Raw genomic sequence first — 243,027 nt, 5'->3', positions numbered from 1 at the left:
TGAGACAGAGTGGAGGTCTATGGGGCAGTGAGACACAGCCATGGGAAACCAGCCTTCAGATTAATGCAACGCGCTGCCATGGGAACACTGTGCTGTTTATTTGTCGAGGGGTTTTGTTGTTTCATATGCATTTTCTTGGCCCCCTTACCTCCCCCCTTCGCGGTGTTTTGATAAACAGAACATGAAAGCTTCCTTATAAAATATGTGCAGGCTGTGTGAGAGGGACAGAGAAGGAGAGCTTTTGCTGTTTTACAACATAGCGAGTCTGCAGTAAGTCTGCATATCTCTTTAAACCAGTACAAATGTGACAAATTTCATAGTGATTATACTGGTCTCTTTGAACCCTCCCGAGAGAATGAGAGGCATAGTTTTCACTCCCCAGTCAACGGATGTTTTTAAGAGAAACATCTGTTGCTGCACAAATGAGATTACTGTGTCTCTAGCCAGGGGCCATGTAGGTTATGAATGGCACTGTTACTGAAGAAGGAGCTGTGAAGGATCTTTGTAATAAGCTGCAGCGGGTATTTAAGGGCTTTAAATAATCAAATTGCCTTTTATTCCGAGTATTCATCAAGGCTCACTTTATAGTTGTTCAAAAGTATCTCGACCACTTGTATCTCATATTGATACATCCGATATTTCACCTTGTTGCCAAGCAACGACTCACCTCATCCTCTGTAAACTTGTCAGCCCGTGACATGAGGTGTTATTTCGTGCTGCAGGGGAGCAACGAGGAACAAGAATCACTGTTTCAATCTCTCTGACTTTACATTCGGCTGAGCTTTGCATCATCATGAAACGCCTCCTTTATTGGTCTAATTCGTTGTTATCTGTGTGATGAATTCCTGTGAAGGGTCACCGAGTCTCTGCTGTAAAAACTGTGAATAATATCTCACAGTCGCTCTTTTCCGCCCATCCTGAGGAACTACTGCTCCTTCTGGGTCAAAGACCTCGAAGGCACTGAGAATCGTCTGCTCGGGGTCAGTTTCTGACAAAACACAGGTAACGCTGCGAGCAGGGACTGTTCATTTCAAAGACGTCCATGCACACTGCACTGACTCACCTTGAGATGATACTTTTTGTGTCACCCTGCTAAAACGTAATGTTTTGATGCTAACAAATCTGGACTTTGCAGCACACACCAGAATCCTTTCTGTGAGTGCATTCAGGTAACTATTTTTTTAACCCATAAAAAACATTAAGGATACTTTTAAAATCAACCTAGTCTGTGATCTTTAAATATGAATGACTATGACTTAAAATATTAATATCTGACTAGCTTTAAGTTATTATTATATGTGGAAGAAATAAATTCTTTGGTTTGTATTGACTTTGTGGGCATATGGTTCACAAATATAGAACATCTACCGGTAAATGCAAATATAAACACATTTTGAAAACACAAATAGATTTTTAAAAAGAGGTGATAAAATTTGATGTTTTTATTTTAATTCAAGCTGATCAACAGTTAATAACAGACTTTTTTTTTTTTTTACTTAAACTCACATTTTCATCTATCGTCTGCATTTCAAGAAATTGTTTAAAAATAGAGCCAAAGAAGAAGCTCTTTGGCATCTCTTATGTATGATATTGACTAAGCTCTGGTCCATATTTGTGAAAGCCTGCTAGCAGAGGATGCAAACTGCCAGAAGAGGCAGTTCAGCTTCACAGAGCAAAAGGGAGTGAGCCCTATTAGCGTGCACACACACACGCACAAACAAACAAACACACACACACTGGCATCTGTACTCTAACCTCATTGAACTCCTGGATCTGTTTCTACTCAGAACTCAAGTCTCCTTCTTTTTAAGCCTCTTGTTGGTGCCTGTAACACATGCCCACTGAGATACCAGATCTGCTGTGGTTCGGTTAAGTGAAAACAGCTTGGGTGGCAACCTGTGTCAGTCAGCATAAACATCACAGAGATTGGAGATCGTTTATAAACGATCATGCAGTTGATTGTATTTCTGCATATATTTTTTTCTTAATTTGTAAGATTTAATGCTTAACAAGAAGCATCGTGACAGTCATATTGATTACTGTGTAAACACAATCACAAATTTTAATTAAACGAGCATGAGACACATAAATAAAAGTTGCTAAGCATCACAGTGTTTGCAGGGAAATATGTATAATAAGCATGTCAGATATCCTGTTCAGGGTGTTACCGCTGTGTAGCTCCTTTTGTAGTCTTCTCAGTGATCAGATGCGCTTTTTAATGCACATTAAGAGAAGTCTGCTTTCTGTGTGTCCATATGTCAGCTGTCTAGCACCTGTTCTGTCCACAGTGGAGAGGTATAGATTAATGGATCTATATTTGAAAGCAAAGATGGTAACCAGTACTAACAGTAACCAGATATGCTCGCATGAATGGGATTAAGACAGGGATAAGGGCTCTGGCTGTTCTGGCCATCTGAAACCATTATTGCTGATAGACGTGAGTGGTTTCACCAGCTGTTGAGGCATCAGCTCATTATGGGGAACAACATTATTTGCCGCCTGTAGGAAATGTCTCATTTGACAGTGGGAAGTGTTAATTCTGTGCCACGGCCCCAATGCAGAGGTGTAAATTTAAATGATCTGCATCACATCATCAGCAGTCCTATCAAGTGACTGCTGATGCACATGTGTTCACCTCCTCCCTTGTTTTTTTTCTCGTTTTCTGCATTACTGCCACAGCCGAAGCCACAACAATATATAACAGATAGTAAAAATATCAGCAAAACGAGCGTGCGCGTGTGCTTATTATGCAATCTTAAATGAAAAATGCAAAACCCCAGCGCCTCAGGTTTGAACAGTATTAGGTTTGGGGTCTAATGACACCTTTAAAAATGACTCAGAGCAGGAACAGCGCTGCAATAAAGTGATTAGTGATGTGCAGACACAAAGAGCAGGCTGTGGTGGGGACATGTGGCATTCTTTCTGAGTCACCTTGAGGAAGTTGCAGGTAAACATGTGTGCCCTTTCTCGGAAAGCTTATTTCCTGCACTAGCATATTTGTTTGTTCTTCCTCATGTTTTCTTTTCCCATCTCACTATCAGGTAAAAGCTGCTTCACAGAGGTGTGAAACCTGAACAAAATTAGCAGGCACTCAGATATTTTTAATATATAGTCACAGTCACACATGAACATTTGGTCACTTTAAAAAAATAAAAATAAAATAATATTATCTGAAGACTGTGGTCTTTCTTCTTTGTCACACACTTTAATTTTGCCAAGCAGCCAAGTCAAATTAATTTTACACTGTGGGCCACATACAACCCGATTTAATCTTAAGTGAGCCAGAACAGTGAAACTACATTACATAAAAAGTTCTGGTTGTTTATTGCACTGACTCTCCTGTAATTACAAAATATAACATTTTTATGAATTCACATTTTTTTAAAAAAGCACCTTATCAATTGGAAAAGCTGTAAAACTTATGAAAATACAATTATAAGTTCAAATACTATGCACTCCTTCAGATTTTCTAAAGGTGTCCAGATGAGCGTATTGGAGTCTTTGCAGGCCGATTCTGGCCCCCAGGCCCTATGTTTGACACCGCTGGTCTAAATTACAGATGTTGTGTTGTTAAGCCCTGGTGCAGAAGGTTAACTCTACTCCAACTGTTTTATCAGAAGGACTCTTACTGGCTAGATGGGAGTCAGTTAAAATAAATTAATTAATTAAGATAAAAAATAACTTCTAGAAGAATTCACTCAGATAAGATCAATGATCATAAATGTATTTAAGTTATTACACTATTTAATAAATCACCTTAATTAAATATACTCTTTCACTGATGATAAAAAGATTTGATTTGTAAACTCTGGAAGCAGCATGTGGTTAGTAAATCTTTCCCCTCTCACGGTCTTATCTCTCGGCTTTGCCGTCATTTCAAACAGGTGCTGAGGTCTGATGCATGTTTTCACGAGTGGAACCAACGTGTCAGGTCTGTGACTACATTAGTCCTGCCTCTGGTCTTCCTGACCGCCCTGCAGGCCGTGCAGAAGTGCTCGTTGAAGAAGGTCGGCTGGCGTACGCCGTAGCCCCTCCTCCAGTCCAGGTGCCGTCTCATCTGAGCTGGGCTCCGCCTCAGCATCAGCAGGTATTGGGCCAGCTCTTCCACTGAGGGGAAGTCGTCCACGTGGATGAAGGCCTCGGGGGGCAGGAAACGCTCATAGTTCTGCCTGGACGGACCCAGCACCACGGGGACTGCACCGGCCAGCACGGCGTTCCACAGCTTCTCCGTGATGTAGTCGGTGTGCTGGGAGTTCTCCAGCGCCAGGTAGAACAGGTACCGCTTGGCGAGCGGCACCACGCTGCCTGTCGGTAACGGCGAGCCCGCGCGCCCGAACACATCGATCTGGATGTATTGGCGCAGCTGGTAGTAGAAGGTCACGCGCGCCTGGGACTCCGACCAGTTGCTGATGACCCAGGCCACGAAGCGTGACCGCAGGAGTTTGGAGCTGTAAGATCCGCGAAGCGGCAGCGCAAAGCTCTTCTGGAGAGCCCTCTCTGTGCGCGCGAGGGGGACCAGATACCCATAGGGGAGGAAAATGTCCGAGTCTGTCCGGTAGCTCATCGTGAGGTTAAAAACACCCCCTAAACGCCAGAGTCCACGCGTGTGCGTGGGAGACTCGAAGTTCATCCATATCCACTTTTGCGCAGGTGGCCGCGGTTCTGGTGGGAGATCGGCGTAGCCAGTGGCAATCTCCCGGTGGTGAATTATCACGGCGTCAGCCTGTGGGTACCTGAGCTCGTCGTCCGTGAGCGTGCAGCCGTCTATCTGAAACAGCTCGAGGCAGTCCGGAAGTTCTCGATACTGACCGAATGGATGCGTCCAAATCAGCAGCGTCACCGGGCTGAGAGAAACCAGCGGGTCAGGCGCTAATGCATCCGGCAGGTAGAGCAGGCAGACTCCCACGAGTAACAGGAAAACCACGGTGGCCACGCACACAGAGGAGCAGACCCCTGTGAGAACACACACGCAGCGGTTTTTCCGCCGGAATAACCCTGAGCGCCTGTCTGCTCCGTGAGCTGCAATTGAGGGGCGGCCCTCTGGTCTCCAGAGATCCCCAATTCCCATCGACGCCCTTCACCCTGCGGATTCCTCCAAAACTGCTGTAATATCAGTTTGCGTCTTTGAGACATCCGCACAGCCATTTGAGGCTTTTCGGGGAAAGTAGGTTAAACACCGGAGTCCATTACAGTCGTGCAGTCACACCCAGTGTGCTCTACTTTTAAAGTCATTGTAGTTTCAGGTGCGATAAAGAGAGCAAGGTACAGTTAAGCCAATAAAGCTAATGGCGTCCCACAGCTCCAAAATACTCCTTCTATTGTTGCCTCATTGTTGTCTCACCTGTCCGACTGGTCGAGTAACTTCAAACTACCGTCATGGCTCATGTAAAGTAAAAGCAAAAGTTTGTCCCTGTGCTGTAGGATATACTTGACGTGGCAGCGTAGGTTCCAGTTACAGCTGAATGGGGCCTTTGTGAGGCCTGTTGACTGTCGGAGGACTTTTCGGGCACTTTTAGCGTAAACATCTTGACCCAGGGCGCGGCGATCCGCTCATAAAACAAGCAAATGTTTTTTAATTAGAAGGCCCTTTAGAAATCGGCTCGTGAGTCAGTTTGCGAGTATAATCCAAACAAGGTAAGACTGAGGTTTAAATCGAGCGTGCAGAAAGTGTAACACTGAACACTATTGCATGGCTCTAACCCCTGAACTACTGTTTATGATTATTAAGTCGTGTAAACAATCCCTCGCATTTTAAAGGATGACAGACGGGAGCTCTTGTCAGCAGCAGTTCTTTGGCCCCTGAAAACTTGACACGGCCTCTTGTGAGACGCTACACTTGTCACTGACCACTTGGTGTCTCCCTACACAAGCGCAAAGCTTGCCCGTGCGCCGTCCTGTGCCGTTTGCTGTGTGTGTAGTGACATTAAGGATCTTCCTCAAAACGTGCATGTCTAATTTCGCCAATGAATAAACATCCCAGCTGCAAATTAGTCATGCAGCAGCGGTGCTTTGAAAAGGTTTGTCTTGAATGTTTTATTTATTAGATATAACCCAACATTGCAACACCCTCTAACTACGACGTGACTCACTGTTTTCATTTGGTGATTTCAAATTTTTAAAAAAAAGTTGTTAACACAATGGCGTATTACTCTCCCTGTAAAGGGATCAACTGTCCAGGCTGTTGTCATCATATGAATCCATTCTGATCAAAACTCATAAAAAATGATGAGGCAGCAGGGATGGAAACCGTGCACTGTGTGTTGTGTCTGAGCTCTGGTGGGCAGGAAAAACACGCCGTGACTGGGACGATGTTATTCCTCCCCACAGACACAGAGTATGTCATGAAGTCTGAATGTGAGCGGAAAAAAATGGCAGACGAGGAGTGGGAGGAGATGAAGCAAGAAGCATGTGTGTCTCCGCTGGGTCCTCCTCCTTCCTGTTACATCCATTCACTTTTCTTCACCATGGAAGAAATGTGTGCATGTGCATGCACGACTAGTTATCCCCATAAGAGGTTTTGTATTCTCTGTGCATTATTTATTCTCCCTTTCATCTGAACAGTTCTATTTTCAGCCAATCATTTAATGTCCTGCCTGGGGTTATCTTGTGTTGGGAAGAAATCTACCCAGACATAAGTTATGTAGACAAGTAGTGAGGTTTAACATTATAAACATGTGTGCTTCTTCTCCAAAATAGCAGAGGCTCTTGAGTGCAGGAAATGACACATAGGGATGAGTTTGCTTTTTCCTTTTATTGGTTCAGTTTTATTTATTTTAAGCCTTTTATGCAGCACAAAGCCATGCAAATGTGTCTGTAAATGTACTATAATTAAAGTCGAGCTGATTGGTGATATGGTGACATTTTGCACAGCTCAGATTACAGCCACGACGATACACACAAAGCCTGGCATTTATGTTTGTGTCGTCTCGCCTGCTGGAAGAGAACTTATGTGACATCGTGCTCTTTCACTTGTTGTTGCAGACCTTGAATCTCTCTGGAGAGATCGATATTGCGTCTTTCTTGGTTCAAACATCTCTCCAACAACAGACTTGTGGGCACATGTATGCAATCTAGATAAAAGGACAGAAAAACACACACACACAAAACAGACAGAAGAGCTCTTCATGTCACTCTGTTTTGACCTGGGAAGCCATCAAACTGGATGTTTTGCAGACCCATCCAGTTGTTTGCTACGATTTCCAGACTGCTGTTTACTGCTGCCTTCCTGTCTCTCAAAAGCAATACCGCTGTGTATCTGTATGTGTTTTTGTGGATGTGTGAATCATGCCAGCACACAGAGAAGCATTCAGTTTTTGATGGGACCTCCAGGTCTTCACTCATCTTCCCTATTGATTTTCTCTTGCTCTCCTTTTCACACTCCCAGGGGATTGGATGTCTCAATTGGTCCCGCCGGGGCGAACAGAGAGCGTGAGCGATAAAGAAACAGATAGAAGATGAGGGGAAGAGAAAAGTGAGAGGAGAAAAATGAAGGAGAGAACACAAACAAGGAGAAGAAGAGCCAGGCGGGGCCTGCGGACGCCACGATCGCTGAGGCCCTCGCTGACCCCTGACCTTGATCATGACCTCAGAGGTTGCACCGGAGGTCAGAGGTTGTGTGAAAGTGCCACTGCGGCGATTCACTCCACTGCTGGGTGATGATGATCTTATGCAGCCTCCCCAGCCTGTCTGACATGATCAGTGTTGCACTCTGCCTGCGGCTCCCAAGGGCCACACATCCATCTCTAACCCGGCCACACAAGGCCCGCTAAAAGCACCTTACAGGCAGAGTCAATGAGCAGGAGGAAAAGGGACATAAACAGAGAAAAGTGGGAAAGCTAAAGGACAGAAAGGCTGCTTTTAGCCCGTGGCTCTGGCTCTAGTTGTATAATGGCAGCGACACAGAATCTGTGCCTATTTCTATACATTTAAACTTTAACCAGAAGTACTGATGAGGCTTTTTAGACGTTAAATTTCCAAATCACAACATGTTCCTCCTGTTGTTCGTGTCATGAGCAATTTGAGCTGTTTTTCCTCCCCTCTAATTTTAACCACAGAGTAATAAAAAGGCAAGTTAGAAAAGGAGAAAAAACCCCCACCGAACTCGTGTCATTCATGGCAAACATGCATGAACCTCTGTAGCAGGAACACGATCATTTGTAGGCAGTTTGATAACTCTGACTGTTACTTGTTCCGACTTACACTGTGCACCCCCTGCTGCTTCAAAGTAATCCAGAGCCAAGTGAAGCTTCAGTCAAATCCTCATGGAGATGCTGTGTGTTGAAATGCGGAGTTTGAGAAGAGCGCAGCACAAAATCAACTGACTGGTAATGTTCACGGCTTGTAGACTTGTGCGAAAGATCTTTTTTTTAGAAAGATCTTTTTTTTTCTTTTAAAGCTAAATTACATTAGCACATTACACCTTGACAACAATTTGGCATCAACACTTGGAACAATTAATGTAAATAAAAAGCGTAAGACCTCTGTTCTGTTTGGATAAGTGACCATTAGCCACAGCAACATTTAATGGTCTCGCTGATAAGAAAACGCTTTTTATGTGCGTAGATAAGAGTCTAGTCATGGGTTATTGTTAATTATTTTATGGTCTATCCTATTTATACAACTGTCCCTTATTTGTAATGACTGATTTTGAAAGGAAGATTTTAAAAATATTTCACTGTTCCAGAGTTTTGAGTGATTTATTTTTTTGCCTCATGTCTGCCACAGTGTTTCTTTTTTCTTGTACTGAACATGGACTGCATCACGGATAAACAAAGGCACTCCAATCACAATATCTGACTAATTTAGTCATCCCGTGCAAAGCAAAACATCTGCAATAATAAATGAGGCTATCTAAAAGAAAAACCCTGAATAAATGAGTGGAGAGACACAGCCAGTGCAGATGTTTCCACACAGGTGCACTGCATGGTACAATTAAGCAATTAACATCCACTCATGCTCCGTGGCATGTAGATAAATGCTGAGCAGGCCCAGTGGATTCTCATTTTCTACCACAATGGAAGGAGGAAAAGATCCCTTTGAAAGAAGGGGCAGAAGCTTCAGTCACAACGCTCAACTGTTATTTGCTTCATTGACTTAAAGGACATCTGCATTTAGATCCACTGGAAATCATGGTGGATGGTACACAACTGATGACCGTGACGCTCCTTCAAACATTACAGAAGAGCAATCTTAAAGACAGATGTTGTATGAAGGGGAGAAGTTTGCTTTCTGCCACTCAAGGCTTTAGAAGTCAGGTGAGAAACTATAAAGTGTAAAGCAGTCCACAAAGGGGGGAGGTCAAGCTAGGTGTTTGGGTCAAAACAGAAGACTTTCACTCAGGAGTGTCCAACTAGGATCCTTTTTTAGATTTGACTTATTATTGTTATTATATTTATCTATATTTTACAGGTTGGTTAGAGTAAAACATGAATCTGGGTTAAACTCCTCACAACATTAACCAAGTATAAATTGACTCATGTACACCAGCAGTGGCTCTTTTGTACTTTTGGGGGAATTTTTCTGGCACAATTTGGATCGTTTTTCGCTGTTAGACGAAAGGTCAGTGCGAATCAATAAAAACTCACTCTGGTTGTTTGTCACAAAACCGGTTGATGATTGTGAAAATGATGTGAATAATTCAATGTGTGACCTTCGCAGTCACCAGATCTCAACCCGGTGGAACACCTGCAGGAGCTTTTGCACTGGTGTGTTAAACGGCTCTCCCCACCACCACTATCATCAAAACACCAAATGAGGGAATCCGTTTTGGATGAATGGTGTTCATCCCTCCAGTTGATTCCCAGAGACTCGGAAACATTGTGACCCAGCACCTTACTAAGTTTGGTTATTATTGCTTTAATTTGTCCCTTGCATGTACATGTCCCATGTTTTTTATCGATCAGCACACGTAACTTTTCCTTTCTGTTTTACTCCTCATACTAATGCCAGCCGCGTGAAAGCCACGCATCATATTCCTTTCAGTGTTTTCTTTGTGAGATGGGAAGAGATAACTATACAAATACAGCATAATGGACACATTGCAAAGCAACTAAGCTGGTACAGATTATCTCAGACCTGTATTTCTGGTTTGGCTTAATGATAGGTAGCATCATAAGTCAGGGAGGCCAGAACAAGGAGACACTGATTAACAAAGGGAAAGGAATGAGAGGATTAAACACAGGATTTATCCGTTCATATGCAGTTTTATCTTAAAAATAAGCACATCTAAACAGCATTCATTGTTTCCTTTTGTAGATCAATTGCTAATAGTATTTAAAAATGACTAGTGAGCAATTTAATGTGAATCACACTTCTATTATGTCCCAGTGATTAAATTAAAGCAGATGTATCCATTTCTTCGTGTGACTGATTCCTAACTGCAATTCGGTCCATTTTTTATTAAAAGCATGTGACTGGGTGTGATTAGCAAACTGAAGCCAGCCTTTAATTCACTGTATTATGTCTATAAATGAAGTATAAAATAAGGCAAAGCTATTAAGGCTACATATCAGCTGAGCACTGAGCACCATTCATACTCTTGGGAGGAGGGAGACACAAACAGCTTCAAATCAAATCAACTAATGGCCTGAAAGTTGAGCGAATTCAAAGCACAAAAATGCCCACCTTTGTATTCACAAAAATGCAGTGAAAGAGGCGTTATTATCTATGGCAAATTCTCATGTTATTTTTAGTCAAAGCAATTAGAGTGCAATGGCTGTAAAGAAATGAAAATGATTGAGGGTGGGGGTGGTGGGGGGGTAAAGCTATGAAATATTTTTGTTAAATGCTCCAAGCGTTCAAGGAAAAAAACAAAAAACAACAAAACCCTCCAAAGTGTGAATGCAGGCGTGGATTTTCCACACTGCCAGGCCTCAAAACACACTCAACAAGTCAAATTTGGGAAGCCACAAAGTGCTAAAAATGAAAACAATGTGCAGAGCAGATGTGTCACCCTGATAAACCTGAGCAGCTCGGCTCTGGTTTGGTGTACCCGAAGCCGAGGCGTGATGCGTTTTAAGGTGAACGAGGCGGTGCAGTTTGACACAGGAATTTAGGGCACCCCATACATACAGGGTAATTAGAAATTCTTTGCATATCCCTCTGAGACACGTCCACACACCGAGAGGGTCAGAGGACATGGTCAGCAGGAGTGACGCCTCAGGAGCAGCCTGGGTTCAGTGCATTGCTCAAGGTCGCATCAACAAACGATATACATGCACAGTGACACTGTGACCACTGGGCTGAATGCTGCAGCGCTGACTTCACTGGATTAACAGCACAACAAGCTTATTTGATTAACTAATCTGATTAATATCTGTGCCGCTGAAGAATTCCTTAAACTTAAGGCTCATGTCCTTAATCAAATTATTGCAAACTGAGAAAACTAAACTAAAAGAAATAACCTGCTCAAAAGCTGGAGGTCACTTCATCTTTTTACCAGTTCTTTACTATTTGTACACTAGATCCAATCTTTTCATAACAAAAACAAAACATTTGCAACAGATCATTTAACTGAGATAATTGTGGCCATATATTTAGAGTTACCCCCCCCCCCCACCCACTCTATTCTATGTTTAGTAGCCCTAATGAATTAAATTATGCTTAAATTCACGGTGAGCCATATTTTTGCAGCTGGCTTTGGCACATGTTAACTTTTCTAGTACTGCGAAACACAAGTTGTGTGCTACTTGAATAATGAAAGTTTTATTTTTTTGATGTAAAAAAAAAATGCATAAACTACTACTGAAAGGAAGTTGATTTTTTTCTAATGCTGGCTGAATTTGCTGGCACACTGACTGTAGGTGTAAAAAAAGAAAATAAAAATGATTTAATTGAAATGATCTTCCAGCACAGTAAAGTCAGTAGGAACAACACTGGTCCTGGCTGCTTCCCCCGGTGGGATATATTTATTTATTTATTTATCTTAGATATGGCTTCCAAGTAGCCTCCTGGCATTATTTTTGTATGATCTTTGCTCTCCGTAACACTCACACACACACGCACACTGATTAAAAACAAGCTACAGCACGAACCACGGGCTCATCTGGCGCTGAACAACTTCGTCTATTTCAGCGCGATAAAATTGGGAGTAATTTAATGCCGATTCGCTTGTTTACCTGTAATATCTGAATGTTGATAAAATGCTATTTAAGCAATTATAATGGCGTTATTAAGGTGACACTCCTGGAAGGTGACTCCGCTCCGTGAGCCAGCTGCTGCAGGGGCGGGTAGCGGATGTGATCCGTTCCGGGTGTTCCGGCCGCCCGGTCCTCTCCACTGAACTCCAACCCCCGCGCTCTCTATCAGCATCTCATTCCTGTCTCAATATGTCTCAAGATGGCGGCCAATGCAGGATCGATGTTTCAATATTGGAAGCGCTTTGACTTACAACAACTACAGGTCAGTTCAGCCTCTGTTTAAATCGCCTCCGCTTCTTTTCGTTTCGGCCCCCTCGCCTCTTTCGGCGGCCGGGTTTCTGGTCTTTTTCCGCGACCGCCTCGGAGGTGTTTCGGAAGAGAATTCAAGACCTCTTCCTCACATTGATGAAAGTGGCTCTCTTGCTGATCAGAAATTGATCCTCTTTGTTCAATTCAACATCGATCGGACACTGCAACTGGGCAAGCCGGGGCGACGCCGCGGGGATGCGCCGAAATAAAAGCCAAACGGCGGCGCTTTAGCGGAAAGCTCACGGCTGGCTATCTTTATTGCGTGTTCTTCAACTTTTACCGGAGCCAGTAGCCGTAGTTAGCCCGACGCTTTAGCCGTTGTAAGGTTGGATAATTTCGGAGGGGGAAAAAATAAGTGCGACTTATTATACGGTGGCGCTGTGGTGACACCAACCGTTGAGACGGGCAGCACAGACACACAACAGTGTTTTTAGTTGTGTTTTCCTCCCTCTGCTTTTAACTGTCACATCTGTAAGTTTAGTTGAAAGCGGACGGGAACATTAGCAACCTTATCGGCTAACGGCTGTGAAACAGTTTATATTAAAGTCGTGTCAGAGATTATGCTTGATGAACTCGGCCGTCTTTTTTTTTCTCGGTTTCCCCTGCACACACAGTGAGGTTTTCACAGACGTTGCCACGTCTGTGGGAAGTGGACAGGACGGGACAGTGTTTGTTGACGCGACGCAATTAAAAACACGAACGTTGGAAATGTGATAGATCATGACCTTGTGATTATGATCAACTCCCAGAAATGTCCCAGCCTCGCACGCTCGAGCTCGCTCGCGCGCGCACGTTCGCTAATCTCGGCGTGCACGGAGGAGATAGATCCGTGGCACAGGGAGGGAAAGAAAGAAGGGGGGGGGGGGGGGTACGAGGAAAATATTGGGCCTTATTCATTGCGTGAATATAGCCTGTGTATATTAGAGCGTGTTTGACCTATCACAAGACGTGTAGACAATGGCACTGTTGTGTTTTCCCGTGGCATTTTACATGCATTGCTGCATTTTAAATCACAGTTTTATGAATATTAGTAGCCCCAGTTGCTGTCGTCATTAACATAAAGATTGCATTATGTAGGCTTGGCCCAATTGTTCATACATTTATTTTGCAAACCGCATGGGCTTTGGGGTTTAAACTTTTATTTAGGTCATGATGCCCCTATGACTGGGTAGACAAAAGGACAGTGAACAAGTCTTCCCAGCGGGGCTTTGTGTTGCACTTACGCCACATCATCAAGGCTTCACTTCTCCTATTTATTTGATCCTGTTCAGTCCTCCTACTCATGCCCCCTTGTTCATGCATTATGTAAAAAAAAAAAAAAAATTGAGACTGCTTTCTCTTGTCTTTCCTCACTATCTATCTCCCACCCCCTTCCTGCTCCCTTCCAATCTTTCGCTCCTTCTCCTCCCTCCCCCTCCCTTCCTTTTATATTTTTTTCCCTCTCTCCTCTCTCTCTCTTTCTCCTCTGGCCCTTCACCCTGCTTTCACCTATTCTGCCCACTCTGAACTGGTGTGTGTACGCGTGTGTGTGTGTGTGAATTTGTCTGAGATCAGTCTTTTTTTCGTAGATTGACTGCCAGCACGGACAGTGAAGGCACTGCCAGCAGCCAGGACATGAAAAATGCATCGCATAAGTTTGTGATAAGGCCCTGGGTAATTATGGCAAAGGCCCCTATCACAAGCGATTAGTCAGGACAGTGAATCTGAGCGTGTGCAAAAAGGCTGGCGGTTGGCAGGCCTGTCTGCAGGATAGGAATCAGTCGGAGCTGGTGTGTGTGTGTGTGTGAGAGAGAGAGAGAGAGAGAGAGAGAGCAGAACATTCACTGTCTATTATTGATGACATCTTATTTACTCTCCCTCCCACTGAGAGGCTCCTAGAGGAAAGCCTTCAGATAAGGACCTTTTTCTTATCCATTTTATTTCTTCTTTTTGGGAGGATAATGTGGGGGTTAGCATGATATGATCGTGGTCTACACACGGCTCTGTCAGCCACTTGCTTTCGAATTTGCTTCCCTCTCCTTGTAATCGACGGGCAGTTCGCGCCGTACTTAGACTCGCAGCCTGATTCGTCTGTGCGAGAAGCACCAGCAAAGGAATGTTTTCTTTTCTTGTTTCTTTTGATGATGAAAATCCAACTCAAGCTAGATGTCAGTAGCTTTAAGCCATCATAGCGTGTATTCCTCAGGCTCCGACTGCTGATGTTCATTAAAATCCTATTTGATCAGTGTGTCCCATTCCCTGTGTGAGAAACTAGCTAGGTGGTTGTTACAGGACAGAGAGTGCTTTGAAACAGCACAGCGAGCTGTTAACTTGTCTTCTCTGCATGCCTTTTTCTCTCTCTCTCTCTCTCTCTCTCTCTCTCTCTCTCTCTCTCTCTCTCTCTCTCTCTCTCTCTCTCTCCCCCCCCCCCACCAGCACCAAATGGGTGCAACAGTGATGCTTTTAGCAAGGTCTTGCACACTTGCAAAGTGGATCAGTGATTCAGAGATGATGGCAGGGTGACAGTGAATTACAGATGGAGAAGGCTTTAACGTCTGTAATCCCTGTCCGTCCATTACAGAGTTGAGTTTCTTTAGAGGGGATCATCACTCTTCTCTCCTGTTGTTTTTTCCTTTTCCTTTTTTTTTTCTTCCTTTTTTTTGACCCAGTCAAGCAGTTTGCTGGAACATTGCGTTTCTGCTTGAGAGCGGTGAGAGATTGCGCTTCATTACAGGCGAGCCTTAATAAGATATGAGTGAATAGCTGGGCCTTTATAGCTATGGTTTGCGTATTTTCTGTGAAAGCGAGGAAAATTAGGAACAGACCATTCTGTTATACACAATTCCCAATTTAGGCCTAATAGCCTACATCTCACCTCATAACATTTCCTGGAACAACGCACCCCCAGAGCCATTTTGAAAAATAGTTCGCTATGTTAGTGGACAGCTAAATAGTGACTTGGATGAAAGCTGATATAGACCCCAGTTCTTATTCACCACCTCCTAATGGGTAAATTTTGGAAAAGGGTTTTGTAAGTTGATCCCAGAGCCATGGTCAGTGGCAACCTGAGTGGTTTAAATCTCTCAGTGACTGGCTCGCTGTTGTCTGCAGGAGTTTTAGTGTTAATTTATGAGCTGGTTGTCTGAACTCACTGGTGGGATATTTTTACCCCTCTGTTGCTGCACAGGCTGGGGGAGCATAGAGGAAGGGGGGCATCACGTCATGCTTTTACTGTAGCCAACCGCTTCTCTGCCCAGTGACAAAACCTGGCATTGGGACTGAGGTTTCACTGTGTGTCGGTGGGTGGTGAGCGACTAAGCATGAGTCAGACAGAAGGACGAGTGCATGTCAGGTCTTTGGGCTGTCCTCCGTCTACTCTGGTGGGAAGCTTTGTCATCTTACTTTCTGAGAGGTTATAGTGTAAACGTGTGGAGACAACAAGGTGCAGCTCTCAGAAAAGTCAGGGGGGAGGAAATAAAACTCAAACTTCTCATGGACCTTATCACTGGTTAATTCTCAGCAGAGGCCCATACTCCCCAACTCCTCAGCGATTACGCGTACGTCACTCTCGGGCTCGGTTTTCTTCACCCTCCCTCTGAATCGAAGAGACGAGTGTCTAGTTTAGATTCACTTCATCCGATTTATTATAAATATTAAATGTATTCCTGCATGAGAGGCATAATCTGACTTTTTTTTCTTTTTGTTTGTTTGTTATTTTAACTTTGGCAGGGTAAATGAAATTTGGACCAGTGTCATCTGATGTTTGAACAAAAGATACAAAGCACTTAACAGGAGTCTAAAAATAGGGGCAGCCAAACAGATGGAGTCAGCAGCTCTCAATTCAGGCTTTATGCAAAAGTGCGCACCAAACAGATTTTTTACCTTTTTGAAAAAGTCTCTGCTATATAAAAATATAACCTCATGTTTTTGTGTTCATCTTTGTCATTTTTTCCCCTCTTTCGATCAGAAAACCAAAAACCAAATGAAATAATTGTCTCCTTTATAGTAATTCCATTGTGGTACTACGGTTTAATTACATTAAAGTTCAGTTTTGTTTAACCCAAGACAACATTTATTATGTTGAAAACGTGAGGTAAAACGGAAAATCTGCTATGATTTGAACGCAGGGCGTGGATACGACATGAAGATGTTCACATTTCCTCACATTTTTTCTTGTTTTTCTTACAACAGTTATGCCTTTGGGGCTTAATATACTCCCTGGTTTTTATAGTGTTAGTTTATGAGTGTGTGAGGTATAATTTCTGAACATTAGGGAATGCATTTTTACCAATCTCCGTTTTTATCAGTGTGTATTCAGCTCAAACACTAAACTACTTAAACCACGCGAATAAATCACAAAAATAAGGGTGTCAATATATTTAAAAAGTGTTTTCAAACATCAGCAGTAAATAAAATCTCTGTTATAACTCTTTGTAGGCAATATGTTTACCAGCTCAGATCAGTAGCTTGCACCCTTAACAGTATCACTGTAAAGTTTGGAAGCTGTGATAATATTTAGAGAAACTTTATCCAGGATCAAAATGTGGGCCCATGTAAAAATCGTCCGCCTTCCTGCTTTTTCTTTTTTTTCCACTGCATAATACAAAAACTTACACCCAACAACCAGCAGCAAGAGCATAAGGGGGCAGTTTGCAGAGACCTATTTTCAAGTGGCAGGCATTATTTACAGACCCACTTGGAGTCTCTCTCACCTACAGCATCATAGAGTTTCACCGTATCTCATGACAGAAGCATCCATTATCACGCTGCTCTGTATTCCAGCAGAGAGAGCAAGGGGCTACTGTGAGCGGACACTTCTCTTTAGGCTCGCTGTGGAATATACTGGCTCTTTCCACTTGTTCCAGGATGATGCCCACTTTATTTAAAAATCAAGCGCGCACTTGAAACGGCGCCTCAGAGGCTGATGTATTCCTGCAGAGTCTGGTGTTCATCTTGTAATATTAAGCCTAAGGTTTTCAGTAAACAGAAATCCTGCATTCCCGAGAGGGAAATGCGTCTTGTCTTGAGTTTGCTGCGAAAGTCAAAATGCAGAGAGAGAGGTGAACGCCGACTGGAGGCTTAGATCCACTTTTATAACAAAGCAGTCCACTCATACCCCTTTTTTATATGTACTTACATATGTTTTACATGCCTCCCATGTTTTTACATGTATGTGACCTACAGATTGAACCTCATATTTTTAATGTGTACCTGTCAAACAACATTTAGGGGCGCTACTGTAAAATTATTTAAATCTCCTCCATTCCCTGATCTTCTATCATTCAAGTAATTAATTGTGTTTTTTAGTCTTTGCCTTACTTTACAATCTCCAGAGTCATTTTCCACTCCACATGCAATAAATGAAGATTACAATTAAGCGTGGTAACCTCAGAAATGTGTGGTGAGAACCCACCCCCCGTGAATAATGCTTTTGTGAAAAAACTGACTTAAAGCAGCTGAGGAAATCTGAGCTTTTAGAAGCTGTTTGATTGGCTGTTAAGTAGCAGATTTCTGATGACCCGGCAAGAAGCGTCTGGGTGAGATTTGAGGCATTTCGAAGAGTTTAAACAAGATGTTAACATGGAAACATAAACAGAGGCAGCAGACCAGAAAACGAAATGGAGTCTCATTTCCACAAGGTACCACAATGTGATAATTTAGCCCAACTGCAGATGGTCACACACTGGGGGCCATGTTTTTTAACGGTTTGACTAATGTAGTTCTACACGAGTGTGTCAAAATCAGTTTCTGCAGCAGAGACTCCAGGGTTTTTCCTGCCTCAAAGTGGGCCTTTTGGGGGGGGGGGGGTGACTCCACACAGAAGCACGGCTGGTGTACATATATTTAATGCAAAGAGTCTATGTTGCCTTAATCTAGAACAGACTGCATTTTCCTCTTATTTTTTTTGGTGTTTTAATAAATAAAAACCTACTTTCATCTTGAGTAAATAAATCCCCACTTAAAAACCTAAAAACCTGTCACGGCCCTGGTGATTTTCTTTTTCTTCTTTCTTTTGGATTAAGGCCAAAACCCTGTTACTCTGTGGCCTTCGCTTGACTGCTGTATCCAAGCTATTGGTGAACCACTTGTCCTACCTAATTTTAGTGCTGTTTATCTCACTGTTATCAAGGCGTCTCGGCTAAATAGGTTCTGAGGAGCCTTATGCAGACCTTATCCCATGTCAACCCATGACACCAGTATCAGTGTCCTGTTAGATCATTGACCATAGGTATTGAATTCTAATAGGCCTATTGGTGTGTCCTAATGGTCCAAGTATTGAATTATGATATTGGCAAGGGCTGATGGCCTCTAGATTGAATTATGATATTGGTATGCTGCGGGCTAATGGTTCTCAGTATTGAATTATGATATTGGTGCACTTTGATGGTGAAGGGATTGAATTATGATATGGGCAGCTATCTGCTAATAGCTCACTCTGTGTAATTTTCAATGTCAATCATGGCTTCAGTTGCTAGATCCATAGCCGGCCCTAAGGCTCAATACATCAGTGGAGTCAGGTGGGAAAAGCCTTCACCCTTTAGACTCGGCTCTCACTCCAATTTACTTTCCGTTACAGTCTCCTTTTTCACTTTCTTATTCAGTCCATCAGGGGTTTTGTTGCTGGACTCATTGCATCAATCTAAGAATAGGTGTAGAAATTTATTGTTTTTCTTTTCTGTACACTTTCTAGCCTTTATTCTCCCAGAATATGAGGGCTAGAAATGGCATGTTTTAATAAGGAGCCGGTTATAGATGTTAGATTAGGTAAAGAGTTTTATTGATTGCCTGTCCCTCAGTAGCTGTGTGTGGATTTAGGCTCTCTTGTTTTTTCCATGCACAGTTTTATGTTATAAGGCTCCTAATGTTTAAGTAATGGCTCTGAATATGAGCTAACTTAATTTCAGTAAGTGTCCACACCTTTGCCGTGTTTGTGTTGAGCTCATTCCCATTTTGGTAGTTTAAAAGCAACCAGAGCTGCGATAGTCCTGCTGCCAGCTCACGGAGTAAATGGACGGCCTGCTTCTGTGTCAGCCCTCTAAAAATAACACAGACTGCTGGCTGGGCTCAGCAGAAAACTACCACCGATTATGATGATTCAACTACCCTGTATTCACAGGTGCGTGTGTATATATGTGTGTGTGTGTGTGTGTGTGTTACATGGGGGTGGGTTGTGCTTAACAAATGGTTTTCTGCATTTGGTACAGTGTTCACTGGTTTACTTTTAGTTCTTTCTTAGGTTGGCAAAACTTTTGTTCAAGTCAGGAGAATTTGTGTGCTGTTGAGGTGAACCACAAAAGAAATCTTTCTAATTTGAGTCATGTTAATGAAGTGAAAACTTTATTTATAGTGGACATCAGTGGATGCAGTGGGTCCTTGCTACTTTAACCCTAGTTAAAGGCCGGTCCATGGCTTTGGGAAATTGTATACGAAGAACGTCCTGTATCTGCTAAATTCATTGAGCGTCCTCAGACGGTACGTTAACCTCTTTCTGACCTTTGACCCGAGCAGCTGTCTGACTGGAGTCAGGGTTTGGATGAACTCTGACCCTGAAGACCCCAGTATGACCTGGGCTGTCTGACTGGCCTAACCTTTAGAGCTAACAGATGATGACTTCACCATCTGTCTAGCCTCCTTGAACTTGAACTTGTGTGAAAATGGGGGTGAAAAAGAGAAGAGGAGAGAAAACGGTGTCACAGTTTATGCAGGCGGTTTTCCTGCCGCGTATCTGTTTTAGTTTTAAAGCTAAATTACCGAGGTGAGAGGTTTGAAACGTTAGGTGTTGTTTAGCTCTTTGCGTATAATTTGTGAGCTCCTGCTCGAGTTGGAGGAGTCTGTGTGCCCCAGTTAAAAAGCATAAAATTGGCTGTACATTGCTGAGCTTTTAAAAACGGGGGTGGGAAAAAATAAAAGTGAGAGTTGCCTCTTGAGGAAGGGGGAAGGGACTGTGTTTAGTAGACACAGGCTCATCCGCTGACTGCTGTCTGACCCTGAGTTCAGTGGTATGGTTATTAATAGGCCCAGAGACCTCAACTTCCAGGAGGCCCTCTGATCAGCTCCAGATGTGGAATGAGTGAGGACAAATCTACGCTAGCCTATCCATGTTTCACATGAAGCAGAAAGTAGGAGAGATAGGCATTTGGTGCGACTGATAAAGAGTGAGGGAGGGAGGAAGGGAGGGACAGGAGACCTTTCCACAGCAGGAGTGTGTTTTGTGAGTCTTTGTTTTCGCGTGTGTGTGTGTTTTTTCGTTTATTACACTCTCTGCCCTCAGACCAAAAGACCATAAAAACGTATGGCATCACCATGGCGACCATAATAACTACCTATAAAACAGCGTGTAAACTGTGAAATAAGACAAACAGACCAGAACAGCCCTGGCTGGCTGACTGAATGGCTGCCTTCCGCCATAAAACTATTTGAGAGCCAGACTGAAGGAATGCCTCGGAGGCTGCTGTGGCTGTCACGACACATGAAAGGATTAGGCTCTGTGTTTTATCTCCTCTTTATCTGATGGTAATGGATAAGCTGAGTGTAGCCTATCATCTGACGCTTGGGCCGGGGGTTTGATGTTTTAGTAGGGTGACGGTTTGTTGAGTTGACCGCTTTGGTCTATTGATTGCTGTTTGATGGTTTTGATATGTAGGCTGTGTGGAACAGGTCAAGTCTTTTATGCAGTGAAGGCTCCAAATAGCTTTTAGCTGTCCTTCACTCCCCCCATTACTCTAGTGGTTCGTTTGATGTTTGGATCAATCAATAGAAAGAGCCTGCGCTCTTACACATGCTCCATCCTACTTCCCACTGAGCTCAATTCCTCTTCCTTCATTGTGCAGGCTTTATATCACATTCTCTCAACACAGAATAAATGATATAATTACAACCCATTACTTAGCCTAACGCAAGCTAATTATTCTGTCATTACTGTAAGGATTAGCTATGCTCATTCTCTCTTTCGCACTGTGTTCCTCTGCCTTTTCCTCTCAAAAGTCATGCAAGCAGAACAGAGCAAACGCTTACTCATAAAGGCTGAGTAAGACTAAGCCCTGGGACATGTTCTGTTGATGTTGATTGTATAGACCATGGGTGTCAAACTCAGTCAGGACGCAAGGCCACACTAGAAAGTAGTGACAGCACAGACTGGACACATTAAAGAGTCTCGACATACAGATATGTCTAAACTAATGAGGCATTTTGATGTATGCTTTTAATTTATGCGAAGAAATCAACATGCTGCGTTTATAGGCTGTGGCACAGCTCACACTGATGTGTCATCAGGCGTCTAGAAAATTACTGGATACAACAGATAGACGAGGCTAAATTAAAATGTGGAAAAAGGGCATCACGCAGAGCAGGGATTTAATGTACCAGAGGCACATGAGAGTGATGCACACCTTTTTTTTTCTTTCTCTCTTTTTTCTTTTTTTTTCTTCACTGTCTTGTAACTGTGCCAACAGTGCGAAGCTGCTCCTCGTCCTTATATGGAAGTCAAAGTGAATTACAACAAATCAAATAGGCTAACGAATTGAGAACAGATCAAATCTTAACTGAATTAGAGGAACTTTAAACACTGCTCCATTGTCAGAGCTCACAGACTTTGAAAGCTAAAAAGGTGTGGACGTTTGCACCGTTACACTGCTATCTTGCACCTGTGATTTTCTTTTTTTTTTTTTTTTTCTTTTTTTTTGGTCATTATCAGGGTTTTTTTTTTTTTTTAACCTTGCATATAAAACATTCTGGCTTCCACTGAAGAGGTTTGGGCCTTCCACCAAAAGAAATTCACTGGGACTGTGATAAAAATATTTTAAGTGGGGGTTTAATCTTTCCAAGCTTAAAATAAATTTTTATTTATCAAATTGCCAAAAATATCAGGGAAATGAACAGACTTGTTTTTAATTCAAGTAGCACAGGCTGTTTGCCTTAACTTTATGAAACAATTTAGGCGCAACCTGTGCCACCGGCCGTGCTTGGGTGTGTACTCACCCCTCCCAAATGGCCAGGTCCGAGCCAGGAAAAAACGCGATTATCCGCCAATTGTTGCTCGTACCTGCATTTGAAGTCATTTAAAGTAATGGCGGCACTCTAAAATTGTCGGGCCCCGGGCTCGTGTGTGTGTGTGTGCTACCGGGCCTGAAGAGCCACACTCTTCTTCCAGACTTGATTAATCCCTATCGCCCCTTTCCATGATCGCAGTTTCCATTTTTTAGTCCGTATCTGTGCACTCATCCCCTCCCCAATCTCCTCTCACTGGCACAGAATGGCTTCCTGGCAGAGTGGAGGCATTAATTCAGGGATGAGAGGTGCGATACTCTCACCCTCTCTCTATGTCTCTCTGGTTCTCTCGCTCTCTCTCTATCAGCGCTGTGTTTGTAATGCGTGGCCTTTATCGTAGCTGAAACAGCTCACTACCCTCTGATCCTATCTCAGATCTCAATATCCTAGCCGTTCCACCCTGTAAACGCAGGGATGAAAAATCTTGCCCTTTCACCAATGCATTACACCCTAGCATATCGCCATACCCCTCTCCTCCCATTGCACACTCCACACCACTCACCCTTTGTGACACAGGCCTCCAGCTAAATTCAAACTCTGCAAAATGAGACCAAGTGAGCTGCACTTCTTCCATGCCAGAAACCATCTTAGTCTCATTATATTTGTATTTAGGCTCAGGCCGGGCTTCTGAATCCCCTTGTCAGATGATAGGTCAGGCAAAATAATGACTAGCTCTCAGTAAGCTTCAGGAGAGTTAAGGCTTGGATGTTGGGGAGATAAAACAACAACCAGTCTCTCAGCAGAGAAACATGGATCAATACAAACGAAGCTGCGGTGTAAAAAGGCTGTTTTTGATCCAGGCTTGCGTCAGCATCGCTGAGGTGAGTCTTGACAGCTCCTGTGCTGTTGGTAGATATGGATCTGTGTTCAAAAAAAGGAGCAAAACGCTCAGGGACCACAAGCGTCTTGTTAGACTATGGAGAGTGTTAGGCTGACCCCCGCCCCCAGCCGCTCTGCACGTAAACACAAGAGACGTGCACACCATTTCACAAAAGCACACACCAAAAAAAAAAAAAAAAAAGTGCTCCTCAGTTGTCAGTAAAACTCTTGTAGCGAGGAAAACTTTGTGGCTTTCACTCCAATGGGTGAGAGGAAAAGCACCCCCCCCCCCAAAAAAAAAAAAAAAAAAAAATCAACAAAAAAAAACAGAGATTCAGGTAGATACAACTTGCGTCTTCAAACTCTGTGTGGTTTTGTGAACACAGTATCTGCTGGCACATTTAAAGTTGTGCACCCCGCTATGTCAAAGGTAGAAAGGCAGACAGGCAGCCAGGATTGTAAGTCTCTTATCTGTGCTGCTGTTGTGCTGTGTTTTGAGGGGGCGTGCCTGTGATCTGTGATCATGTACCGTGTCGTTGTAGCGAGCGTGGCTGTCGCTCCTGACTGAGCTGCCACCCCGCGACTCCACCCCCACACACAGTGGGTTTGGCATACAAAACAGTCAGCCGCATAGGGGGTGGAAAGCTGTGCTGGGAGTTTGAAAGGTAGGCCTCGTAGATTTCAGATAAGACATCTTTCCAGACGCCTTTACTGTTTACTATCATAACCACATAACAGCCTCAGACATGTCGGAGATAAAAGGAAAGATTAGCGACTGCACTGGCAAGACAGAAAACTTCATCTCTTAAACATCTGTGTCATGTTGCCAAGCACAGAGGCAGGAAAAGGCTTCTCACGTTGTAATGAACACAAGAAAGCTAATATGTTTTTGTTTTTTAACAGTACCCTCCTCTGTAGTCTGACTAATATGGTGTTAATATTACTGAGAAGAAGCGGATGTATTTTTGTCTGTCCCTTTCTACGCCTGGCTCGAATTCAAGGGTGGTACTCCGTTAGATTAATGTGTAAAACATGCACCGAATGTGGCGCAGTTAACCTACATGGTGTTTGGACTAAAGGAGTAGTGGCAGTCTACTTGGCATGTGTGACTGCAGACGGGGTGTAAACAAAGTGTTTCTAGCAGTTACAGTCCCAATTATTCTACAGAGAAGGAGCTGAAGCAAATCCTTGTGCGCTGTTCTCTCCTCGGCGTGCACTCCTGGTCACCGTACGCTCCTGGCAGCACAGACGGCAGCTGCAGATCGACTTCACACTGTGTACATAACAATAACTTTGTTGTCATTCCACCAGCCTATCTGTCTCGTCATCGTCGGAGCGTGAGGGCAAAAGAAATTCCACAAAGTTTTGATACCTCAATTAAAGTGCGTCTGTCTCCTGTTATCTCATTTAGGCTGTAGTCAATATGATTGGCATAATAAGACATGCCTGATTGGGGCCTCCCATTTAATTAATCAGTCTCACTGTATCATCACCTGTGGCTCATTAGAGTAATTAGAGTGAATTAGTCAGATAGAAGGCCTCTCTCTGCCTGCAGACGAGTGGAAGGAATTTCATTAGGAGTGATGAACACACATACATACACCTTGGGTCTGATGGCCATTGGTAATGGGATTTGTTTACCCGTGACTCTTATCAGCGATTACTAATATTACCGCAGCGGTAGGATGGAGAGACGCTCATTTCATGTCGAGCGCAGCCTCTTCCTCCTCGCTGCGAACGTGGCTACCCGTGCCAAATTCCGCCGGGCGAACATGTTAGCAGACTTCCTCTTTTGAAACGGGAGTTCAAAAGAATGTGGAAAGACTGGGCTCCCCAAGTTACTGCAGCGGCCTGTCTGTGCATTCATGTGAGAGCACACGCGTGTGGAGCAGTGTGCAAGAGGCTTCTTGGCCAAGTCGGTGTTGAAGTCTCTCTAGGGAGTGTTGGCAATCTGTTCCAATCGTCTTTACAGCTGACCAGACGACCAAATGAACCAGGACAGGGACTGCTGCTGTGGGCCAGTCCAGCCAAGCCAAGCAGGGCTGTTATAGCAATCACACAGACATTACAGCCCACTTAATGCTCCCCTGCACAGACCACGTTCCTTCCTCGACTAAAAACTAGACAGTGCAGATTCAAAAATAGCGCTGGTGTTGTAATGAGCAGTTATAGAATATATTAAGTAGTTTTTTTCCCTCTTAAATGAAAAGTAAAATCTTTCAAAGTCGAGCCAAGGAGAGCCAGAGAGTGTTGACCTCAGAGGCTGAGCCTGAAGGCCCCAAACCCAGCAGTTTTTCATGCTTGATGGTTGTCTGCAGGCTGTTCACTGAAGTATTTACATTATCTAAAGGAAATGCATTTTCTTCTTGAGTCTTGTAATGCAAAATGTGGATTGTGTTCATTTACCCGGTTTTCTATCTTCACTTTTAGGGTTTTGTCTCCTTGTCAGACTAATTTGTAAGGTTTGTGTGTGCGTCTTATGTCTGTTACTGATGTCAAACAAGATAGAAGGAAAATCCCAGTTGAATGCCAGATGGCTTAAACCCCTGTAGAGAAGCCTTTTTTTAAATTTGAAAAAACATTTTTTTTTTAAACAGTAATCAACCTCCAAAGTTTTGAGCCTAATAAACTTTATCAAAGTCATTAAAATAACATGTAGCGAAGCATTTTTTAAAACCCTGTGATAATAAATAGAAAACAGGAAATTTAGTTAAAAAATATGCAGCATAAGTAACTGCAAGGATAAGACTTTTTAGATTTCTTTTATTTAGGATTTTTTTTTTCTGCCATGTTTGTCCTTTCTGACTTCTTTGTTCAGCTCTGAAACTTGCCAAGGCACTGCCCACTCCTTTCTGCCAGTCTGCACACGCTGTTGCTGTTTGTGATCGCTGTGGTGACTCGGATAGATAGTGACACATGTCACCATGCTTTTCATTATGAAAATGAAGGGTCTTCGTGGTTCTATTTAGCCATCTATTAATCTAGCTATCTGCTATCTTTAGTCAGGACGGTAACATAAACTCCAGAGTACATGCTAGCAAGTATCACGTAGCTGGACTGGTTAAGCACTGACAGTCCTAACTGCAAATAATTCAGGCAGCTCGGATGGTTAGAGTTTATACATTAACATTCATATTGTGGAAAAAGTGTCCGCCTCTTTTAACCCTTGGTCAACAAGCTAACTTCCCAGGAAACCTGGAGATATGGCGAAGAGAGCGGCAGCATTTTACAGCTATGAATATATTTGCCCTATGGAAATGTGGCATGACAGTTTGACTCCTGTAGTCCACACCATCCAATGCGAGAAACTTAACAAGTTTGAATTTGATTTAGAAACAAAAATGAAAGAAAGAAGTGGGCATTGGAAGCATTTTTTTATATATATTTTAAGGAGGATGAGGGAATCAAAGACCTCACCAGTGTTCAGTATAATTTTTTTTAATTTTCCACTTCATACAAAAACAGCATCCAGCCGAGAAAACACAGAACTGTTTGTTCAGTGTTTCACTAACGTGCTTAAACATGACAACTTCATGTGCAGTAAAATTGAGCTTAATATAGAAATGTTAATGGTTTTACTAATGGTCACGTGTGTGTGTGTGTGTGTGTGTGTGTGTGTGTGTGTGTGTGTGTAACGAGCAGGCAGCGGGGATTGTGCACTTTCCGATGTTACGCTCTATCAGCAAGATGAGTGTAAAGTCTGCCTGTGTCTGCTGATGTGGGCAGAGGGGTTTGCTGCATAGTCAAAACCTGACTGAGTGTGAGGGTCCTTTTTTATGTCCCCCCCCCCCCCCCCTCCTCTCTCCCCCCAAACTAAGACCATGCCCATAATTACTTGCCCACTTGGCACTGAATCAATCCTCTTTCATGTGTGATGTGTTTATTTAGCTTAGCAGTGAGAATTTTTCTTTTTTTGGAGCGAGGATTTGGTAACACATTGGGATATATGCAGGGTATTGGAAAGGGATTGGACAGAATCAAGGGCGTTGGAGATTGGCACATGACCTCTTAAAGCAGAGCCCTAGTGGAGGATTGTGGATATTTCACTTTTATGAGCACAAAAACGGATCTTATTGATCAGCTTAAATGAATTGATTTACCTGCTTTGTTGAATTCCTTCAACACCGTTTTGCATAAAATTCGTGGACTAATGTGCATATCGGAATGCATCCTGAGAGCTCCTGTCAATAAAAAGACAATGTTGTTGCAGGATTTTTCTTCATCTGAGTAAGCAATACTATAAGCCCTGCGTTTACAGTGACTGTGAAAGGCTACAAATGAACAGCAGTGTATAACAAAGGAGCCATGCAGTGTGAAAGTTATGATCTCTGTAAACCCACAGTTGAAATAAGAGTGGAGAAATGAAAGCAGTTGTAATGGGCTTATTCAGACGTTACCTATGCTCTATCGGCCATCCATACTATTTCACATTTGCAGAATTCGCATCACATCATTGCAGAGGGAGTATTTCTGTTTTCCAAATGTATTCCATGTGCCTAATCACACAGCTGGGATGATTAACAGCAACCACACTTCGGGGATACACTGAAATTTACCCTCGTTGCTGCCAATTCCAGCTGAATTCACATCAGGCTTTAAAATAAAATTTCAGCGAGTGATTATAGTCCACGCTGATCAGAAAAACAAGGCTTCATGCATCATATCGTCGTCATATCAATTTGATCCTTGTATCTTGAACATACTGGGCCCTGTATTCTTGTTCCTGTAGCTAATCTTTACCAATGCAATAATTACACCACTGTTCATGAACTAGAACATTCAGTTTTTGACAATTAATTTAACATGATTAAAATTTATCAGGTTCCTCCTTTCATCAAGCGATGCACAAGCCTCTGCGCACGCTCGAGTTCACTAACAGATAGTGCAGCTGCTCCATGGCCATGGGCAGACAGGCTGCTACATCAACTGCTCCATGGGCAGTGAGAACAAGATGGCATGTAAGCAAGTGAGCAGTTTTTTGTTTTTTTTTTCTCTCTCCCCAAACATCCTGTTTCTCCTGCATAAAATCCATTGCAGGGGACAGTCGACTGAATCCATTTGTTATACTTTTTCATGGTTTGTGGTTAAAACGAGATCACGGCTGGTCAGGGAATTAAACGTAATGCTGATGGAGGGGGAAAAAAATCTCCTAATTAGTTCTTGATCACACTGTTTCTTCAGAGGGTTGAAATTTCTTGTGTGTTTTTGGGGGTGGGGTGTATAGGCAAAGTGGGGAGGTGGGCATGTGTGCGTGAGTGTGTTTTGGGACCTTGTCAGCAGACTGAGCCACAAGGGCCCCTGTGGTAATGTGTGTATTAAATGATTAGTGCGTTAGTTAGCATAACGGCCCTTCAGCAGCGTTTAATCACTCTCAAGGGTGGGCGGCCTCACAGGAGGTGAATGGGGGGGGGGGAGAGAGAAGGGGAGGCGGGGCAAAGGCAGAAGAGAGATTTAAACTGAAGAGAAGGAACTGCTGGTTGAATGAGTGAGTAGATGATCTGTAGAGAGTATGGAAAAATGAGGGAGCGAGCATGACGGAGAGCAAGAATCCAGCCGAAACATAATCCAGCAGCACTCTCACACACTCAGCGGAGAGCGGAGATACAATCTTTACAAGGCCTGAACGGCTTGTTAATGTCAGCACACGGCCCATCAGCTGGAACAAGTCCCATAAATAGCTATTAATAACAGTGCAAAATGGATGTGGACGAAGGTGGGACCTCCGTTCAGCCTTGACAACTGCTGCTGTTGATAATTGTGTTTTTGTTGTTATGTGGTGAGGAGTCACCTGGTAGTCAATAATTGGTTTGAAATGCCTGGGCATTTACTAGTAGTGGTTAGAGCGGTAACTGATTGACTGCCAGGGTGAAAGGCCGTCAGGTTTTTCCTTGGTGGGCCGTTGGTGTTGTGGTTCTGCTTTCTGAACAGGTTAATGCTCCAGCAAAACCAGTGGAACTTTATGATTTGATAGGCCTGTGCCAGAGTGGTCACAGACATATTATAGGTCAAAAATAATAATTTAAAATACAAAGCAACCAATCATATGTGTGTGTTTGTTTGTTTGTTCTTTACTTTATGCCTCAAATTTTTAAAACTGGCTGTAATATGTTTTGTGTAGACCCCAATGAAGGCCACAAGCTGAAGCACATCAAAGGTTTAGTTTTTAGAAACCTCTACTCTGTGGCCGTGTTTTCGGCCTACTGCAGCATTCTGAATAATATCAGCAAAGCAAATAGGTCCAACAGTTTGCAGTCTAGTCATAAAACAGCTCCCATCTTTTAATCGTAATTGATAACAATGATTACGATTATAATGACCATTACAGTAGTGATAAGTGTAATAAAATGTTGAATGCAACTAACAAAAACAACAACCTGTCTGTTTGTCTTGCAGAAAGAACTAGACGTCACCGCCACGCAGCTTGCCAACAGACAGGACGAGAGCGAACAGTCCAGGAAGAAACTCATCGACCTGAGCCGCGAGTTCAAGAAGAACACTCCAGAGGTGAGAAAATCGGATATTCACAGGCGAGCACCAACACACAGCCACGCGTACAGTGCGCCCCGCAATTCTTTTGACAATCACGCTTGGCCTCGGCGTTTCTCGGTGTCTGCTCTCCTCTTCATAAATGTAGCCGTGATTATTTACTGAGAGGAGTAGACGGAACAGAGATGCGGGCTTGGCTCCCAAAAATAGTCTCTCCATTAGTTTCCCTGAAATCCTAAAGAGACAAAACAGAAAACCCCTCAGGAGTTTGTATTATCTGACCTAGTTTGGTCGGTGAGTGTGTGTGCGCGCGAGAGAGGGAGGCAAGGAGAGAGTGACAGAGCAGAGCAGGAGAGAGAGAGAGAGAGAGAGAGAGAGAGAGAGAGAGAGAGAGAGAGAGAGAGACAACACTACTAAGTGGGATCAGGAGGGAATTCTGTCCTGTTCCTGTGTTCCCATCACTCCTCCAGGGAATATTTGTTTCATCTCTGTAACCAAGGCAACATATTTCAAACCTCACAGCAAAAACAAAGTATTGTTGTGTTATTATTGGTAATGTCACCATGGTGAATTATTGATGGCAGCATGAATTATGTATGAACGGAGTAGACAGTGGATAGAAAATTGTCAACTCTCCGCGGAGTTGACAGTAGGCCTATTATAGTTACCACAGGATGGGGATTGTGACTATTGACTTCAGCATGTAGCCCACCCGCTGTAGAGGAGTATACACGGGAGGAAACTGTACCTGCATACAAAGGATGCTAATTTCACTTCACCCTACACATTCATCTCTAATCTCATTTCCAAGTATAACTGCACAGCTAACAACACACACAGGGAGGCAAGACAGACACAAAGGGAGAGAAACACACATGCAGAGGCAGCGGGAGCCATGCACAAAGAGAACATGCAGAGAAGGCAGAGGCACAAACACACAGAGGCAGATAGCCTAGATCACAGAACAGGACACACACATTCATCAGTGTAACAAGGCTGTGATTTAGGAAGGCTCCTCTGGCGTCTGTGTGGCCCCTGGCATCTCCCTGGTATGTGGAGGAGGAATCTGAGCCAGGCCAGACGAGCGACAGGATTCATTACAGGGCTGTAACAGCCTCAATAGGAATCAGCACTAAAACTCCGGGCGTTTGGAAATACAGAAGCATCAAGGCTGCCTACCAAACAGGCTGGTTCATAACGTGTGATGGCCTGCGCTTGATTAAAAATGCCCCGATCGTCTTGTGTGCATTTGAGGAGCCGCGTTTTTTTTTTTTTTTTTTTTTTTTTTCCATCGCTTGCGTGGCTGCATGTGTATGTGTGTGGTTGACCAGCTTATAAAGCGGGCTGTCAGCTCTCTGTGGTCCGCACCAGTCAACGGAGATCACAGTCACATCAGATCAGACTGCATTAGGCTGAGCGGGAGTCCGTCTCTGATCCATTATTCAACAACCAGGAGACCGGCCCACGTTGACTGTGTCTAGTCTGCTGAGCTGTACTCGGTGTGAACTGCACTCATGGTCTGCATAATAACGCACACATGCACGCACGCACACACACACACACACTCACGCAGGCTTTTGTAGCATTTTGAAAGTAGTGCAAAGAAATGCAGCGTGAAAACAAAGTTTTTATAATTCATTAGGACTGACACGCTGTTGAATTTTTTTTTTTTTTTTTAGAGACTACATCTTGCTGCGCTTCCTAAGTCACCTAAATTATTCATCCACTTCTTAATTTCCTTTTAGTTAGTCAAGACTTCCCTACTACACTGTTATAAAGGCAAGGGTGGGAATGGTTGTAAAATGTCCCAAAGATTGCTAGCCAGAGGCAGTGGTAGTAAAACAACTGTGTGTGTGTGTGTGTGTGTGTGTGGTGTGCGCGTGCACACACACACACACACATGTTAGTGTTTAGCTGCAGGCTAGACAGACAGCGAATGGGAGTTCCATACTCCCTGGAGGATTCCTCGGGCTGGCCTGTCTGCTGTCTGCCGGCAGCTTACACACCAGCCATCCATCTCTTGCTGCCTGGGCCCCTCCACTCCCCTCACTACACACACACACACACACACACACACACACACACACACACACACACTGACCATGGTGTCTGTGTGCATTGTTGTTATATGGTCATAAATCTTTGGAAGTGGAGGGGGCAGGGGGTGGAGCACCGCAGAGTGGACCAGAGGGGTTTAAAACTCCGGTGTTCAGCAGAAGGAGTCGCTTGGTGCCGTGTGGTATTTGCGTGTGTTTGTTTTTGTTTGAGTCTACACTAGGTTATTATAATTAACTAAAAGCTAAAAGTAGGTGTAAATGAAGCATTTTAGTTAAGCTCAATACAAACAAAAGCTAAACTTAAATCGAACTAAAATAGAGTAAAGAAAATACTGAAATCTTCAGTTTTAGGTTTTGTCACTTTGGTCTGATTTGCTTTTATTACCTGCCATGTGTTTATCGAGACTTGAGATGTCTACATGTGTGAATGAACATCCTTTAGAAAATCTTGTTTATGTTCGTATTTCTATTCTGAACCTCTGAAAAATGTGACTAAAGCACTCCAGACTAAAGTAATTAAAGACTAAAAGTAACACTGAAAAGAACGAAACGTTTTTCTCTCCCCCAAACAATCAATCCGCATCTGGAAACTGTCTGAAAATAAACCAAATCGAAAACAAAAACACAAAAACGAAAGAAGAAAAATGCAAAAGTATAATAATTGTAAGTAATCATTGAGGTTGCTGCAGCATTTATGAAAGCTTACAGCTACTAAAACCTAAAAACTCAAAGTTAATGAGATTGTTAGAGCGACTTCATATGATTTGGTTTTCTTAAAAAAAAATTTATGGTTGCCTCGAGTTGACTCATCGCGCAGACTCCTTCAAAAAAAGCTGAAGATTATAATTTCAACAAAGGCGGCAATTATTGCTGGACTACTTTTTTTGGTTACTGTATTTTCATAAGAGGTTCTGTGAATCAGCGCTGAGTTGATGATAACACAAAGTGTGAGATACTGAAGTGAAAAGTGCCTTAAATGTTGCATTTTCATTGCCTTGCAGCAAAACGGGGGCATAGATGTTCCAAACAAGTGAACTTTTGTTTATATTTTGTATTTTCATGAATCCAAATATGCTGTAGTGCAAGTCATCGAAAAACTAAAAGGAAACTGAAATGTAAAATTAGAATATTATCAGAATGCAAACGATGAAGCTGACACTTATCTGGTGTTTTGTGTGGGTGGGTCTTTTTTTTTTTTTTCCCTCCATGCTCTTCATCTCCTCTGTGTTAGAGGGAGAAAAAAGAGGGAAGGAGGGTTTTTTTGAGGGGGGGGCAGGGTGCAGGTCATTACCCCTCAGCGGGGGGATATTGAATTGGCCCAGACAAACAGCCGCAACGACCCCTGATGAGGTAACAATGAAGCGGGGTCACCAAGGTCACGACCTGTCCTCAGCCCCAGACAAGCGGCCTGTCTGGACCAACCTGGGATTAGGCCTGGCCCCAGACACTGGTCCCAGGTCAGTTTGGGATGCACGTTCCCCTGCACCCTCAGCTAGGCTTTTAAAGGCAGAGGGTTTCTAAAAGGCGCCGAGTCTCCCGAGCACACATCTGTCGTTGCCCTACTTCACATCTTCATTAGGCAGTTTTGAGAGTGCGCGTGCATTCACAAACTGTGAGAATCAAGTGTTCCTGTACAGAATGTCCTATTCTGCCGCGCTTTTTACCATACGCTCCAGTTCAGTTTGTCAGGATGTGGGCTCAGCTAACAGCACGGTGATTTGCATGTTCCCCTGATACGTACTCGACCGGGTATCTAATCTGAAACTGCTGACTTGTACTGGAAAGTCATGCAATGGGACTTGGGAGGATAAGGAGCGTTTCCGTTATAGTAAAAAAATAAAATAAAATTTGGTGCGCGGACATGATTTGCATTAACGGTAGGCCTTCTCCTCGGCTCATTCACTCTCACGTGCGCTAGCGCTGCCCCTGGGTGGCCCAGGTGGTGCTGCACCTGTTCTTGTGAGAAACGCTGTCCGCCGGAACACCTCCGGGTACAAACCTGGCATCCTCCCTAACATCATGTTCATCACTCACGCACCGCAGTGTTTTTTTTTTTTGTTTGTTTTTTTTCTTTTGTTTTTCATTGAGGTTGACAGCAGCAGGAACGGTCACTGCTTGAGCAGCTTATTCGATTGCTACATAGTCATTATACAACTTGTGCATCTCTGCCACTTGTCCCTGTGTTATTTAGTGCTATTTAAGGATTAAAATATTCAGTTGATTCTTCTGTTTTTGATACTCACTAATCTCCTCTTTATTTTTTTTTAGGATTTACGGAAACAGGTTGCACCTTTGCTTAAGAGCTTCCAAGGAGAGGTGAGTGGATTATTTTTGGAAATTATTATTGACACAGCGATATCCATAACATGCTCCAAGCAAAGTAATCAAATAATGCATTTTATGAAGCCTGTTTGACATTCATTAACTGCTAACTTGCTTCCTCTCGCAGTGCCTTTTTTTTCTTTTTCTTTTTTTAACTTTTGTCTTCAATCATCATCTCTTCTCTCTCACTTTTCTCTTTCCCCTCTTCACTTCGCCATCTCCTGTTCTCTTTCTTGCCACTATCTCATTTCCCCTTCTTTCCTCTCCCTCTTTTCTTTGCTCTGCTCTGCTCTTGATTTTCTGTCCTATTCATGAAGTCCTGTTGCCCGAGGGTGTGTTTAAATTGCATCCTGCAAAAAAAAAAAAAAAAGGCACCACAAAACCCTAGCTCTAGCCAGTCACAACTCACCGAGTGCTATTTCCTCAGACTTTGTCTGCATGATTCTGTGGGGGGATATTTGTTGTTGTTTTTTCTTTTTTTTTCCTTCAGTTGATTTGGTGAATCATGAGCCATTTTTGCTCATTGTGGCACATGCATGTTTACTTTAAGTTTGCCCAAGGTTTTTGTGTACCTTGACCAATCAAAGGTGACTTTTGTGTGTGCTATATCATACCCCTGCTGTCCCCCCCCCCCCCCCCCCCCCCCTCTATCCTCCTCCTCCGTCATTTTGGCCCATTTCCGTCGTGGCTCCTCCTCACTGGCAGCCATGCATTTCCAGTTCGCTCCCATATGTGAAAGTCAGTGGGTAGGAGTGGAAGCGGCTGGTTTAGACTGGGGCGTTATTTGGGGTTGGAGTGGGTGGACATTCAGCAGAATCTTTTCTCTAACACACACACATACACACACACTCTCACACACAGAGAAAGAAAATCATCTCAATAGATAGTGACAGGGCTGCTTTGCTACTGGCCATAGAGTGCTACAGTTTAACACTGGGTTAGTTTCCATATTCTTGTGTTAGAGCAACAACCACAGCCAGTGGTTATGTAAAAATGCTGTAATTTATAGTGGTTCTTCCATGTTCTGCTGATGATCCACAGTCTATTTAGAGAATAGAAACAGCAGCGGTATAATTGGGGCTTTGTCAGCTGTTTCCACAATCCTCATGTTGACACACCTCGACGGCGTGCACACCAGAACACGCTGAGACGCGTAGTGGGTGGTCGCGGAACTGAGAAGGACATTATCTTATGATTATTGAGATAATACTGTACACCCGCGCCAGTCTTAGAGCAGCCCATCAATCAGTCGCCTATTCTGCACGCTTGCATGCCACGACATGAGTTGCTCTGAGAATGTGTAATTTTAGCCCGTCTTTGTTTGCTTACCCCTCAATGCTTTGATCAAGGACAAGACAGCACCAGAAGCCAGAAGGTCTTGTCGAAATCCCACAGTAACTCATCCTTAAGCATTTTACCCAGGAGGGTGAATCTTTACTAAGTGAATGTAGAACTCAGACAGAACAATAAAAAGTTTTAGCCCAGGAACTTGGAGGTCTTGATACTCTGTTTAATCTTTGTCATTGAAAGGTGGATGCCCTCGGGTCATAATTATTACCAATAACAGTAGTGTTTCCACAAGGCCTCAGTTTGGTAAACGGGTTATGTGTGTGTGTGTGTGTGTGTGTGTGTGTGTGTGTGTGTGTGTGTGTGTGTATGTTGCATACTCAGTGTTCCTTGTTGGTCCATCGATCAGATAAGCTTTTCCATTATCCAAGGCTTCAGTCTCTGCTTCCCATAGCCTCCCCTTCCTTATCAGACTCCACTGGGGCCACACACACACACACACACACACACACACACACACAGATATATATGTATACACACACAGGTCAGCCCGATGCCCTTCACACACTACGGGTTAGATAGGGGAGCAAGGTGGTGCTGAGTGATGGTGGCACAAGGTGCTGACGTATGTACGTATGTGTTTGTGTGCGTGGACTTGTCAGGGATACCTTTTTGCAATTGCAAGCACTTCTCATCAGTAACCTACTGATACTGGTGAGGTATCATTTGTGTCACTTCATTTGTTTTGCTTGGTGTGTGTGTGTGTGGGATGGGGGCAGGGGAGCATGTAATAGCAGATGTCATTGGGATTGGTTGAAAGAGCTGCAGTTTGGAACAGCAGGGTTGTATTTGCAAATCCTGGGTGGTCTTCTAATGGCTCTGGTCCTGCAGTTAACCTGCCTCTAACTGTAGGGTGTGTCCTACATTAAATGTCTATTTCCTGCCTCCCATGTTGGGCTATATAAAGCTAGTGTACCACTGACCTTGGCCCAGTCATTGTACAGTCACGCAGCTGGCTTCCTTCGGTGCCATTGGCAGATAATTTTTTTTTTTCTGTGTGTGTGTGATGGTTTTTGTATGTTTCTTTTTTATGATGAGATTGTGTGGCATGACTTTAAGTCTCTGATCACATTCCCTTATATATACAAACACACACACAGACGTGTGCACGGACATTTCGACAGGTTTGATGTTGGTGTGTGTGAGAAAGGTATTAGTGCTCTGTATCTGTAATCTCCCATTAGCGGCCATGCATTTGAGGATTCTGATCGCTCAGTGTCACACAGCACACGAAGAAGGGTAAAGTACACGATGCAGCATGATGTGAGAACGAGAGATATTAGTATTGGAGAGAGAGGGAGGAGGGAGATTGCAGGAGCATGCAAGAGAGACTCAAGTGTGACAGAGAAACATGTGAGAAAGGCTAACAGTGGAAAAAACAAATTGAGGAAAAGAAAAGACTGAGTCAGAGAACATGGAAGTGACAAGAGAGAGAATTTGTGAGAGAGACGGGGAGAAAGACACAGAGAAATGAAAAAAAGAGGGAGGGGTGGGGTGCTGGCACCAGCCTACTCAGGGCCAGATGTTTTGCGGCTAAAAAACTAGAGATGAATCAAAGCCATGTGAAGAGATTTATTAGGTTCCCATAGGAGCCCAGGCAGTATTACATGTAGCCCGCTCTGTTTACAGTGGCAAGAACCCCTAAACCACCCATCAACTACACTACTGGCTTGGCTGGGAATGTGAAGACTTTATATTTGGACTTATATAGGCTTTTGTCTTTATTCCTTTTCTCTCAGTGAATGTGCTGGAGGAGTTGGAAGAGAAACACAGGCTGTTTAGTCTGAGTGCGTGAGCCAGAGTAGTCAGCTGTAGCTCTGCCCAGTACAGTAGCACCATCTGAATGTCTTTATTTGGCATCTGTTTCCCTCGATTTAGACTTGATTTCAGATGCATTTCGCCTACTCTGTCTGCTTCTCATATTGAAGTGTGACACAGAGACTATGGCAGAGCTCGTTGCCTCATGTTTCAGCATTGACAACAGCGTAAAAGTTCCCCTCTCCAGTATGATTTTAGAATTAATCTCTTATAGATCCAATCTAATGCTGTCCGTTTCAATAATATCGGTGATGGAATGCATGCCGTGCCCTCTTGTGTTAATGGCTGCATCAGTAATGGATCCACACTGTATTGCTGCTAAGAGCTGACTGAATAATCTGCCCCTGCTGTGGCTGGAAAGACTGAGCCAGCTGTTTAATGATGTCAGTGTGCTGGAGGGGAAACAAACACACACATTTGCACACAGGCTCGCCATCTCACACACACACACACACACACACACACACACACACACACACACACACACACACACAACAGACTGAAGGACTTAGGCACACTCACTCGAGGACAGACGGATAGACGAACACACGTACACAGCAAACGAAACGCATCCGTCATCGGCTGAACAGCTGAACTGACTTCACGGGAAGGAAACACCAACGTGGCCGCTGTCATGACGGCCCCGATCTCATGCAACATACCAAGGCATAGTGAGGATAGACAGATATGTAGACGGCTCTCACCGTTAAATTAATGTGCCTGCTTTTGGAGTGTATGGTAACTGACGTTTAACAATTACGTTTTATTTTTCCTCCTTGCAGATCGATGCCTTGAGTAAGAGGAGTAAAGAAGCAGAGGCCGCCTTCTTGAACGTGTACAAAAAAATAATCGATGTCCCAGGTAAGACTGCTCTTAGTGATGATACAAGTGTGTTTGTGTAGACTCCTCCCTAGTCCGGAATTGCAATCAGGGAGACCTTCCCTCATCCGTGCAGACAGCAGCAACAGGGAAAAACGCAGAAAACGTGTGACACCGTCCCTCTGGTGCTGCTTCACTGTTCATCCAGGCGTGTGCGACGTCTTAATATGTCCCCAGGAGACCTCATCCCCATTGGTATAGCCGTTATAGGGTCTTAACAGAAGGTGCGTCCTGATACGGATGACAAGCGTGCCCACAATTGGCCGCGGCAAAGTGTGCACATACACGAGCGGTCGCATCCAGCAGCACTGAGGCTGAGGGAGGGCCGCGCGGCACCGAGAGCTGCAGAACACACAGCCACAGTGCTGCTGGTAGGAGACTTTCAGCTGCTCGGGAGCCCTGAAGGGGCCGCGTATGCAGGAATGAAAGAGTTGAGTTCATCTATAGCGTAAGGAGGTCATCATATTCCCACATGGATAGACCTACAGTAATATCTTTGGATTGTACTGCTCCCAATAAGTCAGCGCCAGCTCTGACGGGGCTATTCTTAACTTGCAGCGAGACAATGATGTAATGCCTGATGCATACACGCACACAGACACAGACCGGCCTGACTAATGCAGCAGTCTTGAAAGAGGAAACAGTGTGTTTTGTTCTGTCTTCTATCAGCTGAAGGCCTGGTTAGTCAGCCCAGTGTGCTCTGGTTTAGATTAAAGGTGTCTGGCGAGAGCGTTCAGCACCAGTGGCCCACCAGTCAAACTGCTTTTAACAGGCTGTACAGTTGATTTGAAGCGGGGGGGTCCAAGTGAAGGACACAGGTTTGATAAGAGGGAGAGAAAGTTGATTTTTCAAGGGCACAGAGGCAGATAGGAGTCCAAATTCAGGGCGTACAGTTATGTTAGTGAGTGTTTGTACTTGTGTGTATTTTTTTTTTGTGAGACTTTGGAAGCAAACGCATGTGTTTATGTGAAGAGGTGTGTGCGTGCGTGTGTGTGTCAGAGCCAAGCCCTGCATGGTGTGTCACCTTGACAGCACAAAATCAGCATGAAATTCCCCAATCGTTCTCTGCTGATCTCTCATTAGCATAGTTAAGATATCTAACTGCGTCAGACATGAGTCACACACACAAACGCGCGCGCACACACACAGCCCTTACCCCCAGCTGTAAGCTGTCAGTTCCTCTTATCTGTACAACACACACACACACTCATAAACACGCACACACAAACACACACACATAAACTGCTCTTTTAGCTGGCATGCTGATGAGCGTCGCCTGCGTCTCTTGGCTGCCTGTCACCAGTCTGCCACCCATGAGCACCAATCAGATGTGATTGGCCTGACTGACAGGCCTCTCTTCATCACACTGACAGTTAACCCTGCTGTGTGTTCAGAGATGTTGGTAAAATGCCTCCAGAAAGTTGCCTTTCTTCCTTCTGTCTCTGTTTCTTTAATCTCGTATTTACCTTTTCTCATTGCCTGTTTTTACAGCTCCGCTTTGTCCATCTGTCTGCTCCCATGTTTTTCTTCTTTCTCGCTTTCAAGCGGCATCATAGCGAAACATTTTAACTGATCATAGCCCAGTAATCTCTCCTGTTAATTTGTCTCTTCTATGTTACTGTGTGCCTCTACTTATCCGGTTCTCCCGCTGCGCCAACAGTTGACGCATTATGTTTTTTTCCCGCATACAGAAACCAAAGTTAATCTCCTAACTCAACAATGGTCGCTTGATACAAAGACTGATAGTCTATCGTTCAATAGACTTTATGGATAAAGTTTTGTTAGGAAAGAATGGGTAAACCAACAGTGACTTATAAGTACGAAGTTTGATCTGTTCTTTTCTAATCACCGAAGTGCTCTGATGTTATAAGAGCCTGATGACTTTCTTTTTAGGTCATTATCAGTAAGTGAGAATAATGTATTTAAGTGTGGCCGTGAGAAGCCAGTGATGAAGACGCATCAAGGTTAAGCTGCTTTACTCTATAGCAGGAGCATTAAACATAAGGCCCGGGGGCTTGAATCGGCCCGACGAACACTTGAATCCGGCCTTTAAACTGTATTTTCACAAGTTTTTAAGATTTTCCTGTTGATAAAGACTGCCTACCCCCAGTGCAATTCATACTACACCAAAGTAATTGAATGACAGGAAAGCACTTGCTTTTCAGCCACTAGTGAGTCTACAGTAAATTAACAAAAACTTTATATTTTATAATTACAGGACAATCTGTGCAATGAACTATCATGACTCTTTCTGTAATTTTACACATTTATCATGCAGTTCCACCTAAGATCAAACTGGGCTGTGTGTGACCCACGATGTTAAATGAGTTGGACATCCCTACTCTAAAGTATTGAACCTTCTATCATGAAGAGTAGTTTGAAAACAGGTTTATTATAAATAACTAACATTAAATAGAATTTACTGCCACATTATTATTTCTAAAAGTAAAGCCAAGCTCTGATTTGAAGATGTCAGACTGTTCTCCCCTCATCGCAGTATGACTGGTAATTGCGATATGTTTTGGTTTCTGCTCTAACCACTAATCCTCCAAAGGGGGATCAGAGGTCAGGGTCGGCTCCAGAACAGTTGTCCTGGAGCTGCTAGAGATTCATTGCCTTGCCCAAGGACTCTTCACCAGGGCAAGCTCTCCCTCTCTCTCACAGGGCCATGAATGTAGTTATTCCTAGCTCACTACACCACCTTGCCGCCCTTGCTTGTCTGATCTGCTTTACAGTGTGTTAACATGGTGTGTGTTTTCTCTACCAGATCCTGTACCTGTGTTGGAGCTGGCTCAGCAGCTGCAGCTGAAGCTCCAGAGGATGCACGACATTGAGACAGAGAACACCAAACTTCGAGAGACACTGGAGGACTACAACAAAGAGTTTGCAGAGGTTAAAAACCAAGGTTAGAGACGGATGCGTGCACAGGCACACATTATGGGATTTTCCCGACTTTGACAGAAGTAGATGTAGACCATACAATTAACTAGTTAATACTTATCAAAATTTCACATTCCGGTGTTTTATGTTGACGCTCGTTTGTGAAAAAAACAGACACTAATGCCAGTGAGTCCAGATCTTCACTCCATGTCATTTCCTTTTCCCTACACTTCTGGTCTCTTTACACTTGTGCTATCCATCCCTCTTCCCAGCAACCTAAAAATAAACTTTAAAAAAATTAAATGAGAAGAGAACTTGTGTAACCTGGGTTTTAGTGAAAAGCTTTTGTAAAGCTGTTGTAGAGCGATTCTTTTTTTCTTCTTCTTCTTCTTCTTCTTCTTCAAAAAAAAAAAAAAAAAAAAAGGATGTTAACTAAATTAAAAACAATATGCCCAGCTGGACCTACAGTGGACCAGTCATCCTGTCCTGGATTGCATCTAATTGCAGTAACAGGAGGGTCTGGTTGGAGCAGAATACGGACTCACTGAGTCACCTGCTGCAGATTTGCTGTGGTAGTTGAAGTCTAGGAGAGACTTGTTGGAGTAGCAGCTAAAGTGATATCCAGGAGGGCCACTACAGCAGCCCTGTAGATAGGAAGTGTTGGAGTACAGCTGGTTAGCAGCAACTGAACATTGAAAATATAACTGAGGAGACTATCCACTGAGTTGTTTTCTTTCTCTAATGGATTAAAAAAGAAAACATTGCTAAATTGAATCGGCAGATACACTTTGGTGGCCTTGTTGTCAAGTCTGTGTGTGAAAAGTGTAGTGGAAAATTTTGTCCTGCTTGTGTATGAAAAGGTAGTTTTAGTTCATTAAAAAAACGAGCAGTATGTGAAGCAAGATGAACACAACATTTTCAGTTTCTGGACATATTTTCGGTTTAGCTTATAGCTCTCTCGAAAGTGGAAATGTCTTAAAGTTCAGGGGACTAAAGGTGAGAAAGTCTCTACTCTTGCTTCAGAATTCTTTCCTGCGTGTGTGCGTGGACTGCCTTGTTTGTGCAGCTTTACTTGAAATCTGTCCTCATCATTGCGGGTTTATACCTCTTTGACATACATTGAGATATGTGGAAAAAAAAATCCTAAACACTAAAATGTCCACAGGTTTACGTTTAAAAAGTTTCCCGTGAGGATGAAAAAGACGTGACAGAGTTGGAGGAATGTAAAAAAAAAAAAAAAAATGCAATGATCTACATCCGCTTAAAGATGGAGAAACTGACAACAGCGGGGAGAGATGAGTGAGAAGCGGTAATAAAAAGTGGTGTAATTTCAGTCGAAAAGGAGGAGTGAGCGAGCGAACGGGGGAATGTTTTGGAATCCCCCTTTCCTCAGTGAGAGTTAATTGGAACAGCTCGATAGCGGCAGGGTTCCATTCTGCCATTGATTTTCCTGTTCCCTCATCCTTTATCCCTCCTTCCCGCCTCAATAGATGGGGGATATTTAAACCCCAAAACACACTGTGGAACTCCCACTCCTGTTAAACACACACGCGGATCCGCCCGCACACTCTCTCTCACACACACACACACCACACACATTCACACACATACACACACACAGAGTGCAGGGGCCATTGATCCCCGCAACCTAAATGTTTAAAGTTCAGTTAAGCAGTTAAGGGGTAAGAGGGCTCTGAGGGGACTCTCCTCTATTGATTATGTGTCAGAGCAGTGAGACTGGAGTTTAAATCACACGCACACACACACAAAGTGCTAAGAGCCCTCAGTCAAAGGTAGCGAGCAGCAATGCGTTATATCATTGTCTCACTCACTTATATCTTTCTCTGAGAAACACACACACACACACACACACACATAGGGAGGACTATTTATTACTCCAGTTATGTGTTAGATTTATTTCAGGCTGCCCCATACAGCGCTCAGCCGGCAGCAGGTTATGGGGTTTCGGTACTAATGCAGTCCTAATGAATGCAGCATATCTGCTCTTAGTGATAGTTGAATATTCTACGGCAGCTGCGGATTCAAAGATTAGACCGGGGCCATGGGGGCCAAGGTCTTCATCTGTGCTCACAGAGGAAGAATGCAGGATGTGAAATGCTGCTTCTTAGGCAAAGGTCAAACACCTCGCTAAAAACATCGTCACTGCTATTTTATATCAGATATATAGAAAAGTGCCGTAGTTTGCTGTCTGTGTTTTCTATCTAGATCACTCACGTTTCTGACTTCTTTTCTCTCGGTGCTCGCCTCTTTGCTCTAATCTCTTCCACAGAGGTGACCATTAAGGCCTTGAAGGAGAAGATTCGCGAGTACGAGCAGTCTCTGAAGAATCAAGCCGAGAACCTGGCCCAAGAGAAGCAGCTCCAGCTACACAACGACTATGCAGAGAAGGAGAGGTAAAAGTTGCGCATGTTTATGTGCGTATGTGCGCTGCTGCAGCTGTGTTTAAAGTAATAACCTCTGCATTATTTTGCAGTTTGAATGCTTTGGGTCATTGTGCCCTCAGGCAGAACTGCTGATTCTTATCTTTGAATGATAGGTTTAAGATTTCAGACTTTATTTAGCAGGGCTCTCTGTTCACAACTTACTAATTCCTACTTAAGCAAATCTCCAAGGGCTCTTTTCTTTTTTTTTTCTTTTCTCTTTTTTCAGTAGTTATCAGTCTAATCAACAAATTGTTGCTTATTGCTTTCCTCCTGCGCACAAATGTAGGAATGGAGATAACTTGCATAAAAGACAATGCCAGCATTTTTGTCATGTGGGCGCTTGCCATTCTCGCTTTGATGGGAATCGACACCATCCACTCCCATTTTCTGTTTACCAAGATACTTTTCAGCCGTTATGTTGGATATTTTGCTGCCATGGGCCTCTGCTGTGCAAAAATATGCTTTGCTGATAAAGACTACTTTATTTCAATACAATGGTTTTTTTTTTGTTAAAGTGTGTAATTTTCAGGTGTACAGGAAGACGGGGGCAGTAATAAGCTCAAAAAATGCTTCCGGATGCTTTAGGGACATTTAAAAAAAACTGCTTAGTGAGGCTAAAATGCTTTAATACTGCCATTTTCCAGAAAAGGGCCAATTTGGCCTAAAGTATAATGGACTTGAGGCAGGAATATTGTTTCACGTAACAACTAACTCAGGCTCCTTTGCTTCTACATTGGATCCCAAAAAACAGTAACTAGTTTAAGCTATCTTGTGATCCCATATTAACTTGGATAATGTGTGCTCTTATTTTGAAGTAATCAAATCAAATAAAAAAGAGATGTGCAGACATCTGAGTGATGAGGCTTCATGTGATTAGCCGCTGCAGCCTCGGGGCTTAAAGACGCAGCATATTTTCACTGAGGGAGAACAAGAGCTAAAAAAGCTCTGATGGATGCGTCAGACCTGAACGTTTTTATCAGCAATGAAATGAAAGTTTGAGACCGACAGAATTAACAGATTAAATTCAGCGTGTCACAAGTGCTCAGCTGCACAGTATGGAGTTCCTCTTCAAGCATGTTAATATGCAGTTTTACTACTAAATCGCACTCTCACCATGCAGATTTAGTAATGATATACTGACTCCAAACAGTCTCCGCTGTAATTCTAAGCGAATGAGACCCGATGCACTGAACGCTATGGATTTTCTCCAAGCTACAAGCTGCTTGCAGTCTTTAAAACACCATCCCTCTGATGAAAGTCCTCATTTCAAGTTGACGTATACAGTTTACTAATATGAAATGGACTTTACAAAGCACGTTTTCCTCCTGTCAGTCATCTCGTTTGTTTGACGAAGCTGTATTAAAGCTCACTGTCCCTTTCATACGTACAGTAGAAGATCAGTTGTCCAATTGTATTTCCTGTACGTCAGTGTTTTATGGGCCCCTTCCTGTCTGCAGTGAGCTGACTTCCTGTGTCTGAGAGAGAAGGGGGGGGGGAGTAAATGGATGGCACCTCCGATGCATTTCATCCTGCAAGGAATGAGCGAAGGGTAGAGAGAGTGAGGGAGATGAAAGGATGAAGTAGAGGGCAGAAAAATAGAGATGACAGGAGAGACAGATTGGCGGGGAAGGGGGGCATCAAAGAGTGCCATAAAGACCATCTTTGTGCTAGATTATTGATGTTTTTACACGCAGTGGCAATTTCTCAGCAGAGCCCAACTTTTTATATGCTAAGAATGAATCTATTTTATCCTTGTGGTTTCTGTCGCCCCCTCCCCCCTCTCCCTTAGTCAAGCCTCGCGCACTCTCTCTCTCTCTCTCCCCCCTGGGTGCAGTGTGCCCCAGTGGCCAGACATTCCTGCCTAATAGGGCTGCTTAATGAGGAGTGGGTTGTGTTGGGAGGATTTTAGGGTGGAAAACACTTCAGAAATGGTGGGAAAATAGAGAATAGTCGCAGTTTCCACAAAGTGTGAGCTCAGAATTTACTGACTCAGTATCTCTTGACTGACTGTGACTTTCTGCTACCTGGTCTCTTGTAGGAAACTCCAGGAGAGCCAGGACTCCATGTCCTCAAGGTTGGAGGAGGCCGAACAGAAAGCCCGGTCCCTACAGACAGGTACCAGCCTACGCAGCCTGTACACACCTGGGGATTGTTTACCCACCTTTAGATAAAGTGCTCTTATCACTGAAAGTGTAGTTGGGCTGGCTATTAAGCCTTTGAAAACTTCTTAAAGGGGACTTATTATATTAATCTCCAGTTCCATATTTTTATCCCTGTACTTTTGTAGAGTAGCTTTGTATGATTTAAAAGTTCAGCGTCATCTTTGTTTACCTTAAACCCGTGAAGCCCTGTATTCTGCTGTCCTGAAACAAGCTGTTTTAGCTCCCTTCCACCTCCCTTTAATCCAGCTTTCTTCAGACTGACAAATAGAAGGGTTGAAACATCAGGTGGGTGGAGCGTCTGTGCTCCCAGGCAAAGCTGCGTTCCCGAGATGACCATATAAGGATATCCCCTCTCAGTGATATCATGCAGATCCCAAAGTAGAAAAAAAGAATATATTTAACCGGAGCTTTGGGCTCATAGGGGTTACATCCACATACACCGACCATATTACTTAAAACTTGTCATTTGTAATGTGATCATCCACCTTTGTGTGACAGAAAAAAGGAAATCATAATAGATTCCCTCTATTCCTCTCTATTTCTCAATAAATGTTCACCCATTGTGAAAATGAGTTTAAAAAAAAAAACAGCTACTGGTGATTATTATGTTTAACACTCATAGTTAATCTGACACATCTGGACTAGGTGTCTGCGAGGCCTGGAGATCTAAGAAAATCTCAGCTGTCATCACTGAGAAACAGAAATGCCAAAGTTTCTCGTGTGAAATAAGACTTTAGTAGTAAGAAGCTGTCAAAGATAATGTTTACACCTTTAATGCTCTTTTAAAAAGTATCGCTCATGTCTGGATCTGCTTCTTCAGCTCACTTTGCACCAGGAAAACCCTTAACTGTCTCTCACCGTCTTTTGCAGCACTTGAAACAACTCAGGCCGAGCTCTTTGATTTGAAGACAAAGTATGACGAGGAATCCACAGCAAAGTACGTGCCTCACTGATCTATGTGTGTTTGCGGGTGACTTCTCCCCTCTGGCTCCTCCATACTCTCCTCCTGACATAATCATCCTGTTTAGTGAATCTCCTTGCATGGAAACTCCCCCTTCTCTCCCTAACAGCTGGATTTTCTCCCACAACAGCCAGCAGCCTCCAAATCCCGGCATTACCCATGCACTGTAAATACTGAAAGGGATTGTAATGTATTCTGCAGCCAAACTAAAACATCAAAATAGAGTTTGTTTTGTGCGCGCGGATGTGTGTGTGGTTTTGTTTAATCCATTAAGACCTGATATGTACGTATAAGTCTTATATAGGCGCCTGATGTCTTAATGGGGTAAAGAGCTTTCAGATTTCATCAGAGACTTGATAGAGAGGTGCCAGATTGAAAGCTACATATGTTTTCTAATAGGACCTGTAAGATGAGATGGCTTCAGTCGAGCTTTGGGCATCTATCATTATTGATCTTATAGTAGTGTTGAGGATGAGAACAGAAGCTTTTCCATGTCAGCACTCCGCACTGTGAAGTGGCACTTTATGACATTCACACTCCTCGTTCCCTCTGGGTTAGCAGCAGGACCCAGAACCTCGTGAGCACCAGAATCGCATACGCAAAGCTGAAAAATTACATTTCCGGGGAAGGGGGGGATCACCCTGCCTTGACTGAAATATGAGCTCTTTTGGCTAAATCCAGGGACTGATAATAAAATGGTCAAGGGCATCCTGTGTTCATACACAAAGTACGGGAGAGTATCAACTTGGCTTTTAAGGCCACCCCACCACCACCACCATCGCCACCCCATCCCATTTACCTGGCCCCAAACTCACTGTGCCTCTCCATTAAGAGTTGTTAAATTGATTGGCTGTTAAAAACAAATCGATCCCTCTTCTGTCTTCCTCACAAATTTTTTTTTTTCTCCCTGTTTTTTTCCTTTTTTCCCTCTTACCTCGCTCACTCGCACACTTTGTCGTTTGTCTCCTGCATTAGGTGTTTGGTTTTTTTTTAGTGTGAGAGGAAAGACCACAGGACGAAATTGCACACGGTGTAATAGCACTAATCAATATGTTTCATAGTCTATCAGAAGGCCCTCCCTCCCCCCGTCCCCTTTCCTGCACTTCTTCTTCTTTTTTTTTTCTTCCTACATTTCTTTACGCTTTCTTTTGGCGTCCTTGTCTCTTCGTTTTATGTCAGAAGAAAACACTTTTTGAAAAGACACTTATAGTAGGTCCCATTTGCTTACAGAAGCTAATAAACACATGCCCACCCACATAAATACACACACACACACACACGTACAAGTATACACTCACTCATTCGCTCACTCACTCACTCGTGAGCCCGAGGCAGTCAGGGTCCTTGACTATGTGGCGTGCTGTGATCTGAAATTTTAATGCAACGCTTTAAAGCACACACAAACCCTCTCTAACCCTGCACCCTCCCAGTCCTTGGAGTCCTTCCCCCGTTTACTGCTTGGCTGAGCAAATCGCCAGTGTTTGGCTGAACACAACTTTTAACCCTTTAACTGCATACATTTTGGCACTGCGAAACACAAACGCATACATACATATCATGCGCTTCTCTCCTCACAAGCGCACAGACACGTGCGGGTACACACACACAAACGCGCACACACGCACACACTCGCTCTGAACTTTTCACTAAGGAGGACATTGCGTGACAAATCCCCCCCATCCTCTCGCTGCATTTGGGTAATCTGCCTTTTAAAATAAGCACTAACACACTCTCACAAACACCCGTGGACGTACACAAACACACTCCCTGAGAATTTGGTCGATGTTTGCAGCGCCCGGAGAGTCTCAGCTTCAGCGGGAGGCGGGCCTGCAGATGTAGCGTAGCCCCCCCCCCCTTCTCTGTGTCGACGCTGTGAGGGTCTGGCTTGGCCGCATTTTACCCGTTTAGTCCCTGTTAAAGATTAATGATATATTGATCTCCAGCCCCACAGGATGCTTTGTGTGTGTATGTGTGTGTGAGTGTGTGAGCTGAGTGTGCGGAGACTCCTCTGTATGTTTGCGCATAGCTTTATCTGCATGTAGGAGGCTTTGATAATATTTTGGTTAAAATCCGTTTAATTGCCGATAATTAGGCACCGGTCAATAGGGCTTTCTTTCCGGTGTCCAGCCCAAGCACACAACAACACAAAATGGCGCACAACATACACACAGACACGGTCTCACAGCTAGCTTCTTTTTAAGCCTCCTTGAAATCCCCAAGGTAACACGCTGTGAAAACGCAATGTGGAGAAAGCCAAGGAAAGAAAAGGAATGGAGTGATGAAAGCTGGAGGGCAAAAAGCGAGCCAGGGGCTGGAGGCATCAGCGAGGAAGAGGGGATAAGAGAGCGATAGAGGAGGGAAATGAAAATCTAAATCAGGGGAATATCCTGCTGGCACCGAGGACAGAGGCCGAGGAAGAGAGGGCGAAAGATGAGAGAGGGGAGGTGGAAGGAAGAAAAAGATGAAAGGAGGGGGTGAAAAAAGTGGAGGGCGATGGGAAGGCAACGGTTGAGGGGGAAAGGATGGAGGCAGGCAAAGGGTGGAAAAGAAAAGGAGCGCTTGAGTGAGGAGCAAGAGAGAAGATGATAGGAGATGAAAAGGCCTGTCTGAGATGGAGGAAGTACAGTAGGGCCTCAGAGGCTCTGGGCTTGTTTCAGAAGTCCTATAGTACTCACTGATGTCACTGGGTGCACCCATTGGCTTTCATGGTACAAAAGAGTGTGTGCAAGTGTGTTTGAGTGTGCGCTGATTGTGTGCATTTTCCATTTTGGCTGTGTATCTACTCTATAGCTCCTCCCTGTGGCTGCTGTATGGTGTTTTATAGATAAGTTTGGGTGCTATAAAATCAGACTTTATCATCACGAAGGACCCACCCCCCCTTTTACTCTCCAGTGTTTGATGAAGTCATTCCAGCGGGTGCATTGGCGGGCCACGGACAGTTCCTGCCCTGCCCAGCGACTGACTGACTGACTGACTGTATCAGGATATGCAGAAAATCCCTTCCCTGTGCTCTGCTTTGGCCCTCAGCCTCTAGCTTTGCCTTTATAATTCCCAAATACAGCCAAATCCAAAGGTTATTTAAGAAGACTTTGTGCATCTGTACTTTGATTAAATGATCACATTTGGAGCAGGAGCGGTGGTGTATTTGGGTTGCATTACTACCCATAAACGCTCTCCATTACAAGCTTTTCTAGCTTGTTGGCTCTCTGACCTTAACATTTGTGTGCGCGGGTGCGCGATTTGAGTGCGCTTGCGGGTCCTGCACACTATAGCTTAAGACGGGATAAAAGCTGTTGAGGTAGTGTACTATTATGTTGCTTAAATACATACTAGATCCTTTTAACTGTTAGGGAAAGAATAAAAGCGGAGAGTGAAAAGCTCTCCCACCCACATCTGATTCTTTTTGCTGCATTGCCTGTGGCACAATGTTGACCTAATATCAACTGTGTCTGTTTTGTTAAACACATTCAAATCAGTAGTACTCAAGCCTATGGGACATAACACTGTTTCTCATACTGTGACACACAAATACAAAAGCTGCGTGGGCTACTGGGTTCACTATCAAAAGATTGCAATAAAATCAAAAGGTCTTAATGGACGCGCAGTGCACATATGCGCCTCACGCCTTTCCACTCGGTGCCACTCGCGTATTCTTATCAGCGAGGAATGTCTTAAATAAACACGCATGCATTTATGCCATGTCGTTGCATTGCGTTATAGACCATCGGTGAGGTCACTATTTCCAAAGCCTCCTCGTGCTGGGAAACATATTCACGCATGTTGAAAACTCAAAAACAGAAAGGCAATTGTAGTTTAACTCAAAGTTAAAGTCGTCATTACGAAATATTAACATTCGCTGCGCTTCTGTATTCTTCAGTTCCCGCTCATTGTTCACAGAAAAGTGCCAGGTATCCACGTCTCTCACGATGGAGGGATTATTTAAAATATTTTTCCCAAAGTCCAATGAGAGGTGGTATTACGGGGATGTATTCTTGCTGTTTGACCTCTAGCAAGTGAGAGGTGAACCATGGCCTCCATCCAGACCATTAGTCAGACACAATCACACAGCTTCATAGCAGATTAGTCTGCTGTATTAGGACTTAGAGCTCTATTAATGTAATCCCTCTGTTTTAGTGTGGCCTGGGTTTAGGGGCTTACATGTGCACACCTACACTCATAGACACACACACATTTAAATACATGTATGCACGCACATATACAAGCTGTTTGGGTTATGGAGTTCACAATCAATGGATTAAGGTGAAATTTAGACAGTAGCTTAATGGACACCGTACCGGGATGCTCTAAATCTGTGCACCTCTCTTTCTGCGAGTCGTCATCATTCATTTATCCATATTTGTTTTTTTGTTTTTTTTATATCCTCTGTGCATTTATCTGAAGTAACAACACATGTTTTTCTGTCTCTTAGGGCGGATGAGATTGAGATCTTGATGACAGACCTGGAAAGAGCCAATCAGGTAGCCCGCTCGGTTTAATACTGAATAGTATTTTTTTTTTTGTTTAAGTGCAACACTGTCCAAGTTGTCTTCACAAGTTTCATTGTTAAATTGTAGACCAAACAAATGCTGGCTGAAATTGTTGTGGAGGCAAACATGAGGTAAACCGATTTAAAACAATTTATTTTAGTGATATTTTATATTTTAGCTTCCTCTAAACAAATGTGACATGACCAAACCACCAACAAGTTTTTTATTGTGCTAACACACATCCACTGTGTGTCATTTATTTTATTGTGGACCCATTTAAAAGAAAAAAAAAGAAAAGAAACTTTGTCAACAGAAAAATAGTTGATAGGGACTTTCTGTCCTTTAATTGTTTATCTCTTACTTTGCTGGGCTGATTGTGGCACCCGAGCCTTGTGTTTGACACCCCTCCATGTTAATTGCAGTGAGGTTTAGCGTTCATTTTAATTGAATTCAATGAATCGCATACAAAGTCCTGCATGGCCAGGCTCCTGCTTTTTATTTTGAGTGTTTTGTGATGACAGTCGATCTCTGATTAACCGTTTACTTTAAATTGAGTCTTTGAGGTTTTGGCAGCTGAACTTTGGATTCCTTATTGTCTCCGAAATCCTTCAGAAATCTGTGGTTTATTTTAAATGTCTGCTAAACGGGTTAACTTTTTCTTAAATACTTGCGCTTTATTTTTACGATATTGGTCACACAAATGTTTTTATTGTTGGTGTGTTTAAGACCATATGCTTGAAATTGTGTAAGTCGGGGGCATTGAAACATATTTAATGTGTGGTTTTATCCAATATGTGAAGCACTTTGCTGTATAAATATTATTTCTAATAAGCTATTATAATAAGTACACTTGCACAGTGTGCTTTGGTTTGATTAAGGTCACAGTGGGCATAATTTTTTGGATATTATTTTGTTTTTTAAAGAAACTGTTCTTTAACCTTCATAAAGAGCATGAGGGCCTGTTGCTGAGAGAATCTCAGAAAGGTGGTTTTGGTCTTTTTTCTATTGTGGGTTTGTTGACATGAAAAATAGACCTTTAAAAATATCGAAATATTCCTGTCTATTGAGAATCCATGAGATGTGGCTTGCTTATCACTGCGAGGGTTGCGGTTTCTTTTGCTTGTTTATTACACACCTACTAAACCCATCCAGCTGAAATAAGCCCCCCGGTCTGCCCTCTGCCCTCGTGTTGTAAATATTCCTGTGGTATCTGTTAATGTCATTGTTGTTAACTTTCATTATTAGCCCAAGAGTATGATTTGTGGTTAAAGGGGTAGCATAGGCATGTAATGTTAATATTAGCCTAAAGGTTAACGCTCCGACTATAATGCCGCACACACAAACACACACTCTATTCACACTTCTGATTTGAGGTTTACAGAGGATGACAGCATGGCCTCCAGCTCAGTCACAGACTTTTTATATGCTTTTATAAGAAGAAAATGGAAAACAGGATTTTCTTTTGCAACTAGCAGTCCAACTCCCACCCAGTCAATAACAGCTCTCAATATGGTTGCAATTAGGAACACTGTGGAATCGGCTCCCTGTAACTCCTAATGATGGCAAGTTGGCCGGCGTGGTAGATGATTCCCTACTGGAGCACGGCACTTTAGCAGTAAACACCAGGCAGCGGGTGTCATCTCAATGCTCAGGAATAACTTGAGATTTTTAATTAAGGAAATGTTCGCTCTTGGTTGTCATTCTAAATTTGTACATCGCATTTCCAGCCACCCTCCACTCTGAAGTATATCATTATTTACGCTGAAAGGGGCTGACTCGCTTTCCAAATAAAAAGTGCAGTTGACTGATAGAAGATTGTGTACTGAAAAACTTGTTCAGTTTGATTGCTAGTGTTGTGCATTCAGCATTGTACTCCTCTCCTTCACAGATGTCTTTGCTGTCAATGAGCAACGGTCACCGATTTGACAGATTTTAAACAGAGTAAAAGGGGAGGGGTTTTGCATATGAACAAAAACTTTTATTCCCGCTTTCTTGGGCTCACTATTCCCATTTTGTCTGTCTCGAAGGATGTGTTAAATAGCTCTTTAATTTTTTCTCCAGGGCTAGCGGAAAAAATGAGACAGGTTGAGTAGGGAAAACGGGAAAGCGTGTACATTAAAATTAACACTGAACTCACACAGAAGTGATCTGCGTTAAACTTTAGATTAATAGTGTTTTAACTGTAGGAACCTGCGACACAGGATTTTCCCTGAACGTTTCTCCTTTTCTTTTTCTTTCCAGCGAGCAGAAGCAGCTCAGAGAGAGGCAGAGTCAGTCAGAGAGCAGCTGTCCTTGAGCAACCAATCCCAGCAGCTCAGCAGCCCGGCCAAGGCTGACCCAAACACGGTAACACGTTTCACTCATTCACTGGATTGATAGGCTAAAGATCAGCTTGGCCTTTTTATGCTACACTGACAGACTGATTAATGGCTCAGTCACACTAGAGTAAAAATAGGGTGGCAACCTCTTTGCCACTAGGAAAAATAGGCGGTTGCTCAGTGATTTAAATAAATCTTTTGCAAGTCGTTGCTGGAACAAACTGATCATCCAAAGGCTGAGCATGCAACACCATCGACCTTTAGCAGACCACTTTTGATCGCAAGGCGACTGCACAGATCCCCTTGTGGGAGGCAGCCTGTCTCCAAACACACACAGTCCAGCTCGGACCGACTGCCATCACTCTGACAGATTGGTGAAGGTTTGCAAATAATTGCCATTTAATTTTTAAACACAGACAGATTGATTGCAATGTGTTGGCAGTCTGAGCGAGCATGTGCCAATAAACGCAACTCAGCTGCCCGTCTCTGCAGTTGGGAGCTTGGCTCAAGTGGTTGCCTGCTTCTGGTTATATTTCTGTATATATGTTAGGTTGTGCACATCATCATTTTTAAATCACTGTCCTGCAGCAACTATATCATTATTTGTGGAGGAACATTTTCATTTCTGTTACAAATCCATGAGGTTCTGACTGAATTCTGATTACGAGTAGATAATGTGAGTTTCGTTGTATGTAGATGCCAATAGATTTGCCACAGTTGATCACCATTATCACAAACAGATTTTATGTAATTGCCAAATCAACCCATTCAGTTACACACTGATCACAGCAAGAGTCTTTTTGCCTTTTTATTACCATCTTAATGCAAGTTGCTTTAAAGATGGCAACTGACTGCGAGTGGTGGCAGACCAGATTGCTGGTTCACTGCATTTGGTCACAGTAATTATTGCCGTGCCCTGGTCTCCCTAGTGACTATAGCTTTAAGCCTCACTTTATGGATAGACTTTAGTCACTGGTATTAAAGGTCAGATGCTGGAGTAACCAGTTAAGCTTCCTTAAGAAGTAAGATGTGATTGGTATATGGATTAACTGATTTATTGGATTTAACCAATAGCTTGCAGACATGGGACTTGGTTAGTGTACAGCTACTACTGTTCCGCCAAAGTTATCTACTTTCCTTTGGTATGAAGTGATTGTGATTGATTGCATCATCTGTGGCTATGAATCTGAAGAAGTAAGCCTTTTGACAAGATAATCAATATTGATCAGCTTTGTTTGACACAAAACATCCACTGATGAAATTATTCATTTGATAGAACTTGAGACTATATGTGGCTGGAGACTTACTCAATTAAACTGCCTAACTTTTTGGACTTTAGGAACAGTTGGAAGAGGTGGCGTCCCATTCAAATCTGGAGGCGGAGCTCAGGGCCAAAGAAAGAGAGACTGCCCAGCTGGTGGAAGATGTGCAGAGACTGCAGGCCAGCCTGACCAAACTCCGAGAGACCACCAGCTCCCAGATCTCACAGCTGGAACAGCAGCTTAGCAGCAAATCCAAAGTTCTGAAGGTACCAACGCAACAAACATCTGATTTTGGTTGGAAGCCACTTTAACTTTTCATTTATAATGACAAGCTACGTAAGTTTTACTAACTTACGTAGCTTGTCTTTTTCCCGTTTGCTTAACCCTATTCACCAGTTTACACCCTTCGTTGTGTAGAGTTAAGTAAATAATAGAAACGCAGGATCTACTGAGATCCAAGTGTTGATTTGTATTATTGTTTTAATTGTCTTTGTTGCATCTTTGCAATGTGTAGGAGCTGGAGGAGAAGCTGCAGAAGCAAGCTGACTATGAGGAGGTGAAGAAGGAGTTGAGGTGAGGAGTGAACACAGGCATTTGTGTGTCCTGTACAGATCTGTTTATTGCACGAGTCTGATGTCTTTAGACACGCGCAGTAAACAGAAGATGTGTCTCTTCATTTAATGTGGGTAACTCAATTGGGTGCCCTTACGTAGGCGAAGCCTTTGTGTTTGTAGTTTTGTATCGTCAGTCTCGCTCTTTGTCATTAAAAAGAAAGACATAGAAAAGTTAGCATCCTGTGTGTTTGTGTATATTTGGCGGTTTTCTCATGCTTGCTTTTTTTCCCTCCCTCCTTTCTCAGTATCCTCAAGGCTATGGAGTTTGGAGCATCCGACTCTGTGCAGGTAAGACTAAGCAGCAGACTGTAGACTTGAGGTTGCAGCCACTAAGTTATTGACAAAGCAAAAATTGCACAACTAGATCAGTAAACATGACCATCTGAGAGGAGAGGCTGGAGAAAAGCTGTGTCAAAAGCTTTAATTTCCCCCTCTGTTTCTGATCTCCTTTCTGCCAGGACTCATCCAAACCCCTGGAGGTTCTGTTACTGGAGAGGAACCGAAGTCTTCAATCGGAGAGCGCCGCTTTGCGCATCGCCAACACCGAGCTCAGCGGTAAGTCTTATGTTGCTGTAAGGACCGGGTTCATCGACACCGGACAAACTGCTTTCACAAAACAAAAAAAAGAGAGAAGGTCAAGGGAGATTATGAGGCTTTAGCTGCAGTTCAAGTCATCAGGGAAGTGCATACAATCTTGTGTGCATATAGATGGTCTTTCTCTGAGAATACTTAACTCGTAATGTTTGCGGAATTATTTGCACCACAGCAGCCCACATGTACAGGTTCATTGGTCGAAAAAAAAAATAATGCAAAAGTCATGCAAAACTTTCTCATGGTTTGGAAATGTTGCTGGTGTAGTCCCGCTCTTCATGGAAGGGAGGAAAAGGCATCTTTGGTGTTTTGTAAATACCCCAGCAGGAGGTCAACCTGAACGGTAACGGAGCCGCATTACACAAGAACGAGGACAACGTGCAATGCCCCCGACATTAGGACTCTTGCCCTCTGCAACAGTGTTTATGGGTTTGAAATGTCATGGCTTTAGGCATGAATAGCTGAATAGCTTTGAATTGATTAACATTCACAGTGAGAGGAGCTTACTGTCTTACTCAATCATGTTAAGTCTCAATGGTTATGCATTAGAATAATATTTCTCCCAGCGATTATTATCAAGATGGGTTCTAGTAGTTACAAGACTGAGAAAATATATTTTTTGTCTGTATTTGTTCTGGTGAATAGAAAAATGTATTCAGTAGAACTCTCTAGGAGACAAGCAGCCGAGGGCCTTTGTTTTGAGTCAGCAGAGCTGTGCAGTCTGTCTTTTGGTGACATGCGTCTTTTTTCTGTTAAGCCAAACTAATTTCAGAAGTTTTTTTTATTTATTTATGTTTTTTCACCTGGATGTATTTTTCTGGACTAAAAACAATGTTACTACACCTACAATGGAATAAATCGGTGTGTAAGGACACTCTGCAGCAGCATGGAAGAGGACTTGGTGTATTGGCTATCTAAGGACATCATCTTGCTCTGTCCAGTTACTTCTGCTTTGCCTGCAGCAGAGAGAGAGGGAAAAAGAGACTGAGCCCTGGGCCAAGCTAATCTGCCTAAGTGGCACAGTGTCAATTGTTTTGTTTGTCCTTTTTTTTCCCTCCAGGCTGTGGCTTACAAGAAAGGTTGAAATCACAAATGCATGGGCACTTGCCTGGGGGGGTTGGCAAAAAAGGAAACAGAGTTCACTAATTTGAAAAAGACTTGATTAAGACAACTTTCAACGTTTGTTATTTTATTTTTTCTCTCTCGTTTTGGAACCCCTTTTTTGTTGACTCCCCCCATAATGCATGGTGTGTCTGACCTTTCTTGTAGGGTCAGCCGGGCGAAAAGGGACAGAAGAGTCCACAGCGAAGGAGGAGACCGCGCCAAGCGACCCCTCTTCCTCACCCCCTCCTCCCCCTCCCTCTCTTCCGTCCTCCTCACAGCGCCCCCTGTCTCGCACTCACACGGACCCTCTCAACACTGCCACCACCACCACCAGCAGCAGCAGCAACAGCAGTGAAACGCTCCCTTTCGCTCCTACGGGCATTGGACAGGACTTCTACTCCCCCGTCTTCCCTCTGGTGGGTGGTAAGATGGCTTTGAACTCCTTGATTCAGCGGCAGCTGCTCCAGACCTTCTACTCAAAAGCCTTGCAGGAGTCCTCTGGAATCCCCAGTGGGGCTCTACTGTTCACCCCCTTCACGCCAACCCTCAGCTCCATCCCTACCTCCACCCCTGGCTCAGGGTCTGCTGCCATCCCTCTAGCAGCCAGCAGCCCCCAGCCACCTCCAGCCAGCCCTGACATGGCTCCTGTTAACGGGAGCAGTACAGCTGGCAGCGCCCCCTCCCCATCACCAAGCCACTCTGATGCTAATACAGGAAGTGTTTTGGACGGGGAGGACATGGACACAGCGGAGATTGCTCGGCAAGTGAAAGAGCAGCTGATCAAGCACAACATTGGTCAGCGTGTGTTTGGTCATTATGTGCTGGGACTGTCCCAGGGATCAGTCAGCGAGATCTTGGCCAGACCAAAGCCGTGGAACAAGCTAACCATCAGGGGGAAGGAGCCGTTCCACAAGATGAGGCAGTTCCTCGCCGATGAGCAGAACATCCTCGCTCTGCGCAGCATCCAGGGACGGCAGAGAGGTGAGTCTGCGTTCCTGTATTGTTGTCTGTGCGTGGGGGAGTGTGTGTGTCTTGCATGTTGTGTGTATGTGTGTAAAGCCCTGCATAGAGCAACTGATTAGCTTGTCAATATGGACTAGCTTTTTTATTTTTCTTTCTCTTTCCTAACTCCCATTCTGTGCCCCACCTGTGTTTTTTGAATGAGCTCCTAGTCACGCACTGATCCCAAGAGCCTCTCCTAGCTATCGTGGTCAATACAGAAACCTTTCACACATCAATAGTATTGATCGGTGGGAACTAGGAGAAAGGCAGGGGTACTGTTAACTACGGGTAGATTCGATTAGCCTGGGCTTGCCTTTCTTAACGCATCAAGACATTGCTGATTGAAGTTGGTCTCAGAGGTACATAAAAAATATACCACAATTTGCCAGCGAGTCATAGATGGTCCATGTTGGTATTCCCATGTTTGATAGCTGCCACTAGGCCGTCTCTGTGGTGGCTTTATTATAACTTTTGGAGGTAGAAGTTGGAATCCTACTTGGGCCACAGATGGTTAAGATCAATGCATTTATGGTACTATATAATGTGCATTGGAAGGAACAGACACTTATTATGTTTGCAGAGCATTGTAAGGCACCATTTAGTCTAGCTGTAAAAGGAAAAAAACACACAAGTGCTGTAACATAGTGTGTGGTATATTGTTTTTAACAGAGGGCTCAGGCCAGCCCCAGCTTAGCAGAGTGTTTCAGGACGCTCCGAAGCGGAGAACCCTCTCCGATACAGCTTCACACACAGGTCTGTCCCCTTCACACACGGAGATTCTAGCACGTTCTGTCTGTGTGGCATGTTTGTGTTGGGATGTTTCTGTGTTGTGTGTGCCTATGTCGCCATATATTAATTGCGGGCAGGCATACAGATATAAATGTGCCTTGAAGGTAACCGCACAGTTTCAGTGACTTGCGTCAAAGGAAAAGCCAGCATGTGTATTTAGGGATTTTATTGGTAGTTGTTATTCTGCGGGGAGTACTTACTATACGAACCCTGCAGCACGTGTGCATGTGCAAGCTCTAAAGGGACCTGAGAAATTATGACAATCCCTCCAGTGTAGTTGCCTTGAAGCTCAGTGGTGGGAATGTTGTTCTTTGTGCTGTGCTATGGTGTAATTCTTCCATCAGCGTCTCCTCTTTATCTGTTCTGTTAGTATTCCCAGCGTTTTAATCTGACGAGGTATTCCGTCTCCTCCCATTCCCTCATCCTCTCTTTCCAGGTAACATCACCGCTCGTGTGCGCACCCCAGAGGCAGGTTCTGATGAAGCTATCAAGTCCATACTGGAGCAGGCCAAAAGAGAGCTGCAGGTGCAGAAAGCTGGTAAGTTGGAGTTATTTATTTAATTTTTTTCCCCCCCGTCTTCTCCGGGGCATTTAAGGTGCCCATGATGGCTGTGTCTGTAATGAAGGCCGTTTTTCTCCTCTCTGTAGACTTGTCTCATGCTCAGCCGTCCTATGCAGGACTGAAAGGGGGAGGTGGAATAGGAAGTGGAGGGGGGAGCGGATCAGACGAAGCCATCCGCTCCATCCTAGAACAAGCTCGCAGGGAGATGGAAGCCCAACAGGCCGCACTGGAGCCCATCCTTAAAGCATCATCTTCCTCTTCGTCATCAGTGTCACTATCACAGAGGGACATCCTGAGCTCATCTCTTACCGCCCCGCTTCCCCCTTACAACCCCCTGGCCCTTTCCCTCAAGAAACCTCCCAGCTCCCTCTTGTCCTCGCCCTCATCCCCGTCTCCAATTCTGGACTTTAGCTCCAGCGTGAAGAGAGAGGGCCGCAGCTCTTCGGGGGTCGATATGTCTGCTGATGGAGCTCTCAGGATGGGTCGGGGCTCAGAGGGACTGTCCCGCTCCGGAAGTGCCGGAGGAGCAGGTTACTGGAGAGAGCAGTGGTGGAGCAACATGCAGACGGATCCGCGAAGGACCATGTCCAGCCAGATAGGAGAAGAGAACCACAACCAGGAGGACTCTAAAGAGGTGAGGTTTAGGGGCAGTTCCAGAGTTTCATGGCTTTGCTTTGACTGTCCATTGGTTGCACGTCTGAAGTCTTCTCCCTCCGCGGGGTTTAGGGTATACTGACCGACAGTCTGTCTCGACACAAACCGTGGAACAAGTTGAACCAGAGGAGCAGAGAGGCGTACCTCCGCATGCAGCCTTGGCTCAACGGAGACCAGGGGCAAAACGCACACATCCAGCAAACTCAGAACCAAGGTAAACAAATCACATGCAAATACACACACCGACACACACCATATATTATGCTGGAACGCTACTCTGAAAGCCTGATTAGAGCTAGTGGCTAGTTGTTACTGTCACTCTGTCACTCACCCCACCCGCCCTCCTCCTCATCCCCCTCGTCCTTCTTGCTTCCATCCCACCCACCGTCTCCCCCCTCCTGCTCACTTCTCCTCCCACTATCCCCCTCCTCCCCCCACATCCCCAGTGCTGTGGCAGTGTCAGCCAGCAAGCTGCTGGTTTGTCATGTCATAGACAAGTTAGTGTTGCAGCGCCAGATGGCAGCTCTGCATGTGTGTGTCTGCGCGTATGTGTGCGTGTGCGTACATGCACGTGTGTGTCTCTTTTTCTCTCTGGGGGTGTAAACAGCAGCTAATGTACACTGACAGCTCCTCATGACTGCTCTCTTCCAGCCTGCTGAGCTGCACAGCGGCACTACACAGACAGAGACAGGGAGATGAAGGAATAGGAGGAGGAAGCCAAAAAGGCTTCAAACTGAAAACTTAAGCACCTTTGCTGTTTGTTCAACAGGGGTTAAATTAGTCGATGTAATTTGACTGAAGTCCCTCCTGAACCCAGCAGGGAGAGGAGATGAAACTAGTGTCGCCTCGCATAGTTACACGTCGCCTAACCTGTGCGAACTTTCTCATTCTGTGTCGTGCTCGAGCAGAGGGTACTCCCAAGACATCAGCAAGCTGCAGCCCCGCTCCAGAGTCCCCCCTCAGTTCAGCTGAAGAATCTGTCAATGGTCTCACTGGGGACCCACTTGCGTCACAGTCCTCCAGTCTCAAACCTCCGTCTGAGGATCCTTCAGGTGGGGAGTCTCAGCCGGGCACCCCGCTGCCTCTACCAGGTCACTCGGGTCTGAGCATCCAGGAGATGGTTGCAATGTCTCCTGAGCTTGATACCTATGCCATCACCAAGAAGGTTAAGGAGGTGCTAACCGATAATAACCTGGGTAAGACCTTTTTTTTTTGTTTGTTTTTTGCTCTTATGCTCAATTGTGGTGTTGTACTTTTCTGTGTAGTTTAACTGGTTCCATTTTCTTTCTCCAAACCAGGTCAGCGTCTGTTTGGGGAGACTATCCTGGGTCTGACTCAGGGTTCTGTCTCAGACCTGCTGGCCAGGCCTAAACCCTGGCACAAGCTGAGCCTGAAGGGCAGGGAGCCCTTTGTCCGCATGCAGCTCTGGCTCCAGGACCCACACAGCGTGGAGAAACTTATGGACATGAAACGCCTGGAGAAGAAAGGTGTGTGTGTGTGTGTGTGTGTGTGTGTGTAACAAAAAGCTCAATGAGTAGAAATAGATGCATACTCTATATACAGCACAGCATGCTGTCAGAAATAATAATCGAAAGGCTCAGAAAACCTTTCATGTTTTGTGCTTAAGCATGCATTTATTTGAGAAATATGCTCACAAAAAAACAAAGCAAAAAAACCACACACAAGCAGCAGCCTTTGAATTACACATGCACATCTGCACACAATATCCTTTGTGCAGGACAGCAGAGCATGTTGTGCAGATCACAGTCATCTTGGTGTGATGTCAGTACCAATCAGGACTGCAGACATCACGTACTGTATTCAATGTGACAGCTAGGCGACTGCCGGGGGCCTGCTTACTCACAGTCATCAGCACTACTCTTCATCATCGTCATCAACATAATAATCATCAGTGTCTATAAGCTCGTATTTTTATCATTTATTAGCCCATTGCCCGCTCCATCACTCCATCATCCTGCACTCTTTTCTGTCAGGAGGATACGTTTAGGAATCAAAAACCCCCAATAGGCCTGCTTCATAACCCTCCCCCTCCTCCCTCGCTGCCTCACAGTGACCCCGCACTGCCCACTTGAAGCAAACAGGGTATGGATATTTGAACCTGCCAGTGGGCACAGCCGTCTAGGATCAGCTTACCCTGCTGATATCACAAACTACGCACAAGGGCGAAAAACACAACTGACCTTACGCCTGTGTGGTCGGGGGGTTGGACTGGTGGGGTTGCACTACATTCAGCTTCATGTTAGATTATTGACCAAGAGTAATGCATCCAAATAGCAATGGGCAATAGTTCTGGCTACCAGCAGAGCCCAGAGGAAAGACATGGACCTAGTCCAAAGTTACCACATTTGACCTCTCACCCTTGTGGTGCAAGCCTGCGAGGCGGCGCACAACTTTGAGAGCGCTCTAACCTTGCTCTGAGGGGCTTTTCCCTGCAACACTAATGTATCTGGCAGCATGTATTGGGGTTGGGAAAATGTCAACCTCATACGAAGCTGCCATGAGCTGTTCATTTTCAGTTGCTGGCGCCCCAAGTGAACGGTGCTGCTTGTTTGCTGTAAAATGGAAGAGATGCATTCATTGTTACAACTGGTGAGAAAGACGAGAGCACCACCTAGTGGCTGATTGGGAGGCTGGCGGCATTAGTTGTCAGACCTGTTACGCTGTATGAAAACGGAGCAGCTTTATTACTCCAAGTCTTTGTCATCATCTTGCTAATCTGCATTGAGCTTGGCTCAACTGCAGCTGATTCAGAGCTCAGTAATAGGGGTTATTGCCGAGAAGAGAGACTCCATCTCCTGCCTCAGGGCTTTTGATGGAAACACGATTACACATTAACAGCGGAAATTCAAAGGCAATCAGTGTTTTCTTATTGAATGGCAAACCTTGCTGACAAATCTTTTACCTGTTTATGTTCCAGCTGAAGTCCCACATCTCTGCTGCTCTGCTGTCTTTATATGTTAATGCAGCACATTTTATATAACTGCTTAAATGTCATGTGGTACAGCTATTTATGCATTTTTAAATGTAATCCTTCACTTGTATTGAAATGTCTCTGTTATGCACTGTAGTTTGCATCTGTGGTTTTTACTGGTGTTGCCAGCTTTATCATTGAAACTCCCCATTCATTTGTAGATTTATTAATGTATTCACTGGATGACCCATTTCTCCCTCTTTCCCATCCAGCATACATGAAGAGGCGGCTGAGCTCCTTGAGTGATGGCCATTCTGTGGACGGAGGCTTGGTGGGGTCAGAGTACATGCAGGGCTCCCAGAGCCCAGGGCAGCAGCAGCTGAAGAAGCCCAGGGTGGTGCTGGGCCCTGAGGAGAAGGAGGCTCTGAAAAGGGCTTATCAGCAGAAGCCCTACCCCTCCCCCAAAACCATTGAGGAGCTGGCCTCCCAGCTCAACCTAAAGACCAGTACTGTTATCAACTGGTTCCATAACTACAGGTCAGCATTTAGGAGAAAAAAAGATGGACTCCTGCTAAATTCTTTCTGTTGTTCTGCATTTATTAGCTGCTCTCTGATGGATTAAATATAGTTTACCTGAAGTTAATACGATAAGGATCTCATGTCTTTGTGAATAGTACCTCTGTTCAAATTCCTTGTTTTATTGAAATACATTAGTGGGTTCGTCTTGACTTTATCTGCGGATAAATGAATTGTCTAAATCTTTGTGTACGACTCTGCCAGATCACATTGTGTTTTTGTTGCACTGTTAGTCCAAATGCGTAAGCTGTTCCCTGTTCATCGAAAATATTTTGACATTAGTAGAGTGTATTGTATTCCACAAATTGAATTTCAGGATTTAATTAGCGTGACTGAACTCATGTTTCCCTCTTAGGTCACGTATTCGGCGAGAGCTCTTCATAGAGGAGATCCAGGCAGCTGGAGGGGTAGGGCCTGGCAGCGAAGCGGGATCGCCTTCCCTCCGTGGGTCCAAATCAGGAGAAGGGGACAGCTGCGATGGGACGGAATCTGAGGGCACAGTGGAGACACGCCAATCTCTGGGCATTGGCTTGGAGGATCACAGAGGAGCATGCAAAGACCACGACATGGAGGCTGAGTCTGAGGCAGGGGGCTCTAATAATTCCCCTGCCCAGTTAGACTGCACCGCCACAGGCTTGGCCGGGCCGGGCTCCAGCGGTGGACAGGGTGGACTGGGGCTTTTCAGCCTCACAGAGGCATCCTCCAGTAGCTCTGCCTCTAGTACTAACATCCCAGCCTCTGGCCCTGCCAGGAACCCCAGGGACAACAATCTGCGCAAGAAGAAAGCAGCCAATCTCAATAACATCATCCACAGGCTGGAGAAGGCTGCCAGCAAAGAGGATCCCTCAGAGTGGGAGTTCTAGCTCCCCCTGATCATCCTTCATCCTTCTCGTCTCATAACCTCACGACCTCTAACCTTGGACCCCTCCTGCTCTGTTCCAGTTGGAGAGTGGACACAGCCAAAGTCAAGCTCAGCAGCCATTTTTATTACGTAGAAGCTTTCCAAAAAGAGGAAAGAAACAAAGAGTGGTTGGCAAAACCCTTAAAAAGAAGATTTACTGAATACGTAGAAGAACAAAATAAGAGAACTTAATTGTTTCTCCTGGTTTTTTTTGTTTGTTTTTGTTTTTAAAAACTGCGTTTTGTTTTTGTACTGAGAAAAGCACTTAGCCGTCCTGCTGGCCTCTGGCCCTGCTGTACCTCCCCCTATCACCAGCCACTGGTGCACCAGACTGGTTAGTCCTGAGCTGGGGTCTGACCCACAGCTGGGGTTGAAACCTGGACTCAGTAACACAGGCAAGGCCTGACACAGCAGCTGTCACAGTGATAGACACTGATAGATGATAGATAGAGACAGGAACTCTCTTACAAGAACTCTCACTTTCTTAAAGGAGATTTTTTTCCGCTCTTCTTCTCACCTCCCAAGTGTCCACAAACCTCCCCTCACTCAGTGAGATGCCTCATTTTTCACACTGTAGAGTGACTGTTACAAACCCTTTGCCTTTTTCACTCACTGCGTGCGTGTGCGTGTGTTTGTATGTTAGGGGTTGTGTCAGTGTGCACCTGTGTGTGTGTGCGAGAGTGTATACACACCCAGAAAAAAGAGGAAAAAAAAGAAATGGTGTATATGTGTATTCTCTTCTCAATGGCAGCATGTTTTCATTTTTTTAATCTCACTCCTACACTCTTAAGAGGGTAGTTGAAGGCCTGCTGGCTGAGCTGCCATGGTTACTGGTGTAAGAACGATGAACTTTGACCTGTTGTGTCCCATATCCTATCCTGCTGACAGCCATGTGATGGCCAGAAGGATGTGTAATTCCTCACAAAATACACACACTCATCTGAAGAGGAAGGAAGGAAAGAAGGACCCCTCTTTTTGCCTCCTTAAACCCTTCTTTTTAGGATGAAGGATGATCTGTTTTTTCTTTGTTTTGTTTTTAAATATTGCAATTTGGTTGCCAATAAGAGATTGCACAGTCTATTGACTCTAAAGAGTACAAAAATAGGGAATTTTAGGAAACATTTTTAATTAGTACAAAATAAGAACAGAAAAGACAAGAATAACAAGTTACTGTTTAAAAAAAGAAAGAAAGAAACAACAACCTTAGAATGGAATAATGTTGCATTGTTGACATACAATGAATTCACGTAGTACTGTAGCTGTCTGACATGGTGATACTATACGTGTCTCTCGTTGTTTTTGGTTGTGCACGTCACAACTTTGCCCAGCACTGGACCTGCTGGGTGGGTGTGTTTGTGTGTGTGTGCGCGTGTGTGCGTGTATGTCCGCACCACCGACAAAATTTTCTCTGTTCACAAACACACATCTTTTTATAGGCCAAATCAGGAAGAGTGTGTGTACGTGTGTGTCTGTGTGCATTTGTTATTTGCCTGCATGTAAGTCAGGGTTGAGGTCAGTTCACTCAGAATTGGACCGATCGATCGATCGATTTGTCAATAATGAAATTCTTGATGGAAAATGGGTATTTTTTTTTTTTTTTTTAAGCAAATGAATTGCAGCGTGCAGAAACTTCTGCTGGTGAATTCGCCCCAACCCTGGTGTGAGTAGTTACCACTCTCCTCCAGTCTCTCCTGTATCCAGGGATGTAAGTCTTTTTTGCATTGAATTCTACTGTATACACTACAAATTATAAGGCATATCACCTCCTCCCTGTCCCACACAAGCCCTCAGTGCCTGTCAGCCCACTGCCTCCCCTTTGTTTGTGTGTTTGTGTGCGTGCGTGAGAGTTTGCGTGGATGCATGTGCACGCACGCCTGTCGTCAATACATGCGTGTGCACAAAGCGTGCGTGAGACTCGAGTGTTCAGTGTTTCCGATGAGTGGGGTCATATTTCGTATCTTGCACACACTACTAGTGCACAACTGACACCCTTCTTTAAGCTGTTTGATGCGTTACCATTACATTAATCTTCTCACAAAGTAGTGTAATACTATGATTTACTGTAGCTTGGTTTTATTGCTATTTTGCATTTATAGTTTGGTTTTTATTCCGCTTATTTATAGGTGCTGTATTTTTCATTTAATGTCTTATCATTTGAGTTGTCTATTTTTTAAGGGATTATACTGTTCCTGAGGGCAAGTAACATTTTTATTAGACGTATAGACTGCCGGCAGTATTGGTTAATATTTACAAAGATGTACTAGTTCTCATTTGTTTGTATATTCATGAATCCTAAAGTTTAGTGTCATTTCAATAGCTTTTGAAAGATGTGTTTTGCTACAGTTCATGCTCCCGTAAGCATAAAAAGCTCTTACCACAACTGTTATGCTCACACACACACAAAAAGAAACTGCTAGCTAGAGAATCAAAGGACATATCAAGATCAGTGAATATATGATTGCATATCTGTTTTCCTGTTTTCTATCCTTCAATAATATTTGTTTGTTTGTTTGTTTTGTCCTTCCTTTTTTTTCTTTTCCTGGGCAAGCCCAACACTACTGCTCGGCAGGGCACGCAGCTTTCTTTAGATGTAGACCTTGCCCACTCATTAATCACATTAACTTAATTAACTGGTCCAAATTATACACTTTGTCAAATAGGTCAAGTGAAATTACCTAAACATACGAACGCATGTTAACTTGAAAGAGGTCATATCTGCCAAATTGAGATTAGAGAAGTGTACCAGCTAGCAGGTGTGCTACGCCAGATCGAGCAGAGATAGCCAGCCTATGATTATGCAGAATTTCTATTGCAGTTAGTAACGAAGCACTTATTAGGATCTTTGTAAGACTTACCAGGACAGGGTCTGTAAACACTACAACAAGAGTACGATCCCGGGATCCTGGGAAGTGTATGCCTTTAAAAAAAAACAAAAAAAAAAAAAAAAAGTGGTTGTAAACCAAGCACAGATGCTTATCCACATTGTAACACTAAAAACAACAACAAAAAAGAATCATAAGATAGCTGTACCCATGTTTTCTATGTGATTAAACTGAGTTTCTGTCCAGCCAACCCTTATTTCAAACTACAGATGACTGTGTGACAGGCGGGCCGTCGTCCTGTGCAGGTGTAGATATCATGAGTATCAAACGTGTTGTTTTCTATTCACAAATCCCAACGTTTTTTTTATAGCCTCCCACTTTCCCCTCAGCGTATACTCGAGATAAGGCGGCAGCCCGTCAAAAGTTTAAATCGGACTTTCCAAAGCGTCTGTTAGTTGTTAAAAAATAATCGCCCAAACGTCGGCTCTCCCTGCCGTCGACTGATGTGAGACATCTGTCCCCTGCTGCGCGCTGAATAGTGATACTGCCTTCTGTTGGGACCGCTTGGACTGGACAGCCACAGTGTGTTTGTTTTATGGTGATGAATAGCTACTGTAAAGTATGAGCACTTAACCCATCAGTAATTATTTTCTTTTTTTTTTTGTAATAGCCTGATCCATCCGCTCACCCGAACCGTGTGAGATCATCAGATTTGTGCCTTTAACTGCCAAGCAGGGCACCAAACTAGTGATGTCATTAGATGTAGAGGATTCCCCCCGATTCGTTCGCGATGCATCTCGCGTCCTGACCTGAAATTTGTTTCTCACGGTACTTTAAACTCGACTTCCATCAGCTCTCCGGAGAGGGTTTTATTTACAAACTAATTTGTTTGTTTGTTTGTTTATTTTTTCCCCACAATGCATTACTTACGTTGTATATAAACTGACTAGCAGCGAAAAAGGCCAGAGCATTGAATGAAGGAGGAAGCATGCAGAAATGGCATACACTGTAATAACACTGAATTTATTCATAGGGCATTTTTTGTATTTTTCTGTTTGTGTCAGGTTTGCTGTGACATTGATAAACGGCACTACAGGTATTGATAATGACACGTGCCAATTCTGATGGTTATTTGGAGGAAAAAAAAGAGAGAGACGTGTAAATACGGTCGATGGAGTAGCTATTGATTCACTATTGTCACGGTATGCTTTTGTTTTGAAGGCAGGAGGAGAGAAGGGACGATTCAGGACTTTTCCATGATCCACAGATATTTTTCTACAAATTTAAATCAGATGATTCTATACACTGTTGAATAACATTGTAAAGGTGTAACAGATGCTGTATATCATATCATGTTTTCTGAAGTCGTAAAGCTTTACTGTATGATCTGTTGAAGTAGTGGTTGTTCATTTGACATGTTTTTAGTTGTAATGGAAGCCCGAACAGCAGCACTGGTCACCATATTCAGGAGAAAAAAAGAAGAAAAAAAAATAAGAGAGAGAGAGAGAGAGACCTCAGATGTTTTTTGTAATACTTTTAAAATATATCTTATGAAGTGGGTTTTTGTAAGGAAACACTTTCTGAATCAGCGGTGCTGTATGCATAGCACACTCAGTAATACATACACACATAATACAGCACAATACACTCATGTTTTAAACCCTCCCCCCCTCCCTTAACCCCCTTTTAACTTTACTCACATGGCTTTTGTTATTGTTTTAAGTCTTAAAATCATTTCCCCGTCGTCTTTCACGCTTAAGCCTCGGAGATCGGCTCCGGGATAAAAAACATTTCATTCAGTACAAGACTTAAGATTTAAACAAACAAAAAAAAAAAAAAAAAAAAAAAAAAAGAGGAAGCAAAAAGCCAAATAGTGACGTTAGTTATCCTCTTCTGTTGGAAAAAGGTCGCTGACTTTTTAAAATGTTGCATTTTTTTTTTTTTTTTTTTTACCCCTGTACATTGCTAGTGTCGTCGCTTCAGTTCACCCATAGCTTAAACCACAGTGTAGTCTGACAACCAAAATGACCTGGGGAGATCTTCACCCACCCACCCCCAACCTCCTCCCCATCTACCCCCACCCTAACCTCTTCCCTCCCCTTTTGGAAAGCTTTAAGATGCTTGTTGAGGCTTTAGCAAGTTCAGAGTATTGTTCTTTTTTTTTTCTTTGATTTTTTTTTTCCCTCCCCCCAACATGTCATCAACAACGTGAAAGTAATAATTCTCATCACTTTCTCCCAATGCTTATTTTTTTAATGAGTGTGTGCGTGCGCGTACGTGTGTGTTGTAGTACAAAAGGATGCATGACTGTAAAGGGATGGTCAAGATGTTTTTTGAAAGTCGTTTCCTCCCCCCTCTCTCCTTCCCCGTCCCTCTCCGCACTTCCGTCACTCCTGAGATGCTTTTTAACTCCTTCACGGTCTCCCTCCCTTTGGTTTGTTTTTCCTCATGTATCATTGTTTCTTTATCTTTCTATTTACTAAACGTATCATGTTGTTTGTTCTCAGCACTGTAAAACAGTCCCTTCTACAACATTGAAAAGCAATATCACTGTATGAAATGTTCACAATGTATTTGTTATGATTGACATTTGATTCATCATCATTATTATTCACATGCACCCTAGGTGTGATAATTGAAGTAAATCTCTTTTATACAAATACTAAAAGTGTGCTGTGGCTGTTTTTCTGTTCCGCGTTCACTCTGTAAAAGAAGTATTCTCAGAGAAAGAGATCAGTTGAGCTTGTTAGAAACAAAGAAAAGGGCTTTCACAGATGTTTTGGACTGCTTCTGCCTTTTATCAGCAGCTACAGGTGAGTTATGTTGGGTTATGTTTTATTATAAATTTTTTTTTTAAAGTCTACAGTTGGGAAGTTTTTTGAATCAGAGATGGTCTTAAAGTTGTTGTCTGTCTTCAGGACGTTACTCTGAGCTGCAGGTGGAGTTTGCAGCCGCGGTGCGTACCAGCGCCGAGCAGAAGGAGCTGATCCTGAAGCTGGAGCACGACCTGAGCACCGTCCAAGCCATGTCCTCCCTGCCGCGCCCCGATGCAGACGGGTCAGAGGTCAGCAACATGGGCAACATCCCCGAGCCGATCAAAGAGGCCTCTGCGACCTTTATCGGTAGGTCGCCGGGATGAAATGGAAAGTTGATGATGTTTGATCATGATGTGTTTGTTTGTTATTTGGATTCCTCACATGTCATCCCAAAACGAAACGCCACCTTTAGCCATAAAGTGGCCCCGCAGTTTAATTTATGATCAAAGTGGTGACAATATCAAACTGTTTAGAAATCGTTGGAAAGGACAAAGGATTTAAAAAACTAAAAAAAAATATTAATTTGCAATAAAAAAATATTGCAAATGTTTTGTGCAGAAATGCTCAAAATAAAGAGTCACTGTGAAACAACTTTACCATTTACCATAAAATCAAAAAACCACATTTATTAGACCATTAAAACCCCCAATAAATATAGAGATTGTAGAAATGGTCAGAAACTAAAAATGAGATGACTTATTTGGCAAACAACAGACTGAATTCATGGTTTTATACCCAAATAGGACTTTTCTGAGAAATAAGCAAATAAATGACTGCATCTAAGTTAAATTATGATAATAATAATGATAATATGTGGTTTACTGTTTGTTTGTTTGTTTTTTCATCTTTTTTGTAAAACTAATTTGAAAATTGAAATGATTGGAAATAAAATTAAATTTATGGAGGAAAAAAAACCTGTTTTAGCATTAAAAATATTATTTTGATTAACCATAAAAAAACATGAAACATAAAACAAGATTTTGGTCATTACAGTACAGTTAATATAAGGCAGCAGTGGCATAAACCTTACAGTGGATGGTGGTCTAATAATGTAATTTGTATATTTCCAGGGTTATTTGCAGCCAAGGACCTTTTCATAATCCTCACAACACCTGTGTAATAAAACTGTAATAAGCTGTAGTAGAAGGCGGCTGACATGCACGCTACAAAACACTTATATTTCACAACGTCACATAAATGTATAGTTGAGTCCTTAAAAGTCAAATAGAAAGCTGCGCACATTTTTCATGCGTGTGAATGAGCCGCCTCTCAACAGCTTTCTGCCTGAAAACGCAGCTCACGGTAGACGAGATGTGGAAGTGCATAAAAATTACAGCCACCCGAGAAAAAAAACAACAACACTTAATGTTTCCTGTTTGCATATTTCGCAGCCAGCAGGCACTTTCGCCTTTTTATGACACCTTACATTTATTTTTCAAACACATTTTAATGCTAATGTTACCTCTGCTTTCATTAACGCACAGATAAAGCAAAGGATGGAGAGATAATATTCAATGTTCAGTGTTATTGGAGTCAATTATCACATTTCAAAACCATGAGCAGAGCGGAGAAAAAGGGAAGAAGACTCCAAATTAAGAAAAGAGTCGTTACAGATCACTGATGGTAAATCTGCATTCACATGCCTGTTGGCACTGGCTCATCTGTTGCCTTAAATTTCTATTCTACGTGTCAAAAAATGACAAATTATTAGTTTAATGTTTTTCCCTTCTAAGCCTACCGCTGGCACGCCTCGTAAACCGAATTATTCACCCAGCTTTGATACTGAAGTTTGTCTTTAGCACAGCTTCTCTAATTGAAGTCAGATAAATGTGCTGAAGGATGCTCCGCAGGGGGTTTGTCTGTTTTTTGGATTCTCACCTGATTAGAGGCGTTCGAGTGCTTTTCTTTCGTGTGTCAGTTAAAACCTGAGGGTCTGGTGAGTTGAGCGCTGTCTATCTTAATAATCAAATAAACCTCGCTCGCCTCTGTCTGATCTGAAACGTTAGCCATGCAAATAGAGGAAAAGATTCCCGGCATGTAAGTGCTGCTTTATCTGCAGGTTCAGGTGTGAGCGCCCAGCCTGAGCTTCCTCAGGGCCAGATGGACTCGCTGCTCTCCATCATCTCCAGCCAAAGGGAGAGGTTCCGCTCTCGCAACCAGGAGCTGGAAGCTGTGAGTCACACACACATATGCACGCGCACACACACGTATATTCATGTGTCTCTTTCGCTGGAGGGCTAATTCCTCTTCCCTTTGTTCCCTCTGATGCCTGTAGGAGAGTCGCTCCATGCAGCAGACCATGCAGGCCCTGCAGAATGAACTGGACAGCCTTAGAGCGGACAACATCAAACTCTATGAGAAAATCAAATTTCTGCAGAGCTACCCAGGCAGAGTATGTCTGAGAGATTCTTTCTGATGTCCAGTTTGGTTTGCTGGCACAAAATAAACCCAGTTTGGGTGTTTCAGTGGCTGATGAATGCTTAATTTGGATCGGTCTCCCCTCCCTCTTGTGTTTCCTCCCTGCTGCAGGCTGGAGGCAGCGACGACACCGTGATGCGTTACTCCTCCCAGTACGAGGAAAGACTGGATCCGTTTGCTTCCTTCAGCAAGAGGGTGAAAGTCACACACTTGAGATCAAATAAAAATGTTAAACGCTGTCATTTCTTAGAGGAGTTTCTGTGTTTTATGAGATAGTGATAATAAATAATGACTAAATGCAGAGTGATGTCTAAACAGGTGAAGAAGAACATGGATTAATATTCCACAAACAGTTGTTTTATCATAAAATAAATCAACTCTAGATTTTATATTCACACGTGCTGCCGGGAGATGTCGTCATAGTTCTGTGCGGTGTGTTTTCAGGAGCGTCAGCGCCGATACCTCAGCCTCAGCCCCTGGGATAAAGCAACTCTGGGCCTGGTAAGAATCTGAATCAAACATCAGACGCGTCTTCTGTGTGTCCGTGTGAACTTCTCATCTCACTCTCCGGTTGTTTGCGTCTCTCAGGGACGTGTGATTCTCTCCAACAAGATGGCCAGGACCATTGCTTTCTTCTACACTCTGTTCCTGCACTGTTTGGTCTTCTTGGTAGGTTTGCTTTCAGTACCGCGTGGCCTCCTCCGGTAGGTACATCTGCAGCTTCAGAGGAACAGGACTCACCTGTCACCTGTGATTATTTTCAGGTGCTGTATAAGACCGCTTGGAGCGAGAGCATTGGCAGAGACTGCTCAGCTTTCTGTGCGAAAAAGTGAGTGTGCCTCCTGCAGCGGACTCAGAAGCTCGTCACATAATGCAGCAGATAAATGCGATGTTTTATTTGACCCTTACGAGTGCTTCGCTGTTTGTCTCAGGTACGCTGACCACATCCACCGTTTCCATGAGAACGACCCAAACCTTTAAGCCGACCCACGGTGACATCATGACATGGCATCGGTGACATCAACACTGAGCAGCATGCATGTTCCTTAGAGAAGTTTACCTTTATTAAAGCTCCTTTATTCTTCCTGCAGTAGCTAATTTCACCACTAGGGGGCAGTTTAGGGCTGTGAACTGTAAATTAAAGGGTTGCTTGATTACTTGATGATTGGTAAGTTGCAGGTGATATACAAAACCATAATCTGACGTTTATTAGATAATACAATACTGAAAGTCAATCATTAACAGTATATATGAGACATGTGCTATTTAAAGCAGGTTTAATGAAGTTCTTCTTTACCTTTCTGGACTGAAGGGACCACGATACTCCTTATTCTTCTTTTTGTTTGTGCGGTGTGTTTAACTGGAACTGAAGATGTAAGTTTAGGTTGGTGGGGTTAACATTAAGACATTAACATTAAGTTTGATTGGTGGGTAAAAGCACAGCTTGAAGTTATATAGAAGGATTTTTGAGCAGATCCTGGTGGTGGAACAACACATACAGTAGTTAAGATTTTTTTCATTCCTTTTTGCTCTATTTCGAATAATTAATGGGAGTAATAAGTGATTGGTAGGTACTAGTTTTAATGGTTTGTTACTGTTGTTTGTTATTAGGAGACCGTTTTCTCCTCGGCTGAGTGATGCAGTAATAGACTAAAGGTTACTGAGTCTGTGATCCTAATACTCAACGTCATTGTGCGTGTTTACCTGCTTTCTTCTCCCTTTCTGTCATTGCACATCTATTACAATAAAGACTATACAGCAATTTCTTTTGTAGTCTCATTTTATCTTCATCTTGTGGTGTGTGAGATAGCCGAAGATAATATACATACAAATCCATTCAGTTTTATTTATATAACCTTAAATCACATTAACAGTTGCCTGCTTTATGTTGTAGGGTAAAGACTCTATAATAATCCAGAGAAAGGAGAAGTAGGACAGTGGGAAGGAAAAAGTGCCTTTTGACAGGAAGAAACCTTTGGCTAATTGCTCTCTGGTTACGTAGCAAGTTCGGACCTAGATTTTACACAGAACTCAAAATCAAGCTTAAGTCTGCTTATGTGCTGTGTAATACTGACTTGTATGGTGGTTTCCTTCCTTAGAAGTAATAGTTTTTGTAATTTCTGCTACTTTGTCTGGGTGATGGCAAGAGGGGTAAAAACTGTTGGCTGTGTTGTAGCGTAGACCTGTAGTGCTATATAAAAGGGAGACATTGGAGCAGGTAGTGCCTTCAAACTCAAGTCAACAGTGGGCAGGTGGACACTTTCCTGCAGACTTGCCTGTCAGCTGTCTGTCTCTGTCCTCTTTGGAGTTTGAACCTGACCAGAGCGTGATGGATGTGCTCAGTCGGCGCTGCGTAGACTCGTATCTGTATCTGCAGCTGCCGAGACAGGGTGAACTTCCTGAGCAGGCTGTACTTTCTCTAATGTGTCAATGTTCTCTCACTATCTGTTGCACTAGATAGGACTATAAGTTTATTTTTGCTCCAGTGCCAAATGCATTGTGTCTACTGTAGCTGGACACAACCCAGAAGAGAATCAAATAACAGCAGTTATTAGTATTGTACAGCACTTTGGTCTACCAGGTGTGTTTTTAAAGTGCTATATAAATAAATAAATGATGATGATGATGATGCAGAAAATTGTTCCACTGCCAAAAACATCAGTGTCCAGATCTCTCTTAGGATTTTTTTCTGAGTGTAAAGATAAGTAAATGTATTCTAAAGCAGAAATGAACAAGCTTAGGCCTGACACTGATCATTTCCTTAGTATTAAAAGGACTAACACCGTATCTTACATGTAACTATATTCACCTACCTACCACGTTGGGGCGGCTGTAGCGCATCAACTAATCTGAAGGTTGGTGTTTCGATTCCTGGCTGCTCCAGTCTGAATGCCCAAATTATCCCTGAGCAACATACTGAACCCCGAGTTGTAATTCCAAGGTAATTACACTCTCAGTGGTGGGCAGCAGTATAACGTGCTACCGAAAAAAGAGCACATCAGTAACATTATAGGGATCTTTTTAATGAGTTAATGAACGTTAAAAAAAAGAGCGTTGTTGGGTTTGTGTAACAGCTGCACCATGACGAAGGGAAAAAAAAAGAGTAACCGTCTAAATAAAGACGGGGAATGAATTCACAGATCAGTGATTCGACCCTCAGCGGTCCCTCTGAAGTCTGCCTACATCTTAGCATGACTGAATTAACCTGCATTATTCATGAGAGGCAATTCTTAAAGAGCACCACAGCTCACTGCCATTAAAGACAAACAAGGCTGGCAGACTCAGACGTGCACTTCCTCCTCCACCATTCCGGCCTCTATCTTAAGCCCCATTTTGCTTATCAATCAGAGCAGGCTCCAGGGCTATCTCGGCACAATTACGGCTTCATTCTGCCCCCCAGACCGCCATTCACCTTTGACCTCAATCTTTTTTCACATCGCCTCTCCTCTCACGCGTCCCCACCACACTTTCTCCTACATCTCTCATCTCAGCGTCTCCAGCTGCCCATCGTCAGCAGCATAAATATTAACATCCTCCATCTGTGGAATTACAAAGGTCTTAAGTAAGCCTAATGGCCCAATGTTATTTTTATTGCAGTGGACAGGCCGCCTCACTTGGACGGGTCCTCTCATTAATGACAGCGCACTGATGCCTCAGCATTTCATTTATTTATTTATTTTTCGCCTTGCCATGCTTGTTTTGAGGCTGTTCGAAAGTGCACATGAAAGAAGAGGACAGCGGATCATCTAATCCTTTTGCTTTCCATCCTGTGTTCAGCAGAGGGCAGTAAAGTTATGTTCTTTTTATCAATATGAATTATTTAGCTGACTCTTCTGACTGTAGCCTTGCTTTTGTCTGCCTGCAGCTTCCCTGATTTCTGTTTCCTGTTAATGAAACAGTGTTCCCAACATCTCCACTTGTGTCTTTAATGGCACGACATGGATCTGATGTTGACATGTTTTCTTTCTTTTTTTAATTAGTAGGGAAATTTTTTTGGATTACTATATTAAAGTTTCATGCTTCCAATATGTGAAGATCAAAGTGACAGCTTTAGATCTTAGATATAAATTCTTTTAATGGGATTTTTGTTTGGCTCCATAATGTAGGTGTTTACACATTCACCGAACAAGCAAAAGATCCCCAAAGGAGACACAAATCCCCTTTGGGGTTGCATCAGGAAAAGCATCTGACGCAAAAATCTGCCAAATCAAACACGTGACGCTACCTGCTGTAGTGAATAACAGAACAACTGAAAAGCAGCTACAATAAAAATACAACCCATAATTTTTCTCCTTAGCCGACCCACAACTCAAACAAAAACACTGTATTACCTGTTTTTGAGTAAGATTTAGACTACAACATCATCCGCTAATTGGAAGGTTCGCGGTTCGATCCCTGGCTGCTCCAGACTGCATGCCAAATATCCTCAGGCAAGATATTACACATGAATGAATTAAACATAGAAAGAAAGTGCTGGTGTGAATGGGTGAATAAGGCAAGTTGTATAAAGTACTTTGAGTGCTCAGAGTAGAAAAACACTATATATCCTCAGGGAATTTACAAAAACCCCAAGAGCTACATCTCAGACTCCACTGGCCTCAAGTAGCATGTTAAATGTTAATGCTAAATACATTGCATTTATAAAAAGACTGAACCAAGTATAACTTGTTTTGGGGGGGGGGTGACGAAGAGATTCTCTTCTCAAAAAGAACATGCACCATGGCTTAGGTTTACAGATTTTAATCTGAATAAAACAAAAAAGATCTGGAACAAAGTCATTTGGACTAAAAAGATCAAAGTAGATATGCTATTAGTTGCTTTTGTGCTGATATGCACAAACACCTCATACCAGCTGTCACGCACGGTGGTGGAGGGGTGATGAGATGGGCTTGTTTTGCTGGCACAACACCTGAGTCTGACAATGAACTCTTGTGTATTTTAACTGTCCAGCAGCTAAAGCTTGGACCGTAAAGGAGTCGCACAACAAGACAATGATCCCACGCACGCTGTGCACACAGTGGAACGGCCAAAGTCCAGACCTCAACCTGAATGAAATGCCATGTTGAGACCTTAAGAGAGCTGTGTGTAAATAAATGCCTGCAAAGCTCAATGGACTAAAGCAATGCTGTAAAGAAGAATGTGCCAGAATTTCTGATAAAATCCCACAGGAAACAATTACTTCAAGTCATTGCTGCTAACGGTGGTCCTGCAAGCTAGTGACTGAGGGGCGTGTACTTTCTTTTTCACAGACTGGAGACTACAATCCATGTAATTCAACTAAATAGTTAAACTGTTATGTAAAAAAGTGAACACCTGAATCTAACAACATTCACTTTGTTCTCACATTTTAGTCGGTTTCTAAGTTAAACGCACACATTTAAACATCAGCTCCTCACGCGTGCTCAAACTGACTCTGCAACTCCTCCAGGTTTTGGGGCCTTACGGGCTTAAATTCCTTGACATTGTGTCCTAAATGAATGAAGAGTTTTCAGTGGAGCCTGCAGGCTGCAGCTCAGTGCCCATGAATCCTGCTTCAGCTTGGCAGGTAAGACCTTTTTATTTTTTCTTCCCCAGACATCGCTCCCATTCAGAGGCATCATCTTCATTCATTTCTCTGCGGCTGTGAAAATCTCATTCAGAGCTTTCATTGAACTAACACACCATTCAGGATTTTTCTCCTTTGTGTCACTAAGTAGCTCAGACCATAAACTGCTGCAGAGGACTGTTGCATGGATACAAAGAGTGTGTGGGAGTGTGTGTGTGTCTTTGTTGCTAAAGGAGTTTGGTGCCTATATGTGTGCCGGGGAGGTCTCATTCATTTTATTTCAACCTCTCGTAATCCCCTTCGGAAATCTCTCGGTCCCATTCCTCTTTTCCGTCTTTAGCCTGTCTGCATGAAGTCAGTTTACCCCCCACCCCTCTAAATCACCCTCACCCCCTATCCCTTCCACCCCCCTGTGGGTGTTGCTATGGAAACAGGCCTCCTCTGTCAGGTGGCTCCATGCCTAACGCTCCCCAGCGCTCTGATTTGCTCTGACATCGTCTGGCTGAATCACTCTGACACGTGATCTTCAATCAGCCAGTCCAGATGCTGAATATGGAGCTGGTCTCTCTTGTGACATCCCCCACCCCAGTCTTCTCCCCGCCCATTCATCAGGGGAAGTTATGGGTGGGTGTGGTTCGTGTTAATTCACAGAAAAAAGATATAATTTACTAAGAAATAAAATGACTGATTTGTTCAAACGACATAATATGTGGCTTCATTTAAATAGATTAACTTTAATATTGTGCTTTGACCCTCTTTATCAGTTCAGCAGACACTGTTTCTTATCACATTCAGCTCATTTGTCATTTTTCTCTCTTTTATAACCTTTCAAAATAGTAAATGTTTGATTTTTGTGTCGCTGTTAATCAGATCAGCCTCTCCTCTCCAGTTTGGAGCAAGCTGAAGAAGGAAATCTGAACTGGTTTAGGTTTTTTACTAGTTTTGTATTTTCAGCATCCATCGCTCCTTGTGTTCCCGTGGCACTAAATGCTAGTTTGTTATGTTAAAGTGCTAAGCTGTTCAGAGCATTCTTATTCTAAGAAAAGGACGCTATTAAACGCACGAATGAGCAAGAACAAAAAAGGAAATGAAAAAAAAAGTTTTCAAATAAATGTGTGGATTGCTCCTGTCACAGAACAGTGGAAACTGGCTATAACTGGAACAGAAGGAGAAGTGGGAGCCCCCCCACCCGTGCACAACTGCGTGTGCAGTTTGAGAAACCACACAGATCCTCAGCTGGCAGCTTCATTAGGCGGTTCGAGCAAGATTGTGCAGTTAATTGTAGTGAGTGGTAAACACTGTTGTGTGACATGAAATTTCATAAAAATTAGTTTTCTATAGTTAGGTCAAGAATGCTTGACATCACACTTTGTTGAGACTGCAACCAAATTCACCTGAATGGACAGATTTGTTGCTTCTTCAATCAACAACTTCCAACTATGCCAACAAAATTAATTAGACTTTTAACTTGGATGACACAAGTGCGCAGCAGTGATGGTTGCTGAAAATGGGCTTATAGGTATTGGTAAAACTAATTAGTGGTGAATATTTCTATTCATCATTATGAAAAACAAGATTGTTTTAGATAAATTTCGTCTTTATTAAGTATGAACTGTTTCCTTATTTGGTGCAGTAACAATGAAAAGGGTCAATATGCACCGACCAGTTCATTGGCTCGTTAATGCAGATATCTGATCAGGCAATCAGAAGGCAGCAACTCAATGCATTTAGGCATGCAGACACAGTCAGAACAATCTGCTGCAGTTCAAACTGAGAATCAGGATGGAGAAGAAAGAGATTTAAGGGACTTTGCAAAAACCAGTCCATCTGGTATTTCAGAATCTGCTGACCCACTGAGGTTTTCCCATATAACCATCTTTAGAGTTTACAGAGAATGATCTGAAAAAGAGAAAATATCAGAGCTCAGAGAAGAAGGACTAGACTGCTTCAAGCTAATAGGAAAGAAAGAAAGACAAGAAAAGAAAGCCATCAAAAATACTGTAAAGTATCAAAAGGAAGCCCCTTATCATGAGGAACTGTGTGTGTGTTCTGTGATTAGATAAATTCATATTGCTGTGAGGGCAGCATTGTAGTGTTTTAGCTGGTTCAACATTGTCTCTGTGAGCCACACCTGTGCAAAACTATATTTAAGCACAGTGTTTGGGTAAACACGCCTGCTTTCCACCTCTGTTGTTTCCACCAGAAAGTTTATTGGCAGACACTTTCCAGCACTGACGCAACTGACGCGCTTCCCTTCCTGTTGTTGTTTCCTCGTGTTGTTTACACTGTCATTGATGGTGTGGTTTACTGTGCTATCTTGGGCTGAGCTCCAGAGTGGCTGGGATGACATCATTGCACACATCATGCATCACCTCCTGCCAGCTCAGCAGGAGAGATGCAAAGTCAGGTACAGGGTGACACTGAAAACACACATGCACAAATGCTTGCACACACACACACACACACACACACACACAGCAACACTTTACTCAGCAGGTCGTCTGAGGATCAGCGCTGCTAATTTCTTGGCGCCCCTGTGAAAGTGTTTTAAGTGAAAGTTGGTGTGAGTCAGACCGACTCTTGTGACTCTGTGTGACGAGGTCCAACACCAGCCTGTAACCCAACCGGAAAACAAGAAATAAAGATCTTGTCTTTATTAAACAGAGGCTGAATTATTTCCTCCAGTTTGTGAATATGAGTCACTTCTCAAAAGCACTTCAGAAGCGAGGCTGGAGTATCAAACAGGCAACTTTCCGTCTGTACCGCACACTCAAGGGCCCCCAGAAAAGAGTAAAGGTCACTCTTGTAAGTATTCATATTCCACTTTCATCAAATTTGAGAGACATAAAAGAGACATCTTAAAGAATAATAGACTGACTTTTAGTTGCTGGTGCTCGGATGAACAAATTAAATGGACCCAGAGGTCTAAAAGCTCCATGGAGCCCATACAAATAGCAAGAAAAGCAAACTAATAGCAGCATTCTTGTTTTCGCTCTTTTGGTGTCATTTTTAAAAAACTGTAGTGTCATTTCAGATGTTTTGTGTCTGTTGGTTGTTTGAGTATTTCTGGGATCATCTGACAAACCAAATAAGCTCCTAAACCTGTTTCTGATAAATTGATTGGTAAAGGAAACGAGGTCATCTTTATGCTTTGTCCCAGTTTTTAATAACAATTTAAAGAAAGAAAGAAACAAGGAAATAGATTTATCAGCATTGACCTAAATGAAATGATGACATCACTAAAAATATACAGGAAATATTGTCAGTATTAGTTTTATTACTGACTGTCAGCGGGGGAGCTGGCCCCAGGGTTGGGTCACTCGCCCCTCCCTTCCTTCCCTCCCCATCTCCAGCTGCCTCCCTCTTCCCGCTCCACCACAATCACCCACACATGCAGGGCCTTGGGGTAAAGGTGTGTCACCAGGGTGCAGGGGAGGCATCCCCCCCCCGTCCCCTTCTGGCTGCCTGTGCCTCAATTTTATCCCACAACTTAGACATTCACATTACTCACACTCTCATAACACATACATATAGGATCTTGGGGGTGGGCACGATACACGGAATCCAAAGTACCATCAGGGTGTACACCCCACCCCTGGCGTCGTTGCCCACCTCTCAATTTTAAATACACGTAGACATTGAGGGCTATCAGGAGGGGCTTGCACTTACCTGCTGCTCTCTGGCAGATAGCTCCATGCCCTCCTGGGTTTTAAATGCACCTTAGAACACACATGCATCAACACTACATATGAGCGGGTGGAGGGAGGTTTAGAGTCTTCACACACCCCCGTTCTCTGCTGCCTGCTGGAGCGGGGGGGCTAGGAGGAGTTGGCCGTCCGACTGCGGTCTGGAGTGTGGGGCCTCCCTGCTGCTGCGGAGTCGGGGCGGTCTGCTTCTCCCCACCGCAGGGAAAAGGGTAACACCACCTGGGTCTGGGTGCAGTTCCCCGCTCCAGGGGCGGGGGCACCTAGACCCGGTTCGTAGAGTACGCTTGGGGAGTGTGATCGTGTGTACAGCGTCTCTTTATGTCTGTCTCCACGTTGGGTGAGTGTGGAGTAAGTGCATATGAGAGCATGAGGGTGGGAATGGATGTTTGTATATGTGTGTGCCTGTATGTCTGTGTCTATATGTCAGGTTGGGTATCAGACGCCACCTCTCTGGGGACATCTCAGGCCCTCCTAGGTTTGGAGGCCTATCTCCCCCCACCACTCCCCCTGCCAGTGGCAGACGCCCTCAGAATCGGTGCGTTGGTGGTTCTTTGTGTCCGGGGATGGGCGTCCAGGTACACACCGGCTCACTCCTTGGTGGCTGCTTATCGGGGCCTGGAGCCTGGGGCTCGCTCGGGCTGGGCTGTCGATCTTACGTGCTGCACAATAATGTTTAATATTTAGTATTTACTGTTATATTCACATATATCATTGTGATTTTGTTTATTCTATTGCTCTTTTTTTTCTTCTGCTTGTTTTCTCTTTTTTCTTTCTCAACAGGTGATTCAGGTGATTGATATATGTATTTTTTGTCTGCTTATTTTGTTGGTTTTTGTTTTTTGCCCTTTATCCCCGTCCCTCTTCCCCGCTGTTTTTCTTTCCCTCTTTCTTTCTCCCCTTTCTTTTCCCCAGTCAAATCTGTGCCCTAGCCTCTCTCTCTCTCTCCTGAGGGTGCCTGTGTGGGCGTGTCCCACTACCTCCCCTGCCTGAGATGCCACCTTTCCCTCCTGTACAGCTGACTCCCATCAGCAATTAAGGGTATTTAAGCCCAGAGCAGGGTGAGCTCTGGGCCAGAGTGCCATTTTGTGTGGGCCCAGCTAGTGAGCTGAGTGTCTTGTGGTGTTTCCAGCTAGTGAGCTGAGTGTCTTGTGGTGTCTCCCGCTAGTGAGCTGAGTGTCTTGTGGTGTTTCCCGCTAGTGAGCTGAGTGTCTTGTGGTGTTTCCCGCTAGTGAGCTGAGTGTCTTGTGGTGTTTCCCGCTAGTGAGCTGAGTGTCTTGTGGTGTTTCCAGCTAGTGAGCTGAGTGTCTTGTGGTGTTTCCAGCTAGTGAGCTGAGTGTCTTGTGGTGTTTCCAGCTAGTGAGCTGAGTGTCTTGTGGTGTTTCCAGCTAGTGAGCTGAGTGTCTTGTGGTGTTTCCAGCTAGTGAGCTGAGTGTCTTGTGGTGTTTCCAGCTAGTGAGCTGAGTGTCTTGTGGTGTTTCCAGCTAGTGAGCTGAGTGTCTTGTGGTGTTTCCAGCTAGTGAGCTGAGTGTCTTGTGGTGTTTCCAGCTAGTGAGCTGCGCTTTCCTTTTGACTTTTTGCCTTACTGACCGATGCCTGAGTTTTGTTTGTTTCTTTTATGGTGATAACGGCTTGTCCGTCTCTTTTAGTTGAATTACTTCAATAAAACTGTTTTATTTAACGTTTTGCCTCCCTGACTCCTTTTTCTGACCCGGTCACTTTTGTTACTTCCCCCTCCCCGCCTAGACCCCTCAGGGGAACGTAACAAGTGGGGGCTCGTCCGGGATATTTGAAAAGGGAGTTCTGTGTTGGCTTTGGTTTTCCTTTTTGATTATCTCGCTTTGGCACCTTTTAGAGATTAATAACTTCCCAGTTAAGGTAGGTGAGTGCCCAGCTGAGCTTTTTAAGTTCCTCCTTCGGGCACTCTTTTGTTATTTTGCCTTTGTTGTTTTTGGAGTAATCCTGGGTGGGGATTAATTCTGTCGGGGGTAGGCAATTCAGGGCTCCAGTCGCTGAAGTTTCGCCTTTCAAGTTGCCTCGAGCCCGGCACGCTCCAGAAGATAGGTAAAGTTTGTTGTGCTTAGGAACTAGGTAAGTTGTGTTTGTTTATTGTGTAAACTGTAAGAGGTAAGTTGGTCATTTAAACTAAGTTGTGTAGTTTTGGAGTGAGTTGGCAGAGAGGTGTGGTTGTGTCTTAATTAGGGTGTGTTTTCTAACCCTTCTCCAGCCCCTAAAATGGCTGATGAAGCCATCAGTGCACAGGTGTCTAGAAGCTCGTTTGTAAGCAATAACATCCACCTGGTTCCCGTTTTCTGTGAATCCAGTGTTGAGAGCTTCTTCAGTGTGTTTGAAAGCATAGCAACTGCATTACAGTGGCCTGAAGATGTGTGGGGGGTGATGTTGCTGTGTAAATTCACAGCTAAGGCTCAGGAAGCTTGCTCTGGTCTGTCTAGGCAGGACAGCCTAGTTTATGAAAAGATTAAAAGTGCCGTCCTCCAAGCCTATGAACTTGTGCCTGAGGCCTATAGGCAGAATTTTCGAGGTTTGGAGTTGGCACAGGGTCAGTCCTACCTTGACTTTGCTCGGGAGAAGGCAAAGCTTTTTGGTAGGTGGTGCTCTGCAAGCCAGGTTAACAGTTTGGGGTCGTTACGTGAGCTCATGCTTGTGGAGGATTTTAAAAACTCTGTTCCTGAGTGTATTTCTTGTTATTTAAGTGAGCAAAGGGTTTCCACTCTACAGCAGGCTGCCATACTGGCGGATGGGTTTACCCTAACTCATAAAACAAATGCGGTGGAATGTGACATCCCTTCTCACGGTAACACATCTTGGAGAGCTAGGAGGGAGCCAGCTAACAAGGCTGAAAAAGTTGTGGTTTCGAGACCCAAAACAAAGCTTTGTTTCTTCTGCCACAACCCTGGACACCTCATTGCTGACTGTTCAAAATTGAAACTCAAACGGAACGCCGACTCAAAGCAAAAAGGGCCTGCTTTGAGAAAAGTTGGTCGTGGTTCTCAAACCGACAAGGTTGCCAGGCCTAGTAAAAGGCTACACTTGGAGCATAATTGCTCAATCGTGTCATGTAGTCAGTGTGAGAGGTCACCTAACCCTGAGCTGCTGCTGGTTGACAATGTCCCAGTTCCTCAAAATGACCTGCAGGTGGACAGATCATGTATAACACCACCACTCAGACCTGCACCCCTGACTAACAAACAAGCCTGTACCCGTGACCTGAGCAATCGTCTGAAAACTGTTGCAGTAAGGTCTTCTGACTGCCTGCTGTGTTCTCCACATGTGGTGGCTCAAAAAAGCCCTGGCTATCACATGAGACATTGTTTTGAGGGTCTGCGGCCACCCTCAGTAAGTATTTTGAACCCATTGAGATGGGGTTGGCAGCTTCCGCGGGCAATGCCTAACCGTTGCTACGCGGTTTGGTAGGTGGAAAGCCTGCATTTCGTCCTGACACGGCTATGGACTCACTTTTGGTTATTGTGATTTGACAAACCATGGGTTTGCATTTATGGGAGGGGGTGTTACAGCCCTAGCCTCTCTCTCTCTCTCTCCTGAGGGTGCCTGTGTGGGCGTGTCCCACTACCTCCCCTGCCTGAGATGCCACCTTTCTCTCCTGTACAGCTGACTCCCATCAGCAATTAAGGGTATTTAAGCCCAGAGCAGGGTGAGCTCTGGGCCAGAGTGCCATTTTGTGTGGGCCCAGCTAGTGAGCTGAGTGTCTTGTGGTGTTTCCAGCTAGTGAGCTGCGCTTTCCTTTTGACTTTTTGCCTTACTGACCGACGCCTGAGTTTTGTTTGTTTCTTTTATGGTGATAACGGCTTGTCCGTCTCTTTTAGTTGAATTACTTCAATAAAACTATTTTATTTAACGTTTTGCCTCCCTGACTCCTTTTTCTGACCCGGTCACTTTTGTTACTTCCCCCTCCCCGCCTAGACCCCTCAGGGGAACGTAACACCCATATTTAGCAAGTTAAAACTGAATATCATATCAAATCCACTCTGAAAACTAACTGGAACTGTGTAATTGTAGCCTCAGTTTCCCATTTCCCATTCTTAGCTGAGGAGCACCCAGTGTGGTGTTGTGCTGCTGTAGCCCACCTGCTTTGAGGCTCAAGAGCCTTCAGTTATGCTCTTGTGCACACCTTGGTTGTAAAAACTGATTATTTAAGTTTAAGTTGCCTTGTTATCAGCTCAAAGTAGTTTGGCTTTTCTCCTGAGACCTTTGACATCAACAAGGTGCTGCTCTGGGTATTTTCTCTTTTTCAATGATTCTCTGTAAACTCAGGAAATATTTGTGCAGGAAAGTCCCAGCAGATCAGCCAACAGCCATGTCACATTCAAAACCATTTAAACCACATGTTTTCCTCTTCCTGATGCTCAGTTTGAACTTCAGCAGATTATCTTGACCATGTCTACATGTATAAAAGCCCTGAACTGCAGCCATGTGATTGGCTAATTACATATTTGTGTTAATGGAGCAGTTGAACAGGTGTACATAATAAATTGTCTGGTAAGTGGATGACACAGTGCAACTCAAACTACCTCCCTGGGTGGTATTTAATAGTATGCTGATATGGTAATGTCTTAACTTTCTCTGTTATTTCAGAGCAGTGTTCAAGTGAAAGCACTAAACTGTAACCCCCCCCTCCAACGTGTCAGGTGTAAGGGGTCAATTTTTTTTTTTTGTTTCCCATTTTATTGTCTTAAAACCTCATAGCTTTAGAAATGTGCACACAGGCTACACTTTCACATTTTTTGGTGAATTCTACTGAAAAGTATTTCTTCTTCAAAGTCAGGACATTTTGTGTGCACCTCAGTAGCCTGTTTTTGGTCCGGCGAGAGTGAGGAGCAGTTTCTTATTAAAGCCCGCTGACACATTGATCCTTCAACAGCCCCCAGGAGACCAATCTTCATCTCAACCACTTTAGATGCTTTCACAGGAAATCAACTCAAAAGCATCTTCTTTTTCCCTTTTTTGGTCTTCCAGCTCTCTCCCACCCGTGTCTCACCCATCTGAAGTCTAAATATGGTATATACAGCGTTCTGATCAATGACGCCCACTGAGGAGGCTGTGCTGTTTGTGTGCACAGTAACGTTACGGGTCCTCTGCCATCGAGCTGTGCAGTATGTGAGCACAAAGGACAAAAGGGAAAGCGGTGACCTTTTGTGGCACAATGAGAGGAATTAAAAAGGAACAATGTGATAGTAATTTGGAGGCATTGAGACACTGACGGAACAGGACTAGAACAGATGTGATGTGGCATAGCCGGGGAGGAAGCTGGGGATGAGCATTAGGCTAAAGCGGCCACTGCCCCCTCAAGGCCTCTGTCGATTCATCCTTCCGGCAGGAAGTGTTTAAGGATCAATAAGAAGCGAGGGTCTCTGGAGAGAGACAAAGAGAGAGCCTTCGTGCAGCCCAGGTCTCTTTTTGTTTCATTAAGCGGCTCCTTGCCCTGTTCTGGGCTTGAATTGAGAATAACGAGCTTAAAGGTTTCTGTCTCCATTTCTTCATCACTGCTAATGAAAACAGCAGTGAGAGGCTGCTTCCCGCATGGTCATCCAAACCAAAAGGTTTCTTATCTGTCATTTTTACCCCTTTTAAAACTTTTTAAGTGCCACACACTTTCATTAGATTAAAAGTATCTCATTCACACTCTCAGAAATTGAGTCCTTTTCCCCAACACATTTCTCCATGCTTCCTCTAAAATGTGTTTATTTAGTTTTGTTGTCACGTCCTCCATTCATCTTTTGAAGCAGGAAGGTTTCTCAGCATTCAGCTCACCTTAGTCTTACACTTTATACTGCATTTATAATAACAGCTTACATAAATGACACCTATAGTTTCATTAAAACTGTGGTTCTGCATGCAGTTTACACTTTTATGTGTGCAGTTACACGCCAGCTGAATCAGTGACAGTCATGCACTTAAATTATTTCATCTAATTATTGTAGGTGAAGGAATCAAATGTTCCTTAAACTCGTCTTTGATTAATGAAACATTGTTCTTGCTCTGTATGATTTGAACACAATCAGAATCAGAATACTTTATTGATCCCTAGGGGAAATTATTTTTCGTTACAGTGCTCCATTATAAACAAACATTAACAAAGACAGACAATGCACTAACTAAGAATAACACAATATATACAGACATATATATACATAAAAGTCACGTATTAATAAATAGCTGAAAAAGAACATGTGCAAGAAGGGTGTAGCTGTTGCAGTAAACAGTGTGTTAAGTGGATGAGTTGTACAGGGAGATGGCCACAGGCAGGAATGATTTCCTGTGTCGTTCAGTGGTGCTTTTCGGTAATCTGAGTCTTTCACTGAGCGTGCTCCTGTGACTGACCAGAATGTCATGGAGTGGGTGGGAGGTGTTATCCAACATTGTCTTTATCTTGGACAGCATCCGCCTCCACGACACCACCTTGAGGGAGTCCAGCTCCATTCCCACAACATTACTGGCCTTACGAATCAGTTTATCGAGTCTGTTGGTTGAAATGTCAACACCGACCCCCTGGATTGAAACAGGGGTCAAGTGTTTCCTGGTCTTCCTGAAGTCCACGATCAGTTCCTTGGTCTTTGCCACGTTGAGCTGCAGATGATTCTGCTCACACCACGTGACAAAGGAGCCGACCACAGCCCGGTACTCTGTCTCATCATCCCTGCTGATGCATCCAACCACCGCGGAGTCATCAGAAAACTTCTGAAGATGGCAGGTCTCTGTGCAGTGGCTGAAGTCTGTGGTGTAGAGGGTGAAGAGGAATGGGGAGAGGACAGTCCCCTGTGGCGCCCCTATGTTGATGATTACCTTGTCAGACACACACTGTGGGAGACGTACATATTGTGGTCTTCCTGTCAGCTAATCAACAATCCAGGACACCAGAGAAGCATCCACCTGCATCGCTGTTAGCTTATCACCCAGGAGGGTCAGCCTGATGGTGTTGAAAGCACTGGAAAAGTCAAAAAACATGACCCTCACAGTGCTCAGCGGCTGGTCCAGATGGGTGTAGACACGATTGAGCAGGTAGATGATGGCATCTCTGTTCCGAGACGAGGGTGATAAGCAAACTGAAGGGGATCCAGATGTTGTCTGACAATGGGTCGCAGCTGGTCCAGGATGAGTCTTTCCAGGGTTTTCATGATGTGGGAGGTCAGTGCCACGGGCCTGTAATCCTGGGGGCCACTGGGACGTGGCGTCTTTGGAACAGCAAAAGCAGTTAGTTAGTAGTCATCAAAAACTAAAATCATGTGTGAAGTTGTGTGTCTGTACATGTGTAACAAACACAGACTGTGAATAAAAAATGGTCATACTCTAGCCCTCATAATCACCCACCGGTTTGTAGACCCACAGGCTGAAGCCTCAGGCTTACTTTTATTGCAACTACCATCTTGGGTTTTGTGTGAAAAGTGTCCATATTTGCAAAGGAGGGTGGACTGCTACTACAGTACTGTGAAAAAGTATTTTTGTCATGGTCCGGGGTGGGTGGCTGGAATTTTCCATCAGGCTTCTGAGTCTACCTGGTATCCACCCCTGGGCAGGGCCACCGCCTCCTCCAGTTCCACACACCTGGAGCTGTTTGCAGGCAATCAAACCAGAGTGAACCTCAGGTCAGCCATTCCACATCGCTCAGCTCACTCCGGATTCACGTCACCCCCTCTCATCGCTCACTTCCTCCAAGTAAGTAAAGTTATATAATGTACTCACCATCTTCAGAGCTCCTCTCCACTACCTCCCTAACTCCGATGTCCTCTCTCCTTAGTATGTCTGCTTAACTGCCTCCTTCCACTCTGCATCTCTGGCCCAGTTCCCCCTCTGTAGATCCATATCCACCTAGCCACGTTAACTAGGCCTCGTAACGTTAAATTCTGTGTTTTTGTTGCCTTTTGTCCTTGTCACGCTTTCAAATTTAACTAATAAACATTGTGAAACATCCTGTCTCTGTTCTGGGTTCCTGCCCCTGAGTCCAGTTTTAGTACCGACCTTTTGGTCTTCTGACAATTTTTCCCCTTCTCGGTAGCTTGTTTTTTGGATATTTATCGCATTAATGTACATGAATCCTTCAACATGCCATGGAATATTTAAGGGATTTAAGAAAATATTTTGTAAAAATTGCTTTACATGCAAAGGATCCTCATTTCAAAGCAGAGCAGGAGAGACAAACCCAGCCTCAGGGGCTTACGAGCTAATGTACTGCTGGTCCCAAGCCCAGATAGATGGAAGGGCAAAAAAATCTGTGCCAAACCAAACGTGCAGATCGATCTACTGTGGCAACCCCTCGGGAAATAAAGGAGCAGCTCAAAGTAGCTTACTTCATACTGTATTAAATAAAAAGACATAACATATAAGCTGATAAGACATTTTTATAGTGAAATAAAAGCCAAAGTTTTCCAAATGTGAAGTCATAAGAACTAAGAACCAGGTGTTAAGGTAATTCTGTGTAGTCTCTATTGAGACAGTGACACAAAACATCTAAATTCATGATTTCTTGGGACCATATTCCTCAGACACCAAGTCTCTGGGCTGGTATTAGTACTTTACAAAGACTTGTAAACCGTTGAAGCCATTTTAAATCACCATGCTTTTCTTTCATCATTTGTCTATACTGCGAATCATTACACAGATCACTTAGAGCTGCTTAATAGCTGAGAAAAGAGTTCAAAAAACAAGATCACATTGTCACTGCTCTGACTTAAAGCAGGTGTAGATTAAATACTGACCTTTCAAATCAGCTCATCCACTCCCACTACCACCTGTCTGTGGCCTGACCAGGCCATTATTTTAGTCCTTAACCCCCCCACCAGACTCAATCCTCTCAGGGAGGATTATCATGAAGCTAAACTCTGTGTGCCCCCACCACTGGGACGGAAACATCACAGAGCCACGTGAAAAGCCTAATTTGGCCCAAACAACATTTATGTAATAAAGGACAAACTGACTTTATTTGTTTAACCTTGCATGTTTGAAACGCAGCTCAAAGAGCTTTACCAACTGGAAAAGATATTATCCTCGAAGACAAACCCCCCTTAAAGAAAAACTAAACCCCCATCACCCAAGGTTTTTATTTCAGATGTTGCGGACATGACCTGTTTGCTTTCTTCAGCCAAGTGATGGAAGAAAAGATCCTCTGAAAATACTTCTGTTACATGCACAGAGGGAAATGTCATTTCCCATTTTGTCTGTGGTTTTCTGTCACTTCCCTGAAGTATGAGCCTAATCCCTAACCCCACATAGGATGTACTCTGGATTATAGTTCTTCCTGGGGAGGAGCAGGAGGAAGAGAGTTACGAAACTATGAACATGTTTTCATATTTTTATGGACAGATTTAATTGTTTTGGATTGAAGGTGTTAATTTGTGGCACATCAGATCCTAGCTTTCCTTCCTTCATTATGTTTTGGATCCCTGATTATCGTGTTAGATGTTCACATTACAGACCTCATTTGCTTTCATGCTGATGTGAACTCGTGATAAAAGTATTCAGTATCAGTTTAATCATCAGCTCTGACAACACAAAGCAAACAGAAGAGTAAAATTAGATGTTTGACACGCTGTCCTGGAACCCCTGGTGAGCTGCTCCAGTGCTGTTTTGGGGTTTCTGGTTTAAAGGGCAACACGAGGAAGAGGTGGGACTCCTTTAAGACGCCCACACTGTCCTCCACTCCTGTGAATCTGGGTCTGTGGTCAGCTGATTTGTTTATATGCCCCTGTGTCTGTGCACGCTCTGAAGAATGGATCAAATATCCTGTTTTTCAAACTAATAAATGTATTTTTCCACGTACTTATTCTTTAAATAGCACGCACAGATAAACAGGGCATCCAGCATTGTGTCAGTGGCAACAATAAAAGGGTGTGGCTCCTTTAAGGGCAGTGTTAAATAGATCAGTGTAACACACACGCACACATAGCCCCCCAGTGCAGGAAGATGCGGTCAATTCAACCGAAGACACACAGAAAATGACAGCATTTTAATGCGCCTTCAAAATAAAAGACCCTCGTGATAATGCTGAAAGTGATTCAAAAATTTGCAACGAAAGTGTGTGTGTGTTTTCTGTGGATGCTAAATCTGAACAAAGAGTGAGTTATCTTTAAAAATGATTTTAAGGAACAAAGCAGTTTAACTGCACAGCATGTATTTTCAGTTCTGTATTTCCATGTTCAGATAACGGAAAGCGCAGTGCACTATAACTCATAGAAACCAGGCTTCAGTCAGTTTGTGATCACCCAATGAAGAACACATGTGTTTAATATACAGAAATCAGCATTGTGTGATCTGAAAGTTGCATTAAAAGCAAAACTATAAACGGCCCCACTTTTGTTACTTCCCTGGAAAATTTTCTCTTATATTGATAGAAATCCTGATTGATCATAAAACTAATGATAAAAACAGCTAGAAGCTCGTTTTCTACTAGACCAACAAGTAGAAACACTGCAGAGTATCATCATCACTGACTTTATTCATTACTCATTATTAATCTATTCCTCTCTTCTAGTGTGACTTTTGTCCTGTCTTCTTCCACTCACCCTCAACCTTTCACTCCTAAGTGAATTAGATTTTTCTTCCTGTTAAAAGGGAGTTTCTTTTACTTCCCACTGTTGCCAAAGTCTTGCTTTTGTGGGAGGGGGGTTTTCTCTGTAGGGCCTTTACCTTACAGAATGAACCCACTTGAGCTGACTGTTGTTGTAATGTGGTGCGATATAAATGAGATTGAACTTAACTGAAATTATTTGGAAGACACTTTTCTGTTTTGCTACAGAGGTTTATAAAATGTATTTTTATTATTAGTTATTATGTAATTTAGGGAATCTGTGGTATACTTCCTTTTTTATGTTCCTGAACGCTCATTGCTTTCTAAAAAAGGACTCATAGTAACCAAGTACCACCTTAGTTTAGTTTAATATTATTTATATAAGAAATTCTTCCTGTTTTCTAGTATAAATTTGGGTAATTCATACATAATAAATCAAGATTCTTTGGTTTGAAATGACAAGTTTGTGGTATATATAATTCGCCTAAATCATAGCTGTGTTACAATACATTCATCTAACTTTAGTCTGTATTTCATAGTGTTTTCCAGAATATGATTATAAAAGTACCACTAAGAAAATCAACAAAACCACATGATCCCATTGTTCTGTCAGATTGACCAAGCTTGTTCAGGTTTCCATAATTCACAATAAGGAGCTGGAGAACAACTGGCACGTCACACATCATGTTAATATCTTAGGAAAAAATGTCCTCGTCCTCCAATTTCCACCCAGACACAGCTACTTTTGGCGTGTCTGTGAACATATATAATCAAGCTTTTTACAGGCAACTCATTCCTTCCCCTTAAACTTTTAGCTCTATTCTGAAAGCAGTAAGCGGAAGTAGCAGCTTTTGTGACTCTCCCTGGTTGATGGTGGTCTGTGGAGAGCGGAGCCAGGCGTTCAGCAGGAGCAGCATAGTGCGTCGAGCGGAGATGGAGGTAGAGCTGACCGGCTGTGAGCTCGCGTAAAGACAGCAGCCGAGCCCGGGGAATGACCATGTTTGATCCCGAAAAGTGAACAACCTCACCGGGATCGCCTCAGACACACCAGCGTCATGACAGCACTCCTGTATTGAGGTGAGAGCTGATGGCACCGCAGAAGCCGTCGCTGCGTTTTATTTCTTATTTAGCGCGTCTGGACCATCCTGACGCGCAGGGTTAGACATTTCTGCAGAGCCTTTCTCGTGTGCTCGTGCTGACAGCAGAAAGGAGTCAGCATCGTGATTTGTCGAGGACAGCAGCAGCACACCTCCAGGTGCTGAGGCGGAGAAGACGCTGCTCTGTTTGGGTGTTAAACCCGCTTCATCCCCGCAGCTTAAACCTGCGCTCAGAGCCAGGCAGAGAGCGAGTGCGGTCTTTTGATGATGATAGCGGCTTGTTTGGGGGGGTTGTGTGTGAGGCTTCCTGGTTTTGAGGGGGGTCGCGGTGTAAGAAGGGGGGCTTTTCCGATAATCTGTTTAATAGACTTGGGGGAGTCGGTGTGGTGGCTCACAGGAGGGCTCGGGGGGCCTGATGTGATCTGGTATGATGTACAGTCCGGTTCCGCTCGCGAGGATCCAGAATCAGTGTACCAGCTCGTGACTCTACACGCGGACTCCCATTCATCGCCCGCGTTTGGACCTGTGTCTGTCAGCCATTCAGCAGGAGGCTGCTGCCGATTCCCATTCATGAAGTCCAGTGCGCAGCCTGCACAGCGATTCACTGTCGGCTTTAAATAGGCTCCCCGGGCCTGCAGTGGGCCTGTTATAGGCCTACTATTGACTTTCTCTTATGTGTCTTTTTATTGGTTATGTGAGACAGTCAGTCAATATGAAGCCTTATCAGTCAGATTGGACCAGGATGCGGGCCTGCTCGTATTTGTTATGTTTACATCATTGTACCATTCTGCTAACACTCCTCCGAGGCTGGACTGCGTCTCTGTCTCTAGGTTATGGTTTTCTATTGAAGTAATAGAAGGAAAACAGCATATTATTCCCGTATTTTCTAACTAAATTCTCTAATATTGCACTGGCGGTGCTGTTTTTGTTTTGTGATGTTTAACTAGGATTTTAAATCCCCACATCATTATGCTCTTCTGCATATGTTGGGGGTAACTATGGTTACTGTTGCCTTCCTATCAGCTCAACGCAGTCTGGCCATTCTTCTCTGACCTCTGACATCAGTAAAGCACTTTTCACCCAAAGAACTGGTGCTCATTGGATATTTTCTCCTTTTTGGACCATGACCTGTAAACTGTAGACATGGCTGTGCAGAAAGTAGCTCAGATTCTAGGAGAAACCTTTGTAATATTCTATGTGGTTAAAAAAGACTTGAGGATACCATTACTCAAACTTTGACATGTACCGACATGCCTATTAAGCTTAGCTATTTATTATATGATATTCAATCAGTTAGATAAACATAAAAAATATTTCTTGTGTAACTGAAACAGCGTCAGGGTGGTGGGTTACTTTGGCACAGGGAGGGGTGGGGTAAACAGGACTGAGTGCGAGTCCATTAAAGAGCACCGGTGGCGACTACGCTCACATTCATATCTACAGCTAACCTAACATGCATGACTGTGGACTGTGGGAGGAAACTGGAGCCCCTGGAGGAAACCCACACAGGCACACGAATTATAAAAATAACCAACAGATTGATCAGTAATGAAAATTAGATTTCTGTGCAGATCTAAATATTCAGATTCAGATTTGCTCACGTTTTACTTTACATCATTTAAGGCGTGTGAGACTGAAAAGATGAAATACGATGACTTCATAAGAAAACTACAGGGACAAATCCACGGCTGAAGTTAACCACAAAGTAATGTTACATAGATCTGTGTAAGCGGCTGTCTCCAACCTCTGTCGGCACTATCATCGTACTGTTTTCTGCATCAGCTTCACCACAAATTAAAAGCCCATCTAGTCCAGCAGCTGAAAGACTCGACGCTCACACAGGTTGTACAGTATTCCTCCTTCTGTGTGCTTCTTTGTGAGAGGCCTGTGGTCATCTGTGAAATTAGTTAGACCTGGTGGGTGAGAGACAGGAAATGGAAGTCAGTGGTGCAATGTGCATCTCCCACACACTTCGTCCTTTATCACTGGCTGCCATATGGATGCTTGAGCTCACTCAACATTTACATTGTCACCGCTTGCCAGAGGAAGCATGTGAGAGAGCGAGAGAGAGAGAGGAAAGTCTGCCTGCAGAGGACACGCTAATTTATGTGTTTAATATCTGAGCAATGAGGCCGTACCTACATCATTAGTAGCGTCTGGGGAAAAAACTCCCACAGGTGAGCCGACTCAGTTTATTTGTGTGCAGTCACAGTTTGGTGATTTGGTCCTCAGGAATGCTCGATCTCCATCACCACTGGCTTCTTATCATTGTTGTATCTGTCTGCCGCTGCGCGCACATACACAGGCTCGCACAGACAGCTCAGGCATATCAGTGTCTGGATCAGGGCTGTATAGCTTTCATAACGTCTGTCTGCGTGCGCCATCACCCGTCCAGTGAACATAGACGCTCTCTGCGGTGGTCCTGTGTTACAGGACAGAAACTCTTCCAGGCATTCAGGAGCTTTGGGGAGAAATGAGGTTATCACCGCTTGGGTTAAAGGTCACTGACCAGCTCCTCTGAAGTGAACAGATCTAAAAGTAGTCGAAGGTCGGGGTCTATCACTGCTGACCTCTATTTCTGCTCTTTCTCTCGCTGCAGCGCCTAATCCCCTTCCCTATCATACCTCTCTATCTCGAGTTTCTCTCTCCTGGGATTTCACTCTTTTTTTTTTTTTTCTACATCTCTTCTGGTTTTCCTTCCACTCCCATCATCCTTTCTTCGTCTGTAGTGGCAAACCTGGAGTGCATAGTACCCTTCTTTCTCTTTTGCTATCTTTACTCCTACACACACCTGGAAGACTGCTGTAATAATCCGTATTGTGTCTTCTGTAGGTGAGTCAGTTTTTTGTCAGCGTGACTTTCCTCCTGTGTCTGCTTCGGTCCTCCTTTAGCGTGAAGTATCAAAACAAAAGAGCTATCCTGTTTATTCTGCAGCATGTTTCTGCTGCAAAGGGAAATCTTAATTTTGCATGAAGCATTTTGATTCATCTCTTTATTTAAAGGCACTATATGGAGCAACTCCAATATTTAACATTAATGTGTTTGGCAGCTGATGTGCAGGTATGTTGCAGTACAACTTTGAATGGTCTTAAAATGGTTTCAGGTATTAGTACTGACTGACTAACTTTATCCAGAATTGGTTGGTTGTTTTAACTGTTTTAATGTGTTTTTCTTGTTTTGTTTCTTAAGTTTTAACTCATTAATGGGAGGGGATCTATTTCAACTCTATACTTTTATAGTAGTGCTGTGCTGTTATAGTTACTTCACACGGGCAAAACCAGACAATAGGCAACGCTTTGGTTCTGGTGGAGATTGGATAAACGTTGCCTGGTCTAGATTTCGATTTCTGCAGCCATATTTGTGAGGTAGGGTCAGAATCTGGTCTAAACCAGAGGCTACCTTTGCATCGTTGCTGCCCATGTCCATCCCTATATGAGCACAGTGTACTCATGCTCTGTTGTCTACAGGTCATGCACATGTCACAAAGGGCAATCAACTCAAGCTGGTGTCTTAAACACAATCAAATGGCCTCCACAGTCACCAGATCTCCATCCAATCTACTTTTGGGATGTGGTGGAACGGGAGATTGACATCATGGACGTGCAGGAACTTTGTGATGCTATCACGCCCACATGGACTAAAATCATCAAGGAATGTTTCCAACAGCTTGTTGGATCCAACCCAGTAGTATCAATCCATACCTAATAAAGTGTCCACTGAGTTTGTTTAGCTTTGGCATGTATGAATGGTGCGCACAAATCTGTGTGCAAATGCACACACAGAGCATAAACACATAAACAGTATATCGTTTGTCCATTTCAAAGCGCTGCCATATTTCCATCTTATATAAGAACACATTGTTAATTAATTCAGAGAGCGCTGAAGATGTTGTATGTGTACATCACTGTACTGAGTGTGCTGCTAGCTGTGTGCTGTCCTGTATAGCAGGCTAATCTTAGAAAACATGTCTGGGCTCAAACTCCCTGGAGTGGGAGCACAACATCACCAATCATCCTCATCAGACAATCGCAGAGACTGTGCTCCTGGCACGCAGCTGCTTGCAGCATATAGGGCATATAAGTCTGTTAAAAGGCAAGTGCAGTGTTTATCCCTGAAAGTGCACAGAAGTAGACATGGCTACATAAATAAAAATCCATGTGCATCCGGTCCGCTTAGCTAAAGTATCATTTCCTCAGTAGCTCTATATTACTACCCAAAACACCACAGTATTAATCAGGCATGTGTAATTCCTACCTCTGCTCAGTTCAGTCCTGTGAGAGCTCTACAAGGTACATGAAGTGAATGGATTTTGTATGATGTGTTTTGCAGGCTATAGCCAATCACTTCTCCCTGCACAGTAATCTCTCTGCAGTCTCCCCCAGAGTCAGTTTACAGTTACAGACAGAGCTCCCGACCACCTGACAGAGATATCTGCCCCCTCCCCTGGGGGAACGCACCAGCAGGAGGAGGTGGTGGGTGCACAGGAGTGGTAGATTTTTACAACCGATAGGGACAAGTAACAGGAAGGAAAAGGGCCTTTCGAGGCCTGGAGGATGGAGGTAAACATTTTTAGATTCCCCACGACTCCCCTTAAGTCTGTTTTATTTCTTTTGCTTCCAAATCATTGGAGCTGAAAAAAAATCTGAGGGGAGTCGCGGCAATGTGAGAAACTACAGGGTGCCCCTGCTCCCCCCATCCTGCAGTTTGTCTCCCTTTCTTTACGCTCCCCTTGTCTCCTCCACCTCCACACATCACTGATTGTTTTAGCAGCTGGCCTGTGGAGCAAACACATGCCCCCTTCAAGTGGTGGAAAAAGTATTCAGGTTCTTTACTTTATCAAATGTACCTATACAACAACAGAAAAATACTCCACAGTAAATTTAACGGCCTTTGAGTTAAAGTAGAGTTAAAGGAAAAGTTTGCTTGTTGTGATAAACCTATAAATTGCTCCTTTGTAATTAGAAGCAGAAACAGGTGACTCGCTGCTGTCAGCAGTGGAATATTTAGCAGCTAAAATGCTGAATATGTTCCTCACACACATCCCAGATCAACACGCGAAGGCCGTTTTATGCCCGAATTCTCAAACAATGGTAATTTAAAAAAAGCCATTCATAGGTGTAGTTTATCATGAACTTTTCACTTTTTGTAACCATATTACAAAGAGCTTGATAAAAATGAGACTTTTTAGAAACGTTTGAAAAAAAGCAAACAAAAAAACTCCAAAATGTTTGCTTTTGACTTTTGCTGTTTTTCTACTTCAATACTACTTTCTTTTTTTGTGCCTTAGCAAAGTAGATAAATTTTTGCATCACCAGCAACACAACATAGTGTTTGCTTTTTTCAAGTGGAGAAAACACAGGAAGTCACAATAACAGAAATGTAGCAGGTCTGTGACAATACAAGTAGTATGACAGGATTTTCCATGCCTAAGTTTTCTGTGTACTTATAGATGACCTCCTTTATTAAAAAGTGGTTTTAAATCAGTGGCATTCTATATCATTAAAATGTTGACTTTATATTTTGCTCAAAGGACACAGGGTAAAATGTTAGCATGGTTGCTGAGTAGCCTACTTAATGCTACATTACGTTAGCTTAAGCTTTTATGTAGCATTAGCTGATACAAACATTTTAGCCCATAGAAAAATAACTGCTTCCACAAAGACAGTGCCAGGTGTCCACGAGGTATTTCCATACCTGACTCCTCTTAGTACCTTTCTTGTCAGTGAGTTTGGGCAGAGCCATCACAGCACTACTCCTGTCTGTAGATATCCTCTCCTGCAGCACATAAAGACAGGCTAACGCAGTTGTAGATGTATGCTTCCCCCTAACACTAACTCACTCAGTCATCAAGTCAGCATGAAACTCAAGCCATGAGTGAATATATTGGCCAGAGCACAACATATTCACTTAAAGATATCAGTTTAATCTTAATGTGTTGTTAGGTTTATGAAACTTAAACTGTCTGAAGTACATCTGTCAAACAAACGTTAGGAAAAAGAGTTGAACCTTTCCCTCCGCTTCAGGTCAAATGTAAAGTGAAAAAATGTGTTCCCAAAACACATTTCTGGTCAGTACTTCAAGTAAAGAGCTCAACTATTTCCACCACACACCTCTCTCATCCGCACTGCATCACCTCCCCCCATCACTCTGCTTTGGCTGTTTCTGCCATCATTTAAACTTTAGATCCTCGTGTGTCTTTCCAGTATGTAGTCAGTCTCAGTTTGCTGAGCCTCAGAAAACCATAATGCCGTCCACTTCCTCCAGCGTCTCATGGCTTGAGTTTCATGCTGACTCGATGACTGAGTGTGTCAGTGTTAGTGTGTGTATGTGTGTGTAGTCATTTCAGTATCCTTGAGAGAGGCGCATCCTCATCTTTACAGAAGGGCAGGAGTGTGAGAATCGCACCTCACAATGTGTTGTTGTTTTTCTGCTGAATGAGTGGAAAGTGGGCCCAGTGCAGGTTTTTAAATAGCTGAATGGATATTGACTTTCTTGCCTTGGCAACAGCAACAGCAACACACACACAAGCAGACACACACACACACACACACACAAGGCGAGGGAGATAATTATTACAACACTGGGTTAAATCTTGTGTGCCGTGAAAGAAAGAATGAATGGATGTTTAGATGAATGAAGTGATAGATTCGTGAATGAAGTTCATGAATGAGTGGAAAGAGAATTTAGCTTTTTACTTTTAAACGTTTAGCAACTTTCTCCTAATAAGTTTTAACATTGGGGATAATAAGACATTTACTAATGCTTTATAATCAGTTATAAGGCATTATAAAAGCAAACCTTGTACTGTTGAGTTATGAAAATCACCCTGTATACTTTCTAATAAATCTAGGCTTGAATGGTCTTTATAATATTTAATAAGAGTTAATTGTAATAATTGGTAAATGAATGGATTTGGGTTCAGGTCCATTGTCACTCTTTCCAGAAGCTATACTGTTCTGTGGATGCCTAACACGTTCTGTCCTACCTGAAATCAATGATGCACTTTGTCTTAATTTGCTAGTCATAATATTTTTACCTTCCATCCGAATTTGACTGGCTGATTTCTATTCTTTGACATTTCCAGTCAGCAACATGCAGTTTACATTTTTAGGTTCACAAATGATTTTTCTTTGGTTTGTGAAACTGAACAGAGTCACAAAATGACCACTGTGTCTGTCTGATACCTCTTAGGATGTATTTCGGTGCCTCTCTTTCATTTTTCTTCACTATTCAGTATTGGTGGTACAGTCGCCTCACAGCCAGTAGGTCCTGTGTTCAAATCCATTGTCCAGCTGGAGTCTTTATAGGTGGAGTTTGCATGTTTATCCCAAGCGATCAAAACTTAAAAACGTCTTTAGGCCTCCTCTGTTTCAAGTAAAGTATGGTAATTGCAGTGACACATGTTACATTTTGCTCCAGTGGACAGTGCAGTGCATTCCTGTGGAGCTTGATGGATTATCTTTTTAACCCTTTAAAGGCATAGATGCAACTTTGGACATTTAACATTAATCTGTTGCTAATTTGCGATTTGTAACTGAGTGAATTGTGTGGACTCAATGCATGAAGACTCCTTTATGCTTAGTTCAACTGAATTCAGCAGATTTATTATAGTTTTGTATTTTCTAATTAGTTTTTAATTCGGATTTCATTTTAACTTTATTTTTTTAACAGTTTTTCCAGGACAGGTTTTCTTGTTTCAGTTTAGTTTTTATTGTTTGAAAATGTTTTCTTTTACTTTGGTTTCAATTGTAGTTCTATTTATTAAAAACATTTTTTTTTAAAAATGATATTGTATAGCAGATATATGTCAGAGGTAAGATTTAGGAAAATCAGTACACGTATTATAGTAAAAACAGTTTTTTTCCACTTATCAAGTTTCAGTGAATTCATTAAATCGTGCTGGCACACCCTCTGCATTTACGATTACGCCGACAGTCACTACAATCACCAGTTAACCTGATGATCGTCGTCAGATGGGTTTAAACCCAGAAGCTTCTTACAACGTAAGCTGCATCCAAAGACACATTTTTCACTCTCATGCACACATGCAATCCATGGGAAACATGGATGCATTCAGGAAGTGTCTCAAGGACACTTCAGTATACAGATGCACGAGCTGGGGATCAAACTGATGTTTTGAATAGTTGACGACCTGCTCTAAATCCCGAGCCACCACAAACACTATTTTGGTGGGTCATAGATGAGAACTGGGTAACTGGTGAGGAGTATAAAGAGGTTCATCCAGAAGATGTGACTAAAATAAACCATAACTTGTACATCTGTTTAAACTGAGACCCCTGACCCACCCGCTTCGTCACACTTAAATGAAGTAAAGGAGTAAAATAAGTCCAAATTCCCATAGATTTGTGAATAGCTGCAGTTTAAAGGAAAACATTAACCATTCTCATTTTTTCCCTTGTTAATCTGAGCCGTTCCTTTACTTTCAAGTGTCTCTAACCATCACCGCACTCCTCTAAAATTTTAACACCAGGTCTTAGAATCTAAGATGTGCTAGTGAGCTCCCTTTATCACATCCTCTCTGTGATCTGGCAAACAGTTTGTTTCAGATCTGTGGGAGAAGAAACGAAAGAAAGCGACTGGCTTGTAGTTGAACATGCGTGTCAGACTTCATTCCAGCGGCGAGAGCGCTAATCCTTTCTGAAAAGACAACCCACACTGATGCTTTTGAAAATGACAACAAAGCTGCTTGCCAGAGAAATTCCAGGAAACTCTGCAGTGCAAATGTATGCATGATTTGGTTTAAGAGTGCAATTTCAGTAAGCAAACATTTGAGCTCTTACTGTGAGTCAACTGCCAAGAGAAGCCCGGCAGCTCTGAGAATAAGCCTTCGCGGCGCGGGGAGTGTTAGCTGTCCCTTTGTGTATGTTGCCCGGCCTGCCCACTCACATGTTAACTTCTTTGTTATCTGCGTTCTTTTACAGAAATAATCAAACCAGCGTGTTTTTGATGGTTTGGCACTCTTTGCTAATGCTGTGTTAGTCACTCGCGCGCTGAAGCAGAGAGAGGGAGTGAGAAGGGGAGGGAGGTGAAAACTGTCGTTGGATGTTGCTACTGACACAAAGATGGTATGACTCTGACTGTGCAGCGAAGAGTTTTTGCAGTGATGTGCTGCGCTCTGGCATTGCTGGGGCCAGAGAGGGTAGGTTGAGGAGTGAATCATGCAAACGCACACCTGCTGGAGGGCAGAGGAATGCAAGGATGAGTGGATCAGAGCAACTCTCATAAATACTCATTATTTAGAAAAGCGCCAACGAGTGAGACACACAGGATGTAAAGAGGATCGGTTTGTGTTGAATTTGCAATCCGCGCTAACCTGATCTGACAGAACACACTTCCAGATCGTTCAGATTAGCTCAGCGTGCGTCACAAATGATCAATTGGCGAGGCTCAGAAGTGATAGAGACCGAGCTTTTGTGGATCATTTCCTTTCGATCCGCTGTCACATCGAATCTGCGCACATGGCAACTTCAGCCCTTCATGGCATGCCAGCACTGCTCATAATCTTGGACTGTCACACATCGACTGGGGAGAGTGCCCGCCCTATGGAAGACATCCTGCATCGTCCCGGTCCCCAAAAAGAACCGGCCCAATGAGCTGAATGACTTCCGACCGGTGGCACTGACGTCACATCTTATGAAGACTCTAGAGCGGCTCTTCCTCAACCTCCTCCGACCACAGGTACAACATGCCCAGGACCCACTACAGTTTGCATACAAGGCGGGTGTCGGAGTGGAGGATGCCATCCTGTACCTCCTACACAGAGCACACTCACACCTGGATGGGGGAAAAGGCACGGTCAGGATCCTGTTTCTTGACTTTTCCAGTGCCTTTAATACCATCCGGCCCTGTATGCTTCAGGAAAAACTGAACAGGATGGAGGTGGACCCCTGCCTGGTGGCTTGGATCTCCGACTACCTCACCGACAGACCACAGTACGTCAGGCTGAAGGACATCACGTCTGACACAGTGGTCAGCAGCACAGGAGCACCACAGGGAACTGTGCTGTCCCCTCTTCTCTTCACCCTGTACACCTCTGACTTCTGCTACAACTCTGAATTATGCCATATTCAGAAGTTTGCAGATGACACGGCCATCATGGGGTGTATCTGGGATGATCAGGAAGAGGAGTACAGAAGTCTGGTGAGGAACTTTGTCGCATGGAGTCACACAAACCACCTGCAACTCAACACCTCAAAGACTAAGGAACTGGTTGTGGACTTCGGGAGGTCCAGAGAAGGTCCACTGCCGGTTCAGATAGAGGGGGAGGAGGTGGAGGTGGTCAACAAGTACAAGTACCTCGGGCTGTGGGTGGACAATAAACTGGACTGGTCATGCAACACAGAGCACCTGTATAAAAAAGCCCAAAGCCGACTGTACTTCCTCAGGAGGCTGAGGTCTTTTAACATCTGCAGGAAGCTCCTGAGGATGTTTTACCAGTCGGTGGTTGCTGGAGTACTTTTCTATGCTGTGGTGTGCTGGGGGAGCAGCACAGCAAAGAAGGACTCATCCAGGCTGGAGAAACTGATCAGGAAGGCTGGCTCTGCGGTCAGCATGAAGCTGGACACTCTGGTGACAGTGGCAGAGAAAAGGACATTAAAGAAACTGATGGACATTATGAACAATGCTGGGCATCCTCTGCACACGGCCATAAACAATCAGAAGAGTCTGTTCAGTGACAGGTTGCTTCTCCCCAAGACAAGAACTAACAGACTTAAAAACTCCTTTGTCCCACACGCCATCAAACTGTTTAACTCCTCTCTGGAGGGGAGAGGGAGGGGAAACAGGAGGACAAAGGAGGGGGGGAACAACTAAGCTGTAGTGCCTCTTCACCTCACTGTACAATACCTTGTGCAATACTTTTTGTAAATAGTCAACAGTGCAATAGACTCAATACTTGAAATGTGCAATTCACTTGTATTTTTATTTTTTATTCCTATTTATTCTATTTATCCCCTTTGTATATTTTATTTATATTTGTCTCTGTATTTATATATGTGTGTGTGTGTGTGTGTGTGTGTGTGTATATATATATATATATATATATATATATATATAACAATTCTGTAACTGTAACTTCGGTCGTTGCTGTGCTTTTTGGAAGTCGAATTTCCCAGAGGAACCCACCCGAGGGATTAATAAAGTTCTATCTTATCTTACATCTGGACTCAAAGTCAAAGTGAATAAAGCCCCAACACAGTGAAATGGGGGGCTGTTTGTGCGCCAGAGCTATAACGGCAACTGAGGACACTCGGGGCACGCTTTCTGTCATTCTCTGGCTTTTTAGAAACGCGGTGGCGTTTATATCCTCATAGATTGATATTTTAAAGAGGTTTTTCTTTTAGATTGAATATCTTCTTACGATAAATAAACTATTAAAAAATGTAATTGTCTGTTAGAAAAATGACAAATAGGCTGATTTCACATATCCTATAACGCTGTTAACATTGTGTACATAAATCATAGAAGAAGCTGTTTTGCTTAACAGTGCAAAAAAAGTAAAAATGTGTAATATTTTATTAGTAAATATTTCACTGAAAATCACTTCATTTTTCATATGATTAAGATGTAAATATTGTAATGACAAACAAGCTGGTTTGCAGTCTGCCTCATCTTCTTCTTTGTGCCATCACACATGCAGGCTGTGCCACAACTGTTGCGTGTGACATCCAAGACCAAGAGATGGATAAATTCATGTCGCAGTCCATTTATAGTTTCCACACTAACTGTGCTCTTCTTCCTCCCCTTCAGCCTCTCCTCGGTGGGTTGGCATGGCCCAGTGATGAACGGAGCGGTTTTGCCCGGTAGCCCCGAGCTCTCCTCCTCGTGCCCGCTGCCCGACTGGCGAGAGTTCTGTGAGCTCCATGCTCGAGCCTCTGCTGCAGACTTCGCTGACAAGTTCCAGCGCTTTCTGTCGGAGAACCCCTGCTATGACTCGCCAGGCGCCGATGCCAGCTTCTCGCAGCACTTTGCCCAACACTTCTTAGAGTGCTTCTCTGCAGCGCTGACCCAGGCCCGGGAAAACCAAGCATCCTCTCCGGGAGAGGACGGCTCCAACACAGCGACAAAGTACAGCATCGTTCCTTTCCTGGGGATCCAGGGTTGCCCGCTGTCCTACGGTCACGACCTTTACCAGAGACGCAAGGACGCCGGGGCTTCGAGTGATTCCCTGGACAGTATGGACAGCGGAGGGGGAGGAATAAATGGGGGAGGCAGCGGCACCACTGCCTCCAGGGGCCCTCAGACGACCCACAAGGTCTCCGCTCTCGGACAGTCTCGCAGTTCAGAGGACGTTTCAGTCAGTCACCCAAAGGCTCGATTCAAGAAGGGCTTCTCCCTGAGGAACATGAGCCTGTGTGTGGTGGATGGGGTGAAGGAAATGTGGCATAGACGGGCTTCCCCTGAACCCGATGCGCCCTCTGGGACCAGGAAGGCTAATGGGGGAGGAGGAGGGGAGGCTGCGGGCGGGGAGAAGTGGTCCCAAAAGCTTCGGCTTCCACGGGGTTCCCAAGGCCACAAGGCTGAGCTCCTGGAAATCCAGAGAGAGGGAGCACTGAGATACATGGTGGCTGATGACACAAACTGTATGGGTGCTGCACAGTGGCAGAAGTGCCGCCTGCTGCTGAGGAAGGCAAAGAGGGAGGAAGGGGAGAGGTTCCTGCTAGAGTTCTATGTACCACCCAAGGTATATCAACACTGATACTCTTATCAATACTTGGAATGTGCTTATCATAACAGCAGCCCATTCTTATTACACATTGGCATGCTAACCAGTGATGTTTATTGTCTAAACTTTATACTTAGCAGGCATGAAGGTGTACAAAGTAAGCATGCCTCTGAGGTCAGGTGCTCCCTGTAGACCAGGGATGTCAAACTCACTTTATGTCACAGCCTACAGGCAGTGGGCCGGACCAGTTAAAGGTCCGAAGTTTAACTAAACATTTAAAATATTTAAGATAATATAAGCCAAAGATGTGCAGTTTCAATAGAACATCTCAGTTTTTCTTCACGATAAAGAATTGCTGCTGTCATAAATGAAAGAAATTTGTCAGCACAAAAAATTTAATGGGCAGCACAGTGGCACAGTGGTTGGCACAGTGGTTAGCACTGTTGCCACACAGCAAGAAGGTCCTGAGTTCAATTCCACCATCAGGCCGGGGTCTTTCTGTGTGGAGTTTGCACATCTCTGTTGCTTGTGGGGCTCGCACACAAGAATTTCACTCGCATGTGCTGTGCCAGTGTGCCTGCACATGTGATGTGACAATAAAAGTGATTTGATTTGATTTTTGATTTGTTCTCCCCGTGTTTGCGTGGGTTCTCTCCGGGTACTCCGGCTTCTTCCCACTGTCCAAAGACATGCAGCTTGTGGGGATAGGTTAATTGGTTAATCCAAATTGCCACTAGGTGTGAATGTGAGTGCTGTTGTCTGTCCCTGTGTGTTGGCCCTGCGACAGACTGGCGACCTGTCCAGGGTGTACCCCGCCTCTCGCCCTATGACAGCTGGGATAGGCTCCAGCGCCCCCCGCGACCCTGAAAAGAATAAGCGGACGCGAATGGATGGATGGAAAAAATTAAATGTGTAAAATTACAGAGTTAAAGTTCTGGTAGCTCATGGCCCAGACTATCATTTCTAGAGTAGATGGGAACTTTTCTTTTATTTAAATGTTTATCTACTACTTAATTACTTTGACGTTGTGTATGAATGGCAATGGATGAGCTCATTATCAGTAGGAAAAGCTACACAACCAGGAAAATACAACAATACAATAAAAGTCCAAAATCTTCACTCTCCTTCAGTTATTCCAAAGACATCCAATGGCCCAGATTGGAGTCTTTGCCTGGCCAATTCTTGCCCCCAGGCCTTATGTTTAACACCCCTGCTCTAGACATTTTAAAAACCATGATAGACAAAATAGGACAGCTGAGGAAAGGTGAAACTGTGCTGGAATGAAAGGTTTTAAATCTTTTGTGATAAACATGCCTAACCCTGTCTGGGTTTCCTTATCTAACCACTGAGCAGGTGTTTGACTTTAGAGGCTGACTGTTTTCCACTGCGATTGCTGCTTGCCTAAACTCTAGTAGCATTTAAAAAAAAAGGTTAATAATGATGCCCTAACCCTAACTTATTAACTGCAGACTTTTCAGTTAATAATAAATTGAGGAGGTTGCATTTTAAGTTTGGCACATCCTATCAGCGTCATTCGCTGGAGTGAGCTGTGTTTTCATGTGGCTCACATGTTTGATCAGTCAGCCATGACCAGAGAACCGAATGTAAACACACAGCAATGTCAAATATAATCGCCTAAGACCGGCAGCTTTGTCATTATTTGGGTCAGTTAGGAATTTGAAAACATTATCTATGTCAAAATGAATTAACGTTGCATAAAAACCCATAACAGCACCGTCTGCCGAGGCACTTACCAGTAGTCGTGTACGGGCTAGTCTGGCTGGATCTGGTATCAAGTTTCTTGACCCATCTCTGGTGGAGAGTTAAGGAAAAAATGATTACGATGAAAATGGATCAGCTATTATTTATTATTATTGCATTAATCAGATAGTTGTTTTTGGCTTTCAAATGTAAAAAAGTGTGCAAAACCTGAAATCCTTAGAATTTGAGAAGTGGACACCAGCTCTTTGTTGTTTAATCTAATAATAATCCTGAAAGATGTTTTTCTTATCAGTCAACTAAAACAATAATCTTAAGTGTCTCAGATTGTTGTTGTTGTTGTTGGCGTGTTTCTTTTGGCCTGTTCGTGCTTTTGACAAACTGATATAGTTAATCTCCGTCAGAGATGAATAAATATGGGTGGTCAGAGCTTGAAAATGAAGGCAGCTGAACTTTTTTTGGTTTGTGGAGATGTTTGGCCTCTCATCCGAGAGGCTCTTTCAGTTCTTACACAATGACGTATTTCAACCCCCTCTCAGGTGACTCACATGAGTCATAGCCTCACATGATGGCGGGGTAGTGTCTCATAGAGGTTTCACCTATGGACACTGGCCTTTGGTTCATGTGAGGACTCACATGGTCAGTAGTGGGTCACCTCCAAAGGGGTGGTCTCTACTCCAGTTGTTTTAAAGCTGAAGAGGCCTCTTGGATAAGAGGGGACGTGTCTTCACAAAGACTAGTTTGACCCGAATCACTGAGAACCAGCACAGACATAGTGCTGGATGTTGTTTAGATGCTAAAAATCTGACATTTTAGCCTGTTGCTATGTGGTTGCTAGGATGTATAATTCAGTTGTTCTGTATATACGTGAGCCGTTATTGATGTGAAGACAATAAGAAAACTATAAGAAGCTTTTATTTTATTTTCAGATGTTGTAGTTGCATAAATGCAAAACATAAGTCTTTTCAGCCCATTGCTAGAAGTTTGCGAGGCAACATGTATATCCAGTATAAATATGAACCTTTCGGGACCTAAGATTGTACCCGTGTGCCACGTTTGGTTGCTCAACCCCTGATCATGATAGGGCGGCCGAAGACTCAAACAAACAAACAGAGATTTATGTTATTATAATAAGATTTCAGCTAAGTTCCTCTTAATTTTTAGTAATTTGTCCTCATCTCCATATATTTTAAAGTTTTTCAGTGTTCTCAACATACCCAGCTGACAAAAACAAAAACAGATAATGGTATGGAAAAAGAAACTAGTTTTTTTCACAGCCATTATTGGTATTGCGAGTTCTGTCTTTAGCAGTTTTAATTTTCCAAGCTTAGTGCATTTCTAGTTCCTCAAGTCTATTTATAGATTAGGAAAATGTTTAAAAAGTGATGAAGTAATAAAAATAACCAGTAGTAGTAGCACTTCCTAAATTCTAGTTTTAAATTTAGTTGGGCGATCCAGCCCTGCTGACGCAGAACGACACAGTTCAAACCACGCGCTCACGTGTGTGCACACACCCTTCACATTTGTCTATATGGGATTTCCAGATCATTGCCCCTGACCTTAAGTAGGCCACAAGGCTGTGCAGCTGATTGTGTGTAAATCTGCCACTGTCCTTTGATCATGGCTGGTGGGAATATGGGGGAGAGGGGTAAGGACAGGTGGGATGCAGACGTGCGGGGGGTGGGGGGGTATGAAAGTAGAAAAGCTGAGACTGTGGGAAAGAGAGGGAGAGAGGAAGCTCTTACATTGATTTCTATAAGGTGAGGGGATCACAAAGTTTCCCTTTCATGTGCAAAAAATAAATATCGATCGCTTCCGCGCCTTTGGCAAACTGTCAGCAGTGACCAACTGAAAATGGGAACCAAAATAGTTTTGTCAGTCACTCGAACTCTGCCAAGTTGCTAAGAACTACAAAAAGAACAAAAAACGTAATGACGGCTCTAAAGCAGTTTCATCTGTTAACTTCTATTAACATCCAAACTGGGAAAATTATTATCAGCTGTGAACAAGCCTGAGACTTCAGAGCGGCGGTTACAGCCTTGATGACACATTAATTAAACACATGCATTTCGACGGTCCTGCTCTGCAACTCTCTGACTTGCTTTATCACTGCCATCGTATTCGCGCAGTACAAGCCATAACAGTGCAGAGTCAACAGTGCATGAAAGATAAACTGACTCATAAAATCTCACTCTTGCCCGCTCCTGGCTCTGACTCCAGCTCCGTCCCTGTCAGGTCCATCTATCTGCTGGCTGCTCTGTGTGGCAGAGACGGCACACTGCAGCACGCTTTCGCTGCCTGCATTATGACACAGCAGCAATGCCTGAGATAACCCGCTCTGGTTCGCACCACAAAACTAACCTGCACAAACTAAAGAGGAAGAGTAGCAGCAGAGGCAGTTAACCTAAGGACCAGCTTTAAAGGTGGAACTATTGTGCTTATTTTTAGCTCCACATTATTTATTCAGTTAAGTTGAATTCAGTTTTATTTATATAGCACCAAATCACAGCCACAGTTGCCTCAAGGCGTTTTACATTGTAAGGTAAAGCCTCTACAATAATACAGTGATCTGATGACTCCCTGTGAGCAAACACTTGGTGACAGTGGGAAGGAAAAAGTCCATTTTAACAGGAAGAAACCTCAGACAAAACCAGGCTCAGGGAGGAAGACGGGACAAAAGACACACTGTAGAGGAGAGCCAAAAATTAACAATAACTATTGATGAAATGCAAAGTGGTGTACAATTACACAGAGAGTGAAAAGAAGTGAGTGACAAAGAAACACTCAGTGCATCATGGGAAGCCCCCAGCAGCCTAGGCCTGTTGCAGGGTTACTAAGGGAGGATTCAGGCACACGTGATCCAGCCCTAACTATAAGCTCTATCAAAAATGAATGTTTTAAGCCTAATCTCAAAAATAGAGAGGGTAAATGTCTCCTGAATCCAAACTGGAAGCTGGTTCCACAGAAGATGAGCCTGAAAGCTGAAGGCTCTGCCTCCCATTCTACTTTTAAATATCCTACAAACCACAAGAAAACTACCAGTATGAACGCAAAGTGGTCTATAGGGGTGCTATGGTACTATGAGGCCTTCAATAAAAGATGGGGCCTGGTTATTTAAAACCTCGTATGTTAGGAGAAGGAGAGGTGCACTTCACTAGAGTAGCTTTGCATGATTCATAGTTCAAAACAGTCCATGTTTATTTTATACTAGGACAAGCTGCTCAGTTTATCTGAAACAAGCTGTTTTATCTTCTATCACTTGAAGCCTCAGCTATTGGCTACAAGGGATTAGTTATATGCTGACCTCATTTTCTGAATCTTTTGCATTATTTAATATCAGCATCCACCATTGTAACTGTATTTGTACGGGCAGAAAATAAGTAAAAACATGTGTGTACTTTTGGTCACTACTGCAGCTTTCATTTCATGCATTATTCATTGTGAAATGCTAAATATTTATTTATCAGAGCCTTTACTTTCAGGAAAGTGACTAATATAGAAACACAGTAATGCACATATACACAGCAGTCAGGGAAAGCTGTTGCATGCATGCATTCGTCTTGTTTCAAACTGTTTTACGTCCTGTCATTATACCAACTCAGAGCCTTCTATGCCCTTGAAAGAAGCCAAGCCCCCTTTTCAAAGTCACTTTTCTCACTTATCTCAGATAATAACCACACACTATTCGAGTTTTAAGCACAAACTGCTATGTGCACTGGTTGGCTTTTCGACAGACGGAGCCCACTTAGATTGCACAGGAAATAGTTTATTACAGGAAATGGTTTTTGACATCTGATCCAAAGAGAGGGATTGTGGGCGGGGACAAGAGCCAGCTGCACAGGTGGATCAAGATGAGGACGGTGTTTTCTCCAGACAGATCAGCTGATAAAAGCCTCTGACTGACCATCAGTCAGTCAGCCTCTTCCCACTCCGCCTTTCCTGAAACACACACAGAAACAGCTCACGGCTCACAACCTCGGCACACATTCACCGGATCTGCTGCGATTGTCATCTGGATCCAACTCTCTGCAGAGGGGGAACATGAGGCCAGCATGTTTTCTGTGTTCACGCTTTTATAAAGCCTTCCTGTGTCGTATTTGTTAGTCAGCCAGCAGGAATAATCGCCAAAAAACAGGCTTTGAAATGAGATACTGCATAAAATCTGAGCCATGGAGATATTTAAAAGTTATTTAAATGAATGTTAATTTCAACTGAGCGGTCCTATTTAATCTGTGGGTGTACTGCTAAGGCTGAACCAAATGTTGTGACTGCATGTTGCCCCTTAATTATCATGTATGAGAGCGAAGTTTGAGGGTTTGGAAAAGTTATCTTTGTGTGTTTCACACTAAAGAGAGGGGGTAAAGTGGTGAAGTGGTACTATTTAAACTACCGCACTACTAATTTAAAGCTAGAAAAATACACAGTTTCTACTTTTACAAGTGTTGCAGTTACCTCCTGTAGGATGTAACCCAATGTTTTTCTTTTTAACTTTGGACCAATTATATTTGCCTCCTCTGCTTTGGGACTTTTATAGTCTAAGGTCATCTGAAACAGGGCTTGGTTCACAATTTCAGAACACAACGGAAGGATGTTTTACATGTCTGCAACAGAAAGTATGAGTAGTTCAGAAGCAACTTTCCCACTTTAGATTGTGTCCTTAGTTTTTGGAGGCAAATGTTAAAGAGCATTTTAAAAAATCAACTTATTGTATATTAGCAAATGCGTTTATTTGGTTCCAACACCTTCATCTTACCAACCTTGGCTCAGTCCTGACTGACCTGTTGGGACTCACTGGTGTCAAGTGCAACAAGCTTACTTTATGCCTTTAGTATGTGCACTATTTTTAATATGCGTCTGTTTGTATGTTGTAGTCCTCAAAGCCCAAAGTTAGCATCCCTTTATCAGCCATTGTGGAGGTGCGGACCACCATGCCGCTGGAGATGCCTGACAAGGACAACACGTTTGTTCTTAAGGTAGGAAATACACAAATATTTGTGCACAACAACTTCCTGCTTAACATCAATAACACTGAAAAACCCTACATATGAAACAGAACTTAAAAAATGTCTGGTATGCAAATCAAGTACACCATGACTTTGCTGAAGTCAAGTTCCACTTCACCTGTTTTTTGGTGGGGTTTTCTTTTTTTGCTTTGACGTGGTGCACTGAACACAGCTCGGTGTATGACTGCAGTTTTTGGCTGCTTCCACAGGTGGAAAACGGGGGAGAATACATCCTGGAAACCATCGACTCGCTGCAGAAAAACTCGTGGGTTGCTGACATCCAGGACTGCATAGACCCCGGGTAAACCACCAGATAAATATTTGCTGTTGACTGAAGATGGAAAGAAGGAGAGAGGGACGGAAGCGGGGGCGGAGGAAAGAGTGGACGGGAAAAGGGGGAGGAGGGTGAACACACACAGTCATTAATCATCCAATTACTAGAGTTTTTGACAACTTTCTTGAGCATAAACATGGGCGAGCTTGCACCGCGGACATTCCTGCCCAGTTTCTTGGACGAGTGGACATTTGTCAGTGCAGCTCAGGACATAAACAGAAAGGTCGCTTGTGTAGGTGCTTGTAGGATTTGTGTAGAGTCGTCTGTTAGGACTCACTGATGTTTGTTTGCTCATGTGTGTGGATGTGTATACGTTCCTGCGGTTCTTCTGACCCAACTGCTTGTGTACAGTGACAGCGGCGATGACATCGAGTTGGCGTCCTGTCCTCATGGTCAGGCCTCCAAAGAGTGCTCCATGGTGGCCTCTTGCAGCTGCGAGCTGCTTTCTGAGGGTGAGCGTAGAGACTTTTTTTTAGTCTCCGATGCAGCACCGTGTAACATAACGTGAACATGTTTTGACACTGACCAATACAATAATGTATAAAAACATGTTTAGGAGTGTACCGTGCTCCCGAGAGATCGTGCTCTACAGCAGCAGAGCATTACAGCACCTCCTCAGTCCGTTGCAGGGAACCTCCTTTTACCCAGCACCCATCTCACATGCCTTTAGAGCGCTTCCTCCAATCCCCAGAGGCCCAGGGCTCCAACTCCTCTGCAGGTAATGATGAATTCATTTTATTTTCCTTACAGGGTGATCCAAGCAGGTTTACGAGAAAATAAACATGAGAAAATTACAGATGGGGAAAAATAAACCGTGGTTTCTCCTGTGACGCTGCTTAGGTGGCAGTGAAGGATCAAAAGACTCAGATGGAGATGCCAGTTTGGCAGGTTACCCGTGGTTCCATGGCACGCTGTCCCGCGTACGTGCAGCTCAGCTGGTGCTTGCCGGTGGGGCGAGAAGCCACGGGCTGTTTGTGATTCGTCAAAGCGAGACGCGTCCGGGCGAGTACGTCCTCACCTTCAACTTCCAGGGCAAAGCCAAGGTGAGATGAGTAGATGGACGATCTGCAATGTCATGTGACTGAAACTTGCACATTGGAAATGATTTCAGTTTTATCTGGTGAGCTGGAAAAAATAAATGTTTATTTTTTATTTTCGTTAATTAAAAAAAATTGGCAGCTTTAACTAAATGACATACATATTGTTTTGTTCTGTGAATTCTGGGGACTGCAGTTGCTCAGGCTCTGGAAAAGCTGCAGTAATGTCAATGTTTTATGTTCTCTTATGTAACATGATCCCTGCACATCACATCCTGCCAGCCGGCAGTGCTGAGGAAGTTTCAGCTGCCACCTCTTCCTCTGGTGTCAGCCTTGGGCGGTCTGCCACAGCAATAAGTCTCTCAAATAATGTCCTGACCTCTATCTTGGTCTGGTTTGTCTGATTGTTTCTGATGCTCACTGTGTCTCGCACTTTGCTTTGTCTCTCGTTTTTCTCCTCTTCTTTCTCTACTTCCTCTCTCTACTTGTTAATGCCCCCCACCCTCCACCTTTCCACTCTTCCTACCAGCACTTGCGTCTGTCAGTTAATGAGAATGGGCAGTGCCACGTCCACCACCTCTGGTTCCACACCGTATCGGACATGCTGCGACACTTCCACGCCCACCCCATCCCTCTTGAATCTGGAGGCTCAGCTGACATCACATTACGCTCCTATGTACAAGTGCAGCGGAGCTCAAACACAGGTAATCAGTGCAGTAACTTACAACACATGTTGTGTACACTCGACGTTTACTTTATTTTGGTATACCTTCTATTACTAGTACTTTCCCATGATTTGAGTCTCAGCACTCAGATATGGTCTTCTGCATTCCTTAGTTGTAAAAAGTGGTTATTTAAGTAACTGTTGCCTTCCTATCAGCGAAAAGCAGTCTGACCACTCTCCTCTGATCGCTGACATCACTCACTGGATTTTGTATGTTTCTTTGTAAACCTAGAGATGGTTGTGGGAAAATATTCCAGTAGATCTGGAGTTTCTGAAATAATGAGGCCAGCCCATCTGGCAGCAACACTGTGCCATGCTCAAAGTCACTTAAATCACCTTTCTTCCCCTTTCTGATGCTCAGTTTGGACTTCAGCTGGTGATCTCAGCCGTGCCATCTCTACATGCCTAAATGCACTGAGTAGCTGCCATGTAATCAGGCAACTGGATATTTTCATTAATGAGCAGTTGAACAGATGTACCTAATAAAGTGGCAAATATAATTTTAGCTGCTAATTTGCTGAATTTTTACTCACAAACCTAATAATCATTAACACTAATGATTATTAGGTTGTTATGAACTCAAACTCAGACTCCACGTAAGGTTTCCTGTGGAGCTTTGGACCTGTTTATATCTCACTGTTTATCACATGAACCCTGCAAACTAGTTCAGGCGAGCAACTTGAGCTCCACTGCATCATATACACGTAACATATTATACTATTTATGCTGCAGAATTTCCCATCTGCTCACTGCTGCCTTGCTTTTCTGCAAGCTGTTTCAACCCGTTCACCATCCAGCTGTCGGCTCTAGGAAGGATTCACTCACCAGTTTTATACGTAGAATATTTGTGGAAATCGATAAGCTTGGACCTAAACTCTTAACTGTAATAAATCTGTAACTGTAAAGTGTAACGTCAAACCAGTGGCGTCATTACTCCACAGATCTGATGTAGGTAATATAACTGGATACACTGCAATGCACCAGCAAAGGCAGAGAATTCGAAAACTGCAAGCTGGTAAACACAGATGTAAACAATACTGGATTTAAAAGACCCACCCCCATCTTCTGCCCTCCACTCTCCTGGCATGGGATAAATGCCCTCCTGTACAGGAGAGTGAGGGGGCGATTATACCGCAGGAGTTTTGCATGCAGGCCGAGACTCTGGCTCCTAGCCACTCTGGTGGTCACAAAGAAGTCCTCTGTTTCCTCAAATGCTGCACACACTCACGCACTCATTGACAGACACACGCACACACACACACAGTGAGGGTTTGATTCAGGGTGTAAAAGACTTTATTGATACGCTGGTCAGGCGTGTCTTTGGCAACAGTGTTGTCGGTGTTATTGCCCTCTGAGAGAAAGGATAATAAAGGAGGTTCGCACCGCCTGTGTTTACACACTGCTCTGTGAAGAAGCTTTTTACAAGCAACTCTCTTAATGGAAGCCAGCAAACAAATAGCAGTAGCAGAGAATATTCTGTATAATTAATATGTCCTCTATTAAAAGGATCCCTTTCTTCTCCCCACAATCTCCTACAGATGTGACCTCGCCTCCAGTCCTTACTCCATCCAGGGATGCAATGTGCCGAACAGATTCAGCCCAGCCAGCTCTTCACCTTCCTGGAATCGCAGCACCTACGGGGCCTCCATCTGATGCCCCACTTTCCTCAAGCACCTCCTCCTCACCCACCGCCCTTCCCTCCCTCTCCCGCAGCGACCCAGGTACTGGAGGAGGAGTAGGTGGAGGCTTGCAGAGCCGGAGCAATAGCTCTGAACGTCTGCTGGAGGCCTCTAGTGGTACATCTGATGACTATCATGATGCTGATGGGACTCGCAGGGCCCGAGCTGTGGAGAACCAGTACTCTTTCTACTAAATGACCCAGGCCAGGTCCAGAAAGTTGGAAGCTACATTGGGCTCTCCTCTGCTGATGATGAAAATGGTCCAAATCACTGGATCACTAAGCATCCAGTTTGTTGGTTTTTATTTCAAGGCAATTTCCTGTTCCTCTGATTTGACAAGGGATGGGATGATAATGATCCTTAGCAGCGTGGCCATGCTCATAAAAACCCTCCGCCTCTGTGGATTTCTCTGTGGATGCCGGTTAATGGGAAACAGTGAGGGCTACAGGTAGGAAAGGATGGGTTAAGGTTGAGAAGAAGCTGTTTAAAAAAAACAGAAAAAGGCTGTGGTGAATGTAATCGTAGGTGGAGAAAGCAAGAGGAAGTCATCCAGTAGAGTCATATGGCTTTGATTCATCTCTACTGACCACTTCCCGTTCACCCTTACCCATAGTTCCCTGGGAGCAGAGCCCGTGTCACCACCCTGCTGAAGGCTTGCGAGTTTAAAATGACCCCGAAGAAACAGCCCCTCCCTTATGAGCTCTGTTAATGTTTGTAAAGCTGCTTTGAGCCCGTCCCGGATATCCTCACTTTCCCTGTGGGCTTTCCCTACAGAGTCCTGCCCTGGGTCTTTGCTCTCCACTAACATAAGTACAGCAATCATGGGTGTGTTAGTGTTAGCTCGGAGATGTTTTTTCCCAAACATGTACAGCCTAAAGGGTCTTAGTGCCTGACAATTATCTGATTAATTTACTGTTTGAAACATACCGAACCTGCATACCTGCATACTGAGAGCATTTTCTTCTACACAGACACACACGGTCATATGTTGTGTTACAAATCAGTTTAAAGCTGTTTAAATGGAACATGAACAATAGAAGTCTGCACGAACAGGGAAGCGTGGCTCCAATTTTGTCGTCCTACTGGGGTATTTCTATGAGTGTGTGGTGGTGTAGTAGAGTGCAAATATTTTTCGATGATTGGTGTGCTACAGTAGTGTTTCTGAAACATGGTTTTCGGGGTCCCTCCATCTGGTGACGGTTCTGTATTCACGCTCAGCATATGAATAACCTGTAGATTAGATATCCTGTTTATATAGATCACATTAAAGTAATGCCTTGAAAATATAATTATACCAAATCCAGCATTTATCGGAGGGACTTGGGACATGTTGTTTTGAATGGTAGCAGTATTGTACACTGTATATGTGGCCTGCAGGTGAGCTTTTGGGTGTGACCTGGAATGACACAGCTAGTTAAATAAAGGGTACTACATGGCCATGCTTGAATGGACAGATATGGCATCACTGCTTTAATTTGTGCCGACATGGGAATAAGCTTTATGCAGAAAATTATTCAAGAAAAACATCATTTTCACAAAAGGAAAAGTGTGACATTTTTGGAAATATTGCTAATAACTAATTAGTGTAATACAACCAGAGCCCCGTCACTTCCTATCACTGCCTCTGTTATACTTACATTGGAGAGTGAAAAGCAGCAAAGCGTTCAATGAATGGGACAGAACAGAGCTAAACATTAGCAGAACTTATTTGGACCTGCGCCGGATCATTTCAATTTTCGGAAAATTACTGTCAGTCATTTTGATTTTCTTACAGTGGAACAGATTTTGCTCGTTGCAAGCTAGAGCCACACGGGATTTATGACAGGACATCCTCCCTCGGAGGCGTGTTTCCAAAGCTGTGACTCGGACTGACATTAGCACTGTAGTCAAACTAAAACAGAAACTCGCCTGAGTGTAAAAAGCAGTCGGTTATTGTGGTAAGTGGTGACTGTTGTCAGGTGATTGCTGGTAGAAATCGCACGGTGCTTATTTGATGTCTAGAAACCAGACTTGTCACTAGGTGACCCTCTGGAAAGTAAAAACTGAACTATATCTATGGTGTCAGACACTTTTTTCAAAAACATGGTCAAAATTTGAAATGCTTTTTGGCCACATGAATGTTACAGCTACCACAGGACCAAAGTTGATTCTGGGCTATCTTGCAAGTGCCCCGTAGTTCAGGAAGTTCTGTTTCCTGTGAAGCCACGCTGCCAACAGGTAGCTAATTTAAATCAAAGACTGGAAACACAGGGAGCAGTTTTCCTGGCCAAGACTCGCTTGTGTAACATGTACAACAATATGTTCTGATTGCATGCTGGACTAATTTTTGGCTGGAGCTACTTTCCAAGCAACCTGCAAGCTCGCCCAAACAGAGCACATACTTGCAGTTTGGGATTTGTGCTAAATAAAGGAGACATAAATGAGCCTCGGAGAAGCTCATAGATGGATATTGTCACCTCTAATGGAGTCAGCCTATCTTAGCTGAACCCTCTTTACCTCCAGTCTTAAAACTGGGGCAGGCAACATGATTTTGGCACCAGTGAGCAATAATCCAAGAAAACTATGATTGGATTCCTGCATCTCTCATGGCTTTGTTTTGAAGGTTTAAAAACTCTAACCTGTGGTAGGGAGACTTTGTCCAATCACAGGTATTTTCAGGCCAGATTAACTGTGCAGTATAGAGAATTTTAAGTCCATCTGGAAAGTGTTGGCATAGTAGATTAAGCAGAACCCTTCAAAGTACGTGCATATGCTAGTGCTCATCAGATGAAAGGCTCTTAGATTACAGAGGGCAGATGAGGAGTTTTTTCCTTCTAGATTTCTGCCTGTTACGCTCTTATTCTAATGAATAATCTAAAAGATAAATTTGGCAACTGCAGCTTCACATTTCCTGTCAGTCATCTCAGCAATCTCTTGGCAAGGCAGTGAACAAGCATATTTCCTAACATGTCAGTCTTTTTTTTTTTTCTTTCTCCTTAAAGCATAAAAAACAGACAGTGCAACAGCCAAGCGAGCAGCTGTTTGTAACAGGTGGCACATATGCAACACTTTTCTTCAGTTGTAATAAACATATCAAGCGTTAACTGCCCCTTCAAGCGCGGCCATGTAGCCTCACAGGTGATTGCAGTCGAGGAGCGGACGGAGCGGTTCATGTGCCAATTTGAATCCTATTTTTGAGACATATTTATTCCTCAGCCGTTGTAAAATTACATTTTTCCTATTGAGTCTTACTTATGTACAATTGATTGATTCTTCTTGTTTGTTTGCAAGAAAGCCATCTCACATATCGCAGATTACTCATCGTCTCCCTTTTATTTTCTTAACACTCCTACAGCCGAGTTTTTCTGTTGTCTGGCTGAGTTTTGAAGAGTCTGTGCAATTTTGTACAAAGTGATGTACTTGACATACTACTTTATATTTCTGTGAATAAAATGTGAACAAACTTTTGCACGCTTTCTCCAGTTATTCCCGCTGAGACGTCACAGGTCAAAAGTTCAGGCAGGTAACAGACTTGAGAGTTTCAACAAACATATTCTCATAAAGTGCCGAAAGTAGCACAGAGACAAAAAGAGACCTACTTATGAGTCTGTGTTAACAGAGGTATGAAAACTCATATGTACCGTGGGTTTGCTCGCTGTTTGTGTGTTTATATTTAACGCAACCACCCACCTTTATTCTATAATTAAGCTCTACGGCTGACATAAAATGACAGTGATCTCAATTTAAAAAGCCACAGTTTACAAATGTTTGACTTATGCTAGACAACAAGTTAAAGACATGAGTCAATATTTGTAGTGCTTTTATGTCTTTAATATGTTACAGCTTGCATGCATTCATACTCACACAAAGAGCCTCTGGGAGCCTGTCAGGCCTCCAGCTGTAACCTAGTGATCATTTCGTTGTGCTCAGATGCCCTCTACAGGTCAGCTCTTGTAACATTGGGGGGGACAAACACGGGTGCTCTGTGCACATAGTATTTAAGTAGTAATTATTTTCCTGCAAACACCAATGCAGTATCATATAATGCATTTTTTATTATTAATTTCTATTCATGAGGACATGATACAGTTATCTCACAAGGAAAAAGAAATCTGGATTCAGGCACCGCAGCAATTTCCTAATGTTGTAAACCTGCTCAACATTTGGCAATAAACCCCTTTCTGATTCTGATTCTGAAACTAAAACGTAATCGCTTCTAAGCTGGGCTGAATCCTCGGCTCAGGTAATTATTAGGTAACTGCAGCGCTTTCAACTCACAGCGAGAATACAAGAAGGGTTTGAGTTCTTTGGCCGGGGACTTTATCTCTGTACCTTTATAGGTTCTCTCCCTTTACACATGCATGTTAGAGTAACGTGTAATTCTAAATTGGTCATAGGTGTGAATGTGAATATGAGTGCTTGTCTCTCTGTGTTAGCCCTCCGTGTTGTTGTCCTCTGCTTCTGGCAGCTGGAACAGACTCTGCCCTGATGCTGAATCAGTTAGGAAGAAAAGGGATGCACTGCACAGTTTTGTATTTTTCGTACTGGAGCTTTCCTCACACATAATAATCGACTTTAAATTTAAATTTTACAATACATAAACATATTTACACTGAAATACATGGAAGGAGGTGCAAGTATGTAATGCAACTAATACCAGCTTAATCTTATATGGAAACTTGTTTTTGCCACTGAAAAGTCAAAATAAGGAACAAGATTGTAATTTTAAATTTTGACTTATGTATGGCAAAAAATATATATTTGGTACCAAATCTTTTTTTTCCCCAGTGGGACAAAAAAAAAAAAAAATCCATAATCTTCAAATTTTACTAAAGTGATTTTTCCACATTACAGAGCTGGAGTATAAGGAAGGCCAAAAGAATTGTGCATTATACAGGAAGGACAAGTTGAATGATCTTCGTCCTTTTGCAGAAGTTTGATAGACAGAAATCAACCTGAACCACCAAAAGCTGTCTGACTTCAGCCTGCTACTACAGAAAATAGTATAGGTGCTAGAAAGACTAACCCAAGTCTATGCCAGGTACATGGTTTGCAACATGTTTCTACACCTATTTCATAGATGCACAGAAAAGAAAAAGGGTCCAAAGAAGTCAAAGCTCCAGCAACATTTGCAGTATAAAGAACAGCTTTGTGATTTTTACCAGCCTGCTGCCTTCATCAGGGTAATCTTAATACTACAGGTGTTGTTGGAGCTTTGACCTCTTAAGACATAAAAACATGAAATGAGGTAATGAGGACATCACCCATACACTGAGTGTATCAGGGGTGTCAAATGCAGGGCCCTGGTAACACGAACCGTTACACTACAGGACAGCAGCGACATCTTTAACTTGTTCATAAAATCCACAAACATCACTGTACATGAGTGAAAATGGGTCAAAGTTATTGTTGCTTTTGTTAGTTACAACAGCTACATGTGAAGGTTTTGTGCTTTTGCAGGTCCACTGTGGTGTTTAATGCGGGTTTCGCTCCAATCATCCGACTGTGGATCAAAATGGGCTGCCGGTGACTACAATGACTTTGACACCCCTGACTTACATTCAAGTCCCCAACCTGTGGGGTGGTTTACAGTTTCCACTGCCTTCGATCCATCGCCCTTCTACACGTGGAGAAACTGAAACATTCAGTTGTTGTCGTGCAGCATCCCTGCCTGTCTCAACCAGGTTTTGCTTTCTGTAATCATTCCTCATGTTTACACTGGTCATTAAGGACGTGTTCACACCATGTGTGCATAGTGCTCACAATGAACCAATACATACAAAAAAAAGGGACATTCAGACAAATGCACAACCTGATTTTCCACTTAGCGTAGGCACAGGTTGTTGGATTTAAGCGATCCTCTTCTTAAATGAACTTTCAAAACCTTCAAAACCCAGTCTCTTTGTTTCCCTGAAAAGCAGTTCCACCCTGAGCTCAGGCAGATATAGAAATAGTGAGCTGCCAACAAAAGAGCCTGTCTTTCAAGAGGACATCCTCTTTGAAATGGGGACAGCTGAAGGCTCATTTTAGCTTCAGTTTTTTGACTGGAAGGGGAAAACTGGGGCTTTTGTCCAACATCGCTTACAATAAAAACACATCATGCGTGATTTAAAGGTCAATTCTATGTCCTGTGAACTATTAAAATGAAGCCTGGCCTCTTTTTTTGTCATCACTAAGCATGAACAGGAGGAATGACTGTAAAAAGCAAGAACTCTTTTGGTTTTTTTCAATCGAAGACTTGAGAAATGAACCCATGTTTTTAAACAATCAGTATACAGTACAGACACGGAGCCTAACAAGTTGCTGCTTGAAACAGCTTAAATAATCCGAGTGAGACGGTTTGTTTACTCCTGAAAACAACTGAACCTCTTCAGCTGTCAGCAACTGTGCAAACACTTCCCGTCTCCACCTCCTCACCCTGAGAGTCATAAAGTGCAGCCCCAGAAGCGCCTCCGGCTGCCGCTTCTATTTCAAGGCCCGTTGACATTGATAATAATTAGCCCTGCCATGGCCAGCAGCATTACCACAGCCACCTCCATCATTTTCTTCTGCCTCCACCTGCTATGATGCTTCTTCAGCTCCTCCTCCATCCGCTGCTTCCTGGCTCTCTGGTCCTTCTCTCTCTGCAGCTGCTCCCCGTAGTGAGCCTGATAAAAGGCATCAAAATCAAATATGGGCCTCCCTCCAGGTTGGGAGAACTGTCTGGCTCTCTGCTGAGGTTTTTGTTGGGAGCCCGTGGATCTGCTGGAAGCCTCCTTGCTGGAGGGTCTGCCTGCATTTTGGATGTCTGCCCGGCTCAGGATGCCGCGGTCGTACTTCCTCCTCAGGCTGATGTTTCCCAGCACGGTGTAAGCCTCGCTGATATCAGAGAAGCGCTGGGTGGCCTCCTTGCTCCCGGGGTTCTTGTCAGGGTGGTAGATGAAGGATTGCTTGTAGTAAGCCGTCTTGATCTGAGACTGCGTGGCACTGAGAGACACTTTGAGGATGTCATAATAGGCAGTCCTGCTCCTGTGCAGCAGAGGAGCGTCTTCTGACCTCCAGCTGTAGCTTCTAGCTGCTGTGAAACTTGACTTCAGGGCGTCATGGAGCAGATTCAGACATCTCAGTCCGTGTCCACTTCCCAGCCTGTCTGATCCAGGATCTGCCAAGATGAAGGTAAGCGTGCAGAGAGCTCGGCACTGTTGGGGGGACCTGAAGGCGTCAGGGTGGATGGAGACAGCTGCTGTCGTCCACAGTCTCATCCTGCAAAGCAGCAGCTTCTTCTGGAGGAAAAGAGCAGCTTTATGAGCTCGCAGGCTCCCCGTGTTTTCTAAAAATTCGGTGAAACCGGAGGCAGCCGCACTCTCCAACACCTGACTCCCGCTTTCCTTCACTGTGGAAACTTTCTCTGACCTGAGAAGTGTTTCTGTGCTTTCTGAAGCTGACTGGACTGATTTCTCTGTAACCCGACCGGAAACGAAGGCATGGTTTGTTATAAGACACCCGGGACTTCCTCCGGGGCACACGGCTCGACTCTGGCTGGTTTTGAGAGCAGACAGCCGGTAAACTCCGTTCCCCAGCCTTTGACCGACCTCTGCCATTTTACCGAGCAGGGGCCGGAAAACAGCTGCAGCATCCGGCGCGTGAGAGAAAGAGGACCCAATCAGAGTCAATGTTTACAGGAAGTAGTCAAACACAACCGACCAATCATTTAGCAGAGCACCAGTAACATAAAGATCAACATTAACACTTTATTTCTCGTGTAAAATTAAAGGAAATTATCTTCTACAATGTAAAAAAATTTGAGAGAGATTTAATTTAAGTCCTTTTCTTTTAATGAAATGACAATTTCTCATTCTTAAAACATTATTTTTATTTTCTTTTGTAATGTAAAAGACAGAGTAGCTACCCATGCAACAGCGTCACAACCTTTGATAAGATAATTCCAACTTTGTTACTGTGTGATTAATTAAACGTGAATTTTATAGAGGAAAGGGTTTCTATCTCTCTGGATGCAAAGTAAGACGGATAAGAGGATTTCATGAATGAATTAGTTTCTGCATAAAGTTCCTGTTTTTGTTGGAGTCAAGAGGAATGAGAACCTGGATAAAGGTGCAAAAAATAGACAATAAATCATATCACAAAGATGCAGCACGATGAAAAGATATATTAAAAATAAACAGTAAGTTGGTGATGATATGGAGGGCCAAAAATGATTATAATTAGTGATTATAATAATGTAATAAATATAATATTAAAAATATGGCAATAAATCTGATTTAAATCTGATTTTTTTCATTACAGTTAATCTACAAATATTATTATTTGAGATTTATCTCAAAATGTTGCCCTCTCAAAATCAACAGCAATAATAAAAGAATGTGCTAGATTAAAGTCGAAAGATCCAAGATCCAGATTTTAAGTTGAAGTAGTAAGTATTGCAAATTTGCTACGAAAAATAATGTATAAGTATTGGGACCACATTCAGAATAAAGTATTAGTCGTTTTTTTTCTAACAATCTATTCTCAATTAATTAAAAAAAAAAATGAACTTCCAGTTCGACTTCAATCTTTTTTTTACTAGCATTTCTAATTTTGAGAATTAAGTCAAAATTTGAGATAATAGTACTATGTTAGGATCAAAGTAAAAATGTATATTGATAATAAAAAACGATCTTTTCATATGTTTTCATTTATTTTATTTATTTATTTATTTTAGAAAGCTTAGGGTGGTCGGCACGGCAGGTCAGAGGGTGGCAGTAAAGCGCTCCAACGTTCCAAACGGTGCAAAAGAAGAAGAGGCGTGCCGTCGCTTGTGAATGACGTCAACATAATTCACGTGTGAGTCTTTTGCTACCAGGCAGCTTGTTTATTAAGTAAAATTACTCCCGTAACATAACGATTGACAAGTAGACGCGAGCATGGCGTCCAGCTGTCGACGACCCGAACACTCAGCTCCTCCAGATGTGGTCAGTCGGACGGTTTATTCTTTTTTTTTAGCTTTTGTTTTCTGCCGGTGCTTCTTCTACAGGAGCATTTTAAATCTATAAATGGCTCTTTAAAGGCCTCCAGCTGAAGCAGCTTTAAAGACATGGTTTAAATGGTTGTTTAGTGAACATGAGTCGGTAATTTGTTTTTTTCAAAGGATGTGATTTGGTGAGCTGTGTGTTGGTCTGGTTTAAATGATGCTTGAAGCACCAGAGAAGCAGCTGCAGGGTTGTAGGAGTAAACTGAGGTGTTACTGATCTGTCAATCTGATGTGCTCTAATCTCTGCAGTTCTACAATGAAGAGGAGGCCAAGAAGTACTCCCAAAAGTGAGTGTGGATGTAACGATACTATGTTTGTGACTACGTTACATGTTTATATGTAACACACAGCTCTTTTTTTTATCCAGTGTCTCAGTTCTTCTGTCCTTTGACATAATTAAACTGTGCGCTTCATTTAATTTTTTTGTTAGGGTTGCATTTCTAACATAAAGAATCTAATCTCAGTAGTTTTATTCCAACCCCTTTACTGTCCGCTGCACTTTATATATACATTCTGTATATGATTGAGACACTTCATTTAAACCATTTTTATTCTGCCTTCATGGCTTCTTGACTGATGGTTTTTTTTATGTTTAACTGGAAAGCGTTTGGTTTTAGGACTAAATGAGCAATCCGTTAATCTGTATCAAACCAGGTACAGTGGGTTGTTAATGAGAACTCATTAGTTGCACCTCTGGGTGAATGCTCATTACTGCACAGTTGTTCAGTGTATAAATTAATTTGAAGACCTCAGGAAAGGATACATTTTCTTGACTAAATTTAAAGATGCCCCGTGTTTAGCCTCTTTCATCCCACCTTGGCTAACTTACTTTGATGTGGGACACTGACCAAAGATTCAAACACCTAAAACTCCTTTGGGTCAAACATATAACAACTTAAAGAGTCTTTGTTTGTGGCTGTCATGTATGAACCACCCTTCCTCTTTCAAAAAAGGGGTATAGCTGTGTCATTACCCCCCTTTTCCCCTGATTCAGACGGATTTACAGTAAAACAGAATAGAGAACAGTTTTATGCCTGTCCGTTAGCAGCAAGTTGCCTGATTTTGTGTTCATAAGCGAGAAAATTAAGTTAGCATATGCCAAAAAATGTTTTAATAATATAAAAGATCTGAAATCTTGTTGTGTTTTGTTGCTTCTTAGCTCTCGAATGATTGAGATCCAGACCCAGATGTCAGAGAGAGCTGTGGAGCTTTTGAGCTTGCCAGAGGGACAGCCCTGCTTCTTGTTGGATGTTGGGTGAGTGAGTGGCTGAATTTACTTATAGCAAGTGCATTAAGTTAGAGATGTAACATGGTAGTACATATTTACTCTTAACAATAACATGAAAGGCTCATCAGTAATCTAAGCAGTGCTTTGACAGGTAGACGCATATTGGCAGTACTGTTGCATGAATGAATGCACGTTTAGAACTAGCTCCAATCAAACTTATTGAATTCTTTATTAGTAATAGAAAAAAAAAGAAAAGAAAAAAGAAGTAAAGCATTTAAGGAAATCCCTGAAAAACTGAGTTTTGAGAAAGGGGCATTTTCCAGTAGTTTCTGGGATATTATCTTTATCCTCCAAGAAGCCTCTTGCTCAGGGGATGGCGCAGTGCTTTTAGTCTAAAAACTTGGGAGGTGGGGGATGTAAACATTTATGATTGGCTGTGGAGGGTTTTGTACCTCCGGGATTTATTTGAAGCACCACTGTTTTCATGGTACTTAAAGGTTGAAATGTGGCAAAAGTCAGAATGTCTGCTGGTGTTGTAGAAAAGTCATTGTTATGAGTTTTAGTTTGAACATAACTCATTGTTATGTGACACAGTAATCTGATGTATTTGTGATGAGAAACAATCTGGTCTGTGCCTCTCAGGTGTGGCTCCGGTCTCAGCGGAGATTACCTGTCAGAAGAGGGACACTACTGGGTCGGAGTCGACATCAGCACCGCGATGTTGGGTTCGTTTGACACTCAAACTTTATATCACTCATGATATACGGAATATATCATTAAAAATTTGTACATGTGCAGCTAAATACTGACATAATCTAACACCCCTGAAGGGAATGAACAGTCAGCCTCCTGTTTTATTGATGTCCGTGTGTTAAAACGTAATGTTTTTCCCAACATATAGTGCCAAAGCTTGACTATATTCCAAAAATATTCCTAAAGTCTGGCTTCAGACTGGAACTAGATGAGTTAAAGGAAGACATTGTTAGCTTCAGGACATCCAATACATTCACACACTTATAGGTAGTCATAAAACTAGAGTATAAAATGCTCAGAGTGTGCAAAATCATATATCCCGCCACAATACACCACGAGCAGTCTAAACTGTAAATACAAGGCAGGAGGGATCCACGCTTTAATGTCATTTAGGTCAAATTCTGACCGTGCCATCCAAGTGCTGCAGCAGAAATTGAGACTCATCATCACCAGGCAATGTTTCTTAAATCCAGTTGTGGTGAGCTTATGTACATTTTAGCCTCAGTTTTCTGTTCTTAGCAGACAGGTATGGCACCAGGTGTGGTGGTCTGCTGGTGTAGCCCATCTGCTACAGCTCAGACCTTTGTGCGTTTCAAAATACTCTTGATTTACTGTTGCTTTTCTATCAAGTCCAAGCAGTCAAGCCATTCTCCTCTGTCCTCAACAGGATGTTTTAACTCTGAACTGCTCCTTATTGGATATTTTATTTTTCCGACCTTTCTTCGCAAACATTAGAGGTGGTTGTTCGGGGAAAATCCCAGCAGTTTCCGAATACTCACACCAGCCCTGATAACATCAACAAAAATGCTTAATTCAAGTCACGTAAATCACCTTTCGTCCCAATTCTAATGCTTAGTGAACTTCAGCTGATCTTCTTGACCAGGTCTACATGCCTAAATACATCGAGTTGCTGCCATGTGATTGGCTAATGAAATTTAAGCCTAAAATGTATTCTAAGCATGATAACAGATCCAATATGCGGTTACAGTTGGTTGTTTTTTGTGCATTTATGTCACCACAAGAAATACATAAACTCTAAACAAATGTAATTCTCTTCTGTGTGACAGATGTTGCACTGGACAGAGAGGTGGAAGGAGACCTCGTACTGGGAGACATGGGCCACGGGATGCCGTTCAGACCTGGTACCTTTGATGGTTGCGTCAGGTAAAGAACAAAGGATGCTTATAAGTCAGGCTCTTCCTGGGAATTTTGAATGATTTATGACCCCTTTAAAAAACTCTTTTCCTGTTTCAGTATCTCTGCCCTGCAGTGGCTTTGTAATGCAGACAAAAGGACGCACAGTCCTCCAAAGAGACTCTACACCTTCTTTAGCACTCTGTACTCATGTCTGGTAAGATTTTATCACTCAAATATCCAGGAAGCTTATTTTTGATGAAAACATTTTATAACCTCTTTTTGCTCTTTCAGTCAAGAGGCTCACGTGCAGTCTTTCAGCTTTATCCTGAGAACTCAGAACAGGTAAAAGGGGGAAAAAACCCTCTTTGTGTTTCCATGAAGGCTCTGTGTCAGCAGAGGAACAGCCTGAAGGTTTCTCTTCACTCACTTACCACCTTCCTCTTTTCTCTCCAAAGCTCGAGCTGATAACAACACAGGCCATGAAGGCAGGTTTCAGTGGAGGCATGGTGGTGGATTACCCCAACAGTGCAAAAGCAAAAAAGTCAGTATTTACTGGAAGTGGCTCCTTTTTATTTTGACGTCTGCAACTGATTCCTTCCTAATAGGCTGTGAAATTGGTAGCAGGGTGCTCACAACACAGGGCTAATTAGAACAGGGGGGACTTGGCTGCATGATGTATGATTACATATTGGAGCTGTTTGGCTGGTTTACATTTTCTTACACACACGCTTCCTGTTTATCTCCAGGTTCTTCCTGTGTCTGTTTGCCGGCGTAGCAGGAGTTCTTCCCAAAGTAAGAAAAGCTGTGGATGTTGTGGGTTGCTGCCTTTTGTTTGAGCCAGATGATGATCATGTTAATGTCTTTTTCCTGTATTTCAGGGACTGGGATCAGAAACGTCAGACAAAGCTGTTCCAAACCAGGTTCAGTACTCAGGACAAAGGTAAAGACGTCCACTGCAGGCGATGCTGCCAACCCTGAGCAATTAGACTGTTTCATAAAGCTGTTTGCATGGGTTGACATAACAGCTGTTAATTCAGTTTATTTCAATCTCTGGTGTTTTTACAGCTTTTTGTGTGTTTGTGTTTCATGTAGACATATGCAATGTGTTTCAGCCCGAGGCCACTTGAGTGTTTTCTAATGTGTTTTTCTGCTGATTGTTCATTGTTGACTGCCGAAGGAAAGAATGTATGGGATTTTAACAACCTTACATTTTTTTTTTATTTCCCGTCTGTGTGGTAGTAGCTTTCAAAGGATTTGCTACATCTCTTTTTTTTCTGCAGCAAACAATATGATCAGTAAAGATGAATGATGTCGGGGACTGTTTGCTACAGCTGTAATTTATTCTCATCAGGATAATTGGTGATTTGCTTATGATTTGTGATAACGCAGCCGTATAAATCATCCCATTTATTACTTTGCAATAGGATAGTGAACTGGTCTCAGCTTTGATGAGTGCAGGTTCAGTCTTACCTGCCTTTATGAAGCCAAAAGACCAAAAGAAATGACAGAAAGGGTCGTTGTCCTGCTTGACTTAAAACCCTGTCAGGCAGGTTTTCCTCCCTTTTACAGAGTAAGACTCAAGTGACTGGATATGTGAGATGTTTTGCATCTAATGCTAAGTATTAATATTCATTTGTCGCTGTAAAGATGTCGTTTCAGAAACATGAAGGGAAAATCGCTGAAGAAGGGACGAGACTGGATCCTGGAAAAGAAGGAGAGGAGGAGGAGACAGGGACGGTGTGTGCATGAGTGTATTTTCAACTCTTAGAGGACGAAAAATTGAATTCATTATGCCGAGCTTAAAGCTCTGAATGTCGTAATGTACTTAGTTTAGCTTTAACTGGATTTTACCTTTTATTGCCTGTATTTTATAATGCACCTTAACTGGCTTCTCTGTCTCTGCTGTGTGTTTGTTAACCTGCAGGGAGGTTCGAGCCGACACTAAATACACTGGACGTAAGCGAAGACCTCATTTCTAGCTCTGACTCATGCAGCTGCGCCTTCATTAGCCCTCCTCTGTCACACACACACACACACACACACACACGGAACCACCTCTGGAACTGCAGAGTGTTTGGACTCTGATTTATTTTTCAGCCCTTTAATTCAAGTGGATGTGATGCAAGAGCAAAATGCAATTACAGCCAGTCGTTTTTATATTTGGTCGAGTGTTCCTCGCTAAAAGCGGTGAGATTGCACTCACAATGTTCAGTTTGGCTGGAAGTACATGAACAAATGTGTGTGTACTCACAGCTGGTGGCAAAAACCACAGTGAAGAAAAAGCAAAACAGTATAAATAAATCAAAGCAATTTTATAAGTGGCCATATCTTTGTGGTTTATTGTATTATCTGCAATGTTTTCTCAATTAAAACTAAACAAAAAATGTATTGAGGTTGTTTAATTATTTATTTTTAGCTCATAAAAGAAATTAAAGAAAGAGCCACAAAATGAATTTGCCTTTATTAGGGAGCTATGATTATAAAAATGACTTAATAATGAAAAAAATGGTAGTTAATCAGGTTAAAAAGAAATAAACTTCAGGAGCTGCGTTTACAAGGGAGAAACTGAACTAGCCTCATGTGTAATGGAGGAAAATTATTGTTTCTTGCAGCTAAGAAAAAATTAATTTTTGTGCACAAGTTTTAAGTCACCCCTCATTGTTGCATATTTCGCTTCCAAGGAGCCAGACTTTCTTGAGGTTTTGAAGTGGTCTTCTGTTCTCCAGACTTTCTGTTGGTCTTTTGGGGTTTTTTTGGACACTTGGCATTTCTTTGCTTTTGTTTAGCTTTTTGAGTCCAGCCCTTTTTATCTGACCACTTTCAGAGGAATGTTTTTTTTTTTGTTTTTTTTTTAAATGCTGACCTATGAATCATTCAAGCATAGGAAGGCATCTAATTCAAGAGATGACCCAGTGTTTTGTCTGTACATAACAGACAAGTTGGCAAAGAACCAATTTTATATTTGTTACTAGCAACCCATTGCTAAAAAAAACCCCAAACTTAAAATGTGTTCCCATTTCTTTAGCTGAATCTATGAAGAACATCAAAGATAACAGTTTGAGAGGTAAGAAGATTCCCCGTAAAAAGATCTACGCATAAAAAAACAAAAAAAAAAAAAACTATCTGCAGCACCACCTGACAGTCATGTCCTTATGAAAAATGGGCTAGGATCTAACACAGGAGCTACTGTTTGCTGAAGCTTCATCAGAAGCTCAGTGGAAAGGTGGCTGTCGAGAAGTTGTTCTTAGGTAAAGGAAATGGGGAGAAAAGGGTGTGGTATGCCAAACTACACAAGGACAGTCATCAATATGTACGGAGGAGGTCAGGAGAGATGCACAACAGTGAATGTCTACAGCAGTCTGTAAAACGTGGTGTTGGCAATTTTGTCAAAATTGATGAAATTATGAACGCAGAAATGTACTGTGAGATTTTGCTGCAGCGCGCAATATCATATGGAAAGCCTCTGCTGGGCACAAATGGAACACTTATCGGTCATGGATTGGCCTCCCCAGAGCCCGGACCTCAATTTTACTGAAGCAGTGTGGGAACAACTTGTGGGGATAGGTTAATTGGATAATTCAAATTGCCACTAGGTGTGAATGTGCGAGTGAATCTGAATGTGAATGGTTGTCTGTCCCTATGTGTTAGCCCTGCGACAGACTGGCGACCTGTCCAGGGTGTACCCCGCCTCTCGCCCTATGACAGCTAGGATAGGCTCCAGCGCCCCCCACGACCGTGAAAAGGATAAGCGGTAGCGAATGGATGGACAGTGTGGGAACAACTTGACCGAGAACAAAACAAAAAGGCAGCCAGCATCCAATAGAAGAGCTTTGAATGTGATTTGAGAAGCTTGGAGAACTATTCCTGAACACTCCTTAAAGAAATAACAAGAAAGCTGCCGACGAGAGTTCAGGCTGTGTTGAAGAATAACCGTCGTCGTACTAACTACTGACTTTGAAGTTTGTTAAAATTGTACAAGCTCTGTTTTTGCTTTATATACAGTATGTCACATTTCAATAAATTGCTGCACCATGTTGGCACCATTTTTAGTGGTGTATGGTACTGCAGGGATTCTGTGCCTGGAAAGGACCAGTGACACAGACTCCAGCCCACCCAAGAGTTGAATAAATGCTTAAGAAAAAACAGCTGGAAGATTGTGATAATGTCAAAATTTCTACTAATACAGAGTTATTTTTAATGCTTCTTTGGACCTTGTCTTTATTTTAATTTGCTCAGGAAACAACAAATATTGACTAAAGGGGGAAAAAAACAGGATTGTTGTAGTGAGATTGAGTTTATCAAGCATCTAAACACACAGAAATAAATTCTTTGAATTATATTTTCTCAAATGGAGCTTTAAATACAAAAATATGTTATTGAAGGCAATATTTCTGGGTCATTTCGAGCTCCTTGTACTGTTGCCATATCCGTCTGTTTCAACAGGGGTCGCTGTTCGCTTTGGCACAATGCAAAGTACCTGGGCGTTATCTCCGAACCTGCTCACCAGAGTCAACACAATTTCCCCCCTCAGGCAGGCTCCCAGTGCTTTTGGTTTTTGTGTCAAACTAACCTTCATGCAGTCGGACTAAATATGCAGCCAAAATAATAAAAGAGCTCCGAAAAGAATAAAGAAGAAAATAAATAAAATAAAGTCAATTAGTCCGGATTGAGGAAGTTGTGGGTGAGTAATGGGTTAACGGCGGAAGGCCTCGCTTCACCTTTATTGCGCGTCACCCAGCTCTGTAAAGTGGTCTCACCATCCCAGCATCCGAACCGAAGGGGGAAAATCACCGCCCCTTGCTGCCGCCAGACGCGCCTCTTCCTCTCGGTCGAGCTCACGTCTACCCGTCGGTCTCCGCCCCGCCGCTCCATCACCGTCACATACACCCAGAAGACAACGGGAACTGAGGGAATAACGACAATTTACCGGCGAAACGGGGAATCATGAAGGACCGCATGCAAGAACTTAAACATGTAAGTTTGTGTTTGTGTGCTTTCTGCTCAGCATCCACCTGTTAATGCGAACAGACGGGCTTTTTTTATGGAGCGATGTGTGCTCAGAAAGCTCCTGGCCACAGAGCGAGGTGCGCGGAGTGAGCAACAGTTGTGACTCTCGGGTCCTGATGGAAGCTCAAATGTAACGTTTTATTGTAGGAAACGAGCGCGTATTGCTGCCATGGTTTGCTGTGCGTAAATCGGGATGAAGCGCAGCAGACAGGAATGGTTTTAGATGTTAAAAACAAAGTAAAAGTCATTTTCTCAATGGCCCCTTTGATCTTTTTGTCAGTGTTGTGAAATGAGTTTAAAGGCTCTTTGGTGCTAAAGAAAGGGTCATCGGCTAAGACTTTGTACTTAATAGCATCAAATCTTTCTGGTGTCGCTGATTAATCCACTGCTGGTTTCCTTTTAGGATTTTTTTTGGAAATATGCCACCAGTGATATTAATTAATTTGTGCAGTGTGGTTTGATCGATCTGACCAACTATGGGTGTGTGACTCGAGTGGGGAAATTGGTCCCAGCTCGCCCATTCCACCTGTGAAATGTCCGCCCTCTGCGCGTCACAGGGGTCTTATCCAAGAACCTTTAAACACCAACAACAAGGAACGCAACGTTTTGTCTTTCAAACCCCTGCAATGTGCTTTATTAGGGATGTAGTCTTGTGGAAATGAACTCCGACACCATTTATTCTTACCACTGATGAGAAATAAAGCCTTGAAATCTTGAATTGCACCCTTTGACTTTCTGCCAGCTGTTTTTTTTCTTTTCTTTTTTTTTTTTTTTAACAATTAAAAATTGTTTAAAAAAAGCTAACGTGGTAACAAGAAGACCTGTGATTGGATGGCTAACAGGTTTTTGGCTTGACTGATACAGAAGTACAGCCACTGAGTAGCATCCTCCACAGGAATGTTAGTTTCAGCTTCATATAGGCTACTTTCTGTGTGTGTGGTGGTAAAGTGGCCATTGTCAGATCTGGGTAATTGGCAGTTAAGCTGAGGAGAGGGGAAACAATTTGCAGCTCTTCAGTTTTCAGTGAAGATCTAGCTATGAATTGGTCACAAGGGAGACAACCCAGCATTGCCAAGTGTGTGTGTGTGTGTGTGAGAGAGAGAGAGAGGCGTGCCTTCAGCCTGCCATGCTATGTCTTTGGAGTGCTGGAAAGATGCAGTTGTATCATTGAGAAAGAGAAAGATGGAGAAATAGTCCAAATTTTCCTCAGCAGCTTCAGTGTGAATCATCAGCCAGTCCACAAACACCCTGATTCTATTTTCTTTTATCAGTTTTGATCATATCCGTCGTGTCTGAGAAATGGCAGCTGGAGAAGCTCAGCCAGACCTATTTCAGACAAACTGCACCAAATAAAACTGGAATAAATTGCAAGTCACAGAGAGCTGCTTCCCATCAGCATTAGATTAATATTGGTTTCCTCTTCAGCTTCAAGTTAATGTGGCTTCTTGATTCTTATCTGTCTCTGAAGGGCCGGCTGTAGATGGGATCGTGTCAAAAACCGAACAGTAAGCAGTGACAGTAATTTAGTTTCTGATTACTCTATAGTTACTTTAAACTCATTTTTATATTAAATATATTTACAAGTTTCCAGGACCCAAAAAACCCTTGTGTGGCTGACCAATCGTATAGACGAAAGATTATTAGTATAATAATAGAAAAGCGAAGAAACAATTATCAGTCGTATTTATGTGATAAACGATCCATTTTTAATCTATCAGCGCCCTGACTTTTTCAGAGCTCCAGCTTTCGTGTAGAGATGTGTTTAGAGAAATATTTTGCAGACCTTTGCAATTAAGTCTGCCGAGCTTGAGAGCTTGGTCAGTTTATTGCCAACACTTAAGCTCAAGAACAAGAACTTGTAGCCTACTCATTGGTTTGTTTAGCACCCAGTACCTGAAAGTAGCTCTGCAAATAACTGCACTTTTTATATTTCTCCTCTCAGGTGGACAAGACGGGAGAAGATCAAGTTCTATATTGTGCATGCTCATAAACCCACCTCTTGTGGCTTTTCATTATTTTTGCTTTGGATTTTCTATTTCCACTGTTGTATTGGTTTTAATGAGATTTGGGAGTTTCGGGAGGCCACCTTAACACTAGGGGAAATCTTAGATTCCCATGATCCCAGGAACTTTTACTTCAAGATCTCTGTGGACTAGCAGCATAACAGAGCATCCTCGCTTTGGGAATAGGCTTAAGTACATTAAGGGAGACATGTGGAGGTTTCTTTCTTAGCCAGCAGTCACCACAACATAAACCTACATAGAGTACTGTGCAGTTGTCTTAAATCACCACTAATTCTTTATATTTTGTTAGGAAAGTGAGAAATAATTGCAGCAATTTATTGAAATGTGCAAACATACTTGGAAGAGACACAGTCTATAAAGTAAAAACAGAGTTGTAGCTAGCTCGACAGTCTGTATTTGGTATGATCACCTTTATTCTTCAGCAGCCTGAACTCTCTTTTCATGTAATTTCTTTAAGTAGTCTTTGGGTACAGTTGCAGTAGCTCTCTGGGCTTCTTCAAGGACGTTCAAAGCGCTTCATTGGATGTTTGCTGCCTATTGTTCTGTTCTGTTTTGTCAAGATGACAGTGTGTTTGGCATCACTGTCATGCTGAAAAATGAAGTTGCTGCCAATCAGATGCTTTCCAGATAGTACCTCATGGTGCATTAGTATCTCATGGTACTTTTCCTGTGTTCATAATTCATCCCATTTTGACACGCTCTCAAACAGCACTGCCTGAAGTGCAACCCCAAAGCATGACACAGCCTTTACCGTGTATCACAGATGGCTCCTGACCTTCTCTGTACATACTGACAACAATTTGAACCAAAGATTTCAAATCTGGCTTTGTTGCTCCATTTGACACGGTGCCACTGAGTCCTTTGCACATGTGTCAATACATAGATGTGCATGTTTCCCTTTTTTTTTTCTTTTTTTTTTAAGCAAAATATAAAGAAATGAGAAGTGGTTCACAGCATTGTGTGTGTGTGTGTGTGTATATATATATATATATATATATATATATATATATATATATATATATATATATATATATATATATATATATATATATATATATATATATATATATATATATATATATATATATATATATATATATATATATATATATAAATAAATAATTATGGATGGTTGTTCAAAGATTTGTATGTGTTGTAGTTGAACAAGATAATAGATGATGTCTCCAAATCATGAAATGAAGGGTGGAGGGATTGAGCTCGGGGCAGCAGTCTTTTTGCCTAAATGTAACATCAGTTGAATCATTTCTCTGAAAAACAACACGAGCCTGTTTTACCATAATTGCACAGACTAAAGAAATAGAGTGGATTGTGTCCTGTATCTGCTCTGTGTCAGTATTGATCATAACTATCTTATAGTATTTGCATTTGTTAACACTTGCTTTGCGGGTTTAATTTAAGAACTTTTGGTGATTTCTAAAAGTGTTGGTGTTATCATTTATTTGGACTTTGTGATTAGTTCTTCAGTGTAAAATAAGCAAACCCATTCAGCTAGAAAACCTCCCCCATTATATAAGAATTCTTTTTCACATCGAAACAAAGCATATCAGGAGCAAACGGAGGACTTGTGAGCTTTACAGATTTTGTTGCTTATGTGTCTTTGTGTGTGTCACACTGCAAGTTTACTCAGCCATGTGCTCGTGTGTCATTTTGGCAGGAAATTGAGTTTTGCTCATATTTGTGTGAGGGTACAGGTTCTGCTCCAACACTGCCCATATGCACATAAAGCTACTTTATGAGCTCAACACCTGCCTACGACTCTGCTCTCCCAATAACTCGTTAGCTTGCTGCCTAAAGCCGCCCGACTTAATAATAAGGATGGCCACACGGCTTCCTCCCTCCCCTCACCTTGTCCCAGCACTCCCAGTTGGCCCAGCAGTGATTTGGTGACAGATGGTGATGATGTGACGCGTTTGTGCTGCAGTCCATTTTATTAGTGGCTTTCTACTGTGAACATTGTCTGCTGTTCTTATTATATTTGATATTAATGCTCTTAACTGTATTATTTTATTGTTTTTTGTAAAGCACTTTGGTATGCCTAAGGCTTTTAATGTGCTCTATAAATAAAGGTTGTTGTTGTTGTTGTTGTTGTCAGCCTTCCTCGAGCTCTGAAACCTAAAGGGAAAAACACTGATGAGTTTATTACAGATTCCACACACCACAGGGACTGTTATAAATCAAATGTGATTGTTTATCATTTTGCAGCAGCGAGTTATTCGTTTAGGCCGGCATTATGAGCGCTGCACCTGTAACAGTTAATTTCGCCTTCAGATTTTTTTCCCTGACATTTTATCAGCTCTTTTTCTTCAGTCTTGTCATTTGATTGACTGTATCTGCCTCTGTTCCTATCTCTGTGTCTTTAATAGTAAGCCTCTCTTTTCCTTTCTTTCTCTATGTAATGGTGAGTTCGGCCATTATTGCTCTTTGCTCTCTTCCTATCAGTGATTTATCAGATGGCTTCCTGTCCTCCCCTAGATTTTTCCTTTCCTTTATCCCTCCTCGCTTCTCTAGACAGCCTTGTTAGCCATTGTTGGCTCAGGCAGCTCTTTATGTCTCTGAATGCTGGGGCTAATCACTGTCGCTACCTGTTTGGCATTGGAGTGACACATTAACTAATAGGACAGTTGTCAACAAAGCCCATTCGTGTCTTTAAAAGTCTTGTTTTTATTTCATTTACCCACCTTTTTTGTTGCATTTTGTTCTGTGTCTTTATCTTTTTTTTTCTTCTGTCCCGGACCTGAACTTTACTGTTGACCCTTTTTATTGACACTACCGGCAGTGAGGAAAAAGAAGCCACTTTGGTGGCTGTTGAACTGAACGCTGATCCTAGGGGGGGTCAGAGGTTTTGTTTGTCGTCGTTCAAAGCTTTGAGCCTCTGTAAACTGCAGGGCAAACTGGCTGGTTTCTGCTTGTGACCAACAAATGAGACTTTTCTGTAAAATTATGGCTTTGAGGAATAAACTAACGTTGTTATTGCACTATATTATCAGAAAGGCACACAGACTGACACAAACACATTATTCATTAACAGATAAATGCTGCATAATTGCATTAATGAGCCATGAAATGAGTGTGACCGATCTGGCATTTCACCAGAGACTTGTCTGTCTTTGCAAATGAGGTGACAGTTGCAATGATATCCAATATCTCTTGGCTGTTAATAGACATTAGATATGTGTGAATGGACTGTCGTTTGTACCACTGTTTGCTGAATATTGACTCCTAGAATTAATGCAAATCACCATGTTGCTTGTGGCGTTTTCTGCGTGCCAAAATCATGTTGCGTCTTCTCATAAGGATGGCAGCTTCGAAGAGGCATGAGCTAAAAGAAATCCTAATAATAAATAGATGATTCTGTAATCAAACTATTCCCATCTGTTGTGGGAGACTTAGCTTCAGGTCATCTTTGTTACCGCTGCTAAAATTGAATTTTTAATGTGCTGACCCCTCTTTTCTCATCATCTTATAATTAATGGCAGCAGAAGGGCTCTGTAGCTGTGCCGATAACATCTTTTTATCACCGATGTTTCTTGGTGATTAAGGTTGTGAATTGCCATTGTCCTTATTAGTCCCGGTTTAGCTCTGTCTGCATTTGTAGGTAGTTAATATTGTGGTACAGATATTTTTAACTAAGTCCTCTGGAGTAAACAAGAACATATAACAATATTTGTGCTCACTGTCGCGGACCCTGCAGTTTCCTTTGGTTTCGATTGCTTTTATTAAACACGCTCTAGTCACCTTCTATCAGATGCCACTGCTGTCTCAGGTAAACACAAGGTGTGTTTCAAGCTTATGTGACTTGGTGCCTCATTGTTAGGTGTTAATAGCTCATAGGCCACTTTCAAAAAGAAGAAAAAGTTAAAGTGTGTATCTGGTTGTAGAGGAGTAAAAATAGATGCTGCCACAGTTCTGTACTGTTTATATCAGCGCTGAAGGCATGAGAACTCACTGCAGTATTCTCCAGAAAGACAGATGTCGCCACTCAGACGAAACCTCCAGATCAGCACAGGTACAGCAAAAGAAGACAAGACTGGAAGCAATGAAGTCACAGAGGTTTAATTTTTCCCCTGAGCTTGTATTTTGTTTCCCTTCCAGAAAGCCTCATCTTTCGAGACTGTTGCAACATGGCCTCTGTATAGCTTCTTTACTGATATATCATTAAAACGGAGAGTTGCACAACCAGCCAAAAAGAACACCAAAGTGCGGCTTGTACCACCGGATGGGACGTCACTTTTGTTGTCTGCTGCTGAGTGAAAATGGTGAACTTAATGGGCCCTTAAGGCCTGAGTCGCAGTCGCATAGAGCAGGGGTGGTCAACCAGTCAGAGACCAAGAGCCACTTTTTTCCTTGCCTTGAACAATCCTCTTCAAATCTGGCTTGTATTCCGTTGTTGCCACTCGAAGCAATGAGTGTCAGTCAGAACAGGTCGATGCTTTGATTTCACATGTTTTAGGGTAGAAAACACAGACTTGCAGACGTATGTTGACCCAAACATTGACAGTATCTTAAGCACAGCCCGTTTGACATTGGGGTATTTTTCCATTGGCACACTTTTCCAGAACTCAATGGTCCCTTCCCTTAAAGCAGGTTTCAATTGGTCCTCCTTACAAAGATCGATCATCTCCAACTCAGCCGCAGCTTCACCTGTGACTAACAGGACTTTCAAACAGTCCATCTGTGCATTAAATGGGTCGATGAGGAACACAATCTGTGGCCTTTTCAATTGTAGATCATGAAACCGGGTCACAAAGCGTTTCATATCTGGCTCTTTGCTTACTCAGGGCAGCGCTGGCGACTTGCCCGCTGGCTTTTAGCAGAGTGGGGAAAATGCGATAAATCTACCTTTTGAATATGTGTCTTGAACAGCTTCAGTTTGTTGACAAACGCAAACACACTTTGCACCAGGTCAGGCAGCATTTTTAACTTACCCTGCAGGGTCAGGTTCAGTCTGTCCAAGTGACACAGCATGTCGACCAAAAAGGCCAGATCCATAACCCACTTGAGGTCCGAGAGCTCGGGATAGTCCTTGTCCTTCTCTTCCATAAACAGTTTTACGGCATCCAAAAGTGAGAGAGTACCTGGCCTTTTGACACCCACCTCACAGTGCACTGCAGCGGCAAGTCAGTGATGAGATTCTTGAATTGGCTGCGGTTAAGCGCATGTGTGCGGGTGTAGTTGACGATTTCCATCACAGGCTTCATGATGTTATCTAAATTGAGTGATTTAGACACAAGTCACTCCATGTGGATGATGCAGTGGAAATTCCAAAACTCAGGAAGAGTTTGGTCAGCTTTGCACAACCCCACAAGCACGTTCACAGATCCCATCATAGCTGGTGCTCTGTCCGTGGCTATTGCAGTTAATTTCATTATAGGCAGATTTGCTTTTTCAAATGCAGCCATCATGGTTTCTTTCACATCTATGTCATGGGTTCTGTCTTTTAATGGCACAATATCAAGGAGTTCTTCTTTGATCACACAATCGTTTGACACAGAGCGTGCAAATATTGCCAACTGAGGCTTGTCTTGTATATCACAACTCGTGCTTGCGAAGTTCAGTCAAAATTCCTGGTCGAGGTTAGCATGGAGTGAGCTGAAGCTGCACTGAAGATTTGAAGCACATTTTACTACAACAACAACAACCACAACCACCTTTGATATGAATGTAAGAGCCGCATGAAACCAGGCAAAGAGCCGCATGTGGCTCGAGAGTCGCGGGTTGACCACCCCGGCATACAGACTGGTTGGTGATCTCACCACCACCACCACCCCTGACAACCTCCATAACCACCTTTGATTTCTTTGGTTGCTAGGAGGTTGCCGCGGTAGTCTGGAGTATGCATGGACGACGGTAATAGTGATACTTCAGAAAGTACAACGCAAATAACAGACAGTAAAAGTTAGAAAAGTTGTGCCTTACCACGGCCAACACGTTTGGAAAAAGCACAGCTTTTACTTTGAAGGTGAACATTTAGTTTTGTGACTGTTCAGCTAGAAGTAAGCGAATGTCTGCTGGTAGGTGAGTGTGTTCCATATGAACACTGGGCAGTAATCTGCTAATCAAAGCAATTGCAAGGAGGTTTTCAGAGCAGCAAACCTGAAGACTTCTTCCGTTTGCTCCATTCGATGACTGCTTGATGGTCGTCGACCTCACTGTAGGCCTGTGTGACTGGGGCCCGAGACACAAGTTTGTGTTTGGTTTTGTTTTATTTTACCCACTTTTTACTTTTGCTTCCACCAAGTGTTACATTAGTGGTCCTTCACAAGCACCTGTATGTGATGAATTCGTAGTGATAGGCTGATATGAGTATTGCCATAGCCTGGTCAGTCGTAGAATCATTATCAAAAGACACCTTCGGTCATCAGGCACGGCTTAGAAATGACAACATTCAACATATTTCTTAGTGTTTTCCTTTCTCTCTGTCCTCCGGGTGTCCCTGTATCTTACTTTGTTTTTCACCTCCTATTTTATTTTCAAGGGACTTCCTTCTTGTGGCTTTGCTTCCTGCCATCATTATTACCCGACTGAATTCAGTTATGCCTTATTATCTTTCTCCCTGGTTCATATTTTGTCTTTATGCCTTCCCTAAGTTAATCTGTCGAATCATCAACCTTCCTGTCTTTTTCCTATTTCTGAGTTGAGCTTTCATTATCAACTTTTGGACTGTTATTTTCTTTTCTCATAGTTTTTACTTTGTTGGATTTTTGCTGCTGTGTCCCTCCAGCACTCTTTTAATAAGTTAAACTTTATTTAAATTGCCTGTTTTTGTCTCTCTGTTGTGTTAGTAACTTGGTTCAATTTTCCCCAATTACTGAAAATAGATGTTTTTGCAGAACAGCATCAGTAAGTCCTCGGGAACTGCTGAAGCTGTGAATACCATCCTGACACCATCAACTTTTAAACTGATTGAGAAAACTTTCTAGTGAAAAGCTTCTCATTTACACATCTGTGTTTCTGTTCATCAGGAATCTTTAAAATCAATATTCATGGATACTTTGTTGTAGATAATAAGGTATCAGCCTGTTCATGCTAAATGCTTTTCTGTGTTCACAAACTGCTTACCGTGACAGCTGTTGTTGGGTGCAAAGCAGGAAGCTTTATGTACTCTTTTTTTTTTTTTTTTAACCTTTCTTTTTGCACATTGAGTCAAACCAGAGCAGTATAATTATGAGCCTGAGAAACAAAATCATGTTTGTTTGTTTTTTTTATTCTTTTTGATTATTCTCTGTAGATTCATAAGATACCCAAGTTATTTCAGCCACAATAGTGTAATAAATAAAATAAAATGTAACATCAGTTTGGTGTTCATCCCTCTGGGTCCTGATTTTTATAGATAGCAAATGCTATTTCTTTAGAGAAAGAGAAGAGTGATACCACCAGAACGGATAATTACGGTACCTTTTTATTACTAAAATACTGAAAGTGTGATGGTGGCTATTTTTGTTTGTATTTTTGGATTAGGTTAGATTTGCAACAGTGCCATTTTCGCCTCCTTTAGCTTCAAGTTATCACTAAGGTAGCAGCTATGGCTAACAATAAAGTGGTACCGATAACATTTGATGCCTCGCTCTCACATTATCAGTATTGCCTCTGTATAATGTTAACAACAGTGGTAATTTAGCAGGATAATGGTTATTTGTGTCTAAAATGTGTTATGTGCCTCTTCAAAGTCCCTGATTGAAGTTAAAAAAGTTTACCATCAATGGTAGCAGTCTGCCTTAACGAATAAACAGGAAAAAATCCAGGCTGTAGCTTAACACATTATGCCTCGTAATTTTTACAATCGACCCGGGTGTTGCAGTCAAGGTTTGAAATTCTTGCATCGCGACGACCCTGAATCTGGCTGCGTTTACTATTACAAATGCTTTAAAGCTGAAATGACGGTTAAACTGATGAGCAAACACTCTAACGCCAACATAACTTTAATATTTTGATGAAAGTCACTTTTCAAGCAAGACTAGAGAACAAATTCAGTGATTTTCTACTTTTTTTTTTTTTTTTTTCCACTTGCATCACCAGAAACTAAATTCTGTAGCTTCGAGCACACCACCTTGGGTTTGAGATATCAAGGGCACTTTTAACTTTATTTATTCCTGACTTAAATACCAAAATGTAATCAGTTAATAGAGATCAACAGCTGTAATTGTTTTGTTTGAAATTTGCCATTTTGTTTCAACCGGTGCTTCCTGACAGCCTGTTTTTCCTCTGCACTTCTTGTCATATAGCTCTTTCATCGCTCCTTCATTTGGTTTCTCTGCATCTTGCTATTCTTTGACATCCTTCTCACTTTCAGTTACATTTCCTCCATATCTGGAATATAATTGCTTTAGTGGTGCATAGGTGCTGTCATAATCCCTCATGGTAAGCGAGATACCAAGCAAAGCACTTAATATATTCCCCAGGGAAGAAAGAGAAGAGACTAGGGGTGGGCAAAGCCATAGTATAAACGATGACAGCATATCTTTTCACTGCCTGTGATCTGTCATTAAAGTTCAATTGGAGCTTTTATGACATTTTCTCACCCACTCCTTTAACGGTGAAGACTGGCCAACGATCCACTGCTTCCTACACACATGCTCAGGGCAAACAAGTTTGTGTATGAACAGCATGTCACTTATATATTCATATCCATACCCATAGGCCAATTATGAGCAAGCCATAACGGGAGTAAGCATGCACTGTTTAGTCTAAAAGGTCAGTCATCTCGTGAGCTCCTTCGGCAGAAAACGACACCTGTAGGAACTACAGACATTGGAAATCTGGTCAGGAAATCAGGATTCACACGAAATCTTCCTATGAACATGATAAGATATTATTTAACCAATAACTGTGTGCCACTTCGTATTAAGACAGGTTTAAATCACTCTGATGCTACGATATTTCTAAATTGGAAGTATTTCCTCCTCTGGTCTGAAAAACACAATCGCATCGTTTGCATATTCCACTTGTGGATCAGTTGTCGTACCTCCGTCACCACCCCTCAAATGCACAGCGACACACATAGTGACTCTTGTCGGTGAGTCAGCCATCACTGAATTAGTTTCCATTTTCCATTTGTAGTTTTTCCTGTGCTTGTAGTCTTTCTTCTTCTTCAGCATGTAAGGATACACTGCATCGCAGTCTTGTTGTCATATGCTGCCTCCTTCAGTTCTGAAAGAGTTGCAAATCTGTCAGATCTGTGTCGTTTGATATTCCACTTAAGAAATACACTCAGAGGCCACTTCATTAGTTAACCTACTTAACTGCTTGTTAATGTATAAGTCGGTGACTTGATACGTTCAGACAGATCAAGATGACCCGTGAGATTCAGACCAAGCATCGGAAAAATCGCAAAACTCAAATCATCTCAAACTAGTTTCTTGAACATGACGAGAATCCACTGTACTTAAATGGTCTCCACAGCCACCAGATCTCAGTAGCAGCATGTGCAGCAACTATGCGATGCTATCGTGTCAACATGGGCCCAAATCTCGGAGTGTTTCCATCACCCTGTTGAGTCTGTGTAATGAAGAAGTAAGCCAGTTCTGAAGGCAAAACAAGATTTGCCGAATAAAGTGGCTGGTGAGTGTCTAGCAGAATGAAATGTTGATACTTCTGAGAGCAAGGTATCACAACATACACAACATAGCAATTGGTGGTCTTGGCAAGAGATGGTGAGATAGTAAAGAAGAAAAGACAAACAGTGCAGGTCTGAGGAGGGAGAGCGAGACAAAGGTAACTGAGTCCATGCTGTGTGGGCTCACTGCTGTAATGATTCTGTAGTGAAGCTGGAGTCTGGAGGAAGGAGAGCGAGAGAATGACTGACAGGAAGAATGAGAAAGAAAAAGGAAGACCATTAAAGGGGGAGGACGTTGAGGAGGATTGTTAGGAAAGGGAAATTGTTGCACATGTTCACACTTTGACACTGTGCTGCTGTAGTGGCAGCGCTGCATCTGTTCTCTAACCCACATTATTCTCCTTCATCTATCTACCGCGTGCTCTGTACACTGTAGGCACAGCTTATAATACAGTCTTGTTAACCTCAGCCACATCTGTTCTTTTTTTTTTAATGGAATATAAAACATTCACCCATCTAGTTTATGAAGCATATCCTTTTCTAACTAAAGTGAAACTAAACCCCCAAAATTAAAAAAAAAAAAAAAATATGAAGGAGGAACATGTAGTATAACTCGTGTTGGGCTAAGCCAACACGATGGGTTAGGGTTAGCTGTTATAATATGGTAATAGCAAAAAAGTAATGATTAGAGCTCTGGAACTAAGATTGGAACAAGAGATTTCCACTAAAAGGACCCTGTTAGCCCTTGGCTCCAGGAAACGTCTTTAAATGGGTTTTAATGACTGGCTTTAAAATGTTATTTCTTGTGTTGATTCTTTAACCCTTTTGGAGGAAAAACTTCATGTTTTAGGTTGGCGTAGGTGCCAAATAACTGCCTTTGTTCAGAAGCCCCACAATCTCTCCTTTTAAGTCAATCGTGGCTCAAGAGTTGGGAGTTCGCCTTGTAATCGGAAGGTTGCCGGTTCGAGCCCCGGCTTGGACAGTCTCGGTCGTTGTGTCCTTGGGCAAGACACTTCACCCGTTGCCTACTGGTGGTGGTCAGAGGGCCCGGTGGCGCCAGTGTCCAGCAGCCTCGCCTCTGTCAGTGCGCCCCAGGGTGGCTGTGGCTACAATGTAGCTTGCCATCACCAGTGTGTGAATGTGTGTGTGAATGGGTGGATGACTGGATATGTAAAGCGCTTTGGGGTCCTTGGGGACTAGTAAAGCGCTATATAAATACAGGCCATTTACCATTTACCTTCATTTTACCTGGAAGTCCCACTGAGATCAAATCTCTTTCACCTGTCCATGTTAGCAGCCATGCAAACTAAACAAATCTCGAAAAATGCTACAGATTCAACATAAACTAGTTACCCACAACACGAAACATAAAACACTCGTGGCCACTTCAGAGAAACATCCACAAGTCTCATTCACTGTATCCTTATGATGCTTTTAAATCCACTAATAAATCCACTAATAGATATAGATATGTTTAAGTTGAGCTCTTTCTGTAAATTAATTCTGTGTTCAAGCTGCACACTTGTTTGCTTAAAGATTGTGGTTTGGGTTAAACATGCTCCCCTTTGCAACATGAACCCTGCAGTTTATTTAAAGTGGGTCCTAACAAATCATCCACATGTGTCAAGTTGGAGTGAGACCAGTCTCTCTGTTGCTGTAGCTGGCGGCACAATACCTTTTTTCATATCTCTGTGATGCCAGCAGCTTCTGATGGCAGCATTTGACACCCTGGAAGGAGGAATAGCCTGTCATTGTCTTTTTCTTTTTTTCCTTGGTGAGTTCCTTCTTTCGATTTGTGCCATTTCAGTAAATTGGCTGTGGTTTGATTGCAGAGTGTTGTTGAGTGTTGAAAATCTAGACAGGTGGTGTATTGAGCTCAGATGATTGATAAGAAAGAGAACAGTAGATGTTCTTCTGTGTGATTGCTTACACAATATTTTATGTTTTTACTCAAGGCCAAAACTGCAAAGCACCTTTTTAGATTCATATCTTAGATCAACGCAGTATTGAGCTGTATTTTTTTTAAAAGCGCGTTACCAGCAGGAGTCAATGGACAAACCAGTGCATACGAAGAAATGAACCACATTGCTTTTTCCAGCTGACTGCATATGCTGAAATTCACACTTGCCATTAGTGTATGTGCCCTTAAAGATGGAGACTTGTTGATTTTCTCTGCTGCTGGTTCTATATGAGAGAAGAGGGAACAGTAATGTGAAAAGACCTGAATTAATTTTACAGTTGGCTGGTCTTCTGGTTCAATCTATCACTTCCTGTGTCCTCTCATCACCCATACTGCTCCATGGTTGTGTAACCTGTCTCGATAGCCCTACGCTGTGTCCTTCTCGTTCATCAGTCGGTCACGCAGTTAGCCAATCAGTGGATCAATCGATCAGTGAGGTTTGTGAAATTGTGATTTCGATGTGTCAGCACCATCTCTGTACCATCAGTGCTATGCCACAGATGGCTGTCCCTTCCCAAGCCTGGTTCTGCCGGAAGTTTATTCTTGTTAAAAGGGAGTTTTTCCTTCCCACTATCTCCAGGTGCTTGCTCATAGAGGTTCATCTTATTATTGGGGTCTTCACGGTATTCACTGCATTACGTTTATGTCCACTTGGTACAAGAATTTGTATCTTATATGGATTGACTTGTGTGCGGTCCTGCAAAAATCCAACAGCTCACCTGTGATGTGTAGGTTAAATGCTGATTGTTTGAACATTTGGTGTAGCAGTAGCCAGGAATCGCAGCACGCAAAGCACAGTGTAGTCAGTCACTGCAGCATTCTTTTATTTTTTTATTTTCAAGGCAACAACTTGATGACTGCTTAATTATTCACTGATCAGCCACAACGTTAAAACTCACAGGTGACGGTAAAGCCGTTCGATTTTAGAACAAATGATAATCACAGTTATTTAGGTTAATTAGCACGAATAGTCATTAACTTAACAAAATGCCCTGCAGTGACTGAGTTTAATAAGATGTCACTTTACAGCAGATTTCCTCAAACTTTTAACATAATTAAACTATAATAAAGATAAAGAAAATAAAAAAGAGGTTGCGAGAGGCACAGGATACAGAGTTGGGCCCTGATTAGGGGGTTGCTTTTGATCAAAAAGCCTGTAGTCCAAGGGTAACTGCCAGTTCCTGGTAGCCTGCTTTCACCACGGGACATCTGCTGGTTCAGTCGGGGACAAAGAGAGGCCCAGGTGGCAGTGGATTTGCAGGTTTTAAAGGCATGCATGGCAGCCGTAGGCGAATGGCTGAGTCTGAATTTATAACACACAATAAAAGGGAAAAAAAAGATGATCTTTGTAGCAAAAGTAGAAGCAAAAAAGCAACAGTTTATCCTAATTTATTTCTGTTTTCACAATATAGTTGTGAGTTGAATAATTGAAATTTATATTTAATTAATCGCCTAGCCCCAGGTGAAGTGGTTAACATCTGTTATCTGGTAACAAGGCAGTGGTCTGCATGGAAAACTTTATTACTTGGTCACATAGGATGACATAAATACCCTCTACTGCGAACTCTTCATGGCAACGGCGGTATCCTGCAGCATGACATTTTGCCCTGTCACACTGCAAAACTCATCAGCGACGTCTTCAGGAGTACAACAAAGAGCCCAAGGTGTTGATGTGGCCTCCAAATTCCCCTAGATCCCGACTTAATCAAGGAGGCATTTGCACATGTCTGCAACCAATAGAACCCAAAGAATCTGCTTCTCATGTCCTGGTGCCAGACTTTAAGGAGACCCCAAAAATGCCATGTTAATGCCCTGACCAGTCACAGCTGTTTACTGCGGGATAAGAGGAGTCTTCACAATAGTAGGCAGGTGAAGTGGTTTTAATGTTGTGGCAGATCAGTGCATGCACAGCCTCTAAATATAGTTTTTACTCGTACTCTCCTGCGGTGGTTGTTCTGGTGACAGATAAATGTAATTAAACCTGTGCCCTTCATAACAAAGTAATTCTGGGTATGATTTTCTGCTTTAAGCGAAAGTGAAAAATAACATTTCACTTGCTAGTTTTGCTGGTAGACCTTCCTGAATGCATATAAGCAGAGCGCAGATCTGCATATAAGCGTAGAGCGTTGAATGTCTCGAGGGCTTGAATGAGTACAGGCCATAGCGGTTTAAGTGGAGCTAGTTATTCAGTGTTTATCTCCGTGGGGACCAGTTGGAGCATTAAGCCTCAGAACAGGGGTTTATATTCAAATAATGTGCAAAATCAAGATGGCTGCAAAAAACCAGTGTGAGTTGATCGTGTAGCAGATTTGGCATCTTATTTGTTGCTTCTTAGTCATATTACTTTAAAAAAAGCAAACAAAAGCAATAAGGTAATGCTAAAATTATTCACTTTTTTTTTAATAGACTGAAATGACCAAAGACAATCTGAAACTCTAAAAAACATGAAATGAATGAAAAATACAAAATTAGTTTCCAGTTCACTTGGACCTGGAAGGACACGTGCCCATTTAGTTCCCTTGTAGTGAAGTGAGGGGTGAAGGACTTTAATACAGAGTCTTGTGTTCACTCTCTGACAAACTTTATGGCGCTTGAGCCCATGCAAAACTCGCTGTAAGACTGCAGTTTGAAAGTCGTGGTTCTTTTCCTCCTTTACTAGCAGATTCGAAATATCCTGTGAGCAGCAGGGCTTTGCAAACTGAGCGCAAATCTGCTACTATATCGTTCAGATTCTGCTGTTTCTAGCTTGGTGTTTGTCTACTGTAGGAAAATGAATAAATAATCAAAGGTTTGCGTGTCACTGAGTGAGCGCACATCTATAATGAATGCTACCTAGCTGTATTGGGATAATAAATCTGGTTATACACTCAGTGTTCCTCTGTGCAGCTGACACAGATTTTTATGAGTCATTTCTAATGGGACTGCAGGAAGCTGCTTGATTTGGCTGCAATACAAAGATGCAGGAAACGGGTCTGCTTTAATATGGTAACACAAAAGGACGATAAAGTACTGCTCACATGGGTGTCTACTTGAACTGTCTCTCACTGGTCTTACTCAGCTTATTTTCATATAAAACACTGCACAGAGTCTGAGAGCGTACATGCTTGCAAGCATATTTTATTCCCACCCCCCCATACCCCCTTTATTTAATCCGATTTCTTGTACATCAACATACTATTGCCTGCATGGCTTTTTGTTGCACATGTTAATGCACTTTAACAGCTTTCTGTAATTGTTTTGTTCCCCTGTTCTCCCTCTTTTTTTTTTTTTTTTTTTTCCTTTAATACCTTGGTGATAGGAACCGTGATTCTTGCAGCCTGCTCACTATGCCTGTTTTATCTCTCCCTCCCTCACACTTGGACTACATTTCCTCCTCCTCCTGTGTCTGTGCAGGCACTTTTGTCTTCATAGAGCGATATCTTGCTGGCATGGTTCCCGCATCAACTCTCTAATCTAATAAACACCATAATCAGGCCACTACTTGACTACACCACAGTTGGGGAGTTTCACCCGAGTGTGAGCCCCAGAGGCAGCAAGCATTCAAAGGTTCTGGTATGATGGGGGACCAGCTTGTATATAAAGCTCATTCTCTCTGTGTGTTTACCCTCTGCTGTATATTGCCAGTGTGCTAGCTACAGTGTGTATGCATGTTTGTGTGTCTTGCTCAGAGCATCTGTTGTGTGGATAGTCAAGTCTGTAGGCTCAGTGAAGAGCGCGGCACTAAAGGCCTCTCCCAGCCTCTTTGTGGCTCAGCAGGAGCTTCAGATCTGGTGGGAGGAGGACGTTTGAGGTGCGCTACTCGGTCTTCTCTCCTCCTGACCACACAAAGTAAAACCAGACCAAAGCCCTCCTCTCTCTGTGGGAGATACAGCATCTCTCTGTGGAGGCTGAACACAGTACTGGTGCTCTGAGCCTATTCTGATTCCCTGCTTATTCTCCTCCTCTGCCTCCTGCTGCTGCTGCCGCCTCTACTCTGGCTGCTTCTGAAAGTCTGCAGCTCCGTGAATGCACATCAGTGCCATACCAACACATTAAAGATTAGGTCTCAAAATGGACTTTTAGGACCTTTATTCTTATTATTCTAGTTTGTTAGCAATTTACTGTACCTGTAGTGAATATATATACTCTGTGTATACTTGGATTAGTTTGAGTAGGTCTAGATATTAGTGGGATTACAGCATCTCTGTACTCCTCTCGCTTAGATCTGTGGCATTTGTCTTGCTAAAGTCTGTCTTCACAAGCATTTTCTCAGGAACTGTTTCCTTTTCTTCAGTTGTTCTCGTCTGGTTTCCTTATGTCTCCTCCCCATCTCCTGCTGTGTCAGCATATCACATTTTAACCCTCTTCAAAGAGAAATGGCATTGAAGAAGACATTTTAATACAGTTATTTATTTATTTTTTTACAGGCGCAAACTTTCACAATTTTTATCTTTCAGTGTCTGCGTGGTAGAACATAAAAAAAGAAGCGGTATGATTTGATTTAAGTCATATTAGATTCGTTGAGTCATTTTATCATATTTTTCAGTTGTAATCTACAAAAAATCTCCTACGCAGACTTTATTTTCTGACGTTCTGACACTTTAATGCTTTTCGCTGAATAAAAAGAGTCAGAAGCAATTTTTCATACTTTAGAATGACTTTAAAAAGATGAATCTCAGTATTTAAATTACTTGCAGTGCCACCATACATTGGCAACTATATTCACTGACCACTTTATTAGGTGCACTTGTTAAGCTGCTCATTAACACTTCAATCAGCCAATCACATGGCAGCAACTCAGTGGATCTGGCATGAAGGTCAAAGCGAGCATCAGGATGGAGAAGAAAGGTGATTTGAACAACTTTGAATGTTGCATGGATGCTAGTGCAAGATTGGCCAGATAGGAAGGCAATGGTAACACAAATAATACAAATAAATACATCCAAGTATGCAGAAGAGCATCTCTGAATGCACAATATGTTGAACCTTGAAGCAGATGGGCTACAGCAGCAGAAGACCACACTGGCTGCAACTCTTGTCAGCTAAGAGCAGGAAACCGAGGCTACGGTTTGCACCTGTTCACCAAAATAGGACAATGGAAGATTTGAAAAATGTTACCTGTTCCGATGAGTCTCGATTTCTCCTGCAGCATGCAGGTGGTAGAATCAGAATCCACCCTGCCCTGTGTCAACAAACCAGGCTGCTGAGGCATACATGGCAGCCGCAGGCGAGTAATTGTGTGGGGGATATTTTCCTGGCACACTGTGGAGCTCTTATCGCCAACTGAAAATCATTTAAACATCGCAGCCTACCCGACTATTGTTGCTGACCATGCCCTTCCCTTTCTGACCACAGTTTGCCATGTCACAAAGGTTAAATCATCTCAAACTTGTTTTCAGAACATGACAATGAGTTCACTGTACTCAGCCAACAAATCTGCAGATACTGTGTGATGCTGTCATGTCAATGTGGACAAAAATCTCTGAGGAATATTTACATTAACTTGTTGAATCTATGAAATAGTGAATTAAGGCAGCTCTGAAGACAAAATGGGTTCAGTCCAACACTGACAAGGAGTAAAGTGGCTGGAGAATATAAATGTATTTATGAATGTTTGGTAGTATCAGCTGTACAAACTTATGTCAGTAATGCATGATGTATATGTGCATCCTGCTGATCCATTGTTAAACAGTTAACAAGGGATAAGTAGCTCATTTCTTTCACTGGAAATTGATCACTTGATGCAAAAGTTTCCTGTGCTTCCTGCCTCCTGATGCATGTAATGCCTGCACATTTGTTTCCCTGTCTGGTTGAACCTGGCTGGCTGCCCATACACATGGAGAGCATAAATAATATCTGGATATGATTCATTGAAGTTTTTAAATATTTACTGGTTAATTTAATGGTTTAAAGAGTTTTTAAAGTTTTAGGGACTCTTAATCTTATTCTTATTTTGGTAACAGTTTTATTTTGAGGTTTGAGAGGAAATGAAGTCATCATTTTGACAGACACTGGGAAGCATCATTTGCATAATTCAGGACTCTCTTACTGCTGTTTGGAAATTCTGGGATAAGAGTAAGGAGTCATTTCAGGCAAAAGAAGATGAAAACTGCACTCTGTCCTCACAGCCTTGATAAGCAAATGGATCTCATAGGCCACTAATGGGGAACCAAATTAGTTTGACAGTGGCTGTGATGAATGAGATGAGGCCACATGAGATCCCACTAATGCAGTATAATGGCTGATGTGTGATTAGAAGCATGCATTTCAGAATGAATCATATGCCAGACTGCGAAAAGTTTGCAGAGTTTTGAACTTTTTGTTTTTATGTTTTTGCGTCCAAGCTTTGATTTATTCACTGAGAATGTTCAGGCCTTAGTGACGTGAATGTACCTCAGTAACAGCAGAAAACAACCGGAATTACTAGAAGAGTCGGACAGTTTGAGAATTTGAGTTTGAACAGGTTCCAGTCTTGTGATTTTTTTTTTTTTTCTTTTTCTTTGAGTAACCCTGTTGTTTGTTTTTTCCACAATAAGCTTTTAGTTTGCTATTTAGGGTTTATTTTTCTACATTTTATTAAGTCACATGTAAATTTGGAGAACTGCTAAGGGGATTTTATTACCATTTGGACGAAGTCACAACAGCTGGTTTCCTCCGATTAAAGTCTAACCTGTTGCATGATTTGGTGTGTTAACTACAGAGAAATAGGAGTGGTATCAAAATATTAATCTGCTCCTTTAAGCTGAAATGGTTACATGTATCTGTGCATGAGTGAAGGTAGAGGGGTGCAGAAGTCAAGGTTTTCTCTGCTCGTAGGTTCTAATTCAATAATGACTTGCTAATCACTCGACCTGTGGTTCTAATTAAAAGTGTCATTAAGTGCTCCTTGATTCTAATCAGGTGATGTTTGGAGAGGTTTGGGAGGAGGGAGGGGGGGAGTGTTCTCACTGTTCCATTTAACCTTGAATTATGTAAAAACAACCTAACATGGTCCAATTCAGTCATCATCAGTGTTGTTGTTGATAGAAATTATGTTTACATGTTGTTTTAGTGTTTTTTTTTTAAAATGTTATTAACCATGTTTATTGCTTTATTATTTAACTGGTTCATGTAATGTAAGTAATTCAATTGTATTAAGATTATGTATTAATATATATGTGTATAATTTTTTTTTTATTTCGTGTATGTGTGTGTGTCCAGGGGAAGGAGACGACTGAGGAGGAAGATGAAGTCGCTGTTGGGATGGAGAAAGGCTTTATGGACGAATTCTTTGAACAGGTTTGTTTCTCTCCCAATCCTGATCCTTCCTTCTCCTTTTTTTGCTGTCAATCACTTTTTCTCCATTTACACATTATCAGGCTCATTGAAGGCTAATCACTTGTCAGTCCAGGTAATTTCCTACTCCACAACATGCCCGGGTGTTTTTCCTCTGCTGATATTGAATCTAATCGTGCTGTTTTTTTTGGAGCGCTGTAATCAATCTCATGCCGTTTGTCTTCTCTGGGGTGCGTTTTTATGATTTATAACTGTTGATGTTGTTGCTGGTGTGGCATAAATTGTTCTGCATTTTATTTCATTTGAAAAAGCCTTTATTGATTCAACAAATCACACCAGTGCTCTACTCGCCCAACTCTGAATAACATTGATATTTTTCATGTATTTCTCTCAGTCTTTCCTCGTGGCACGACAGATGCTGAGCTTGTGTGTCAGCGGGGGATCGTTATTTGATCCCCGGCTACATTTGCAAGTTTGCTCACTTACCAAGCAATGAATAGTGCCGTAACAGCCCCCGAGACACAATATCAACCAAAATTAAAACTTTAAAAAGCAAAAACGCGTTCCATAAAAGTGATAAATGGATTTGCATGTCACTGAGTGAAATAAGTAGTTGATACCCAAGCAGATCTTGTTGGAGAAACCCTTATTAGCCGGCACAGCGGTAAGAAGTCACCAGGTTCATACACATCTCAAGAGGGATTTTGGCCCACTCCTCTTTAAAGAAACTCTCTCAGTCCTTTAGGTTTATTGCCAACCACTGCAGTGACAACTTCGTACATGAGTGTTCTGATTGAGGAGAGGAGGTTCTCATACAAGATTTTATGGTGCATGGCCCTGTCCATTGGTCCCTCCTGTACTTTCCTGTACCCTTAGCACATAAACAGCCCTAAAGCATAATGTTTCCATCGCCGTGCTTGACTGTGGGGTTGGTGTCCTGTGGGACAGCTGTCTCTTCCTCCAAACACTGTGGGTCAAGTTGATTCCAAAGAGCTCGATTTTGGTTTCATCTGACCATAGCACTTTCTCCCAGGCCTTCTGAGTCATTTAGATGTTTACTGACAAACTTCAGACGTCCTGTACATGTGCCTTCTTGAGCAGTGGGACCTTGGGGACACTGTGCTGTTCTTGGTGACTGGAAACCCAATTGTCTTCATTATGCAGTTTTTGGCTGATCCACCGCTTTTCTCACGATCATCCTCCTGTTATCTTTCCCCTGATGTCCTTTGACAGCTCTTTGATCGTGTCCAGGGTGGTAGAGAGGCTGGAATGCAAGAAACTGATTCTGTGCACAGACGCGCTTTATACAGATAGAAGTTGAGATCAGGAGTCTCTCAACAATACTGATTGTAGTCTTTAGATTATCGTCAATATTCTGTCTCTCTTCATTAAAATAAAATTACCATAGAAATTAGACTGTTCACTTCTTTGCACGTTTGCAAACTTACAAGTTCATCAGAGAATAAAATAATAATTTTCCACAGCGTAAATTTCTTTTCACATACATTTGGGAGCGTGTTCCCAGTGCGTGCCATGCACGTTTGCTGAGAGTACAAGCTGAACATCATTATAGCTCTCAGAGGGAGGGCCTCGTTTCAGCATGGCAGCAGTTGACATCTCCGCCCCAGAGAGAGGGAGACCCACTGGGAATCATCATTCATATGGTGCCAGGCCTGTTTTTACCCGGTGACGGCGTTCACTGTGAGAACAGTAGTGTAATTTTTTTATTACTTGTGTTGTTGGCAGTTATATTTCTTGTATTATATGCGCCACTACTTTCATTTTCTAAAACACCTGGGATTTGCCTTTGAAGTATTTAAATCACCATTGCAAATGCTGCTACAAAGGTGGGTTGGGCGAGGTTGAATGGCATTTAGCAGCATTTTTGAGTTACGGAAAAGGTCTGGCAACCAGCACTTTGATACGTGAGCTTTCAAAGCGCCGTGAGACAACAAACACATCGCCAAAAAGCCGCAATCATAAGTGACTGAGCTGAAAGGAGATCAATCAAAACGTCTGTATAGATATTTAATATTTCAGCACAGACAAGCGTCAAAAAGGAGAAGAAGCAGCCTTCTTTACCGACGTGTGATGGAAATATTGTTTTTATCATCACAATATTGTTGTTAAGTCATCAAAAGCACTAATTCATGCAACTGGGCAGCATATAGATGTGAGTTGATTAAATGTGCTCAGTGACTGCCTGCGATTGTTTAACACACTCCACCTCTCCACTAGGGATGGGTACCGGTGTCCGGTGCTGTGGTGTTTCGACAGAAGAACGGAGACGGCTTGGTTTGTAATGGAACGTATATATTCAGCAGTAGTTCGCCATTTTACATCTCACCATACACTTCACTTCTTCTCTCCTTCCATCATCCTTAGTCACAGAGCCCCCTACTGGTAACTGAGTATATGTTCATATTCAGTCCCCCTTGTAAGCAACCCTTCACCATCTTAGCAGTGTATGTAAACACAACATCTCTCCTCATTCTCACAGAATTCTACTACCTCAGTATTACTTACTTAGCATGGCAACATTACTATTTGCACAGAACATTATCAGTAGTAAACTTTGCAACCAGACAGCATTTTCAATACCTATTTCACTTATAACATTACTGGGTGTTTGAACTATACCCGTGATCTTAACATACAATCTTGTTCTGGTGCCTAAATCGTCCTTTATAATGAATACTTGTACCGTTAAGGTTACTGTAGTAACTTAACAACCTTAAGTCACAAAACTCACAAATAAATCACAGTAAATCAATCCTCTATTATACTTGGACCTCAGAACTAGCAGTATGGAACTTAACATTAGCACCCAACAGCTCAAGCGTGTTTTTTTCACTTTTTTTTCTTTTCATTTTTTTTTTTTTTAAACTCATTTCATAACATAATCCTTGGTCCAAGCTGGTAACTGTCTCGGTCTGTTAGGAACAGAAGGTCTTTTAGGAGTTTCTCTTGTGTTATTTTCAACCTTGTCACCAGCCTGCAACGGCTCAGCATTCTCTGCGCAGCAGAGTGAGAGACGGGCTCATCACTCAAGATGAAGGTGCTCAGTCCAGTCTGTTGCTGCACTGACAGTGGATCAGTGAACTGTCTCTCTCCCTTCCCCACTCGGAAAGGTTTACGTATCCGCACCCTGTCACCGACCACAAGCTGGGGAGGTTTTGCCCCCCTCTTTGCATCAGTGTAGCGTTTACTCTTACGTTGCTGGTGAGAGACTCTGGCCCTGCATTGGTCATACTGTCCTGTGTCTTTGGGAAACGGCAGGACATTTAGCTTTGTTCTCATGGGTCTCCCTCTGAGAAGCTGGAACGGAGCTGCTCCAGTCGTTGCATGAGCTGTAGCACGGTAATTCTGTAGCATCTCTGTCACGGCGGGCTTCCACAGCTTCTGGGACACCTGTGCAGCCTGAACACAGTCCTTCAGCACTCTGTTGAATCTTTCAACACACCCGTTCGCTTGAGGGTGATACACACTTGTTCTGATGTGCTTGATGCCCCTTTCCGTCAGGAAATCAGCAAAGGCAGATGAAGTGAATTGTGGTCCATTATCTGTGGTAAGCTCACAAGGGTTTCCCTCCCGTGCAAAAACTGAAGACAAGAACCTAATCACAGTGTCTGTAGTAGCTGATGAAGTAAAGGCTACTTCTGGCCATTTGCTGAAGTAATCGACCAGTGTGATGGCAAACCTGCAGTCCTGCGACCCGCGGTCAAAAGGTCCAACAATGTCAACGGCCACATGCTGAAAGGGACCATCTGGAAACTGAACCGGCTGTAAGGGAGTAGGAGCAGTTTTGGCCGTTTTGTCACACAATTGACAGACTGAGCACGATGACAGAATCGCATGGACTTGAGTATCCATGCATGGCCACCAGTAAAGCTCTCTGAGCCGCTGCTTTGTGCGAACTATGCCCTGGTGACCTTCGTGTGCGAGGCATATCACCTTTTCCCGCAGGGACCTTGGGACCACCAGACGTGTCCCCCAGAAAACCAACGGTGATTCCACAGCAAGTTCATGTCGCACCAGGAAATACGGCTGTATCTCAGGTGGGAGAGACCTTTTCACCTTAGGCCAGCCTGAGCGGATAACCTGTTGCAGCAGAGAAAGGTCAGGGCAGTCCTCACATTCAGCTTTAAAATCCGTCAACGGTGTCGCTGTCAAGAGAGGAGAAACTTCAGCTATCTCCAAGAGAAGGTCTTTTTCAGCATCAATGTCAGTGCTGGAGTACATCAGGGGAACCCGTGAGAGGCAGTCTGCGATGACATTCTGAACACCAGGACGGTACTGCACATCATACTGAAAACACATCAGCCTTGCAGACCATCGTGCGATTCTCATGCCCGCTCTGTTCATACCTTTGGTGCTGAGAAGGGTAGTAAGAGCTTGGTGGTCAGTACGAAGTGTGAATCTGCGGCCCCATACATATGTACGCCATCTTTCCACCGCCCAGACACAGGCTAACGCCTCCTTTTCTGTGGTGGAGTACTTTCTTTCAGCAGGAGACAGTGTTCGGGAGGCGAACGCCACAACCCGCTCCACTTGATCTGGATGTAACTGTGTCAACACAGCGCCTAGCCCATAGTCTGATGCGTCTGTGGTGATAAAAGCAGGTAAGTCAGGGTCATAGACGGCAAGTGCGGGACTTTCCAGAAGGAGTTTTTTCAGGTTACTGAAGCTCTCATGTGCTGCCTCGTTCCACTGGAGTTCGACTTTCATGTCTGTTTTCAGCAACTGTCGCAGTAGTTCCACCAGTGTAGCATAATCTGGAATAAATTTACTGAACCAGGATGACAAACCCAGGAACGAGCGCAATGCAGCCATATCCTTTGGAGCAGGAGCCTCAGCAATAGCAGTAAGGTGATGTTGGCTTGGACGTAAGCCTTCCTTTGAGATTACATGGCCCAGGAATGTGATGTGTGACTGGCAGAAGGAACTTTTCCCAGCATTAATCTGCAGGCCGACATCTCTGAGACGTTGGAGAACAGCTTGCAGGCGTGTATCATGCACCTCCTTTGATGTTCCGTAGACGATGATGTCATCCAAGTAGTTGCGAACACCAGGCAGATCTTTCAGGACCGTTTGCATCATTTTCTGGAACGCCGAAGGTGCTGATGCTAGGCCAAATGGGACACGTGTGAACTGGAACAGTCCCTCATGAGTGATGAAAGCAGTCAGCTTGCGGCTCTCCGGATGCAAAGGTAATTGGTGGTATGCTGAGCTGAGGTCAATCTGGCTGTAGTGAGTGGCACCTGCCAAGTCAGAAAACAGATCCTCCATATGAGGAAGAGGATGGCAGTCAGCAATAATGCTCTTATTGGGTTCACGAAGGTCAACACACAGTCTCAACTCCTTTTTTCGCTTTCTGGCCACGACCAAAGGACTCACCCACTCAGCTGCATCGATCCTTTCAATTATGCCAGCTTTGAGTAAGCGAGAGAGTTCTGCTGACACCTCTGTACGTACACTTAATGGCAGGCGTCTCAGCTTTTGGCGTACAGGCCGCACATTGTTGTTTACCTGTACTTTATGGATGAACCCTTTAACACATCCAAGTTGAGCTGGTGGAATAGGATCAACATTGTACACAGCAGACTTCTGGTTAGACGAATCCGGCTCATCTGCAGTTTCATCCTGAATACGGTCCACTTTGCCTCCGACGATGCAGACGTTCAGTGCTCTAATGAGGTCGAGGCCTAATAGCGGGGAACCAGCTTTGACAATGTAGAAGGAAGCAGGAACTTTTTCATTCTGTGCATGCAGTGCAACTGATGCAGGCAGACAACCCATCACAGCCAACTCATCTTTAGCATAAGTAACTAGTTTGACTTTAGGTCGCACCAGTGAACAGTCTGCAAAATACTGTCTGTAGATAGTTTCTGGCAGAATAGACACAGAAGCTCCAGTGTCTACTATCAGCTCTACTGTCTTAGAGCCACCTTGTACAGTTTCAATGTCGACAGTGCAGGTAAGCTTATCTTGAATAGCTGCCATCATTTTAGCATCTTGCACGCACAGTACTGCCAATTCTGGAACCACTACTTCTCTCACTTCACTGACTGACGACTTACATACCTTGGCAAAATGTCCCTTTTTCCCGCAGTTATTGCATTTTGAAGAAGCAGCCGGGCAGTTTTTATCATTAGCTAAGTGCTTGTGAGAACCACACCTGAAGCACTTCCGCTGCTGCTGCTTTGAACCTCCCCGTTTGCGTTGGTCTGGAGTGCAGCCTTTAGCGGGGCGAGGTCCTCTCCTCTGGTGAGAGTGGGAATTTGCCGCGTCGACTGTCTGAACAGGCGCGGTCGGACACGAGCCGGGTGTGGAGAGTAGAGTAGCGTTTTTGACTGCTGCTTCTACCTGGCTCGCAATAGTTAGAGCCTTATCCAGTGTGAGTTCATCCTCCAGTAACAGTTTGTCTTTCACAGCGCTGAGATGAGCATTGGAGATCAACTGATCTCTTATCATTTCACTTTCCATTTGTCCAAAGTAGAGCTGGGCGATAGAACGATAACGATATGTATCGCGATATAACTTTTACTCGATAGAGAAATTAAGCTATCGCGATAGACCTCGCCGCTCTTGTCCTCAAAAAAAAAAAAAAAAAAAAGGTCAGCCAATCCAAATTAAGTAACGCGGAGCCGAACCAATCACAGCCACAGAGTCACGTCGCGTGACTTGTTACCGTATAGCACAAGTGCCAAGCCGCACGTGTGTTTGTTTGGGAAGCAGCCAGCGGGTAATGGAGGAAATGAGTGTGCCGACTAGAAAAATCAACCGAGCGTGACCGAAGAGAAAACAGATGATGGTTCCAATGCCGGAGAGATTGTCGAACGGAAGAGCTAAAGAAGTTCCGTAGTGTGAAGGTATTTCGGCTATTTCAAGTCTGACAAAAAAACAGAGAAGCGTGCACTGTAAATTGTGCCGAAAGCAAGTCTGGAAATACAATAAACTGGTGCATGCATCACACTGTGCGCCACGTTATTGTTTCGGTGAAATGAATTTCTACAATACTGTTACTGTTAATTCTACTCTCTGCAGTGTTTAAATGCTTACATATACACACAGTTACTGTCCCTCCACACACACACGACTCGGTTCTGCTTCTATGCCCCAGCTTTGTTTACTTTTTCCCACCGAGGCTTCTAGACTTCTGATTGGCCAGCATTTCGGCACGGTTAGGAATCTAGCGCCACCTGCTGCTTTGGCATGTTCATAGCAGCGTTTTCCTTCATTTCTGCCTTTATGTGTGGACGGGATTATTTTTTAAAACGAAAACGGAAAATCTCAGTTTTCAAAAATACCCGTGTACGTGTGGACGTAGCCTCAGTCTCTGACTGGAAGCGCTAATTCGTCATTCGGCTTTTGTCAGACTAAAGTAACTGTTAAAACTGTTTGAAAAGCTCAGCTATACAACAAGGAGAGATTGAGAATTTCCTTTCAGTTCTCAGTTTATTTGATATTGACAAAAGTTAGTCAGTTTTGTCTGTTCTTCTGTAAAACAAACTAAGATTTATTTTTAGAATTAATATTTTGTTTCTAAGTGGAATTGACAATTTAGTAGTCTGTTTTGTTTGTTCTATTTTGAAACTTAAACGCTTTAGCGGCTGCCTTTTGTGTAGTTTGCAATATTTGCCTTTATTTATCTGAAAAAGTCTCATGTTCCTTAAGTACATCTACCCTGTTGAACTTATTATGGGGAATAAATATTTAAATAAAAACAAGCTGCTGATTATTTCACATTTTACTTGTGAGCAACGGCACATTTAAATCTTACAAATATAGTTATTTGGCTTATATCGTGATAGATATCGTTATCGCCTGAAATGAAAAAAAAAACATATCGTGATATGAAAAAATCTCATATCGCCCAGCTCTAGTCCAAAGTTACAAGATGAAGCTAATGCTCTTAGAGCCACCACATACTGAGAAACAGTCTCATCTGCTCGTTGCATAAGCTGTCTGAATGTATGACGGCACGCCACGACATTCACTTTCGGCACAAAGTGCTTCTCCAGTGTGCTCATGGCGTCAGCATATGTATCACCTTGCTCCGGTAACGTGTAGAATAACCGCTGTCCCTCCGGGCCCAAGCAGTGTAGCAAAACAGCGCGTTTCCTAGCATCCGGCCATGCGTCTCCCGTGGCATTGATTACTAGCATGTAATTGTCGAATATTTTCCGCCATGTAGTAAATGGAATCGGCGGCTCACCTACATGTGGAAGAAAAGATGGTGGACTCGGAACTGATGCACTCATCCTCGTCGCCAATTTGTGGTGTTTCGACAGAAGAACGGAGACGGCTTGGTTTGTAATGGAACGTATATATTCAGCAGTAGTTCGCCATTTTACATCTCACCATACACTTCACTTCTTCTCTCCTTCCATCATCCTTAGTCACAGAGCCCCCTACTGGTAACTGAGTATATGTTCATATTCAGTCCCCCTTGTAAGCAACCCTTCACCATCTTAGCAGTGTATGTAAACACAACAGGTGCCATGATGGCACCGGTTCTGACATAAACGGTAGTAACCAGACCGAAAAGCAGCGCACATTTCGGTGCTTTATTTCGGTGCTTTTTTTTCCTGAGCTGTGATACACTTTAGATTCTAGCCAATCATTTTACGTTTCCGAGGATAGTAGGCGGGGCCAGGTACGTACGTTCTGTTAGAGCAGAGCTACAGATTAAAAATGTCCAAGGCGAAGCGGTCAAAAGTCTGGCTGTACTTCACAGCAAAAGATGCAAACTCAGCAGCCTGCAACAAGTGCTTTAAGCTGATACTGTGATACTGTCAAAGGAGGTAACACCTCAAATCCGATGAAACACCTGGCGACGCATAGCGTTTTTTTTAAAAGCCCAGAAATGCGCCGTATTTGATAGCTTGCTGCGAGACCTCACACCGAGCACATCTACTGCGGGTGGGTTGCCTGTTATGCAACATCCCCCAAAAACACGAAGAGGAGAGTCCTGGCCCCTAGCCCTGCCAGTGTAGCAGAAATGATGACGGATGATGGTGGCAGCAGCCGTTCTTCTCTGCGTGAGTAGCTAATTTACATTGAGTAGGCTAACCACGTTATTACATTAATGCATGTAAGGTGAACTAGCAAACATCATCATATCTACATGCGGCTGTCCTCTTGTTTGATGGCAGATACTCCCTTCACCCTGGCTAAAAAGGCTAAAATGACCAAAGAAAAAGTGGAAAACAGTTAAACATGAGAGGTTTAGGACAAAGTTTGTGTTTTTTCCATTGTTTAAGCACTGCTTCCAGCCAAGAGTGATACCATGTATGCCCCATAGCTGCAGAAAAGGCTAACATTGTTATATTTTTACAAAAAACAGCTGAACATGAGAGGTTTTTGGACCAATTTTGTGTTCTCCATTCTTTAAGCACCGGTTTGAGCACCGTTTGAGCACCGGCACCGTTTCAAAAGTACCGATTTGGCACCGGTATCAGATAAAACCTAAACGATACCCATCCCTACTCTCCACCCACTTCCAGCATTAGCTTTTAGATTTCTCCATCAACCATAACTTCATGTAAATTTAAATGTGGTGAAGTGCACACCCTGCCAGATGTTTGAGCTTAGTAACAAGTTTGTGTTAAACTGGCTCAGTTTTGGAGAAACTCGGCAGCAGAGGCAATCAAAAAGCACCTTATAGTATGTAAATATTGATAATAAATGAGTAATTAGTCTGTGAATACCTCTTCTGACTGTGTGCGTATCCTCGGAAAACCTTTTCTTGCTTGGAGTCATCTGATCACAGGTCAATCAAACAGGCCACCTCAGCTGCTTCTGTCCACAGTCTTATTATTTTATTCATGAGCCAAAGAATGGGCAAGAGACGAAATGCAGATTAACCAGAAAATCGAGAGCTTGTCTACTACAGTGGTCTCTCAAATGGAGCAAAAATGTTAATGCGCACAGAGTGGGGAAGTTATGCTTGTAGTAGTTGGCTCGGCATCGGCTGCTTCATTCATTCTTCACCATTAGTGGCTCATTCATGTGCTTCGCGGCTATCAGATGACTACTAATGTGTTATCTTGTTACTGCAGCAGGTCCCTCAAGTGCTTTAACCACTTAAAGTTTTTAGTTTTTTCTTTTTTAAATTCAAGGTTGATCGGACTCTGGGAGCAAGAGAACCCACACAGGCACTGCACGGAAACCAGGAAAAGGACTAAGGATAAACTGGAACCAGTGACCACCAGAATGAATGGTCTCTGGTGGCTCTGCCATGCTAATCTTTTCTGGCATGCACTTTTCTACCAGGGAATGATTACTTTAAATCATTCAGGATTTTGGAGGCAATTACCTTCATGCTGCGATGAAACATTCATGTCCCCATCAACAGGGCAAGAAGGGACACTCAATAATTTGACTGTGAAAATGTTGTTAATCATGTCTTCAAAACATTGAAGATTTTAGACTGACATGTCCAAGTGTTTGTACCCCTCTCCTCAAAGCAAAAAAGGAGGAAATGGTTTTGGAAAAATGTCGTTCAGTGCCAGAATCAATGCTTAGTCACTGTGCAGACTCATGCTCAAAACGTATGCTCTCTTTTTTCCCTTGTTTTTCTGAGTCTGAGCTGTGGCCACCTTTTAAAACATTCCCTGTTATTAAGATCACAGGTGGCTAAGGTGGCAGTGGCAATATTTGGTGCACATGCTAGTATACGGTGAAGGGGGGGACGACACAATAGAAGAGCACCATCTAAAACAGGAAGAGAATCATCAATCGGCTTGTGACTCAGCAATCTGGCACATCTGGTACAGCTGTCCATTTTGTTTAAAAGCTTATCTAATGTTCCGATGTTGCCTATCAAGGGTGTCATGGCATGGGAGGCTGGGCACCAGTGTTGGTCAAGTTACTTGAAAAAAGTAATCAGTAACTAATTACTGATTACTCCCCCAAAAAAGTAATCCCGTTACTTTACTGATTACTTATTTTCAAAAGTAATTAATTACTTAGTTACTTAGTTACTTAGTTACTTTTTAAAAACACGATTTACAACCTGAAGAGGTGATAAAGTGATAGATCTTTCAGCCCAATTCTACTTTTTCTACATAATCCATCATACAAAATGTAATCAAATGGAAAAGTCTCTTTTTTTAACTTGTTTTATCAGTTTTAATCTTTTAACTTTATGCATCAAGCAAAACATTTAATTATATGCAACATTTTCTGACTTGAATAAATTAGTTTAACATTTAAACCTATTTTCTGCACATTCCAGCACATAAAATAAAATATTTTTTGTGTTTTCACTCACTCTTTCAAACAGATGCAAGTAAAACACAGCAGAAAATAAATAAAGTCAAAGACTCAGCGGTCCTTTTGCTCTATTTTCACCTGTAAAGCAGGAGCAGGGTAGGCGGAGGGTTACCCTGGTGCAGGTGTGCTGCGGTCAGTTGAAGAATCCGCGCGAGTGTCTCTGTGAGTTTCCCATCACGTCGTAGCTACTCGGTGCTTGCTCGGAAGTTTAGGGGTTTTTTTCGCTGTAAAAAGAAGTTTTCTTCCCACGCACGATGGACGCTAATGGTTTTGTCACTTTTTATGGAATCAAACTCAAAGTAAGGTCAGTACTTCCACACTTTAAACGCTGCACGCTCATACTCTCTCCCGCACTCGATATATTATCCATTGTTGATCTGCACACAGCTGCTGTCACCAACGTCGCACTTGCTTACGTCACTGTCATGAGACATTCTCGCAAAAAAAATCACGGTTTTAGTAACGCAGTAACGCAGCGTTCCTACGGGAAAGTAACGGTAATCTAATTACCGATTTTGCAATAGTAATCCCTTACTTTACTCGTTACTTGAAAAAAGTAATCAGATTACAGTAACGCGTTACAAGTAACGCGTTACTGCCCATCTCTGCTGGGCACTAGCGAAGCAGGTAGATGGCCCATCACAGTAAGAGTTTTTCTGTTCAGTTCAGAATCACCAGTTTTTGTTTTTTGTTGTTGTTGATTTTTTTTTTTTTGTGGAAAGCGAAGCACTGGACAAAGCCCACACAGGCCCAGGGAGATCATGGATTTGAACCAACAACCTTCATTGTGTAAAATGACAGTGCTAAGCAGTGCACCAATGTGCTGCCCCGTTGAATGCAAAATATGAAACAATTTTGGTATCTCTCAGCTACGCCTGTACGTCAGCAACCAGAACAACACATTTTTATATTTAAAAAGAAAGTGCAGAGAGTTTTCTATTCTTTCTTTCTTCAGCTGCGAAGTCTAAAACTCCTGAATCTGAGGTTTGACAGTCAGTACAGAGGTAATCCAGGGTATAGCTTCAAAAAGTCTGTAATTATGGGATGTTTTAGCTCCGGAGGATCGCTGCAGGCTGCAGCCATTTCTCTCACATTTGTCTCATTTATGTTCTTCTGCTGCTTCCCGCTTCTGACAGACTGTCTGTATCCCTGATATAGAAACACAGCCCTCTTTATCTGTCTGTAATTTTCAGTCTGTCTCAAGTGAAGAAATGAAGGAGGCAGAGTTTGACTGAAACATGTAGACAGAGGGATCCACAGAGAGCGGTTTGACACTGAGCTAAAAGCTTCAGGGAGTGTGAGAGTGGCAGAGTCGTTAGGAGAAGTTAGACAGCAAGACCAGAGAGGAAGAACGGGTATCAATATGTGACAGAGAGATGTAGATGGTGAGTGGAGCAGAAGAAGAGCAGGCGCGGTCAGGCTTCCACCCCGACTGGGTGTGTTAATTAAGCTTTCACTAGTGATCTGCAGGGATAACGGACGGTGGAAATACCACTGTGACCTTGAGTCACACTGTAAACACTGAGTGTGCATATTGATTTTATGTTGTGGAATTTTTGTAAAGATGAATGTAGCCACCTATGGTCATGCTTAGTATCTATCTGTGTGCATGCCTGTTTATGCGATTACTATGCGATTATGTAACAGTCACTGAAACTGCCCACCCCACATGTCACACAATGAAAATTGTAACTAAAAGAATTGCTTATATTTCCGTAATCTTTATTAGTGCTGTTGAAATAGTGGCTACACAGAGAAGTTCTAATTAGTTTAATTAGAAAATTAATTTAGGATCTGCTTCATGTGATGTGGCTCGTCTTTGAAGCTCATTAGCCCGGACATGCGTTCACAATAAAGTGATTAAAAAGCTCTATTTTTTACATTTAAGTAGCGTTTTTACTTTGTTGATTATGAAAATCTGCAGTGCAGTTTTTCTCTGCAAGCTTTTTCTGATACGTGCTTTTATAAATGTTTACAGTACTGTGCAAAAGTCTTGAGCCACTCCTTTCTTTATATTTTGCTTCCGAGGAGATGGGTTTGCCTTGAAGAATAGTTTTCAGGCTTTCTGAAGTTTTTCAAGGTCTTTCTTTAGACATAATCTGCTCCTCACTTATTTTCAGTCAAGTCCTTGTATCTGATCATCTTCATAGGAATATTTTTTTCCTTTCTTTTTTTTGGTTGTATGCCAAACCACAACGGAAGTCTCAAGGTATGAAGCAGTGTTGTGTATAAAAATAACTTGGGAAAGAGCCAATTTTAAATGATATCTTTATACTCTTTGTTACTAGCAGCCTGTACAATAATGCATCACTTGTTCTCATTTGTTTAGTTGAATCTATGAAAAATACAAAAGACAAATGTTTGACAGTGTTTTTTTTTTGTTTTTGTTTTTTTTTTTCCCCCCAGTAAATTTCAGAAATACTTTATTAATCCAAAGGATTAATAAAGGATTATATCCAAAAGAGCAGTTACTGAAAACTTCTTTTCCACATTGTGTGGCTTTTAGAAAACTGAGGTCTATATGTATCCAGGAGGTCATGAGAGAAATGCAACAGTGAGCGCTTACAGCCATCTGCAAAACACGGTGGAGGCTCCGTCCTGGTGGTGTCAAGATGAACTTTGGAATGACTTTTAGGAAGGTGAAGAGCTACTTGATTATGAGTAAGCTCTTATGTAATACAACTCAAGTTTAGCTGAATTGTTTTGCTTTATGTTCTGTGTTTCCATATATGTTTGCATGCTTCTCCTATTTCTCATTCTACTAAAGAAACATAGAGACGTGATGGGTGGCTCAAGACTTGCACAGTATGTGAATCATTAGACTCCTGCTATAAAGTAATCATTTCTTATGTATTCACAACAGCAAGTGTGTGAATACATTTGTATGCAATATGTTGAGGCTTTAATCTGCTTTGGCGTTGTCTGAGTATCAGATCGTTTAGATGGATGCAAACACTACTCTAAGATGCAACTAAATCTAAATTGTGATGCTGTAGAAAGAGTTTAATTTGAAGATCTAAAGATGGATAGTAGATGAGGCTGATATTTGAAATTATGAACAATTTTGAAAAAAATGTTTTTAAATATGGATAATTCGAAGAAAATAAGTGCCTAACAGTGAGCTAAAAAAGAAAAGGCAGAGAAAAGATCCTCATCTTCAGCTATTTGTCAAAAAATGTCTTACTTTTCTTACATTGTGCAACAGAGCCCATTTATGCTTCACCTGATGATGCAAGAATGAAGTGAGCCAAAGCAAGAAAGACTCGCTGTGGCCTCGAGGCTCCTAATCATTCTCCTTACCAGATAAAAATGAGACTTTTACACTAGAATAACTTAAAACTAATGAATTACTGCAATATCCAGCTGGGATTAAGGCTGCTTAACATGACATTTGTACAAGACACAGAGAATAATAACAAATGTCTTCGGTCAAAAAGTCACAAGCAGTTGCAAAACTACCCTCAAAGTACGTGTATCAGTTTGTTTTTACACATCTGTGGGCTTTTTAGCCTCATCTGATCATGTTTTTCTCTCATACCAATAAAATTTATCTGATGCCTTATAAGAGCAGAGAGATGTGCCATGACTCACTAACGTGTGATTTCTAAACCGAGGCAGCTTAAAGTGGTTTCATCTTCTACTCTCTTTGGCGTCCTTCCTTTCTCCAGTCCTTTCTCACTCTCTTACATCTTTAACTTTTGCTCTCTTTCCCCCATGACGTTTAACTCTGCATTCACCTAAGCGACCCACCCACGGTGTCTGGTCTCTCTCCCAGTTGTCTTTCAGAGCCAATTATGTTATTAAAAAACAGAGCCAATCAGAAGCCAATTAAAGTCAAGTCAAGTCAAGTTTATTTATAGAGCACATTTAAAAACAACCAAGGCTGACCAAAGTGCTGTACAGTAAATACAGATAAAAATACAATAGAACACAATTTCGTAATAACACCTCGCTGATAAAAATAAAATAAAAATATATAAAACAAATAAATTAAACCTTTCCAAAAGCCAATGAAAAGAGGTGAGTTTTAAGAGCGGTTTTAAAAGTTTCTAGGCTTTTGGAGAGTCTGACGTGAGGAGGTAAACTGTTCCACAGTCTGGGTGCAGCCACAGCAAACGCCCTCTCTCCCTTTGTCTTTAATTTATACCTGGGAACATCTAAAAGCATCAGGTCGGCTGACCTCAAAGATCTCCTGGGGCGATAAGTACTAAGGAGTTCTGACAGGTAAGAAGGTGCAGTGCCATTTAAAACCTTAAAAGCCAGCAATAAGATTTTAAAATCAATCCTAAAGGCAACTGGGAGCCAGTGGAGAGAGCAGAGAACCGGAGTGATGTGGTCTCTTTTTTTTGAACCGGTCAACAGGCGAGCGGCAGCGTTCTGCACCAGTTGAAGGCGATGTAGACAGGAACGATCTAGGCCAGCATAGAGGGAATTGCAGTAGTCTAGCCGTGAAGTAATAAAAGAGATAACTGGCGAATAATCACCGGGGCTGAGAAGGGGAAATCTCAGGTTTGTAGTAGAGCTGTGAAAACTGACAGAGGAAAAGTGGAATTAGAGTTAAAAAGCCAAGCCAGAGAGATGTGCAAGGAAATGACCGGAATGACATGGGATAGGCTGGCCTGTAGCAGAGCAGGTGTAAAGGAGGAGAAAATGATCAGCAGTTTGATGGACTGAGATGAAAGTAAAGATTGATGAAGTCACTGACAGATGTGACCCGCTGATTTTCCGGCTGTCACCGAGAGCCAGAGACGGCACAGCTGGCTGCCAGGCAGCAGGAAGTATAGGCGAGAGGTGAAGGGGTAGAATATCAGTCCTGAACCTCAGTGGACTTCAAAGGAGGAGATGAATATGATGCACTTCAAGGATCAGTTTTTGTCAGTGTGCTTAATGACTGGGTTAAAGGCATTCATTTCCATTTATTTGCTGTCGATAGCACTCGTGTATCTGTAAGATACGTAGGAGGCAGCAGCGGGTTACTGGGAAAACTTTTCCTAGCTCACTTATCAGTCTGTAGTACAAACAAGCCAGATCTTGAAATCTGTGTCAGAATTAAATAGGGTATAAATAAGAGAATCGTCCAGTTTTGCATGGAGAAATGATGACTGAGGCTGGATGAACTTGGAAAAACTTTCATATTTGTGGTCTTCACAGCATCTGCCAGGTGAGTCACAGGTGCTTCCTGCTACGGAGCAGATCTAAAGCACCTTTTTGTGTCTCGCTCTCTTGACAGGTGGAAGAGATCCGGGGTTTTATCGAATCGCTGGCAGAGAAAGTTGAAGAGGTGAAGAGGAAGCACAGCGCCATCCTTGCCTCACCCAACCCAGATGAGAGTAAGGCTCTTTTTTCTGTTCTGTTTTCTAGTGTTTAGCTCTTTAAAATGACATACTCAGGGTAACTCTTGCCTCAGAAATACTGTACTTTTGTTCTGATGGGACTCGACTGCCTTAGGAGTTTCCATTCAGGTGAAACTATAACTTATATTCTTTTAACCAAAGTCCTAATTTATCCAGAATTTGAATGGGTTTTTATTAATCATATCCACAGTTTTATTTCTCACTTGTTAAACTTGGGGCGATCGTGGCTCAAGAGTTGGGAGTTCACCTTGTAATCGGAAGGTTGCCGGTTCGAGCCCCGGCTTGGACAGTCTTGGTCGTTGTGTCCTTGGGCAAGACACTTCACCCGTTGCCTACTGGTGGTGGTCAGAGGGCCCGGTGGCGCCAGTGTCCGGCAGCCTCGCCTCTGTCAGTGCGCCCCAGGGTGGCTGTGGCTACAATGTAGCTTGCCATCACCAGTGTGTGAATGTGTGCGTGAATGGGTGGATGACTGGATATGTAAAGCGCTTTGGGGTCCTTAGGGACTAGTAAAGCGCTATATAAATACAGGCCATTTACCATTTACCATTTGTTACCTACCGCCCAAAATCATAAAATAAGAGATGCCACCACTAGAGCAAGTTTAATGATTTAAAAAAGGGGCCTACAACAAAGTAAAAGGATAAGGCCATGTGCAGTACCAACCACACTGATGTAAACTAACATTAATGGGGAAATAACCATCAAAAGAAATGGAGAATATACCAGTGCAGAGACACACGATACGCCCGACCACAGGGCTAGGTAGAGACCGCTTGTGCAAAACCATCCTCAGATCTCAATCTAGCTTTGAAGGCTTAAAAACAACCTTAACAAATCACTAAATGTTGTGTTGGTTTTAATTTCTTTCTTTACCCATCGATTTGTTGCTCCCTTATTTCCAGAAAGAGTGATTCGCCATGACTTGATTTCTTGATTCATTCAGCCGAGGTTACTACGACTGACCCCTTGTTTTCACCTATCACTGTTTAATGATAACATCAATGTTTAATACTGCAGTGATTCAGTAATGAGTCAGAGAAGCTTTTAATGGAAAGGAGAAAGAGAAGAAAGCCAAAAGTCACAGTTTGCCGTCTAATGTACGACGGCAGCCAAAAGCAGGATAATCGTCGCAGGAATCCGCTGAACAAAGAGAAGAAAAATGACTGTGTCGTTTAAAAGAAATTGAGGAAATAAAGAAAAATTTGTCAGAAAGAGCAAGAAAGGCTGTGTGCAGACTGGAGACTTCAGTAGAAGTCAGAGGACCTTGAAAATGTTTCAAAGCGCTCCACCAATCCGTCCTCTCTCTGCTTTTGGGGCATTTATACCCTCACGGTGAAATCTCTTACCTTCCCGTTTCTCCATTTTTCTCAGTTTTTCTGCTTTCTGTCTCCATCACTCTTTACTGCTACATTTTCCTTTTCAGCTGCTGTTAACCATATTTCATACTTCCCAGTTTCTCTGCTGTCTCTTTGCCCATTTGTGCCCCTCTTTACATTGCTTTTGTTCAGTCTGTGCTGGATACTCAATCCATCGTTCCTGCTGTCTTTTTGCTCCACAATCTCTCATCACCTCTTCTTCTCTCATTTTATATCAGGGCATTGATCTTGACCCTTGTTCACACAAGGGGGATGTTACTCATGCTAGTGACACCTCCTACTAATAATGTTCCTTTCCTCCTCACTTATTCCCTGCCTCCCCTCCCGCCTGCAAATATATCTATGTGCTTGCAGCGGCAGGCATCAGATGGGCCCTTTATCTATCCTGAGCGTGCAGATGGACGCACTGAGCGGAGCAGCAATGAGGAAAGGTGTTGCATTTATGATACAAATTCTCCTGCAGGTCATTTCCTGACTGAAATGACTGTGAATGAAATCAGAGCCGTGTGTGCGCCTTTGTGATAAATGCTAAAGAACCGTACATCAATCAACGATTGATGTAAATGTCAGGGTTGTTCATTACAGGTAGGTCGTTATGTTCTGTACTTTCTACCCGTTGCACTGTGACCACTGACGGCGACTGAAATAACCTGGAACGTACATTCAGGACGCTCATTCGTTTGCTGAGTAGGATTTTTATACCCTGTGTGTTTTTGTGCATATATTTACATATTACATATTACTGCTTTGGTTTAGCAGTAATTTCCCTACATCAGTGTTTCTTGTTACATTTCCTTACATTATCTGTTTCTGGGACCTGAGGCATGACTAAATTTAATAAGTAGTATGATAAGTAGGATGTTGAAGACTGATCTGCTAGGCGTGAGAAAAAAGAGGAAGACCACAGAGGTTCATGCATATAGTGAAGGAAGGTTGCTGTGGCAAATGTGGATGCTTTGCATAGGGTGAGATGTGGGCAGATGATCCACTGTGGCCACCCCTAAAGGGAACAGCTGATAGAAGAAGGAGCACTTAATCTCTTTAAACAGGCACTGGATAAAAATTCTCCACAAAGGAAGGAAAACATTTATGAAATTCAATTTCAAAACCACCTTCTGACAACAGTTTAGTGTTGGAGCAGCTTTTTAAATTAATCTGCATTCATAAAAATGCCCGTCACGTTAAACATGATGTGCTGCCGTGGATATCTGCTGGCTCAGAGTTTTGGACATTGTCCCTGGCTAAGTCTTCATATAATAGCTGGTGGGATCCCTAAATGATTAGCACTAAAATAACTAATAACATTTCCATGATAATAGATGCTAATCTTATGATGTGAAATGGATTTGTTTTGCTATTTCATGATCAGAAGCCACAGTCTTAGTAAAACTGAAACGTTGACCTAATGAGAAACTAATCTCAAAAAAGAGATTCAATTCATCCTGGTGGGAACACAATTGTTTTTTCCAATTTCATCGTTTATCTGTGCATTATAAGGTCTGCATGTGTATATGTGTGTGAGTGTGGTTGTGCGTGCCTGTGTGAAAACATCATTTTTTTTGTTTTGGCTGCTGTGGTTCTAATTGTGATTTTGACATTTCCCTGCTTCTGCTGGAGTGTGTCATCAAAAGTAATTGCACAGTGGCATTTCATTGTGAAATCTAATGCATGCAAGACCTACGCTCATTCACTGCTGTATCAAAAATGGAAAGTCTTGCTGATATTCACTGATTTTTTTTTTTTCCTCCCCCGTGGTAAGATGAATCAGTTCTGCTTCTGAAGGTTCCTCCCATCAAATCAAACTTTACCTCCTTGCTGATGCATAATAGGCGAGTCCCCCCACATAAAAACGGGTGTTTACAGAGAAAATATCCAGTGAGCGGCAGTTCTGTGTGAAAATATCTTGTTGATGTCAGAGGAGAATGGCCAGAGTGTTTCAAGCTGACAGAAAGGTAGCAGTAACTCAAATAACCACCTGTTACAACCCAGGCATGCAGGAAAACATCTCTGAATGCAGAAGATGTCAAATCTTGAGGCAGATGGGCTACAGTATCAGAAGAATACACTGGGTGCCACTAGTGACACCTAAAAACAGGAAATTGAGGCAACAATTTGCACGGGCTCATCAAAAATGGAAAAATGTTGCCTGGTCTTTTGTGTCTCAGGTTCTCCAGCAACATTCAGATGGTTGGATTAGAATTTAAACAGCATGAAAGCATAAATCCATTGTGCCCTATGTCAACGGTTCTGGCCCTGTAGTGGTGTAAAGGTGTGGGGATATTGTCTTTAGTACCAGTTGAGCAGTGTTTAAACTCTACTAGTGTCCGATCATTGCTGCTACCATGTCCATCACTTGGTGACCACAGTGAACCCATCATCTGATCACTGCTTCCAACAGAATAACACACCATGTCGCAAAGGTTAAACAATCTAAAATTGGTTTCTTGGACATGATAATGACTTCACTGCGCTGCACTCAGATGGCCTCCACAGTCACCAGATCCGAATCCAATAGTGCAGCTTTGGGAGAGAATCACATCATGGGTGTGCAGCCAAAAAAAAAATCTGCAGGAACTATGTGATGCTCTTATGTCAACATGGAGCAAAATCTCTGATCACTGTTTCCAGCAGCTCATTTAATCTGCTTTGAAGAATTAAGGCATTTCTGAAAGTAAAAGTAAGGGCAAGGTGTACCTAATAAAGCGGCCTAATAAAGCGGCCTAAGCATTTAAATGGGAGTAGTGGGTTGTGCGTTATATTGAAAGAGAGAGAGAGGAAAAACACTGCCATATTTTTTTTTTTTTATCCAGTCTGCTGCTACTGATGAAGTACTATATAATATGTAAGATTATTTACTTTTGTTTGTTTTAATAGAGATCTATTAATCTATTTGTGCTTCCACCATGGCTTCAAAAACATTTCACATCTCCCCAGGAGCTGCGCGCTTGGCCAGCTTCACAACCCCGAATCCCTCCTCTTCTTCCCCTTCTGCTTGCTGCAAACTTTCACTGCCCGAGATGTTTCCTCAAGAACTCCACAGGCGTAGATCCTACATTCATACGCACACACATATTGTCATGCATGTAGCCTCTTTGCGGTGTTACTTTCGCCCCTGCATTACACATTATCCCATATCTCAGTTTATCCACCCCTCTGAATGAAGCACAGAAAATTACCTCAGGGGAATTGCCGTATGCTGTTTGTGTGCTTTTTTTGTTTGTAGTTAATTATGTGTTTGTGTGGACGGTTTTCTGCAGCTGCGTAGAATAGAAGTTTCACAAATGATGATGGATTCTGTAATCATCTGTGTCATAATGTGTATTAAGCCCATATGTTCTCATGAGTGCATTCCTCTAATGCAGGAAGAGAAGCTGCAAATTTAAATTTAGAAACATTATTGATTTTTCCATTCACAATTAAATGATTGCATTATTTGTTTTAGCTTGTCGCACTGGCTGTTGGGCACTGCTTCTCATTTTTTGATCAGTGAGGCAGAATATATAACAAAAGGTCAGCGTTCATTACTTTTCCTACACAGTTGCATCCACGTCCTCCACACTCTGTTAGTCCCGGGAGAGTGTGAAATTTCTAGGATACAGTGAGGCATGCAGTTATTTTCAGTTGGGAGTATTCAGGTGTTTTTAAAGCACCTTTTTAATCCACATTAGGGTTTGTGACACTGAGACATTGTGGTTGTTATGGATGATAATCAGTAGCTTTCAGAGATTGTGTGTTTTCTAGTAACGCATTACCGCCCGCTGTGGAAACTGAAAGCCACCATTCATATGGTCTGCTGCTCGCTTCACTGCTGCTGAATGTTAAAGTGTGTTCACGAGCTGATAATAGATTACAGTTCATGTTTACAGAAGGTGTTTAGCTCGGCTGATGCTGAGCAGAGCTTGATTCTACTGTGCTTTGGCACATGGATGTGTTTGCTTGCTTTCCTTCTAATTTCTCGTGCCTCTTTATGCTGTGTGACAAGCTGCATGTATGCTGCTTTAATAAAAGTATTTACCCATTTAGTTTAAACATCAATTGAATTGAAACTTGTCAAATATAAGACCAGTTTTTGCAGCTCGACATTGTTTTCCATCGTAGGCTACGTGCAGTTCATTGTTACTGTTTTCATGGCTTGGTCAAGCCATTTAAAAAAAAGGTCGTCCAAACAGCAGCATTAAATTAACTGAGTGATTTTATTAAATAATACTCAGAAAGTCAGTCAAATTGAAGGGAGATGCTTGGTCCAGGGAAAGTCCTGGCTAGTTGGAGACCCAACTAGCAGATCCTGAAACTACCAGTCACAACCCGATCCGTTAAACAAAGACGGTTACAAAAACAGTCGTAAAATTGACTTTGACATGCTGGGAAAATCCCTCAGCATTTTCTTTTTAACCTTTTATTCATTACATGTCAAGTATGTATAGCTTTGGAGAGGATGGCCAGTGCTTACTGTTCAGCATCTTGGACATAAATGATGGATTTTATTCATGTAGCAATTAGCAGCAGTGATTCATCATAAATGCAAAGGATTTTACACCCTAAATCAGTGCTAATGTTTCCTTCTCATTATCTGAATGGTTTAATTGCTGATTTTTAAACTGAGGCATGGATTGGATTATCCATGCCTCTCTCCTTACTGTACTTTACTACTAGCACCCATTTTAATTGCATCTACTTGTATTTGAAAAGACAAGAAGGAAAGTAGCTGATCTGCTCAGTTTTTAAGAGTTCAGAAAGCTGCACTAACCAGCTGTTAGACACAGAGCTCAAAAAGGAAAAAAAACCAAAACAATTTCAGGCTGGGGTTTTTTTAGCACTTGGCTTTTCAGGTGTCTGGGTTGTTGGGAATAGAAGTAAATCTCAAGATTACCAATCCTTCCATTATCTGTATGTGCTATCCTGTTGCAAAAATGGAGCACATTATGGATGACCACTGAACACACCTAGTTGGGAAAGTTGAAGACCATCCCAACCACGCCATTCACCACAGGGAGAATATATTCAAGCCATACTTAGATGACACAGGAAGCCACAAAGTGTTTGGACTCTGGGAGGAATCCTGAGCAGCGACTGTGTGCCAGGCCTGAAGAATGATTGATCCTAGTGCACTTAACATGCCTTCCTCATCTGTCCATTAAAACCATTTAAGACAGACAGCCTGGTGTAAGACCTTGAAGTGGTGCTCCACTAGTAAACAACTCTTAGCATCGAGGTTCATTATTGACCATGCAAAAGCGGTGGTGAATATTTTATCACAGATAGCAAAGTGATGTTAAAACTGATGCAAAGCTAGCAGAACACCAGCGAAGGGCCTTTAAATGTTTGTTTTCTCTTACATCTCCTGGCTGGAGAGTTTTGCATGAATCATAACTAGGGCTGAACGATATATCGCATTTGCGATAATATCGCGACATGATCAAGTGCAATTTTCTAACCGCAAAGGCTGCGATTATACTCTGGACATGTCCAAATTCATGGGCTGCATCCTCCTGAGGCCGCATTTGTAGACCGATTACGTCACAGCGACGCGCCGAAGGCTGTCCAAATTACTACCATAGCCCAGCCAAACTCCAGTTTCCAGCAATGGCGGCCGCTACTAAGTTTTAAAATTACTCATACTAATCTTTCTGGGTCACAAAATAAACTTTTAACATATTTTCAGGCGAGAAAGTAGTTGTGTAAACATCAAATATCTGCTCGGTTTATCAAGATATCCCATATTTGCAAAAGTGCTTCGACGTTTTCAGAGGCGTCTGCTACCCACCAGCTCGACAGCTAGCCGGGAGCTCGAGGGTTACTGATGCGGCCGAGAACGGCACAACTCCCGGCACATCATTTTCAGATCACCGCGGAGTTTCGCTGCTCGGGTTAAACGTAATATATAAGTCACTTAGACAACCTAAAAATGTTATTGTTGGGCTTTTTTCAGTGTTTTGTTTGTTCGTGAGTAAATCGGTTTGGCTGAGATTAAAGTTATTAGATTAGATAAAATAAAACTTTATTAATCCCCCGGGTGGGTTCCTCCTTGGTTTTCACACAGCTGACTAAACGTCAAACAGAAAACTTATTAAACAGAAGTATGAGACAGTCGAGAATTTACACCAGTGTCTGGTTATATTTTAGATAGCAAGAAGCAGACGGCCGAGTTTATTAAACTCCACCGAGACAGCGGTGACACTAATCAGAACTAGCCTTCTGATTAGCTAATCAGAAGGCTAGACCGTCCAATTTCACGCCTTTAAACTTTAAAGGCGTGTTTGTGTGTGTGTTTATACAATTGCTATTATGTTTGCACTTTATGTGTAATGTTACTGACTGCAGAGATCAGTAAGATGTGTGTATTTTTTATTTATTAGTTTTATTTATTTAATATTATTTTTTAATTGAATGACTGTCTAGTAGTTCACAGATGTCGAAAAACTGAGTGTGGTAAAGCCACTGATTTTTTTTATGTATATTTCTGCAATCTGCACATTGTACTGACTTTCATTTTAATGTTTACACCAGGGTTCCTTGTCAGCACTTTATGCTCAGATGTTTGTAAGCTAAAAATAAACTATTGTGTATGTTCAAATATACTGTTGTGATTGAAGAAGTTAAATAAAAATGTCAGTCATCAATTCATGCATCACCTCATGTCATCATAACAGAGGTCTGTCTTCCAGGAAAGAACAGTTTAAAATTAATGTAATATAGTATTGGCCATACTATATGATGTATTGCTTGTCTTTGTTTAATAATACAGAAGACAAAGACCTTAAAAAATAATCGCATATCGCATCGCAATCGCAATATTGGGGCAAAAAATCGCAATTAGATTATTTTCCATAATCGTTCAGCCCTAATCATAACGCCAGACTCAAACTCATTAGCTGAAATTTATGTAAACAGAGGGACTCGGTCTATTCTGTCAGTGTTCACATTGGCATTTTTTTTATACATATTTTGTGATGTGCTGGGAATGTTATCCCTACAATATAACAGTAAGGACGAGTGGTACAGTTGTTATATGCACCTCAGAAACACAATAAAGCAGTAGACGCTTATCTGCACTTGGATGCAGAGAATCTGCCCTTTAACACTGATACTTGAGAGGTTATTTGACAACATTTCTGAGTCTGTTTTTCCAGCCACTTATGCGTTTGCACCCTCTGACATCTCAGCCTCCAATTTGTAAAGAGCATCCTTCCCCTGAATCTTAAAAGTCCTCAACTCACAGCACTGGAGATGCTTGTTTTAATTGCAGCCTGTGAGTGTTACTATTTCTAGTTAGTCAGTTTTTGGTCTGTTCCCACCCTCGGAGTGCTGTTTGCCAAGGCTCCTCCACCCTCAACCAGAATTTGAAAGTGTTGTGTAAGTTCCCCCAGCTTTCTGTATTCTCTTTGTTCTCCCTCAGCTGTCTTTTTCTTTGTGTTTCTCTCTTTTTTCACTCTGTTTCCTTTTCTCTTACATCTCCCTCATTATGTCTGAGCTGAGATAATGTGGTGCTATAGCCTCCAAAGACATGGCTTTTTACTGTTGAATAATAAGATCTCTATGAAAGTGAGGTTATTGTAATGCGGACTATCGCAACCAAGAATAGGGACACATTAAGAGACAATGGAGGTCAAAGGTGGTAAGATAACGTATTCACACAGGGATAAATCAGTCTGAGTGCCTTCTGTCCTCGACTGTAGAGCCAGATCAGCGATGCCGTGCAGGGTTAGTGGTCTGATCTGCATTAGTTTCAAAGTGACCATATCATTACCATATTAATTCTTTATAACCCTGACGTATCATCTTGGAAGATGTTGCAGGGCAAAGGGAGGCTCTTGGAGAGAAGGAAATGGTTTGTTAGCAGAGACATAATGAGGTTATGTGCTCTACAGTGAGCGGTAACCAAAGAGATAACATGACCAGTGTTTTCTTGCAGCACAGAGTGTAGGACATATTCATTTAAACTGAGTTCTGAGATTGAATATTTTAGATTTTCAGGATTAGTGTTATAGCATCATAAGCTGATTTACGGTTGTGATCACAAGTGTACACCCACTTATAGTGGTGCAACGGATCAAAAGTCTCATGGTTCGGATCTGATGATGTTTTGTTTTTTTCGTCACGGATCGGATCAATTTTCGGATCAGCAGGGGGAAAAAAAGAAGAAGACAAAAATTTTACTCGCCGTTTACTTATTTAAGTATTTTTTTACCTATTAAAAAACATTCAGCTCAAGACTTATTCCACGCAATTATATAAAAACAAATTAAGGTGCAATATAGGGCAGTACAGGGCTTTCTATCTACCACTATGCTGTGATATAATGAGAGGTCACGGTCACGTAGCTTTCCGTTGCCCTGGAGGTCCACCCATTTGTAGTTAGGGCAACAGAAGATGGTGGGACAGATCAGCCATAGCTTTAAACTTTTCCTGCTCATACATGCTGGGAGCGATCTTGTCACTGAAGTGGACGCGCGACGGGATCTCATAGCGTGGCTCAAGCACCTTCATCATAGTTTAAACTAGTGCTGTCAGCATAAATCTAATGACGTTAATGCCATAACTGCATTACGCGGCAAATCTCCGTTAACTAGTTACCATGGATCGCCCCGTGCGTGGGGCTGCACGGCGTCAATGTGTCAACTAACGCGTTGACTAGTCTAAACCCCTTGTTTTGCACAACTGAATACGACCTCCCATCTGCAGCTAAACACCCCAATAGCTTTTGTAATAGCTTTAGCCCGGTCGGATTGGGCGGCAAAGGGCTGCTTAGATACCGCAAACTCCTCTGCTCCTCCACTTAGCTATCGCTTGACAGACTGACCACGCACACCATACGCAGACCTTTTTCTTCTTTTTTGAATCTTCGGGTCACGTGCGTACCGAACCGTGGAGTGGGATTGGTTTGATTACGGATCAACCGTGATCCATTGCACCACTACCCACTTATTGTGGACATGAATGAATGAATGAATGAATGAATGAAGGAAGGAATGAATGAATGAATAGTAATCTTTGGGCTTTTAATGATTTCTTTGAACTGTTCTTTTTCCAGTGTGGAATGAATGTACAGCAAACATGTTTAATGACCTTAGCAAGTTGCAACTTCATCAGATGCTTTTAGAAGAAATTAAAAAAAACTTCTGGCATAATTCTGACTCAATGTTTGACCACTCTGCTTAGAAAGTGGTCAAACATTGAGAATTTGGGGTAGTCCTCCTCCTTTATTAATTTATCCTCAATATACCAGTACCACTGGAAACAAAACAGAACAGTGTATGATGCTACCACCACCATGCTCTAAACATACCTCGTTATAACCAAATGGCTCAGTCTTTGTCTCGTCTGACCATAAAACTTTTGAACGAAGGCATTTGGCTTCTCCGTATAGGCACCTGACTAAAAAAGACCCTGCTTGGTCTGCTGCTAGCAGCAGCTACATTAGATGCTACTTGTAAGAACAAGTAGGAACCAGTCCAACCAAAGCTAAGATGAGGAGTTGGCTGTAGAGCTTCTCAAGTCATAAAGGTGCATTTATCTGATTTCTTGCAACTTTTTCAAGTACACAGCATTAGTCCCCAACAGCTTTATAGAAGGACCCATATTCTCTTTGACGTGCTGTCTGACTGTATTGAAAATCAAATGCGTTATAGTTGTTATGAATGACCGTGCTGGAAGGAAAAAAGAAAAGTCGTCTGTCGTAGCGATGCAGGGGGCAGGCCCAGTATCATTCAGAATCATTTTTATGACGAGCTCTCCAGGCAGCTATTGATGGTGTTCACTCATTTACACATGAGAAGTGCCGTAAATTGTAAAGTACCAAATAAAATAAAAAAATAACAGGATGAAGAGTGCAGTTGCCATTTTCTCTTTCCTCCAAACACAATATTATTTCTTTCCTGTAACACAGAAAGTTACAGGAAAGAAATAAGTCCGTACTCAGAGATTTCAAATCTAACCCAGGAAAGGAAGGAAGGAGCTCTATTTTTAAACACTTCTTGTATGCATAGTACTTTAGTGGTTAAATTGTAACTGTGCTTTCCGTTTGCCATTATCCATGTTAGGACAGCATTTCTGGAGTAAGGCAAATGTCAGTAATATTTGAGGGATGAGCTCACACTGTCTCTCTGAAACATCAGGCATCTGGACTCTAGACGATCAATAAGCGGAGCAAACGCACAAAGGACTGGTAATATATTTACAGAGGGAGCTGAGAGAGAGAGAGAGATGAAGAAGAAGATAAATAGCTGCAAGTTAGAGATTGGAATGGCACCAATTGACCCTGCATCAGAGAGGAGGAAACAGAAGCAGCTTGGTATCTTGTCAGTGTCATGTTACCCATGTTATGTGAAAAGCAACCTCGGATTGTGTTTTGATGAAGGGTTAAACACTCCTGCTGTAATAGTTCATGTAGGCTAGAAGCTTAACGTTGGAAAGGATTCTGGGATCTTTTTCTCAGTTCACATGATACGATTTAATGATCACCTTTGAGGAAAGTGATATGATGATAAGAACATGCTCACTGCAGGAGGTTTGCTTTTTGATTCAAAGCTTTAATTGAGATATCATCAATCTGATAATCAGGAACAGCCTCACACTGATAGCTTAAAGTTAAAGGAAAAGTTTTTGGAATTATTTCTACAGTGATATTACATTTTTTTTTATTTCCAACAGCTGAAGAAATCAATACTGATGTTGTCTGTGCATGGCAAAATATTGCAAGTGTGGCATAAACGTTTACATTTTGCTTTTTTCTTTCTAATCCACTTTTCTTCACTGTTTTTGAATGTTTATCATTATTGGGTTTTTGCACCTTTTATTATGATAGGAACAGTTGAGGAAGCAGGGAAAGAGGGGAAGACACAGCAAATTGCCCGGAGCACTGCATTACTGCATTAGCCTTGTTTTATGCATTTCCACCCTAACTTGATGAGCTCAATGGTGTTCTGCTCCGCTGTTTTATATGTCACGTGATGTCTTGGTCAGGAACAGTTATTATTAAGATATTACTAAATACTCCTGTAACAGATTTGATAAATTGAGCATTTCAAATCTCCACCGTTCTGGTTGTTAAGTCATCAATCTCTGTGATTGTCAGTCCACTGTGAAAAAGGTCATTGACTTGCCTGGTGTGTGTGTGTGTGTGTGTGTGTGTGTGTGTGTGTGTGTCTCCTTGTGTTTTTTTTTTTTTTTTTTTTGTCTTTTTAAATTAATTCATTATTTTTGCGAGTGGGAGTGGAGATCTGCAGCGTTTACACATGGGAGAAACGGTTTGTTTATTTAACCAATTTAATCATATGTGTGTCTTAGTGTGTGTTGTAACAGTGTGTTGTAAGTTGTAAATGACTACATACTTTAATACCTAGACTGAAATTGGGAAGAGTTAACTGAGCACGCCTGTCTGATCTGTTTTGTTTCTGCTTTGCGTCAATAATTAGTAAAATAGCCAACAACATCATGGGACGCTTAAAGGAACTATTCGAAGGAAAGATGGTTACTGTGATTTTTAACAAAACCTGAAAAATTATAAAAGCAGATGAATGAAGTGGGAACCCAGATCCAAGGGAAACCTAATAGATCTGGGTGGGAAATTACACAGATGGCTAAAAGGTAAAGACGAGAAGTAAAAGATGCCCAAAAAGTTGTTACCAAATTAAACAGGATGTTACTATAACACAGACATAAAAAAGAGATGCATAAACAAACAACGGCAGATAAAGATGATGAAACACAGGGTACTAGATGTACAAACGACAAAATGTGAAACAAAAAACTGCAACAAAACTTAAAATCATAAGACTGCTCTGCGGTGAATAAATTGATTATAGCTGGAGTAACCAGAGTAACGTGAGTGTAAATCCTGCAAAAAGCTAATTTTATTACCCTTCAAAACAAATTCATTCCTGTGTTTCCTGCGTGTATTTGATATGTGATCACACTGTTCTTCTCCGAGCTTCTACATTTCTCCGTGCCTTGTAGCATCTCTCTCGCTCTCCTTCCCTCTGTCACTTTGAAACAATCTGAAGCTGGCGAGAGGACTGACTGCAGACATCGCCATAGCAACACAGTCTTAATGATGGCAACAAGCATGACCTGAAGATTTCATTTGAGAGCGTCTGGAAGAGGGATGGAGTGTGATGCCACAGCTCAATTGACTCCTCAGTTTTGCCCTCTAATTTGCTTCCCTCTCTCCTCTCCCTCTGCTTATTCATCAGCTCCTGTACTCTTCCTCTTTTCACACAGTCAGTAATGAGGCTGAATAGACACTTGATTCAGCAGCTTGGCCTCCTCTGTTTGGTAACCACAAGCGGGAAATCTAATCTAACTCCTTAGCGCACGCACAGGATGCACACACACAAACACATCACACACAGCCTCAAACAAAGCTCAGTTTTTATGGTATTTTCTCTGTAATACTGGTAGCTGACCTCATCGAACAGGTGACCGGAGGTTGCTATGGTTACACAGAACCGAGAGACACGCTTGTTAATAACCTCACACCCCTCTGAGTTTCTGAAGTAGTGCAAACACATGAATAAGTGGGCACAACGATGAACCTTAACTGCAGTGGGGGGAGAATCCACAAATTAAAAGGCTCTTCATTTTATTGAAGATAAATGGGTATAATAACAAATTTCTTGCAATCTGTGATGTTTAACTTTTGATTCAGATTGATTATTGAAGTTGGGAAGATCTGTGCCATCATTTAAACGAAATCATTTGCAGGCTCTTTTGTATCTGACAATCAGACTGCAAGTAAAAGAAACTTAGCGTCTTCCCATTTTGATGTTTGATCAGAAAACTGAGAAACTGCAACTTGTCAGTCACTTATTAGGTGCACGGTAAAGCGTTCCCGCCCTTGTCACCCTTTTTTGGCTTTAATAGAGAGCATAAAATCCAAACTACGCATCACACTGTAATAATTGAAACTTATGATTGAGTAACTGGAGGTCATAGATCACATGAGCAGTGAGAGCTTTTCTTATAGACTGTCATACAACCAAAATTTACAGGTTGACATTTTTGCTGGTGCCCATTGGAAAGAATACAGAGTTAACAATCTGATGCATTCCCTTACTTTTGCCATCCCAGAAGCTATGTCCATATTTTCTTCTGCTTCTTCATCTGCTTGTTAATCAAAGCTTTGCATTGTCCTCCCATTGACCAAATCATCCAACATACTGTGTGCGTCCTTTGCATCTGCTCTTTTTCCTGCTCCTGGTCTTTATACAGCCAGTCTGTTTTTGCTGGTTTGTGAAATGCGTCCACAAATTTACATATATATTTTATTTCTCCCTGAGTTTGTCTTATCACAAACTCTGCAGAAGTAGTTGTGTGTGGCTTAATTAGCAAGAGAAACACACACCAAGGAGAAGAAGGCATCATTTTCTATTCAGTCCTACACAACTGTCCTGTTCTCTGAGTTTGAGATTTGCTGTTTGTCTGCATAAATAGCCAGCCTGGTGGCTCGGTGGTTAGCACTGTTGCTAAGGTCCTGAGTTCAATTCCACCATCGGGGTCTTTCTGTGTGGAGTTTGCATGTTCACCCCGTGTTTGCATGGGTACTCTGGCTTCCTCCCGCCGTCCAAAGACATGCAGTTAGTGGGGATAGGTTAATTGGTTAATCCAAATTGGACATAGGTGTGCATGCGGGAGTGAATGTGAGCGAGAATGGTTGTCTGTCCCTGTGTGTTAGCCCTGCGACAGACTGGCAACCTGTCTCTCGCCCTATGACAGCTGGGATAGGCTCCAGCGCCCCCCACAACCCTGAAAAGGATAAGTGGAAGCGAATGGATGGATGGTCTGCATAAATATGACATCAGCAGATTTTATTACTAGTTCTAAAACTCATAGAACCCAATTAAACAATGAATTTACAATATTATACTTTTTTACATATGAATGATGAAAGTTTTTTTTAAATTAAGCCCTCAAACAGAGACGATTGAAGTAAAAATGATTCTATCACTATCACGCGCTTGAAAAGGTGCGACTTTTGAAGGCAGACATTCTCTGATTTGTTGTTCCCTTTTTCAAACGTGAAAAAAATCCCCTGTGAATAGTTAGCGGGTTTGCAGGCAATTCAGTGTCTTCCATGCAAACTACAAGCGACTGCAGCAATCTGCTAGTGGCCAAAGCAATCGCAGAGAGATTTTAGGCTCAGTGTGCCATGTATCTCCTTGCAAACAGTTTTACCTAGTGACTACCAACAACCTCAACCAACCGCTCACAAACATCACATCACAACCTGTTACTCGGGCCTACAGGTTTATTTCAAGTTGTAATCATTTATGAATGAGCACAATGTTTTTATTTCAAGAACAATCAAAATCCCAACACATTTTAGAAAGTAAGAGTAAGAGGAATTCATGCTAATCAGTCATGAATGCTAATCAGACTGGAAAATGTTACAAATCTGTCTCTAAAGACTTTAGATTTCACCCATCCACAGTCAGACAGATTGAAGTTCAAGACTCCAAAATGACGAAAGACCTTCGCACATTGATTAATGTTCATGAGTCAACGATCAAAAGAAACTGGTGTGTATGTGAAGACTGCAAGAAGCTCATCTTGCAGTTTGCTTAAGATCGCAGGAAGAATCCATAAAGTTGTTTGAACAATGTTTTATGAACCGATGAAATTAATATGAAACTTTATGTTTGGAGAAAAGGAACAAAGACCGCACTCCAGCATGAAAACTGCCATTGTCATAGTATTATCATGGTTTGGGTTTATTTTGCCACAACTGTGCAAGAATAGCTGCCCATGATTGATGGAGCAAGACATTTTGAAATATTATAGCTATTCTAAGGATGATGTCTGTGAACTGAATCTTACCAGCAGGCTTTGCAGCAAGACAGTAACCCTCAGCACATCAGTTGTATTACCAAAGAAAAATAACAATGGTGTTTTAGAACAACCAAGTCAAAGTCCTGACCTTAAGCCAGCAGAAATGTTGTTAAATGTCCTGAAGTGAGCAGTTCATGTGTGGAAACCAACCATCTCAAAGATGAATGTGTTCTGATCAAATTTCTGACCATTCTGATCCGAATGGGTTAAAATTCTTCCACATTGATGTGCAGGACTGATAAGCAGCTACTGCGGCACAAGTTGGCTGCACCAGATACTGAAGCAGAGTTTCTCATGCCTTTTCTTCCTCACATATCTGTGAGAATCTATGTAAAGTCTGTTTTGGTTTCATTTGTTATTTTTTTTATTTACACATATATTCACAACATATAGCTGTTGTCAATAGTGGGACTTGCTATATTGACATTTAAAATGAGGGATGACACAGAAGGTTAGCCCCCAGCTGCCTGATGTCATGTATCGGTGATGTGTTCAGTCCTACACAACTGAAACTAATCAGCCTTATGAAGAAGTGTGCACATGTCCACATGCATGCATAGCACATACACTGTTATTTTGCCTTGAAGCTCTCAGCCCACCACCTTAGTGTTTGACCCTGACAAACTCAGTATTTGCTGTTGCCACAGGCAGCAAAATTAATTGCAAGCGATATGGGCTTATTCAAACACATACCAAGGATCTAGTTCCCAATTGCTCATTTCCTGAGTGGAGTAGCTATTTCTTGGTACTCTAACTTGTGCTTTCTTTTTCTTTTCTTAAAAACATTGGTAGGTTATTATTTATTGTAGCTGGAGAGTGTTGATATGGTAGACTTACATTAATTCTGTGTTTTTTCCCACCTTTAATTTCTTTTATGAAATAGAGACTTACAAATGTAAATGAAGGGACAGAATACATGATCTCACTTTATATGCATAGTCCTCTTAAAAGAACAATTTTAAACCCCCTTCTTTTCTTCCACATCTACTTTTTGTAAACTCAAGAGAGTGAGTCTTTCCATTATGAGTTTTTTTTGTTTTGTTTTTTTTTATCTGGAAAATGATCCTGTGCTCACGGTTCTATTCCCGAGGTTCTCGTTCTACATCTTTCAGTTGCTATTAATTGGATTTTTGCCCAGTGTTTGTGCATCACATTTCAAAAAGACGCTTGAATATATCCTAAATTTTTTTTGTTTCATTTCGTTTACTGAAACAGGTATTTTCTGGCATTTCTTAAACACAATCTCCTGCAAGGATGTGCGTCTGGATCAGTGATACACATCATGAAAAGGCTTTTCAGGCTTGAGCTTTAAGGAAGTCTTTGGTGATACAATAAATTTATTGTTGGCTTTTCTTTTTTTTTTTTTTAATTTATTGGTAAAAAAAAAATAGATTCAGATTTATTCTTGATGTGTTTGAAGCTAGACTTTAGGGTGATCAGTGTGTTTGCTGTCCGTGTAATGAAAATGTTCCACTTTGCTGTTTAAAAACAAACAAAACAAAAATGCTGTATGTGAAATGACACCTATCAGCCAGCACTCTGTGTGTCCACAGCTTTGTCTCACTGAGCTGTACGTACCACAGGCTGATGTCTGCTGATATGGAAATGCATCTGTTAAGCAGATTAAAGTCTTGTAGTGCTTTGCTGATCAGTCTATAAATGGTTTACCATCTTTTGCATTATCGCATCAGTGAGGGTTTGTTTGAATGAGCTCCTGATTAGGATTTAGATGAAATGGTATGGTATGAATGGTATTATTCAGTGTCACTAAAATCCAAATATAACATTCTCCTTTCAGAGTTCAGTTTGCCATCCATGTGGGCTTTTCTGACTGTCCGTAATCATTAAAATTATATCCCAGACTGCCATGAGGAGCATTCATATAATATGGATCTGTATTGTAGCTTCAGAGGAAGAGATGATGATGATTTCACATTTCTCAGTTTCTTTCCCATCAGAGATATGTGCAAATATTATATTTCAGTAATTGAACATGTAGCAGTGATTGAAGTATTCCTCGTACTGTGTAATCAAATTATCCACTGAGGCTGTGTCTCTAATTGGGTTCAGATGTTTAGCACGAATTTTAGTTTAGTGGGGCTAAAACTGGCCGTTATTTATCGTTGTGATTTATTCAGCTTTAAAAAGGAGGGAACTACGCAGAAACAAACTCATTAGAAAGAACTACTGCAGGCGGTTTGTTTTGATTGAATAGGTTGACCGGAATAACTTTTTAGAAGAATCTTTTATTCATGCTGGCCTCCTACAGCTTGTTAACATATGGAGATTTGGTTCTTTTATGGCATTAAGATGATAAATGAGTTTCTCACCCCCTTGCAATGTGCTAAAAATGGCAGTTAATGCTCCAGGGTAGTGTGTGTGTGTGTGTGTGTGTGTGTGTGATAGAGAGAGGGAATATGTGTGAAAGCTTTTCCATTTTCTCTGACTTGCGGGACTCAAATGATTTGTATTTCCAGATGAAACCTGGGGCCCGTTCTTCGTACCTCGCTAAGTAGGTTAGCCGGATTAGATTGTTGACGATTTCGCGTGATCCTGGATCAGTCGGTTCCCCGAAGCTCATCCGGGACTTGCTGTCATAGCAACAGAGCCGTAAGCGTAAACCTGCTCGGGAGCAGGTTTACTTTATGTAAACAGGATTAGATCGCGGCCACGCAGGTATGTCCGCTTCATTTATACGAAAGCAACAGCGATAAATAAATAACATCAATGTAACTGAAGATAATGCAGCACTTGATCCTTTTATTGATGTCACACAGATACATACAGGTCATTTCCTAAAAAAGGGAAATGTACTATTAACATCCTATTACATGTATGTGATTATTACAGATGTAAGTCATATTTCAGAGTAGTAATTGTAAATTACTTCGTGTAATCAAGATGAGAGACCACGGCTATAAAAGCGAAGGTGGATTTGGGAAGTCTGTCGCAGCCATGTCCTGTCCGTTTACGCGACCAACCCATTGCGGAAGGTGCAAGATTGATAAGGAGAGTCCTCAGAATTCAGCGTATATTGCGGGACAGACAGGATCCTTTAGCTCAGCGCGACAGTGTGCTCATAGAGAGATATCGATATTCCCGTGAGGGTATTATTCACTTAACCAACTTGTTGACGAGGGGGTGCAGGACCACCACCTGTCTTTTTTTGCTCTGCCCTTTTCTTGGTTGCTGTTATAAACAAACAAACAGATTATTTCAGGGTCTCTTTCCAAGAGACGAAAAGCAATATAAGTGATAAATATTACCATTCTATAGAATATTCTTATATTTCACTTTTACTTGTTCCCATGTTCTAGTGGGTCCTGTTGTGGCTCTAATGTGAAAGAGGATATAATATAACAATATAATATAATGTAATATAATATTGGATAATATAGTGTGATATGATAAATCTACCCTACCGCCTACTGGTGTTGGCCAGAGGGGCCGATGGCACGATATGGCAGCCTGGCTTCTGTCAGTCTGTCCCAGGGCAGCTGTGGCTACAACCGTAGCTGCCTCCACCAGTGTGTGAATGTGAGAGTGAATGAATAGTGGCATTGTAAAGCGCTTTGGGTGCCTTGAAAAGCGCTATATAAATCCAATATATTATTATTATTATTATTAAATTACTTACGAGTTTAATTTGTCAGCAACTTTCTGCCAGCCCTCTCTCCTTGCTTTTGCAGCCTTTGCAGTGTTCCCTTGCGTTCTGATTAAACTCTGAAACTCCTGAAATCCCTCACTCAAGAGTTCTTGCTCTGCTGCCGAAAAATACCGAGCCGAGCGCGCTCCTTCGACATTTTCGCCGACCAATCAGAGGGTTGCCGATCAATGTTTCTACTATCGATGCGTAGCCCCTTTTACGACACCCAGTGATGTCACATTACTGCGTCCAGCTGTAGTAATCGTCAACAGCAGGTGTGTTCGGGGAACCGGATTAGCGAGCTCACGGTTAGCGCGATGATTTGATCTTGGATGTGTCATTTGATCTTGGATGTAGTAAGCGACGTACGAAGAACGGGCCCCAGAGGTGTTCTGTCCATGCCCTGATGGGTCAGGTTGTTTTTGGCATCACAGAGGGGGCAATTCAAAAAAAAATCTCCAAAGAACATTGGGCAACAATTCCTACACAGTGATGTGACAAACTCACAATTATCACAGATCTTGATTGGAGTTCTTATCTGGTTTAGGAGGGAAGTGCTTTTTCACACAGGGTCAAGTAAGATCGAAGAGCTTTTTTGTCCTTTAATAAATGAAATAATGCTTTCAAAGCTGCACTTTGTATTTATTCAGGTTATGTTTTCCTAAATTTTAGCATCTGTTTGATGATCTGACACATTTAAGTGTGATAAATATGCATAAAACTAAGAAGCCAGGAAGGAAGCGAATACTTTTTCACAGCACTGTAAATGTTATTATCTCCCTGCTACTTCCTCCACTGCTGTCGTTGTCATAAAGCAAATGATTAACAACGTACTTTCTAATATGAGGCCATGCAATTATTTCACTGTAACAACGAAATAGCATGCCCTAAATAAATTGAGGTTAATTGAGGTTGTGTTGGTGATGAATGCACATGGAAAAAATTATGAAAATGCACTTCTGCACATTTATAAGAAAATGTAGATCCATATATGAAAAAAGATGAATTCTCTTCAGTGTAAATGGATGTATTCAGCCTTTAAACAGGCAATGGTTAATGCTTCAGTGGCCCTTTTACATGGAAAAAGCCACAAATTTGACTGCTACAGAAAATAAATGTATTTCCAGTGCCTTTTTCACATTTGTGATAACCTGAACATGGAAAGCACTTGAGTGGGCCCTTCACTGCTGCTGACTTTTGAAGGTTTCACTGAAGAGAAAAACTTCCTTTGTGCTCACAAAATAAATTTTACCTTTTTCCCTGTTTCCTATAACATATTACACTGATTTGACCTGAAACTAGCAAATGTTTCAAGTCTTCATCGTTGATCAAAGCTACACCAGTTGTTCCAGTTCTAGTACCCGCTGTTTTCTCCATTTGAACATTTTCTGCGTATTAAACGATCAGTACAAACTGCCGGCAGAGATTTTAAATGTATTAGTAACTCCATCATCTATATCAAATTTATACAGTATATACTAAAATATACTAAATTCATCTTGTTGTAGGCCAGATTTTTCATCCATCGTGATTTGATTTATTGCTACGATCACATCTTTGTCCTCACCAGGGGTCTGTTACGGCCCTAGCAGGGCCTCTCTCTCTCCTGAGGGTGCCTGTGTGGGCGTGTCCCACTACCTCCTGCCTGAGGTGCCACCTTTCCCTCCTGTACAGCTGACTCCCATCAGCAATTAAGGGTATTTAAGCCCAGAGCAGGGTGAGCTCTGGGCCAGAGTGCCATTTTGTGTGGGTACAGCTAGTGAGCTGTGTAGTGTGGTGTCCAGCTAGTGAGCTGTGTAGTGTGTTGTCCAGCTAGTGAGCTGTGTAGTGTGTTGTCCAGCTAGTGAGCTGTGTAGTGTGTTGTCCAGCTAGTGAGCTGTGTAGTGTGTTGTCCAGCTAGTGAGCTGTGTAGTGTGTTGTCCAGCTAGTGAGCTGTGTAGTGTGTTGTCCAGCTAGTGAGCTGTGTAGTGTGTTGTCCAGCTAGTGAGCTGCGCTTTCCTTTTGACTTTTTGCTTTATTTGACCAACGCCTGAGTTTTGTTTGTGTTTTGTTGGTGTTTTATGGTGATAACGGCTTGTCCGTCTCTTTTAGTTGACTTACTTCAATAAAACTGTTTTATTTAAACTGTTTCGCCTCCTTGACTCCTTTTTCTGACCCGGTCACTTTTGTTACTTCCCCCTCACCGCCTAGACCCCCCCCCCCCCCCCAGGGGAACGTAACAAGTGGGGGCTCGTCCGGGATCGTTGAAAAGGGAGTTCTGTGTTGGATTTGGTTTTTTTTTTTTTGATTATCTCACTTTGTCACCTTTTTAGAGATTCACAACTTCCCAGTTTAGTTAGGTGAGTGTCCAGCTGAGCTTTGTTTTAAGTTCTTCCTTCGGGCACTCTTTTGTTGTTTTGCTTTTTTTATTTTCGGAGTAATCCTGGGCGGGGATTAGTTCCCTGTTGGGGGTAGGCAATTCAGGGCCCCGGTCGCTGAAGTTCTGCCTTTCAAGTTGCCTCGAGCCCAGCACGCTCCAGAAGATAGGTAGGTAAAGTTTGTTGTGCTTAGGAACTGGGTAAGTTGTGTTTGTTTAGTGTATACTGCAAGAGGTAAGTTGGTCAGTTAAAGTAAGTTGTGTAGTTTTCCATTAATCGGTTAATTATTGGGTAGTCTGCGTGAGTTGGCAGACGGGTGTGGCAGTGGTCCTAATTAGGTGGTGTGTTTCTAACCCTTCACCATCCCCAAAATGGTTGACAAAGCTGCTAGTGTACAGGTGTCTAGAGGCTCGTTTGTGAGCAATAACATTCACCTGGTTCCAGACTTCTGTGAATCCAGTGTTCACAGCTTTTTCAGTGTGTTCGAACGCCTGGCAACTGCACTGCAGTGGCCTCAAGATGTGTGGGGGGTGATGTTGCTGTGTCGGTTGACAGGTAAGGCTCAAGAAGCGTGTTCTGGTCTGTCTAGGCAGGACGGCCTGGTTTATGGAAAGATCAAAAGTGCCGTCCTCAAAGCCTATGAACTGGTACCTGAGGCCTATAGGCAGCATTTTCGAGGGTTGGAGTTGGTGCAGGGACAGTCCTATCTTGACTTCGCCAGGGAGAAGGCGAGGCTCTTTGATAGGTGGTGTGCGGCAAGCCAGGTTAATGATGTGGGGTCCATACGTGAGCTTATGCTGGTGGAGGATTTTAAAAACTCTGTTCCTAAGTCTGTGGCCCTTTATTTAAGTGAACAGAGGGTTACAACTCTACAGCAAGCTGCCACCCTGGCAGATGAGTTTAAGCTGACTCATACAGCAAGTGCGGTAGGACAGGATATCCCTCTGCACTATAGCGCAGCCTGGACAGGTAAAAGTGGGCCAGCTAAGATGGAAAATGCAGTTATGGTGTTAAGATCTAGGCCCAAACTGTGTTTTTTCTGTCACAAGCCTGGCCATGTGGTTGCCAATTGTGTCAGACTGGCACTCAAACAGAAAGCCCACTCAACACGAAAGGGGCCTGTTTTGAGTAAAGTCAGTCGTGGCTCTCAAACTGACAAGCCTGCCAGGCCTACTAAAAGGCTAAACCTGGAGCACAGTTGCTCAGTAGCACCCCGTAATCAGTGTACGAGGCCAACTAACCCTGAGCTGCCGCTGGTTGACCCTTTCTCCGGTTCATGTTTAAAACCACCATTCAGACCTGCACCCCTTGCTAACAGTCATGTCTGTGTTTCAGTGAAGCCTGCTAGCTGCCTGCTGGGTTCTCCACACGTGATGGTTCGAAGCCCTGGCTATCCCATGGGACACTGTTTCGAGGGTCTGGGGCCACTCTCTGGCAATGTTGTGAACCCACTGAGATGGGATTGGCAGTTTCCGCAGGAAATGCCTAACCGTTGTTATGGGGTTTGGTAGGTGGAAAGCCTGCAAAATTCGTCATGAAACAGTTATGGACTCATTTTTGGTTATGGTAATTTGACAAACCATGGGTTTGCATTTATGGGAGGGGGTGTTACGGCCCTAGCAGGGCCTCTCTCTCTCCTGAGGGTGCCTGTGTGGGCGTGTCCCACTACCTCCTGCCTGAGGTGCCACCTTTCCCTCCTGTACAGCTGACTCCCATCAGCAATTAAGGGTATTTAAGCCCAGAGCAGGGTAAGCTCTGGGCCAGAGTGCCATTTTGTGTGGGTACAGCTAGTGAGCTGTGTAGTGTGTTGTCCAGCTAGTGAGCTGTGTAGTGTGTTGTCCAGCTAGTGAGCTGTGTAGTGTGTTGTCCAGCTAGTGAGCTGTGTAGTGTGTTGTCCAGCTAGTGAGCTGTGTAGTGTGTTGTCCAGCTAGTGAGCTGTGTAGTGTGTTGTCCAGCTAGTGAGCTGTGTAGTGTGTTGTCCAGCTAGTGAGCTGCGCTTTCCTTTTGACTTTTTGCTTTATTTGACCAACGCCTGAGTTTTGTTTGTGTTTTGTTGGTGTTTTATGGTGATAACGGCTTGTCCGTCTCTTTTAGTTGACTTACTTCAATAAAACTGTTTTATTTAAACTGTTTCGCCTCCTTGACTCCTTTTTCTGACCCGGTCACTTTTGTTACTTCCCCCTCACCGCCTAGACCCCCCCCAGGGGAACGTAACAGGTCAAAGTAGGAAACTTTGTAGGACCAGGTAAGATCATTACTTACTTTGGCACACAAACTAATGCCTTGATTTTTCTTCATGGCAGTACTCTGTAGGAAGAAGAAAAAAGAAACGGTACCTATTGCAGTTAACATGTGCAAGCCCCTTAGGGTCTCCACCATTATTTGTGTGGCCATTCTTTAGCTTGTAGTGGTCCTGCCACTCTTTGGCTCTGCACCGGCTCCACACTCATTGATCTGTATCTTTGTCTCTATAATATAAATGTGAATATTTAACAGTGTAAACCTGGAAAGAAGACGAAAGACTGCAAGAGAAAAGGGAGGATGTAGTTACTCCCTATAGAAAAGAAGCATTAACCCTCCTGCCATCCTTTAAAAAACTCACACCCATCACCCTAGGGACCATTCTCAGCCACGCCATAAAAAGACCATATATCCATATTTTATTCCACTTTAAATTAGCCAACCTTGTAAAACTACTTCTCCCTGAAATATTCATGTAAAGTTTTAATTATATTTTCGTTGTTTTAACCCTTCAAATCCCAGTGTTATTACATGAGCGCCCTGTGTTATAAGCCCCAAAAACCAAAAAACGAAACTAAATATTTCCACAAAAAACCAGTTGAAGTAATATGTGATTGTCATTATAAGTAGGCCTTTAGATGGACCAAAGATTGGCACCAACATACATTTTGACCTGCCATTATTTTTTTTGCATTTTTTTTGCAATTTAAAAATTAAAACTTCAAGGCCCTGAGTCTTCATTGACATCCAAGAAAAGAAGAAAAAATAAAATCATATGATGATAATTTGGGGTTGAAAAATAGCGTTTATAATGGAAGTCAATGGGCAGAAAATGGTCCCCAGGGTGATGGGTGTGGGGATTTCTGCTGCTCAGCCATTTTAGGCTGATTTAAGGAATTCACACTGGAATATTAACATTGACAGGTAAAAACTATCCTGTGGCAAGTTTGGTTATATTCCACTGAACACAGTGGAAATGGCAGCCATTTAACACATAGCAGTGGCACAAAAAGGTCCCAAGAAGGCAGGAAGGTTAAAGAAGGATGAATTGTGCTGCTGTGGACTGAAAGTGATGAATGTTTGTCTCTGTTGGGAGCGACACTTCCTGTGTGTCAGTATGGAGTCGGTGCCTGTGAAATCGTATTTCCCAGTGGTTTATGTGCTTGGCTGAGTTAGTATGTAATCCACTAACACATCCTCTCCTTTTTGTCTCATCTCCTCTCAGAAACTAAAGCTGAACTTGAGGATCTTATGGCAGACATCAAGAAGTTGGCCAACAAAGTACGCTCCAAGTTAAAGAGTGGGTATACTTTCTTTCTCTTTTCGCCTGCCAGAGCCGCTACTATTATTTTCTATGCTGCTTCAACTTTTTTGCATTTGTTTAATTTATTTAAATGTGCCTTGTTCTGAGAATTAGTGACCAGTTGGTTCCCAAAACTCTGATTGGCATCCAAAAATTATTGCACTTTTGAGTATGACAGTATTTTTATGTAATAAATGCTCAAAATTGTTTTATTGTCTACAAGGATGTGAGGAATTTTCTAATAACTGTGAATGAAACTACCAGGAGTAAAATGTTTAATTTCTATCTCTTTTTTTTAAAGCAAAAAGTCTGAAATATTTTAAGGTTGCAGTTTCTCAGATTTTGCAGCTTTTCCTTGACTTACATCACTGTAAACTGAAAAATGAAGGCTTTGGACTGCCAACATGGGACTAGAGAGATTCTGACAAGCATTTTCAATGTGTTAGCAAACTGAATATCTTAATTTCATACATTAGAGACCAATTAACTGGTTAATGACCATGTAAAATAATTTTCTTGCGCTGTTTATTATATGTGTGCACAGTGGTTTATCTCGTGGTCCTGGTACTTTCTTAGGATCGGCGAGATGGTAACAAGTGAGACATAATGAGACAGTGAACTGTATAGCATTTGGCAGCTGACAGACGACTTGGTTTACACTCATAGATTCAGTAAAGAAACGGTATACTCTGTATTAAAGGAAGATAAATATATACTTCGGTGCACAGAACTAGAAGATGATTGCCTTATCCTTCATCTGGCATGCCTACAGCCTGGAGACACAAAGATAAGCATACATATATGTATCGGGAGGCACACGCTTGACAAAGTGCTGTCAGGCAGACCAGGCCTTGCATCACAGTCCACTGTGTCACTCCAGTTCACGTCATTTGATGCCACAGGATACCTTTGTGTTGCTGCTTTCTGTGTGTTTCACTGAGTGACCTCAGAGTGCACCCTATGATAGATCCTGAAGAGGGAGCAACAGCAGTTACTTTTTATATATAGTAGGAGAAATAATTATTTGAACCCCTTGCTCAGTTTGCTCGCTGGAATTAGCAGTCTCTAATTTTTATGATAGTTTCATTTTATTGGAGAGAGACAGAATATTGACCAAAAACACAGAAAAAACAACACATAAAAGTTAGAAATTGATTTCCATGCTGTTCAGTGAAATAAGTATTTGATCCCCTCCTACCTTGCGGGAACTCAGGCTAGCATAGATGTAGCATACAAATCAGAATCAGTGAATCAACTCATTATGTGCATAAAGCACACCTGTCCTGACCTCTTCACCACCATGGGCAACATCAAATAGCTGTCAAAGGACATCAGGTACAAGATTGTAGACCTGCATAAGGCTGGAATGGGCTAAAATACCATCAGCAAGAAGCTGAGTGAACACTATATACAGTGGGGCAAAAAAGTATTTAGTCAGCCACCGATTGTGCAAGTTCCCCCACCTAAAATGATGACAGAGGTCAGTAATTTGCACCAGAGGTACACTTCAACTGTGAGAGACAGAATGTGAACAAAAAAGGAAAAGGCTATGAATAAGATAGGAAATAAATATGAAAAATTAAAAAGGGTAAATTTAACTAGGAAGGAATAAAATATAAATTAAGGTTAAAAATGAAATAACTGTACAACACAAATTAGAATGAAGGGTAAATTTAACTGGGAAGAATAAGATAAAGATAAATATATAAATTAAAGTTGAAAATAAAATAACTGTACAACAAAATACACAATATAGAACTATATAAGAATGTATGAAGAAATCTAAATATAAATAAATATATACACAATAACAGCAGCTGTACAAGTATTAACCGGAAATGAAGAATATAGTGACCAGTGTTGTGCAAAACCAAAGTCCAGAAAGTCCAGTGTGTGTGTAAGAACCATATGTGTGGGTCAGTACATTTATTATGAGTTATCATGTTTTTAACACCCTATGAGCTGTGATAGTTTGTTATACTGAAGCTGTGTGTATAAATAGAAACGAGCACAGAGCCTTACAGTAACAAGTCAGGTGTAGCTGCACATCTCACTGTAAGATGTGTCCATGAAGGTGTAGCAGCCTTCATCAGCCATCTAATCCCATCTTAAATGAAAAACTGGATTTAAATGAAAGCTACATCTCTGTATATTTCAGCAACAGTACTTCCCGTGGCCTCTGATGGCCTTTCATTTACGTTATTATGCTCGGCAGCATCTTCCTGATGTGTGACAGCGAAGAAGCAGCCAAGAAAAAGTGACTATTACACACTAACATGTCACTGGAAAACTAGAACGGGAACAGTCACCCCAGTAATTTGTACCTTGATGAATTTCTTAATAGTCACTGCTTCTTCCACATCATCAATTATTCATCTGAGTGACTGATTTGACGTATAATTTGTTAATCTTTGTGTCATGCATGTATGGCAATCTTAGTGCATTACTACATTATTATACGTAGATATAATAACCACCCCCGGGTTATAATTATAGTTTAATACATAGATCATAGATCACATCCTCTTGATTACAGGTGTTGAATTAGAATTTGATTCCCCTATTGACAAAGTGTCCAGCACTTTCACTGCCAGCTTCACAAGCATTGACCGAATGCGGTAAAAAATTCACAGCCTCCAGAGTGTTATTGATTATGATTTGACCTCCTAGCCTTTCCTCTTGTAACAGTTCATCCTTTCCCTTGTCCACCTTGTAACACGGTATCTCAAAAACAAATAGCTGGATTTCTAATAAATTTGGATGTGTATGTTTGTGGTCTCCAGATATTGAATTCTTGTATTTTTAATAACCTCTGGACCGTTCTTCTTGCTCTAGCCTCAGGACAAAATGCCAGATCTGCACACAAAATGAACTGCCGTTCCTCATAATCTATTTAGCAGAGTACCATGAGGATTTGCGAGCACAGTTCTGCTCTCGTGGTTACAGTTCATTTTTGATTTTTATTAACCTCCTCGTCTTTCCTCTGGTATCATCAACGGATTCGTACCCTTATTTTCACTACTACTGAACAGCTAAATCATTGGTATCTTTGTTAATTCATCTAATCTGTACGTTGTGTATGATTTAATTAATCTCTACAGGCAGACAGCATTGGAGGCTTTATTCAAAGAGAGCAGCTGTCTGTTGATCAAATGTGTACTTTTGTGCATTTGCCCAGGTATCCAACAAACCATTGAGCAAGAGGAGGGGCAGAACAGGTCATCGGCCGACCTGAGGATACGTAAAACACAGGTACAGTTCAGGGAAGCAGAAGAATCACAGCTGTGCTCCAGTTGCATCTTACTGCATGACGGTGAGCCATATTTGAGTACTTTAGTTAACACCCTCCCCACTCTGTGAGGACATCGCTGGATTTCTCTCAGACAATCAGCAAAGATGAGACAACTTCACAGATGAGGACATCATGGCATTCAAACCCCCAACTCTAACCGTAATCACAAATAAAACTCACATGTGAGAGGTTACCTCCTCCCATTACAATGTGGATTAATGGTGTCTATCAAACAGCACATGAAAATATCAAGTGTTTCTGTTAGTATTCATAGTATAGTATTATACTCACTGCTTTGAGTATACTTGTTGGGCCTATTTGTCCTATTTCCATTCTGAACACGCTACATTTGCATATAATTAGTGTGTAATATGCAGTTGGTACACTGCTACACTCCTGTTCACGTAGCATTGACTTTATTCTTACTTCTCTTATTTACTGTCTGGCGCCAGCATCAGTCGGACTTAGGTGAAGTGGTTTGTTGTTTCTCCTTGTCTCTGCAGCACTCCACACTGTCCCGTAAATTTGTCGAGGTGATGTCAGAATACAACACCACTCAGTCGGACTACAGGGAGCGCTGCAAGGGACGCATTCAGAGACAGCTGGAGATTAGTGAGTAGACCCAGGAGACTAAAGCCACCGCCACCCCTCAAACTGTGACTGTACCTGTGTGAACACTGCACAGATTCAGAACATCTACATCTATTTTCATAGCCCGGATAAAAACATCTTAATTGTTGTTCTAATTTGTATTTTCTATCTGGTTTGTCTGATCCCACCTAGAACACACCCTCTTATCGTACAGTATAACATCTAACTCTTGTGTAGGTGTGCTGTTGCTACACTGTGAACAAAATGGTCAGCTTTAGTCATCTCTGTCATAATCACTTTTCCCACATTTCCTAGCATGTGTTTTATCCTCAGGCCAAGCATCGTCCTCTTCATATCTGTCCTCCCTCTTATTGCTCAGATGTTGAATTCATGTTAATTAGGCTAAAAATGAGATCTGCATCCTTTTTTTCCTGAACTGTTTATCCAGCGTAGGGGAGATGGAGCTTATCCCTGCTGGCACTGGGGCCTAAAGCAACATTCATGCCTACATTCACACCTACATCAATATACAATAACCAATTAACCTAACATGCATTTTTTTGGACTATGGGAAGAAGCCAGAGAAGCCTTGGAGGACCCACACAGGCACAGAGAGGGTCTCAGTTGGCGGTGACGCACTCCTCCTTCTTATTCTTCCTTCAGCTGCTCCCTTTTTGGGGTCACCACAGCAGATAATGTGCCTTAGGCCATGTCCACACTAAAACGTTTTCGTTTGAAAATGCATATTTTTCTCTCCGTTTTGGCCTTCCATCCACACTGAGACGGCGTTTTGGTCAAGGAAAACGGAGCTTTTTGAAAACGTTCTCCAAAGCGGATACATTTGAAAACGCCGCTTTTGCGACGCAGTGTGTACAGCGAACCAGGAGCCTTTTCGAAAACGATGACACATTTTAGTCATGTGATGTAGTCATGTGACCAATTAAACTAAGATAGCGGAGGGCATTGCACATCAGTTGTTATGTTTGCTCTCAATTTTGACAGCCCTATTAAAGACTAATATTAGTTTGTACATGTAGATAGCTTTTCTTCAAATTCTTTAACTCTCACTCGCTTTTCCAACGTTGTACTTTTGTGTTACTCGCAGCAACAACTCCACCTCATTGTTAGTCCATTTAAAAAATTCGCTGCTTTTCCTCAACATCTTGCGCTTCACGCATGCGCAGTACTGGAACGTAAGTGTTTTTGGCCATTGTGGACGCACAACTCTGTGAAAATGAATGAAAACAATAGTGTGGATGCGGAGCGTCATTCTATTCCTGGTATCCTTTGCCACACCAACAGTCTGCATGACCTCCTTCACTACATCTGTGAACTTTCTCTGTGGTCATCTTCTTCTCCTCCTGCTTAACAGCTCAGCATCAGTTGCCCCGTGCATCCACCATCTCTTCTCTGACCATGTCCAAACCATCTCAACTTTGTGTCTTTAAATATGTCTCAACAATTGTTAACCTGAGTTATCCCTCTCATGCACTCATTTCTAATTATCTGGCCACTGCCAGTGAAAATCTTAGCATCTTTAGGTCTGTTACCTCCAGCCAGACCTCCTGTGTTTTTATCAGCGCCACCATCTATAAAACATCGATCATAGCAGGTGTCACCATCTTGCACACACTGTTACTGTTGCTGTTATCTTTCTGTCACAAATCACTCCTGACACTCGCCTCCACACACTCCACCCTTCCTCTACCATCCAGCTGTGCTACTGTACCCATTTTCTGCCACTGTGTGCAGACTTGAGGTGTATTCACCATTTTTGAAAGAGCTTTAGTATTTCTGCACACTGTTTACCACACACTATGACCCCTCAAACCTCAATTGATTGACTTGATCAAATTCAATCAGAGAAACTTGTGTAGCGAGAAGCGTTGTAATTCTAGGCGCAGGTTCTTTTGACATTTTCTGTTTTCAAGGTTTCTGCTTTTTTAAAAAAAATTCCGGCAGGAGGAAAACTTCATCATCGCAACATCTCGCAGCTGCTCCAACAGCTTCCAGCACATCGTTATTCATAGAACATTCGCTCAGCTGGGCTGACATTCAAATTTAATTTATAAATATATTCAGTTTATTCACTCTCAAAGTCGCATTTGAATGTCTTCAGCTTAAACTTGAACACACACACGCACACATAAAACAATACAAATTGGAGAGTGTGTCCAACCATTATCATCCCACAGAATCATCAGTAACACTTGTGGAGAAAAGACTACAAAATGCAGTCTTTTCTTAATTTTGTTTAGAGAGAAATTTCAGTTTCCCACACCCATATTTTATTTTGAATTGTTTTGTGTAGTGTACCAAAACAACCACCCTCACACTGAAACCACTTTCCAAAACACATAGATCACCAACACCCACACCCATATGCATGCACATGCCAGGTTGCTGCAGCTCAGATCTGAGCTCATCTCACTCGTGACACGCTGTATGTGTAATGTGATTTGACAGGTATTAGCTGTAGGCGCTGGGCTCCTGGACCAGGCACCTCGCATGGCCTCTGTCACAGCATCCTGGCAGACCGCACTGTGCCAGCTGCCCCTAACAATCATGATAGAGTCACCTTTATAAAAACACACATGCACACGAGCATCCAGAGACAGTGACTCATGTAATAGCAAGAGCAGAGGAGAGCAAGGGCAGTTATGTTGCACGGCGCTTGGCATAGATGTCATTTCCTCTGGCCATCTGTCAGTTTAGATGGACACATGCAACCAGTCTGTATGCATGAGCTCCACCCAATATATGTAGACTACAACAACAACAACCGTGCGCAAAAAAGAACAACGCAAATCCACTAGTGAAGTTAAACACACGCATGTGACTCACTTTTTCCTTGAGCTCATCTAGATCCATTTGGATTTGATTTGTCAGCTGGTGGAGTCACAGGAGGCCTTAGTTGATCTCACCTGTCGTCAAGGAAGGGATTAGTTAGAGAGAGAGAGCACAGAGATGGAAAGAAAGATCGGGAAATCATCAGTATGAAATAAAGACGGACTTGGAGTTTAGGGATTTAAGAATGAGAAGAAGTCCATAATAGTTGAATCTAACACTGTTTAAATCATTTAGGGTCATGTAGCAAGTGGCCTTTTTCTGTTGTGCCTGCACCTTTGACATGTGTATGTGTGCACGTCTGTGAATCAATGAGAGTGTGTCACACAGAGGGAAACAGTCTGCTCTGTCAGACCGAGTATTGATGTTCCCTCTGCTGCTCATCCCCTTTCCTGTTCACTCCTACTCAAACCCGCTGGGTACATGCATGAAAAAGAAAACAGGAAAGGTACACTGTCATGTAAACACGTTGTTGTCCAGACAACATTTTTGCCCCTGATCAACAGTGACTCTAAAAAAGTCTTTCTTGAAGCAAAGCTTCAAGAAAGCTGCTATTAGTAACGGTGCCGAGAAGTTATTTCGGGTAATTGAGAACAACTTTCTTGCTTTAAAACAAGGTTCATAACTTCTTGTCGTCCTTATGTTCTTCTTTCCTATGTCTTTTACAAATGAGCAAAATTGGTAGTATTGGTGGTGTTTAGTGTTTCTGGCTCGTCCCGCAAAAACGCCTGTCATGTCAAGTTATGTGAAGGCTACAATAAACCCATAAAACAATACATTTACTTATGTGTATCTTTGCCTCAAGTGTTAGATTTATCTGCGACAACAGCCGTGAACCTCAGCTGTGCACTCATGTCAGTGCATGAAAACACTTATCATCTCCTTTAACTGCCGTCTTTGGTGTTTCCTCCACAGATTTGTTGTCAGAATTTTTTTTGAGTACCTTATAATGTCCTAAATAAAGTCCTAAATAGATCTAGATGCATCATTTCTAATAAAAATGCATTTCTATTCTTCTGGAATTTTATCTCTATCAATAAAATTTGGGCAACACCGCTGTGTGTTGTGGTGTTTAGCCCCATTGCCTCACAGCAAGACGTTTTTGAGTTATGCAACATTTCTGTGTGGAGTTTGCATTGTCTCCCCATGACTTTTACTTCAGGAACTCTTTGGGACTGTGTGAACACATGCATGTTAGATTGATTGGTGACTTTAAGTTGATCTTAGATGTGAATGGCTGTGTGTTTCTTGTTAGGCCTGTGGTACATGTCTAGGGTTTACCCCGCTGGGTTAGGCTCCAGGCCAACCGCAACCCTGAAATGGATAAGTGAAAGAAAATGAATGATTGATGAATACAATTTTTGGTTTTCAGACCTGAACTCAAACAGTTTTAATGTATCGGAGACACATTATTAAAACCATAAAACTGTATGCTATTTTCACTTAAATCATCGTCAAGCCTGTAGACTCCTGGTGGAGCATAGGGCTGCAACAACACCGCGCCAACGGACTCTGTTCTGGACCGTTCTCTTCAGCTGGGTCCACGTCATTCTGGGTCCACGGTGGCCTTTACTTCACTCTTTTCACTAGAAAAAGAGTAAGAATTAATTTGTTAGTGATTTTAAACCTTTAGGTTATCCAGTTTTATACTTTTAAGGTAGAGACAGGCTCTGTTTTTTGATTTTAGGATTCATGCTCAGCTAATACAGTATGTTTTCATATTCAAAAGCTGAATATTAGAGAAATATAAATCTTTACTATTTCTTGCAAGACAGCAAGTGAGTGCATTTTACAAATGCTGAACTAACCCATGGAATTTCAGCTAATCTTTTAAAGCACTTTGATATGAGTTTAATCCACTGTGTTTGCATTTTAGTTTACTATTGATTGAGAATGCATATTTTGATATGCTATTTTGCTTCCATTATTTTGCAGCAGTGAGCAGAGAGGCCAGGCCAGCAGGGTGGAGTGGATGTTGGTCACAGGCATTGCAGGGTCTCTTTGACATTTGATTGTTGTGTTTTATTTCTCAGTGGACGCTCTTTTAGCTTAGGAGGAGCGCGCTTGCAACGCCAGCGGAAAAGACAGAGATGTACGCCACATACCTGCCTCGGGAACAAAAGAGATCGATCTCCTTTACATGGGTGCAGATCGGCAAAATGTACTAGAAAATTACACTTCTTGTTCTTGTGCCTGGTTGTGCAATTTGCCGTTTCTCTCTGCTTCTGGAGGGTCTCGCTTGATTTGTGTTATATAACAATGGAAATGAAATAATGCTGTTACTGGTAGCAACATAGTATCAATGATTTAATAGCCCATAAACACCATGGGTGAAGTGAGACTTCTTGGCTTCATATTAGGCTTCTCAGGGTTTAGGTCTCCATGGTAACAGCTAAGAGCCTCCCTCAGAGACTGTCATGGCTTAAAACAAAAAACTATGAGGAACGTGTGTGTGTGTGTGTGTGTGTGTGTGTGTGTGTGTAGGAAGTGAGATAAATAGTGTAGGGTAGTGTGCCTCAATTTTTTTTTGTCTTCATGATTATGCATGACTCATTGTCACTCCTCTCTGACCCTCCTCAATGTTGTAGTTTTAGTCTGATGTTAGAGCGATTATTATCAGAGAGGACTGGAAACCAATCACAGCGATGTAGTGAATGTGGCCTCTCGCTCTTCTTTGTGCCTCGTTCTCATCCTCCCATTTGTCATGCTGCTAAAATGTTATTGCTCAACATGTCTCTTAAGCATGGTAATGAAACTGTGCAACCACTTACTCACAACTAAATGAAATTCATTGGTTTGATATGGATATGAAGTTTGAATTGCACATGATGCGCTCTGTGTATATAAAGAGAAGTGTGAATGGACACTGCCATGGATGCTTGCGTGCGGCTTCATCAAAATTCTGTTCGTGAAGGCAATCATCGGCTCTGACTCCCGACCATCATCAGTCACCATCACGCTACCTGCTCTGTCTCTGAGGCCCCACAGCAACCACCAGTCTTCATCACACGCATTCTCACACACGCTGATTAGATCATGAATCCAGATTTTGTTGCCTCTAAAATCCCCTCCCAGGGGTCCAGTGGTGAGAAAGAATGAGAAGAGTTCACAAAGCAAGCTGTGCAGGTCTGTTACTTTAAGCTACTGTGAATGAATTGAGTTGTGTTTTTTCTAATTATTTGAAATTTTAGGAGCTGGAGTTATTTGCCTTTTTCCAAGAATTTCAAGTTAATAAAATCATCGTTAAAAGCAAAGCACAAAGTGTCAAACTACTATCTCGCTACACTCTTTTTAATATCACACAGAAGAACTGGTCACACCATGTCAGGGTTACTATAAATTTCTTTGATCTACAAAACAATTTCCCCAAGGAGTTCCAGTTTCAATAGTCTTGAGTTCAATTTGACTCATTTTATTTATATAGCACCAACAGCAGTCATCTCAACGTGTTTCATATTGTAAGGAAAAAACAAACCTTTCAATATTAGACAGAAAAGTCCAATAAACACCACCTCCAGACAGACAAATTCTCTTTTAATGGGAAGAGACCCCCTGCCATGGCCGGGGAGGGATCAGGGAGGGGCGACCATCTGCTGTGACTGCAGGGCTGAGGAGAAAGAGTAGAGAAAAGAAACTATAGAAGAGACACGTTAATGACCGGCATTAGTGGCATGTAAACACATCAGGAGTGAAAAGGGGCGAGTGGAGAAGAGCTCATTGCGTCATGGCAAGTCTGTCATTCCCTGCCTTTACCAGCACTGCTAAGGGATGCTGCAGGGTGACGTGATCCATCCTTAACTATAAGCTATGAGTCAAAAAGGAATTTTTTGAGCCTAATCTGGTTGCACAGGAGAGGGGCCTGATAGCTGCCTTCCATTACTTTTGCAAACTGTGGGAACCACAAGTCACAATCTAGCAGTCTGAGAGTTCTCTGCTGGGGTGATACGTTGTGATGGGGCCTGATTATTCAGGACCTTGTATCTGTGCAGAAGGCTTTTAAATTCAGTTCTGAGTTTAACAGGAAAGAGAAACAGTCTCTCTTTCTAGTCGCTATTAGTAGTTTTTCTGTTATGTTTTAGATTTAATAAAGTCTGTTCAGGTTCAGCTTTTAGAAAAACCTGATAAGAGGGAATTACTAAAGTAGAACCTTGAAGTATTAAATGCATTAACAAGTTTTTCAGCATCACTCTTCAGCGTTTCTACTTTTAGCCGTGCTGCACATTTTACTGCGACAGACTGAGGTCACTATGTGTTGTAACTCATCAGCACGCCCTAACGCTTATTGATAGGTTAAGTAATGCTTTGATGCTTTTTCTTATTATAAAATACTTTAAAATTCTTTAATTTACTTAAGTGCATTTCTTCTTGGAGTGACGTTATACTAGCAGAAAATATAAAACTATTAATGATGGGCTTAGACATTTATAGATATTTCCATTAATGACCAGCTGAATAAATGTACCTAATTAAGTAGTTGGTGAGTGCATATAGCAGCTAATTATTACAGTATGTAGCAGACTAATAAAAAGACAGAAATTCTCTCTAAACTAAACCAATTTGAAGCACATAGTTCTTGGATGGGCTGTACCTCATAGAGGGTCATAATATTTGTCACATAATTCCATTAAAAATACTCCAGAAGGCACCAGCAGCACACACACTGTCATGGGGTCCAGCTCAGTGCCACAAATTAGTGGAGGCGAAGTCTTGCCGACAGCTATTGCTGATAACGTTCTGTCAAAGCAATCATAACTCTATCCCTGAACAAAATAAAAGGGAAGAAATAAATCCCCTGGAGAGATGTTTGAAAGCAGAAATTCACTGTAGAGACCCAAACCATTTTTGTACCAGGCTGTGAGCATGTTAAGATTATCTCTGGAGTAGTTAAAAGGGTAAGCAGCCTCAAGTGGCCACTAGATGAACTGCAGGTTTTTGGCACTTCCAGTTGGCTTCTTTTGTCAGCCCCTGTGGTTGCTGTTTCAGTATACCCCAGGAGCAGAAATGAGCTAAATACATTTATTAAAGTGCTGTATTAGCACAGTGTAATTTGAAGGGCTCTTTTATGTTAATTTATATCAGTTGCTGACAACCTCCAGTCATTGAGAATTTCCCGACATGTTGGTAAGTGGCTGCCTGAGCTTGCTGTAGTTGACCTGTAGTATACGACACTACAGGTCAACTACAGGGGACCGCAACAACCTGTTGGCGTTCAAAGCAATCACAAGAATGTTTCTGGTGTAGTACTACAACCTCTTTGCGAGCAATTTCATTAAAGCACAAGTAACGTGCACATTTTTCTCTAGCAAACTGTGATTGCCAGGCGATCACCCACTGGTCTCTAGGCCTGTGACGCTGAGGCCATAGGAGAAATGTTATAGATGGCGTGCTTTTTAGATCTTTTTCTAGACAGACATTGTGATGTGGCGCAGTAGGGAAGGAACAGGCAGAATTAATGATTTCCCCATAATATCCCAGCATGCCACAGCAGTGAACCAGTATGAAGAAAATGGAATGCAGCCATCATGAAGGCACTTGTGCTGTCCCTGCTGCGAGTCAAAATATCTGCTTTGAAAATGTTCAAAATATATTTCTTAGTGTTTTAATTTAATTTGTTAATCTTAATCCATTTTGCCTATTGGGCAGTTTTGATGATTTAAAATCATTTTTACAACAATATTTCTGAACTTTTTCTCTAAATGGCTTTTTCTTGTACTTCTATTTAGTAAAAAAGCTCAGTGTTTCTCTCACCACTAGTTTTTTTTTAATAGACAGTGTTGTTAGAAAGCTTTTAGATTTCTTTGGCCTGCTATTTGTTTTTGTTTTTTTAACCGTAGCCGAGAGAAGTTAAACTAACTGCTCAGCTCTGTACATCGAGTTACTATTTGATGGGTCATCACGTGTGTCATCACAGGGAAGAAAGGGAAAGTCCTGTATTCACATGCAACCCCAAAGAGGATTTAAAATGTGCAAAGGAAAGATTGGAAATGATGCTGATAGTGTCTGACTATGACTTACAGTAACAGTGGGGCAGTAATGGAGCCCAAGTGGAGCAGCGCTGCATGCAAACTCAGCGCTCAAACGAGAGTATTAGTGTAGGTGTAGGGAAATGCTTGTAAAGTAGGGCAACTCTGTCGGGGAAAATAAAGATGGATGAGGAGCAAACTCATCAGCAGAAAGAAGCCATAAGAAATGCTGTCACACAGAAAGAGATGGGAGATTGAAAATATTAAAGCAAACTTAATAAACTGCTAAATAAGTAGGTGATAGTTCTCCGTCTTCCTCTGCTCCTCATGCTAAGAAAACTACACAAGCCTCATATTCAAATGAATACGAGCCGTGTTTACTCATGTTCTGCCTGTCTGACAGTTGAAGGGGAAATGTCAAAAGATGATCAGCGAGTATCAGATTCAATCTCAGCTACTACAAATGAGATGCAGACTGATATCTCTGACTCAGCTGCAGTCGCTGAGCTACCGTGTGTGATTTGTCAAAAGCGAAAAAAAATCTAACTTGTAGGTTTTAGAGTAGCCACAGATCCTCGTTCAAACGTTAATGACACGTGCTGATAGGATTAAAGAAGAGAGACCGTGAATGTTTTGCTTCAAAACACATCAACAAATGGATATACACAGAGCAAAAAACTGAACTGTTAGTTTCTCGAGGTATTTTACACCATTAATCATGTTCACATTAGTGTGGCTGGATCAGAAAAATGCAAAACTTCTGGCCTGCAAATGTCAGAGATGTGGGGTTAAGTGCAATGAGAAGTCCGATGGCTCACTCCTGTAGTTAAGCAATATTTTAACTGTAGGCCCATTAATGTTTGAATTGCAGGGTTTATGGCTTTCTGTCTGAACCTTAGCTTGGAGATAATTTGAGATGTCTAGTTAAATACTGACAGATGTATGAACACATATTTACCCTGCGACATTCAGATCAGTTTTTCTATTATTACATCTGTTTTTAACCCTTTTCCTGCCTGGACAAATCTTTTACATATTACATCCAGTGTTGCCGTTCCTGTACAGTGGAGACGGATGGAGAGAGGATGGAAAATAAGTATGTGTAAAAGATGAGCAAACAGCTTTTATTTTAATTAATCCTCAAATTGGCATATAGACCAGGAGGGGATGACTGTTATCGTCCAGGGCGTTATATTAGTGTTTTATTAATATGGTCTTCATTCTCTTTGGAAACCTTTTAAATGAAATATCGATGCACCTACAGTTATCCCTAAAAGTTTAAGCAAGCTGGCGGTCTTTTTTTGAAGTTTGTGCGCTTTGCCTTTTTAGCTGGAAGAAACACAACAAACGAGGAGCTGGAGAGCATGTTGGAAAGTGACAATCCAGCCATCTTCACCTCGGGGGTAAGTCTTACAAAAAACAAAAAAGCAAAACATAAAGAATGCAGCGGGGGCGCACCTGTCAGTCACTACTTCCTTAATTTTGTACCTTCTTAGATAATTATGGACAACATCACCCAGCAAGCAATGAATGAGATCGAGACGCGGCACAATGAGATTATCAAGCTGGAAAACAGTATCAGGGAGCTTCACGACATGTTCATGGACATGGCCATGCTGGTGGAAAGCCAGGTGAAAACACTGATCTCTCTCTCTCCCTTTCTGTTTCTACAGCTGTGTTGCTTGAGTCTCGGCCAAATGCATGCAAATGAAACAAACATGCAAATGCTCAATATGTTTATAACTGACAATCCATCTGCCAATTGATGCATAATGACTGGTTTCTACATGCAGAAAGGGCCATCTTGCCATTGCAGCGGTTCAGTAGCTCCCCGTGTTCATTAATAGTAAAATCATTAATCAGCTCAGCATGCTAGCATGCTGCTCCTGCCTATTAAAGCTCAAGGAACTACACGTCTTTCATTTTGCAGAACGGTTTTTAAGTGTATTAGTGTAATTGAGGGCTTGTCTATGCCAACACAGTTGGAAGGAGGTTATGTTTTCAGCTCCATCTGGGTGTCTGTTTGCAAACTATCTCAGTAAATTTAGACAGTTTTGGGGGAACAGATCATTTTTGGCTCAAAGATAAGTTGATTGGAGTTTGGTGATTATCTCCACGTGTGATTTCTGGCTTTGGACAGTTTTTTCTTTTTTTTTTTCTTTTCTTTTTTTATAAATAATTCTCCTGCTGCGATCATTAGCTGGAAAATAAATCTGACATCTACAACTTTCAAGTTGGCAACTTAACAGAGTCACATTTTGTTAAAGCTTTTAATTATAAATAAACCTTAAATATTTCAGGCTTTAGCTTCATGCATTTAGAGCTGTTCAGGATTAGTCTTTTTATTATGTTGCAAAATTTGAATGCTGCACATTAGCCTCATGGAGTGAACAGTTCCCTAATTTTCTGATACATATTCGGGTTTTCTTTAAGTGTTGAGTTGCCTTTTGTCTCCGTAGCAAAGTGTGGAACTTAAGGGCTGCTGCGTGGGTGCGTGTGTGTGTGTGTGTGTGTGTGTGTGTGTGTGTGTGCGCGGCTTAACCCCCACAGAGATTAACTATTTCCTTCATCAGAAATAATCGGCCTGAATTGTACAGAATGGATTCTGAGTTAGAGAACACTTGAAAATATGAAAAATAAGAAAATATGTGAAATATTGAAGTAAATCGTTACATGAAACTGATTTTGGTTACACTGATGGCACAATGCAATAACATTTAGCGGGAAAACGTCTAATAATTCAGTGGAAATGGGTGTTTGTATGTGTGTGCTCTAAACAGCTCAATTAACTAACCCTTTATGCTCTCAGTGCCACATGATTTAAGATTAAACTGGAATGTGATTGTTAAATCTACCCTTCTCAGCTTTGCTCTCTCTGTCTCCCACTCTCTTGGTTTTCGCCTCTGTTTTCTTCTTCACTACACAACACTGCCCCCACTCCAATGACTCTAAGCTCTGGAGAACACAGAACGTTGTTCCCCTTCTAACACAGCAAGGTAATTTATCTCTAACTCGTGACTTTTCACCTGTGTGGACTTTGAATTGTCTTTGTTTTAGTGCATGCACAGAGAGCAGTCTGGGTCACTTTAGTAGCCATTTGATTTGTCAAGTGATTGTGGGTCAGTGCTAATGTGAAAAGTTATGATTTTCTATCTTGTTGATTAATGCTGTTTTAATCATGGTTTGTTACCAATACAATGGAAATGATAAGAGATATGATATCACAGTTATTTTGTGTTCTATGACATTCATGTAATGATAGCTTTCATTAGTCTAGTCAGGTTGCTTTGAAACATATTTATGAAATCTAAACATTGCTGGTACTACAGATTTCTTCTTACTATTACCTTAATGTGTCTCCATCTCTGATTCTTGTGCAGGGCAACCTCGTGAACAACATTGAGCACTGTGTTATGGAGGCCCAGGATTATGTGGAGCAGGGAAAGGACAACATCCCAAAATGCAAAAAGTTCAAAAAGACCAACAGACGGGTGACATAATTATTTCTTTTTCTCTTTTTTCTTCTCCTTCTTTCTTCTCTCTCCTACTCATTTATCTGTTATTCCTCCCCTGTCACTTGCCTCCATCTGTATCCGCTCCTCCTCCTCCTGCCTACATATCTGGCTTCCTCTTTATTCTTCTTGTCTGCATGTCCTCCACACCTCCTCTGTAACTAACTTCTTCTAGGGGGAAATGATAGACCGCATTGAGTACAATGTGGAGCACTCGGTAGACTATGTGGAGAGGGCGGTATCAGACACTAAGAAGGCTGTTAAATACCAGAGTAAAGCCCGGAGGGTGAGTTGCTTAAACGGAAAAACGTGCTGTCATGTGGAACGGTGGTAGTTAAAGTCGGAATCGGTGCATGTGTATAGTGGAGTGGTTGCTGTGCATGCTCACCTGTCATGTATCTGTGTATGGACTGTGGTTATTGTGAGTGTATTTAAGTCTACAGCAATGACTTTCAGCCTCAGTAACTTTAGCATATACACTCACCGGACACTTTATTAGGTGCACTTTGCTAGTACTGAGCTGGAGCATCTTTTGACTTTAGAACTGCCTTAATTCTTCAGTTCTTCCTTTTATTGATTCAACACAGTTCTAAGAACATTCCTCAGAGATTTTAGTCCACAGCTGCTGCAGATTTGTCAGTTACACATCCATGATGCTGCAAAAATTAAAACCCAAAAATGCTCTATTAGATTGAGATCTGGTGAGTGTGGAGGACATTTGAGAACAGCCATGTTCAAAAAAACAGGTAGGGATGATTTGAGCTCTACGACATGGCATATAGCCCTGGAAAGGAAAGGAAAGTATATGGTCAACAGCAAGACTCAGATGGGCTGCAAAGTTTAAATCGTGACCATTTGATACTACGGTGTGCCAAGAAAATATCCTCCACACAATTATACCACCAGCCTAAACGTTTGATGTTCTGCTGCTGTAGCACATCATGTCGTGCCTCCAGAGATGCTCCTCTGCATACTTTAGTTGTAACAGTTGGTTATTTGAGTTACTGCTGCTCCCCTATCACGACCTTTAGCAGGTCATCTTGACCATGTCTAGATGACCTAAATGCCTAAAGGAATTTAGTTGCTGCCATATGATTGGCTAATTAGATATTTGAATAGGTGTACATAACAAACTGGCCGGTGAGTGCCTATAAGAATCTGACCTAAGAACAATTCAATTTGGTAAGAAAAATGATCTTCATATTTGTATTTAAGAGGAAATGGAATAAAAACACCCTGTATGTATTTTTAATTCAACCTTTACAACCAGAGTCACTTTTAACACATGAACACTACATTCTGGTGGAGAGGCATGACAAGGAGCCACAACAGATGATAGTGATTTTAAATGTTTAGTGCATATACAGAAAATGCACAAACTGTCATCTTTGAATAGTTGTTTGCTAGTAAAGCCAGATGTATCATCTTACATCATGAACTCTGGAGGTTCACTATCTTTGGACAGGATTATGTGAAGCTGATTGTTCCCATAGTATATAAACATTTGACAAATGCTTTTGAAAGGAATCATGGCAGTCTTCCTTCTTTTAAACAATCTGCAACACAATGGAGCAATTCTGCCACCTCTTGGTCAACGTCTAACCAGGTGCTCAACATTAGATAAATTGCACACATCCAATGACTCAGTGCAAGGGTCATCTACATGGTTATTTCCCCATTTATAATTAAAGACTGCAAACTTTCTTTCTTTCTTTCTTTCTTTCTTTCTTTCTTTCTGTCTTTCTGTCTTTCTGTCTCTCTCATGTTCCTCTCAATCCCCTGACTCATTATCTAACGCTGTGCTCTCCTTGTTCTCCCTCCCCATGGTCCCCCATCCAGAAGGTGATCCTGATAGGAGTTTGTGTTGCGATTTGTATCACCATCCTCATTATTTCGCTCGCAGTGGGACTCAGTTAGGAGCCTAAAAAAATCATCACATGGCAGACAGGACAGTCATTATGAGTGACATGAATGCCAAAAAAACACACACAACTGTTCATGTGTTAAATGTACTGTATGGTGGCCTCTGCAATGTGTGCAGTGAGCACTGCTTGTGAACTGGGAAGCAAGTCATTGCATTACTGGTCTGAGGTCTGTGCAGCAAGCTATGAACACTCAAATATAATCTGCATCAACTTTTATTCTTAATGTGTGCTTCAGCTCCAGGAACGGTTTGTGCTTGGCCTGTTTGAGTTGCAAAGCTTTGTCATGTGCATGTTTCTCTCTGTTGTCCCACAAACACAAATTGAAGATGATTGCATTATTACTAAAATGGTCATCAAAATAAGCTTACTACCAATTAGTTTTAACAATGATGTATTACTAAAGGTAAAACAAAATAGTTAAACATTTTGGGAAATCCACTTTTGAGTTAGGTTGGTCAAATATGTGCCTTAGAGATTTTATTGTTTCGCAGCCATAGTGACTTTATGGAGGAGTGATCAGGAATTACAGCAATCTCCAAAAATGTATTCTCCCTTCCAGGTTTTCATCTGTAGTGTTTATGCTTCCGTGCAATTTCTGCTTTTGGAAAAGTCTAACAAATATAAAACAATTGACTTGTGGTGATGTGTTAACAGCTGGGTGGATGTTTTCTTTTTTGTTTAGTTTTTTTTAATAATTGTGATTTTTTTTTTAATCATGATTTTTAAGATACTGCAACAATGTAGAGATTTTATTTCCTTCTCACCCGATACATCCACGATATATCGATGAATCTGAAATGACCAGGTAAATTAAATAAGCTATTAATAGTTTATGAGTGAAATTAGGATTTATAACAAACAAATGTAAGTTTATAGTTGCACATTTAAAAGTTTAGTCAGTTACTTTACAGAGCTTAAAATGAGGTAAAAAGAACCTCAGATGAATAACAACACATGACATATGTGTCATTATTTATTTTTTAAAAATCCAAAATGCAGAACCAGTGTGTGAAAGACTAAGTACATTCTTAATACTTTCAGAGGAATTAAAAGGGTAAGTAGCAGCCACGTGCTGCTAATCTAATGCATTTGATAGTGGAGAAGGGTTCTCGTTAAGGTCTATGCCTCAACGAGAACCATCCCTGTGTACTGCTCTGTCCCTCATCCTTCTCTGTTGTTGGGAACGAGTCTTGGGTCGCCAGGTTCTCTGTTAACGCTGTGCCTTTGACGTGTCCTTTCAGAGCGTCGGGGCACTTTTCTCCCTGAAGCTCAGAGATCAAGATATTTTCATTTCTCCAAAACAGGTCTTTGAGCAGAAGGATGACCAGTTTGAGGGCCTAGCACCGAAGGCGCTAACCCTAACCCCCCTAACCCTATAGCATATCAAACACCTCATGATGATTTGGGTTGTGCAACCACAGAAGCTGGGCACCTTACAGTCACTGACAATGATCCCAAGCATGGCAGCAAAACGACAACAGAATGGCTGAAAAAGAAAAGAATCAAGGTGTTTCAATGGCCAAGTTAAAGTCCAGACTTCAACTAGATTGAAATGCTCTGGTGGAATAGCTGTGCTTCATTAAATGCGCATAAATCTCAACAAGCTGAAGCAATGTTAAGAAGAGTAAGCCCAAAAAAAAAAAACATTAATATAAAATGCTGAGAAATATGTACAGAAAATAATTATTTCAAGTTATTGCTGTTGGAGTTGGTTCTACGAACTACTGAATCATGTTGTTTACTTAGCTTTTCACACACTGCTTCTGCACTTTGCCTTTTTTAAACAAATAATGTCACATGTTTTGGTTTATTGAGTAAATTAAAATTGAATGAACTAATTTAAGTCTTTCTTTGTGGAATTAGCATGTTCTCCCCATGTTTGTCTTTCCGGGTACTCCAGCTTCCTCTCACAGTCCAAAGACATGCAGTTAGTGGGGATAGGCTAATTGCCCATAGGTGGGAGTGCGAGTGTGAATGGTTGCCCTATATCTGTGTGTTAGACCTGCAACAGACTGGCAACCTGTCCAGGTTGTATCCTGCCGCTCGCCCTCAGGAAGCTGGGATATGCTTCAGCGCCCCCGCAACGCTGAGAAGGATAAGCAGTAGAGAATGGATGGATAATTTTAGTTTAGCTGTAATAACCAGATGATTTTGTTTATGTCCTGATATGTAAAACTTTAGAACTGCATGAGGGTGTCTCATAGAGAGAGATGATGTGTTTAATTGAACTTTTATTTTCTCCTTATTATACTGATGTGATGAGATGTATGTGACTCATAACTAAGGGCATATTTCCTTAAACGGTTTCTTTAAGAGTTGTTGGAAACTGTGCAAGTCCACAGGATTTATTTGCTGCACGCTGAACTTCTTCATTAGAGGGACCTTTGCTAAACACGTTTTAAAAGTGAAGTTTGTGTTTGGTGGATTTTTACTTTTTGATAAATTTGCAGTCTTGCTTGCATATTCTTGGATAACCACTAGATGGAGCCAAATCGATGCTTTTTATGTTGTGCATGTGATGGCTTTAACCACAGAGATGATTTCTGTTTGTGGCATGTGTATATGACAGATGGTATGAGCAAAATGCAGGATTTAAAGATTTCTTTTAAAAGAAGATGTAGAAATAATGTAACATTTTGGTCACACTCCAGCATTATTAGAATGAATTAAATTGCATTTTTTTCCCAGCTCGGTTCTTTTACATTTGTTGTAAACTGCATTTTGTTCAAATTATTATTAACTCTGTTCAAGTAAAGCACAAACAGTATAACTAACATGTTTTCTCTGCTCCCCATTTGCTGCTTTGGATGTTTTTTTTTTCTTTTATTTGTTAATACCATTCAGAAGAAAATTATGATTATTATATGCTGTATCATTCTGGGAGTCGTCATTGCTTCCATTGTTGGGGGAACACTGGGCTAAACCTCAGCCACGATCACACTAAAAAAAACACACAAAGTCACACGACAGAGCTAAAAGCAGAATAACACACATTTCCAATTTCCTGTTTTAACAAATGCAATCTATTACGTGTTCAGCAAAAGATACGTTACATAATGTACAATAAATTTTACACACAGTGTACAGGGCCAGAGGTGTTTTGTTTTTGTTTCGCATGAGTTGCTATTTTGTAAATGTGTGGTGCTGCAAACTGTTTATCAGAGTGTCGAGTGTTGTCAACGATATGATGTTTCTTGAATGAAAAAGTTACTAAATGAAATGTAACGCTATACTAAAACATTCCAACTTCCAAGTATGACACTGATTCAGATGTGTCTTTTTTTTGTGTTGTACAGGCAAAGTGACAGGTAACTCATCGGTTATGTTTTCAGAGCTATGTTATCTGTAGACCTCTGTTCATTTGCACATGTATTTATCTTTTTTGTAGTCTTCTTACTTTCTCTCTCTGATGTCTTCTACCTCCCTCTTAAAAGCCCTGCATGGTTTAGTTCACTGTAAAGTGGTGTTTTGTACTCTGTTGCAAAAGGGAATACATCAAAAAGAACATAGCTACGCTGATGTTGGGTATTTTGCTCGTATATTTAACACACTGCCAAACTTTTTTTCTAATTGCACATCTCTTGTAGTTGACAGAAGCAACGCTACTGTACTTAATTTCATCTGGCCTTACCGGTTGTGCAGCATTTTTGACCGTTGCTCCAGTGTTGAGTGTGATTGAGTGCATGCATGCATATATAAGATTTGAAAGGATATTTGCAAGTTCCTTGGTAGCTACATGTCTGAACATGTTGTATGTGAGTCGTTGGATGAAAACATGAGTGCTTGTTGGTAGCCAAATGTGTCTTTGTTTTCTAAAGTAATATAAAGCTCTCTAACACTGCCAGTATATTTAAATAAGCTGTTAAAGTGGAGTCTAGTCTGGTTGGATTAATGAAGTGACAAACCTTTTGTTTATTTCTGCCGTTTCTGTAAACCCCAAGGTTTAAACAGTGCATATTATCCTGTCAAGCTACTTCTACTGTATGTTTATTTCCATTGATGAACTCACTGAGTCAATGAATGCATCAGCATGAACCCAAAGTAGCCCTGTTAAAAGACTCATATCATTTTTGGGGGGAAACATCAGACAGCACAGACTGCAACCATGTTACCATGTTGCCTACTCAACTTGTTGCCTTTGTGTTGTATTGTAATGACATGGGTTTATTTGTTTAATGAGTCTTGTTTTTTTCTTTTTTTAAGTAAAGTTTGTCCCAAAAAATTACACTGAGTTTGTAGTTTGCCTTGCACACATGATTCCACAGGGGAATAATATATCCAGAAGTCCAATACCAGTGAAAACGTGAATGGTGAGTCCTTGAAGTTGATGTGTTGGTAGCAAGTTATTTAAGCACCAGAATGTCCACAAACATGATTGCAAAATTGGAGAGGGACGTCAAATATTCAGCCTTCCTCCAGCCCAGTCCCAAACTGCTCTCCTTCACTGGTCTGGACGGGCTGTCTTGTCAAGATGAACTGACTATGATGTCACTTTTTCTAGACAGGATTCTGATTTTGAGGAGTTCAGTCATAATCCTGCAGTTGGTCGCTTTGCACCATTGACTCTTCAGTCAAGCACATACACAACGTTTGAACCTGAATGCACAAAGCAGGATTATTGGTGCACCAACACATCATTAGTAGCAAAAACCAAACCTGTCCTTAGCTTTCTATCAGCAGCAGAAGTGCAGTAACCTGAAAGCTGGGGCAGAGCGGGACTTGTGGGTAGCCATAATACCGCTTTCAGCAATTTCTCGTTTTCTGCGGCATGGGAAAAATGCAAAATAAAGATTAAAATGACAAAGATCTGTTTAGACCCAAAGAGCTTGGAAAAAAAATGACTGGACTAAGTTTCTTGAAGATGTTTCACTGTGACAATCCACATAATTAATACTGGCTTAGTGACCCTCTCAAGGTACCCAAGTAGGGTTTAACAACTGGGACAGTCTACCATTTGATTTTAGAACTGAAAGGTTTAGCCCATGAAACATCTTCACAAAATCTAAAGTGCAGTCGCTTTCTTTCCAAACTTCTTAGACTACCTGCATTACAGAACCTGCACAGACCTGTTTACACGTTTCACTGCCTCTGATGTGATCTGCAACACATCTGAATATGGATATGCTTCCACTTCATAGAAAACACACCTTCACTTCTAAAAGAAAGGTCAGGCAGCAGCACTCTGTGTCTAGGTTTAGCTTGCTGAATGGACAAGCCGAAACTGAAATGGCAACACTTGGGTAGCTTCATATGAGTTCTTCCAGGTTTATGCGCAGATGTATGTTTAAAGGAAGCCCAGAGGACCACATCTGATGGCAAAACTGCATCACTGCTGCTGGTCACATTTCCCTAAATAAAGTTGAAAATTGTAGCAGTCTTCTTTTATTAGAACTAACAACTTCAAGAACTCAAAAGGAACAGGCATTTATCTAGATGGTGCAGAAAAGTAACATTAACAACAAAGCCAACATTACCATCCACAAACAGCCAACTATATTATGTGTCCAGTGCTCAGTTCCATCTTTTAACCTATAGCTTGTACTGTATTGTATCTATTTTTCCCTTATCCAGTATAGTGAGACGATGCCCCACACATTTATTGGCAATATTTGTTAAATAAATCAACACTTCTCTGGCATGTGACTGTTTATCCATTTGAACTGAAAGCAGGGAAGGTTGTCATGATGCATCTTGGTAACTTTTCAGCATATTATATTCTACTCAACAGGGGAAATTGCACAGCCTTAAAATCTGCTAAGGCAGTGATTTTGTCAAAATATGATGGAAAATTTGGGAAAGAAAAGGGATGTCTGCCCAATGAAACACTGGGAAGCTACCTGAGTAAAGTTAGTGGAGTTCTTTCAGTTTCACAAGTGGAAAGTATGACATATAGTCACACAATAAATAAGAAGAAGCGAGAATGAGTGCAAGAAGGCAGAAAAGACCATATGAAGAAACTTCAGCTTCCTTTTGTTTTTATTGTATTTCTTAACTTTACACTGAAGATTTGAAAATTGCAGTAGTATTTGTTCTTCACATGCTAACTGTCAAACCTGCAAAGTTTTTGCGTGTTTGCTTTAAGCTGAATAAATCCATATTTCAGACAACTCAGCATTAGCAACATGTCGCATGTTATCCTTCACGTCCTACGCCCTGGTTTAAATTTATTTGGATCTGGTTACCCTGCACTCAAATCTACATTTAAACTTCTCATACAGAATTAAGAGTGTAATTCCTCTTACTTCCTAATGGCACTTGTTCCAGTTTGAACTTGTTGTTTTTGTAGACATGAACTTCCGACCTACTTCCCTCTTCTAGGCGCAGGCTCTGTCCTTTTGGCACCTAACCTTATATTAGCTCGCTGGACTCTGCAATTTCCCGTTTTGTCACATTTAAATCAGATGACAATTACTTCCTCTGTAGTCTTGTGCCTGTTGTGATAATCAAATATGTGAAGTGATTGAGTTTTTATTTAACAGATTTAACACAGAGAAACAGTACCAGACATTCACTATCATCAGTTAACATAATGTCTGTATGTGGCTGTGGTTGCTCTCATTTACAAGTTAAATGTAATTGTCACTGTCATCTCAATTACTCATTACACCAACTTACCATCATCTGCTTGTATTTTACCTCACATGAGTTGGTTTACATCAGTTACAACATTGTATTGTATTGTATGTCGTTTCATGACATAGTGCTGCACTGCCTGGTACACACAGAACAAGACTGGAAGGACCTGCAGAGGGTGGACAAAGCTGCTAAGGGTGTCATCAGAATCACAGTGCATATGACCAAGATATGACAGAGATATACACTGTGACTGGCACAAGAAGACCAGCTGAATAATAAGGAAAATAACCCACTCTGAACATTACCTTTTATCCCTCTCCACTTTACCTTTTAGACTGATTTTATTACACCCTGCTACTGCTATTCTTACATTTTTTATTTATACTTTTATTATTCTGCATAGAATTGAAGAGCTGCTAAAGAGACTGCCGTTACCATTAAAATTTAAGAACTTAAAGTTCAGTTTTGAAAATGTAAATTAAATGGATAAAACTTTACAGTCAGTTTGAACATTCAGATATTTTACACTGCATACCACTAAAAGTATGCACTTTTTTTTTTCTTAGATTCCAAATGAATACTTTGAGTTATTCTTAATTCTATTCTTCTTTAAACCTTAAATTGAGCAAAAGTCTTGTGCGACCCATAATTCCTCTAAATGTTGCATGAGAGAGACCAGAGTTTCACCTACTTTTTCTTTTAGTATTTGAAGGCATTTCAAAGTTGTACACTTAATGTTACAGAGTTTCAGGTTTGTGGATTTCCTTTCAATTTTTTTTTTTTTTTTTTTTTTTTTTTTTTTTTTACCAAGAAAGCTACTTCCTATTTGCAAAACTACTTTCACACCATCAGGGTCATCTTCCTGTAAAGAAAGAGATGCACCGAGATGCAGGAAATCATCAGTGAAAACGTTTGCACTACTAGCTTCTGGCTTGAGTGAAACAAGCAAACCATGCTTTTCATGCAGCATTTCATCACTTGAAACCACGAAATTCTCAATAAATGAATAAAATTTTTAGCTAAAGAGAACTGATAAATGGTTAAAACAGGCTCATGAATATAGCTGTTATATGGACTGCTAACTAAACATTTTAGATGCATGTCTGAAATATAAACCCACTACCAACTGATTAAAGATTTAGGCAGTTTGCTACAAAGGTAGGCTGCATGCACTGAGCGTAAGAGATAAAACAGTGCAGGTGTTTATAAGGTGGTGCTGAAGGGAATTATTTTTAACCCATCTAACAGGGTTTTGAGGGTGGGGGCTACATCAGATGGCCAAGGTTGAAAACCACCATCATACAGGATGTGGCCAAAACACTGCACAACTTTTAAAGGCACGAGCTCACGCTTTCTTTCCACCCAGTTAAGGATCTTTTGACCTATCTGTTGTCAGCTAGCCAATCATAAAAGTAAAGACATGCTCATCCCCAGATGAACAAGTTTAGGAAGCATCTAATGATTTCTTTGAATGTGAATGTGTTAATATGTCAGTAACTGTACTATACTAAGATGTTTTAAAATGCTCATTCCCACAGTCAAAAATGCTGCAGCCTGCTTAAAAAACTGAAAATCCCACTGGGCCCTCACAATCTTAAATCTTCACTCTAATTAAAATACAAAATAAAGTGATGTATTTCCTTAAAACTCTATTCAAAAAACATAAATAACAAGGGCTGTCAGGTATAAATTACTAAAGCTTTCTAGTCTATACAATGTGTTTAAATCAATGTATAACTCATCTGCCACTGGATCTTCAATAGAAAAACAGTAAATTTAGGTCACAGTAATTAGTAATATCACAAGCTAACCACCTCCTATTGGCAATTTTATTAAAACTTTTACACAAATAATTACATTTCTATAAATATGTAACTTTATATACTTGTAATTTCTATTATTGTAGCCCACCTGTAGATTAAAGATAATTAATGTGCAGTAATAAAAATCTGAGTTACTAACAAAATGCTTGTATTAAGCATAATTATATGTTGGACCAGTGGTCATAGACCCACATGATTCAATTCAATTCAATTTTATTTATATACCACCAAATCACAACAACAGTCTCCTCAAGGCGCTTTATATTGTAAGTTACACCCTACAATAATACAGAGAAAAACCCAACAATCATATGACCCCCTATGAGCAAGCACTTTGGTGACAGTGGGAAGGAAAAACTCCCTTTTAACAGGAAGAAACCTCCAGCAGAACCAGGCTCAGGGAGGGGCGGCCATCCTTCTCTCACCCGAAAGTTCTTTTTAGAACTTTCTGATAATAATGAATTACAGTAGTCCAGCCTAGTTTTTCAGCGTCACTCTGAGACAGGATATTTATAATTTTAGAGATGCTGCGCAAATGGAAGAAAGCAGTCCTAGATATTTGTTTAATATGTGCATTGAGGAACATATCCTGGTCAAAAATGACTCCAAGGTTCCTCACAGTGTTACTGGAGGCCAAGGTAATGCCATCCAGAGTAAGAATCTGGTTAGATACCATATTTCTAAGCTTTTCAGGGCCGAGTACAATAACCTCAGTTTTATCAGAATTAAGGAGCAGAAAGTTAGCAGCCATCCAGGTCTTTATGTCTTTACCGGTGAGTCGTTTGGTACCGGGCCGCGAGAGTTGAGGCTCAGGTGTGAAATGTATAGTTTTCAGGGTTTTTATCGGTTTTCAGCGTTATTTAGTTATCGTTTTTATCGTTTACTCGGTTTTCTTTGGTCTTTTCGCGTGTGTTATGAATAAATTTTCTTTTTTTCGGTACCGGTACTAGTTTTATTTTTGTTGTATTTATCCGCGACACCTTAAAGGCCGGTCCATGAAAATATTGTCGGGCATAAACCGGTCCGTGGCGCAAAAAAGGTTGGAGACCGCTGGTGTTAACATTTTAGTTAATACAAGATTCATTTACTGTAACTAAGGGCTCATTTACTTATTTAGACACATAACAGTAACAGTGATGACATTATAGACAAGAACAACTGATGAATGTAAATGATACACTCACTCATATAGCTACTAAAATGTCCAAACGTATTAAAAGTTGACAAAATCTCACATTCACTTTCACAAAGCAGTAAAAACAGAAACAAAGAAATCAATATTTTACATATAATTCACAATAATCAATGCATATCCCTCGTTATACTACAGATAAGTATGAATCCCTTATTACTAGGAAGTGATAATCCATGAAATCATTAATGTACTTATTAGCACTTATTATGTGTTTCCTTTGACCAAAATTCAATCCTGTCTCAGCGGCCTGGAAAGAGGTAGAAGCGCTTGGTTAGAGTGCATCTGTCTTTGGTTGGCATCTGTCTCAGTTTCTCAGAGGGAAAATCTTCAAAGCGTTGCATGACCTGTGTGATGAAAACATAACCAGTGACTGCATCTGTTTGCCTGCAGCACTATCACCAAACGAGTTTTCAGGTACTTACTTTTCTGAAGAGCTCGTCGATGTCGTCCTCATGAGAGCACGTGTTGAATACCTCCTTGATGAACTGGATCAGAAAAGACCCACGGTCTTCCTGTCTGTATGAAACAGTGTCTGCAGGAAATCATGTGAAAACTGAGAATGAGACTATGCTTGTGTGTTATTGGTGCAAATTTCAGATGCTTATCTTAATAATGTCAGAAATCTTTTGCATAATAAAACCCATCAGCAGACAAACTGACCTGGGGTGCTGGACAGAAGTGAAACGAAGTCCTTTTCTTTGTGCACATATCGAGTAGAGTCATCCACAATGCTGTTTTCATCAAAGCGGCTCTGTGACACATCATCACAGACCACTTTTGCACTGTCACTAACCATCACGGAGCCACCAGATTCTGCAACACACGCAGCATGCTTTTAATTCAGGTCCAAACTGTAGCTACGAGGACATTTGTGGATGTTGGTCAGATGAAATGATTGAAAGTCACCTCCTCTGCAGGCCTGGATGATGATGATCTTTGGTTTGTTTAGCAGTGCTGAGCATTTCTGTGAGCCCAAGTACTTGTAAATATTGTCAACAGGGAATTCATCTGGTTCCACTTCTTCTCTGTGATTGACACCGAGGACAATTCCCCGTTTCCCGTGAGACATAATCACCACAAACACACTGTCTGTCTCTTTGAGTTTGGGATGTTTGGAGAAATTCATCAGAGCCTCATCGATCATCTGATTGAACACAAAAAGTCCCAGCATCAGTTATTTTGTCACTCAGCCGTAATTTGCTAGGAAAGAATAAAAGATTAGTATTTAAATACCTTTCCAGTGAGATCTTTGTATTTGACCACTTCATAATGCAGAGATCGGAGAAGTTTATCCATGTTCTCCTCGTCAACTTCAGCTCCTTTTCGGGTTAATCTCTCATCAGAAAAATTTCGATTAGTGATTAGGAGGGCCACTCGACTGCTGATGGACTTTTCTGCCACAGGGTAAATCTAAAAATACAAATGTAAAGACAGAATATTTACTGTTATAAATGTAAAATTTAAGTGTATAAACTTACAAAGTATTCCAAATTTGAATCTTGTTTGTTAAAAGTGTTTGAACAGTCATGACAAACATTTTTATCGTTCAGCTTTGTCCTCCAGAAAGAGTCAGTTGTGGCGATGAGTTTGGACGACCAGCTTTGCTCCTTCTGAGACGCTGCAGTTGGAAAAAGCAAAAGCACTGTTCAGACTTTATTCTGTACGATTTCCTTCTTCCAAACAGGGTGAACTCACCAGGAGGCTGACCACAGGACAGACCCAGCTCAGAGTAAAGTGTAGGATCTCTCTTCTCCAGGTGTTCGATCATCTTCCTGCTAGCTTTATCTCCTTTCCTCTTCACCATGTCGATGAGAGCACGGGCCATGTCTGCTTTGTTGCTGTTGTCTTCGAGCACAGAGTCTGTCTCTCCATCATTCAGCAAACCCTCTTCTAAAAGGTCATCCAGGAGCTGTTTAAGAAGGGCTTTTGATACCTTTTCAACAAACCGTCCTCTCACTCTGGCAAGCTCCTTATCTAGAGGGAAGAATGAGATCAAATAATCATGTCAAAATCAAAATCTATCACACATTAACACTTGGAAAGTGCATGGATCATGATAACTTCTGTCTTACCTGCCATCTTTCATAAACTTTACTTCACAAATTTGCAACCTGTGTCCTCCAGCATGTACAAATGATTGTGTGTTTGCCAAGATGTTTTATCTATTAATAGTTGTGTGGAAACCACACTTCCATGGAAGTGGTTGTAATCAAGTCAAACTTGAAATGCAACATAAAATATTTTCTTTTTCTTCTGAGCAGTGGTCTCTTAGAAATGAAGTCATGACAAATATCTTTGTTTGCAAAGAACACATCTTTTATATTTTCTAAGAGTCATGTTCCTGAGCGCCTCCTGCACTACTTGTGCTTTCTGTATGTTACCATTTGCAAACCTTTATGTGTGCTCATGTGTGCTGTTTTGGACAGCACTGCCTGATTTCCTAGGAACAAAGAGATGCCAATAAGTGGTTATAGAGCCGTTAATGAAATGTAAGATGTTTTTAAATTCAAGGATCAACTAGCTTTTGCATTTTTAACATTTTTATTTAAGCCTTAACTTGTATTGAACAAGAGTTCATAAACTCTTCTTCCTGTTTTAGTGCATAGGCAAGCTGCTGCTTTTGTGACAATGTTTCTTCTTACTTTCATAGGTTCATCTGCTGCACGTTAGGCATATAAACTCTCCAAAATTGCATTTATAACTTAATTTATTTTCAATTTATTTTCAGATAGTTTCACGCCTAACTTACACGCATTTTGTGTATACTGAATTATGATCAAAACAGCTTGCTTTAAAAAGAAGGCAGACATAAGGAACAGGAAGTAAAAGTGAAACTTGGGCTGCTGTCAAAGAAAACAGAAAGATGAGATAAAAGCAGTTTACCGACAGTATCAACATTTCTGTGTCCTTTGAATTACCACAACATGTCAAGTCATGTTTGAACTTGTCTGAACATTTCAACTCTACGATGTTTTAATGGCCAATATTATACGTTAATGACAAAAAATTAACAAAAAAACATAACCAGAGAAAAATCACCATCTCTCTTCATTTCATATAATAATTTTCTTTCCATCTACCGTTCCTTTGCTGAGTGTTTCCAATACACTGAACTATGCCTGTAGGGTTGACTGCATCAAGACCACAGATATTCTTATCATTGCAAGATCTCGAAGAAGAGAAGCAAGTTCAGTAAGTTTCAATTCACAAGTAATCCCCCTCCCTTCACCTGCCTTACTTGGAAGTGTCTGCTCTGGGAAACTATGAAAACATGCCTGTCTACAGGTCCTTCTCAAAAAATTTGCATATTGTGATAAAGTTCATTATTTTCTGTAATGTACTGATAAACATTAGACTTTCATATATTTTAGATTCATTACACACAACTGAAGTAGTTCAAGCATTTCATTATTGATGATTTTGGCATACAGCTCATGAAAACCCAAAATTCCTATCTCAAACAATTAGCATATCATGAATAGGTTCTCTAAACGAGCTATTAACCTAATCATCTGAATCAGCGAATTAACTCTAAACACCTGCAAAAGATTCCTGAGGCTTTTAAAAACTCCCAGCCGGGTTCATTACTCAAAACCGCAATCATGGGTAAGACTGCCGACCTGACTGCTGTCCAGAAGGCCATCTTTGACACCCTCAAGCAAGAGGGTAAGACACAGAAAGAAATTTCTGAACGAATAGGCTGTTCCCAGAGTGCTGTATCAAGGCACCTCAGTGGGAAGTCTGTGGGAAGGAAAAAGTGTGGCAGAAAACGCTGCACAACGAGAAGAGGTGACCGGACCCTGAGGAAGATTGTGGAGAAGGACCGATTCCAGACCTTGGAGGACCTGCGGAAGCAGTCGGCTGAGTCTGGAGTAGAAACATCCAGAGCCACCGTGTACAGGCGTGTGCAGGAAATGGGCTACAGGTGCCGCATTCCCCAGGTCAAACCACTTTTGAACCAGAAACAGCAGCAGAAGCGCCTGACCTGGGCTTCAGAGAAGCAGCGCTGGACTGTTTCTCAGTGGTCCAAAGTACTTTTTTCGGATGAAAGCAACTTTTTCATGTCATTCGGAAATCAAGGTGCCAGAGTCTGGAGGAAGACTGGGGAGAGGGAAATGCCAAAATGCCTGAAGTCCAGTGTCAAGTATCCACAGTCAGTGATGGTCTGGGGTGCCATGTCAGCTGCTGGTGTTGGTCCACTGTGTTTTATCAAGGGCAGGGTCAATGTAGCTAGCTATCAGGAGATTTTGGAGCACTTCATGCTTCCATCTGCTGAAAAGCTTTATGGAGATGAAGATTTCATTTTTCAGCACGACCTGGCACCTGCTCACAGTGCCAAAACCACTGGTAAATGGTTTACTGACCATGGTATTACTGTGCTCAATTGGCCTGCCAACTCTCCTGACCTGAACCCCATAAAGAATCTGTGGGATATTGTGAAGAGAAAGTTGAGAGACGCAAGACCCAACACTCTGGATGAGCTTAAGGCTGCTATCGAAGCATCCTGGGCCTCCATAACACCTCAGCAGTGCCACAGGCTGATTGCCTCCATGCCACGCCGCATTGAAGCAGTCATTTCTGCAAAAGGATTCCCGACCAAGTATTGAGTGCATAACTGAACATAATTATTTGAAGGTTGACTTTTTTTTTGTATTAAAAACACTTTTCTTTTATTGGTCAGATGAAATATGCTACTTTTTTGAGATAGGAATTTTGGGTTTTCATGAGCTGTATGCCAAAATCATCAATATTAAAACAATAAAAGGCTTGAACTACTTCAGTTGTGTGTAATGAATCTAAAATATATGAAAGTCTACTGTTTATCAGTACATTACAGAAAATAATGAACTTTATCACTATATGCTAATTTTTTGAGAAGGACCTGTATGTGTCAGGCTGGGTCTTAGGCTTCACCTCCTTCTGAAAGTCTCGGGCATCCCCAGGTGTGGGGGCTATTTCCCCCACCACACTCCCTGTCAGTGGCTGGTGCCCCTACCTGCTGGGGCATTGTAAGGACTGAAAATTAAAAAAGATCCTTTAAAAAAATCTTCTAAGCTATGACCATCAAGTGGAGCAGTATAGCAAAAGCCCTAAACCAGTATACCAGTTGTCACCTCAGGGCAATTTATATTGTAGGCTAAAGGTCCTATGATATAAACAAACAAACAAGCACAATTACAGTCAGATGACCCCCTTTGAACAAGCACTTAACACCAGTGGATTCTTTTTTAACAGGAAGATGTGGCGACAAGGGCAGAGATGAGAAGAATTGAGAGCAAGACACTGTAGGAGAGAGAGGCAGAGTGTAGTAACTCCTTAAGTTAAATGCAGCAGTGGTGTATGAATCCAAAGAGAGAGAAAGGCAGTGAGTGGAAAATAAAAGCAAAGCGCATTTTATTTTTATTTCTTTATTTTTGTATAGCATGAAAACACAGCAACAGTTATGTCAGGATACTTTACATGTTACTCTAGAATAATAGAAAAAAAATAATACAAAGAAAACAGAGAAAAGCTAACAATCATATGGACTCCTATGCAAACAAGAGGTTTAGCGACAGTGGGAAGGAAAAACTCCCTTATAACAGGAAGAAAGCCCTAGCAGAACCAGGTTGAGGGAGGGGTGTCCATCTTCTGCAAAGATGGTGTGAAGGGAGGAAGATAGGACAAAGACATGCTGTGGAAGAGAGTATGTCTGTCCCTCTCTGACCCTGTTTCTGCTGGACGTCTCTTCCAGTTCGTCCATCCAACCGTCTCCAATTGCCACATAGAGGATATTTCATGTTGATGTGTTTTGTGTGCATGGGTCTCACATGAAGCTAGAAATGTCATCAGGATTTTTTTTTAACAAAGGAGACAGACAGATGGCAGCTTTGTTTCATTCTTTTAAAATTTTTATTATCATTGTATTTTCCATCTGTTTGTAGCTATTTTGCATCTTATTGTGGCCATTTTTGTCTAACTGTGAGATCATATCATCTTTTTGCTTCTAGGTTTGCATCTCTTTGTAGTTCTTTGGAAATGATAAAATGACCTAACTCTGAGCACTAAAAACATCAATTGAAATGGCAGCAAAGTTGAGTTACATAACTGTAAAAATATCTCAGAGGCCTGGAAAGAAGTAGAAGCGTCTTGTCAGTGTGCATCTGTCTTTTGTTGGCATCTGTCTCCTGTTTTGAACACTGAAGTCTTCAAAGCGTTGCATCACCTGTATGATTAAAATGATGTACGACATTATCACAGTAATAATGTACAACATTATCACACTAATGACACGAGAACAAAGTAATTACTGCTTGACTATAGCAATACAACTTTCCACATGTTCCAGAAACATAAGTGACAGATATGGCACTTATTGATTCCTGTAAGCGTAACTTCCAGGAGATGAAAAATGCTTTGAAAGCCTTCTTTTGGGCCATACTCTGCAAACTTTTTAACCTTTTATTATTTTACTTTTAATACTGTACATGCACTATTTCCCAGTGATAATTGAAGTGTAATTTAAATATTGCTTTAACGTAACTGTCCACATAAATGTCACAAGCAGTATCAACATGGTTGTGAAGTAATGAGACTTGCTTCCAATAAGTATAAAACAATTTACACTTGCAGCGCTTACTTTTCTGAAGAGCTCCTCGACGTCGTCTTGATGTGCAAAGGTGTTGAAAACCTGAACAATGTACTGTATGAGGATAGACCCTTGATTCCTGTCTCTATATGACACAGTATCTGCAGAAAGAAAATTCAGAGACAGAAATTGGATACAGGTTGTTTTTTTTTTTTTTTGGGGGGGGGGGTGTTATCATTACAGATTCATGTGTGTCATCACTGTGTGTGTGTCACTAAGTTTTAATAATTGCCTAGCTACACTGACCTGGAGTGCAGGAGAGAAGAGAAATGAAGTCTTTTTCCTTGTGTACACATCGTAGAGTGTCGTCTTCTAAGCCCTCTTCATCAGCACATAGGGATGGACTTGGCTGTTTCACGTCATCACAGACCAGATCTGGCTTTGCACAGTCACTAACAAGCACACCTCCTCTCTCCTCTGAAACATATGCAATGTACTTGTAAGATAAGAAGACTCCAGCAAATCTATAACTTAAGCCTTTTTTTGTAACTGTAAGAACAGAAGGTGATCACCTCCTCTGCAGGCCTGGATGATGATGATCTTGGGTTTGTTCAGAAGTGCAGGACACTTGTCTGAGCTCAACTGCTTGTAAATGTTGTTCACCTCATACGCATCTTGTTCCTCATTATCACAAATGGGTTCTTTGCAGTCGACACCAAGGACTGCTCCTAGCTTCCCGTGAGACATTATAACCACCAACACACTGTCTGTATCTTTGAGTTTTGGATGTTTGGAGAAGTCAATTAGAGCCTTATTAATTGCCTGTAAGAACATAACAAAAAAAAAAGTCAAGGCATAACTTCCTGTATCTCAAAACAAACCAGACATAAAATTTTTCCCCAGATTTTCCCTTTTAATAAAAATACCTTTCCTGTGAGATTTGTGTATTTCACCACTTCATAACCCAGAGCAGAGAGCAGCTTCCTCATGTTCTCCTCATCTTTCTCAGCTCCATTTCTATTGAATTTCCCATCAGTAAACTTCATGTTAGTGATCAGCAGAGCTACGCGATTTTTAAAGGCGTCTTTGGTCACATGGTAAATCTGCAAAACAAAAATAAAGGGAAAAAAGTTGAAAAATCTATCTTGTGTCTCAACATTAACTTTAATAAGAAAACACTTTATTTCTTATTATCAAACTGAGATATTTTGCATGAGGTTTGTGAATGACTCACACTTTTATCATCCATTTTCATCTTCCAGAATTTCTCAGTCGTGTGGATCAGTGTATCTGACCATTCTGGTGGCTCCCGAGGATCTGGAGCTGAGGCTGACAAAACAGATTATTGCTTGAAATAATGTATTTTATTCTGTTTGTACCTGTGTGATCATTACATTATCTTCTGCACTATATTTTTTAATAAAAATATTTTTTAAGGTTTCTCACCTGCCTGAGAAGGCTGACTGCAAGACAAACCAAGCTTTTCGTAAAGAGAAGAGTCTCTACTTTTAAGGTGAACGATCATCTTGCTGCTGGCTCGGTCTCCTTTTTTCCTCACAGCGTCAATGAGACAGCGCGCCTTATCAGCCCTGCTGTCATTCTCTTCAAGTATTGACTCGCTCTCCATATCATTCAGCACACCATCTTCTACGAGGTCGTCAAGCAGCATCTTTATAACCGCTTTGGACACACTCGTCACAAAGTCTGACCGTACCCTGCCAAGCTCCTTATCTAGAATAGAGAATATGTCATTTTAGAAATGTTTAGAAAGATTGCTGACCTTTGAAAACTTTTCGTCTCAAACTAAATGGGCGATGTATACATTTTGCTGTTTTTATTTAATATATCGAATACGTTGAGGGGGGGGGGGGGGGGGGGTGCTCGGTTTGAGCCTTTTCAGCTGTATTATCGTCGGACGCTTCACTTTGTGGTGGGGAGCAGTAACGCATAACACATGTCAGCATCACTACAAACTGCGGTTTTCACAATGACTCTAAAAGTTGAATAGTCTTTTTTTTTTAATTAAAAGCAAACATTGCGATCTATGTACAGATTTATTGCTTTGTAACAAAGTAAAATATATTAGTTGTATCTAATAATCCGGCATCTTAATGCAGTTAACGGTGAAAGACCCACATTTACAGAATGATCCCCTGAGATATTAGCGCTAATCTACAACATTTCATGTGCATGAATCACTTCAGCATTTCTAACGCTGGTTCCGTACAAAGAGTGAATGTTTGCGCACTACGTAGGACATCCTGCCTTGTTATAACGCCCGGTATTCTTCGGATTGACGGAGGAAATGGCTGATATGTCCTTCTTCCTCATAAAGTGCGGAGTAAAAACGAAGCTACTGTTTTAGTGCATAACGAAACCATTACCGATGCCTGTCGTCAACATACAAATTTGGATATTTTAATAAAGAACAAACAAAACAAAACAAACTTTATATGCTATCCTGTCGCACTTTGGAAATGTGTGACCTCCCATCTTTAGAAGTTGTACTTAAAGAACAGCCTCCGTGGATTCAGTGTGTATACATAACGCAAATAGTTGTCAACAAAGAAACTTAAACCCTCGCTCTCTCATCTCTGAAAACCTTCCACTAGAAGATTTTTTCAACAACAGACATCTGGGCGGGAATAGTTTTCCGGGGTGCAAAACGAAAGTATGGATCCAATCTGGCATAAACATAGTATGAAAATAACAAATGTCGAATCACACTATTCAAACTTTTCTCTGACAAACACTTTTGTTGCAAAACTGTCGAAAGTGTAAGAATACATATTTTCCGCCGCTGTCTTCCGCAAAACGTTCGTAACACAATCCAGTGGTGGTAAACACTTTATGCCTATTGTGCTGCATTCCTGCTCGCTGGCTAAACTCATATATGACAACGTAGAACAAAATGCATTTAGTCCGTGTGCTCTTACCTGCCATTGCTCAAAACTTGTGTGGCCAACCTGCTTAAATTGCTGCTGACTTTAACCTGATTATGCTTGCGTAATGTTTGCTATCAGAGATGAACGATATAAGGCTCCTCCTTTCCGCATATGACCTACATAGTAGTACCGCACAGTGCATAAATTTCTGTTTAAAAGTCAGAGCAGGCCTGTGGTGCTCCTACTTTGATGTGAGTAACCCGGATCATTAAACTGTACCTTATAATGGCTAAAACTATACTGTAACATTATAAAACACCGTGGCACCCATGCTAACCATTCACTTGGGAGCCATAACAAACAAACAAAACGAACAAACAAAAAACATAAACAAAAAAAACCCGTCATGCGCTTTAAAGGTCCACATGTCATTGTACATGCAAATGAATCATACTATATAATAAACACACAAGCTCATTTACTGTCGTTGAGATTTAATTCAACTAGATTATAAAATGATCTTAACGTAAACAGATTGTAATTCTCATCCATCACATGCAAAAAATAATGTACAGAGGAACCTGGAAACATTACAGTTTTATGTTCATGCACATTTGAGAGCACAAATAGATTGTTTTTCTGATTGTCACGTTGGCAAAATATAAAAGCATCATATAATAGTGCTCTAGAGTGTAAAAAAAAATTAAGATACAGTATTGTATCTTTAGATGTGATCATTCATGTTGATATTATTGCTTTGAAAAGTAATGATGATGAAAGATGAGCATGTTCACTGCACATCTCTTTATTTCACAAAGTCTCGGCAGTAGGGATGAGTGTTCACGAGGTTTTCGTTTCCTCCTGTGGATAAAAACATAAATACGAAAAATCAGGTAACGGTAAAAAACAAAACAAAACATGGTGCCAAACAACAATGCGTAGAGATTAAACATAACCTAAGTGGCATCAACCAAAGTCAAAGCCTGATAGATCCTATTTCTGTATTTCAGTGTCAAAGTACAACATCAGTTTGTGACTCTATAAAATCAGGGTTAAAGCCTCCTTTTGCTCATATGTGTTGATAAGCTCCACTGATGTATCCCATCTCACCTGGTCAGACAGTCAGACCCAGCTCAGCGAAAAGCATAGGATCTCTTTTTTGAAGGTGACGAATCAACTTGTTGCTGGCTAGATCTCCTTTTTTCCTCACAGTGTCAATGAGGCAGCGCGCCTTGTCGGCTCGGTTCTTGTTCTCCTCAACTATTGACTCTCTCTCTCCATCATTCAAGATGCCATCCTCCAAAATGTCATCCAGGAGCTGGTCAAGAAGAGGGTTGGAGGTCTTTTCAACAAACTTACTCCTCACCCGCACAAGCATCGAGCTTGCGCTTTCTAGGAGAAAGAAAATCCCATTTATCAGGTTTAAGATGATTCAACACAAACTCACGTAACAACTTGAATAATTTGCTCTCATTTTGACTTCTTAAGGTGACTTCAAGTGGTAAAAAATTAGTCAACACGCTTGTACACAGATTGAAACACATCTGTGATTTAGAAAGCTCAGTTCTCAGCTGTCTGACCAGTGTTTGTTTGAATTTTTTGGAAAACTGCAAGTTTGAGCAGTGATCTCTTTATAAAGCTCTGTTTGGTTTGCATTAGATTTTACAGGTGTACCTGATTTGAGATTTAATTAATATTTTAGTGCTGCATATTAAAAGCACTCCAGTGGCGTGCTTCCCATCTGAAAACACAAGATATTTCTAAAAATATTTCCTTTTCGAGATAAATGCAGCTAATTTATAACTAAATGTAACTTTTAAAATCTGTGTTGATATATTCTGGCCAGTGATCTTCATCCCGCGCTGTGTGGATATGTAAACCGATTATTAAAAAAAGTGGGTGGGCAGTACAAAAGTGAAACTACAAACGATTTCGCGCTGAAAAAAGGAGGGAAAAGAATACAAATAAAATAAAAAGCAGAACAATTAACAGTATCACGTCATTTCCTCTAAGGGCATCACTTGGGCCAATGCGTTTTGTGAAAACACAATCTCTGCGGATACTAAACAGGATTTAGATCGGAGGAGGATCTCCTTTGCTTTTCACTCTGCAGCTGTGCCAAAAAATGACAGCAGAGCTTTTAACCGGTGGTTTGCCTTACTACCAGGTCAAGTTTGATTTCATCCTGAGCTCTGGCAACGAATAATTAATGACTAAGAGAGAGAGAAGAAAAAAGAGAGAAAAAATGAAGTTTTCAATTAGCAGTCAGATCCGTGTTCGCTATAGCCATTCTCCAACTTCCTCAACCCGTGCTGCTTGTTTGTATTAATTGCGTGTGATTTAAAACTTCAGTTATGTGTTCATGTGTTCACATTTGAGTAGCTACAACTTGCTTTAGATGACAAATCGCCTTACCTGCCATTGCGCCAGAACCTCAAATCACTCGAGTTAACCTCCAAACAGATGAGCGGCGTCCCAGCACGCATAGGTATAGTACGAGTCAATACAAGTTCTTTCGAGTGCTTTTTTGCCTCAAGAGGTCGCCAAAGCATAGCGTTCTTCCTCACATACGTTACATTTTACGGTAGTGTATGTTGGCGCAACGTTGCATCCGGTCACATCCCTACCTTTCTACTGGTACCTATTCATAAATGCAGCATATACACTGACCACTTCATTTGGTACACCTCGCATGGCTGTTTGCTTTCTATTTTGGTGAACATTTGACATATTCGAAAACTTTTTGGAGGAAGGCGTGGAGTTAGGTTTTTTTTAAATTTTTTTTTAAATGGATAGAGATGTTTAATTTACGTGTGAGATGATTTTAATAACGAAACAACTGATTCCAGAAGTCAAACAAGCCACCATTTCTTTTCACTCAAATGGTGACAACATGGGTTTGAAGTATTTTGGCTCCATCTAGTGGACAAATACATTCAAAACATCGAAATGACTTTAAAGGAATACATTTCTACATTTTGAACTGGTTAAAGATAAGTTTTTGTTTGTTTGTCTGTTTGTTTTTTAAGTATTCATTAAAACAAAAAGTAAAAATATTTTCTTTTGCTAATGAAGCAGCTTCACACAAAGCATACAGGGAGTGCAGAATTATTAGGCAAGTTGTATTTTTGAGGAATAATTTTATTATTGAACAACAACCATGTTCTCAATGAACCCAAAAAACTCATTAATATCAAAGCTGAATGTTTTTGGAAGTAGTTTTTAGTTTTAGCTATTTTAGGGGGATATCTGTGTGTGCAGGTGACTATTACTGTGCATAATTATTAGGCAACTTAACAAAAAACAAATATATACCCATTTCAATTATTTATTTTTACCAGTGAAACCAATATAACATCTCCACATTCACAAATATACATTTCTGACATTCAAAAACAAAACAAAAACAAATCAGCGACCAATATAGCCACCTTTCTTTGCAAGGACACTCAAAAGCCTGCCATCCATGGGTTCTGTCAGTGTTTTGATCTGTTCACCATCAACATTGCGTGCAGCAGCAACCACAGCCTCCCAGACACTGTTCAGAGAGGTGTACTGTTTTCCCTCCTTGTAACGCTCACATTTGATGATGGACCACAGGTTCTCAATGGGGTTCAGATCAGGTGAACAAGGAGGCCATGTCATTAGTTTTTCTTCTTTTATACCCTTTCTTGTCAGCCACGCTGTGGAGTACTTGGACGCGTGTGATGGAGCATTGTCCTGCATGAAAATCATGTTTTTCTTGAAGGATGCAGACTTCTTCCTGTACCACTGCTTGAAGAAGGTGTCTTCCAGAAACTGGCAGTAGGACTGGGAGTTGAGCTTGACTCCATCCTCAACCCGAAAAGGCCCCACAAGCTCATCTTTGATGATACCAGCCCAAACCAGTACTCCACCTCCACCTTGCTGGCGTCTGAGTCGGACTGGAGCTCTCTGCCCTTTACCGATCCAGCCACGGGCCCATCCATCTGGCCCATCAAGACTCACTCTCATTTCATCAGTCCATAAAACCTTAGAAAAACTAGTCTTGAGATATTTCTTGGCCCAGTCTTGACGTTTCAGCTTGTGTGTCTTGTTCAGTGGTGGTCGTCTTTCAGCCTTTCTTACCTTGGCCATGTCTCTGAGTATTGCACACCTTGTGCTTTTGGGCACTCCAGTGATGTTGCAGCTCTGAAACATGGCCAAACTGGTGGCAAGTGGCATCTTGGCAGCTGCACGCTTGACTTTTCTCAGTTCATGGGCAGTTATTTTGCGCCTTGGTTTTTCCACACGCTTCTTGCGACCCTGTTGACTATTTTGAATGAAACGCTTGATTGTTCGATGATCACGCTTCAGAAGCTTTGCAATTTTGAGACTGCTGCATCCCTCTGCAAGATATCTCACTATTTTTGACTTTTCTGAGCCTGTCAAGTCCTTCTTTTGACCCATTTTGCCAAAGGAAAGGACGTTGCCTAATAATTATGCACACCTGATATAGGGTGTTGATGTCATTAGACCACACCCCTTCTCATTACAGAGATGCACATCACCTAATATGCTTAATTGGTAGTAGGCTTTCGAGCCTATACAGCTTGGAGTAAGACAACATGCATGAAGAGGATGATGTGGACAAAATACTCATTTGCCTAATAATTCTGCACTCCCTGTATAGACACAAAGCACAAATTATTTACACTCATGGGAAAAAGAAGATTTTCACAAGATTACTCACAGTACACCCTTACTTCCATATGAATTCAGAGGATATGTAGCAGTCAGGTGCTCTTAATCAGATTCACTTGATTGATCGTCAGTAAGTCTGAGCACATCAATAAAGACAGACATTTGCTATTCTGGCGCATTCAAGTGTGCGTCAACAAAATCTTGCCTGGAGTGGACATCACAGCATCACAGTCCTTAGGACTTTTTTTTTTTTTAACCTCATTCCATCCAGATTGAAGAAATTTTAATAAGTAACTGAGTTGTATAGTATTATCTTTCAGAGAAGCCAGTGGTTACCTCATTGATGGCTGTAGCTCAGGTTGTAGAGCAGGTCAGCCACTAATCAGAAGGTCGGTGGTTCGATCCCAGGCTGCATCCTGGCTGCATGCCAAATATCCTTGGGCAAGATACTAACCCCGTGTTTGCCTACTGGTGGTGGTCAGAGGGCCCGGTGGCGCCTGTGTCCGGCAGCCTCGCCTCTGTCAGTGCGCCCCAGGGCAGCTGTGGCTACAATGTAGCTTGCTATCGCCAGTGTGTGAATGTGTGTGTGAATGGGTGGATGACTGAATGTAGTGTAAAGCGCTTTGGGGTCCTATGGACTAGAAAAGCGCTATACAAATGCAGGCCATTTACCATTGATGCAAGGGTATGTTGTGCCTGTGGTATAGCTTGTATGGTAGTCTTTCTTGGTTTTGTATTATCTTTGTCTGTATACGGTGGCTGGGAAGTGCAAGTGATTACATCCTTGCATTACATACTTTAGGTTCATTTTCTGCAGGCAGGTTTCTGAAAGAGAACAGGCAGATTTAGAATATAACATGCAGCGTTCTATAGATGGATGCATTAAAAAAAAAAGGAAAAATTACATGTATGTGCTCACTTTCTAAACACTTTGTTACATTTATGATAAATGGATTAGAAAGTAGATAAAACACATTTATGTCGGCCTTGGCTCATAGTTCTTGTCTTTAAATTAACTTTGTATGTTTCAGGTACTGCACTCTCAAAGACTGAATGAACCAGCATTGCAGCCATGGGTCATTGTGAGCATCACAGGGAAGGTTGAAGCCGCCCACTGCACCTGTATGGCCGGAGTCGTGGAGACCTGCAGCCATGTCACTGCTCTTCTGTTTAAAGTAGAAGCAACAGTGTTGATCCGTGGCACAAGGACTGTTACAGATGAACCTGCATACTGGGTTTTGCCTGGTAATATGACCAAGATACAGCCAGAGGTTGGCCATAAGATAGACTTCTCCTCTTCAGCTGCCCAAAAAAAGGCTCTCGATCAAAACATAAACAGACCATCCGTATTGAAAGGTAAAAGGAGCCGTCCTCAAAAAAGAAAAATCCCGCCTGCTACTGTGGAGGAGTTGTCACTGCTATTGGATACTTTGCTGGAACGCAGTAAAGCTGTGGGTTGTGGGAATGACCCATAATGTTTTATCTAGGGGTCTAGATTTATGCCTGTAGTGCACTGCTGTGTAAATAATTTGCATTTACTGAATATGTACTGACTGAGTACCACTGTTCAAAAGTTGAATAAAGAAACAAACCAATTTTTGCCTTTAAAAAAAAAAATTAAAACCACTTTATAGAAAATGACAAAATGTTTACACAAAATCATGACACTACTTAATTTACTGTATCTTTTGAAAAATTACCGCTATTTATACAGCACAAGACTTAAGAATATTTAACAAGAGCAAGTTTCATTTTTCCCTGGTTTTACTACCACACTGTTCACCAAAATGCAGCAAACCTTCACCATCTTATCCAGAAGGGTCACCTCTTCACCCTCACACGGAATAAGTAATCTGATTGGCATGGTGGTATGTTTGAAGCAGGGATTTCGCAGTGCTCATTGTGTAGCACTGGAACCCAGTCATGATGTGTTTAATCCATTTCATAGGCTGGTTTGCCTGCAATAATGCCAAATAATTAGCAACTCTATAAATACAACGTAGTTCTGCCAAATCACTCATTAGGATGTTTGTTCTAATTTCCTTCGCAAATAAAACTAATAGGCTATAAAGAGTCTTTCTGTGTGGAGTTTGCATGTTCTCCCCGTGTTTGCGTGGGTTCTCTCCGGGTACTCCGGCTTCCTCCCACCGTCCAAAGACATGCAACTTGTGGGGATAGGTTAATTGGATAATCCAAATTGCCACTAGGTGTGAATGTGCGAGTGAATGTGAGTGTGAATGGTTGTCTGTCCCTATGTGTTAGCCCTGCGACAGACTGGCGACCTGTCCAGGGTGTACCCTGCCTCTCGCCCTATGACAGCTGGGATAGGCTCCAGCGCCCCCCGCGACCCTGAAAAGGATAAGCGGAAGCGAATGGATGGATGGATGGATGGCTATAAAGAGTGATATGAACATAGAGGGCCAAAACTTTCACTGGCAGCTGGTAGAAATAGAGCTCACTCTCTCTGAGGTTGAAGGCGTAGCCCCAAAATCTGCCAGAGGGGCCAAGGGGTTAACGGATGCTGGCTGAACCCTACAAAGATGCATTTGTGTGACTTGCGCTGGAGTCGCAGAACCCCTGTAGCTGGTTACAGGGGTCTGGGCGAGCAGGATCAGGTGGGCAGGTCTGGGATCCATGTTCTTAAAGAAAAGAGAGAAAGTCTTTTTTTCTTTTTCTGGAAAAAAAAAAGCTAGGGTTGATAACTAATTTATCAGTTAAATTTAAGCCTAAATGTTAGATTATGCAGCCTGTATGTCTTGCCATACTGAACGTTACAAAAGCACAAGTTTAACTAAGCACATTAGTAAGGTTTAACAGATTTTTCACATATACACACTCACATACACACATAGGCGCGTGCACGGGCGCAGGCGCGCACACACCCGTGGACCAGAACAGATGGCATTTTTTGGCCATAAAAACAAGTAAAAACTTTTTTCTTTTGCTTAAAATGAGAAAAGTGTTATTGATGATAAAAATTATATATTTATAACAATTAGATATTTTTTTGAAAATTAAAGAGTTATGAAATATGATAATTTTTATTAATATGTTATTTTTATGGCTACCATATGTTTTATTGCTTCCTTTATTACTTCCGTGGTCATAAATACTTTTATTGGGGGTCATAAATCACTTGTTTGACATAAGGGGTTTGATATCGATCTTAAATATGATCAACCTATCTCTAATGATCGGCTATGTACCACAGGCCTTCAAGCTAGCTGTAGTTAAACCTTTACTCAAAAAGCCATCTCTAGACCCAGCAGTCTTAGCTAATTATAGGCCAATCTCCAACCTTCCTTTCATATCAAAAATCCTTGAAAGAGTAGTTGTCAAACAGCTAACAGATCATCTGCAGAGGAATGGTTTATTTGAAGAGTTTCAGTCAGTCAGAGCTCATCACAGCACAGAAACAGCTTTAGTGAAGGTTACAAATGATCTTCTTATGGCCTCTGACAGTGGACTCATCTCTGTGCTTGTCCTGCTAGACCTTAGTGCAGCATTCGATACTGTCGACCATAATATCCTATTAGAGCGATTAGAACATGCTGTAGGTATTACAGGTACTGCACTGCAGTGGTTTGTATCATATCTATCTAACAGACTCCAGTTTGTGCATGTAAATGGAGAGTCCTCTTCACACACTGAGGTTAATTATGGAGTTCCACAGGGTTCAGTGCTAGGACCAATTCTGTTTACATTATACATGCTTCCCTTAGGCAGTATCATTAGAAGACATAGCATACATTTTCACTGCTATGCAGATGACACCCAGCTCTATCTGTCCATGAAGCCAGATAACACACACCAATTAGTTAAACTGCAGGAATGTCTTAAAGACATAAAGACCTGGATGGCCGCTAACTTTCTGCTTCTTAATTCTGATAAAATTGAGGTTATTGTACTCGGCCCTGAAAAGCTTAGAAATATAGTATCTAACCAGATTCTTACTCTGGATGGCATTACCTTGGCCTCCAGTAACGCTGTGAGGAACCTTGGAGTCATTTTTGACCAGGATATGTCCTTCAATGCACATATTAAACAAATATGTAAGACTGCGTTCTTCCATTTGCGCAACATCTCTAAAATTAGAAATATCCTGTCTCAGAGTGACGCTGAAAAACTAATTCATGCATTTATTACTTCCAGGCTGGACTACTGTAATTCATTATTATCAGGATGTCCAAAAAACTCACTGAAAAGCCTTCAGCTAATCCAAAATGCTGCAGCAAGAGTCCTGACAGGGACTAGAAAGAGAGAGCAGATTTCTCCCGTTTTGGCTTCCCTTCATTGGCTTCCTGTTAAATCCAGAATTGA

At 42.1% G+C, this 243,027-nt stretch overlaps 10 protein-coding genes across 12 annotated transcripts; 5 read left to right on the top strand and 5 right to left on the bottom strand.

Moving 5' to 3' along the window:
- Positions 1 to 3,907: 3,907 nt before the first annotated feature.
- LOC146618914 (alpha-(1,3)-fucosyltransferase 4-like) lies at positions 3,908 to 5,068 on the bottom strand. Its single transcript, XM_085370938.1, has one exon. It carries the CDS (start codon positions 5,066 to 5,068, stop codon positions 3,908 to 3,910), a length of 1,161 nt encoding a protein of 386 aa, XP_085227064.1.
- Positions 5,069 to 12,314: 7,246 nt separating this feature from the next.
- On the top strand, positions 12,315 to 69,795 carry cux1a (cut-like homeobox 1a). 2 transcript variants are annotated; one of them, XM_085370857.1, is made up of 23 exons: positions 12,315 to 12,399; positions 29,685 to 29,795; positions 34,103 to 34,150; positions 38,104 to 38,182; positions 40,968 to 41,105; positions 43,371 to 43,494; positions 45,563 to 45,639; positions 46,557 to 46,623; positions 51,077 to 51,125; positions 53,376 to 53,480; positions 54,792 to 54,980; positions 55,229 to 55,287; positions 55,574 to 55,616; positions 55,787 to 55,883; positions 57,189 to 58,004; positions 58,695 to 58,778; positions 59,251 to 59,352; positions 59,463 to 60,010; positions 60,103 to 60,244; positions 60,939 to 61,226; positions 61,329 to 61,517; positions 63,235 to 63,499; positions 63,894 to 69,795. In XM_085370857.1, exons 1-23 carry the CDS (start codon positions 12,337 to 12,339, stop codon positions 64,399 to 64,401), a joined length of 4,191 nt encoding a protein of 1,396 aa, XP_085226983.1. In that variant the 5' UTR covers positions 12,315 to 12,336; the 3' UTR covers positions 64,402 to 69,795. The 2 variants fall into 2 exon arrangements, with proteins under 2 accessions (XP_085226983.1, XP_085226984.1); XM_085370858.1 differs by lacking the exon at positions 58,695 to 58,778.
- On the top strand, positions 65,284 to 73,476 carry cux1b (cut-like homeobox 1b). Its single transcript, XM_085370137.1, has 10 exons — positions 65,284 to 65,350; positions 70,066 to 70,074; positions 70,180 to 70,383; positions 72,137 to 72,249; positions 72,353 to 72,469; positions 72,607 to 72,690; positions 72,940 to 72,996; positions 73,084 to 73,164; positions 73,260 to 73,324; positions 73,428 to 73,476. The coding sequence occupies exons 1-10, from the start codon at positions 65,284 to 65,286 to the stop codon at positions 73,474 to 73,476; spliced, it is 846 nt and encodes a 281-aa protein (XP_085226263.1).
- A 19,707-nt stretch (positions 73,477 to 93,183) lies between these two features.
- sh2b2 (SH2B adaptor protein 2) lies at positions 93,184 to 119,753 on the top strand. The gene is made up of 9 exons (XM_085370537.1): positions 93,184 to 93,361; positions 105,151 to 106,084; positions 112,657 to 112,758; positions 112,998 to 113,089; positions 113,474 to 113,574; positions 113,679 to 113,840; positions 113,963 to 114,165; positions 114,689 to 114,863; positions 116,422 to 119,753. The coding sequence occupies exons 2-9, from the start codon at positions 105,182 to 105,184 to the stop codon at positions 116,754 to 116,756; spliced, it is 2,073 nt and encodes a 690-aa protein (XP_085226663.1). The 5' UTR covers positions 93,184 to 93,361; positions 105,151 to 105,181; the 3' UTR covers positions 116,757 to 119,753.
- A 3,258-nt stretch (positions 119,754 to 123,011) lies between these two features.
- dnajc30b (DnaJ (Hsp40) homolog, subfamily C, member 30b) lies at positions 123,012 to 124,125 on the bottom strand. Its single transcript, XM_085371213.1, has one exon. The coding sequence runs from the start codon at positions 124,119 to 124,121 to the stop codon at positions 123,012 to 123,014; it is 1,110 nt and encodes a 369-aa protein (XP_085227339.1). The 5' UTR covers positions 124,122 to 124,125.
- Positions 124,126 to 125,349: 1,224 nt separating this feature from the next.
- bud23 (BUD23 rRNA methyltransferase and ribosome maturation factor) lies at positions 125,350 to 131,033 on the top strand. Its single transcript, XM_085370835.1, has 12 exons — positions 125,350 to 125,489; positions 125,798 to 125,835; positions 126,708 to 126,803; positions 127,419 to 127,501; positions 128,597 to 128,693; positions 128,784 to 128,880; positions 128,958 to 129,008; positions 129,122 to 129,207; positions 129,413 to 129,458; positions 129,545 to 129,606; positions 130,314 to 130,403; positions 130,591 to 131,033. The coding sequence occupies exons 1-12, from the start codon at positions 125,442 to 125,444 to the stop codon at positions 130,643 to 130,645; spliced, it is 849 nt and encodes a 282-aa protein (XP_085226961.1). The 5' UTR covers positions 125,350 to 125,441; the 3' UTR covers positions 130,646 to 131,033.
- A 2,168-nt stretch (positions 131,034 to 133,201) lies between these two features.
- LOC146618908 (syntaxin-1A-like) lies at positions 133,202 to 218,260 on the top strand. Of its 2 annotated transcripts, XM_085371580.1 has the most exons (11): positions 133,202 to 133,640; positions 154,411 to 154,488; positions 170,996 to 171,095; positions 196,791 to 196,865; positions 200,047 to 200,120; positions 200,664 to 200,772; positions 210,891 to 210,964; positions 211,058 to 211,192; positions 212,942 to 213,052; positions 213,249 to 213,359; positions 217,843 to 218,260. In XM_085371580.1, exons 1-11 carry the CDS (start codon positions 133,611 to 133,613, stop codon positions 217,918 to 217,920), a joined length of 975 nt encoding a protein of 324 aa, XP_085227706.1. In that variant the 5' UTR covers positions 133,202 to 133,610; the 3' UTR covers positions 217,921 to 218,260. The 2 variants fall into 2 exon arrangements, with proteins under 2 accessions (XP_085227706.1, XP_085227705.1); XM_085371579.1 differs by lacking the exons at positions 213,249 to 213,359; positions 217,843 to 218,260 and adding an exon at positions 214,913 to 215,654.
- Positions 218,261 to 224,831: 6,571 nt separating this feature from the next.
- On the bottom strand, positions 224,832 to 226,671 carry LOC146618907 (caspase a-like). The gene is made up of 8 exons (XM_085370135.1): positions 226,665 to 226,671; positions 226,288 to 226,566; positions 226,128 to 226,210; positions 225,826 to 226,002; positions 225,499 to 225,736; positions 225,253 to 225,405; positions 225,015 to 225,124; positions 224,832 to 224,936 (listed from the first exon to the last, which is right to left on the bottom strand). Exons 1-8 carry the CDS (start codon positions 226,669 to 226,671, stop codon positions 224,832 to 224,834), a joined length of 1,152 nt encoding a protein of 383 aa, XP_085226261.1.
- Positions 226,672 to 230,628: 3,957 nt separating this feature from the next.
- On the bottom strand, positions 230,629 to 234,157 carry LOC146618906 (caspase a-like). The gene is made up of 8 exons (XM_085370054.1): positions 234,097 to 234,157; positions 232,607 to 232,891; positions 232,395 to 232,489; positions 232,087 to 232,263; positions 231,733 to 231,982; positions 231,467 to 231,637; positions 231,212 to 231,321; positions 230,629 to 230,797 (listed from the first exon to the last, which is right to left on the bottom strand). The coding sequence occupies exons 1-8, from the start codon at positions 234,101 to 234,103 to the stop codon at positions 230,693 to 230,695; spliced, it is 1,200 nt and encodes a 399-aa protein (XP_085226180.1). The 5' UTR covers positions 234,104 to 234,157; the 3' UTR covers positions 230,629 to 230,692.
- A 707-nt stretch (positions 234,158 to 234,864) lies between these two features.
- On the bottom strand, positions 234,865 to 236,528 carry LOC146618905 (caspase recruitment domain-containing protein 18-like). Its single transcript, XM_085370055.1, has 3 exons — positions 236,461 to 236,528; positions 235,156 to 235,437; positions 234,865 to 234,906 (listed from the first exon to the last, which is right to left on the bottom strand). Exons 1-2 carry the CDS (start codon positions 236,465 to 236,467, stop codon positions 235,160 to 235,162), a joined length of 285 nt encoding a protein of 94 aa, XP_085226181.1. The 5' UTR covers positions 236,468 to 236,528; the 3' UTR covers positions 234,865 to 234,906; positions 235,156 to 235,159.
- Positions 236,529 to 243,027: the final 6,499 nt, after the last annotated feature.

Source organism: Diplotaxodon limnothrissa, linkage group LG14 (genome assembly GCF_057381915.1).
Source record: "Diplotaxodon limnothrissa isolate DT_005_m linkage group LG14, D_limnothrissa_male_GT1.1, whole genome shotgun sequence".
In the NCBI taxonomy this organism is placed as follows: Eukaryota; Metazoa; Chordata; class Actinopteri; order Cichliformes; family Cichlidae; genus Diplotaxodon; species Diplotaxodon limnothrissa.
This window is presented reverse-complemented; position numbering and strand designations above follow the sequence as displayed.

What these genes read in the sequence shown, in the direction of transcription:
- LOC146618914 (XM_085370938.1), bottom strand. Translation starts at nt 5,068, where the DNA reads ATGGGAATTGGGGATCTCTGGAGACCAGAGGGCCGCCCCTCAATTGCA.
- cux1a (XM_085370857.1), top strand. Translation starts at nt 12,337, where the DNA reads ATGGCGGCCAATGCAGGATCGATGTTTCAATATTGGAAGCGCTTTGAC. An exon ending in AGCCCGGTCCCTACAGACAG is followed by an intron (nt 45,640 to 46,556) that starts GTACCAGCCTAC and finishes CGTCTTTTGCAG; the next exon opens with CACTTGAAACAACTCAGGCC. An exon ending in CGATACAGCTTCACACACAG is followed by an intron (nt 58,779 to 59,250) that starts GTCTGTCCCCTT and finishes CTCTCTTTCCAG; the next exon opens with GTAACATCACCGCTCGTGTG.
- cux1b (XM_085370137.1), top strand. Translation starts at nt 65,284, where the DNA reads ATGAACTTTGACCTGTTGTGTCCCATATCCTATCCTGCTGACAGCCAT. An exon ending in GGCCTCTGCGACCTTTATCG is followed by an intron (nt 70,384 to 72,136) that starts GTAGGTCGCCGG and finishes CTTTATCTGCAG; the next exon opens with GTTCAGGTGTGAGCGCCCAG. An exon ending in TCAGCTTTCTGTGCGAAAAA is followed by an intron (nt 73,325 to 73,427) that starts GTGAGTGTGCCT and finishes TGTTTGTCTCAG; the next exon opens with GTACGCTGACCACATCCACC.
- sh2b2 (XM_085370537.1), top strand. Translation starts at nt 105,182, where the DNA reads ATGAACGGAGCGGTTTTGCCCGGTAGCCCCGAGCTCTCCTCCTCGTGC. An exon ending in CAGGACTGCATAGACCCCGG is followed by an intron (nt 113,090 to 113,473) that starts GTAAACCACCAG and finishes GCTTGTGTACAG; the next exon opens with TGACAGCGGCGATGACATCG. An exon ending in GCAGCGGAGCTCAAACACAG is followed by an intron (nt 114,864 to 116,421) that starts GTAATCAGTGCA and finishes AATCTCCTACAG; the next exon opens with ATGTGACCTCGCCTCCAGTC.
- dnajc30b (XM_085371213.1), bottom strand. Translation starts at nt 124,121, where the DNA reads ATGGCAGAGGTCGGTCAAAGGCTGGGGAACGGAGTTTACCGGCTGTCT.
- bud23 (XM_085370835.1), top strand. Translation starts at nt 125,442, where the DNA reads ATGGCGTCCAGCTGTCGACGACCCGAACACTCAGCTCCTCCAGATGTG. An exon ending in ACTCAGCTCCTCCAGATGTG is followed by an intron (nt 125,490 to 125,797) that starts GTCAGTCGGACG and finishes TAATCTCTGCAG; the next exon opens with TTCTACAATGAAGAGGAGGC. An exon ending in TAGCAGGAGTTCTTCCCAAA is followed by an intron (nt 129,459 to 129,544) that starts GTAAGAAAAGCT and finishes CCTGTATTTCAG; the next exon opens with GGACTGGGATCAGAAACGTC.
- LOC146618908 (XM_085371580.1), top strand. Translation starts at nt 133,611, where the DNA reads ATGAAGGACCGCATGCAAGAACTTAAACAT. An exon ending in GCATGCAAGAACTTAAACAT is followed by an intron (nt 133,641 to 154,410) that starts GTAAGTTTGTGT and finishes GTGTGTGTCCAG; the next exon opens with GGGAAGGAGACGACTGAGGA. An exon ending in CCATGCTGGTGGAAAGCCAG is followed by an intron (nt 211,193 to 212,941) that starts GTGAAAACACTG and finishes ATTCTTGTGCAG; the next exon opens with GGCAACCTCGTGAACAACAT.
- LOC146618907 (XM_085370135.1), bottom strand. An exon ending in CAAAGCTGAACGATAAAAAT is followed by an intron (nt 226,003 to 226,127) that starts GTTTGTCATGAC and finishes TTGTATTTTTAG; the next exon opens with ATTTACCCTGTGGCAGAAAA. An exon ending in TCGACGAGCTCTTCAGAAAA is followed by an intron (nt 224,937 to 225,014) that starts GTAAGTACCTGA and finishes TTCATCACACAG; the next exon opens with GTCATGCAACGCTTTGAAGA.
- LOC146618906 (XM_085370054.1), bottom strand. An exon ending in TGAAAATGGATGATAAAAGT is followed by an intron (nt 232,264 to 232,394) that starts GTGAGTCATTCA and finishes TTTGTTTTGCAG; the next exon opens with ATTTACCATGTGACCAAAGA. An exon ending in ACACAAATCTCACAGGAAAG is followed by an intron (nt 231,983 to 232,086) that starts GTATTTTTATTA and finishes ATGTTCTTACAG; the next exon opens with GCAATTAATAAGGCTCTAAT.